Source organism: Fringilla coelebs (genome assembly GCF_963513975.1).
Source record: "Fringilla coelebs genome assembly, chromosome: 4".
NCBI classification, from domain to species: Eukaryota; Metazoa; Chordata; class Aves; order Passeriformes; family Fringillidae; genus Fringilla; species Fringilla coelebs.
In genome coordinates, this window is record NC_140032.1 from 72,009,223 (window position 1) to 72,286,682 (window position 277,460).

General features: G+C 49.3%; 9 protein-coding genes across 9 annotated transcripts; 7 read left to right on the forward strand and 2 right to left on the reverse strand.

The window, feature by feature from the left end:
• Positions 1-780: 780 nt before the first annotated feature.
• On the forward strand, positions 781-7,253 carry CCNG2 (cyclin G2). The gene is made up of 7 exons (XM_084204710.1): positions 781-1,155; positions 2,098-2,235; positions 3,046-3,296; positions 3,442-3,520; positions 3,602-3,700; positions 4,729-4,934; positions 5,436-7,253. The coding sequence occupies exons 1-7, from the start codon at positions 1,045-1,047 to the stop codon at positions 5,566-5,568; spliced, it is 1,017 nt and encodes a 338-aa protein (XP_084060836.1). The 5' UTR covers positions 781-1,044; the 3' UTR covers positions 5,569-7,253.
• Positions 7,254-21,599: 14,346 nt separating this feature from the next.
• Positions 21,600-22,699, forward strand: LOC311153019 (interleukin-8-like; the record flags this gene model as incomplete). The annotated part of the gene is made up of 3 exons (XM_084204540.1): positions 21,600-21,666; positions 21,960-22,089; positions 22,612-22,699. The coding sequence occupies 3 exons, from the start codon at positions 21,600-21,602 to the stop codon at positions 22,697-22,699; spliced, it is 285 nt and encodes a 94-aa protein (XP_084060666.1).
• A 1,729-nt stretch (positions 22,700-24,428) lies between these two features.
• LOC311152641 (alveolar macrophage chemotactic factor-like) lies at positions 24,429-25,178 on the forward strand (the record flags this gene model as incomplete). The annotated part of the gene is made up of 4 exons (XM_084203899.1): positions 24,429-24,492; positions 24,652-24,781; positions 24,926-25,009; positions 25,097-25,178. 4 exons carry the CDS (start codon positions 24,429-24,431, stop codon positions 25,119-25,121), a joined length of 303 nt encoding a protein of 100 aa, XP_084060025.1. The 3' UTR covers positions 25,122-25,178.
• A 501-nt stretch (positions 25,179-25,679) lies between these two features.
• On the forward strand, positions 25,680-26,971 carry LOC311152727 (C-X-C motif chemokine 2-like; the record flags this gene model as incomplete). The annotated part of the gene is made up of 4 exons (XM_084204033.1): positions 25,680-25,746; positions 26,225-26,360; positions 26,621-26,704; positions 26,812-26,971. 4 exons carry the CDS (start codon positions 25,680-25,682, stop codon positions 26,969-26,971), a joined length of 447 nt encoding a protein of 148 aa, XP_084060159.1.
• Positions 26,972-28,592: 1,621 nt separating this feature from the next.
• CNOT6L (CCR4-NOT transcription complex subunit 6 like) lies at positions 28,593-48,957 on the reverse strand. The gene is made up of 12 exons (XM_084204041.1): positions 48,848-48,957; positions 36,290-36,411; positions 35,995-36,181; positions 35,518-35,603; positions 35,086-35,175; positions 34,285-34,353; positions 33,865-34,022; positions 33,358-33,512; positions 32,923-33,074; positions 31,993-32,217; positions 31,340-31,542; positions 28,593-31,217 (listed from the first exon to the last, which is right to left on the reverse strand). Exons 2-12 carry the CDS (start codon positions 36,399-36,401, stop codon positions 31,005-31,007), a joined length of 1,650 nt encoding a protein of 549 aa, XP_084060167.1. The 5' UTR covers positions 36,402-36,411; positions 48,848-48,957; the 3' UTR covers positions 28,593-31,004.
• On the forward strand, positions 48,816-50,161 carry LOC311152728 (uncharacterized protein; the record flags this gene model as incomplete). The annotated part of the gene is made up of 5 exons (XM_084204034.1): positions 48,816-48,861; positions 49,066-49,201; positions 49,290-49,363; positions 49,495-49,573; positions 49,682-50,161. 5 exons carry the CDS (start codon positions 48,816-48,818, stop codon positions 49,863-49,865), a joined length of 519 nt encoding a protein of 172 aa, XP_084060160.1. The 3' UTR covers positions 49,866-50,161.
• Positions 50,162-50,683: 522 nt separating this feature from the next.
• MRPL1 (mitochondrial ribosomal protein L1) lies at positions 50,684-55,901 on the forward strand. Its single transcript, XM_084203976.1, has 9 exons — positions 50,684-50,787; positions 50,944-51,052; positions 51,615-51,867; positions 52,061-52,144; positions 52,642-52,713; positions 52,911-53,022; positions 53,455-53,555; positions 54,862-54,943; positions 55,640-55,901. The coding sequence occupies exons 1-9, from the start codon at positions 50,754-50,756 to the stop codon at positions 55,801-55,803; spliced, it is 1,011 nt and encodes a 336-aa protein (XP_084060102.1). The 5' UTR covers positions 50,684-50,753; the 3' UTR covers positions 55,804-55,901.
• A 5,342-nt stretch (positions 55,902-61,243) lies between these two features.
• On the forward strand, positions 61,244-164,144 carry FRAS1 (Fraser extracellular matrix complex subunit 1; the record flags this gene model as incomplete). Its single annotated transcript, XM_084204035.1, is given in 75 exon segments — positions 61,244-61,271; positions 61,615-61,661; positions 61,665-61,713; positions 62,818-62,849; positions 91,206-91,313; positions 92,622-92,714; positions 93,862-94,021; positions 94,528-94,661; positions 97,121-97,204; positions 97,799-97,900; positions 97,997-98,188; positions 101,419-101,508; positions 102,213-102,360; positions 104,143-104,286; positions 104,551-104,685; positions 109,388-109,531; positions 110,827-110,967; positions 111,362-111,502; positions 112,279-112,452; positions 113,838-113,978; positions 115,503-115,646; positions 120,923-121,075; positions 122,588-122,734; positions 125,495-125,641; positions 126,279-126,419; positions 126,507-126,647; positions 126,880-127,027; positions 127,370-127,624; positions 128,859-128,943; positions 130,601-130,915; positions 133,208-133,361; positions 135,071-135,249; positions 136,180-136,296; positions 138,098-138,212; positions 138,635-138,772; positions 138,958-138,990; positions 139,604-139,735; positions 140,002-140,127; positions 140,500-140,747; positions 141,931-142,079; positions 142,313-142,466; positions 143,219-143,354; positions 143,664-143,863; positions 144,197-144,350; positions 144,656-144,919; positions 145,027-145,215; positions 145,630-145,749; positions 146,170-146,349; positions 148,011-148,135; positions 148,575-148,715; positions 149,223-149,453; positions 149,636-149,749; positions 150,737-150,887; positions 151,346-151,505; positions 151,730-151,892; positions 152,119-152,365; positions 152,888-153,232; positions 153,461-153,621; positions 153,999-154,146; positions 154,244-154,449; positions 154,913-155,069; positions 155,601-155,801; positions 156,386-156,573; positions 156,708-156,983; positions 157,118-157,350; positions 157,623-157,783; positions 158,464-158,678; positions 159,654-159,804; positions 160,085-160,192; positions 160,358-160,517; positions 160,864-160,980; positions 161,074-161,240; positions 161,541-161,746; positions 162,040-162,186; positions 162,583-164,144. Coding segments are annotated over 75 exon segments (12,000 nt in total). The 3' UTR covers positions 163,153-164,144.
• Positions 164,145-168,362: 4,218 nt separating this feature from the next.
• Positions 168,363-225,861, reverse strand: LOC311152828 (A disintegrin and metalloproteinase with thrombospondin motifs 3-like). Its single transcript, XM_084204233.1, has 22 exons — positions 225,743-225,861; positions 224,924-224,951; positions 218,752-219,140; positions 205,221-205,377; positions 183,670-183,869; positions 181,511-181,594; positions 181,231-181,387; positions 180,584-180,689; positions 180,128-180,271; positions 179,593-179,725; positions 178,985-179,098; positions 178,222-178,367; positions 177,695-177,870; positions 176,717-176,850; positions 176,153-176,276; positions 174,955-175,035; positions 174,086-174,249; positions 173,809-173,974; positions 173,254-173,386; positions 172,684-172,891; positions 172,459-172,576; positions 168,363-171,081 (listed from the first exon to the last, which is right to left on the reverse strand). The coding sequence occupies exons 1-22, from the start codon at positions 225,809-225,811 to the stop codon at positions 170,513-170,515; spliced, it is 3,600 nt and encodes a 1,199-aa protein (XP_084060359.1). The 5' UTR covers positions 225,812-225,861; the 3' UTR covers positions 168,363-170,512.
• Between the last annotated feature and the right edge of the window lie 51,599 nt (positions 225,862-277,460).

Genomic DNA, 277,460 nt, shown 5'->3' on the forward strand with positions numbered 1-277,460 from the left:
TAGGACACGGAGGGGTTTTAAATCCAGAAGGGTATTTGGAACCCTCAAGGAACAACATTAGTAGAGTCCCGCAGAGTTACACGGAGAGTTTTACCCGCGGGGACTGAGCATCCTCAAGGCTGCTGCAGTCAGGTCAGCGTTCACCTTCATCCTGTATCGGGATACGGGAAGGCTGTGGGACGAGGGTTGTGGGGACACGGGAGCGCTGACCGTCTGAGGGCCGCCACCCCCCCACCATCGCCTCAGGGCGCGCGCGCGCGGGCTCGTCGCGGTTGCCAGGGCTCGGAGCACTGGGCGGGGCGGAGGCAGAACCCGGCTGGCCAATCAGGACACAGCCGGCCTCGGTCGGTGGCCAATCGCCGCCGGTAAACAACACTCCCCTGCGCGAGGCGGGGAAGGGGCGGGGTGAGCGGTGCCACCGGCCAATCAGCGGCTGCGAAGCGCGGGCCAATCCGAGCGCGGGAGGGTTTGGGCGGTCTTTTCAAAACGGATGAGGCGCCGCTAGCGTCCCTTTAAAGGCGTGATGCGGAGCCCGCTGTGTCCCTCCGCGCTGCCTCCTTGCCCCGCCGCAGCAGTGCGGTGCCGCTCCGATCTCCGCTTTGCTGGAGCTCCGCGGGTCGGCCGCACCCTCTCCGGACCTCGGGAACCAGTCGGGACAGCGTCGGGTCGCGTGATTGGGGGTGGACTATTTGACTTCCGTGCGCCGCCTCACCGGCGGGGATCGCTCCGCGAGGGACAACAGAAGCCGTGGGCGGGGACGCGGCGCAGCCATCTTGGAGCCGGGCCGGGGCCGGGGCGGAGGGGAGCGGCTGGGGATGGTGCCGTGACAGAGCCGTGACTCCCCGCGGGGGTCCAGGCCGCCCTGCCTGGATGCGGGGTCAGCGGCCGAGCCCACCCCCGTCCGCGCGGTGACGGGAGCCGGGCTCGCCTCCCCCTCCCCGAGCGGTGAGGGCTGCGGGGGGGGCCCGGTGTCCCCTCGCCCCTGGCCGGAGGGGCCCCTTTGTTTCCCTGCTGCGGAGGGGAAGGAGGCGAAGGGAAGGGAAGATGAGCAGCGAGGCGCTGTGGCTTTTCAAGCAGCTGAACCTCCATCTGGAGCTGGAGGGGCGGTTCCAGCCCCGCGAGAAGGGACTCAGCCTCATCGAGGGCGCCGCCGAGGTGGGTGAGGGCGTCGGGGGCTCCTCAGGGCAGAAAGGAGATTTCACAGAAAATTCTGACTAATGGAATTCAAAGCACGTTAACTGCGGAAAGTTAATTATTTTCTCTGTATGCGCCGCTTGCCTTTTGTTTTAATTCTGTATTCGTCTGTAGGTATTAACGTTACCTTATCCTAGCGCTGCGACCCGCAGGGCAAGGCGTTTAGTAGTTTAGGTGTTTAGTATTTATTGTTTAAACTTGGAGTGAGCACAGGAGGGAGAGGTTGTGTATTGTTTCCGTCAGGGGAGCTTCCTGCCGCTGCAGAGGAGGTGGGATGTAACACACAGGGGAACCACCGACTTTTCATTGGCGCTGTCTGGGGAAATGAACCCAGAACCGTTCGATGCTGAGCAGCAAAATGTAAATAGACCATAAACATCTCCACGTTAACGACCAAAGTTCCTGACTGGGTTCGGGGGAGGCTTATTATGTGCCTTCGGGTGCTTGTGAGTTCGTTGGGAAGAGCCTTAATGTTTAACAAGAAAAAAAAAACCCTGAGATAAGTCTGCTTGTTTGTTGTGGAAGCAGAGCTGTTGCTTAAATATTGACATGCAAGGCAGAGAGCTGAGTGGTCATTTCTAAGGGCAGGAGTCACTGTGTATGCCTGCAGTTGGTGATTTAAATAAATCTTAAATGGGTCTTAAAAGAAGCAAGTAGAGAGTAGGAGGTGTGGTTGTGCTGGCTGTTGCACCAGTGAGACTCAAGACCTGGCTGTAATCTCTGAACCGTGGGTGTGATTTGAGTCCTAAGTGTCTAAATTTATTTTCTTTTCAATTCAAGTGAAATAAAGTATTTACGGAAAAAATTGCCTCTGTTTGTGCTAAATAAAAGGCGATTTAGGGAGTGAGGCACGGCAATTGCTGCTGCCACAGAATAATTCTGACTTTGCCTCTCTTGCCATAGAATGAGAACACTCTGTGTCCAAGACAAAGGAATGCCAAGGTGGAAGATCTTTGGAGTCTGACCAACTTCTTTGGATTTGCAACTGAAACGTTTGTTTTGGCTGTCAACATTCTGGACAGATTCTTGGCTCTTATGAAGGTATAAGTGTGGCTGTTGATTCAGCAGCAGCTCCGAGGTCTCCTTGGTGAACCTGGAGTTGAGTGCAGTTCCTTTCACCCCTAAAGACAAGTAGCAGCTTGATTTACTTCCTCGAATAAATCTGTACCCATCACCATGTAGATGTCTGAGGAGGGAGGAATTAAGGGAAACAAACCAGTAAGTGTTAGAGGCTGTCTCTCGGTGCTTGCTAAGGCTTTGCTTAAGCTTGGGACTGACACCGAGTGATCGTTTCCTGGTTGTTTTTATCGTGTTTGTGCTGCTTTAAGGCAGGAAGCTTGGACCAAAACCAGTTCCTCATTATTAGATCAGCAGAAAAAACGAAGTTGCGTCAGTTCTCTGGTCGGACTGGCCTTGAAGTGGCACAAAATGTTCAACGGTAGAGGGGAGAGAAGAGCAGGGGCAGGAACAAGCTGTGCGGGGATGGGGCTGCCCAGAACAGGCTCAGACTGGATTTGTGTGAGCTGGGCGAGCGCTGCCGCTCGGAGGAACAGGGAATTGCAGTTCCCACCGCGATTTATTTGTGTCCCGGTGGGGAACAAGCTGAGGAGAGGCTGCTCAGCTGTGGAGCTTCCCTTCCTCAGCCCCAGCGGCCCGGTGCTGCCTCGTGGGGTTTGCTCCAGCTGAAGTGATGGGACTGCTTGTGGCTGGGGAGGGAGGAATAGGAGCTGGCCAGCACCAAGTTTGGTGGGGATTACCAAGTTATAACTGTGGGAATTCCAAACACATTTGGTGTTGAGGCCCAGCAGTGCTGAGGGGCGCTGCATTCATGGCACTTATTCTGGCTTTTAGGTGAAACCCAAGCATTTGTCTTGCATTGGAGTTTGCTGCATGCAGCTGGCCGCCCGTGTGGTGGAGGAGGAATGCAATATCCCATCTGCTCACGAGATCATCCGGATCAGCCAATGTAAATGCACTGTGTCCGACCTGAAACGGATGGAAAAGATAATTTCAGAAAAGTTGCACTTTGAATTTAAAGCTACTACTGCCTTAACCTTCTTGCACTTGTACCATGCTATTGTACTCTGTCATACCTCAGAAAGGTGAGCTGGGTGTGTGCTGAGCCCCTGTTCATCCCTTCTGAGATGATTGCAGCCTTGGCTGTAGAGGAGGCAGCTCCTCAGTTCTTGCTTCTTGGCGAGGGAATGCTTGTTCATGCAGACCCTTCTTCTCTTGGATGTCTCACAGGAAAGAAGTGTTGAATCTGGACAAGTTGGAAGCACAGCTAAAAGCTTGCAACTGCCGTCTAGTGTTCTCTAAAGCAAAAGTGAGTAGAAGCAGTTGTTTGTAGGTGCTGAGTGGGTTTGTGGTGGCTGTGGTGCTGACTGCTGTTTTCTGGTTCTTTCAGCCATCTCTCCTGGCCTTGTGCCTTCTCACTCTGGAAGTTCAGACTCTGAAATCTGTTGAGCTCTTGGAGATCCTTCTACGTGTTCAAAAGCATTCAAAGGTGAGGGTTTTCAGTGGGTTGTTTGGACTGACACTGTTAATGATGGGTGGTGGCACATATGGGGGTCCCTTGAATGGGTCTCTAGATCTGTCCTTACAGGTTCTGTTTGGCCAAAAGAAGCAGTTAAAAATAAGCTTAAATGTATAAAATCAGAGGAACTGCTGACCCAGGGTGTGTACAATGCACGCTTTAACGGGCAGCTGATGGAACTTGTACAGCTCCGGCTGTGTGGTCTGGAGAAACTTCCAGTCTGTTCTGGGACTGCTGGGCTGCTTATTCCTTTCGCCTGAATAGTTAAACCTGAGGGAATGGCTGGAGCCGTGTCAGGGGAGGCTGGATGTCAGGAAAAGGTTCTTCCCCTGGATGGAGGTCAGGCGCTGAGCAGGCTCCCCAGGGAATGGGCACAGCACGAGCCTGGCACAGCTCAAGGAACATTTGGACAATGCCTTCGGGTACGGGGTGGAATTGGTGGCTTTGTCCTGTGCAGGGCCAGGAGCTGAACTCCATGATGCTTGGATGCTTGTGGATCCCTTCCAGCTCAGGATAGCCTATGGACTAAAATAGGATTCATGGCCTCTAGCTGCGTGCTGCCTCCTTTGATGGACTAGAGGCAGCTTTTCGCTCTAACAGTCAGATGGGACAGCCCCAGTTTCTTCTATTTTAAAGCAGTTTAAAAAACTTCACTTCCATTTGAAAATGGATTTTAAAAAAAGTTTTATTCCATTTTGAAGTAGAATAACCTTTGTTTCATTTCTCCTTTGGAAGTGATAAAGAAAATGGTAACAGGGACTGACAGGCAAACTGTCAACCTAACTCCACCTTGAGCAGGGACTTGTCTGGAAGCTATGTAGGAGTTGGTAGATCACCTTCAAAAGCAACTTTGACAAAGGTATCAGTCATGACTCACTTCTGTCTTGACTGGTGTTTTTTCCAGGTCTTTCCTAAGCAGGTGAAATGGAGGGAGGAGTTATCCTTAGAGCCTGTGTTATGAACTAACTAACTTCTGGGGTTTTGGGGTTTTTTTTCAGATAAGTGATAGTGACCTACTTTACTGGAGGGAGCTGGTCTCTAAATGCCTGGCGGATTATTCTTCTCCTGAATGCTGCAAGCCTGATCACAAAAAACTGGTTTGGATTGTTTCGAGGCGTACAGCCCAAAACCTACAAAACAGTTACTACAGTGTTCCCGAGTTGCCAACGATCCCGGAGGGTGGATGTTTCAATGGAAGTGAGAGGTGGGTGACACTTGGCTGCTTCATTTGTTGGGAATTCTCCTTTTCCTCTGTATGACTATGGCTTAATTGCTGCTGCTTGGGGGGGAAAAAAAAATAAGTGCTAGCTCTGAGACTATTGCTGGGCTTGGAATATGCCTTCAGCACATGGAAAGGAGGGGGAACTGTCATTGTGCTGTTGAGAGGTACTTGGCTGGGTGGGGGGAGGCATTGTTGGTTTTAAGGAAGGCTTGCAAAGTTTTCAGTCTCATGAAGGAATTGATGCTTGCTGTCTGGAAAACTGGCTTCTCGATCGCTAGGATGTTGTTGGCATCAGGAGGATTGTGCCTCGTTAGGATTTCAGCTTTAGGAGCCCTAAGGAGCTTTAGGTTGAGCAGCATTTAGATGCGGGATGTTGCTACTAGCAACAGAAAAGCGTGCAAGAAACGCCAGGATTGAGGAGTACTTTGCCACTTTGAAAGGGTTGTGCTTTGTTAAAATTACCTTTCCCACTGTTCCTTCTAGTGAAGACTCCTGTGAAGACATGAGCAGCGGGGAAGAAAGCCTTAGCAGTTCTCCTCCGAGTGATCTGGAAGGCACCTTCTTCTTTGAACTCAAACCTAAACCCAAGTGGCAAACTCTCAGCTGTCGCTCTTAGCACTGAGTCTGGATTGTATTAGGCTGAAGTGTTGAATGCACCATAGAGTCTTTTGGCAATAATAAATGAGGTGGTGATCTGTAAACTGTATTAAGGCTAAACTTGCTGTGGTATATCAATGCTTTGAATGCCTGCCTTGGTTTTTTTGTTGTTGTAATCGTAACGAATTAAAAATTTTCAGGTCCCCAGATCAGAAAAAAAAAAAAAAAAAAAAAGTTGTACAGTTCTGTTGTCAACAGCCATGAATGTAGTTCTGTACCTGGTGGTCCAAAATCCTCAGCAGCTCAACACCTACGCTGATTTCAGGGTCTTGCCTGAGAAGCATGGAGCAAGAGTGCAAGCTTTCCTGAGGTTTAAATGGGGAGCACTTGGTTAATGGATGAAACTTGCTCCATGGGTTCAGTCAAGCAAGGGAGAGGCCCAAGAGGAGCTGTACAGTTGTTGTCCTGAGATGTTCTCAGGATTCCACATGACAGAATCCCAAGCTTGGCTGGATTTCAGTGTTGACCCTGCTTGGAGCAGGAGATTGGACTGCAGTCCCTCTCGAGGGCACCTCCGCTCCGCTGGGAGTGGTGTTCTGGGATTAGATTCAAGTGGCTGGGTGGGTTACGTGGAGCATGTGTATAGTGCCAGGCTGGCATGATTGACTCTCCAATGGGCCCGACACTGAAACTGCTTTTCCTTTTCAGCAGGGTCTTGAGTTGTGTACTCCAAGTAGCAATTTTTGAAGCTTGGCTTTTATAAACTTCAGGGATCCCTATTTCACACCAGGAGTGTGTGGTAAGCAGGAGGTTTCTAGTCAATCTAGTTTTCACTTTGAGATAGTATGAATTGTGTGGCCAGGAGTAATTCCATGTTTTCTTTAGTACAGATGTTTTTACACCGAAATTCACATGTATAACTTCAGTGTGTTTCAAATCCTAACATGTCAATCCACGCTATTAGCTTAGACTTCTTAACTTGGTAAGCCTTGCTAAGTCTACATTCCTTTGAATATTTAACCCTTGTAGTTGTTTTTCAGTATATTCATGTTATTGATTGAGTCATAATCAGACTTGTTTGCATGCTGATGTAAAGCAGTTAGTGCAGGAGAAGTTGAAATTACGCAGTAAAGTACCAGGTAAATGTGATGGTGAAGTAGTTAATGTAATGGTTTTTCTTCTGAACTTTGTTATCAAAGCACAAATTCCAGTCTAATTGTGTGTCTCCCCGGTGAGGACATGGCTAAAGGAGACTAAAGTAGCTCAGAGTAACGGTGTGAGGTGTGGTGGTGCCAAAGTAGAAATGAAGGAGCAAACAAGCTAAAAGCTGTTTCCTAGGTGCTGGCGTTGCTTTAGAAAGGTAAGAGTGATGCTGTAAGTCCATAACTGTTATGTGGTTTCAGTTTTCTAAAAACACACAAAAGTTTACAAAAAGTGTATATGAAAATGTAAATTAAAAAAAAAATGTACAGAAAAAAAATTTAAAACGAAAAAATGAGCAGAAAATACTGTATTTTTTTACACTGTATGTAACTTTTTGTAGGTCTGTGGCATGTAGATAGTAATTTATTGTGTACTCTGTATGATACAAATACTGTACCTCTGAAGACTTCTTGCTGCAAGTCTCTGCTCCCTTCAGGAGTGCTTGGGTAAGGAACCTACTGAGTCTTGTTTCAGTTGAGAACAAAAATAAACCAAGTGCTGTATTTGTTATCTGCTGTGAGTGGCAGTCGGTTCCTTGAAGCTTTTGTGAGCCCACAGCTGGGTTCCAGCTTTCCCAGGAGTTGTGGCAAGAACAAAGGGAGACTGCACAGCGCTGGATGGAAATCTCACCTCAGTGTGAGAAGCTGGGCTGAGGTATCCCGTGCTCATTGTGAGCCTCGTGCTTGGCACGGTGGCACATCCAGGGCTCCTGCCAAGGGTTTAAGGGTCATTCCAGCTGGATTCCTCTGGGTTCTGCAGGAATTGTCCTTGCTGCTGTTTTTTGTGGTGCAGCCTGGTCACCACACCTTGGGTCCCCTCAGAGCAGCCACCTCCTGGCTCGGGAGTCGGCTGGAGCGCGTGCGCTGCGTGGGTGAGCTCGGGGTAAGGTGGGAAGCCATGGGCTGTGTCCTGGGCTTGCACTGCTTGGGAGCCTTAATGAAGCTTGAGGTGTGCCATCCAGCCCCTTTCAAGTCTGTTCCATGGGAAGAAATGGGCTTGGGAGAAGGTTGTGGGGTTCGCTGCTGCGGTTGGAATGATGTAGGCTCAACTTTGATTCTGCCAGGTCTGGTGGCTGCGGATCCCCCCGAGGAGGTTTGCCTGGCTTCCCGCAAAGAAGGGGGATTTTGGTGGTTGGCTTGTTTGTAATAGCAGAGGTGTGCGTGGCTTTCAGGTGCTGTTTGGGGCTTGCCTGCACCACGTGGTGAGACTTGGAAGGCTTGTGGTCGTGGGGGTTTAAATGTGTGCTCATTTTCATAACTGCTCTGTCAGCAGGACTGGTTTGGGTGGGGGCTGAGGGGGCTCAAAGGCAGTGGTTTTGTGGGGAAGCCATCCCCTGAAGCAACTCCTGGCTGTGTCCACTTTCTGGGATGTTGCTTCCTGTACTGCTGAAACTCTTGGGAGCATAATGCTAAAAGTTCACACAGGTTTCTGAGAGCATCTTGAAATGTCATCCTCTGGCTGGACTGGGCCACAAGGGATCTGTAGTGGAAGCACTTCTGTTCCTGATGAGTTGTCATTCCATAATTAAATAATTATGACAATGGCCTTTTAAACAGGGAACTTCCCCAGCACTCAATGACATGTGACAAGTGACACGCAGCAATAAAGCGTTCAGAATAAATCAGTGTGTTCAGACCCTGGTCCTTAACAGCTCCCCTTTTTTTCCTGATGGAATAAGAAGGATATTCCTGTCAGAGCTTAGAGCTCTCTGTGAATTTAGAGCTGCATACACTAAGGGAAAGTAGAACTGAATGGTCTCAGGCCATCTCTTTGCTTGGACTAACAGGTGAGTGAGTTATTCTTGTGGTTCCACTTGGCTGTCAGGGCTTTGGAGCTCAGCAAACGGGGAATCAGTAAGTACTTGGCACATATATGGTATTATTTATCTTAAAATACACGTTGCAGCTGTGGGGTGTCACATGGCTATGCTTTATGGTGTAAGCCTGTGGCTGGTGTAGTGCATCTCCTGAAAGCAGAAAGTTGCCATAACAACAGAATGAAATCAATTAGAGTAATAAGCAATTAAAATCTCATCCGTAGTGTTGCATAAACATAGCGTTTTGCTCATGAATTATTAGCGCTCTTGCCTCTAGACCTGTACGTTCTGGTTCTGATTTGCAATCTCAACCATTTTTGAATTAATGAAGCATTTGATTTCTCCTTCAAAGAGTGCTGGTGGGGTTTTTTTTGGCCATGGCAAGTAGGTTCTTCATCAGAGACGTGAACACTGTTAAACCCCTAAATGGAGGAAACCTTTGTGATGGGATTTCCAGAGCACTCAGCAATGGCTTTGTTTCCACCCAGTGAAGTCAAGAAGGAGAAGAGTAGCCTGTGGTCTAGGGAAATTTTGTCCTGGGCCTAGGAAGGCAAAGGCAGATCCTTCCTCTGTTCCCCACATCCTCCTTGACCTTCTGTGTATTCCTGAGTCTCTCTCTTCCTTTGCTCCCCTTGTAGAACAAAGCCAGGAATAGCTCCTTGCTGTAGTGCTCAGTTGTCAAGGATAAATCAGCTCAAACCAGGGAATGGCAGAGCTGTTGTGGAAAAGTGGGATGTGTGAGGGCCTGTGGGGAAGCAGGGTTTGCAGACTGTTGGCTTTGCAAGGGCCCGTAGGCTTGTTCTGCAAGGATTTTGTGTGGCTGGGGGTCCAATGTTTCAAAGGTCAGAGTGGAGTTTATAATCCAGAGTCTCCAAGGAACTTTGGAAAACATGTCTGTGGTCTAAATAGCGGTCCTGTCATGCACAGTGGCCGAGTCAGGAATTTGGGAAGCCTTTGGCATCCAGAGCTCAATGATTAACTCTGGTAGGGAGCAAAAGGCCTGGAGGCGATCCCTGGCTTTGTCCTGGCAGGTTGACAGAAGCCAAGGCCAGTGGTCTGAGGGTTTGTGCCACAGGTGATCTGCAGGTGGGTGTGGTGTCTGTGCCAGCTCTTTGCTCAAGGTACTGGCACAGTGCATCCACATGTTATCTGTGCGGTGCCTCGTGCTTTCCTCAGCTTTTATTGTTCCATTAAATGTAATCCTGCCACCTTTATCCTGCCTGGGCAATCAGGAAAGGGCCCACACTCAGTGCTGTAAATGCAGCGGGAGCTGAGAAATAAAACAAGGCCTCCTTGAAGGAATTTGGGTTTATTCTGGTCCCAGGATGTGCACTTGGATTGGTGACCTCCACAGCCTCCAGCTGCCACGGGAATAGCTGTTGGAGTGTTCTTACAAGCCCAGGCTGGGACTCACTCTTGCACTGTCTGATTCCCTGTTAGCTTTCAGCGTGTTTTCTTTAACCCCAAGCAGGTGATGTGTTCTCCTCTGATCCATGGGCAGGGACTCTGTGGCTCCTAGTGCCTGTGAAAACACGGATTTCTGCTCCAGTGGGAAAAACCTGTGCACTTTTTTGTGCCAGGCAGTGAGGAAGGCGCAGTCATACAACGTGTCCAGTGCCTTTTCCATAGTTAGCTGAGTGCTGGACAGCTGTTGCAGCTGTAGCAAGTGTGTAATTCTCAATATAAAAGATTGGGATGCTTTGGATTTCTGGAAGGCAGCTGAAGGCTTGCTTGACTCTTAAATGAAGTCCTATTTAGGCTGTAAATAGGACTTTATTTGCACACCGTTTTAATGGTGTTCATCTGGAAATCTGCAGTACTACCACAGTTGGGGAGAGACTTTGTGGAGAATTCACTGACTCTCTTACTCTGTTTAACAGCCTTTGCCCACAGTTGCCATGGAAGCCTTGCCTTCAGCGTGCCCTTGGGATTCATCCCTGAACAGAAGGTCCACCTGGAGTCACAGGGCTGCACTCTTCCTATAAAGCCTTGCCTCCTCAGAGACTGAAAGCCCTGCTGGCTCTGGTCATCAATCATTTTCTGCTTCGCTGAGGTCAAAGCTTTCATGTTACTCTTCTTTCAGATCCTTCCAGGCCCGTCTTTCAGATGCTGCAGCATGTGAGGCTTTTCAGTCTGCACTGGTCATGGCTCAATATTGCTGCTCTGGGATCAGTTTATATCTTTTGGCAGCATTCCTCGAGCTGGCAGCAGGGAATAACTTATTTTAATAAGCAATAGTAGGTGACAGTGCTCTGTCATCCCTCAACTGATGCCCTGTGTGCCTTGTTACATAAAAGGCAGATAAAGTGCTTTGTGAAATGTCTTGCTCCTCAGAGGTGCTGGGTCCTCAGTCCTGAGGATCAAAGTCCTTTTTTAAGTGGCTGACATCAGCATGCACTTTTGTGTCCTTCCTCTTGTCCCTGCCTCAAACCCAACCTCAAGAGGCTGTGTTTGGAAAACTGTGTGTGTGTGTGCCATGGAAATTCACCCAGCTCAGTCAAGCTGCTTTCCCACCAGCTTGGAAAACCCCTCCCACCTGCGTGCCAAGTTGGGCCTGGTCATTTGCCAGGCTCAGTCTTGTGCTGTCCCCTTGGCTACGGAACAGGCAAAGGGCTGGATTAGTCCTTCTGTTGTTGTGTCGCTCAGGGATAGCAGGATTCTCTTTTTTCTGGAAAAGCTGAGGTAGGGAGCTACACAGGCAGGCTTTTGCCACAGGTCTTTCAACACATTCACACTAAATCTTTAGTGTGGACCACATGCATTCTGTGCTCCAGCTGCCAGTCCACCTCCTGGGATCCTGGAAACATGTCATCCCGGCTGGCAGGTTGCCTGTCACCTCCACCGGTCACCGGACTGGGGTCCCGTTAACGGTTTGCTGTTGGAGGGATGCTCCTTCAACAAGATGCATACAGGTATGGAATTCCTTGAGAAATACTGCTCAAGTAGGACTGATGAAGTTCCCAGCAGAGGGGATTTAGGGAGGCTGTTTGGATGGCCAGACAGGAGCACCATTTTCCTCCTATGTGCAGAGGGGGTGATGTTTCCTGTCACTGCACACCTCCATCTAGCTCTACTTTGTGAAGAGATACATGAGCTCCAAAATTCATGTCTTGTACATCTTAGGGTTATCCCAAAGGGAAGACTTTGGATATAAAATACCTCATCAACACCTGGTTTTGCAAATGTTAGCTTGAGCGAGTTCTCTGCAGTAACAGGTTTTTGGAAACAAGCAAGCAAAGCTGTCCTGCCTTCCTGGGAAATGAAAACCAAGTCAGAATGCTCCTGAACTTGAGGAAGTCTGAAATTCAAATCTGCACTTGGAGCCTGGGCCTGTGTCTTGAGTTCCATTTCAGAAGTGGAAATAGCCTGCTGTAGATTGAGCCAGGAGTAATTGGCCAGACCTTGTGTTTTAACAGAAAGTTTTGAGCAGACAGATGGAAGGAAAGATCACAAAGTGTGAGATGGGGGATCTGTGTTTGACCATTTTATCTCTAGTCACAAGCCTTTTTAGAGCTGAGTGGCAGTGCTGGTTGTACGTGCAGGGAGGAGATCGAGGCTGGAGCATGATTTCCAGGGAATGGGTGTTTAGGATATGCCATCTCCTGTGCCTTACCAAAGCCAGAGAAAGATAGATTCTCCAAGATTTTATCATTAAAGGCCTGAAAATAAACTATTCCAAACACATTTGGAGAGGTACCTGAGCGTGATGGCTTATTTGAACCTCATGAGAGCATTTCCATGCCCTCCTGGGGAAAAGGAACCTCCCTGCCAGATAAATCATCTGGGACAGAGGTTTTCAAGTGCAGCCTGCAGGGCGCTGGAGGCTTGACAAGCCTCTACGTGCAGCCTGTCAGGGGGCTTGTTTTAAACCACGGCGTTGTGTTTATCTGGGGTATTTATGGCACTGTGGGTGAAGGAGACGTGGCCCAGGCCTGGCAGCCCCCTAATGCAGAAGGGGGACTGGGAATGGGGCTAATCCTGTGGAAAGGCTTTTCCTAGCAAGAACCTGCTACATACAGCTTTCTTCAGGTGTGAATAAGGGCAGTTTGGATATTTCTCAGTGCCTGCTGAGGGTTGTAATAGCATTTCTGACCTCTGCTTCTGGCTGCATCTGTCCCAGGTAACCTGCCCCAAAGTGGCTGGAATAGTGAGGAACCACCTCTTTTGCAGTGTGCATCCTGTTTATCATGGTTAGAGAAAAACAAGCTCGGAGCTGCATCTGTGTGGAAATATGAACAACTCGAAGAAGTCTGGCTGCAGAGCCCCTTCAGCCCTCACGGCTGTGTAAAATGGGTCACTGGAAGTGTGGAAGCAGAATGAAAGGAAAGGAAAGCCTGTTAATCCTGGAGGTTTTGGCTCCTTGGGCACAAATTTAATGTTAAACTACTTTCTGACTTCAGGGATTGGCACGTGCTGAAAAGCTTTGCTACAAAGAGGGGAGAGAGCAGCAAGGCAAAAATGAAAGGGTACTCCTGTGCCTCTGAAAGCAGCAGTGATTTAGTGATTTTACTAAAACATTTGAGAAAGCATGGCAGAAGCCTCTAGGAAAGGACTCTGAGGGTAAAATGTCAGTAAGTTGTCTTCTTCTCATTAGCTCTAATAATTTCCACCTGCCTCCTATCACCAGGTAGCTGAGGAAGGCAGGGAAAGGGGATTGTTCTCAGGTGAGAATGCTTTGCAACTAATTGGGCAGCATGGTCGTTCCCAGCTGAGCCCAGGTGCAGAGGCTGCCCTTGCAATGAGCTTCCTGCTGCTTGTGGGTGCCCCAGGGAGCACCACTTTTGTCAGCAGAGAGGCCTGGGGGGCACAGTCTGGCTCCAGAGGTGACAGGGCTCCTCCTGCACCGCTCCTCTCGCAGCTCCTCACGTGGCCACACTTCCCTCTGTAAGTGCACACAGCTTTTCTACTTGTTTTGCTGTAGTTATCAGGTGGCTCCTGTTGAATTGCAACAGGAACTTGTCTGTTCACAGAAATACCTGCCTTGGGCTCACCTTGTTTCAGGGCAGGGAGCAGTCTCTGTCTGCACAGTGTTTCTCCTGGCCAGGTGTTGTCAGGCAGTGCTTTGAAGAACACAAGCTGTTGGTGTCAGTGCCACTTGTCACGGAAGCGACTGAGTTGAAATTCACTCTTTGATAGAGTTCTGTGCCAAGCAGCGTTCTAAATGGTTGGAAAGGGGGTCTTAAGGGAAGGGTTTGTTTCCTCGAATGGAGCTGGAATGCAGAGAGCAGTTGGTAGCCTGTTGTGAAATTGTAACTACAGCCTTTTGGGTTTCTTGTGTCTTGTTTTTTCTGGTTTGTTCTTTCTGGGGAGAGGTGTAAGATTTTGTGTGCCTGACCAGTCTTGACATGCTGGAAGTAGCAGGATAATGAGAGAATGAGTGGAGGAAGGAGCAGAGCCAGGATTCTGCTTTTTCCATGCAAACTTTGCCTTTGTGTTTTTGAACCAGCCTGCCTTTCTCAGTGAAACACTATCTGCAGAACAGAGGTTTAGGGTTAGGACAACGTTTTTGCTTCCATTTTAAATACTTGTAACTTCCTGTGGCTACCTCATCCCTGGAAGCGTCCAAAGCCAGGTTGGATGGGGCCTGGAGCAACCCAGGATAGTGGAAGGTGTCCCTGCCCATGGCAGGGGGTGGAACTGGATGGTGTTTAAGTCCCTTCCCCCACAAACCAGTCTGGGATTCTATGTGCAAGTGGCTGCAGTGGGCCTCTGGTGTGACCCTGAAATGCAAGAATTTACTCTGGTTACGTGTGCCTCAAAAGAAGGGGTTTTTCTCTAGGTGTGGCAGAAACGTGGACTTGGGGCTGGGCTGGAAGGTGACTAACCTTAGGAGAGGCTGGGGAGGGAAGGGGTGAGTGTGCTGCCGTTTATGCAAACAGCCTGATAGCTGAGCGCTTGAGACAAGAGTGTAGAAACGGAGGAAATAGCACCAGGGAATATCAGCCGGGCAGGGCAAATAGCTGCGGCCTTACCAGCCAGGAGGCGGGGCTGGCTGCTCGGAGCTGACCCAGAGGGTGGTGACACGGGTGACTGGATGTGCACCCTCACCTGGATTGCCCCGCTCTGAGGGAGGGCCGGTGGGCAGGGCTGGGAGGACGTGTCCGGAGGAGGCGGCACGGAAGTGGTGGGGGCCAGGGATGGGCAGGTGATCTGCGGGGACTGTCACTTCTGCGCGTCTTCATGTGTCTGATGGCATCAAGGCAGGACGCGGCAGCCTTCCTCTCCTTGCCTGGGGCTGATACAGCTGGAATAGCAAAAATATCTCGGTGGCATTTAGCACCGTGACCTTTGAACACTTCCACGGGTTGACCCAAGAGCAGAGACGACGCTTTGGGTGAGGCAGGGCTCGATGGAAATGTGCTGTGAATCACCCTCTTGTGTTGCTGTTGGTCTCTCACTCCCAGGCATGTGAATTTGGGACAGATAAACATCATTTCCTTTAGCATGACGAATTCAGATGGGGAGAGCCCATTGCTGCTGCCTCCAAAGGCTGGGATGAGTGTTGAAGCAGTGCTGTAGATTTAAAGCATTGGTTTACATTGGCTGTAGTATCCCAAATATTAAAATTCCCAGCTTTTGAAGATGTTTGGTTGGAAATGCATTTATCCACTCTCCCTGCGCAGCTCTGTGCTCCCTGGAGAGCAGCTGAATGCCCTCCAGTCCCATGGGGTGGCTTTCCCAGTATCACTCCCCTCCAGCTGGAATGATAACCAGTCATACCAGGCAGGAAAAACCAGGCTGGGACATAACTGTCGGACAGGCTGGTTCTATCTGCCACTCTCCAGGGCTGCATGCTTCCTGGGAGGCAGCTTGCATGAACCCTGGGGCAAATGCTCCCCCTTTGCACAGGTTCTCCCTCCTTCATCTTTCCTCTCTGGAGCTCTGACACTGCAGGCTGGCACCCGTGTTCCCTCTTGGTGTGCTGGGCCGAGCGTGTCTGTGGGATACAAAACCCCGGGAGGAATAGCCAAGATGTTTGCCCTGTACTCCCCTAAGCTTGGCTCCCACTGTTGCTCCTCTTTGGGATTCAGGGGAGAGATCCCAACTGTGTGCTCTGCCAGGATTTAACCATGAGCAGGGTGAGATCACACCCTCAAGAGACAGAAGCAGTCCAGCTTCTGCTTGTCCAGCAGCTCCCAGTGGGAAGCCCCAGCCGTTGTTTTTCTGGATTTGTGTGGCACTTAGCAGCTTCCAGCTGTTCCCAGGTGTGCAGCTGGACAGTGTCAGGCTCCTGTCTCAGCTTAGCATCGCCTAACCTCCAGCTTTCCAGCTGGGAATAGGGCCAGGGCACACAGGCTGGAAAGATACAGCACATCAGCCTGCATCCTCACACCTCTGGCAGAACTCTAGGTATGCTAACAACTGTCTCTGGCCTTGGGAAAGCGGGAGTGATGTGGATTTCATGCAGTCCCCAGCCATGCAGGAGGAAGCAGGCAGCCCTCTGTGCTCCTCAGCTCTGAGGGTGATCCGTGCAAAAATCTTCCTCAAGGTCCCTCTACGTTGCTTCAGGGTCTGTGGGGTCTAACCTGCATTTCTGGATTTCCAGCGTGCCTCCATGCCGCTCCCCACCCAAAAACCTCCCCTAAACTCTGCTTTGCTGCAGAACATCAAGACAAGCCAGTTCTGCTACCGCTCTTGCCTGGGAACTGAGCAAAGAGCACCAACCTGTGTGTTTTGGGAGAGGAGGAAGCCCTTTTTTGACTTCAGCTCTTGCCTCGTCTGTCCTTCCCCTTGTCTGAGTTCTGGTGAAATGCATCTGAAAGCTGCCTTTCAGGAAGAAGAAAAAGCCCTCTGAGATGAGAGCAGGCAGGTGTAGCACCTACAAAGATGTTGGTTCCTTTTTTCTGTACAGTCAATTACCTTGGACTGTGATCCTCTGCCGGGATCTGGCTGCTTGGGCAGATCCAGTTTTTCCTTGCTGGGCTGTTCTCTGTGACAGCGGTGTCTGCTGCTCCCTAGTGGTCCCAGCTCTGAGCCTGCATGCGCTGCAAAATGAGAACATTGGTGGTGCTTTTTTTTATATATATATATATATATATATATATATATATGTATGTTTTAGATTTGTTTTTATACAGCATCCTCCTGCCACAACAAGTCTAAACCTTGTACTTTCTCAATGCCGGCATTTAAGCTGCCCACGTTCCCCCAGCCCTAACCTGCAGGCAAGAGGAAAGTCCCTCATTTTGTTGTGCTTGGGTTACGTGGGGAAACATCTTCCCAAGTGCCTTCCTTGTACTCCACACGGCCAGAACTGGGTGGGTGAAATGCTGACTCCTGGCTGCCCCAAAGACCACGGGAACGTGGGGTATGGAAGGGAGGGGGAATACCCAAGGAACTTCAGCAATGTCCTGTATCTAACCCAAGGCTGTGCCCTCCTGGGACAGATCTGAGTCTTGAGGCCTTGCTGGTTTTCAGGGTGTGTGTGGTGACAGGCGAGATAAAAGCTGAGCAAAGATCAAAGCAGGTTTCATGGGTTTTATGGCTTTGTGCTTCTTGGTTTCACTTTCATGTGTCTCCCGGAGCCTTTCTTCTCTCCCTTTCATCTCCCTCCTCGTTTCCACCTGGCAGGGCGGAGCTTGGTGACCGCCCAGCCTGGGACACGACTTGTGTGCCCGAGCCGCCTTTCTTGCAGCCCCAAATCTGGGCAATGGTGGATGATTTTAGCCCAAGACAACTCCTTTCAGTATCGATTCTTCCAGCTGCTGAGATTTACGTCCTTTGCAGAAGTTGGGCTGGGGTTTCTCTGTCTCTTCTGGCAGCATCTCCGGCTGTGAGTGCTGATTCAGGGGTGCTGGTTCCAAGAGAAAAGTTGGCAAGGGGCTTTCCGAAGGGTGGCCTGCTCATTTCATTGGTATTGCAGCTTCCTTCTCAGTGAAGACCTGGATTTCCCCTCCTTGCTGTGTGCACTTCTACTTGCTGCTGGAGAACAGTAGCTCTTGGCTTGTTTGGGTTTTTTCCTAATAGAAAAATCTATGGTGGCTTGTGGGTGAAATGTGGGGGAAAGCATCTTGCCCAAGGGAAAAACGTGGGGAGGCACTTGCAAGAAGAGGAGGGGCCTCAAAACATTAAGTGGACATTAATGAAAATAACAACCCTGGGTGTAAGCCCAGGATGCATGGTCGAGTTTGGCTCCATTCCTAATGTGTTTTTACCCTTGTGTGTGGTTGAGGGGAAGCACTGTTTTCCGTGGATGGCCTTCTGTCTTCTGACTTAACCCGTAGAAGATGGGTCAAGGCCATGTTAAGCTCTACCAGAAATAATAGTTATTATAGGTTATACTGCAAGTAATGTGGAGAAAACTAAATTATGGGCTCAACTAAAATGGAAACCACAAACAATTGGAAAAATATAAAATGCTGAACTGGACTCTAACCAAACTTGTAGCTGCATTTATCAAGATGTCAAGCTTCAAGGGGAAGGGGAGGAGACTTTGCCATAACACTCCTGGAGAGCTTGGAGATGCAGAGCTGTTGCCAAGGTCTGTTTGCCTGAATGTGCTGCCCAATAGGAATAACTCAGCTCCGTCAATGGCAGTCTTTGGGTTCTGCAGAAGCTTCCCAGCTCCTGAAGCATGGGCTGGATGTAGCTGTAGTTTTGGTTTTGTGACTAGAGCCTGGAGTGCTTCTTCACTAGCCCCAGAGGGAAGTGCCTTCCCCCAGCTGATGGGCTTGTGTAGAACACCAGGCTGACACCAGGGCAGCGGGGCCGAGTCGCCAGGCACAGCTCACTTAGAAGGCCCCCAGCTGCTGTTCCTTGGCTCCCTCCTGGCACAGGATGAAGGTTTCCCTCCTCATCCCCTTGCTCCATGGCCAGGCTTGAGCCCCGATGCAAATGGCCAACGGCGCCCGCGGGCTCGGCGGCACCTGCGGCGTCTAGACCGGTTCCTGTGCCCACATGCAAATGTGTGGGGAGCCAGCCGGGCCACACGGCCCCGGTGGCACTTTCTGGGAAAGTCCTCGGCTGCCATTCCTGCCTGATGGCCTCTGTGCCAGGCAGAAGTGGCACTGAGGAGTCACGGCGCTGCTGTGCTCGCTGGCGGGTTTGTCTCAGAGTGACTCGGCCAGGAAGCCGGTGGAGAGCTCTGGAGCAGCGCGGGGCTGCCGGGGTGTTCCCCACGGGGCTTTTCTAGCAGCAGGGACGGGCTGGCACACAGCTCTGGGGGTTTTCTCCTGCCCTTGCTCGGTGCCATTTGCATCTCTGGGGTGGCCAGGACTTCCCAGAAACTGTCCCCACGGTAGGGCTGTGCATCTCTATTTTTGTGTTGCTGTCCCTTCAGCAGAAAGCTGCTCCCCAGAGGACCCCAAGATGCACTGGTGAGGCAGGAATGTTGGGTTTAGGTTTCTTACAAGTCTTCTGTAATTTCTCTTGTTCTTGCTCCCAGCCTTGCTCCATCTTCCTTATCCAATCCTTTTCGAAGCTCCCTCTTACCATATTCCCTTCTTTAGTCCTCAGCAACCAAATACTTTTAAAGATGCCTGAGCAGATTTCTCACCTACTTGCAGAGATGTCATGACACCACTCTGCTGCTTCCAAAAACACCATTTTGTCCCCTTGCATCAGCAGCAAGTTGTGCATCTTCACTTGAAGACAGCAAGTAAGAGTGAGCTCGACGTGTTGTTCACCCCACCTAATTTTGGACTGATTTCGTTAGGTTTTGGCTAATTCTGGTGCTCTCACGTTGACACTGAAATATGTGTGGGTTTCAGGTTTCTCAGGTTTTGGCAGGAAGCATCTTTATCTTTGAAGCAGGTGATGGACCACAAACCACAGTGGTGAAGATTCACTGAGTTGGGGTTTTTGGGGGATGATTTAAAAAAAAGCCCACAGGTTGTGTGTTTTTTTTTTTGCTCTCCTGCCAGGAGCCATGAGTGAGTTGTGGGCAAAGGAGGGGTAAGCTGGAAAATCACTTTCTCTCAAGTAATTCTCTTTGAGAGGTTTGTTTGCTGCAGATGTTTGTGATGCAGCCTCTTGTGAATTCTCCCTGAAGGGCTGGAGAGCTGCATCTCCTTGGCAGTGACGTGAGGGTTGGGTTTCTGCCCATCCTGGTAAACGTGGAAAAGGTTTTCTATGTGGCCTTTAGGTGCTGCTTGCACCACTGTTTTTTGGAGCTCTCTGATTTAGGTAGCACAGGAAGGATTAAAAAGTATTACGGGTGTAAAAATTTTACAAAAATTCAATAAGAATTAGATCAAAAATGACTAAAATCCAAGTCTTGCCTGCACAGGGGCAGCTGCTGCAGAAAACAGGGAAGCTGTGAGGGTGCTTTGGATGTGTTTCAATTAATGCTGGCCTGGATGACGCCACACATCCCTGCTTGAGGGCCGCTCTTCTGAATTCCTGGCATCCAGGAAGCAGTCAGCTTAAATGCAGACATGGCTCACATGCTCACCCTGCTTCTCCCTTTGCAGAATTACCACTTGTTGTGCAGAAATATCTGCCACCACCCACGGCTGCAGCATTTGCTTCTGAGAAACCAGCCGGGTGCTCATCAGTTACACCTTTCTCATCCAGCACAGCACCGTGCCTGCTGCCCAGCCCATTCACACACCCTCTCCAAATCCATCCAGCTGATGCTTCTGGAGCTCCTGCTTCTTTCCAGGGCAGGGAGCAGGTGGACATCTACCCTGTGGCCACAAATCAGGGGCGTGATCTGGCTCATCCTGCTCTGTCTGTTGCATGTGTTCAGGGATCGTTTTCTTTTTGTACCAATTTCATTAAGCACTGCCATGAATGCTGTTGGATTCCTCCAGTCCTGGAGGAGCAGCAGCTGAATGCTCCAGCTCCATCTTTTCTGGGGAAAGTTGCTCTCACTGCTCTTGTTTTTTCCCCAGTTGTAAAAAGCAGGATCATTTTGTAGTCAGGGACTTGAGAAAGATTTTCAGATGTCTTTTATGCCTCCATAGCAGTTTGCACAGGTGACCAGTCATTTCTTGGCAAAGTTGCTGCCTTTCCCACCATTTTTTTCCCAAGAGACTGCCACAAGCCAGCAAAACCAGTCCTTGGTTGTGTTCCTTCTGAATAAGTGAGAACTCTGAAAGGGTTAAACAAAACCCACTTTTAAGGCCATCTCCTCTTCCACTGCCGTGACAGCAAGGCACCCATTCTCTCTGTAGGATTTTGGGAATAGCTTGTGGAAATGGTCCCTGGTGCTTCTGTGACCCTGGTGTACAGGGAATTAAACTGCCCAATCATCTCTTGGACAAGCACTTCACAAGACTTTTGGACCTATCTCAAAGGAAAACACCAAGATTTTTAAAAAGAAATGTGTGGCTTGAGTGGAAGATTTTTTTTTTAAATATTTACTATTTTGGTGACAGCTATATAAAATGCTGATGTGATTTGAAAGCTCCAAATTACAACATTATCACACAACCACATCTCTTTTCTTCTGCCCTCTTCCTTCCTCCTTGCCTCACCACATATCCCCTTCCCCTTTTTCTTCCCGACTGGTGACTTCACTGGATTTATTTAGGGCAAAGCCCACCAACACCTGGGGGCACAGGGTGCTCCTGTGGCCATCCTGGGCCAGTTACCCATCCAAGTGTGAAATTTGAAAGATTTGAGTGCAAGCACAAAGCAGGGAGATCATGATTTTTTTTCCTTGACACTTGCTGATGAGGGAGGCAGCAAAAATAGCGTGGGGAAAATATAGCCCCAAGAAAGAAATATGTAAATGTCTGAGTATGCTAAAATCCCCCCTGCTTAGTCAGGGGCTTGGGCTCTGCTTTCATTCTGGGCTTTTTTTTGTGGCTGAGGGGCAAATGCTCAAGGGAATGAAGGGTTATGTGGGGAATCCAAACGTTGCACTGCGTCCCATTGGCTGGTTTTAGTTTAAAATATTGATCACTGAGCTTCTGGGCTGTCTGTGGGGAGCATCTGAGAAATGACATCACCTCTGTGTGTCTCTGCTGGCCGGCTGTGACTGCTGAGGTGTGAACTCTGTGCCTGTGTTGGAGCGTGACCCGCCCTGATAAATAGGGCTGTTTGTGCTCCTGCCCGGCGTCTGCGGGGCTGAGCCTTCCCCGAGGATGGGAGCCCCCCTGCTCCCCGGGCTGCTCCTGCTCCTGCTGCTGATGTCCCACTCTGCCCACGCAGGTGAGCTCCGGGTGCCTTTGCTGGCATCATCCTGCGCCCAGAGCCGCTGGGGAGCTTGGTGTCCTCCTGCCTGTTTGGTGGTGTTGTTTGCCGGGGAAAAGCACAGCCATCCTTTGCGGGGCTCTGGTTCAGCTTTTGGGGGCAGGAAACTGAGTTAGAGGCGCAGGTGGCAGCCTCTCGCCGTGGTCCCTGCAGTGAAAAGATGGGAAGGGGAACTTCCTTTGGCTCCTGGGGGTGCTGCATCCCTGTCAGCCTGTCTGTGCCTGTAAGCTGCCGCCTTCTCTCTCTCTCAGCCATTCTGGAGGTGAACGGGAACCTGAGCTGTAGGTGTGCCAAGACCACCTCGGACTACATCAGTCCCAAGAAATACGAGAGCATTGAGATAAGGCCCGTGGGCAGCAGCTGCAGGCGCACGGAGATCATGTAAGTGCCGTGGGCTCTGCCGCCGCCACCATCCCGCTTCCCCGGCGCCTCGCTGGAAACGAAACCTTTCCAAAAGCGCCACCTGCTTCCTGGCTGAAAAACATCAGGAGCAGAAATGCTGGTCCCCAGGGCCTAAAGGAATCTCTCCAGCCGGGGAAAGTGGTTTCCTCGAGCTGGAGCAGGGGTGTTTGCAGCCTGGAGGAAGCACTTCCTCAGACCCTGAGGCAGCATGAGCCATAACAAATTTTCCCTGATTGTTCTAGCTGCTTGGTGTTGATACATTTGTAAATCTCCAGACAAAAATTGTCTTTGAACAGTGTTCTGGGCTTCAAGTCTCCTCCACCTAGGAATGTGTTGCGTCTTGCTTGTTCCCAGCCATGCTGTGGCTTTCTCTGTCTCTGGCAGTTTTCTACAATTGTTGGTTCTGTGAGCAAAATCTGACTCTTCCCCATCAGCTCTGGCTGCTTGAATCCCTGCCTTTGGAGGGGACAGGAATGCTCAGGAGCTCTCCTTGCATTTCAGCATTAAATTAAGAACCTCAGGGAAGGTGTGTGTGAATCCCGAAGCCCCCTGGGTGAAGAAGCTGCTGAAGCGCATTGCCAGCACGTAAGTTGTTGGATGGAAACTCCTTTGGCTCAGGTGTCCCTGGACAGCATCCCAGCACATCCATGGTTCTGGGAAGCTCTCATGGGCCCAGGAGCTCTCAGGGAGCTGCTGCTGTCCAAAGGACCCGCTTCCAAAGCAATGAGGGGCAACGCTTTGCTGTGCAAAGCAGTGTTCAGCCCAGCACCACCCATCTGTGGGTTATGCTCCCCCTGGCTTGCACACTCTAAGTGCTGCATTTGGAGTTTGGGGAAAAAAACACAGGGAAGCAGTGGCAGGAGCAGAGTTTGCTCGTGGTAGGTGCAGTAGTGTGTTGAGGCTGGGAAAGCTGCCCTTCTTGGTCATGCCTGTGCTGGGTTTGTGGCCATCCCATCGAGCAATGCCTGCCCCGGGGAAACAGCAGCGACTTCCCTCGGCTGGGGCAGGAGCTTCCTCTCCCAGACCTCATTTTCTCTGTGTTCACACGTTTCTCCTCCTTCTGCTTTTCACAGGAAGAAAAAATAGGTTTCCTGCTAAGGAAGTCGGTGCCCAGAGCCCCGAGGCAGGTTGGCAGATGATGCCCAGGTGTGCAGACCTGGCCGCTCCTCACTTTGCCCTGTCTTCCTCCCCTTCTCCAAAGCCCCACGTCTGGCTCCGGTGGCAGTGGCTGTGGGGAGGGTGCCTCACTGCTGGCCCCAGCCCCATGGCAGGTTTGTGGGGGGGCTCTCCCCTGCTCTTGGTCCCTGGGTCAGCGTGAATATGAATCCTTCATTTATTTAGTTGCCTGTGGACTGCGAAAATGTTCCCTGTCAGAGGCTGCTCCTGCTTCTTTAGGAATGACTTTGTGACTTTTTCCATGTGAAGTGCTCGGCAACAGAGTGTGTGTCCGAGGGTTGTGTGGCACAGCCTGGCATGTCCTGTTCCGGAAGCTCAAGTCCAATAAAATTCGGGATTTTTCTTTCTGTTGTATTTTCCCTGGATCTCCTAGCTTTGAAGCCATGTATGACAGAATCACAGGACTGCTTGGGTTAGAAGTCACCTCAAAGCCCATCCAGTCCCGCCTCCTGCCATGGACAGGGACATCTTCCACTATTACAGTTTGTTTCAGGAAGAATTTTTCCCCCGCTATCCCATCTAACCCTGCCCTCTGGCATTATGAAGCCATTGCCTCTTGTCAGGGGTCCTTCCCATCATAACCTGTTATCTCCCCTAGTGCTGATTTGAGGGCACCATTTTGGTGGCAGGGTGGTGGGATCATCCAGCCAAAGTGCTCCGCATCCAAGCGATGGAGCTGGGATTTACGGGTGCCTGTGAGCCTTTAAAAACCAGTCCAGGCCAATAAGGAAATATGTCAGGAATGGGAGTGAGGTGACTCGGCAGAGTTTTGGGCCAAAAAACTCAAAAGCGAATGTCACCAGAGCGCTGCAGGGGGACAAGGTGGCTGTAGGAGAAATGAGTAATACCTGATCATGCGGGACAGAAAAGCACGCCAGAAAACCTCCAGGCTCCTGGGGCTGTGTGTGCTAAGAACAAAGTTGGAGGAAACAACCAAGAAAGGAAGGGGAAAGCAGAGCCGGTTTCGGGAAGCCGGCCCCTTGCCAAGCTTTATCGGCAGCGTTGCAAATTCAGCGAGCGCCGTCAGCAGCGACAGGGGTCGGGCCAAACCACGGCGACCCCGGGGCCTCCCGTGCCGCCTCACTTCTCCTATTTCCCAGCTCAAATAGAGGGATGCTGCGGGGCCCGGGGCTGGGGCCGGCATGGCTGTGCGGGCAGCCCTGCTGGTGGCCGTGCTGCTGCTGTCCCACTGCCCTGGGGACACAGGTGAGCCTTCCCTGCCCCCGCGGGTGGCCCTGGGGGTTGTGGGGGCTCTGAGGCTTTCCGGGTTTGGGCTGGGTGATGCTGGTGGCACGTGGCAGGAGATGCATTGCTCGGGGAGGGTTTTGGGGTGACACGTGAGCCGTGGCCGTGTGCCCCCCCCAGCAATCCTGGAAGCCAACGGCAACCTGAGCTGCCGCTGCCTCAAGAGCACGCGAGCCTTCATCCCGCCCGAGAGGTACAGCAGCATCGAGGTGTGGCCCGTGGGGAGCAGCTGCCGGCGCCCCGAGGTGGTGTAAGTGCTGCCAGCCCTCTGCCCTGCCCGTGCTCCCTGACCTGCCGCGGCTTCCTGGTGCTCGTTGTCCTTGTGACAAGGGTGGGAGGCTCGGCTGCCTGCAGGAGGGGAAGTGTCCTGTCTGAAGGGCCGTGTGTTTTCTAGGATTAAGCTCAAGAGCCTGAAGAGGGTCTGCGTGGATCCTGACACCCCGTGGATGAAGAAACTCTTGCAGGACCTCCCTCACCTGTAAGCTCCCCTTTCCCCTGAGCACCAGGGGCGGGCATACCGTGGGAACCTGTCTTCACACATTGCTCCCCCTTCTGCTTTTGGCAGGAGGAAGAAAAAGGCTCCCCGCTGAGGAAGCTGCCACGAGAGGGACGGCCAGATGTGCTGGGCCCAAAACTGCCTCCCTTCCCCATCCTGCTGTTGCCTTACCCCAGTCCAGAGGGGAGCATGCTGCTGCCTGAGCCCCTTTTAATGCCTATAAACCCTCAAAAATGCCCATCCCTGCTTCCAGCCTCTCCCATCCCGTAGCCATGTGCTGGGTGCCCCTTTTGGGCGCGACCCAGCAGGCCCAATAAAGGTGGCAGCCCTCTGTCACTGTCCCTTGCCTCCCTTCGCACGGCATGCCGAGGGCTTGGGGTGCTCGGGCGGGAGGCATGGCGGGCAGCAGCCTTTGGCCGAAAGCACGGCGGGTTTGAGGAGGCGGCCGCCGCGTTTTCCGCTTTTCGTGGCGGGGAGGCAGCACGGGCCACGTGCAGGGGGGGAAGCGACGGCAGGGAAGTTGAGGCGTGGTGGAGCTGCCCCTTTGTCCTCGTCCTGCGCTTCCCAGCCCCAGAGGGCGTTGTGAAATCCCCCCTGGGGCCAGGGGCTGGCTATAAAGCAGCCCTGGCGAAGCTCGGCCTGGGCAGTGAGGATGCGGCTGCTGCCGGCCCTGCCGCTGGCCCTGCTCCTGCTCCTGAGCAGCTCGGTGCCGGCGGGCGGTGAGTCCCTTCGGTGTCTGTCCATCCATGGCCCCTCCAAACGCCTGGACAGGGGCGCTGGGTGTCCCAGATGGGGCTGAGCGTGGGTTTTATCTACTAAGCTTTCAGTTTTGGTTCTTGCCTATCTTTGAGCTTGTCTTTTAAACCTTGTGGCTAAGCTGGAGGGGGCTGCTGGTGGTGGAAAAGGGGGGGTTTTGCCTCGTGGGTTTAAACTGCTTCGCTTTCAGATCCCCACAAAATTCGAGTGCTTGGTGGGTGGGCGGTGGGTTTTTCATAAAATGCTGGCTAAGTTTTCCAAACCTGCAGCTAAACCCTTTCCATATTCAGGAAAAGAAGCTTTAAGGCTGTGCTGGGAGGGATTAGCCCTGCTGCAAGCCCCATGAACAGCAGCTTGTGGGTGTCAGGGATGGGGTAGTGGGGAGGGGGATAGTGTCCCCACGGGGGGCCGAGACCTGGTGTGGGCTGCCCTGGGGCACAGGTCTGTCGCTGGAGAGCCTGCTGACCAACATGAGGTGCAAGTGCATCAAATCCACCGCCCACGTCATCAACCTGGGGCTGATCCTCACCATCCACGTTACCCCGCCGGGCATTCACTGCAGGAGGAAGGAGGTCATGTAAGTGCAAAGCCTGGGAACCAATCCTTGCAAATTGCTCCTTTGTGTGCTGGTGCAGAAGTACGTGGAGGGGGAAGTCCATAAATGTTGGGGTCACTCTTGGTCCCAATTTCAAGGGGGTCCCTCCCTGCGTGGCTCAGGGTCATCAGGTCAAGTCCCCAAAATATTCATGCTGAGGAAGCACGGGGGTTTTCTCTGTGGGTTAGAAAAGCTTTGGGGAAAGGACATGCGTGGGGCTGAGGGGCCTCATGGCCTTGCAGCCTCACCCTGAAGAGAAACAGGCAGGTGTGTGTCACCCCCGAGGCGCCCTGGATCCAGCTGCTCATCCACAAGCTGACGCAGAGGTACGTGATGCCCAGGGCCTGGAGAACACATCCCCAATGCCTTGGCAGCACCATCCCTTCCCCCTGACCCACCTGGTTTCCTTTCTTTCCCTCCACAAAATCTGCAGGAACGGCACCAAAAAAGCGCTGCTGCGGCCGCGGCGGGAAGCACCGTGCTGCCGGACCCCTCGGAGACCCCCCACCCCGTCCCTCCGGCCGGCCGCATCCCAGGAACCCACGGTTCTGAATCCCTCGGGGGACAGGAATGGCACAGCCCCCCTGCCCTGAGGCACGCTGGGTTGAGTGGCACAACGCTGGCCCTTCCTCTGCTCCCGGGATTTGGCGGGGCAGGAGCCTTTCCCTGCTTTCCCCTCAGGCACCCGCTGCTTCCTTCCCTTTCGGGAGCCTGCGCTGTTCCCGCGCACAACCACAGCCCATCCCGGTGACACCAATAAAAGGATAATGTGCTCCCCCTCCCCCAGCTGTGGCAGCTCTTTCTGCCTGGATTTGTGTAAAAATGGGGATTTTTGGGGTGGGGAGTTAGGTTGGACTGGGGCACCTTTGTGAAGCCTTTGGCTGCTTTGCCGAGGACGCTTCCTCTGCTTTAGGATTTGGTGCCTTTTCCTGACAGCTCCTGGCAGGAGCAGGTAAGTGCAGGAGGTGGATAGGGTTTGCTGATGGCTCTTGGCTGTGGGAACACAGAAGTGGGAAATTTCCCAGTGACTGACTGAGGCTTTCTGTGGAGTCCCATTTCCCAGCCTGGCACAGCAATCAGGGTGCCTTGGCCACACGGACTGAGGTGACACAGGTGTGACTTGTGACCTGTGCAGGATTATCCCTGTTTACAATCTGGCTTGGCCATTCTGGGAGGAGGTGTTTAAGGTCTGCAGAAATCAAATTTGTACTGCCCACCCACCCCCACTGGATGCCAATAATGCGTCCCTGGGCAGTGGCAAGCTGGGAAACACCCACCCAGGCTCTCTATCCCCCTCCTTTCTGCACTGTGCTCCTCAGGAAGCACAGGAAAGGTAAGAGTGGTTGCAAAAGGGCTGTTTGTTGACTCCAGAAGGATGTGGAAGTACAAAGGTGGGGAGAAACTGGTGGATGTTTAGCCCTATCCAATATGGTTGAGCAATATCCCATCTCCACAGTGAGCAAATTAAAAAAAAAAAAGTAATTTTTAAAGGGAAGAAAAATGTAGCAGTTCAGGGGTTTGATGATCTTCCTTCCCCCAGCTGCCTGAAGGTGCAGGGCAAGCCGTGTTTCCTCCTGCCAGAGCCCCCCACGCTCCCAAACGTGCAGCCAAGCTGCTGTTGCCACGAAGCAGGGCGTAAATCCCCCCAGAAGTGTGGTGTAAGCATGGCCGGGAGTGACACTGCAGCTGCCCCTGCTCCACGTGCACTTCCACCTTTTCAGGGACGGGACCTCCTGCCGGCAAAGGCAGCACACAAGAACAAAATTTGGCCTGAAAAATCCCTGAGCTCTCCAAGGAACCACTGCGAGGTGGTGTGGGAGGCTCCAAAGAGCATGGATGAACCCCAGGCACTGGGATCACTCTCACCTTCACCATTCCCACAGGGAGAGGTTGTGCCATACCTGGATATAGAGGTTTACAATCTCCACCTAAAATTATTTCTAATTCAAGTGAGTTCTTGCCTGATGCTTGGCAGAGAGGATGAAGATGTGAGTGGTTCCCACCAGGTTCTCTCAGGATCTGTGTCACCTTGGAACACTAAAGGATCAGGGGGGAGGGAGTGTGTGTGACCAAACTTTTCTGTAAGTTTCGGTCTCCATGCAGTGAAAGAAGGAAGCAGAAATATTCAGCTAGATTGTACAAAATTCTCTTTTTTTTTATATATATATGTATATATATACACACACACAAAACCCCGTAATCGGACAGATTCACCAGATGGAGTTGTTTTAAAAAGTTGCTTGTAGAAGGGTGTTGGATTTTGTTTTCTCTGCTGGCTTTAGGCAGTGCTGTTGCTGGGGAGTGAACACCAGGCACCGTGTTTTGGGAAGCAAAAGGAGGCAGTGAGCAGCAGGGAAGGGCCTGGGGCCTTTCTTCCAGGTATTGCCTGCAACATGCTGGGAACTGAGGCTGGGAAAAAAAGCACCATCCCCTCACTGCTCCTGCTGGGAAGGGAAAACCAGGAGGGAAACAGGAGGGAGCCGCACAGGAGAGGCAGGTCAACATATGCATTGACTGAAACATAAACAGAACTGGCATTTTTTGTGCAATGTCTGTTAAAAAACCATTTTTGTGTTAAAAACCGCACGGCGTAATGAGCGCTGGGAAGTGCAGCAGAGAAAGTCCAGTGGAAAACCTTGGTGCAACGGAACACTTCCATGTCTGGAAACCCGAGGAAAATCCAGCTGGAGCGGCTTACAAGGTTTGCCAAGGTTTGGGTTTTCCCATCCCCGTCCTCTCCCACCCCCACATTACAAAACATTGGTGCTGGGTTTGGATTTTTATTACTAAATGGGCTCCTCTGCAGTTCATAGACAGTCACGGGTGAATCGGAAATTCCATTTTATACAAACAGCTCCAAAAATATTGGGAGTGAAGTATGGTTAGGAAACACTGCTCACGCTAGGACCACCGTGCCTGGAGGAACAGGGGGAGCAGAGCATCCCCCCCTCCCCAAAAACATACAGCAGCTGCATACAGAAAGGTAATGTCCACAAAATTAAGTTTTTCATGCTATTCTACTTTCCAGTGCTCTCCAATCCACGTGCCATGGCCAGGTAGGGAATGCTGAGGTATATTTCAACAGAGATACCTGCACCCAGAGGAAAATCCATCTCTGGAAAGGACTTTCTTTTTTTTTTTTCCCCTTTTTGTTTGTTTGGTTTTTTTTAGTTTTGTTTTCGCACAAAGCAAGCGCTGTGCAGGGCTTTCCCCCAGCTCCCATTGCTTCCAATTGATCCCAGACCATAGGTGACAGCCCCATTTTTTAGGCACTTTTCCAAGGGAGTTGTCACTTTGCTGAACCCATTTTTGCCTTCTGGCCCACTCCACCCCCTCCCTGGCCCCTAGTCAAGAGTCAGGGAATAGTCTCTCCTCTAAGTCCAATTTATTTTTTTTTCCCCCCCTATGGAAAATTTCCTGTGTATAAAATGACAAAGGAAATGTTTAATTAAAGAGGAACAGCCTGACTTGGCAGTTTTTCAAGACAGAAGATGGTTATTTTGTATTTAAAACTAATTTCACAATTCAAATTGGACTTTTTTTGAAGTGTACGAATGAGACATAAATATAGGCTTATCAATCTGCTTAAAAATTTCATTCACATCATGGAAAATGTTTTTCATTTATTAAAAATATCACATTTGGAGACTAGAAACAGTAAAGTGCATGAAAAGTTTCAAATAGAAATTCAAGAAAATCTTATAGCAGCAAAAAAGCAGAATAAAGAAAAACTTAAAAACACAGACACGACCTTTTCCTATCACTGTGCCTTTTTTTTTAAACATTAAGCAGCCAAACAACTTGGTTTTTTTTTTGTTTGTTTTTTTTTTTCCCCAGAAAATTGCATCATGTTTAATGCCTCTTGAGGCACAAGGTTTTGAACTGGCCACCCAGAGCATTAAAAGGAAAGAAAACAAGGATTTCCAACACATCCAAAGAGCATTAACATTTGGGAAGGAACCAGCAGCTTTTTACTTCAGCCCTGACTGACAACAGCTCCCAAACAAATTGGAACCAGGAGGATTTAGAGCTCGAATTTGATCACAGGTACTTGGCTATCTTTGGTTTTCTGATAGTACTGAGATGAGGGGCAGGGCCATGCTGCCAATCGTTTATAGTCAGGTATTAAGTGCTTTGCTAATGTGCAAAATTTATGTCGGATGCAGAGTTGGGTCTCCATTTTGGATTCAAACAAACAGTATTTCTAACATTCTTCCTACAAAACAAGCACCTCTACTTTTGTTTTTCTTTCTCCTAAAGGGTTGGCTCAATTTGCCACGTTCTGGAAAAAAGCATTACCTTGAAAGATGTTAAATGCAAGTTTTTAAAATCTCTTTTGTCCGTTTAGAAGTACAGCTTCCTACTGAAAAGAAAAAGCCAGTTTAAAGTAAAATAAAAAAAACCCCAAAACACAAACAAAAATTAAATTAAAAACCTGGGAAGGGGAATAATACTTTGGTTCCAGCCCTAGTGCCAAATGATACCGATATGCACCAAAATGTGCAAAATCTCTTATCAAACACATAAGGAAAGGAGCTCGAAGAAGCAGCTGAAGGTTGGCCATACTTCACTCCTATCTAGAGGGATTTACAAGTGTACAGGTCCGTGGGGCAGGCAGGGGCTGCACTACCTGCGGGAGGGCAGGTGTACGCCGTTCACCAGCGGCGGCAGCGGCGGCTGCAGCTCCAGCTGCGTCAGCAGCGAGAAGTGGTCCGAGGGGATGTGCGGGTGCGGGCACCCCGTGATGTTGTTGTCCACCAGCCACTGAGGGTCCAAAGGGCCCAGCACTCCCAGCACGTTCATGTGAGTGTTGGAGTAGAAAATGTAGTCAATCACACCCTGCGGAGAGAGGGAGAGAGCGCGGTGAGGGCAGGGCCCGCCCCGCGGCCGTCCTCGCTAACCCCGGGGCAGCCGGGGGCAGGGACGGGCAGGCAGAGCCCGCGGTGGAGACGGGGGCTTACTTTGAAGTCAAAAGTGTAATTGGTGTAAGGCATCAGGTTGTTCTCGTAGGCGCTCTTGAGCTGGAAGCCGTGCGTGATCCTGCCCTCCGAGGCTCCGTTCTTGCCGTTGCCGCTGAAGTTCATCAGACACTCGTTGTAGCGCAGCTCCTTGAAGTCCTTGTGGTTGTCAGCTACGATGCCATTGCTCAGGTATTCCACTACACCTGCGGGCAAGGGGAAGGGCTTAGGGAGTTGCTTTCAAAGATGGCTTTGGGATATTAAGAACTAGAAGGCCACCAAGGCACCATGAGATTACAGTTAGCAAAGCAAAGCCTTCTCCTTAGGAAGTCTTCATCAGGAACTCACTTCTTTGCTACTTCTTATTGCTGCTTTCAGGCATGAGTGTTTATTTAATGATTTATTTAAGATCTAACTGTGCCTTTCTACACTTTTGTAGCTGCAGCCAGCTCTCCTGAGTGTCCAGCTGAGCACAAACGCACAGCCAGAGGACTCGCCATCTCTTCAGCCACATTTCCAAAGGCAGCAGTTCCTAGGAAAGCTTTCATCCATACCTTCCCTGGGAGTGCAAACAACCCCCTCACCTTCAGAAAAGAAAGTGGACCTGAATGTTCTAAGAAGGCAAGTTAAAAGTCAGGCCCAAAAGCCAGCCTTACCCGAGTCAGGCAGTGAGTTGAGATCCGCACACAGCACCAGAGGGATAGAGTTGGGATCTGCTGTCGGGCTATTGGGCCTGCTCGAGGCTTTCTCCAGGATGTTTTTCAGCTCTGAGACGAACATCATGGTCTGGATGAGTTTCACATCTGAGTATTCGGGGTCCCAGTGCATGTGGGCATTGGCCACGATGAGCAGCTGCTTGTCCACGTGAAGCGATTTCATACCTGGACAAACAATGAAAGGTTCTGTGAAAGGTTCTGTGTTCCTGCTTGTTCTTACTCAGGGTGTAGCTCCTCAGGGCTCAGGGTCAGACACAGCAGCAGATGGGTGTGTTTTCATTGCTTAAACCTGCTGAAATGCCTCTAAACAGCCCAGGGAGCTTCTTCCAGCCTCCTCTGAAGCCATGAAAACCGCAGCCATGGAGACAGAGCAGGATGGCAGTTTTACCTGCGTTGGAATTGTCTGCTGCATCTGATCAAACTTAATGAAACCGTGACAGTCAGTCAATCAAGAGGCAGGAAAAGATACCTGATAATCTCCTCCTTCCACATCAGTACATGAGCACTGACATCTAATCACTGGGGGAGGGTGGAAGGAGTCAATCCAGGGGAGGAAAAGAGAGTTGAAAATAGAAGTTGAACATTGTTGCCAACTACTGGTAAGAGCAAATGTGTGTAAACACAGTGACCTTGGGAAAGCTGAGCTGCTCAAGCAGAGTGTAACAGAGTAAGTAGGCAGGGATAAAGCCTGAAAGGAGAAGAGCAAATGCTGGGCATCTTACTGTGAGCATAACCAGACTGTCTGTGCCTGTCTGAGCCATCCATGGGCTGCGTTTGGCAGCCACCAAGGGGAACAGCGTGGATTACCTAGGAAGAACTCTGCCTGTCTGTGGAGCTGATTAGCAGTGAGGACACCACAGCTGTACTCACTTGCTCCAAATAATTCCTTGTGCACCTCCAGCACCACGGCGACCCCGATGTTGTCCTTGGTCATCACTCTGTTCAACATGGCTTCCGAGCCCTCCGAGTTGGCCATGGCCACCTGGTTGAACTCCACCGTGTGCTTCTGCACCAGAGTGAACCTGGCCATCAGGGAGAGAAGCACAGTCAGCAGCTGTCACACAGCCCCCGTGGCAGTGAAATGTGTGATGGGAGATGTGAAACCATCCCTGTCTGCTCCCACAGGCTCCCTCTCTTCCAAACCACTCCAGCTGGTTCTGGACCCGACCCCAGAGCTGCCTTTTTCTTTCTGGAAGCAGTGAAAACTCTGAGAGGCAGCTCAGGCTTTGGGGAGCTTCCATTCTAATTACAGGGAGCTGTTTTGAGGTTGAAGTGTAGATTTTGGAAGCTGCTGCTGCCCCTTACTTTTCTGTTTTGAAGAATATGGCGCAGCCATCCACATGCTTTTTCTCCTGCTCCGACATGATTTTGGCACGTGACTTTGGAGAAAAGAATCCGTCGTATCCCCGTTCTTTCAGGGCTGGCAGGAAAAGGGTGAAGTATTGCTCCGTTTCCACTTCCTGCAATTGTACACAAACACCTCAGGCTGAAGAAGTGAAGGAAACCCTTCCTCGTGCCTGCCCAGGCTTGCAGGCAGAAAAGCTGCACGATCCATGTCCCTTCCTAGACCAGTGGCCTGCTGGGAATGGATGTGCATTCCTGCATTTCCTGGAATCCCTCCCACAGGCAAACTGACAGGAGCATTTTGGCTGGCAGCAGACCACACCTGGTGTGTTTGACACTGGAATATGGATACACAGCTGGCCTTGGGAAGACCTGGAATTTGCTATTGAGCAGGTGACTATGGTGCTCCCTAAAGGTGGAGGTTCGCGTTTGCTGTTTCTGATGGAAAATGCAGTTATGCTTTATTACCTGAAGACTGATGATGTCTGCATCACAGTTGACGATTTCTTCCATGATTCCCTTTTTCCTGTACTCCCAATTGAGTGCCCAGGACGGGCAATAGCCATAGAGCTGCCGGGTGGCGTATTTATCACACAGCACATTGTAACACATGACTGTAAATGAAGCTGCAAGGAGAGAGAGAAAGGGAAAGGTTGTCAGCCTCTGGAGATTGGCTCTTTGCCTTGGGCAAGATGGCTGAAAGTGACAAAGCCCAAGGTGGAAAAGAAATTCCCAGCATCCCGTTCAAATGACAAAAATGGTATTTCCAGCACAGCCGTATGGTAATTTTTCTAGTACAAATGAACAAATTGCTGTTTTCACTCTGATCCAGGAAAATGAAGCCCAAGGTAAGTTTCCCAGTGTGTCACCTTGTGAACCCAGATTTACCTGAGGGCAGAATTTGGTCTCGTTCTTTTAAAGTAATCCATGGCCTTGGAGGCAGCTGCTCTGGATGAACTGCAAAAAAAATTAAACCAGTGATTAATTCAGAGTTTCTATTTGTAAGTTCCTAAGTCCAAGTGATGACTGAACAATACCATGTTTTGCATCCCAAACTCCCCGAGTCTTCAGGGGAGGCAAAAATCATTTAAATGTGTAGCTCTAGTAAGGGAAAAAACTGTCATTTGTAAGATTCGTGACTATTTTTGTCTCTTCAGATTTAGAAGCACCACTGAAATACTCCTGCACGTTGAATAATCTGCTGAAGAAGGAGGGGTAAATCCTGGCATGGTTCAGCCATCCCTTCCCCAAGAACCTTGCCCTGCATCCATCATTCCTGCAGAGCAGAGGGCTCAGTTACAGAGATACAAAGCAGGACTGAGGTCAGGTACTGGATGTTCTTAATGGCTTCGGTGTTTCTCGAGCTACATTTGACATTCTGCTTGCATTCAAATGATTATTTCTGGTGGGGAGAACAAAAATGCCTTCAGCAAGGCAGACTTTGCCCTTGGCTGCTAACTGAAGGGTTTCAAACAGAACGGACAGAACATTTGGCTGTAACACAGGAGACCCTTAGTACACATCTGCCTCTTCCACTGGGGGTGAGGCTGTGTTCTGGGATATGACTGGAGCCACCTGACAAAAACACTAAGGCAGGGAAGCAATACTCTCCCTGCAGTGGTTCAGAGCCTTGTTTGAACAGCAAATGCTACTTTTAAAGCCTTTTTGCACCAATGCCTAGGGCAGTACCTGCTAGATTGTCAAGCATGTAGTTCAGTAGCTTTCGGGTTCCGTCTGGATCCTGGTAGAGGCTGAGAATATCTTGGGATAAAGGATTGCCTGTCAACAGCACAAAACAACAGCAGGGGGATCAGCTGCCTGCCTTTCTTGAGGCTTTCCACCCAAAGAAAATCTCCCAGAATGAGAACGGACAAATTAACTCAGCAGGTTAAAGGGTTTATTTCCCTGACTGCAGATTTGAAAGGAGCTCCTAAGGAAGTTTAGCAGCATTAAGAAAGAGAAGCGTTGTGTTCTCCCAACTGCCTGGTCATTTTTGCTACCAACTTAATGCTTAAAATAACCTGTAAGAAAATAACCTGAGGTAATACAGGAAGGTTTTGAGGCCAGCCCCCCTCAGGATTCCCGAGAACTCGCAGGAATATGGAACTGGGAAGTGCTCACCTTTCAAACCCAGGGTTTGCAGCTGGAAGAGCCGTCCAAGTTCATAAGGCAAAACCCGTAACAGATTGTTATTTAAAAGCAATTCCCTGCAGCAAATGCAAAAACACTCTGGGTGAGGATTACTGCCGAAGAAACTCCCAAGGTGCTGTACACTGCTCATCCTGAAAGAGAACACTTTTCACCCTGGATTTTATTATGGAAAGATATGCCAGTCTTCCCGTGTGAAAGCAAAACTGAAATACGTTCATTAGGGGGAAAAAGCCACAAAGCCCAAGATGAAACCAGGGAGGGCAACAGTGATACATCAACAATCAGAAACAAAGGCCAGTGAACCCAAAAGTAATTATTAGAACCGAAGCTCTGCACCATCCTGGCGTTTTTCAGGATTATGTGAAATACAGGCACGGGAAACAAACTGAAACTCTCAGTCCCACACCAGAGATTTTTTGTGAAATTAACCAGAATAATTCCCCTCACCTGAGAGACACCATGTTTCCTAGTTCTGCTGGTAAACTTCTGAGTTTGTTGGATGACAGATCCAGGTAAACCAGATTGTGAAGCTTGGCAATATCAGGTGGAATGCGAGTAAGGTTGTTGTCATTGAGGTGCAGAGCAGTCAGGTGTGTCAGCGACCACAGCGACGTGCTTAGGCTCCGCACTCTCCCTGGAAGAGGAAAGCAAGGAGCTTAAACACCTCTTGGGTCTGGACCCCCTCTGGATCTGGAGAGGTCTGGGGCACCAGCTGTGGGAATTTCAACCCCAGCCTACTCACCCGAGATCTCTAGTTCAGCCCAGTGCGACTTCTTCCCGTTGGCCACCTCTTCCGCCGACATGATGGTGTAAATTCTGCGAGGATCTGGAGGATCATATTTTTCCTTTGGCATCCCTGTTAGTCTGAAACACCATCACAACTAACTGTTACTGCACAGCACTCCTTCCTTTCTGTCCTGCCACGAGCTGACCTTTCCCAGGGACAGCCTGCAACACCCCGTGCCGGGGTTTACACACAGTAACTATGGGGCTGCCAGGCAGCGCTCACACCTGGGGAGGACTCGGGGATGGAGAAGAGCATTTCTTCCTAAGAAGTTGGGCCTTCTGCAGTCACCTGCTGGGTTTCCCAGTTTATCCCCCATAACCCAAAGAGCATTGTGCTGTGTGCAGAGCCTGCAGACAAGATCAGGAGCGTTCTGCTGTTCCTGGATTGCTCCCTCCTGTAGCTTGCACAGGGAACCAAGGATTGAAGGGAAGGCTCTTAACTTCAGGTTACAATGTCCCACTTCTCCACTGCACTGCACTTCACTCCACTGCTCAAAATTGCAGTCTGAGGGGGAATTAGCTCCATTTTCCCATTAACTATCCAGCTTTTGTGTTCTCTGCTTTTTCATGCTCGGGATCAGTGAAGATGTTTGTATTCCTAATGGCCCAGGAGCCATAAAAAGAGCTCAGGTAAAGCTCCCATTTAGCAGTTCTGGGACACAAAAGGCTCCAGCCCAGTGCAAAACGTGAATATCAGAAGCCTAAGGATGAGCCTGTGCATGCCAAGTTCATCCACTTGTCCTGACTGTCAGACAGGAGCTCTGATGTCCCATTCAAGAACCATCCACTTGCCAGGGGACACAGGGAGAGGTTTTATTCCATGCCTCCCTAGGCTGTTGTGCTGAGCAGGACTCTGTGTGTGATTGAAAAACAAAAGGTTAGCCCCGTTTGCTGTTGGCTGGTCTTTTCCTCCCCAGACACACAATATCCATGAGCCTTGAATTCATACAAATCCAAAGCGGTCCCTTCCCTCACAGACACTCTCCTCCAGCCAGCTGCAGTAGGTGTGAAGCTCTTCAAACAGCTCCAACTTCCATCTGAGGTAACAAGCTGAGGGTTCTGTTCAGCAAGTCCAGCTCACCCAAGATGCCACTTTCCCTCTCCGAGGGTCAAGTCCTGCAGTGTTTTCCAGCTGATGCTGACAGCCAGAGCAGCGCCCTGGCACGGAGCAGGAGCTGCCAAGGGTCTCACTTACAGGGCTGCTGCTTCCTTCCCTGAGGAGGGCCCGAGCAAAGAGCAGGGGCAAGTGCGAGCCCCACATCTAATTATAGCCCCTGTCACGTCCAGGTGAGGTCACAGGGCCAGCAGAGCTACGGGATAAGAGGATTCTGTGCTCACACCGCCTGGCACGGGGCCACGAAGGGAACCAGTTACTTAAGGACAAGGGATTACACCTGAAATCCTTCCATCTTTGCTCCAGAACCCCAAAGTCACAACAGCCTTTCCTCCCCACACCAGCAGGCTGCGCTTTGGGAGTGCCAAATCTCTGGTGCTTGCGTTTTGCTGGATTTATCTTTGCTCTTCAAGTGCTGGTGTGGAAGTGGGGAGCACTTGAACAGACTCCTCACAGCCCCTGCCAGCCACGAGAGCCCTGCTGCACCTGCCCCTGCTGCTTCATCTGTCAGATCTCAAACTGATCTGTCCCTCTACGGCACCTGGACCAAGACACAGAAAACTTTGCTGTCCAAACCAGGATTTGGGGGAGTGCTCTGTGATGAAACCTTAAAACCACGGTGCTGAGACCACCGGAGCCACCCCCTGCCCATCCACAGCAGCCCAGAGATGCCCACTGAGCCCCTGACACCATCTGAAAGGCCCAGGACTGCTCCTTGGCAGGGCACCCAAAGAAATGATGTTGAAATACAGAAGTGCTCTGCCAATGCAGAGCGATGTGTGGCCATCAGGGGCCTTGCAGAGGAGTGAGCCCTGAGCTGGGAGGCAAAGGACACGCACATTTTTCAGCTGTTAGTCACTTGAATATTGCTTTGAAATCGTGGTGAGTCAAACAGGCAGCAGTGTCATTGCCACAGTTACAGACAGGGGAAAACAAACCTAAATCAAATGCACTTTTTTCACCTCCTTCTGCATCACAGCAACATTGAGCAAGACTCGAAAGTCACCGTGTGTAATTTTGTTCTTAGGCAAAAAAATGGATTCTGCCTGGGTTCCCAACTCCTGCCATTCCTATCTCCCACTCTGCTTGCCCTGGAACTAAAACAATATCCAGAAATCCCAACCAGGTTTTGCTCAGTCTTCAGGGAGGTGCACTGAGTTCCCTGGATCTGTTAACTCCAAAATCTAATTTGCACCAGTGCAAATTTTGGCAGGCTTTTCTCCTAAAGGCTGCCCCTGGAAAACTTCTGAAGCTCTCTGCTACAGATCCAGCCCTGATTTTAAATTAAACACAGAATCTCTTCCTCACTTTGTGTAAATTACAGCAAACCTAGAGATGAGGACAGCAGTGCATTATTAAGAACAATATTTAAACTCTGGGGGTTCAAAATGGAACTCTCTGGGTCCACAAAAGCCAGAAGGGACTGGCAGAGCAGGATTGCTCAGGTGGAACCCTAAGTGTGGTCCTGAGTGAGCTTAGCAGCTCTCTGAGGTGGATATAAAAAGGGCCAGGGGCAGGTACTGTGTTTCCACCAGAAGGTCTGTGCCTGCCTTTTCCTTGGACTTTTGGGGTTTTATGGTATTTTATTGGCTGGGCTGTTTTTCTGTATGAGGCATTCAAATGACTATCATTTAAAGCCTGGAGAAAAGAAATGAGTACTGCAACACTACTGAAGGTGTGAGGAGTGTCAGAGAGCAAAGGTTGAGCTCTCCTGGGTTGCAGCAGAGGCTTTTAATAGGAAGAAATGTTTTTTGGGCAGCAAACAGCAGGAACTTCTGGGTTTCAAACACACAGTCCCTTCCCCAAAGAGTGTAGAAGATGCATTTCTTCAATTACAGTGCCCATGAGATGTTTTGTTCGAGTTGTTTGGTGCCTCAGTGCCTAAAAGAGGAGGCCAATGGAGAAGAGCTGTGCCTGCCTCCTGCTGCAGCCCTGTGCTCATGGATGTTTGGCACGGCTCTATGCCCTCGCCTTCAGCCCGGTGACATCCTTTGTGATTCCTTCCTTCTTCCCCAGCCTCTGTACACGGGTGAGTCCAGCTGCCAAAGCCTGTTGGAAGCAGTCCAGCAGGCAGGCCCGAGTGGCTCTTCCTTCCTGTGAGCACAGCAGCGCGTGCATGCCCTCCCATCTGCCGATCCCTGCCGGCAATGAGCGCGCCGCCGGGCGCGCGCGTGTGTGCGCACACGTTGTCCGGCGCGGGGCTGGAAGCTGGGAACGGCACCCGTGGAATCTCCTCATCCCCAGGGCCTTGCTGTGCTTGGCAATCAGGCCTGAGTGGCTGCTAAGGCTGCTTGTCTGCACTGCTCTGCCTTGAGGAGTGTGACAGAAGTCTCCCCATTTCGGCCTCCCCAGGAGAGGAGAGGCACAGCCAATAGCCACCAACACAGAAACTGGATTTCCTCCTCTGCGGGGCAGGAAAACCAGGTGATTGTTCAAGGGAATGGGAAGGGGATTCAAAGAAACCTGCCAATACTGGGTAGGTGCAGATGTGTTAGCTTAAGGTAAACTATTTGCTATATCCCTATATACAGCATCTAGTGTTTGTAAATCAGCAAGAAAATATTGGAGAATGCGGAATTCTGATGGTCTTTGGCATGGATCTGAGCTTTTCTCATGGTGCTTTGCTGCAGGACTATGTCCAGCCGCCTCTGTGTACACTGCCTCTCCCAAGAATTCATGGAGCACCCTGAGTCTGCCCTCCCAGGTACTGTGTCCTTCCAGCTTCTTACTCCAAATACCCTGACTGGGGATAGAGATTAGCAGGGAATCAAATACAAATGCCTCATCATGTTTTTCTTTATTAAAAAAACCCCAAACAATTAAAAAACCATGTTTGAGGAGATTTGAGAGAATCCCTGAGGAAGTCTGACACAGAACAAGGAATTTCAAGCTGGGACTAGGGAAAGGTAAGAGGTAAGCAGGAACCTGCAGCTGGCAGTAAATTCAGTGGTGCTGGGGTCCCAGGGGGCTCCACGTTATCTCTTTGAGCCAGAGAAGCACAGACAAGTCATAGAAGCAAACAGCAAAAGCCAAGGGGAGGAGTGGGAAGGGAGGGAACAGGCTGTATTTGATTAACTCCAGAGCCAACTGGCACTCACTCGATGGAAATGCTAATTGTCCCACTGACATACACCCACTAGTTATTCCCCTCATTCCCTCAGCTCCTCTAAATGAGGCAGTCTTTTTTAAATCACAGGTAACACAAGCATCTCCAGGTTTCCACCCTTCCTCTTCCTCCATGTCACACCCCCACTTACAGGACCAGCTGAACTATTTACTGCATGGAAATCCTACACAGCATTACACAGCTGCTTTTTATTGCTGTGCTTGGTTAGGAGTCAGTCCTCCCTCCATAGGAACAGTTCCTCCCTGTAGGAAGCAGCCTGCTACCTCTCAGAGTGTGCATGACAACTCCTGCAACCCACAGCAGGTCACTGAGTGGTACCTGCCTGTGTCTGCAGGTGCCTTTTACACTCTGTGCTTCCAGAGCAGCTCCTGGGGCTGCTTCACATGGAAGCACAGGGCAGGCTGCTGCCCAAAATAAGGCTCTGCTTACCAGAGATGCATGCGAGGGGCTGCTGTAGGGCAAGAAGCGTTCCCAGCAGCCAGCCTGTACATAAATGTCATCAGAAGCCCCCAAAGGGCTGGTTTAAACACTGTGCTTATTTATTTACACAACTATCTTGCACTGTTTCAGAGAAATGACCCATTTGCAATGCTGCTCCATCCCCTGGGGAGTGCTGGGCTTCTAATGAGATCCAGGACAGAGTGGCTTAAAGGATTAGGAGCTGAAGTCACCACGAGTCTGGGGTAGGAAGAAGCCAGCGCTGGATCAAGACAAAACGCCATCCTGGGTTGTGGGCATGGCCGAGAAGCAGCCAAGGTTTGCTGCAGCTCAAAGCAGGAGCTTTTCCTGGGACTGGGGAGACAGAGAACTCCCAACAGCACGAGCAGAGTGAGCTGGCAGGGCTGTGGTGTCCCTCTGAGGCAGGAGGGGAAGGGCTGCTCTACTGACAAGGCTGATCTGTCACCCATGCCGTCACCCAGAAATGATGCAGACCCTGCTCAGGCTGTGCTGAGAGCCAGCACTGTGCCTCACCCAACTCCTCAGGATCAATACCTGGAGAGGAGTCAGCTATTGACCAGGGCTTTGAGCAAAACTACACAGGAATTATGAATCCATGCACACTGAGGTCTTCTCAATGAACCAAGCTTAAGATACAGCTGGAATCATCAATACCCTTTCATCCTTCAAAGCAAAGCTTGTGCTAGGAGAAAAGAAATGAGATTATTTCCACGGCCACGGTGTCATCTTCCCTTTCCAGTGGGAGACTGCCAGCACTTCCACAAATTAAGCACAGCCCAGCAACACTTCAGTTACTCTCCCTCAACAATCCAAAGAAAATCTGCCACTGTAAAAACTTAATTCAAACAGCTTTAGGGTTACAAGGCTTGCCTTGTTCAACCACAGGTAAGTTTGGATGAGTCAAAGCTCAAGATTTTAAAAGGAAGGAGGGGAAAAAGAAAAAAAAAGCCAAAGGAAAAAGCACACACTGATAGTGGAAACTGTTTTGCAATCACTGGCACAATAAACGAGCCTTTTCAGTCTGAGCAGGCCACAGGACGCCGCACTAGTGCTCAGAGTAGCTGGGCTTGTGTGCTCAGAGAAGAGAGAAGGGATCTGTTAAACCCCCCCAGTTTACAGGAATAAACCCTCTTCTCCAGAGGGTGTGTCTAAATGTACTTTGCATATTAAAAATTTTGCTTGCCTAATAGCCTGAGCAAAGCATACTATTTGAATATTGAAAGATAGTTCAGCTATCTTTCTACGGGCAGGACACCTCCCACTGTCCCAGGCTGCTCCCAGCCTGTCCCGCCTGGCCTTGGGCACTGCCAGGGATCCAGGGGCAGCCACAGCTGCTCTGGGCACCCTGTGCCAGAAGAGAGGCTCAGCTTGTGTGGGCTCCTCTGCTCAGCCACATGATGGGATTTCACCTAAGGCCAGGGAATACCTTTGCTGTAGTTTTTCAAACAGGTTGGTTTTCTGCTGTTTCTTAACATACTGGCAGCTGAGAGGTTAATTCCAGAGCTCTCTGAAAGGAAGCTGAAGAAGACAAATGCAGTCCAAAGGCCTGGTGCTACCTCCCCTGCTGTACAGAAATGGCGAGTAAAGGAAGAGCACAGACACAGTGGGTAGGTCAGGAGGCAGGTAAGGATTCAGGAATGCTGGAGCCTTGTTGACAGCCTGAGGTTTTCAAGCAGGTAATTTTCCAAACAGAAAATACTTGCGAGTTATACTCATCTCCCCACGTCCAGGGTTGTTTTGTTCAGACCTGCAGCTGCCATGAAATAAATGGCCAATGACTTAAAACTGAATTATTCCCCATTTACCTGCACAGGAAGCACCTGGGGGTTCCTAGAGCAGGCAGAAAAACACCCAGTCTCAAACCTCCACCACAGGTCTCAAAATACTCAATAGGTGCGCTTCTCTTATGCACTCCAAGCATTCCTAGTTCCTCTGGAGCACTCCACTGTCTTTGCTCCAGACTAAGGAGGAGGAGGAAGAGGCTCCTTGCACAGGTACAAACATGTCCCTGGAGACTGACCTGCTCCCAGTGGCGAGATGTGACTTGGAAGGAGGGGGGAAAAAAGGTAAGCCCAGCTCTTCCTGGCACCTGGGAATGTTCTGGTATGTGAGAAGTCATCTGGCACTGCTTTCCTTTTGCTTTTTTAACCTTTCAGAACAAAAAGGGGCTCAAGGAAAGGCGTTCACAAGTGGGAATTTTGCCTGGGCAGCCGTTCATCCTGTGGTAGCTCCTTCCCACTGCCAGGGCCAGTTGTAAATTAATGTAACACAAGAAGCAGAAATTGAATTTTGAGCTATAGGGGAAACAGGAAGAGCAAAGGATATTTTCTGCACATGTCGAGGCTGACTCAGGATAAAGGACTTTTTTCTGGTGTCATACCCCCCACCTTGTGATCTCACACAGGATGGTGATATCCAGCAAAGCTTACAAAGTATGTTTTCTGCTTTCCCCCTCTCTCAGTTTTCCCGGGAGTAGCCTATGGAAAAAAAAGAGCTACAAATCTGCAGAAGGAGGGCTTCAGCACTCTCTTCAGATAGTCCTTAAATCCAGAGCCTTTTGAAAGGGCCTTTAGATTGATTTCTTAGGAAGAAAGAAAAAAAAAAAAAAAAGCAAAACTAATTTGTGATTAGAAGGCACAAAGATGTTCACTCAGATGGAAGCATTCCTGAAAAGCGAGGGGAAAACTACCCGAGCAATTCATTCAGCTGCCCTAAAGGGTAAACAGCAAACTTGAACACCAGCCACAAATCCTGATTATTATTAACAGCTTGACCAAAAGCTTATGGGTTTTGTACTTTCCTTTGTACTCCTGGAATCTGATGAACTTAAAAAAAATGTGTTTGACACCAAAGCAAGGAGGAGGCTGCCTCTGCAGCAAGACAAGGCTAAACATTCCTCTCTCTCCTGCAGCCTGCCGAGCTGCCTCAGCCTAGGAACTTCTTCTGCCTTTAAAAAATCATGTAAAATGTTTAACTGTTGGAAGCAGGAGTCTGGGGAGCTGTTGACCTGGAGAGCTAATTGTGGAAGGGCCAGGACCAAGGAGCTTTGCTTTGCATTCCTGTTCCCAACACGGCCTCTGGAGAGTACAGGTGGGTGCAGAACTTGGGAAGGGGAAAGGCCCACGGGACAGGAGCTGCCTCCATAAAAATTCCTGCTGCTCCTGGCTGAGGGCACAAGAGGTTTCCCTTTATGCTTTGTTTAAGGTAAGGAATAATCCAGATTCAAAACAGTGGCTGGGTGTTCTGAAGGATTTGTCTCTTCATGTCTGAAATTTCCCAACCCTCCAGCTGCAAGCGGGGGGAACCCAAAACTAAACTCATGCTGGAGGGAAAATTTTAATTTTGAACATGCACTTACACCCCAGCCTTCATATCCTGAAAATCTGCCTTTGGAGCCCCTTTTATTCACATTTTTTCTGCCTTTCTCAGAAAAACCACCGAGCTCCACCCCACCCAGGCAAGCAGAATGGGGAAGACAGTACACCTGACCTGGGTGAATGCTGAGCATAAATGGTGCTGTGCAGTCCTACACATCACTAATGACTGCCCTCAGGAAATGCCAGAGTAGGGGTGAGCACACACGACCTACAAACTGTAGGTAAATTACTCCCCACAGCTCACCCGGCTTCTCTTCTCTTCTCTGCCCTGCTCTGGGTGCAGCTCCCAAAACCCCTGTGCTGGCTGACTGCACCTGACTTGGAGCTACAATTGCTTGGAGCTGCTTTTTGTTCCTCCTGGAGCATTCTTCTAAGTGCTGGGTGAACACTTTCCCCACCAAGGGATAAAATGTGTTCCTTGTAGGACAGAGCATTTCTGCCTGTCTCTAATTCTGTTGGCCATGACCACCTGCCCAGTCGCTTCTGGTGGTGGCTGAACACTCCTAGAGATGCATCTCTGTAGGGAGGTGCCCAAGAGACTGAAAAAGCTGTTCTTCCAACCAGGATTCCGGGAAGATTTTCTTCCAGTGCTCCCTTTTACTTAGAGTAACTTCAGTTTGGTGCTTGGTTTTGTTTTGGGGGGTGAGTGGGCTTTTTTTTTCTCCTTTACACCTCCGAGAGAGGAACTTTCTCCCACACAGCAGCCCCCAAGTCAGGCTCAGCACCTTGCCATTGGAGGTGGGTGTCACGTAGCCCTTTTGTGAATTTACTAAGCTGCCAGCAGAGCCAGTCAGCAAGGTCAGCTTAAGGCCTTCCACCGTGCTCTCTGCATCCAGCCCCGAGATCTGAAGGCACAAATGGGCCCAGAAAATCCTGTGCATGTCAAGTTCGTTTTGCCACTTCCTGCCAGACACTTCAGTTTCCTTTGATTTGAACTTTTTGGGGTGCTCTTGTGGTGGGAAGTTCGATGACAGCCCCGAGGTGCACAAAAGACAGAGAAGGAGAGAAGAGAAGCAGAATTCCAGAAATATTGTCACCTCCTAAGGATCTTGACAGAGAAACCTCCTTTTTTTTTTAAATCATTACAGGTGAGATGGAGAAGCTGCACAGACAAATCACTGGAAACCCCAAGAATTAATCAGAAGGTGAAGTTACACCACACTGTCACTGTAACAAGCACCCAAGCCTTGATTACAGACTGCCATCAAGAGAACCACAGAATCTGGACCAAAAAAAAATAAAAATTACAAGAGGCTTAGCATTTAATGCTCTAAAGCGCTAAATCCACAGCAAATCCTCCTGAATCTAAATATGCCTTAGACATATTTTATTTTTTTAAAGTTTTTACAAATGCCATCTTATGCTCCCAAAAAACTAAGCTCCACTGTTACTTTTCCTTTCTCAGTAGTCTGCAAATCAGGTTACAATCCTGTGCCTCGAGTGCCCTTTTGGCACTCCCCAAACCTATTTCCACTAAACAGAGTAAGGAAGTAAAAAGTAAGCACTTATTTGGATTTATCTCCCCTTTTAAACCCAAGTAACCCAAAAGTGTCCAGCAGATTACAGCTGACAGAAGCAGAATTTTTAGGGATGATTCAAGAAAGTTTGCCTGGAAATTATGGAAGTTACTGATGGGTAATTTTATCACCTAAAACCCTGGGGAAGGTTTTAATAAGAAAAAATAAACACATCCCCCCCATTTGTGCACATTGGCTCAAACAAAAAAGCCAGTGGCTGCTGTGATCTACCTAACTCTAAGTTTTAATTCTTGGTGCTTTAGATTTAAATTAAGCAGAGGCTTAGTCAGTGTGGAAATTAATTAATTTTTCTCCACTGGTGCTTTTTCATTCTCCTAACAGAGTCCACACACATACCCTGGAATCTCTTTCTGGCTTTTTTTTCTCCCAGGACTGGTGTGAAAGCTAGACTTGGTCAAAAGCCTGCCTGGCTTTTTGCAGAACCACATCTGTTACAGGGAAACAACAAAATGCTCCCAGTTTCTCCCACCAAATGCAAGTTTTATCCCATGGAAAGAGAATAGCCATAACAAGCCTATTCCCACTGCAAATGTGACGGGGCTCCTACAGATTCTGGATGGGAAGAGGAGAGCCACCCATGGCGAGTACACCTGGAGCAGCCTTCCCTTTCCCTTTTCTCCCCTTCCCAGGCAGGCAGATGAACACCTGAGCAGGTCCGTCCCTGGAAGCAGCGCTGCTCCCAGGGCCAGGGAGAAGCAGCCTGGAGGCAAGGCAAACAAGCTCTATCAGTAAGAGTGCACTTGTGCAGATAACTGTGCTCCTGCAGCCAGCACTGGCGCTGGCACAGCTCTGGCAGTCACGGGCCACGCTCCGGCACGGCACACACGGAGCTGTGAGAAGCTCGCCCTGCTGGGGGGGAAACTCCACAGCCACTGCAAAGTTCTGCCTTTTCCGTGCTGCAGCTGGGGTGAGTCTGTCCAGCAGGCTGCTGGTGGGGAGTCTCAGCCCTGACACGTCAGGGTCTGGCCCTCCAAGGGTGCCACAAAACTAAACTTTGCACAGGAACACCTATGGGCTGTGTACACTGAGTTTTGTCCTTCAGTTAAATGCACAAACGAAATGAGAAAGAGCCCCTGTAGGAAGAGGTAACAGGGAATAAATTCAATTGTGCTGTAATTCAGCACTCAGAGCAGCCCCTGCTTTTAAATAAGAAGGGAACAAAACTGAAAGTGTTTAACAGGGTTTGTTTAGCAGGCAGCAGAGCACTGCAGAATTTGCACTGCTCTCTGAAACCCAACAGGCACACAGCAACGGGGATTTTGGAGTCACTGCCAGCCACCTTGGGAGGGGACTCAGTGTCCGGGCTGTAGCTCAAACACAGGCTGTGTTTGGGTGAACCGACACCATCCTGCAGGTTGGATCGCTGCTCCAGAGCACGGAGCAGTGAGGGGTCAGCAGTGCACGCTGTCCACCTGCTCCAGAGCCACATTCTGAACTCAGGCTGGAAACACCTCCCTCGGCGGGCAGGGAGCAGGGTTCCAACCAGGACACCAGGTCAGGCTGCGGCACAAAGCAAAACTCAGCGTCCCGCCCGCCTGGACCTGCTGGGAGGCACCGGGGCCGTGCCCATGGATGCTGCCCTGCAGGACAGGGATGTGTGGCAGGAACATTTCCCTGTTTTTCACAGAAATGAAATCCCTGGCAGGCCATGCTCCACCTTCACCGGAGCTCTCTGGCCTGCAAATCGGGATACAGGATGATACAATGATTCTAGGAATTCCCTGGGTTGTGAGGAATAATGTGCTATTTTTTTTTCTTTTGAAAAATAAGCACGTTGCCATCACTTTGTTTATCAGCCATGTCTACGCACCATGAACAACTCCTGGTTGGGTGTTTGCCCCTCTAGGTTAGCTCTGAGTTGTAAAAGATTCCCTGCTTAACCAAGGCCGTGTAAAATCTTTATCAGCACGGCAACTCAGGAGAAGTTGTACCTCCCCAAAACAAATACTCAGCCTATTCAAAGTTTCCAAAAGGGCCCGATAAAAGCCACTGGTCTAACGATTTCCAGAAGGTCAGATAAAACGTGGTGTGGCTCGGAGAGCCCTCCACCACCCCGTTTAGCAGGAGCACTGCAGTTTAACAAGCGAGCCCCAGACTGTAACCCAACTCAGCGTTCAAGCGCGTGCTTTCATTTGCGAGCACCACGCCTGGGCTGGCAGCCCAGGTTTTATTGCAGGTGACACTCCTGTCATCCTCCTCCTCCTACGGAACTGCTGCGGACCGCTGAGAGACCGCGGGGAAAAGGAGGCGAGCCCAGCGTCTCCCCAGACCACCCCGAGCCCTAAAGCGCCCGAGCCCCGAAGGCGCTGGGGTTCCCCACGGTGCCGGCCCGATGCCATCGCGGTGCGCGGAGGGGACTGGGGCCAAGCGCTGGCCCCGCGGCCGGGATTCGCCCCACGGCCACGCACAGCCCTGCAGCCCGGGCTCCCCTCACGGCTGGGATCAGTCCCGGGGCTGAGGTTCTCCTCCAGGCTGCGATTCACCCCGCGGCTGGGGCTCAGCCCACGGCCGGGGTTTACCCCACGACAGGGATCTGCCCCTCGGCTGGGGCCGGTCCCACGGCGGAGGCTCACCTCACGGCCAGGGTTCACGCCGGGGCCCGGCTTCACCCCACGGCCGGGATTCGCCCCAGGGCCACGGCTCGCCCCACGGCCGGGATCCGTCCCCCCGCGCCGGGAATCGGCCCCACGAGCACGGCTCTCCCCACGGCCGCCCCCCGCGGCTCCGAGGCGAGCGCGGCATCCCCTCGGGCGGCCGCGGCCTCCGGGGCTGCCCCGCGGCGCCGATCGCCATCTCCCCGCGGCGGGGACTGTGCCCGCACCCCCCGCGCCCGCGGCCCGGCCGCACGGCTGCCGGCGGGGCCCGACATGGCGGCGGGGCCGCTCCCGCCCGCTCTCACCTGCATGCGGCGCGGCGGGGCGGCGGGGCCGGCGGCGGCGCGGCGGGGCGGGCGCACACGACATGCGGGCGGCGGCCCGCGGGCAGCGGGGACGGAGCCGCGGGGCCCGGGCGGCGGCGGCGGCGGCGGCGGCGGCGAGGAGGAGGAGGAGGAAGGAGAGGAGGAGGAGCGGCGGCCGGGGCGCGCAGGGCGGAGGAGACGGGGGCGGGCACGGGGAGGCGGCGGCGGGCGGTGCCGGGGCCGCGGCGGGGGGAGCGCGGGGCCGTGCCGGCGATCACGGACCGGCTCCGGCTCCTTTTTCCCCCTCGCTTTCACGGCCCCGGCTGTCACCGCGGTGCGGCGGGAGAAGGAAGGGTCCGCCTGGGAATGCGGGGCGAACGGCGGGGATTTGAGCGTGCGGGCGTCTGCTCGGTGTCTGACACCTTTGTTTGTCCTCCTCCAGGCACCGGGGCTTTATTGGGCGCCCGGGTGTCGGTGGCACGGATCCTCGTGGGCAGCCGGAGCAGGGAAGTGCAGGTAAAAATAAAAATAATTTAAAAAAGAGCACCAGGGGGTGTGTGATGAAGCAACAGGCGGTCGGAGGAGCGCAGGGAGGGACACGACGTCAGGCTCTGGGGCTTTTAATTGGAATTTGCTTTCTGCCGCAGCTGCCCGTGCTGATGCTGGACCCAAGGAGTTCATGGATGGCCGGAGGGCGGGAAGGGCCTCGGCGATGGAGCAGGGGCTGTGGGTAGGAAACTGGCTTCGGGGAGAGTGAGGTGTTGGGGATGGCCGAGCATGGATTATCTGCGAGCCCGTCTTTCTCCCGAAATCCCTGCTCCATCTCTGCTCCAGGGCAGAGACCTGCTGGGTAAAAAGCCAGAGGGACTGCGGGAGGATGGCGAAGGATGCGGGTTACCTGTCCCCATTGAACAGTCTCCTCTCGCACCTCTACGGTGCCAAGAGCCCGTCCAAAATCATTGCATCTCCCCCCGGAGCCTTGAACAAATGGCTGTCCCTCCTCAGCTCAGGCACCTGAACCGAGGAGGGTTCCTGTTCCTCCCGTCGCCCTCACGCCTCCACAGGTCCGTCCTTTCCCAGGACACCGAGCCGAGTGTTGGGTTGGATGAGCACGGTTTTGTCACAGCTTGTTTTACACAGCCTCCCGTGCCTGGTTTAAAAATCCTCCCTCACGGATCCATTGGGGAACTTCAGGCGGCCACATATCCCCGATTTAAACACCCTGGCACAAACACTGATTGGGGAGACTACGGGTTTGGAATGTTTTTAATCAAAAGCACATCAGTGTGGAATAAAAAGCCCCTTTAAGCATTACAGTTCGTGGTGTCAATCTGAACAGCTCAGGAGATGTTTAAACAAAGTCTTTGTAAGTGGCTGCTGTTCCAGGCCAGTAAATTAGGATCTCTTCTCCCACCCAGTCCGCAAGGGAATAGGGGTGCGATGGCAGCCACAAAATCTCTTTTTGGAATTACACGTGGCTTGCAGCAGGCGATGTTCTCTCACAGGGACGTGGCCGAACAGGTGTCAACGCCCCCATGGCTGAGGGCCGCGGCTCTGACCGCCCTCAGGGGCCGCCGCCATGTTGCTTCGCGGAAGGGGGACCAGCTCGACCCGCAGCGCTACGAGACAGCCCCGGCTTCGCCCTGAGGCCCCTCTCCGGCCGCTGAAGAAGCGAGCTGGAGGCTTTTGACCAGCCCCGGGCAATGGGTCACCTCTCCCGGGGCAGCGGCAGGCGCCGGAACCCGCGCACCGGCGGAACGGCAGGCCCGGGCGCGGCGGGTTGGGGGGACGGCACTAGGTGGCACACCGCTAAAGAGCCCGGGCCTGCCGGAACGCTTCTTCTCGGTCTGGGGGAGCGAGTTCCGCGGGGAACGGTTCCGGCGGCGCACCAGGGCGGCTCGACAAAATGGCGGCGCCCAGCGCCCGCTGCCTGTGGCGAGGTGAGGCGGCCGCGCTGAGGGAGCCCCGGGCGCTGCCCCCGCCGCTCTGCCGCGGCCCTGAGGGGCGGCAGGGGACGAGAGGGGCCTGTCCGGGCGGGTCGGGGGTGCGGGGCGCCGTGACGCCTGCCTGAGGCCGTGTTTGCTCTCGCCCCGCAGCGCTGGCTCCGCGGTGCGGCTGGGTCCTCCCCGGGCTGGAGCAGCGCCTCGCCGTCCCCGCCGTGCTGAGCCCCGCCACCGCCCGGCCCTACGCGGCCGCAGCAGCCAAGTGAGTGCGGGTCCGGCGTCCCGGGAGGTGTTGGGAAGTGTTTGGGAGAGGTTGGTGTCTGCAGGGCTCGTCCGACAGTCGCTGACCCTCAGAGGCTCCCGGAGAACAACCTGCACTCGCAGGGAGTGTTTTGTGTGCTGGTGGCACAGGGGAAGCGTGAGGCTGCGGTTTTGGGCCGTGCTTTTGCGGGGTGTAGCAGGGTTCCATGTCACCGTGAAAGCTGGTGAGCTCCTGGAGTCGGTTTCAAACCCTTCTCGTCCTTTAATTGGCGTTTCATTGTTTAATTTGCCATCTCTGTAATAACACAGCATGGCTGGGAGAAGCAAGAGTAGGCAGGAGAATGAAGCGTTCTCAAGTGCTGCAGACTCTTTACAGAGGGATGGAGTGTCCAGTTACTATTTTAATATTCTTCTCCTCACTTGGAGACCCTCTGAAAATAGGGAGTGAAATGAGAATTAGATGTTCAACTGAATGCAAAATGCCACGGGAGAGTGTTGTGAAAATAAAAACGAGAGTGCTGTAAAAATAAGACACAACGTGCCTGGGTTTTTTTTGGTCTTAGAGCTGCCAAAAAAGATGCCAAGAGGAGCAGGCAGGAGAAGGTGAAGGAGCCCAAGGAGAAGCCCCTCCCCCGGAGGCGGCTGCTGATGAGCAAGCCAGTGGACGATGTGTACCTGACCTGGCTCTACAGGAGACCCTCCTACGGGCTGGAGCAGGCTGTGGGCATGCTCAAGAGGTTCCAGGAACTGGACTTCACCCACCCCAAGCAGTTCGTGTACATCAACGTCTTCCTGGACATGGCACTGCACAAGAAGGTGGGGTGGCACTTCTGGCACTCCTGAAGGCTTTGGGGCTGTTCAGACTGAGGGCAGTCCCTCACCTTGTTTGCATTTTTTTTTTTTTTTTGTTCATTTTTATGGGACCAGCTCCCTGTGATGGTGTAATTTACCCTCAAGTCTTAATTTCATTTTGTTTGCTTTAATTTTTTTTTTTTTTAATATTTGCTAGAAAAAAGTGGATCCATTTTCCAGCGGTGTCGCTCTTCCCCATCGCTTTACGGATGAGGTGAACAAGGTGCTGGTGTTCACAGAGGTGGGTGAACCACAATTCCTAGACTTTCATAGGTTTTTGGTGTTCACAGAGGTGGGTAAACCACCACTCCCTTGTTTTTGTGGGGTTTTTATGCTCAAAGAGGTGGGTGAGCCACAATTCCCCCATTTTCGTGGGGTTTTTGTGCCCACAGAGGTGGGTGAGCCACAAGTCCTTCATTTTCCTGTGGTTTTGGTGTTCACAGTGGTGGGTGAGCCACAATTCCTGAGTTTCCTTGGGGTTTTGGTGCTCCCAGAGGTGGGTGAGGCAGGGTTCCTTTGTGTTCCTGGGGTTTTGGTGTCCAGCTCACTCCTGCAGCTGTGCTTTGCCAATTGATCACTTTATCTGTGTGAGAGGATCCCAGAGGGCTGCCATGGGTTTATTTGATGGCTCTTTGGACAGAATCTTTTTGAGTTCTCTCTCTGAGCTCAGCTGGCAGCAGAGCAGCAGCAGCCTGAGTGGTGGTCCAGCTGTTTTTACTGACTTTTTTCTCTCCCCAGAATGAGCAGGAAGCCGAGGCAGCTCGAGAGCACGGGGCTGCCATCGTGGGAGGAGTTGAATTAATCAAATGGGTATGTATTTTTCTTGAAGAATCAGATAAATATCCTAACTGAAACTGGGGCCTGGAGGGAGGGGAGGAAGCCTGGTGTGCAGTGAGCTGTGGCTGGGAGGCAGCAGGCAGTGTGAGGAGTGAGAGATGTGTTTTTCTGTGCTTGGGCCCTTTGACAAACTGGCTGCAGTGCAATCAGCGGAACTGTGCTTGTTGCAGATCCTGGAGGATGAAATCCAGGCTGATTTCTACGTGGCTGTCCCTGCCATAATCCCCAAGTTAATCCCCCTGAGGAACAAGCTGAGAAAGAAGTACCCCAGCACCAGGAGAAGTAAGGAGCAGATCTGGGTTACGACTGTTACCAGTTGCTGAGGGAGCTGGAGCCCAGGGGGTGCCCCTGGAATGGTTTTTGTCAGGGTGTGGAGTTATTTGGGGTGCCAGGCTGTGACTGCAGCACTCGTCTTAGCTCAAGGGAACTTGAGGGATCTGTTTTTTCCTGCAACAGGCACATCTGGGATAAGAACCCAGATAAATTTGCCTGCTAGGTGCCATTATGCTTATTAATCCTGCTGGGTGGGGATGGAGGGAGCATGGAGGCTGTTTTTATGACCTCAGTGAGGACACCATTGTGCTGTCTGTGAAACTGCATTTTGGAGTGGTGTTTGCCTTAATGAAGAGATGGATTGATCTCTTTCCTGGTGCCACACCCATCTGTGCCAATAAGCATTGCTCAGACAACTTCTTTACTTCTGTTTTTTAACAGATTCCCTGGGCAGCGACATTCCCAGCATGGTGCAGTTCTTCCGAGAGTGTCACGAGTACTCGGTGGAGGACGAGAGTGTCATCAAGACAAGGATAGCCAGAGTAAGTTGCGTGCAGAGCGCCCACGTTTTCTCTCCTGGGCACAACTGTAGTATTCAAAGAGGGGAAAAAACATCTTTTCAGTCTGTTTCTCAAAGTTTTTGACCATTTTCTTTCAGCTAACCTGTGAAGAAAATAGAGCTCTTTGTTACGTGGCATCTTCAGCTGGTTTTAAACTTTTTGGGTTGTTCTTGGTTTTTTTGTTGTTTTTTTTTTTTTTTTGTAGGTGAATCAACTATGGGTTTGTAAGTCCATGGTCAATATGCACAGGAAAGTCAACAAGTCTTTGCTTTAGCCAAGTAATTAAAGACTTCTAATTTTGATAACTGTAGTCTTGACTGGAGTAGGAAGCAAGAATTGTTTGTGTTACCTGGAATACGACATGAATTTTCTCTGCCCTCAGCTCTGTTTTATTTTGTTTTCCTGCCAGTTTGTGTCTTTGTAATCCTGCCTGATGTTCAGTGTTCCTCCAGCTGAGGGTGGCACAGGCAGCAAGGGTAGGAAATGCCTGAAGCTGTGCCTGGAAGTGTGGGGGACAAATGAGTTTATTAATTCTCAGGAGCTGCTCTGAGCTGTGCATGGGCATTCCAAGGGCTTCCCTGACTGTATTGTTTGTGTGGAGCTGGAATTCTGAATCTTGCTGTTGGAGGAGTCGGACTTAGTTGAGAAATAAGAAGGGAACAAATCACTTAGCTGACCCTTTTTACAGCACCTTGTGCTGCTCTGGAGAGAAGTGTTCAGAACTTGAAGCAGCAAGATAGGTGTGCATCCACAAGGATTTACTGTGGGAAGGTGGCATGGAAGCTGGCATCTTCATTTGGATGTGGGAGCTGTTTTGGAGTGCTTGGAACCCTCTGAGCAGTACCTGTCCTCATCATGGAGCTGATGAGTTGGTTCTCTTGATGCATTTCATTCTGTTCAAGCTCCTCATGCCTTCAGTTCTAGGTGTGGATGCATTTTGTGGCCTTTGACAGCTGCCTCCTGAAGCTTCCTTGCCCAGCTCCTTCATTTTAATGAGGTTTTTGCAAAAGCATTTGTGTACATGTTGGTCTTTTAGGAGATTTCAGCCCTTAAGGCTACATGTTGTTGCAGAGCCCTGGGAATTTCATGTCCTGAGTGGAAATAGGGAGATGAGTGAGCAAATCAGCATGTGGATAAGGCTGTTAATGGGGTTTGTCACTCCTCCTCAGGGAGCACAGACAAAGGAAACCTATCCAAATGTAGAATAAACACAAACACCAGTGCTTTCAGATCTATTCCCCTGGGCTCCAGGCATCACCATGACTAACCTGGCACTGTCCTTTTGCAGCTGGATATGCCCACTGAGCACATCATTGCCAACCTCAAAACAATTATCCGGGATATCTGCACCTTCAAGCCGTCCAATTTTGGTAAGCTTTGTTCAGGCTGCAGCAAGCCAAAGTGGGAGATGGGTGTTCTTTACTGGGTTGTCATGGAGCTACCTTGCTGCTCTCCAAGTATCTCTAAAATTCCTGCTCCTCCAAGGGAACAGTTGATTCTTTCTTTCCTTTGTTTTTTAAAATCTAATTCCTTAGCAAAAGGAGTCATAAAGTCAACTTTAATCAGAGGGCATCTGCTTAGCTGGAGAGGAAATGGTGATTGATTAAATAATTTTAGGGAAGGAGCTAAAAATCCATTCTTTTTGTGTTGATACTTGCTTCATGTCTGCCAGAAGAATGATCTTGCCCCTCTCCCAGTGATGCTGCTCATAGTAGCTGCAGAGAGCACACCATAAAAAGCCAAGTACACATGCCTTGAGCAGCCCAAATAAAAACAATAAGGGGTTGCCTGACTTGAACTATCAAGTAGATGCAGAAAGGGGTGCTTTGGTTTTTTTTTGTTTTTTTTTTTTTTTTATGAATTTAAATTATGTACATCAGCCCAGTTGAGTGAGGATTAGCTTTTCTGCTCTGAGCAGCTTTTCTACTGATTTGGGAGTGTCAAGCCTGATTCTGGTGGTGTCATTTTACTGCCTTGGTGGTAAACATTTTCTGGGAGCAGTCAGCCTGGAGACCTGGCCAGGGCTGGAGTGACCAGTTGGGTGGTGGTGTCCTTTGTGTTCCTAGATCCCATTGTGCAGAGGCTGGTGATCAGATCCTCCACCAGTGAAGGCTTGCTGCTGAACCTCGATGGAATCCTACCTCAGGTGGAGAAGGCAGAAGAGAAGGAGGAAGAAGATGCAGCTGATGAGGATCAGCAAAAACCTGCCCAAGAATCAGTCAGTACTTGATGTCTTTGCCTTGTGGGCCTGGTGCTGGAGCTGGGGAAGCAAATGTCAAGTGTCACTCAAATCATGCTCTGTGAGAACCAAAAATAAATGCAACTTGTGGATTTCATGTCTGAATTGGGTGTATCGTTGTCATGAGCAGGAGCCTGTTGTCAGAACCGAGCAAATGCTTTTTCCTAAGGAAGAGTGGGACGTGCTTTGTCGGGGGGGAGCGAGCACGCAGCTTGCTCCCATGTGATTTCCTCACCTGCTTTTCTGGAATACCAGCTGGAACCCGGCTCTTTCCCGGTGTTTTCTGCTTTCCTTCCAGGAGGTGGCGCTCCCGCCCTTCCCGCCTGTGTAGGCGTTGGAATTTCCTGGAATTTCTCCCGGGCTGTTTTTTTGGGGGGGGGGATCTGTTGCTGAACATGTGTTCATAAAGCTGCACCCCAAAATATAAGATCGTCCCAGAAACGTTTGGCTGTTTGCCACAGGGATGAGCTGGTCCAAATCTGGAAAAGTTTAAATCATTCCTATTACTGGAGGCAGGCCTCCTTTTTCCAAGAGGTTGCTGGGATCTGGCTGCATGGGAATTCTTTTAGCTCCCATCAGAAGCATTTGGCTGCTGTCAGTCAGGGTGACCAATTCCTGCCAGGCCACGCTGATTATTTATGCTTTTGTGGGATGCTTTGCTCAGAGTTTGATCCAAAAATTCCCTTTGAGGTGTGCATAGGAAGGTTTCACCCTGACTTAATAGTCTTGGCATGTTGTAAGTGGGAAAAATCGTGCCAGTGCACTGGAATATCTTTATTTCCAAGGCATTACATATGCAAGGGTTATTATGAGGCATTGCAATGGTTGTGTGTTGTTTGTGGCCCAAAAGGAGCAATTTCCATGTGAGTGACCTGTTGGTGGAGAAAAGCAAAGCCTGTGGTATTATCTGCATAGATTTCTTTGTCTTTTCCCTGTTCTCTTGGCTTGTTTCCAAAACTTCACTGTCCGTTTTGGGAAAAGATAGGCCTGCCCTCTTTGATGGGTGGATTTAAAAAAAAAAAAAAAAAGTGATGCTTAAGCATAAATTCTCAGGTGAGCTTAAATCAGAAGCTCTGAGACTGCTGAGTGTGCTCTCAGAGAATGAAAGCATAGAATAACAAACGTTCCTGCAGGGATCTGCACTTGGAACATCCCAGAGCTGTGGGGACACAGGAAATCCGGGCCTCTGGAGGTCGGGTGGGCAAGAGGAGCAGCTGATGGGCTCAGCAAGTTTTCAGGTGTAGCTCTGAGCTTGTGCTACTGATTGCTGGAGGAGCAATGCCCCTGGCCTGTGCCATGCTGAAACAGTGCTGTACAAGCTGTTGAGTGCCTTGGGACTTCTTTTTCTCCTGGAATGCTGGATTGGCAAGGGGAGGGGAGAGATGGTTCCTTTTTCATAAGCTCAGCCCCCAGACATGCAGTGTGGGACTTGGCCTGTGGTTCCTGGGCCAACATGCCTCAGAAATGCCTTGAATTGTCACACTGAGCAGGACTGCAGTGGCACTGCTGGTTTCTGGAGGTCCCTGTGGGATGGGGAGAGGCAGTGCTGCAGCACCTTGAGCCCTGCAGGTGACGTAGGATGGCTTTGAGGTTGGTTTTATCTGGACCTGCTGTCAGTTTAGCTGAGGAGAAGAGCTGGGGCTCACGCATAGTGAAACACACAGGAGCATTTGCCCAAAGAAGGAAGAAGTTGTCCTGGGAGCCTGTGTGCAGCTGTGGGGAGTGCAGGGTTGAGGCTGGCACTCAGCCTCAGCCTGGACTTGTAGGGGAATTTGTGGCACTCCAGAAAACCTGGAATCCCGGTGGGTCAGGCTGAGTTCACGGGGCCTGTGCTGGGAGTTGTGCCGCGGCTGGAGGAGCAGGGCAGGGATGTTGCAGCTGCCACCAGGGGTGACAGGTTTTTAGTGCTGTGATGGGGGTTCTGAGAGATTAAATATGATTTTATTATCCATGCTCTGCAATACCACTGGTTTTGCCAGACTCTGGGAGAGAGGCTAATGCTGTAGCCAAAAATCTGTCCATGTGGGAATACTTGGATTGACTGAAATAGGGCAGAGGGGGGGGAAAAAGCTTTTGAGGCTGACTAAAAACACTGTTAGGGATAAACATCATTCTTCTCCAAGCAGTTATTTCTGTCAGTACCTCAGCTTGCAGGTATCTAGGGGCTTCATCCCACCAGGACACGAAGGGAGACTTGTCAGTGTGGCACCTGCTTGGAAAACGAGGAAAATGCAATCTTCCCAAATTGCCAGGTACTGGGAGATGCTGGGTGAAGGTCACACGTGGTGACACTGCCATGCCATGCTGTTTTTGTGGGCTAATCTCATGGATTTTAAAAAGGCTTATTAATAAAATTGTAAAAAAGCCAGTTAAAAGCTGGAAAAATATTTTACTGTCGGGGTTCTGGTAGTGGGGAGTGCACATGAAAAGTCCTTCGCTTGCCAGAGATGGATCCTTCTCAGAGCCATGTTTGTCCAGCTGCTCTGTGATAGTCTGAGCCAGCACATGCCCAGCTCTCCAGGAACACAAGGGATGCCTGGCTCTAATCTCTTCAGCCAGGGATTTGCCAGGTGGAGGAATGGCTCTTTCACACCACCTTGCAGAAAACTGACTTCTCCCTAGAGGTTTGATAAAAGCGAGGCTAAAAGTGGTTTGTTTCTACAACCCCAGTGACTTTTTGTGCCATTATTTCAAAGATCTGTGGCAGCAGCTGACAGCTGCATCGGTGCTTTGCAAGTTGCACCCTTCAAGCTTTCAGCCTTTGAGCTATCTCATATTTCTCCTGAGAGAGTCTGAAGCTTATTTTATAATTTTATTTGCTGCTAATCTGTAAGTAGACTCAAAACAGAGTTGCTGCTTTTGTGTTAAATAGGATGTGAAGGTCAAAACTTTACCAAAGTTTAAATTTCAGAAAATTTCAAGTATTTTGCAGCGAGTGCAAAACTTGAGAAGTGCTCGAAATGAGTGTTTGCTAGAGGGAAAATCTGAAAAATTATCCAAGTTATGGGTCTGGGGTTCTCCTGACTTTTAAAGGGGTCTTTGGAGCAGTGTTCTGGGAACAGCAGGAAGGAAGGTAGGAGAAGGCTGTAGCTGGAGTAGGGAAATAAGTTGTCAAAGCCTAAAGAACAGCAGTAGGAAGATGAACCACACAAATGGTTAAAAGATGGACTGGGCACATTTATATCAAGTTATTGACCCCTCAGTGTGCTTGGATTTAATTATTTTCACCTGTTCTATATGAAATTATTGAACCCTCTGTGTGCTTGGTTTTTATTATTGGCACTTGTTCTTTTGTGCTGGTGTTTCTTTGAGTTTGGTCAAGATGTCCAGAGTTTCCCCTGAGCAATTAAAAGGGAAAAAGGGACTTGAGGCTTGCCTGGTTTTTTTTTTGTTTGTTTGTTTGTTTGGTTGGTTTTTTTTTGCTGTGGGAATTCCAGCACACTGATTAAAGGCATACAGTCCTGAGGAGGAAAAAAAAAAACCCCAAAAAATCATTAGGAAGTGAATCAAAACTGAGCAGATGGAGTTAGCACGGGGAATTGTTATCAAATTGAGCTGCCATCGTTGCATTTAATCAGGCAAGCAGGAGATGAAGGCGGCAGCAGCAGCCCAGCCCTGTGCAGCCAAATGCTGTGTGGGAACTGGGGTACTGCTATGAAGCAGGAACGCTGAAATTGGCAGGGAAAAAACAACCCATTTCATTCACAGACTAGTAAAAATAAACTCACTTTCCGAGTTCATTTTAATTTGGGGCTTGGAATGGCTGTAACTTCAAATTGGGGCTGTTTTTCTTGATCCTGTGACTTGTAGGAGCCAAACTTTCATTTGGAAACGTTGGCTCCGAGATGTGTTGAGTGTGCAGTGCTGGAGGGGTGACACGAGAAGCTTTTCTTGAGTTGATTTTTTGTTTTTTGGTTTTTTTTTTTAGTTTGAATGCTTGATTTGTGGCTGCTATAGTTCTAGTCTTTAATTCTTACTTGGATTTGCTCTAGGAAAAAAGAGCAAAGCAGCGGCCGTGCCAAGAAGAAATAGACATGGAAATAGACCAGGTTTTGATATTGTTAGAATCCTACAACCCAAACTGACACCCAAAACACAACAAATTAGAAGCTCCCACCCCCGGCCAGAGGGTGACCTCTCCCTCCCAGCCACCGGGATGGATCAAGTCACTGGGGTCAGGTCCAACACAAACACGTTTGCTCTGCCTGATCCCGGCACTGCTGCGGGATTACCGCCGGCTGCTCCATCCCCAGGTAACCGGCGGGGACAGGGGGAAGGAGAAGCCGGAATCCTCTGGTCCCGCGGAGCGAAGTGCCGGGGAGTAGGAGGGGGAGAAGGAGGAGGAGGAGAGGCTCGGGTGCCGGGAGGAAGGAGGGCGCAGCGCTGCCCGGGGCGGGGCGGGGGGCGGGCGGGCTGCGGCGCGGAGCTGCCCCTTTGTCTGCGGGCGAAGTTTGGCGGCGGGGCGGGGGCCGAGGCGCTGCCCCGGCACCTGCCGCGGGCCCGGCGGGCACTCCCCGCTCGCTGCTCGCCGCCAGGGGCCATGGGCGCCCCGAGCGCCGCCGGGGCCACCCTGCTGCTGCTGCCGCTGCTGCTGCCGCTGCTCCGCGCCGCGCCGGCCGATGCCGCCTCAGGTGAGTCCCGCGCCGGGCGCGTCCCCGTCCCGCGGCGGGGGATCGCTGAGGGGAAAGCCGGCTCCGGGGCGCCTTTCCCCTTGGCATACGGGACGGCTCTGCCTGCCTGCCGCCCTCGTCGCGCTCCCGGCCCGGGCGGGGGTCCGCCTCCGCCCCCCGCCATTTTGGCGGCTTCTCCACAGGCGAGGTGAGGGGCAGTGGGGCGAAGCCGTGCCCGGCTGGCGGGCGCCCAGGAACGCCGGTCCCGCTGCGGGCATCGCCGGGCCGCCCCTCACGGCCGGCGGGCGGGGAGGCGGCGGCGCTCGGCCGCGGCCAGGTGAGGGGAGCTGCCCCGGCACGGCGTGCGGGGCTGGAGCGGGGCGAGCCCGCAGCGCTGAGGGGCCGGGCGGGCAGCGGCAGCCGCAGCCCTCAGGCAGCCCGCGGGCGGCGGCGGCCGTGGGGAGCGCTCGGGAATGCGGCGCTGGGAGCCGGGCAGGGCCGGGGAAGCGTGAGGGGAGCCGGCAGCAGCCCTGCTCCGCTCCTGGCGATAGCAGGAGGCGGCTGGAGCCAACTTGGGAGCGCTCGGAGAGGCACTCCGGGCTGCTGTCGGGGCGCTGGACGGACTCGTGGGCAGCGCAGGGTTGTGGCGTGGTGATGTTGGGAGTTTGGACGCGTTCGTGCTCCCGGGTGGTTCTCCAGCCTGCCCTTCGGCTGTAGGTTGTTGGTTTGTGCAGTGGCAGGCTACCCGAGCCCTGCTGCCGCCGTGATTCCCGAGTTCAAGTGATGCTATTCCTAGTGAATAGCAGCGGTTCAGATCAGCCATGTGCGTGCGAGCTGAGGCGCTGCTGGGTGTGGGGTAGGAAATTCGCACTCCGACAGACTTGACTTTTACCAAAAATAAAAGCTCTCAAACCGCAATATTACGCTACCAACAACCCGCATTCAACATGTTCCCCACAAAAATACCACAGCAATAAGTCTGGGGGTTTCTTCTTTGGGTGCTTCGGTATGTGCAAGTCATAATGTGCAGAATGTTTTTCAGATGTGCTTTGCAACAGGTGGTGATCACACCTGGGGCTTCGAGTTTGATGGAAAATCTGGGCATCGTGTCCTAGCAACCTTAATTAATTACCGTCTGTGTATTTGGTTGGGCTCACCCGTAATTGCGGACAAAAGTGAAATTTACTTGTAGCTAAGGATTGTTCAAGTCCTGCGGACTTAGTCTCCCTTGGTAACTTGTAAAGGAGGGAGCTGTGTCTTTGCCCTCGGCGGGCAAGAAGGATCAGACTTTGTGAGTTTGCTTTCTGGTCCTACCTGGTCCCTGTTCCCTGCTCTGGCCCCGGAGGGGATGAGCACACTGGTATTTTAAGGAACCGTATCTGTCAGTGAGCTAAAACTGAAAGGCAGCCAGCCCTGGAGGGGTAAAACAGATGGGTTGTGCTGGTCTTAACTAGCTGATGTTATATTAAATTTTTGGGGTTTCCCCCCATGCCTTCCAATAAGGTGTGACCTTGCGTTTTGCACTGAATTTTGAGGTGGAGCTCGATGATGAACCTTGAAATTTTATTCTTTTGCCAAAAGGACAGCTATTTACTGAATTTGAGAGAAGTGTGGCTGGGCTCCTGTGGCTCATCTTTTTGGCAAGGGAAAATAATTCCCAGTGGTGCCTCCACAGCCACTTGCAGCCAAGCTGAAGACGAGCTTAAAGGAGGAGCTTTTGGTTCCAAGAAGTGTAGCTCTCAGGTTTTCTGTACAGATTGGTCTAATCTGCGTTTCTCGGGAAACTCCACTCTTTGACAGGGAAATTCTGACTTTTCTGGGTGGTCCCTCGAGGCAGCCGCTCTCTGGTCTCTTTCCCTTTCATCCTGGAGCTCCTTGGGTTGTTTTGGCATGTGCGTTCTCCTCATGCTTTTGGGAGACAGATCATGTGCAGTTGCTCCGGGGTGACCGTTTCCCAGAAAATCGATGCAAGAGCTGTCATTCAGCTTATTCCTGGTTTTACTTCCTCGCCTTTTATTTGATTATTGGGGTGGAATATGTGAATATATTGCGTGTGCTGCTGCCCCTGTCCCTGGCTGGGAGAAGCTTTCTCTCAGCCAGCAGGGCCAGGACAGCTGAAGCAGGAGGAGCCCTGTGAGCCTGTCCTGCTGTCCATGCAGGAGTGATTTAGGAGTAGGGATTCACACTGGCTCTTTTCACTGTTATTTTGGCAGGTCCCCTTTTTTCTCCCTGCCTTTTTGAGCCTGCCAGAGGTCCTGTCCCTTACCCAGAGGTTGCCCAGCTGCCCCAAAACTGCAATTTTTGGGGCTGCCCGGTTTGGAGCAGGCTCACTGGAGGATGTGCTGCTGCTGTTGCTCACTTCTAACCTGGTTTCTTTTTGTTCTGGTTCCTTTAGGTGCCTGTGTCTACCACGGCTTCTCATTTGAGGTAGGTGAGCTCGAACGTGTTGTACTGGGGAAGGGTTGGAGAGGGTGCTGTTGAACTTGACTCCAGTTCCTGCTTTTTGTCCCCCCTGTGGCTGGGGTGCAGGTCTGGCGGCTTCCAGTCTGCTGGAGAGCACGCACCCCTCTCCTTGGAGAGGCTGGGAGCTCTCCCTGGGCCTTTGGGTGAGGGATTCCCAGGGTGCTGGGAGCTGCAGGTGTGCAGTCCCAGCAGGATGGAGGTGGTGCTTTGGAAAACATGGGTGCAGTGTGTTTCTTGCCCTGATTTAATGAGCAGTTCATGACAGCAGCTTAACACTTTTCCCCCTGAGCTGGTCACGGTGGGTCTGGCGTACCCTGAGTGATCCTTACAAACCCGACGCATTTTCTTTTCTGCTGCCTCTAGAAATGTAATCCGTGAGTGGCTCGGTACAAGAGTCAGAGTTTTTAAGTATTCATGAGCAGTGTTTTGCTCGGTAACACTTGTCTGCCTTGCTGTGGTGCTCTGGGCTAAAAGGAGGTGCCTAAGCTACTCTGTGTCTCTGGAATGCTTCTAAATGTGGTTGCCTCTCTTCGTGATGCACTGTGGAGGGTCCTGGCAGCCCACGGCAGCAACCTGTAGCGACTTTTTGTTGTGTTTTAAACGATGGTTGGAAACACTGTTTCCTTTTTTCAGTGTCCTGTTGGGATTTTTGTCCCTGTCTGGTGCAGAGGAGGGAGGCCAGGATGATGTCAGGGATGGAGCACCTCTCCCATGGGGAAAGGCTGAGAGAATTGGGATGGTCCAGCCTGGAGAGAAGCCTTGGGGTGATTCTTACCTGAAGGGAGCATAAAGGAGAGACAGAGGCCATTTCAAAGGGATGGGTGACAGCACCAGGGGGAAGGAATGAATTCAAACCAACAGAGAGGGTAGGTTCAGAGTGGATATTAGGAAGAAATTCTCGGCTGTGAGGGGGTGAGGCCATGGCACAGGCTGCCCAGAGAGGCTGTGGTTTCCCCTGGATGCCTGCAAGTGTCCAGGGCCAGGAGCTTGGAGCACCCTGGGATGGGGGGAGGTGTCCCTGCCCACGGCAGGTGTGGCACTGGATGGGCTTTAGGTGCCTGCCAAGCCATTGTGTGATTGCATGTGGAAGTGGCTGTAGGTGAGCTGCTCCTGGGTGGTTGTGGGAATGCTGTTTGCTGCAGAAGTCTCTGAAGTCACCTGGAAAACCCTTGGTGCATAAATGAAACCTTCAAGTGCAGCGATGCAGGCACTGCAGGGTTGCTGGAGCTGTTAAGGCTGCACAAGTCCTGCCTCTTGCTTCGCTGACTTAGCTCCCTGTACACCCAGGGTCAGCTGGTGTTTGTGGCTTTGCTCTGAGGGAAAGCACCTCCCTGAGTGTAATTCCCAGCAGAGGTGCTTGGTGTTGCTCCCTCTGGCTTCTCCTGTCAGCGAGTTTTCAGCTCCCTTTACTTAGAAAGAGGAAAATCCACTTTATTTTTTCTTAGCTGCAGGCCACGGGGAGACACACTGATGTCTCTTTGGAAGTCAGGGTGTGTGGGAGGTGTGGAGCAAATCCAAAAAGCTGGAGTCTTTCTGCCAGCTGGTTTGTGCCAAGGGGAGGGGAAGAACAGGGCTGTGCCTTGAGGTGCTTTGAATGGTGAGTGTGACTTGAAAAATGAGTTTGTGTCTGGGGGAGGTTGCAGCACAGAAGGACAAGTCCAGCTGAGCATCATCCATTTATTTCCATTTTGTCCTCTTTAAAACACAGACCTTGTCTGTAGCACCAGCTGCTGGTAGTGCACCTAGGGATGGGTTTCTGGGCTGGATTGTTTGGGAAGTTTCCTGAGACACCAATGGGCTGCTTGCTTTTAACGCCAGAAAGCACTGAAGAAACTTTTTTTGAAAGGAAGTGTTTTTAGTCTTTGTGTCGAAAATTGTGAAGAGAATAAAAGGCCCTAGCTTAATTGTACTTGTGCTTCTACCAAAAATTTTCCCTCCTTTTGCAACATCTGTGTGCATTTTGTTGTCAGGAGTTTAAAGGAATCTTGACTTTATGCTTTCTAAGTCAGATTTCTGTTTCTATCAGTTGTTTGTGCTGGACAGAAATGAGAGTGGAAAGGTAATAAATAACAAATGCTGGCGGTCTTTTCCCCCTCCAAATTTCAAATCTCCCATTCCAGAGAGCTTCTACTCTGAATTAATTCAGTGACTTTTAAAATAAATGTTAGCAAGTGCAAAGCACTTCTGGTTAGGGAATATGTCCAATTAGCAGTGGAAAATGGGCTTCATTTTACTTTCATTAGAAAGGTAAGAAGTTAGTACTGAAAAATGAGATCAGAACTGAATATTTCAGCTGAAAGGTTTGCTTGTTAACTCTGACAAAGGTGAACATATTTTTTGTTTTTAAATGGTGTGATTTAAATGCCACTACTTAGCCTGGGGCTGCATCCTCTGGATGTGCATGAATGTTTTGCAGTTAAGATTTGTTAATGCAGACATGCAATGCCTCTCGTGGAGCAAATCTCATCTGCTTGTGGGTTTCAGAAAGCTGGGATCAACTGAGGATCAAAAATAAAAGTGATTTTTGAATCAAGCGTGTGCTGCATGTGTGTTCCTTCTTTGTATTCCTTGAAAACAGCAGTGAAATACAGAGGGATGGGGACAGGTAAAAGAGGTACCAGGTAAAAGAACCTTAGATGTAAGATTTTTCTCCTGAGGATCAAGTGAGTTCTTGTCCCTTCATCAGCAAATGAAGGGGACAGAGGAAGATGTTTTAATACAAAATAATTTTTCTCTTTTATCGTAGTGGTTCTAAATGTCACCTCCTTGCCCAAGCAAATGCACCCCCATGCAGCAGCAGCATCATCTCTCCATTCCCCCGAGGCTGGAGCTGGGCAGGGGTTCAGATGCACGGCCCCGGTGTCTGGGAGCAGCAGTGGCACCTGGAGGGACACATCCCCTTCCCTGAGGTGTGCAGGCAGGCTGAGGCCCTTCCCTGCCCCAGGCACGCTTGCCCTGCTGCCAGAGGAGCGCCAGCCGCTGTCTCTGCTCACCCTGAGGTGGTTTATCTCCCCAGGTATTCCCCAGTGGGCTGCAGGTGCCTGGGATTCGTCATCCCCTTCCCTCCCCTCTGTGCAGATGGACGTGCCCGTGCTTTTTCACGGTGCCCTCGCTGCACCAACCCTCACAAGCTGTTCTTTCTCCTTCTTGGTGTTCTTTTTGGGTCTCGTGTTCCAGCAGGCCAGAGCCCAGCAGTGAGGCTGTGCCCCTCTGCAGATGTCTGTGCACTTTTCAGAGCAGCCTTTGGCCCCCTGTTGGAATCCATGGGGGGGCTCTTCTGCACAGGCACGTACATGCAGGGGTTTTTTGGCAAGAAGGGACTTTAAAACGGCTCCTCTTTGCTTTGGATAGGAGGAGTTCATAAATCTGGAGAAATTCATAGACTACAGAAGATTTCTGGGAGTTGTGGGGCTTTTTGAGCTTTAATCTGACACTCTGGGCTGTTCTCCTTGGAGCTGTGAGTGTCTGCTGGCTGTGATGTTCTTCTCCAGAGGCCGTTCTTCTCCATCCTGCTAGGCAAAGACTCATGCCTTCATCTTCCCTGTGTTGTGGGAGGTCATCTGGCATCAGCTTTATTTGGAGTTCAGGATCTTTATGAGAGCTGCCCTGTTCCACATTTTCCATCCCAGTGAGCTTCCCAGATGGGAGCTGTTGGTGCACGAGTGCTGACTGGAGGAGATGATGAAGATTTAATAGCACAGTGCTGGGAGCTGTGTGCCAGAGCCTTGGCAGGAGATAGCAGCTTTCCCATGGATTCATTCACCAGGACAGGAATTCAGCAATTACCCAGCATTTACACATTTTCCAAGTCGTTGTGCCTTCCATCTTTCAGGATGCATTTGAGGAGCTCCATTTATCACAAACCTTATAATTCATCATTTACTACTTCTTCTTAAATCCCCACCATGCAAAATGCCTTTTTCTTTTGCTGGGTCTCCTCCTCCACATTCCTTCCCTCTCCTCAACCATTTCAAAACCTTGGTCAGGATTCCCATTTGCATTTTCTCTTTAGAAGAGGTCTTGCAATGTCTAATTAATTGGTAAGAGAAATTTTAGAACTTTGCTGTACATTTTCAGTGACCTCCAAGGAGCTTAGGGACTTTGCAAGATGGCTGAGGAAAGTGGATCCCCACTTTGTTGGCAAATTCAACATCTGGGGTGAAGAAGGTAAAAGGACCTGGATGTCCTCTCAGGCTTTTGAAATGGTTGTGTTGGTGTTTTAATCCACTATAAACCTTAGGCAAAATTGGCCTGCTGTGTCTGGACAGTGGTCCCATGTGGAATTTCTCATCTCTAGGGTGGTTTCATTGTGTTCCTTTTTCCCTTTGAATGATCGAAAATGCCATGACAGTTAAATCAGTTTCTTCAGTGCTGTCCAGGATAAATCATTCCCTGTGCCTCTTCAGCAGACATGACTCTCCAGTTGTTGCTGTTCTAACCTCTGAGTTCACCCATGGTACGCCTTGGCCCTTTCAGGAAGACCAAAACTCCCGGATCCGAAGCCCTTCCCAGCTGGGTGCGTTGACTTCGCATCAGCCTGGGCAGGGGCAGCCAGGAGCCCGCGGTGCTCGGGGGTTGGTGGTGCCAGGATGCCAATATTCCTGCCAGGCACCTTGAATAGCTTCCAGTGGGGATGCGGGCGGCAGGCTCCCCTGGGAAGGCTGCTGTCGTGCTGCTGGTGCTGTGGTTTGTTGCTGAGCCGCAGATTAAGGAGGCCCGTTAGGATAAACCACTAGATTTTGTAATCATTGTATCTACTCCAGAGTCGCTCTGTAATGAATCCTCTCGCTAACCCCAGGAGCTCAGCTGCCCAAGGATCTTTACATTACCAGCTGCTGTGCTGCAGCTAAGGGAGAGTCCCAGGATCTGTGTTTCTGAGGATCAGCCAGGGGAAAAACAAAAATCCTCTCCCTCCTCCCCCAAAAGATAAATCCTGAACCTGACTTCTTCCCAGATTAATTTGAATAATTTACAGCCAGATGTTTCGTTACTCAAAAAAAAAAAATTAGTTTTCTAACCTGCTTTGAGTGTGTTTTATGGAGATCAAAATGAAACTTCTTGCGGGCTGAAAGCTGGGAAATTTTATCTTAAGTATAATAAATTTCTGGGGACATCCACAGGAGCTGAAAGATTGCAAAGATAAGGAACTTTGAACCCTTTGCTTATCAAACTAGAAATCTTGTTTCTAACAGAATGGCTCCTTGAAAATCCGAATCTTTTCCTTTCCTGGGAATTCACCTGTTGTCCTGCCTGGATAGATTTGGTCATGGTCGTGTGGGATTAATTCCTTTTGGGTGCTCAGCCAGCTCGAGACTGACATGCCATACATCAGGTGTTGTGGCTCATGGCTATTTATGTTTTCAGAGGAAACACAGGGTTGGTTGTTTAATTATGAAAAGCTTCTGCTGCTGGAGACACGGTTGTCATTACTGACATGCCAGGAGCCAGCTCTGAGTTAGTGGATGCTGTAAATCCTTTTATGCATCGAGCCTGGAAAAGTGGTTCCAGGGGAAAACATGAGCAAACTTGTTAGCAATTTCTTTCCCACATTTTTTTGCAGTTTTATAGATTCTTCTATGTATGTAAAAAGCCTGATTTTCTAGAGTGCCCTAGGAATTCTCAGTAACTTGCTATGCTTTTATTCAAGTGGGTTAATTTTTTGTTATTTTAAAAAAAAACAGATTTCTAAAAGTGTTCTGTTTTGAAAATCTGGGTTTGGTTTTAAATTGGAAGCACTTAAAAATTGCTTCTATTCCTTTCTGTCTTGATTTCTCGGTGAAACCGTGAGACCATCGTGGTTATGGAAAGGGAGCCCTAAAAGTGCCTCAGTCTGCTGTTAAATAGAAATATTCCAAACCAAAAACTAATTATGTGCTTCCACTGAGTGACATAAAGGGTAATTCTTAGACCTCTTTTCCATGTTTTATTTAAAACAAAATTTCCCTCCATGAAACAATAAATATCATGTTTAAATTTTAATGAAATCCTTAGGACAAAGCAAAGTCGAATATGTTACTTCCAAGGACTTTGGGAGACTTCATATTAGATGAAATGGAACCAATTGTGATACAGTTGATGAAAACCTGAGGAGAATTTGTCCCAGAATTTGGGCTTTAAGCCTCGTTACCTAAGAGCAGTCTGGCCATGACTGCAGGGCAGTTTTTTGCAGTGTTTTTTTTTTCCCCATGTTGTGATTTTACATCCTGAGAGGGTTTTTGGAGCCTTGAATGCAATCCAGGGACGGATCCAACGGATGCATGGTGTGTGATTAACAGGTGTATCCGTGATGGCACAGGATAGCTGAGACCCATCAGCCTGGGAAAAGGAGAATGGATTTTAAAGCCATTTACCTCTGTACTATTGGGGGTTCCTTTTCTGTCTGGTCCATTAATACTTTGATTTTTCTGAGCAGACTTAATTAATTCTACAGTGGTCCTGCTGTTTCTTTTGGAAGGTGATGTGGCTTCAGCCACCCTGTGTACATCCTGCTGTGCACCTCAGAGTTTCTCTAGTCACAGGATCCTTTGCAGGGGGTTTCAGAAGGATTTGCTGGCTTTAGGAGAGCGGTAAGGCTTCACTCTTTGGAGAGGAGTGTGCTGGAGTTACCACAGATCCTTCCCTCTCCTCTGACCTCATTTTGTGGGGGAAGATCTAAGCTCACAAGATGTAAGACTGTCAGTTCTTCTTCTTCTTGCTTCGGGCAGAGAAATATCTGTGAGATCAGAGGCAAGCCTCTTGAAATCCCTAGGAAAAGGCATCATCCATGATACTTTGCAGCCTAGGAGGGAGCTGGGCCGTTCAGCTGCTTTTCCTGCTGGGATCAGCAGCCTGTGTTGCCCAGTTATCCCCTTGGATGGCATTTCTGTCTGGCCAGAGCTGGCTGTGGGTGCCTGGTGTGTCCGGGCTGCCGGGAGTGCTGATTTGTGACATGAAGCCCTCTCGTCACCTGTTTGTCAATGACTATGGTGATGCTGATTTCCCTCATTAAAATAGGAAGTATTAGTAGCAAGAATAAACTGGGAATGATGCTCTCTAAGCAAAACATTTTTGCTGGGCTTTCACTGCTTATCAGCAAGCAGTGCTCGGTGCTGCTGAGCCTGTGGCTTTGTGAAGAAAATGCAGGATTGGAATCTAGCACGGGGAACCTGCGGTTTGTTCACATGTGATCGTTTCTCTCCTTTTAGTCTAGTATGGGAACGGGCATTTTGTTCTGCAGGTCTACCTGATCTGATCTTCAAGGTCAAATCTTCTCCTCAGCGTCCTGTTTATACAGATGCCTTCATTAGCCTCTGCAAATAGCTGCTAAATCCACATGTTCAGGCCGAGGAGATGATAATTCCTCATCTGGCAGCCTCAGTAAGTAACCTCCTTGTTAAAATCAGCTGTAGGGCTACGTAAAAGGTGCTGTGAGGTCTCTACACTCAATATTTGTAGTGCATTCTGCCTGGTGCCAGCGTGTTTGTAACCTTACTGAAGTCATTTCATGCTTCTGTAATTCACTGGGTTTTTAGTGTATTTATAGATGCTATTTTATCAAGCACTGCAGTAGAAGTGATGAGAGCATCTGGTGAAATCCATCACACCTCATGCAACAACCTCTGAAAAAATAACCTTGGTAATCGAGCCTTTCCCCCTTTGGATGGTTCCACTTCTGTTTTAAAGGCTTTAGATCTTTAATGTCACAGGGGTGCCCGAAGTGTCACTTGCTGTGGTGGAAGCCACTTCAGCCAGCAGTGACACCTGAAACAGCAGAGCCACCTCTCAGCTGGCACCCAGACCCTCGGCTGTGACCATGTGGAAGCACCAAAGCTGTGATTTGATGGGATTTCTCTTGGGAAACCAGCCTGAGGTGGTGTTGGCAGCAGCATCTGTGTGGGGTGACAGAGCAGGGCTGTGTCAGCAGTGTTGGGCAGGCCAGAGAAATGAGAAATATTCTCCTGTGCTGCCAGGGAGAGCTGTTCCCCTGCTGCATCTTCCAGTCTCTGGGAAGTGGTGCCTGAGTGATTTAGGCAGGAATTGCAGCCCTGCCAGCTTGCAGCCTCGCAGAGAAGCTGGAGGGGAGGCTCATGGAAACGTGATGAGCACGTTTCTATTTGGGGAGCCCGCATTCCTGGGCTCCTCTGAGTGCTGCAGCTGCTTTGATGTCAGTGGAGCATTTTCCCAGCTGAGCACTTGACCCTGGCACTGGCAGGCAGCCTTCCAGGCTTTTCATGAAGCAGGGCTGCAGGCTGGCCACTGCCTTGCCAGTTGGTGTTTTCCAGAGAGAGCATGGATTTGCCTTCTCACTTCCCTTCAAGGGATTTGCAGCAGCTCAGCTGCCGCTGCTCTCTTTTTCATACATTCTCTTGGCCCTGCATGTGAGGTTTTGGCTCTTGTGAGCCAAGCTCCCACCTACACGTGTAAAGAAACGACTTGGCTTTGGATCTGGAAGTTTAGAGAAAGCTGGCTTTGGGGAATGAGTTAAAGGTGGGGTGGAGATTCCCTTCACGTGGCTGCCTTTAGGCACCCTAATGCCCAGCTGCCCCGCTTGGGAATGTGGTTCCCTGTGTGATTCCTGTGCTTCTGAACCTCTGCTGTGAGGGGCAGTGTCCAGGTGTCCAGGTGCTCGTGACTGAGCCGGGCAGCAGGGGCTGTGTTTGTGCTCTGTGCGTGTTCCTGCAGTAGTTCCAGCAGGGTTACTCTTGCTCCAGTCCAACAGGATTATCCTTGCCTTCCCAGGCACTTGGAGTGCTGGAAATCCATCCCTGCCTTGCCTCTGGCTTCCCTGGCTGGGAGCAGCTCCCGGCTGTGCTTTGTGTTCGTGTCTCTGCCTCCTGGCAAGGCGCTTGCTGTGGCTGCTGAGAAGTCAAATGAGGTCCTTGACTGGGGTTTACTTTCCTCTTTGCACAGTCAGTTTGGTCGCTGGGAAGGTGATGATCCCTAAGTGTCTGAAGGAGTTGGAAAATGGTATTTTAGGATTCCAGACAAAACTGCATTGCTCTCTCGCCTCCCCTCACTTCCCCTTTCTCCTAATCACCACTTTCCACAGACTTCCAGAGGATTTTCTGATGAGCTTTTGGCCTCCTTGTGTTCCAAATGCTGCTTTATTGACCGTGTTGTCCACGTGGGGACCTCGAAATGAGAGCAGTGCAGTGGGACTAGTGTGCAGGGATCTCTTGGTATCCTTTACACAGAGAGCCAATTTTCAATTTTATCAGTGACAAGGGTTCTTTCTAGAGGCAAGTTCCTTCTCCTACTGTATTCCCTGGCATTTTAATGTGAGCATGTATATGAATGATTAAAAGCTCCTGCAGGCATCTTATTTTTTTTTTTTCCTTCATTGTACTTTTAAATAGCTGTGCTTACAGTAGCCTGTTTCCAATTTCATCTGATTTTTTACAGACCTAGGGAAAGAAAAAGCCTTTTCTGTGGACTTGACACATTCAAGTCTAAGTCCTGTAGGAGAAGATCAGCAAGGGCCACCCACCCTGACCCTTTGAAGTGGTAAAAGCAGGTGTGCACCTCCTGTATCCAACTTTGGGCAAGGTGTGTGCACCCTTAAAAAAAAAAAAAAGGCAACCTGGAAGCTGAACTAAGCAGTGGTTGGTTGTATTTCTGTGCCCTCGGGTTTACTGGAGGTTTGTTTTCTGCCAAGGGCTTTGCTGTTTATTTTGTGCACACCACATCTGAAGAGTGGCTAATGGCACTCATTCTTCAGTAGATAATGGCAGTATTTTGGGTAATTCCTTGGAATAGTATTTAAAAAAAAGAAAGCTGCAGAAAAGTCCTGCAGAATTTATCAAGCAGAAGAGGGTGTGCATCAAGGGGTTTGTTTGTTTTCAAAATAGGTTTTTTTGAAAGTTTTTGATTCAGGATTTAGGCTGGCTGTGATAAACCTGTCACCTTTGCTGGGGTTGTAGATGAAGGTATTTGTGAGAGAGAAAAAACCCTTCTGGTGTGTCTTGGATCTTAATTTCCCATCTTAATTTCCTCAGAGCAGGACATGTCCCAGCCCCAAGGAGAGGAAGCTCGGGGCTTGCTCCTCGTTGTCTGTCTGAACGAGATTTGTGCACAAAACAAACACAAGGCTGGATTTGCTTTGGGGAGCTGTGATTTATGGTGTGGAGTCACTAAACATGTTTGCACATGAGTCCTTTGGGCATGCATAACAGCTTAGCTGGGGAACCCACCACAAAAGCATTCATTCCTTCTTATCTTGCCCCAGAGGCCAGGGCCAGAGCTGTTTGTGTTTCTGGCACCAAAGAACTGGCTGCAGGCAGGGGTGAACTGGAGGGGGTCTCCAGGCTTTCTGAAAGGGGGAAAAAGAGCTACATTTCAGTGTTATTTACAAAAAACCCCACGTTATGATATATTACATCTGAGTACAGGATACAAACATCCTGGCTTTTCCTGGAAATAGTGTGGCCATCAGGACGAGGGCAGGGACTGACCCTGTGTGCTGGCCACTGGTGAGGCCCCACCTTGCACCCCTGGGGACAATTTTGGGCTCCTGGCTCCAAGGAAGACCCAGCAGGGCTGGGACATGTCCAGGGAAGTGAATGGATCTGTAGCACAGGTCTGGTGAGGAGCAGCTCATGGGGAAAAAAAGGAGGCTTGGGGGGACAGGAGTAAATGGCCTCAAGTTGTACCAGGGGGTGTTTCCATTGAATTTTAGGGGAGATTTCTCCAGTGAAGCAGTGGCCAGCCATGGAAACAAGCTGTCCAGTGCAGTGGTGGAGTCCCCATCCTGGAGGGGTTGAAAAGCCATGTGGATGTGGCACCTGGAGACACGGGTTGGTGGTGGCCTTGGCAGGGCTGGGCTGGTGGTTGGACTCCATGGTCCTGAAGGCCTTTTCCACCCTAAGGGATTCCATGGTTCTGTGATTCTGTGAAACCTTTGGGGGGCTCCTGGTGGGTTAAAACTCAAGTGTTCAGGCATGGTAAAGTTCTTCTGTCACTATTAGGGCCTTACAATTCAGGGGGAACAGTGTTACATGAGCTGGGTGTGTGGCACTGCTGTCACAGCTGGAGGAACAGTAGTCTGATTTTTCACTGCTCATTTGTGCTGAGATGTGGGGGGGTGCACAAGGATGGAGGGGATCCAGCAGAGGGTCATGATTCCTCATTACAAAGGACTTGAGCTCTGTCTGCACCAGTTCTCAAAGGGAATGTTAAGGGGTAATTTGTAGAATGCTACAGAGGGAACAGAAATTATTATAAATAAACCTCTTCTGCCCGTAAGAGAATGGAGAAGCCAGAAAATGAAAGCTAGATAAATTCAGCTTAGGAACTAGGTAGACTTTTACTGTGGAGATTGGAAATCATTGGAACTGTTTCCTGACGTGTGCTATGAATTATTCTGTATCACTAGAAATCTTTAAATCATGGCTGGCTTTTTTTTCCCCCTGGAAGTTAGTCTCTCGTTAAACTGCAGCTTTTGGCCCAGAGTCCAGAATTCATTTATTTACCAGCAGAGTCAAGCAGCTCACCCCCCCCTGCATTGCAAACCAGGCAGTTTTGGGGTGGGATCTGTGCAAGTGCAGTGGCACGGGGACAGCCCTGTGGGGAAGGTGCAGTGTTCATCTCTCCTGCCCTTTCACATCACAGCAAAGGGAAGCTGAGGGAATTCTGTCTTGCTCCACTGATACCCCTTGTGGGTGAGTGGAAGGCAAAGCCCACTCCTGTCCCAGGATTAAAAGCTGTGTCTTGTTGCACGTAACTCTTGCTGAATAAGAGCAACATTCACAGAATTGGCCAGATCGTTGTGTGCTGCTTGATTGCTTGCTCTGGGAAAAGGGAAAGGAAGGAGGCAAAGGCGTCCTTCCCACCTGCTGCTAACATCCAGCTGATTTACACCCTCTCCCCGTGGCTCTTGTTCTCCACCAGCTGGGGTGGGTGGCCAAATGAATGCCTGGGAGTTATGATGGCATAAAGCTGATGGGAGAGCAGAATTATGGAGGGCATAAGCTTGTTCCACATTAGAAACCCAGCCTGCAGGAACAAGCTGTGCAGCGCCCTGGCTCCGGGGAGGATTAATTACAGATGGTGGCTGTGGCAGCTAAATCAAGTGCCTCTAATGTTGTGTAAACTTCATTAAACAAATGCTGAAGCAGGGCTGTGTGAATCTGTGTGAAATGCGAGAGGATGGCGAGGGTAGAAAAGGAAAATACTCTGTGGGAAGTTAAAAAAAAAAGAATCCTCAGTGTCTAAATCTACTGAAGCAATTTCTTCTACCTCTTGTGCTTTAATGGCAAAATTTTAAACCACAAGCTTTTAAACTTATTATCTGGTAAAGCCTCGGTAGCTTGAATTAATAGCAACTTTCTGCTAATGCCTTGCTGAATTCCTCTTAGTCAGCAAATCCTGGTTTATCTGATATGCTGAATCCTTCCTGATATTCTGCCACCACGTGCTTTTGGCCATTTCTTTTCCACTCGTGGAAATGGCAGAGGAGGAAGCGCCAACCATCAGCTTGGTTGTGGCCGCTGTGGTTGCTGGGCTGGTGTGGTGCAGGGTTTATAGGAGCCCTGGGTTCTAACTCTGGCTGCAGGTTTGTGTTTTAATCCAAAAGTTAAGAGCTTCTGCATGTTGGTATAATATCCTAAGCAAAGTTATCTGATTTAAAGTCCAAGAAATGCACGTTCATCCAGCAGGAAAACTGAATAACTCTCTGCTGACCTAGCAAGTGAAAATCTGCTCAGCAGAGAGCCCCACGGATGGCAGCGCTGGGGCTGGGAATCAGGGCATGGAGGAGGGCTGCTCTGGGGGAAGAGTTCATGGCATAATCCCACAGTGGGATTAATTCATCTGCAATTTGTGATTTCACCCCTGGTAACTCGGCTATTGACGTGGTGGGGCACTGAAAGGCCACTTAAATGAACTGAGCCTTTGCAGACAGGGAGAATCAGCTGGGGAGGAAAAGCCAAGTGTCTTCTTTAAAGTGCTTTTGGTGGCCGGTGACAGAGTTTTTGTGCTTGTTTAGTTCAGCTGTTTGTTTGAAGTTGGACAGTTGGGGTTGTGGTAAACATTTGTCACTACAGACACTCTCAGTGTGACCCTGTGCCTGGCTGAACAATACAGTGGATAGTAGCTTGTCCTTAAAGGAACTACAGGAGATGTAAAACCCAAGGGAGTGCTTTTTTTAACTAACATTTTTTCTCGAAATAATAATTTCTAAATGATTTCCTGTGCTGTCTCTCCATCCTCTCCCAAATCCCTATCTATGGACAGGTGCTCTAAGGTGACTTGTGTAGCTCTTTCAAGATCAGGAGCCTAAAGTTAGGCTGTGGGTTTAGGGGTCCTGCCTGTGGTTTGATTCTTTCCTCTGCTGTTTTATCTGTGTGGTGGCTCCACAGGACTTGTGAATGGTCAGCTGAATACAGGATTTTTGGAGAGGAGCACTGAACACTTTGATGCATTAATTTAGGCTCAGGAGCTTGACTTAGCTCAGCTGGTTTGGAAAATGCTGACTTGTGAAAATGTCATCTTTCTCTTGCAGTTTAGGAGGGCTTGAAAAGAAACCAGTCTTGCCCAGTGTCTCTTTTTGAGGTAGGAAGCAAGTGAAAAAGTTGTACCGTTTAAATAAAGGTAAATTTCAAGCAGCAGACATATTTCAGCTTTTATGTTGGCATTAAGTCAGTTTTGGTTTTGAAATGCATTTTGAAGGTTTTTTTAAGGGATCCAGGACTAGAAGCCTGGCCCTGCACTGCCTTGCAGGTAAGTGCTCAGAGGAATTGCTTTTGGTTTAGATGCAGCTGAAGAGAAATATTTTGGCCTTTGGGCTTCATCAGATAACACGGCCCAGGCTCTGTGATCAGTGGGAACAGCACGTGTTCTTAGGGGAAGCGCTGGGATTTTTATATTCATCACAAAACCCTGCAAAATGTCTTTTTCTTTTCCTTTCCAAGCTGTTCTGCTGAAGGGAATCCTCATTCCCTCTCTGAAGCTGCTCCTTGCAGCAGGGCGAGGGGCACAGGAACCAAATGCAGCCTGTCCTTCCCTGCCTTGTCCTCAGGAGCAGCTCAGGAGTGCACGGTGATTAATGCTGAGGAGTTTTACAGAGCTGATGAGTGCACTGTCAGTGGGATGCATCTCTGTTAGCTGGCTTTTCAGGAAGGAGGGATGTGGCTTTCCTCAAACTGGGAGTTGGGCAAGCAGCCAGTGGGGTACCAAAAATAATCAAATCGTGCAAGTCCAGACACAGCGGAATTGCAAACGACTTTGCATGGGCCTGCCTAGAAAATCCTGGAGCCACAATGATGGAAAGGTCTTAATTGCCTTTTTTTTTTTAAAGAACCATGTCCGATTCTGGTAGTTCAGAAATCCACATGGGCAAGGGGGAGCAAAGACTGATGGATCCGTATGTGCAAACATTTAGTCATGGCATTTCTTTTTTGGATGCTTTTTACCTTAAATGAGGGGAAATTGGAATTAAAAAGTAGTTTACAGCTAGGTAACACCTGTGCATTTCTATTTACCAAGGCATTTATTTTGTGTGTGAGGTGTGTGTCAAGCCTAGGAAATACTTTTCTGTAGATGCCTTGAAAAGGAACATTCCTGAAGCAATCTTGGGTTTATACTCATCTATTTAACCCCATTTCCTTCCTGTTTGGATTTATCTGCATCACTGTGAGTTGGGCTTGCTCAGGAAAGGTATTTTCCAAGAAGAGCATTTTCATGTATTGAGGATAATTAGTTTATTTGTTTCTCCTTGAGGCATCTGTTAAATATATTTTCTTTTTTAAAAAAAATAATTGGTTTTGAGTCTTCTTAGCCCTGTTGTGGTGCACTGATAGGAAGTGTTAAAAAAAAAAACCAACAAAAACCTATAAATCATGGATCCTTTGGGAGGATTTCCAAAAAATCTCATGTCAGGACAGTTGGGTGCTTTGGAGCTGGCTCTTTTTTCTCCTCCCTTTAAAAAGACTAAAGTAGGTTTTCCGGCCTTCTGGGTAAACCTCGTCCTAATTTGCATCCCTCTTACCTGCCTCAGTCTAGGTGAAGCTCCAAAATGGCTCTAATTAGGGAAAACATGGAAATGAAAAGCAATTAAAAAAAGAGTTGCTTCTAATGAGGTTTTGACACCGGTGCTGGTGCTGAGGGCGAGTTTCCAGGAAGGGGGAATTGCAATGCAGGGTTTGATGGACCTGGTTAGCCACTGGAACACATTTTGCTGCTTTGGGCAACACTGAAATTACCGTCGGCTCTGCCTCATTTTTCCCCGGCTCTGCCTGGAGGGAGCAGCAATCCATAGCTGCTGCAGGAGCAAGCAGCCGGGGAGCGCCAGGAATTGCTGCGGGCTGGCGAGGAAGGGCTCGCTGCAGAGCCGGGCTGGCCTGCGGCAGTGTGAGCAGCCTCCTTCCAGCGGGGTTTGGTGCGGAGATGTTCCCGCAGCTGCTCCTTTCGGTCCCTAGCCGGGGCCCAGCGCTCTGGGATGGAGCTCCAGGTGCCCGTGTGGCGCTGAGAGGGCTGGGATGGAGCGCGGCTCACGCAGCTGTGCCTGGCTCTTCCATTGCGGGCTCCTACAGGTGAGTGGCTGTTGGATACGGTGTAAAGGAATTAAATCCTAATGGCCCCAGTTTCCCTGCTTTAACTCTGCTCCTAACAGAGGGATTGGCTGCCTTGAAGTTAAGCAGGTATGAAGTGGCCAGGAGAGAAAGAGGGGAGAGGAAGCCTGCGCTTGCTCATGTGTCTGTAAAATGCTGAACACACAAAGATGGAGTAATCGAGACCAGCCAAATGTTTATACAAGGGCATTTCTAGCGCGCCCATCCTTAGCAGGGCCGGAGTTCAACTCGCCTGGGGGAGAGGATGAAATGAGACCAGAGACTCGTTTTATTTTGTTTATCTGCGGGAGAATCAAAGCAGGGCAAGGGACAGCTTTGATGCGGGGTCAGACGTGGGTTGTGTTAAGTGCAGGGTTTGCTTTGGATTCATTAGCCGGATGCGGAGGGAGGAGACCTCGCCCGGACTAACACCAGCAGGAATAATTGCTTTGCTGGGAGAAGGAGAAAATCTAACAGTGGAGCCAGGGTGGGTTTCTGCTGACTTGGTTGCGCCGCAGTGTTTGGGCAGTGAGGAGCCACGGCTTTATTTCTGGATTGCCCAGCGGCAGGCACTGGGACAGCCTTCAGAAGGGCACCTGTGTGCCTTTAGCTGGTGCCTTTTAAAGAAGGCATTGTGGGGCACCTCCTCGTACTCCCTTTTGCAGTCTAGCTCTCAGGTTTTCTCCTGAAGGGACATACTTCTCCTGATGAGGATGGTGGTTTTGCTCACTGCCATAAATTCCCTCCGAGCTAACAGCTCTTGGATGAGTTTCAGCGTGGCACCCTGCTTGTGCCCAGAGCAGCCAGGGCTCTCAGGTTGGCAGCAAATGTTCCTGGCTCCTACAGAGAGATTTTGGAGAGATCAAGCAGGTTGTGTTATACTACACTAGCAAATCACTGGTGCTGAACACTTCACTTAAAAAAATTGCTAACAAAGGGCAAATCACAGCCAAAACTTCCACAGGTTTTGGCTGCTCCTGGCTGTCTGATCAAAGTGCTTTGGGGGAGATCAAAGATCACTCCACCCTCTTAAGATTTCGTGGGGGTTTGGCTCTTTGGGCTGGAATTGCCATTCAAGGGGACATGTGGGATTGGACCTGTGACCGTGCAGGGGTAGAGCTGACACTGCCAGCTGGTTTTGTGAAGGTCACCAAGCAGGAGGGGCCATCATCCATTAACAGCTCTCTGAAACAGAAAGCTCTGCTTTCCTGCCACTTGGCTGAGAGGGTTCCCTGCTCCCTCCTTCCTTGGAATTTGTGCAGTTTGCTGTTACACTGGAGCAGTGGACAGAGTATGAGTACTGTGTGTGACAGGCTGCTCCTCCTAGGACTTCCATCTTGCATAAATCACTTCTCTTATGCCTCTCTATAAAATTTAAATGACATCTGGAAGGAAGGGACTTGGCAGCCCCGTCCAGCTGAAATATTCAGGTTGTTTTACATTACATTGGCATTGCTCAAATCAAAATCTCAGCCTTTGGGATGGGACTTGTGACCACCTAAAAATTAGGGCACAGCATCCACAGGAGACATTTTGGAGAGAAAATGTGATATTATTTCTTACCCTAAAGGTGTGTGAGCTTTTGATTTTGTTCTGGTGTGGCACTGGCTGCTGTGTCTTTTCATTGAAAGCAGTAATTGCTTGCGGTCCTTGGGTTTTGGGTCAGCAAAAAGGGCAGGCTTGGGTCTGCTTTACATTCTGGTCCATGAAGAAATTGTCCCTTGTCTAAAGCGATTTTCCCTCAAACTGTTAGGTCTTGGAAGCAAATGTTTTCATGAGACAAGGTGGTTCACTGGAATACTTCACCCTGTTTTTCCTCAGAGGTATTTCAAAGCAGCAGTGAAATGTCATCTCCTCTCAGAGTCTCTTTACGTTCTGGAAGGTTTAAAAACTTAAATATTGAAAGATAAGCAGGCTTTGCAATCTGAACATTGTAAAGAGATCTGAATCATGAGATAGTAACATGACGGCACAATTTGGTGAATGCCACAATGGCACGGTGGTGACGCTGGTGAAGTTTTGGGAAGTTAGAGCAATTAACAGAGCCAGCCCCCAAAACAAGCAGGGCAAGGTAAATGATGTGAAATGGGCTGAATATTAAGAATGTAATGAATGATGTCTGTAAGAAATAGGAAAAAAACAGGGAAAAGAAAGGAGAAATGACAGAAAAGGAGGACATTGTAGGAAGATGTGGAGAATGCCTCCCTGCCCTGTAGTGAAAGCATTTTGAAATACTTCCTGCCATTATGGATTTTCTGAAGGTGCTTGGTGCTTTCCCAAACCAGCCGCTTGCCAGGCGTGAGGATTTCAGTTCTCTGCCCTGAGTGCACTAGCAGGGCTGCTGGGGGTCATGGCAGGAGCTGGATTAACATTCCCAGCAGGCTCTGGGGTTTGGATAGTCTCTGTGATCTTTCCTTATCCCCTGCCATGTGGTGGGAGCCATGTGCTGATGATTCCGAGCAGGTGATGTGGCTGGAGGGGATTATTGGAAATACAACTCCCTCTTGGTTCCCATGGCCGTGGTTGGAGGTCCAGCAAGGAGCCTGGGGGCCTGTCTGCTGTCTTCCTGCCCCAGGTTTTCCTCCTTTTTGCTCTTGGAGCCAGAGATGCTCACTGTAGCATGGCAGCACGAGGAAAACCCCATCCTTTCCCTGCCATCCTGGATGCCGTTTTCCTTACACTTGCAGACCCAAGGTGGAAATGCAGCTGTGATCATATCTGGATAAGCTTGCTCCAAAAGCTCCAGTGGGGTAGCTACTCCTTGTCCCTGAGAGCAGAGCCCTCTTTAGGTACAAACCTCTCTTTTTCCAGTACAAGTGCTGGGGTGGGGAGGGTGGGGTGGACACGACAGGACTTGTGCACGTAGCTCATGGGCACTTGAGTCTCAGTGTGCTCTGTCTGCAGACGTGGGAGTGGTGCCCAGGTTAATCATCCAGGGAAGGGGAGGGAAGCACATCCATGTGTTGGCTTCTTTTCAAGTCAAGTGTGCTCCGAGCTAGGCTCCGAGATTCTGCCTCTCTCTGTTCCCCATCGTGGGGAGGGAAAGTTCTGCAGATGAATAGGGGGTTAAGCAATTATTTTCTGCCTTTGTACATCCTCATTTCCAAGAACAGAGTGTCTTGGCTGTCTCACCTGCTGGGAGCTGGTGTGGGCTGAGGGATTTGGGATTTCCCTGGGGCAATCTGCTTTTGCAGGGAGAGCCCTGGCTGTCTCGAGGCTTTCATCAAGCATCTGCCATTGGCCTCTGGAAGGTGAAGGGAAACTAGAGTCTTTTTAGTGTGTTAAGAGGAGTTGCAGGCTTGCTTTCCTCTTTGTTTTTAGGAGCCTCCCCTCAGTGTGAAGCTCTCTGGTGTGTGTTTGGAGGAGAGGATGCTGGATGGCTGCAATTCCCACTGGGTTTGGCTGCTGTTTTAGCAGGTTTGTCCTGGAAGGTGATAATGCAGCCACTTCCCACTCGTCTGTCGCTGCACGTCCTCTGTTCAACATCCCCTTGTGCAAGGACTTCTGTGTATTCCTAGAAAGAGGAGACAGTCAGAAATGACATCCATGACCTAAAGCTCAGCCATTCCAGCCCCCTGCCATGGGCAGGGACACCTTCCACTAGACCAGGTTGCTCCAAGCCTCATCCAGGCTGGCTTTGAGCACTTGCAGGGCTGGGGCAGGCACAGCTGTAGTTCAGGTCCCAAAACCCGAAGGTTGGATTCCCAGCAGGACTAGAGCAGCTGTCGGATGGATTTCAAGTGCAACATTTACTGCACTGTAGAGAAGAGCACTGGAATACTTCGTGTTCCCAAGCTCCAGTCTCACCAGGGCTGCACATGAGGGCAGTTTCTTTCCAGAGCCTGAAACAGCATTCCTCATGGCCCTGAGAGGGGAACATCAGGCCGAGGTGAAGGCTGTGGTTTGGGGCAGGCTCTCCTCTGGGTTGGTGCTGTGCAGGAGCTGTGGCTGACCCAGGGAGCCAGGGTTGTTTCCCTGCAGGCAGGAAGGGAGGGAGCCTGGCTGCCAGCTTCACTCTGGTGACCCACACTGCTTTCCTTTTTTCTTTTTAAGATAAAAGTAACTAAAGATGCAGGGAAGAATGTGGCCTCTGGAGGTCAAATGAAATGATGGATGCAGGTGTTTGGAAAAGCCATCCATCCACACTGGTGTGCGCAGACCTCTGGGAAGGGTGCCAGCGCAGAGGAGTGGAAGAGCTGTGCAGGAAAGAAAGTTCATTCAGTAGTTTCCAATCTCCCAGCTTGTTTTCTTATTTTTGAAGGGGAAGGGGAGGAAGGAAAAAGACAACAGAGTATTTTCCTAAATCCTCATCTCTTTTTTGGTATCAGGTTGTGCTTTATTTACATGCTGCTGGTTTTGAAAGCATAGGGAGTAACAGGTAGGGAAACACCTGAAAGTGTTGGAAGCAGCAGGGCATTGCTGCTGGGAATTCCCATCACCAAGATCTTCAGGAGTGATGGGTGTACTAAAACCAGGATCATGACTGGAGCTGTTCTTAAGTGCTTCTACTCCTGGGAATGTTCCTTTGTGCTTTGCTGCAACGTTCTTAGAAGTAAGTCTTGTGCAACGAGGGACATGACCCAGCTTTTGCTTTGGAGGGCTTCTTCCTTGGAGCTGAGTTGATCCCTGCAATCAGATGGATCCCATTCATCCCTGGTGTGGGATTTCTGTAGCTCTAGGAAGGTGCTGGGCTGGTGGTGGCATCAGCTGCGTTCGTGGCACAGAGGGAGGGAAGGTGGGGAAAGGAGAGTGTGGAATCATCTCAAGTGTTACAGCTGTGTTATAGGGGAACCTCTCCCTCTCCGTTCTGGGCTCTTCCTTCCTAACCCATTCCCTAGAGAGGACACTTCCCTCAGGAGTGCTTCCTGTGCCACTTTTCCTAAATCTCTGCGTTCTTCGGGGAAACTGTGAATTGCTCAGGGTACAGGCAAGCCCTCAAGTGTGGGACTCTTCTGCTTGGAGACCTGCTCAAAGTAGGTGCAGATTAATAAAAACTAAAAACCCAAGGATCCTGCAGGAAACTGGAGTTAAAAGCATTGAGAGATGTTTCTAAAGCCATGTGGAAACTACATGAACAAAATGTTGGAAAATGGGATTTCCTCCTTTGAGGAGAAAAAAAAAATTAAAAATACATAAGCTGCATAGTGGTCAATCTGTTTCACATCTTCTTCAAGAAGGAAGAGATTTCAAGGAAGAGTTCTGCCATATCACAGTGTCATGATTAAATTTGTAATGAGGCAGCAATTATTTCTAACCAAGCGTGAAGCAGCCTGACAGGAATTGGCTCGCACCATGTCAGCGAGCAGTCTTCAGCCTGGCAAATATCCATGGCGTGGAGAGGGATGTGAGCAGAGCCCCGTGCTCCTCCTCTCACTGCCTCTGTGTGGACAGAGATCCCTGTGCCAGGGATGTGCTCTCAAAAACGCATTGCCAAGCACTGCTGCAAGCTTATTAAAGAGGGAGAATTAGAATGGTTAACAAAAGCACGTTCTCAGGTGTTATCTGGTGTGATAGCCAGCCCATTCTTGCTGCCTGAGGATGGAGGGAAGATGCACTTTCTTCCTCAGCCTGAACTTAAGGGATGCATATTCTTTGCCTCTGCTAAATATTTCATGGAGCAGCTTCTGTAGATTAAGACATCACTACAGTGAAGGAGCCAAGTGCTTTGATATAAAACTGTCCCTGTTTTAAATGATGAGCCCTGAAGAGATTTAGGAACCCCCCATTCTGCTTTCAAGAGTCTAAATAAGTGTTTCTGCATGTGCTCCCTCTTAGCCTTGCTGCTGCAGCCTCCACGACGGCCTTGCCGTGTAAATGGTTCCAAGATTTATCTGAGAGAGATGTTAAATACTGAGAAGGGGGAGAGAGACAAAAATTCATGTGCAGGAGCTCTAGAGGTTATGGTAATCTTTGTCCCTGAGCCTGCTTCTCCTGTGGACAGTCAAATTCTGCAAAATTGGTTTTTCCATAGGAGAGGAACTGTGGTAAAGGGAACGACTTGGAGAGATGCTCCAGGTATGGATCGTGGTTATTTCCAGAGCAGCTCCTGACATCTCCCTGGCACTGTATTGCAAATCAAGTCACAGAGTCATGGTGGTGTGCATCAAAAAAATAAATATGCTTTAGATAGGATTACAGGGCTTTAATTTTAAATAAATATTTTCTTTGCCATGACCTTTCACGAAATGCTTGTGAATAATGAAAGCAAAAGGAACTGTCCCAGCATGAGCTCAGACACGTGTGCAATTTGTTTCCTGTCAAATGGTGCCACTTAGCAATGGATAGTATGATTTGTTTCTGACTGATGGCCAATCATGCTAATTAATAGACGGGTACTTCTCCTGCTGAGGCCAAGCCATGCCCTGTTTCTCTGTCCATCTTTTATCTGCCTCACGGGAGGGAGTTTAAATGCCTCACAGAGCTGCTTTTTATGCCTTCTTCTCTGAAAAGCCGTGGTTTGTGATTCATCTGACCAGCTTTTCCAGCCCTGGAGTTACCTTTTCCTCCCCTGCACCTTCTGGCTATGGCTGCTACCCTGTTGCTGTTATTGCACAGGTTTTGCCTCTTCTCCCTCAGTCTGCTCACCGCTCCTGGACAGGATAAGCTTTTGTCCCCCTGGCATTCCTTCTTTCATAGAGAGAGGGGCAATTAGCTGTAGTTCTCCTCAGTTGATTGGTGTGTTTTTTTGTCACTGCAAAAAAAAAAATCTTGGTACTTTTTAGAGCGTGTGTGACCCAGTGAATGCCAAGGACTGCTTAACTTCTTCCCTCCTTCCCCCCATGCTGTCCCTCTTGATCCCAGTGAACTTGATCCCACCTCACAGCACCAAAGCACACAAACACATCTCTCATCTCTGCCCTCTTCAGGATATTTTAAGGCTGATTTTGGTTTTGGGCCTGTAGTTTCTGTGTGCCAGAGTCAATTAATTGACTCATTTGTAATGGAAGGCAGCAAGGAGCCTGTGTTTGAGTCAAGCACTGAGGTGTCACCTCCTTTCTGCTGCCATTATTTCCATTTGGTTTTGGACATGAGGCTGTCACCTTGTTGGATCTCAGCGGCTCCCAGTGAACCAGACCAATGCTGGAAACAGTTCTGGAGGACCTGAGGACAGTCTGCACATTTCCTTATTCTACAGGCTTTTCTTCATCGTTTTTGTTCTTTAATGAAGCCTTTGCTCTCCAGGATTGCTGACTGTGCAGGGGTCCTCTTTCCCTTTGGAAGGGAAGGGAGCACCAGTTTATTCATCTGCTGCCCAGGGAGCTGAGGTGGAGGATAAGGACATAAAGGGCTGTATTTTCTGGGAGCTGGAAGGGACATTACTGTGCCTGGACCCACACTGACAACAGTGGGATCCGAGGTGTGTAATTCCTTGCTTGGAAAGGGCACTTCCTAAATTTCCAGCCTGGAGTTGGAGATAGCTCTGTATTTGCTGACATGGCTTGCAAAATCATTCTAGAGTGGATTGTTGCCTTCAGGAAGTAGAATTAGAGTTACCTTTCATCTGGTGCAGAGCTTCTGAGGGCCATGACTGCTACTGAAGGAAATGTCCTTTCTCTGCTGAATCAGCTGCAAGGATTTTCATGGCCTGATGGGATTTTTTTTTGTGACCGTTGTTAGAAAAGGGATAAAAGGCTTAGTCTGTCTTGTCCACTCTGCCCTTGCTGAGATGCAGTTTCCGTGGCAGCATTTGGCCCACCATAACCTGCATTCCTAATTGAAATCCCACCTCCCTCTGGCAGTCTCGCTTCACCATTTGGCACATCTGTCACTGGCTGTTGACACTGCTGGTGTCCTGGTGTCTCTCCCAGGTTCAAGTTTGGGCCAAGCAGCATCACTTGAAGGGGACAGAACATGACCTGCATCCAGAGCATCACACGGCAGAGATGGGCACCCCTGCTGCTCCAGAAGTAGCCATTATGCTGTAATAAGTGCTGTCATTAAAGTTGTGATCTAGTTTAGATTAAGTTAATCCTTTGCCTCCCTTCTTTTCCACAGCTGTTCAGTCAAGCACTCCAGATCTGACATCCATTTGCAGTTTGATATTCCCTCAGCAGTCATTTTGGGGGCAGGATGTTTGCAATTTGCCAGTTGGCAGGTTAGAAACTACTTGGGCAAAGGGGAGAAAAGCCAGCAGGAGGACCCCAGATGTTATTCCTGCATGCTGAGGAGAATTTCTGGTGTGTGCTGTTCATTAGACACACAACTGGGCATGGAAAAAATCTGCATCACGAGAAGATGGGAGAAAACAGTAATTGTTCTTGCTGTCAGTCATTCACATGCTCATTTATAGGTGGATGTGAGAAGAAAGTTTACAAAGAGGCTGCAGGTAGTTTTGGGTGAATCTGATAGTGACAAACCCAAAAGCATTCTCCTTTCTAAAGGAACACTGCTGCTCCCCAGATATTGAGCAAAGACCTCTGTGTGCTGATTTAAATCCTGGGTAGAACCAATGAGTTGAAACCCTAGTTTTACATAGTGCATTTGGTTCCTTTAGAGCCCTTTCCTGGTGACTGCTTCTGTGTCTGTGTGAAAGATAGGATGAAGATTACAACAGCGTCTAAGTATTTGAAGAATATTTTGGAATATCATATCCCTGAAATATCTCAGGACTGCTGGGAAATGTTATTTCTAGGCTCTTGGTTTTTACGAGGCTGGTACAACTGGTGAAAGACTTTCACAGCTGGAAAATGTGGCAGGCTGTTGAACTGTGAAAACAGTACCTCATTTTACTTTATGTAACTTCTTAATTCCCTGACTGGAAGAAGGGGAGAGCTAGTTCCCATTGCTGGAACAGTGTGTTCGTGTCGCTGCGTTGTTAATCAAGCCCTGTGCTTTGCCTTAGCTGCTCTGTGCTCTCCTAGGACATGGGGCTGAAGCTGTTTCCAGTGAGAGGAGCTGAATTTCCGTGTGATTCCCGAGCCCAGCCGTTCCCGTGTTGCTCCCTGGCTGTGGGCATGCTGGAACGAGCCCATTAAAACCCCCCTGTCAAGGAGTTTCTGTTCTCTGCCAGCAAGTACCAGGTCTAAAAAACACGCTCAGCAGCGCAAGGGCTCCCCATTGCCGGAGATAAAACATCAAATCCAAACCCGGCAGACACCGGGAATCCTTTTTGTGTCTCTGAATTGCTTTCATCTCCTCATGGCTCCACTCATGGGTATCCCCGCACACCGTGCAGTGCTCTCTGTGCTTCCCCCTCCTTGGGGCTTCTCCTGCCAATTTTCTGGCATCGTCAGGTAATTGGAGTGGAAATGACAAATGAAGGCGGCGCTGCCAAGGCTCCTCGCCTGGCAGCCGGTGGGTGATGCTGGTAATTGTTACCAGAAGTGTAATTGCTCCGGGCTCTGCCTGCCGGTTTAACAAAGCAGCCTGGAATTCCTCCTCTGAGACACCCGATCCCTGCCTGTTCTCAGTTGTCTCTGGCACAGGAACGACTTGGGAGGTAAATCCCACCTGGCGCTGGGGCTCGGAGCTCCCTCGGGGTTTCCTCCCGTGCTTTCTCTCCCAGGGGTTTCTCTCCTCCCTGCTCCCCAGAGCAGAGTCTGGGGGCAGAGCAGGCTCTTGGAGAGTTATCTGTATGGATTGATGAGATTGCCTCTCAGTCTTCTGCAGGTGATTCGTGGGGTACAGGACAAGCAGCACCCCCTTGTTTTTGGTGAGACACCACCAATCTGCAGCTCGACCCTGGCTGACACGAAGGCTGCAGCTGTGCTCTGCTGCCTCCACCCTGCTCAGCAATTACAGCCATGCCATCACCCCAGTGAGCGGCTTTAGGGGACACCCCAGCATCCAGGGACATTTTAGGGAGGGACTGGATATTTCCAGGGAGCCACAAGAGCTGGAAAGGGGATGCAAACCAGCTGTTGTGTGCTTCTAATTTCCCCAGCCGCTGCACCAGAATAGCTCACACACTTTTATCTGGTGTGATGATATCCCATGCTAAGTGGCACCTGATTAAATTACTGAGGCTTTTCACATATTAATAGCAGACTGGTTATTTTTGATTTGTTGGGTGGGGTGGGTTTTTTTCTTGGTTGAGGTCGAGGAGGGACAGGTGCAGCTGTCTGAAGTTACGATAGCCAGTTGAAAAAGCAGCGGTCCGAGAGATTTAGATCTTTCTGTGCTCTGGTTTATGTGACAGGGTGACAGCAGCAAACCAGGAGCACTCACAGCTGCTCTGGGCTCCCTTTGCTCCATGTCTGCTCTTTGTAGCTTTTTTTTTTGCTTTTACTGCTTGTTGTGTTCTTGCCTCCTTCTTTTATCTTTTTCTCCCCTGCCTTTTTCTAAATCCTCATCAGTATTCTCCAAACCCATCACATGCTCACGCTGTGCTCCTCTGTCTCCAGTTTTATCTCATTTTGTCTTGGTCTGATTATTTGCAGGCTCACAAGGTTTGGGAGCATTTCTTGGTTTTTCGGCCCCTGTTCTGGAGACTGGCCCAAGTAATGTAGATGTATCTCTTCTTGCAGCATGGTGTTTAAAAATTCAGTTGAATTAGGTATCATTTCTTCTTTTGATTTGGGGAAATCCAGGGAATTAATAAATTATAATGGCACTGCTTGGTGTTTAGGGAATGCTTTCTTAAGGAATGGAGAGCGTCTTCAAAGCGCTCTCCACATGGTATTTCATTATTGATACTGTTAATTATATTAGTACTGGTAAGGAAAAGGCCCCTTGAATTGTCATTGATAAAAATATACTCTCAACAGGACTGGAATCCAGCACTTAGATTGCAGCAGATAATTTGTCCACTGAGGTGCAGAGCCTTGGAGATGACGCCAGGCGGGTTTCCAGCACTTCTCTGGGTGTCTGCTGAGAAGTCTTGCTTTATGTTTGGAGCTGTATTGCCTGGGAGCTTTGAAGTGTCCTTGTGCCTGCTGGGTGAGCACCAGCAAAGCCTCACAGCAGGACAGATAGGTGGGATCCAGACCTTCCAAACTGGATGCTTGAGGTCTGTTGCCAGGAATCCTAAGCTAAATGTTGAATTGTCCAAAGACTGGACACTGAGACCCGTGAAGTGCCTGGAAGACTCTCCTATTCCAATGGATCAGGTGGTAGTTTCCTGACTATTAACTAGATAATGAATTTTTTACAGCTCTGCAGGGAAGTGCTGGTTTTGATCCTGTACCTGGCAAAAGGAATTTAGAAGCAGCTGACAGACAGGAGCCAACCTGCTTGGGCTATGATAGAAACCAGGGAAGGAGGAAGAGCAAAGAGGGGTTTTCTTACCTCAAACCTGAGCATTTAAATGTGATAAGGGGGGGCTCTGTGCTGACCTTGTGTCGTGAGATTCCTTTGGTTATTATTCCGTGGTGAAAATGATTTTCCTTTTTTTTAAATCTGAATAAGCGTGAGAGATCAGAGGTGAATCTTTGGAGAACCAAGGGATGGGGCACAGAGTTTCCCCCCACCCTTCTCATTGCTGGTTACCCCGTGGCTGCCTTCCCTGCCGGATTTCCAGCACAGAGCGCGGCTGAAGCCAGCAGGATGAGTTAACTCCAGCGTGGGTGTTAGCTACAGCTTGGCACACACATCACTTAACCTTCATTTCTTCCCTAACTGCACCATCAATCTGCTGGCAGAGGTGCTGTCAGGGTCTCTGTTCTGCAGCCCTGTGTGAGCCAGGGAGAGCCAGCTGTGTTCCTGAGCAGGAATTGCCATCCCTCTTTGCCTTGCCCAGGGGCTGTGCACCTTGTAAAGGCAGCACTGCCACTGATGTGGGAGAAATGCTTTTGGAAAACAGGGCAGAGACCCAACGTTTTTTTTTTTTTTGCAATATTTTTGGCCATCCCACTATTTGCAGATTGATGCTCTTGAAGTGCCTGAGCAAGTGATCTGGGTTTTCAGGATATTTTTTCTCTCATTAGGCGGCCTAATGGGCCTTTAAGGCACATTTCAGTCTTTTATCATTATGCTTAACAGTTTTAGTAGTTAGCTGTAAATGTGCTCGTGGCAGTCAGCTGTTAATCATCCTTCCTAAGTCGAACTTAGCACTGTGAGTAAATTGAGGTGAATCACTACATGGTGTAAATGAGCAGCAACGTCTGGTCTCCTAGGAAATCCCTTAAAAAACAGGCTGGATGACTGGGACAGGGGCTGTCCATCCTCCCCAGGAGAACATCCTGTGTGGTGCCAGTTTAGCCCAGTGTTTGTCCGTACAACAGGGACAGGGATTGTCTAGCCGCGAACAGTGTTGCAGCTGAGAAACTGATCCTCCTCTCCCCTTTTCCTTGTGGAGGCAGCGTGGGATCGTGACCTCAGCGGGGAGGGAATGGACAATGGACGGGGGTCGAGCGCGGGTGGTGAATCCCTTGTGAATCAGCTGCGGGTGTTCCAGCTGGGTGCACTGATGGAGTGGTGCTGACAGCTGTTTCCAGATGTGTCAGGCTCTCTGCTTGGCCGGAGTCTCCCCCGTGTGTTTGGGAATACACGTGCCCAGGGAGAGCCAGCCCCAGGAGCTGGTTTGCCTCAAAGCCACCTCTGCTGCCTCGGCACCGCCTGGCATCACCCTGCAGTGTAAGCCTGATCGCAGGGAAGTGTTCCAGAGATGTTCCACTCACCTGGAGCTCTTGGAGGCTGGGTTGTGTTGCCCTTGGAGCTGACTATTGGCCCTGCACGGCCTTGTCTTTCAGCTGTGCTCTGGAAGCTGTTGAGTGAGAAGTGCCAGCACGGGGCCGAGAAGCGCGTGGGAGGGAGGGGGGCTCTGTTGCAGCCCGTCTCTGCGGGGCTGTTTGAGATGTGTTGTCAGGACAGGACGTGCCTCGTGCTGCACGGGCCTGGTTTCCAACTTCCTTTGCAGAATAACACCTCCTGGAAGCCGCATTCCTGCCAAGACTGCCGCTGCCGGAGCGGCGTCGTCACCTGCCAGCCTACAGCCTGCAGAGCCCCTCGGTGTGACTTCCAGAAGGTAAGGGCCGAGTGCCTGGGGCTGCCCCGAGCCAGGCTCAGGCTCTGTGTCCCTGCACTCCTCCTTGGAGCGGAAACACCTGGTGCGGGAAGCCTTTGTCCCCTCGGCTGCAGCCAGAGTCCGGGTGTTGGAGCAGTTTGATCCCAAAGGAAGCCCCTGAACTGGGCTCCAACCTCCCAGCATGAGCCCCTCTTCCTTTGGAGGTGGGGCTGGGGCTCCCTGGAAGGTGCAGATGGGCACTTTCCACTCTGCTGAGCAACAACAGAGCTGAGATTGTCTGTCCTCCAGTTTCTTCTTCCTCGTGATGGTTGCGGAGCTTTCCTTGTCTCCTGCTTGTCTTTGTCTGGGTCTTCATTAATTGGCCATGGGATTGGTCTTGCATTAACATCTGGATTGTTGGGGTAGAGTGCACAAATAGCAGTGAAAAAGAGTGTTTTAAAGAGGCTGTCAGGATAATTATATGGCTTTGTGGAGCAGGTTAAAATGTTTCCCAATATGACAGCACTAATGAGGAAATAATTTTGATTCTTACTGGTCTTCCCCATTATTATTGCTGTGTATTGATTAAAGCTAGACTGAACTAGTAGGAATTTTTGTGCTAAAGAGGAGGGAGATCAAGTGCTGTCATGGCACACTGTAATAATGAGTGCACTGGATAAAATGATAAAATCAGATAAATGAAAAGGTGGCTACTTTAAAGCTCATCAGGGAAATGGGTTTATAATGTCAAACTAATCTTGACATGGGCACTTTTCAAGACAAAATGTTTAAGTGCTCCAAAAACATCTGGTCATTTAAACATTGAAAGGGATCACCAAGGATCTCAGAAGGAAAAAAAACCTTTCATACTTCGAGGCTAAACCACCAACAGAAAAGCAAGATCAGAAATCACCGTCCTTCTCCATGGTTTATTTCTTATCTACTTCTTATGAGATTTATGCAGATGTGGCTGATCTTGTTTCAGCAACATCTGTCCCATGTTTCTCAGTGGCCTTTCAGTTGAAGAACCTTGAGTTTTCTCTTGAACAATAGTTTTCTATTCTTTGAAAGCTGCTTCAGCTGAAGAATTCCCAACTGTACTCACGGGGGTGTAAATTCTGCTGTTATTTTGAGGGCAAAATGTCAAACACACAAAGTGCTGTGCCACCTCTCAGCAAGGCAGGGTGGCGTAGCAGCATTCTGTATTTCACCTGAAACCTTGCCTTTCTGAGCTGAGAGCACCAGGGCCCGCCAGGCCTCGTGGCTTCACTTGGATTTTAGAGCCCCTGTTTGATGCCAGGTGTTTATTGGAATCCTGTCTCTTTTCAGGGAGAAGTGCTCCAAATAGCCCCCAACAAGTGCTGCCCCCAGTGTGCCTCCCGAGGCGAAGGCTTCTGCCAGCACGAGGGACAGATCCACGGCGTGAGTGCCCTGTCCACTTCCCCAGCAGGGACCATCCCTACCTGGTTCTAGCTCCCTGTTTGTTGGTGTGCACGGGAAGGATGGGTCACTGCATTTATATTCTGTCACTGCCAGATAGTGGAATTCAGCAGGAGTTTGGTCAGCAGGGTTTGCAGCTGCAGAGCAGTCGTGTGTCCTGCGTGGCTTGATGGGAGAAATTTCCCCGCTTTTTCCTTCCCTTTGCTGTTTCTGTGCTTGGCTGAGACAGTGCAGTAGCATCAGAATGGGGGGGGGGGGGGGCAAAGCACAGTGGGTTTGACATATTAGCTGTGCTCAGAGAAGCTTTCCTCTCAGCAGCCACCTATGCTGCCAGAGATTGATTGCTGCTCTGCGACCTGGGTTCCGTGTTCTGTAATACTGAATTATTCAAGGAGCTGGTTCTGGGATGTGGTTTCACCCAGGGGGGCTGAAAGGCCAAAACAATCAGAATAAGTGTCTGGAGATGAGGAAAAAAAATCAACAATCATGGGTAGTAGTTAATGAATCATGTCAAACAACTGGCAAATGTAGAAAAATGGCTTAACAGCAAACTCAAGTCCTCTGTGTGGTCTCTTACAGACTTTTCTGCTTGACAAGAGGCAAGGCAAGTCAGGTCCAAGTCTCAAGAAATGTACTAAAATGCTCAGACATATTTGCAGGGCTGTGCATATTGGAGGGCTGTGCTCTCCACACCTGAGAAAGATGTTGTAACCCTGTGCTCCAGCATGAGGCATGGCCAGCTTGAGGCTGGTACCAGCTAAACAAAAACTGGACAGGAGGGGTAGCTCGCCCATCCTCTTCTCAAGTTTCTTTGTGCCTGTCATTTGGTGGCACTATGTTTTATCATAATACATTACATTTCTTCTTGTGCTATTTCTGCACTTTCTTGTGCTGTTCTCCTTCTGCAGCTTTTGTCCTTTGGCTCCTTTTGAGCCTGTTCCTTGGGCAGGCATCCCCACAAGATGTATTTGTACCTCAGTCACATTTCACATCCCAATCCTGCTGCCACGTGGTCAGAAAACCACTTTTTATCAGTGGTTCATCCTGGAGAGAGGAGGAACTTGCAGAGGGACAAGCCCTGTTTGCAGCTCTCATGTGCTCTCTGTGCCCTTGCTTGTGTTGTGTGCAGCACGGCACGCAGTGGGCCAGCTCGGGATGCGTGCGGTGCTCCTGTGCCCACGGGAAGGTGAGCTGCAGCCCCAGGACCTGCCCAGCCCTCACCTGTGCACAAGGGGAGCTGCAGGACACTGCCCAGGGCTCCTGCTGTCCCAGATGTGTGGGCCGTGGTGGTGAGTACTGCCTGAGCTCAGAACCTCCTTGTAGCCCCAAATCTGGAGGGCTTTCCTGTTCTTCTTCGGTTTTGCTGGGGAGACGCTGGATGCAAGCATGTCTCATCATTCCCTTTCTGGCCTGCTGCCATATTTACATTTTAATGGCTTCACCCAAGGCCCAAGAGGTGGGGGCAAGCTTTAAGCAGGGAGCAGATGTGCCTAGTATGTCCTCATTTTGGAAATTAAAATTGGGAGAGAAACCTCAGGTATTTCCTGTGCACTTGGACTGCTTCTTCAGCTATTGGGTGCCTTTTCTTGTAGAGTCCCAGTGGGAGAAGTGCAGCCAGAGCTCTTAACTCACAAGTCCCTTGGGAACTTGGGGAATTGTTACCCTCTTAACCTGCTTTGGCAAACTGCAGTTTGGAATTCTGAGATGCACAAGAGCTGTGTTTTAAGTGTGGGGGACAGAAAGGGGTGAAAGAGCGTGGGGAAATAAACCTCCCCCTTGTTTTCCTGTCCCTCAGAGCCTTGCTCCTTTGATGGCCACGTGTTCCAGGATGGAGAGGGCTGGAGCCTGGGTCGGTGCTCCAGGTGTGTCTGCAGGGATGGTGCAACTCAGTGCTTCACAGCTTCCTGCCAGCCTCTGCTCTGCAGCCAGGTCAGGACCCTCCAGCCTTCGAAGAATGTTCCCCAGCACCTCCTTTTCCATGGGCAGTGTGCATTTCTCCTGCTGGGGACCAAATCAGCTAGCAAAGCTTCTGGGTGACAAGTGGGTGATTTGGAAAAGAGATATTTGACCTGCAGAAATGCTGTGGAGTGATGGTGAAGCCTGTGTGTCTCTTCCCTGACACCTTCTTTCCCCATCATTTCATTTTTATCATCCCTTTGCTGGTTAATTAGGCAAAAATTCCGTCTAAAGAAACTGCTTCTTGTTTTCCACTCAAAAAAAAAAAAAAAAGGATTTGGAGTTGGTAAGGAAATGTTTTTATTTCTGTTGAGTGAAAGAAGGGAAATGCAAGATTTTTAATGGGTTTTATCTTCACAAATTTCAGTGTTTGGTTTGCAGCTGGAAAGTTTGATCTGCAGGTCTTGTCACCTCTTTTTTTTTTTTTTTTTTTTTTTTGTACAAGAACTCTAGAAATGCATTTGAGAGTAGTCAGCTGTGGATGAAATTCCCCTTTTGCCTTCAGAAATACAAGGCGACTTGAGCTGAAAGAAAAGTCTCGGAGCAGTGTTCATTCTGTTTGTGTTTCAAAAAGAGCAAAACTGGGAAGAGGAGTTAGGCAAGCTCATGGTTTTAGTCCAGTTAGGAGAACAGGGACACTGCTGTCTCCAAGGTCTTTCCTGTGGACAAGTCATGAGTTTTTAGCACTTAGGCAGGGATCAACACAGCCAAAACCCTACAAGACTCTACAGAGAGTTAGGAAAGGCAGCAAACTCTGCACAGTACTCCAGACTCTGGACAAATCACTCAGTTTTTGTAATTCTTCTTACTGTATTGAAAGTGCTGATGGGTGTGACTGTGCTCTTTGAATCTTTTTCATGGGGCTTTTGCAGCAGCACGCCTGGAAATGGCTCCCTGGAAATCCTTGTCTCTGACCTTGACTTTATGTTTTAGGGACTGCCATTTTCCAAGTATTTTTGACATATCCAATGATGAATCCAGGAGCTCCCTGACTGAGAACTCTTCACTGACAAAATCAAAAGCAGTACTCACAAACCTTTTTCTCTGTTGATGCTTTCCCAGCTCTCTGTTACTGGACCAGATGTTTGGACAATTAACACTTTTTTTTTTTTGATAGATGAAACCCTACCTGTTAATGTGTGTGTGTGTTGATTGTGTTTTGCTTTGTCCTGAGATATTCTATTAGTATTAATTTACTAAGTACTCTGCATTAAAAGGAATTTCTGCCTGCTTTAGACCCCTCTTTTCCACTCCAAGTGGACTCTGGCATTACCTGCTGAGCCATTGCACTAATGTTTAATCAGCTAATCATTAGGATCTAATTTATGGAATCAGGAGTGACTGTGCTGTTGCTGGGATGTATTTGAGGGTAATTGGCTGGCAGCATCCAAGTTAATGCAGCAGAAAGCCAGTTCTGATGGTGTTCCAGGCATTTCCTACCAAGGACATTTCCCAGTGGAAGGGACGTTAGCAGGATGTGCAGGGAACCTGTTCTGATCTCAGTCAAACCTAACATTTTCCTGCATGGGCCTTTATCTCTGTCCCTTCCTTTGCTCTCTGCTCCATTAAAAGCCAAGACAAAAATTCTCCCAGGATTAAACTCTCATCTTCCATCTTTCTGATAATTTTGCTCTTCCCTATGAGCTGAGGGAGAAGAATGCCAAAAATTCCTGTTGCATGCCACGGAAGTACACAAAAAAGGTCTTTTAACTCTGCTGGGAAATTTTGCTTGGTAACTTTTGTGCAAAGTCTCCCACTCTTTCTTTGGAAGCTCAGGGTTTGATTGATGAACAGTGCTATTCCCAGCTGTTGGATGTACCTGGACTGGGAGCAGTGGGATTAGCCAGGTTTTGGGTGGTTGGAGTTGAGGGATGCAGGCAAGGTGATATTGGTGTGAAGTGTCAGCCTTTTCCAACATGATTTAAATCCATCGTAAAAAAAATTGAAATTGGAAAAATCCAGTTTTAAGCATAATTTAGCATCTGCTCAGACAGTATGGATGGATTTAACTCCAACAGTGCAAATGCCTCAGAGGTGGTGAGTGTAAATCACACCTTCAAAACCTCAAAATGAGGCAATTCCAGAAAAAAACTTCTCTCATCCATCTCCTGCATTATTGTGCTTCCTTGCACAGCTGTATAATTATTTCTTCCTCTGTACACCTGAATGTAAGCACTTTATGTCATGTGTATGAATTTATCTGCATCTCTCCATGTATTCACACCTCAGTTGCCATCTGAATAAAGCCCAGAAAATGAAGTGGAGGAAACATCTTTGAAGCCTTTTACTCTGCTCCTGTGTTGCCTTTTGGGCCAACACGAAGCCCTGAGTGGCAGTGGGTCGGTTATCCCAAGGTTGCTAAATGCCTGAAATTCCAAGCTCTGATGTTAACTGTTCATGCCTCCTTTTCCTTGTCTCTGCCTTCTGTTTAGGAGGAAGTCATGGTTCTGCCTCCTGGAAAATGCTGCCCAGAATGTGTCCCCAAGCCCTGCTCGGTGTCGGGAAGAACGTTCCAGGTGACTTGTGACCAACCACACCAAAACCACTCCCAGTTTTTGGCACACCTCTCCTTCCCTTCTCCCCAAGCTCTGACTCTCTGCCAGCACTGATAGCTAACTACAAACACTGCTTTTTTCCCTCCTGGCAAGGCAGGGGAGCTGAAAGGAATCAGGGCCTGATAAGAATTTGCTGGCCAAAGCAGATGAGGCACTTTCTTCCCACACTGGTTTTGAAGGAGGAAAGCAGAAAGCACTGGTGGTCAAAGTATTTATAGCTTTCATTGTGTCCCCTGGAATTAATTGAGTGCATTATTTAATGAATGTGGGATTTTCTGTCAATGACTTCTTTTGGCTAATAATAGCAGTTCAGGCCTCCCCAGTGCCACTAGCTTGCACTTATTGAGAAATACACACCACAGTGTCATCTAGACCTCAGCCCCTCTTCCTGTTTGCTGAGCCTGTAGAGATCAGCATTTTTTTAAGGCAGGTTTATTATCTGATACAGACATGCAGAAGGAGCCATCATATTCCATAAGCAGCTCAGGTTTCTGGAAGGAATTTGGTTGTTTTCCAAGAGTGTCTAACAGCTCTGTCCATGTTCTTTTTCAACAGCACGGGGAGCAATGGCAAAAAAATGCCTGCACGACGTGTGTGTGTCAGAGGGGGGAAGTCAGGTGTCTGAGGGAGACCTGTGGCCCTGTCACCTGTGAGGAGGTACTGACAAATCACCCACCTCTGACAGCCCAGCTGTGCCTTCTGCTGTGCCAGGGGCCTCAGGGAGCCCTGCTCACTGCTGGGCGCTGTTTTCAGGGGCAGAGCAAGGTGCGGCGCCCCGGGAAGTGCTGTGAGGAGTGCGTGTCTTCCAGAGGGAGCTGCCTGGAAGGGGGCACCGTCAGGTACCACGGGGAGATGTGGAACAGCACCCTCTGTGACTTCTGCATGTGCCAGGAGGGGCAAGTCACCTGCCAGGGAGCCGAGTGTGCCAAAGTGGAGTGTGCCAAGGTGAGAAAGGCTTTCTTCTCGAGGCTTTCTTCTCAAGGCTTGGGATTTTCTTTTTCTCCCTCCCTTTTTCTTTTTTCTCGACTTGAGGCGCTCGAAGAACCCGCCCTTGTTTTGTGCAATTCCTTCAAAAACCTTTCACGGGGAAGGAGAGCAAACCTGGAGCTTCCCATGCAGGTTTGCACAGTGGGCTTCCGTTCTGAAGCAAACCAGTGTGAATCAGGGACTAATTTAACTTGGATTCTCTCCCATGCTGTGTCTGCCTGCTGTAGTGGAGGGTCAGACACGCAGAGGATTCAGTGGTGTTCACTGGATTTACCAGGAGCTAAACATGGGGAAAATGTGCAGGTCAGAGATGGTTAAAAACCTATTAAAATGTTCCTTTTATCCTCATTCTGCGTGCTGCAGTGGCCTTCAGGAAGGTAGCTGGATATGGAAGCCAGTGTTCTACTTCTCTTCATTTTTTCCGTGTCACTCTCAGCATGGAAGTGAGGCTGTCAAGGTGTTTTATTCCCAGTGCTGTTTACTCCAAACTAATACCCTCCCTGCCAGGTTATGTTATATTTGCTCTGCAGTGGATGTGCAAAATGCATTAGATAGGGTTGAATGCTTCCCCCACATGCTTTGAATTGGCTTTTTTTGCAGTGGGATAAGACTTGTGTGTTGTCTGTCACTGCACAGGCTGAGAGGATTGGGATTGGTCATCCTGGAGAAGAGAAGGCTTTGGGGCGACATCATTGTAGTTTCTAGTACCTGAGGGGCTCCGAGAAACAGGGAGAGACTTTTTGCAAGGGTCTGGAGTGGCACGATAAGAGGCATGGCTTCATCCTGACAGAAAGTAGGTTTAAATTGGATATTGGGAACAAATCTTTCCCTGGGAGGGTGCTGAGGCCCTGGCACAGGTTGCCCACAGAACCTGTGCCCGCCCCATTCCTGGAAGTGTCCAAGGCCATTTGTCCCTTCCAACCCAGACCTTTCTGTTTCTGTGATCTCTTTCCATTAGGGGGCTCTTACCTATTTTATGCCTACTGCTCCATGGTGTCAGTGAGGAAAAGGGAAAGAACTGTGGCCTCCTGGGTTCTCTGCCTCAGTGGGGATGCTTTTCTGGCGACCCTGCCTGCGTGTGCTCAATCTTGAGCCCCAGCAGCAGCACCCTTGTGGTGTGTCTGAGGTCCGGCCAAAACCCAGCGTAATGGTTCCACTGGATTAGCTTGTTGTAATGAGTGTTCAAAGGAGTGGAGACCCACAGGTGGGCTCCCAAATGGGACACAAAAGGGTGCATCAAGGCATAAAAGGGGATGTTCACCTGTGGCTGTACTCTGAAAGAGCCCAAACGCCCTGAGCGTGGCACACAAAGTCACCCCTGGCGTGGTGCTGCTGCTGATCGCGGCACCTGAAACTGCTCAGAGAGATTTTGCTGGATGAAAAGTCGAGGTTGCCATAAAATCTCGTGCACTTGCAGCTGTCTGAGCGAGCTGCCTGCGTGCTCCTGGCTGTAAATTGGATCATTTACACTAATGATGATGGCCTGCTGTCATGGCTCAGTGGGGAGGATTAGTTAATATTCATGCTCACATCTTGGGCACTGACAAAAAAATTCCACTGTTCAGAAAAGCCAGGGGTGTCTTCCAGAACAACAGCTGGAGGTGTTAACGTGTAGGGTTCAACACTCCTCAAGTCATGTTCAGTCCTGGTTAGCCTCAGTAGCGCAAGGTGTGCATTAATTAATTACAAGGAAACATTTGCTCAGAAAGCAAATGCCATGTTTTCTTTTTCCTTTGTATTTTCCTTCTGAAGTTGCAGTCTGTTTACTCAGGCACCTGCCTCAATAAATCAGAGCCAGTGTGAAGCCAGGAGCTCTTGGATTTCTCTCTTCACAAGGCACTATTAATTTCCTGGTCACATCCCCCTACTGGAAGTGTGATGAGGCCACAGATAGGAGCTGCAAGAGGTTCAGCTCCAAACCCTTCCAAACAGACTCGCCCAGCAAAGTGTCCGTGGTGATTCTGACCTAATCCTCAAAAAGCCGTTTTCAGCAGGCTGTAAGCATGTTCTCCACCTGGAATATGATCAATCACTCTGCAGCAAAGCCGCAAGTTATCTCCCACAGCCTCTCCCTTTTCTGAGCCTTGGCAGAGCCGCGTAGCTGCATTTTTCTGGGGCTAGGCAAGCCGTGTTCCATGGATAGCTGCTCCCAGTTTTCCTATAGCCTCTGTTTATGGATGTGGGTGGGGATGGCAGAGTTTACAGTACACAGCAGTGACATGAGATCCAAAGGCAGCCAAAGGCATTTTGGAGTAATTGAAGAGCAGAGATGTATGGAAGCATCAAGGAGAGATTTGGGCTGTGTGTGGTCCTCGGTGACTAGGAACTAGGTGGTTCCTCCTCTGTTCCCCTGCTCAGGAATGCACCAGGGATGCCAGAGTGTGGCCTGGCTTAGGTGTTCTCCCTTGGTGAACCTAGCAATGACCAGTGCTGCTTCTGCCCTGTCTGTGTCTTTAATAATTCCCACACAAAAATGGAGTGTGCCAGTGGGGCACGGGGAAAATGATCCTGGAATAAACACCCGATTGGGATAGATCAGAAAAACTTACTGGTAATCTTGGAAACCAAAGCTGTTTCTTGTGAGCTGTGTCCTGCTTCCCTAGGAAAATTAAACCTCTCTCTTTTCTAAATATTCAGCTTACACTTGGGCACAAAGAGCCATGGCGAATTGGGGCACTTTATTCCTTTTTCCTGCTGCTAAATTCTTATCTTCAAGCTGAAGTTATTTAAGTGGAATCTGCAGAGCTATACAATTGTGACAAAGAACAGGCTTTTCCCATCTGGGATAAATAGAGCATGTGCTTTGACATTCCCTTGGGGAAGTAAAAGTAGAACATTGGAAAGGAAGGTGAGCCTCTGTGCATTTGAGTCCTGAGGCTGACCTGGTGAAATCCCAGTGATGCACGGTAGAAAGTGGGAGTGTGTCTCTGTGGGATGTGGGGATGAGGTAATGGCCTCAGCGCTGAATTCCGAGGCCTTTCCTCAGGTTTGTTCTGCAGCTGCAGTGTTGGCCAAGCACGTTTTCCAACCTCTGCCTGCAGAGATGAAGTGGGATAGGGAGAAGATAAGGTGAAATTAGATATTGGAGATTGCATTCCAGGGCAAGAGCTGCTCTGCCTCGGCATTCCACAGTGGTTTTGGCGATGTTGATTCCGTTGGAATTGCTGCAACCTCTCTCTTCTTCACAGGGTGAAGAATTAATTCACTTAGAGGGGAAGTGCTGTCCTGAATGTATCTCCAGCCATAGTGACTGTGTTTACAAAGAGCATACCAAAGCTGTGAGTATCCTTGTACTTTGCAGCAGGGAATAGTGAGTTCTGCTCACAAAGGTTTGGAGGGGCTGGCTCTCCCCCTCCAGTTCTGAGAAGGATATTGTTTGCAAGTGTGGTGGCAAAATAATCCATTAATAGAGTCTGCAGATTGCTTTTGCAGTTTGCAGAAACACTTGTGTGCATCTGCTGCAGAATTTCAGTTTTCCTTGGTCTCCTTTGTGCAGCTCAATCAATCATTTTCCTTTAATATTTAATATCTCTACTCAGAGGTTTACTGCACATTTCATAATGATAGTTGATTTTAATCCTATCAAGCAGAAGCTACAGAGCTGGGGCAGTGTGTAGCTTTCTGCCAGTGTATCCCACTGATTATAATCCTTACTGCAGCAAGAGCCCATCATTAATATTTTCAAGGAACTTCCCTCTGAAGTTAAAGAGGAAGGGAACATTGATTATCTTGGATTTTTCATTGCTCTCACAGATGAGTGCTGGAGCTGATAGCTGGTCTTTGCCAACACACGTGGGAAATGGGAAATTTAATATCCTTTGGGGCTATTTTTTTAGATGCTGACCCTTTCTCTGCCCAAGTGAGGTAAAACACCGAGGTGTGAGTTTATTTCCAGCTGGTGCTTTCTGAGAGAGGAGCTGGCAGGAAAGCTTTGTGAGCATTGGAAATGCCTGCTGTCTCTCTGCTGTGCCTTCTCCCGCAGGACGGGCAGAGCTGGGCAGAAGGGCCGTGCCGGGAGTGCCAGTGCCGGGACGCGGCGGTGACCTGCTTCCAGCGCTCCTGCCCGCCCTGCCCGCCGGGCAGCCGGCCCCAGGAGGCCAAGGGAGACTGCTGCCCCCGCTGCCAGCCAGGTACAGAGCCAGGGCAGCCCCTGCCTGCTCCTGGAGCCCCTGCAGCCCTCCTCCCCCTGCACCAGGCTCAGCTTGTCCCCACTTTGCAGTGCCTGATTAACTCGCTGGTAACGTGCAATTTAGGTCTCAGATAAGTCCGAGGCTCCCAGTGGCTTCTCCTGGAGTGTTTTGTCCTTTTTCCTCCGCTGCGCCTTTCTTGAATCCTAGCGCCAGTTTTGGAGTTTATGGGCTCCTGATTATTTCTTGGGAGTGGGAAGAAGAAAGAATGTGCAGACACTGTTAATGCCACAAGCTCACCTGAATGGCTGCCAGTTAATAATTGTTTGGAAAGACTAGCATAGCCTTGGCTTATATGGTAATTTTGCCTGTAAATTCCTTTTTCTCCAGGATATTGTCATTCCCCTGGATTTACATTTCATGGTTGGGAGGCTTTAGCTGTGGGTTGCTCGTTCTTTTTGGTAGCTCTTCTTGTTGCAGCCACATAACTTTGGTTTTATCAGGGTGCTCCAGTTAATGCTTTATCTCAGTAAAAAAAGAAAATAGCTTCACAGTTTAATTGTGCTGGAGTGCCTGGGCACATTTGCCATCTTCTTGTTTTAAAGCTTGTTATTTGCTGCATGCTAATGGAAATGCAAAGCACTAGAGATAGAAAAGTGAAGGAAACAGGCTTTAGAAAGTTCTGCTGGAATTGTCCTGGATTTTTGAGAGGGAACAGCATCTGCACAGGCTGCTGAGGAAGGGATACATGGTACAGTATTTTCAGCACCTCTCCCTTCTCCTTATCAAGAATTGCCTCTGTCTGCTGGTTATCCCTGAAAAAGTGGTCATTTAGCTTCCATCATGGTAGCATTTTGGAAAATCCAGGCTTTGCAGTCGTGGTATTGGACATCCAGAGCCAAGCCTGCATTTTTGGTGTCCTGAAAGGTAACTGGCAGTTGCCCTTACCCCAACCTGCTCTTTTCCCTCTGGGTTTTTTCTGTCTTGCAGTGGTGGGGGGTGAGAAACAAATGCAAAGTGCAGCCTGCAGCGGTTCGATCTGTGAGCCCAGAACACCAGCCCCTGCTGCATCTGCTTCCATAAAGCCAGCAGAAATTGATTGCTGCTTCTCAGAGATGTGCTGGGGGGGGAAGCTGGCAGAGAGAACCCACTCCTTTTCAGCCAGGGGAGAGCAAAAAGCCCTGGGCAGTGCTGTATTTATGTTAAAACCAGCAAATATTCCCTCTCACTGAGAACCTTTGGCTTGGGCCCTCGCTGAGAACACTTGGCTGGGAGCAGAGGAGGTTTTTCTGCAGCTAGAGAAAAACTGTTCTGTTCTGAATCTCCCCACGTACCTGTGGCCAGGAGGTCCTTCTGTGCTGCTGTGGCATCAAGGTTTTTATGGAGGGGGAGCAGTCTGCCAGCTGTGCTCTGACCTGGCACGGACACAGGGTCGTGACTTACTGCAGGGTTTGGCTTTAGGAATCTCAAATTGAGGTTACTTCGGGCCATCGGTTCCTGGTGACTTCAAATTTTCACTGCTGAGAAACCATGTGGACAGTGAATACCCCTTTTGATCAATTGCCTAGAAAATCCGAGTCTATATGATGGCTTCTCACATACTGAATAGGACTATAAAACATTTATCCCCCTTGATATAATCTAGTGTATAAAAACCCACTCCAAAGCTAACACACCTTGCACCACCCAGGGAAACAAGCCGTGAATTTCACTTTGGTTTCAGAGTTGCTTTGTTTTGCTCCTTCCTGGCTGCCAACGCTGCTCTGTGTGTTGCCCCTGTGCCAGGTGAGTGCCACCCAGACTGTGTGAGCTGCTCCCAGGCCTCTGATCACTGTGACTCCTGCCGGGACCCCAGGAAGCGGCTGCAGGACGGGCGCTGCGTGGAGAGCTGTGACCGGGGCTTCTACCAGCACGGGGGGGCCTGCTTGGGTGAGTCCTGACCCCCTCCTCTGCTGCATGCTCTGCTTCTGGCTGTGGGATCCCAGGGGGTCATCCTGAGAGACTGGAAAAGCATCCAGGCACGTGCTGTGCCATAACCATGAGACTTTGTGAGGTTTCAGATGGAAGCAGAAGCAAATTCTTGAAACTCTGAGCTACAATCAGGCAAAATCATTCATTTTGTCAGAGCGGGGGGGGTCCTTCTGCATCAGGGATTTGGGATTGATTTTTCTTCTCCCTTCTTTCTCCTGGCAGCCTGCAATGAAACCTGCTCAGCCTGCAGCAATGGATTTGAGTGCTCCTCCTGCCAGGCACCCCTGCTGCTGAAGGACGGGCAGTGTGTGCTTTCCTGTGGGGAGGGCTACGTGCAGGATCAGCTCCTCTGCACAGGTACCTCCAAGCAAAAGGGGCTGCAGTCCTCTGGGACAGCAAAGCAGCGGGCAAAACTTTGCCTGGGCTATGAGAACCTTCTCTCTTGAGGCTTCTGCTGTTGACATAGGTGTTAATGTTCACCCCAGAGTGAGGGAAGGTGTGAGGGTACAGAGGAACCAAGTCCTACAGGGTAACACTGCTCACTGCCTGGGGAAATATTCGTGACAGTTCCTCAGTGGATCAGTTCTGTTGTGTCATTCTTTGACTTCAGTGCAGGCTGCCTGTCCCTGCTCAGGAGATGGATAGAAAATTGCCTGGAGGGGTGAGGGATTGATAGGACTCAGGAAAGAGTTTCTGGGGAAGTTTCCTGCTCGGTTTTGCCGTTCATTCCATCCATACCATGCGCTCTTCCTGGAAGTGCACTGAGCTCGCTGCTCTCAGGAAGCATTTTTACAAAGTAAATTGGTAATTCCATAAAACACTGAGCTGTGTCTAAGTCCTTTATCTTAGCAGTTGGAAAGACTGAGAGTAAGATTGGAAAGTTAGCTTTCTCTTTGATGGAACTATGACAGTGCTTTTATGAACTTACCATGCTCCTTTGAAATTCTTTAAACTCTTCCCAAACTGCAAAGCAGCTGCTTTTTCATCATGGCAGTTTAATTGTTTTCTCTAAAATTAACACTTTTCTCATCTTGATGTTGGCCTTTTTAGAAGGCTTCTAATTATTTCTGCAGCTCTGATTCAGCAGAGGGGTGGAGCAAATGCTTAACTTCTGAGCCATCGCTTTAATTCTTTGCAGCTAACCCTCCTGCTCAGAATTAAATACAGGCTGAGGGCTTTTGGCACATTTCAGGGTGAAGCACTTTACATGGGAAGTCCAGCTTCCTTTTCTGAAGTGGCTTCTCTTGAAGAGCTGGCCGCTTTTTTCAGCTTTTGAAAGTGTGAAAAACCTCTGTCCTCCAGCAACCACTACAGCCCAGGGCACCACTGTGGATGCATAAACAGACAAGAGAGACCCAGTCCAAAAGAATTTGTAGGCTTAAGTATCAAATAATCTTCCACTTCATTTGGTTTTATTTTATCATTTCCTTTCCACCTGCTCGTGGTGGTTTAATTGGCAGCGCCCATGCACTGCTGAAGGGGTAGGGAAAGGCTAATGTTTCATTTTATTGCTGGTTTGTAGATTACTGATTGTACGCTCCATCCAAATTTGCAGTCACGCATGCTTGTGGCTGAATGTTGCTGGGAAAATTTGTTCTCTTTCCTCAAGGGAATTGAAGCAATTTGCTTTAGTTCTGCCTGGCTGCATTTTCTGCATAAAGTCAAACCAGTGGAGAAAGTCTGAAGTTTCAGATGCTGTCCGTAATTCATGGCCATTCACTCTTTTCCTTGTATCCTCTTTATTGCTGCAAATCTCTAATCAGATTGTTGAGACGGGCCCCAGACTGCTCCAAAAGATTTTCCTCATAATGGTTTTTTAAAGTCTACAATAAGCATGTTCCAAAATCACAGAAAGGATGAACTAGACTGTGTTAATTGCTGTAGCTCCAGTAAACTCCCTCTTGAGGAATTCGCTCTGGACTTGAAAGAGGCTTAACACCAGGTTTCTTGCTCTATCCTCTTGTTGGAACACTGTTGGCTGCATTGTAGAAAAACACAGTGAATTAGCCTTTCCTTTTGTTCCTGTTTTATAACAGCTGGTTTAATTGAGTCTCTTTTGAATTTTTGATTACAGTTGTTTGATCTCTGCCCTATTTGAATCCTGCACAGGGGTTGTTTCCTGCCCCCTTCCCTCCACTTGCTTTTGTGAAGAATTAAAACCATTAAGAGAAAGTAAAATTGAGAATAAGAGGTAATAAGTTCAGTTACGTAGCAGTGGATTTCAAGTTCATGGTTGAATTAGTGTCAGGCAGAGCGGTGGGTTCTCCCTTGGCAGAAACAGAACTCCCCCACCAAAGGCAAAGCAAAGGGAAGCAAAAATAAACTGTGTCAGCGTGGTAGAATGGAAGGGCTCAAAGGACTCACAGTGTTCAATGCTCTCACTGCATTTTTCTACCTTAATTATTTATGTTTTCAGGATTATTCAAAAGGCCGGGCAGAACCGGAGTGTTCCTGCTTTCATCTCCCAAAATGCCAATGTTGAAGTGTGTAACTTGACACTAACAGACCCCGCTTGCTCCGGAGCAAAGCACTTGGGCTCCTGCTTCTTTGCTGTTGCTTTTCCCTGCTGTCCCTGGGCTGGGGAGGATCCTCCAGGACCCAGCGCAGCTGAGCTGAGCTTGCCCAGCTCCCAGGGAGGAGTGCAGGGCAGAGGGGGCACAGATCCATGGGACCCCAAAGCCCAGCAGTGCCTTCTGTGTTCGTACTGGGATATCACTGGCATTCCCCTCCTGCTGTGGTCAGACCTGGGAGGGTTTCAGGCGTTTGCAGAAGTTTGGTGAGCTGCAAAAGAGCCCCTGCAAATCCCAACTGGAAATAGCCAGGGGGGTGGAACCAGCTTCCTGGCTGTGGAGTCACTTCTGTTGATTTATTTTCACACAGCCACTTGGTTGCTGCAGGCAAAGATGTTTGAGCTGACAGTGGCTCATGGAATGCTTCCATTTCCCCCCTGTTCTTTCTGCGGAGCTGGTGCCTGGCTGTTTGGGTGAGGAGCAGCTGCTGAGCCTGGCAGTGATCCAGTGTTGTAGGAGCCAGGGATTCTGGAGTCAGGGTGTGTAATCGCAGAATCAGGGAATCAGAACGGTTTGGGTTGGAGGAGACTGTAAAGATTATCGTGTTCCAACCCCTCTGCTGTGGACACTTTCCTCTATCCCAGGTTGTTCAGAGCTCCGTCCAATCTGGCCTTAAACACTTCCAGGGACGGTGCAGCCACAGCTTCTCTGGGCAACCTGTGCCAGGGCCTCACCCCCTCACAGGGCTTTGCCAAGGGCCAGCAAGAGCCAGCTGGTAACTGTTTAAAAACACAGCCAGGTTGCCAGCAGGGAAAAGTGTCTCTTGGAAAGGAGCAGCACCTCTAGGGAGGAATTGAGAACTTGGCAAATGACTGGGAATGTTCAGATGTGCTGATGTACTGAGGCAGGTTAACAGGCAGGGGTCCCAGCTGTGCAGTGGGAAGTCTGCAATTAAAGGATCCAAGTCCTGGCACCCACTCTTTCAAAACCATGTTTCAAGTTAGAGTGAGCTCAGAGAGGAGCAACACAGTCAGGTCTGGAAGGTAAAGTGAGGACATTTCCCTGCTTAGAAATTTACAGCATGAACTCATACTCTGCAGTCAACTTTCGAGTGTAGACGTGCCCTGAGAATTCATCCAAGCTGGAATGAGATGCAGGGTTTTTATCAGCAAGGGAAATTATTGACTGGAGCAGGAAACTGTGCTCAGGCTCTGCCTTGGGCTGGGATGGTTGGTGTTTGTTGTGTTGGGAAGATCCTCTCCAGTACAGGATGCCCAGGGTCCTTTTGAGACACCCCTCACATTGAGGTGTTCAGGAACCAGAGGAGCCACAGCATTCTGGAAAGGTCAGGAAGGAGGTGGAGGGAAAGAGGCTGCAGGAGGGTGAGAAGGGGGAGAGCAAGCAGCTAATCAGGACATGGAGAGGGAGAATGAACCAGGCTGGAAGTGTGGAGAAGGAGCATCTAGGGTGCCCAAGGACCATGTACTGGGCATGAGCTCAAATGTCCAGTGTCTTGCCCCCTGAGCACTCCCTGTTCTAACCGGGGCGTTCAGTTCCCTCCTGTGAGATGGAGCTGACAGCTCTCCCCTGCCTTGGGCAGCAGGGCAATCCCCTGGGATGGGTGCTGTGCCCCTCTGTGCCATGTGACTCGTGTGTGATGTGCTCTCAGTGCCGGGGGTGAGCTGCTGCTGTGCCTGCAGGTCCCTGCATTGCACTGAGGCTGCTCACAGGTGAGTTTTTCTTTGGGTGCTGCAGCTTCAGGGCAGTGTTTGCAGGGCAAACATCAAGCAGTTCCCTTTTCTCCCACCTGCCACAGACTGGGAGCACAAGCATGTACCTGCCTTATTGTGAAATAACGAATTGAAGAACATCTTTGGAACATATTTGGGTGTAATTGAGAAGAAAAAAAACACCAACAGCTACAAGACCTGTAATTTGCACCGTTCCTGCAACACTGGTGGCACAGGATTGGATAGGAGTTTGTGTCCCATATCTTTTTCCCCAGGAATTACTCAGGCTGAGCACGTGAGGATTCCTGATTGGTCAGTTCCTTCTGCACCTGGAGGGACAGGAGGAGTTGTTTCTAGAAGCAGCCTGGCTTGTTCTCCTTTCTGCCAGACCTTGACTGCAGCCCTGCAGCACAGTTCTGTGTTTGTGCCTGGAGCTGGGTCACTGTCAGCAGCCACCCCCAGGATCTGAGGTTGAAGTAGCCTGTGATGGGATCTCTTCCTATTTCCCTTTGTGCTCCAGGGACGTTACAGTGCTCCCAACACTCCTCCTGGGCTGGGAACAGCTGCACCAACTGCTCTGGTCTGTGCTGCTGCCACATTCCACGTGCAGTGCGCAGCTGGGAGTTGTCCTGCTGGGACGGCTTGGATGAAAGATTCCAACCCTTGGGCAGCAGTGGGTTGTGTTTGGTTTTTTTTCATCTTCTGTAGCCATGGAAGTCTGAGCCCACGTGAGAAGAAGTGCAGTGGTGCAGGCTCTGGACTGTAAGGAGCTGGTTGGAAGGGGGTTCCTGGCTAATCCTGCACCTTTCTCCCCTGCAGCCTGTCACGAGTCCTGCTCCTCCTGCTGGGGAGCTGCTGAGAGCCACTGCCTGTCCTGCAAGGACCCTTCACACGTGCTCCAAGCTGGGCTCTGCCTGGCCAGCTGTGCCCAGGGCTTCTTCCCAAAGGATGGTGTCTGCACTGGTAAATACCTGGGAGAGGAACGCTCTGCACAAGCAGCAATCAATATTTCATTTAGCTGTGCAGCAGCTGGAGCTTTATTCATGTCTGACAAGCCAGCTGCACCCTGAGCATTCATAGGGGATGAGGGAAGCTGCTGTTTGTTTGTGAGATTATTAATTCATTTACACTAATCAGATGCTGAAAGGTTTGAGGGGTTTTTCCTGGCTGAGCAGCTTGAAAAGCTGGGCTGTTTCTGAGGGCTTGACAAATCCATTTGTCTGCAGAAAGAAAAATGGCCTTTGCCAGCAGCTTTCTGTAAATTTAATTATAATTCAGCATCACAGTAACTAATACCTGCACAGCAGATGTGCCTTGGGAGCTGGGAAGGTTTGCTGGGAAAAAAAGAAAAGAGGTGGCTAGAGGGGATTAAAAAAAAAAAGTCAAACAGATCCTGAAGGGAGAAAAAATATCTCAAATAAGGAACCTGTCATTTGCCACACGCATTCCAGTCTAACCTGGATTGCTGTTGGCAGCCACCTCCAGCTGCTTGGGAGGACTATCCATGGTCAGTCAGGGCTCGGTGGGCTTCAGGTGTGTGGCTCACACAGGTGTGTCTGGGCCACAGCTCGATAGAGAGAGCTTAAAAGCTGGAACGTGGTGGCAAAATTGTTGCTATTGGTGCTTATTCTGAACGGCCAGGCTCCCCTTCCTGTTGGTCAGTGTCTGTACCAGGCAGCTTTATTCACTTATGTTTAAGTGTGCAGGCTTGAAATCTTACAGCTGAGAATAATTTAAGCTGAAAAGGAAATTTAACTTAGGTTTGGTTCTTATTGCCAGTGGTTTCTCGAAACCCCATAGCTGTTCCTTGGAGCCTCTGAGTGTCAGACCTTTCACCTTCTACCAAAAACCATGCATTTTGATACCCAGCTGGAGAGCTGCTTTGTCTAGAGAAAAGAAACAGAAATTGGTTAAGTAAAATGCTTGACTCTTCTAAATATCCAGCAGCATATTGCCTTAGGGAAGCCAGAGTTCCATGGACATCCGGTCAGTTGGCTTCAGAGCTGATTGCCTGGGATAATATGGACCACAGGAATTGCTAAGAAAAATTATCATGCTTGATTTCAGCTGCATTTTCCCACTTAGAAGAAAAGGGGGAGGGGGGAAATTACCATTTTTTGAAATCTCCTTTGCCCCTCCTTCCTTCCTGAGCAGTCTGGCGACTGCTGCTTGCTGTACGCTGCCGGGTAAAAATTTATGGGGTGCTGTCCATCCGTGGGGAGGGGCTGATGGCTCTGCTGTTGTTTATCCCGTGGCAGCTTGTGGCCAGTTCTGCCAGAGGTGCTCTCCAGAGGCTGGCAGGTGTGTGAGCTGTGCTGCAGGGACGCTGCTGCACCAGGGGACGTGCCTCCCTCAGTGCCCACGTGGATATTTCCCGAGCAGCCGTGGAAGGTGCATAGGTAAGAGGGGTATTGTTGCCCTTTCCTGAGCTCTCAGGGCACCCCCCTTGTGTTGTCTGCTCTTCCCCAGACTTGTGGAGGGAGTTTTGAGAGCACAGAAATGGGAGTGATTAGCCTTTGTTGTTTTCTTTGGTTCACTTGTGATGGATTGTCTCACCTAACCTCTTTTCCTTGCCAAACATGCTGAGACACACACTCAAAACATGGTGTGAGCGAGAGTTATTACTGGTAGTACTTATTAATACATGGGCACTTCTGCTCTCATTAGTTCACCTAGCTGAGTCTCATTCCAGCTGGGAGTTTTCTGCAGCTGGAGAAGGCTGTAGTCAGCAGCACCACTCTGAAGGAGTAGAAATGGGATGTTTCAGCTCTGTGTGCTCTGTTTCTCCACCAGCTTGTCACGCTTCATGCTCCACGTGCCAGGGACCTCTGGCCACTCACTGCACCTCCTGTTCCTTCCCTCTGGCACTGCGCCAGGGCCAGTGCCTGGAGAGCTGTGGAGAGGGCTTCTACCAGGATCACAACATCTGCAAGGGTAAGCTCTGCACTTGGGATAAGTTCCCCAGCTGCTGTAAACCAGGTTTTGTTTTCCCTTTATCCTGTGCTGAACCAGTCCATGCCTAACTCCTGCCTTTCCTGCTCATTGTTTTCTGCTTTGAGAAAAAGTGAATTTTCCCACATACTTTCTGCTTTCACACCTCCAGGATTTAGTGATTTCTGGGACCTTTTTTCCCCCTTCTCTGTGTACATTGCTGAAATAAATGGACATTGCTCCCAGGTTTTCCTCAACATGGGTTAAGAGGTGGGCGAAATTCCACATAGACTTGGTGTGAAGTTCCACATATACCTAGTATGAAATTCCACATGTTTGTGGCATGGAATTCCACACACATCTGGCAGATTGGCAAAGACTGAGGTCATCTTTGCGGTAGTGGGAAAAGCGAAAATTGGAAAGGTGAATTTCTGTTTTACGTGAGCCCTTCACACGAAGGGCTTTTCTCCTGTCATTTCTTGCTGTTCCTCCTGATGAGATTGAGCTCACTGTTGCAGTTCCAGAAATTAAAGGAGAATTGGCTGCCTGTGGCACAGGGCTGCAGTTTTTTATTTGTTCACCAGCTTTACTCAGGAGAAGAGCTGCTCCTTGGGGGCGGGGGGGAATGATGCTAAAGTATTTTTCTCAAATCCCTGTTCTGTTGTAGAGAACAGGACCAGCTGCTGCTGGGCCTTGTCTGTTGGGTCTCTGGGAAGCTGTCCCTTATCCTTCTCCCTGGGAAAGCTGTGGCTCTGAGGGCTGTCTCCCTCCGTGCCCAGGTTGCCACCCGTCCTGCCGCTCCTGCACCGGCCCGGGGGCCGCGCAGTGCCTGCAGTGCCGGGCACCCGAGGATGTCCTGCAGCCTCACCTGCCTGGGGAAGGAGCTCTCCATGGCCGCTGCCTCCCCCTCTGCCCACCCCATTTCCACGTGGACAGCACAGGAGTCTGCAGAGGTGAGAAGAGCTGTTCAGAGCCCCGGGGTTTGGGTGTTTGGGGGAGCTTGTGCCACGTTTGATTTGTACAGCCCTGTGCTTGTCCGGTGGCTGCCAGGAGTGTTTAAACTCTGGAACTTTCAAAATGGCACATCCTAGTGCTTTTGAGGGAAAATGTAATCTACATGAGACTCCTGACTTACAGACTCAGGCGCTTTCTTTTTGAATGCCTGTGTTCAAGCCTGCACAGCTCAGCTCCTTTCCATTGAAGCTGAGTACGTGGTTTTTAGCACTGGCTTACTTTGAAGCAGGATCAACCCTTGAATCCTTTTCAAAAAAGACTGAGCTTTCTCCTTCTTAGCCCTTGGAGCAGGTCAAGACATCCCACAGCACTCTTTCCTTTTGAGGAAGCTCTTCTGCTACATGCCCTGCAGCACAGCTGCCATCCCTGCTCCTGAAATAGCAACTAGGAAGCTTTTCCATGAAGGCTGGAGTTTGGAAAAGGGGGTAATGGGATGTACATTGGGGATAAGTGTGGTTCCCCACCACTCAGAGAGATAGTGACTGAAGTAAAGTAATAGTAATAACAATAGTAACCACACTACAGATGGCTCTTTCTTCCTGTTGGGAAAAAAACATCTTTTAAAAATGGACGTAATTTAAAATCCAGTTATTTTTATTTTATAGCCAGTGCTTTGAAAAGCAAACCCACAGCATTGTGCAGAACAGAAGCACGTTTATCTGTCAGGCAAAATGCTGTTTTGTGGAGTCATAGAATGGCCTGGGTTGGAAGGGACTTTAAAGATCTCCCTGGCTGCCAGCTAAGTGTAGTTGTGTAAATTACTTTATTTCTTTTCATTTCCTATGTCCAGCCCTGTGTCTTATCTCCCCAGAGTCCTGAGGTCTGTGGCTAGTGAGTTGCTGTATTTATTTAATCAGAGGGCTTAGCTGAAGATGGTTTGGTTTAGGGCCAGTTCCAGGAAAGAAGAGCAGTTTTTAACTGCACTCCTCCTTCCTGCTGAGCCATCCTTGTGATGAGCATTCATTTCAGGTGGCCAGTCCACCTCTGTGAGCGTTTGCTCCAGAATGGATGATAACTCTGCAGGGATAGGAAGCCCTGCCTGGAGTGACTGCAGGGTGATAACACAAGGTGACTTCAGCAGCTGGTAAGTTTGTAGAGCTCTTCCAGGGAGGACAGCAGCAGCACATGGTGTTGGGCAGCTCAGCTTTGCATTTCAGTACTGAGCTGCGTGGGCGCAAAGAGATACTAAATATGCAGCTGGCTCTGCCTGCTCCTCATCTTCTCTCCGCTTTGTACTCCTTCCTACCTCTCACAAGCGTATTTTGGAGTGAAACAAGGCAGCATTAACATGGCTCTCTGTGTGTTGTTGTTTCTCCCTGTGCAGAGTGCCACTCCTCCTGTGCAGGCTGCGTGGGGAGCTCTTCCCAGGACTGCACGGCGTGCCCGGCTCCCGGCGTGCTGCTGCAGGGCAGGTGCCTCCCCTCGTGCCCCGAGGGGCTCTTCAGCCACGGGGACCGCTGCTCCCGTGAGTGCACCCACAGTTAGAGAGGCTGGCTCATTTCTCTGAAGGTGTTTGGGTGTTTTCAGGGGGGAACAGGATAGTCCAGTGGCAGGGAATGCAGTCTCCTCCTAATGGGAGAGAGGCGTGTGTCGCTACAGGACATGAAATGAAACGACGCGGGCACGCAGCTCTCCAAGGTAACAGAGAGGGCAGCTTAATTTCTGACTCCAACTTTTATAGATTTCCAAAAGTGCCAGTGGACTGGAGGATGACAGTGCCACCTCTCCAATGACACTGGGCAAACCAACAGTCCATCACATTTCTCCTCCTCCGTAAAAGAATGCAAAACAATGAGTTATTTACATAAAGTGCATGAGAAGGTTCCTTACATGAATGTAAACATCAGAAGGCTTAGAAAAACCTAAAGAACAGGGTGACAGGTGTGCACTTGGAATCAGAAATTGCACTTAGTTTTGCTCCTCAGGACAGTTTCCCTGAAGATATTTTGTGCTTGATTTCAGGGTGGTGTTCCTAGCTTGTGTGCTGGGGAAAAAACTCTTGAATGGACAACGCTGAAAAAATAAAATGCTTTTATTTGGCAAAGCATCAGATTTAGAGAGAAAAACCTTTTCTAAAGTCCGTTGCTCTATTTATTCAATTTATTCAGCCAAGGAACAACTCTATAAATAGATTTATTTGGCAGGCCACTGTAAAGCTTCATCAGTTCTGAGGTGTGCACTGCCACCTTGTAGCTGAGGTAACTGCTGAGTGCTGCTGTACGCCGTTTCAGGCTTATAAAAATGTCTTAGGAACAAAATTTCAGTGTCAGGAAAGTGGCATCTTGCAAGCTGTGTCCTTTTATTCCTAAAGAGCTTTGAAAGTAGTTTTAAAGAATTTTACACTGACTGGTAGCCATAGTATTTATATCTCACTCAGATCTGTAGCATGGAAATCTGACATCTGTCATGAAAGCTGGGAGGATACAAAAGCAGCCCATGAAATATTTTGGAGCGCTCTTAAGCCACTTTCTCTGCCATGTCTTTGTTGAGCTTTTAGCAGACAGAAGTTGCCTAATGAGCTGGCAGGGCATTCCTGTCTCAGAGTTTTCAGTTTGGGAGGGTTTGGTGGAAAACCCATTCCCCAGTTTTCCTCTCATGCATATCAAGCTCCACAATGACGTTGATACAGTCCCAAGAGGAGTTTAATTTATCTCCCCTGTGCATCCCACTCTGGGTTTTTATATGCACAAGCATATGCTGGAGGGAGGAATAACAGGGCCAACCTCTCTCTCCCTCTTTTTTATTGTGTCTAGATCTATACCTTGATTAATGCAGGGAGAAAATCACATTTCTTAAACTGACAACCCATTCCTCATCTTGTTTCTTCAAAATGAGAGTGTAAGAGCTGTCCAAGCCACAACCCTGGTGCCATGAGACCACTTTCTGCCCCTGTTTTGTCGGAGTCAATGGTGGTGGGAGCTGGTTTTTGGGAAGGGAGGGCAGAGGGTGCGCCGGGAGCATAACCAGGAGTGTTGACTCTCTCCCTCAGCCTGTCATCCATCCTGCAAGACATGCCATGGCCCCTCTGCCTGGGAGTGCTCAACCTGCCACCCCCATGCCACTCTGGATGGTGGCAAGTGCAGGACAGGCTGCGAGGAGGAGCAATACCTCAGCCTGGTGGGCCACTGTGAGGGTGAGTCAGGGGAGCTGCTGGGGCGTGAGCTGTCTGTGCCGTTCAGCTGCTGCTTCCCACTGCCAGCAAAGTTGCTTGGGTCCTGCTCAGAGCTTCAGGAAAAGGAGCCCAGCTGGAATTTGTGATCCAGAGAAGCAGTTTCTGGGGCCCTAAAGAAAGGCTGGTGCAGCAGGCGTTGCCGTGGGCATTTTTGGGAGGGAGTAGGATTTCTGGGCGGGGGTTGTGCTGTGTGGGTGCTCGGTGCCTGCACTTCAGCCCATCATCTGGAACCACTGATTGCATTTATCTGTTTAAAAAGAAAAATCGCTTTTAATCCGTCCCACAGACACGTATAAACATATCCTGGGAACTGCTCCAACCATTTCTGAGCTTTATCAAGCCTTTTTTTTCCTCTTTATCAGAAAAAGCTGCGCTGTGTGAGGCTTAATCCAGGCTGAACAGTTCCAAATGAGATAAGGAATCCTAAGAAAAGGGAAAAATGCATTAGGAGTAATAAATATATCCATTGAGAGGCTATTGTTCTCAGTTTAATATGATTTCCCTTCACAGAGCCTTCCCTTTGCTGAACATCTATGTCCTGGATGTTTTTAATGAAAGGCTTGTTTCTTTGCCCTCCACAGCTTAATTCTATGAACCATTTCTTCATCTCCCTTTTAAACAACAGTGACTGTTTTGTCTGCAGAGACAAAAAGAGCAGGCAAAGAAAGTGTGTGAGGAGTAGGAAGATATCCTAAAAGTACTGCACTGCTCCTTAGGAATTCAGGTTGGGGAATCAAGACAGAGCAGATAACTGCAGACTGGAAATAATTCAGCATTTCAGAGTGAAGAGGTGTCTCTGTCCTGTGCAGTTTCAGGGGGTACAGTGGTGCTCACTCATGTCCTGGCACGTGAGAGCTCTGTGCACTTTATTTCTTCCACCTTATTTCCCCATTAATTTGCATTATGCTTCCTATGAAGGAAGTCCTGTGGAAAAGTGGCCTTGCCCTGTGAACTGTGTTGGGAAAACCCTAGTACCACTTATCCTCAGTCAGCACTCTTTCTGAGGAGGGTTTATTCTTTAATTAACCCTTTGTTTGGTATCATGGACCAGTTCTCCTGCTCCCAAATCCCAGTGATCATCAGGGAGATGTCCCAGGAAGTGGAAGCAGTGTGGAGGGCATTCCCTGTGGCATGGGAACCCTCAGTGTCCCGGTGTTTCTTTGTCCCACTGAGGCTGTGAGAACCCTTGCAGAGGAACATAACTGAGGTTTTTCACCCTGACCAAAAAGCTGTGCTTTGGCCCCAGATCTGCAGTCTGAGGTGTGTTGCTCTTTGTGCTAAATTTATATCTGGTGTTAAGCAAAGGATGTTTGTGGGCAGTTCTCCTGGAGGTAAAGAGCTCCACGTCCGGGTTGTTAAGTTTCACTCATTCTTCTCGTTCAGCTCTGATTGAAATGCTGAATTTGCCCTTGCACGTTATTAATTGCCAGTTAAAGAGCAGCTGTCCCATAAAAGAGCACGTTAAAACTCCTGACACTCTCGTAAGATATGATTTGCATCAGAATCTAGCAAAGCTTTTTCCTTCACCTCCCAAAGCAATATATTTTTACAATTATCTTCCCATTTCTCTTTAATTCCCGGCCCTGCAGGCAGCATTGTGTTATGGCTTATAGGGCCTGCTGTGCATCTCAGTTACCTGCCATACTTATGGACCTGGAGGGGGAAATCTTTCACAGAGGCTGGAGAAAAGCAACTGTGGCTCCAAACCATTGCCTGGGAATTGATGGCGTTGTTGTGCATGTTACCTGAATGAGGATTGGAACATTTGCCTTGTTAATAGGAAAAAAAAAAAAAGGTCTTGTTTTCAGCAGTTAATCAAATAAGCATTTCACATTTAAGCAGAAGAAAGATAAAATGTCCTCAGCTTCCAGAAAATCAATGAGTCCCTGAGCTCTGTTTTGGGCACGCAGAATTTGTGCCGATTCTCCCCTGAGAGTGCTCAATTGATTGATTTCCCTTTACAGCCCAAATGTACAGGAATGTGCCCCGTGGGATCTCACACCTTCTGTGGGGATTGTTTTCACAGTTCTGGTGTCCCTCTCCCTCTTGACCAGCTAGACTTGAGCTTCAGGAAGCTTTGCCATCAGCCCTGTAAAAATCCCAAGCACTGCTGAAAGCCTTGTCCTGCTCGTAAACCCCTGCCCTCACTTTGCCGGTTTGAGGTTTCCCTGCTGATCTGGAAGCTTCCCTGTCCATCCTTTCCTGGCTGCAGGGAAGGGCAGTTAGACAAATGCAGAGGGACTGGTGTGGAAGAAAACTGTGAACCCCAGCTGATAGAGAATCCCTCTTAGTCTGGTTTTAGCTGCTGCTGCAGGGGAGCTCCCTCTGCCCGTGTTCCTCAGGCCCTGTGCGCGGTTGGGAAAATGTTCAAAGCTAAACCAGAAGAACTCGCTCAGGAGGGGGCCTGTAACAAGCTTTGCTGCCTTGCTCTTAAAATTCCAGAAGGGAGTCTCTGACAACAAGAAATATCCTCAGCTCCTTGTAAAATTAATGAGCTGTTGCTCTTCGTTTAGAGAGACACCGATACCGTCACAGAGAGCTGGAGCAAGAGGGGCTTAGCTCCACTCACTCACTGCTCTGCAGCCTCCTACAGAGCCAGCAGCTGAGCTGCCAGAGCAGGGAAAGCCCCTTCCCTGCTTTGGTTGGGCTCCTTTGTGCCAGGGACCTTCCAGCTGGATCTCCCACCCCACACTGCCTGGGGAAGCTCTCACAGAGCAGGTGGATCCCTGCAAACGTGGTTGTACTTCACCAGGATTCACTTAGCTTGTTTCAGTGACAGATTCCCTCTCAGGTCTTGGAAAAGAGAGACACAAAAAACATTCCAACAACCAAAGCAAGCCAAAAATCCTGGTCAGTGCTGCATATCCTTTTAGACCAACCCTACTGACTTGCTTTCTGGAATTGCTGTTGAGACCAGAGACTTCTTGCCCATTGAGGTGACTATAAAGTGTGTGGTGTTTTCAGTGCTGATTTTAAGTCATGCTCTGTTGCAAACCTCAGGTCTCACCTTAGAGCACAGCACAAAAGTTGAGTCAGGAAATACTTTCCTGGAGAGCCCCTAAGAGAGGTGATGTGTTTAAACAATGTATGCTTAGCAAGCGGTGGAGCTGAGAGGCAGAAATGGCACTGGTTTCCTTTGTGAGCATTCACAAACACTTCAGAGATGGTTTTTTCTCCCCAACAGCCTCTTTTGTCTTAGAACAAGCAGTAACAGATAATTTCCATATAGAAGGGGCGCTGTTTTCTTGCTTTATTTGCTAAGGGAAAGCTAAAGAGGGTGTGGAAGTCAAGTAACTCTGGAAATCCAAGTATTTCCATTCTGATTTGCAGTGGAAGTGGCTTTATAGGAAGATCAGTGATAGGGAATGTGATGGGGGTTATTTTTGCCTAGAGGTGAGGAAGGAGGAAATCAGAGCCAGCTGGAAGGGGAGCAGGAAAACATTTTGCTTGGGGAGTGGGAGCAAAGTCAGCAGTCTCAGAAAGATGAGGAGAGAGGCATTGGGACTGCCAGCAAAGGGGTGACAGAATTCCTAAGAATCCAGTTCGCATACTGGAAGGGGTCTAAGGGAATTAGCTAACTTGTGTGGCACTGACCTGCAGCCAGCTGGGGATGTGAAGGTTCCAGAAAACCCAAATCCCACAGGCTGTGCCTGCTGGCTGAGCTGGAAGGAGGATGGACAGGGAGAAGGCAGAAGCAGGAAACAAGTAGGGCTGGGGGATGTGAGTGAGAAGCACAAGGAAAACATCCCCCTTCTGTTAGTCCCAGCTTCAAAGGGAGCCTGATGTGAAAAAGTGAAATCATCTCTCCCTAAACAAAGCCCTTCAGTTCTTCCCTCGCTCTCTCACTCGCTCCCCAATGTCCCTGAAATTCACCATGAGCAGCAGCCCTGGGTTTTTTCTTGGTGCTGTGTGCGCTTTGATCTCCAGGCTTGCAAAGGAACAAGAGAGCGATGGGGCTGATTCATCCTAAAACAGTAACTGAGAAAACTCTTGCCACTCACAGGAGTGAAAATAGAGGCTTGTGAAGGGAGAACTCTTCTGCAGCAGCGCTGAGTTTTGTAGATACTTGGATTTTTAAATATTAGTTTGGGAGAATCCAGGTTTTTTGCTGGAGATAATGACTGTGTGGATACCCTGCATTTTCTCAGCCTCATTTTTATGCTCTGTGTATGAAACCTCTTGAGCAGATTTGTTACTCCTTGTACCCTGCCAAAGCTCTTTATTAGAGACCAGTGACTCCAGCAAGAGATTCAACTGCAGGAGTATTATTTTTGCAGCAGTGTGGGGTGAGAATCACCTGCATGTGACATGCAGGAGATGTCACTGTGGCCAGGCTCCTGCAGCTATGGGTGCAGGATTCCTCCAGGCTCCCATGTGAGCCCGTGCTCAGCTTGTAAATCTAGTTTGCCTGACAACCTGTAGCAGTGCTGTGACAGGAGACAAAAGACAGAAAGGTGAACCTGCAGCAGAAATCTGACAAGAGGCCAGGCCCTCCAGTCGAGCCTCATTGTTACATATCTTTCAAGACAGTCGTCATTTCCTTTATCATTTTCTCGATTACCATAATGAGGATTAATTTGGCTTCCAGGTTGCCTTACACTGCACCTTTGTGCACACAAAAGCCTTGTTGTCAAACCTTGTGAAGCACCTAAGTTCAGGCAGAGGTCAGGAGACGCAGGCTTGCGTCCTGCTGGGGAAAAGGGAAAAGGGAAAAGGCTTGAGGTGCTCTGCTGCCGCTCTTGGCCTGGCTTGGAGGGCTGCTGGGGCTGTTTCAGGGTATGGATGTCTCGTTTGTGTGGGAAATGGGAGCAGCAGGAACTACAGGAGAAGGTCGTGCAGCTGTACAGGTCCTGCTCCTCGTGATGCCACGGTGGGAGCAGAGGGAGGTGAGTGCCTGAGGCCTCAGTGGGGCTAAAGAGGAGCCTGTAGGCAGAGGCACTCAGGATCAGAGAAAGGTCTTGGGAAGCAAAGGGCTTTGAGCTGCCTTTGTGCAAAGCTTTCCCAGCTCACTTAGGGATGAAAAGAGGAAGCTTGAATGGGGCAGGAGGGATGCAAGGACGAGTGAAAATGTTGTGGTGCTCAGGAAGAGCACAAGGGGAGGAGGAGGCAAGAGGAAAGGATGCGGGACTTTCGGCTAGGGGGATTTGCTCTCCAAGTTCCATCCCTGCTGCCCTCCTGCAGTTCTCAGCTAGGCTCTGTGCTGTCCCTCTGCGCTCAGTGTCCCTTGTTCCCTCCAGACTGCCACCCCCTGTGCCAGCAGTGCGTGGCCGACCTGCGGGACAGCGGCAGCGTGTGCCTCGAGTGCCGGCAGCGGCGGCACCTGCTGCTGGGGGATCGCTGCCTGCCCGACTGCCCCCCGGGACACTACGCCGAGCACGGAGCCTGCAAACGTGAGTGCCTCCTGCAGACACCTCGGGGAGCTGCAGGGAGCTGCCTGCACCCCTGGGAGCTTCCACCAAGTGCTTCCTGCCCGGTGGAGAAGCTTTGTCCAGCTGGCAGGACACTGCGCTGGAACACGTTTTTCCATGCTGGTAGGAGTTTCTCAGATGTTTTGCAGCCTGAGGTCTGTTGCTAAGTCTTGTCTTGCTGCAGTAATGGCCCAGAAGGTGATGGTTTGTAGCAGCTCCCAAAAGAGAAAGCCAATTCCATTCAGCTTTTTAGGCTGGCACAATGGATGCAGCACCCGGGACACATCTCATTTTCCAACGTGTCCCTGCATCTCCTCCACTTGTTGATGTGGTTTCATATTCCAGTCATTGCCTGAGCTGCTTTCTACTCCCTGGGCTCTTAGAAGGAAGCAGGGTCATTTTCTTGTTCTGAGCCTGACAGAGAAGTAGTTAAGCTCAAAGCTGAGCAGAGGGTATTGCACTTCAGTTGGAGAGAAAAGAACCAAGACCAGAAATTCAGCACAATGGAGATGCTCCTTTTGCAGGAAGTAGCATTTCCTAATCTAATTGAGGGTGGGTAGTATTTCAAAGCTTCTCTCCGGCATTCTGGGAGCTGTGTGTTTATTTACCTGTTTTTGACAAATGAGATCTCAGAGCTATGAAACATACTCTGTGTCACTTGATTGGAAAGGCCCCTGAGAGAGAGAGAGGTTTTGCCTTCCTGGCAGTGTAAGCCAGGGATAACATTTCTTCCCTTTGGTTTGGAGGTTTGATTTAAAAGGAGTTGTGCATTTTTCAGACTGTGTCAAAGCCTGTAGGACATTTTGTTCTGCCTTTCAAGATCCCCAGCACAGCTTCTGATCCCTTTGCCCACTCTTGCTCGTGATTAATTTTACACCTATCCTGATAGGTGCAATGATGGCATCAATCTTTAAATAAAGGCCTGTCAAGAAGTGAAACAGACTAATGATTTTGTATGTAACCTCTCTGGAGAAAGTAATAGGGTACATTGGCCTCAGCCACTGTGATATTTTAAATCCCTTTGGTCAGAGTAAGAAATGAGCCCGAAAAGTCAGGGGGAAATGTGGAGAGGGTGCATGGAGATAGCCTGCTCTCCATCAGTGCAATTCCTGCTGAGAGAATGGATGTGAATCTTCAGGGAAGTGTGGAGCTGTCAGAAAAGCACTAGATGGGTACTGCACAGACAAGGAGGATCTAACCTGAAGCTAGCTGGGAGAAAGCATGAGAGGGAGGGATGTGCTGGCCCTTTTTCACTCTTCTCTGTTAGACAGGTCTGGCCACATCCTGCAAGGGTTTTCCTTGAGAAGGGGAGGCTGAAGAGAAGAGGGTAAAGGGAAAGAAAGGAGAGGATCCTTTCTCGGGTGGGGGGCAGGAAATTCCGGTGCTCGCCATCCCTGCTCCCAGTCTCTGAGAGCGTTTCTGCTGCAGCCTGTGGCACTTGCCCTGAGACCTGTTTGGCCTTGAACAGAAGCCTTGTTTCTGCTGTCCCTGCAGGGTGCCACCCTTCCTGTGAGAGCTGCACTGGCGAGGGTCCCTTGTCCTGCTCGTCCTGCGGCGCCAGCCTGGTGCTGTCCCACACGGGCGCCTGCGCTCCGCTCTGCTCCCTGGGCTACTACAGGGACCACAGCAACACCTGCAGACGTGAGTGCCTCTCCCCCAGCCCTCTCTCCTTGCCACAGGGCATTTCCCAACCTGGCTTTTCCTGCTCCTCTGCTCACTGTGGCTCTTGCCTGGAAAAGAAGGGTTTCGGGTGCCTAAAAACGTGATGTGAGTTGACAGAGGTGATGGGCTGCCTCAGGAGCAGAGCCTACAGCAGGGCTGAAACTTCAAAACAGTTGCAGTTTTGTTATTGAGCTCAAAAGAGGCTTTGTGTCCTGCTGTAAAAAGCTGCAGGAGCATTTGTGTAGGTTTCCCTGTGATGGATTCTGGACTTGATGAAGACTTGGCAAGTTGAGACCAGTTTTAGTCAGTCCTGACTGAGGCAAACCCCCTCCCCGCTGCACTGCCTGCCAGTACATGCCATGGAAGCTGCACTGTAGCATTTGTGTCCATTTCTCCTCATGTGAAACCCCAGGAGAAACGAGGTGCAGCTTGGTAGACACAGACCTGAGCTGATCCTAGTGGTCTGGTGAAATTGATCTGGTATTAGGTTATGTTTTATCCTGCTCTTGCTGTCCTTTGTGCATCTCTCAGGGCCTCCCTTTTCCTTTATTATTTTGCGTTCACTCTGACCCTGGGTCATTCCTCTCAAAAATTATTTGGCTTGATGTTCTAAAATTCAAAATGTTATGACCAAAAGATACAAAAAACTGGAAGAAGCCCTGCTTGAATTTTCCCACTATAATGCACACCCTAAAAATGAGTGAATGCTGAAGTGCTTTGGTCACTGTGAGCCTGAACACTGAGATCAGTGAAGGTCTGTGTTAGCCTGATTTAAGTTCTCCCAATTTATGACAAAATAACTCTGTTGCACCAAGTCCAGGTATCAGTGTCATCCTACCTAGACCCAATTTTGTCAGTGATGAGGCCCTGTAGGAGGAAACCGAAGTGGTTGTCAGCTTTACCTGCCTTTTGTTGAAATGGATGGTTGTCTTGGAACTATTATTTCCATCTGATCAGCAGAAATGGAGACACCTTCCATAAGTTCAAGGAAATAGCTGGAAGGACTTGTACCATTCTTCTATTGAGAAAAAAAAAGGGCATTCAATAATAATAATAAAAAAGAAAGTAATAAAAAATAGGAATTAAAAAAAATGTCCTGCCTGGTTTCCTACATGCTCAACAAAATCCTCAGTTTTCTCCTGCAGTAGGGATTCTCTTCTTGCTTGCTGCACCAGAATACCTCCTTTCCTAATTAACATGCCCCTTTCCTGTTGATAGCTCCTGCCTCAGGATATCAAGCTAGACTGGGAATGTTCATGAGGCCTGCACCCTTCCTGAATTTGGTTCAGGGGCTCAACTGCAAATAGATTTTTATTTTTTTTGCAAGCCAATTCAGCTACTCTAATCTCCTTATTGCAAATGGCTTTTTAAGAAGTGTTTGTAATCCTTGGAGCAGGGGGCTCAAGGCCAAGTGTGTTGGATTTTTGTCATTCCAGGTGTCACTTGTGCCTTTTCAAGTGCTGCTGATAAGCCAGGGAGATACAAATTGTCCCAGGCTGCTGGGAAACTGCCACTTGGAGGGAATGAAGATTGTTTAATGGGAGGTTGGCTGCTAGGCTGAGAAAATCTGCTCCCTCTTCAACATTTATTTTAGTCTCTTTGCACTTTTGAGGAACTCAGGGTTGGAATGAGGTTCAGAGAGATGCTGAGTGCACGTATGGGCCCTGGGAGATATTTTTAAACTCAATGACATCCTGGCCCAGGAACAGTGAGAAGCTTAACGAGTCCTTCACGGGCTTAAAAATGCAGATAGGGAGTCGTGCTGATAAAACAAGCAGACAGGTTTGCTTCCAGATACAGTTTTTGCTTACTCCTCTGGCATGCCTCCACGGGTAGCCAGATTTCTGTGGATTTAGACCTCATGTAGAATGTTTTACTGTATTTTTAATAGCTGGATCTTTGGAGCCCTTGAAAAAAGTAATTTTTTCATGTAGTGTTTCTTAAGTGAGGAAAAATCGGAGTGGCACCAGAGCACCTAAAAGCAGCTGCTTGATTCTTGAGGTGAACATTTTGCTAGAAATCGTTTGTGAACAATAAAATGCAGAGCTTCTGTTACATTCTTTAGAGAACTGTTTTGAAAAACCCTGTGTTCTTCCTTCAGGGAGAGCAAAGTGGGTATTTTCACATTTACTTTGGAGGTTTCTTGGTTATAAAACTGTGTTTTGAATGAACATGTCAGTATTTATCTCCCAAACTGTTAGCACAGCCTCCTGCAAAGTTTGGTTCCTGGACATCAAAGAGGTGAGTTGAAATATTCTGAACCTCTGGACTTTGATCCTAGATTCAGTAAATCCCTGAATTATTTTTTTCCTGGCATCTTTATAGCTCCCTGCAGCTCCAGAATTTCACACTGTGCGCAGATAAAAAGGTGCAAACGTTAAGTGAAATTAAATGGGCCTTTGGTCCCACCAAGGATTGCAGCAGTCTACTCTGCTCTCCAAATTTGTGTGTTTCAGTTGTACGAAAAAGGAAATTTTAAAAAAACAGAGGCAGGGAAAGTTCTTATTTAGGGATTTGGATTCAGGGTCAGTGTTTTACCCTGACCTGTCCAGAGGGAAGTAAGAAGCAGCGTGGGGGGACATTCCAGCCTATTCCAAATGGAGCGAGGCTCTTGACGGAGAATGTGAAAAGGAACAAACCAAGCAAGCGCCCTGGCGTCTCCACAGAGGACAAGAGGAGTGGCAAGGCTGCAGGGTGACAGCACCAGGAGTGAGCCTGTTTTTCCTTGTGTTCCCGCAGCGTGCAGCAGCCAGTGCCGGAGCTGCGACTCGGCCGCCGGCTGCACGGCGTGCAGGGATGCAGCCAAGGTCCTGCTCTTTGGGGAGTGCCGCTACGAGAGCTGTGCTCAGCAGTACTACCTGGATTTTTCCACCAACACTTGCAGAGGTGAAAAATGCCTTGCTGGTTTCAGAGGGGAAAAAAAAAAAGGAAAGAGAAAAAGGAATAAATGCAAGTGCCTTGGCTAAGAACCCGTTAGATGGCAGCGGGAGCCGTGCAGGTGGCCTGCTTTAAAAAGGGTGTGGGAAGGGGAGAATTGTTCAGTGACAGGTTGCTTGCAAGGTTTCTGCAGGTTTTTTTTGCTTTTTGGGCAGCCTGCTGTCACATACTTGAGCCTTTCAGTGGAACAAGATGATTGCAAATCGCTCTCTTGTAAATGATTTTGTAACTGAGCCAGGAAAGTTTTCAGGGGTCAGGTCCAGCAATTCATTTAGTCACGGGTCAGCTGATAACGAGTGAGCTTGCCAGGCTGAGTCTCTTTTCGGGGGCTTATCTGGCCTCCTGTGCTTACCTGTCTCTCTCTGTGTCTTGCTAAATCCTGCATCGGGGATGGCTGCAGAAACAGCAGTTTGGAGTGATTTAAAAGACACGTGACTTGAAAGATTTCCAGAGCTCCCCAGCAGAGTGTTCCATGATGGGAATAAGGGGTGCTTTCCCACTGCTTGTAGACCCCAAGATCTAGGCCCTTGTGCAGGGTGAGCACCCCAGGAAGGGCTGCCCTGAACTCATTTCTGCTTTCCTCCAGAGTGTGACTGGAGCTGTAACGCCTGCAAAGGTCCCCTGAGGACCGACTGCCTGCAGTGCATGGAAGGCCACGTTCTCCACGAAGGAGCTTGTGTGGAAGAGTGCCCTCCAGCTTTCTACCAGGAATCAGACACGTGCCAGAGTGAGTTGTCAGGGAGCATTCCCTCCTTGTCTCCCTGCTTGTCTCCCAGGAGCTGCCGTGCTGAGCTCTTTGCCTGTGTCTCTCCAGAGTGTGACCAGCCCTGCCTTCGGTGCCACCAAGCAGACAAGTGCAGCCTCTGCCCAGCCCCGTTCTTCCTCCTGGGCAGTGCCTGCGTTCCCAAATGTGGGCAGGGATATCATGCAGACGAGGCGCAGCGCCAGTGCACAGGTGAGCTTGGTGCAGGCACGGTGGGCAAATGAGGAAGGAACTGCTTGCCACCTTTCATCATGGCTCTTTGCCCACTGTCCTGACTCTTTTGTCAGGTGGGTAAGACACTCGTGGTGGTGTGCCTGCTCTGAGCCTGCTCTGAGCTCTGCGTGCCAGTGGCTGCGCTGCTTTTGCGGTTTTGAGACTGAGGCTGGTTTTGTCTCAGTGGGATTGTGCTTTCCATCCCATGCAGCTTGTCCTCCTGGGTGCCTGGAGTGTGACAGTGGCAGCCTGTGCCACCTCTGTGACAGCAGCACGTTTCTGAAGAATCAGATCTGTGTTTCTGCCTGTGGCCAGGGTTTCCATGGCAATCCACGGACCAGAGAGTGTGAGGAAGGTGAGTGTCTCTCAAGAGGCAGCGCCATTCATCATCAGTGTAAAGCCAGTGACAAAATGTCTTGGGGGAAATCCCTTCCTGAATCAAGCTGACTGGTTACTTATCCATTCTTAATTCTAAATGAAGACTTCTGGTCTGTCTGTCTGCAGCTGGCTTTCAGTTCTGTGATGGGGAAATCAAGGTGGGAAGTGATTTGCCCAAGTCCTGGTGGGGATTGGGATGGATTGCAGTTCACCTGGGTCAGGAATGAACAGGCCACCCAAAAAATAGTGCTGACAGGCATGATGCCAGCACAGCCCGTGGTGATTCCTGCACTAACACTTGTCCCTCCTCTCCCTTCAGGCAGCAGGCATCCCCGTGTGAGCAGCACCCTGAGGGTGGCCATTGGCAGCGTGCAGCCCCTGGAGCCGGCCCTGCTGGGCTGCGATCCGGCCGCTGCCCGGGGCCAGCCGCAGTTCCAGGTGGACAGCATTCCCTCCACCGGCCGGCTGGTGATGCTGCAGGCCGGCCGGGAGGTGCCGCTGAGCCCCGGCCAGCGCTTCAGCTGCGCCGACCTGCGGGACAGGAGGGTTCGCTTCGTGCACGGCGCAGAGGAGCCCAGGTGACTCGGGGGAAGCTTCTTGCCTCGCAAAAAAATTGTTGTATCTTGAGAACGGGTATTTCCTTCTTCCTTGGGAACATTCCTACAGGGAGACACACTTCCCACTGCTGCTAGATTGACTTGCAGCATACTTACACTGTACCGTAGTGTAACTGGTGCCGTAAAACTTCTCAGTTCGTGGTAGAAGAGGTGACCCAGCTCCCAAACCTGCAGTGCTTTTGGGGTGCAGCAATCTGTCCCATCCTCAGGACACTCAGCTGAGAGTTAAAACTGCCATATTAGTCTGATGGTTACCACAGTTTCTTGACATTGTGAGGAAGATGCTCAAGTGATGTCACTGCTGTGCTCTCTGGCATAGTTTGCCTTCAGCCATTCCTGGTTTGCCTCCAGTGTGAGCTCTGTTAGTTGCATGGAATAATTAGTGCTGATTAGTAGCTGGCAAAGCTCACACAGCAAGGGTGTTGCAGGGAAGCAGATTTTTCCTGCAGCCAGGCAATAAGCCAGCCATCCTGCCAAATTTCACGCTTGATTTGCATCACCATAAAGCCTTGGCACCAGAGTGACGTGGGTGGAACTGCTCTAAATTTCTGGCTGTATGAATCAGGGAGGTTTTCCATCAGAATCAGATCTGAAGAAGACTTTCAGTGTGTCCTGTTGCCAAGGGTTAGCTGGTGTTCACCAGACTTCAGGCATATGTTCCTGCTTTTTTTTTTTTTTTTTTTTAAGTCTACCTGGTAGTCACCACAAAATGTGAGCATCTTGTCTTTGCTACTTTATTGCTAAATATGACTCTATTTATTATTTATACTGTTACTTTAAACTTCAAGGTGTTTGGGTGGCATCGCTGAAAAGTAAATGGGAAGGAAAATTCCTGGCAAGTCCTAAAGTCCTCACTTATCTGGATAAGCGAGGTTTTTCTTTAGCAGCGAGCGGCTGGCATTTAGAATTGGCACTTTATCTTGGGAATGCCATCCAGGGTGGATAACGTTACTCAAAGGGAGATGAGGGTATATTATCACACAGCTAAAGGTGCTTTATTGCCTGTTGTGACTGTTGTGAATCTTCAGGAAAAAATACTATAAAAATGTAATTGAAGAAAACTTGAGCTAAAGCTTCTGTCACTGAGCCAGTCATTTTTGCTGAATATATAATGTGCTTATCATTACTGAGTCCTGGAAGAGTACTTCATTAATTTATATTATCCTCTGTTTTGGCTTGCTGGGGACCTGTTTAGGAAAGGACAGTTTTCCTTGAAGGTCAGTGACCAGCAGTCATTCTCCCACCTTGAGGTGATCAACATTCAAGCCTTCTCCACACAGGTAACAAAGCCTGGAAACAACCCCAAATTTGGTACCATTTGAGGTTTCTTGCAGGGGTAACAAAGGAGCTGGGCAGAACTTGAGCAGGGGCTCAGATCAGGCAGATTTGGCTCAGCTCTTCCTTAGGGGTGGTGGCCAAGAGTCACCTGGAGGAAAGGGACTTGGGGAATTGACTGGAGAGGTTGGCCTGTGTCATTTTGCTTGTGCAGGGAGTTGCAGCTGTGCAATCACAGAGCAATTATCAGCGAGGGCTGAGGAATCCCTACTGCTCCAATTGTCCTTTGGATCTGGTGATGCTCCAGTTCAGCCTCTTGCTGCAGGCCAATTGGGCCAGGATTGATCCTGATGGCAGGAGAGCTTTGACACTCAGGTTCAGTGCTCTGTTCTGGGACAGCTGGGAATTAAATCAGCACGAGCTAGCTAAAGTGTGCCTCTTAAACTTCTCACCACTTCTGGGCAGGGGGATGGTACTGCCAAGTGTCTCCTGAATTATTGTTATTTAAAGTCTATGGCACAATCTGTTGGTCTCACCCCAGGGAGGGTACAGGCACCTGAATGGGTTCCAGGTTTCCAGGGAGGCTTTGCACCTTGCACTGAGCTTGTTCCAGTGTGGAAAGCTCAATCAGGAGTTGTGACTACTTGGCATATCCTTGCAAATAGAGACCCCTGAAGTGCAAAAGAGCATCTGCTACTCTTAAGGCCATTTACATCCTCAGAGGGGCACCAGATGACTTGACAGAACTCTTGAAATGCTGTCTCCTTCCTGCCTACAAGCCTGGCTCAGCATCCACCCTCCCCATGAGTAATTCATATTCCATAGTAGTCATTCCCCTAACTTCTGGAAATTAGAAGTGCTCTGGTTTGTCCTTTAGAACAAGACAAACTGTGGGTTTTGATCCTGCAGTGTTTATATTGATTCTGGCTGGTGCTGAGATCTTGGCTCAGCCTAATCTCTTGTCTGCCTCAGTAGGACGTTCACCTAAGTAAGAGCTGCAGTCACTGCCCCAGAATACATAAGTGAAATGTAATGATAGGAATTCTGGCTGTTGATCCCTAAGAACCCTGGGAAGCTGTGCACAGGTGAGGTGGCCCCTGATGGATGTTCCCAGGGCTTTGACTTTGTCTCTGTGGGAACGCCTCCCTCCCGAGGCACTGCATTACCCATGGCAGATGATGTTTATTGGGATCAATAGACACTGCAGATTAAAACTTTTCTTGATGACAAAGAACTGGAGAACTAATTTAAACCAGCAGACTGGTAGAAGGTCTTTGGTAGAAGTTGAGTAAGGCTGTGGGGAGTGTTGGAAATGAAATAAATACTGAGGATGAAGACACCCGGTTTTGCTGTCATCTCAAAAGGCTCATGAAGATCAGCTAGAGTCAGGTGCTTGCTATATAAATGCCCCAAGTTTTTGCATTTCTTAAGTCTAATGTGGCATGAGAATCTTCTTTTAAAGATTCAGGGACTAATTCAGTTTAAATGCTAAATATTATTAGACCTGCCCACTGGGGGAAAGGGTGTGGAGAGTGATTCTCTGGACATTTCTAGGGATGAAGTGAGCTGATGGCCTTATCCCCAAACCTTTAATTCCAGCCTTTGATCATGATCCAGTCTCCCAGGCTCAGCAGACACCTCAGAGCTGCTTCTGTGTTGCAGGCACCGTACGTGTTCAGGAACGAGCCCCTCCTCGTCGGCAGGGGCCAAACCGGCACCGTGTCGCCGCTGGTGCTGGGCGTGGGGGACAGTGACAACCCTCAGGACGTGGTGCTGGCGGTCCTGGAGCCCCCCCGGCACGGCAGGCTGCTCGGGGCCCCCGGGGACCCTGCCGCCTTGCGCCTGGCCGAGCTGGCGGGCGGGCGGCTGCGCTACGCCCACGACGGCTCCGACAGCCGGCAGGACGCGGCTCTGCTGCAAGTGAGCGACGGGTACCACTTCCAGAACGTCCTGCTCCACTTCAGGATTGCTCCCGAGGTACGTGCTGGCACCTGAACCCCGGCAGGCTGGAGGAGCGCCGCTCTGTGCCTGGGGTGTCGCTAAGCCCGAGTAAGCGGCCGGAGGAAGTAGTGCATTGATTGGGTTTTGGGGGTCGCCCGATTTTTGGTCTCTGATGGCTCCAGTAGTTCAGCTTTGCTGATTCCAAGTCCGTAGTTGCTTGATAAAAGGTAATAAACTGTAATAAAGCAGAAGGAGAAAAGCTGAAGATACCTTCATTCCTTACTAATGTGAAAGAGTAGCACAAAGTAGAGCTGTCATTAGAGCTGTCATTAGAGAAGGTCACGGTCTGCAGCCTTTTATGCCGAGATCTGACCCAGTGCCTTGGAGTCCCACCCCTTGGGAAGGAGCTAGGAGGAGATGGCATTGCCCCTCTTTGGCCCTCTCTGCTGTTGGGAGGTGTCTTTCAGGGCAGCTTGGCAGGACAGTGTGAAGGGAGCTTGGCGAGCATTCCGTATGGCTGTGGAGCTCTGCACAAGGAGGCACTGATCCCATCTGGACCCTGCAGGTTCCCCTAAAGCCATGGTGGTAATTAATGTTAATTAGTGCTGTGACTCACACAGCAGCCTGGGGATGAAAAAGGAATTGCTTTCAAGGCTGGTGCTGGTATTAGACTGCTGGAATAAGAGGAGCCCTGCCTGTGGTTTTCACCCAGAGCGTTTCCATGGCCCTAAGGAGCCTGAACAGGATCACAGGGACTGTGAAAATGCTTGGACACCACTCTGTGGTCTTGGTAACACCTTTTTTTCCCCCACGGCTGATTAAGCAGGTTCTTGTAAATGCCAGTGAGGGTGAATTGCTGAGAGTGGTTTCTTTCATTATCCTGTTTTGTGCTCCCTTGTCTCTCCTTATCGTTCCACATTTCTCTGTGCAGCACTTGGCTGCAGAGGAGAATGAAGGTGGTCACAGAGGTGACAGCAGGGCAGCTTTTAGGGCTTTTTCCAGTCCCTTTGGTTGCTAATGGCTGCTTTTCCCATACAGACCCTTTGCTGTTGCAGTCTGAACAGGGAGATAGAAGCCTTTCTTTTCTGAGAGGCCAAGGGGAACACAGAAAAAAAGGCAAAAGATGTTTATTTTAAGGGTATCCCTCACCTCTAGAGATCCAGCTAAGGGAGGCCTCCAAGGTATTTGCAAGGCAGCTGACCTTGCCCTGCCTGGGAGCAGGTAGATGAAAACACTTTTACACGTTAAAAATATTTTTTAAATAGATTACCAAGCAAAAAGAGCTGTCTCAGGAGTCTGTTCTTATTAACAAGCAGCATGAAAGCCATGTGGGAATGATACCACAACGTGCTGGATGGGTTTGATGTGGCCAGTGAAGGAACACAGAGTCATTTAGTGACCTAAGAGCTGGAGGTTTCCATGTTTCTAACAAACCCCCAGCGTAATCAGAGTACCAAATAGGTGGGTGCACAGCAGACATGCCAAAAAGGAGCTCAGAAATCATCCTGTAATGTGGTTCCTTTTCACAAACATCTTTTTAGCTCTCTCTCCTGCCTCTGTGGCAGATGCAGAAGAACAGAGCAGTGAGTCATGTATCAGTTTGGGGGCTGATTCTGTGGAGTAGCAAGTGAGGAGGGAGGTGATCCCTTAGATGGAGCAGTCGGGATTTTGACTGATCACACGGTTCAAGGAGAGCTGCAGCCAGAGCCAGTTTCAAGGTGAACGTGCAGAAATCCACCAGAGAAGTCACATTACATCAGCTGGCTTATAAGAAGGGACTGTGGCATGGAAGAGGTCACAGGGATTTCGGTGACCTGTCCCAACAAAGCAAATTAGAGCCAAAAAGAGCTGATGTAATCCTTGAATGCCAGAGTAGTGTTACTGAAATAAAAGGGAACTGTAGTGAAACTATTACTGGAATCCAGTGCTGACATCTACATTTCAGGAAGCTTAAATTAATACTGGACAAAAAAAAAAAAAAAATTAAAAAATGCCACAGGAATAGTTTGAAGGTTAGGAAACCCACCAAGTAACTGAAGACTTGGGTGGATGCTCAGAGAGAATGAGAATGGTGGTAAAAGAAAAAATTATGGAGGGAGACTTGAGTTGAGGGTCAGCAGCAGGAAATTAGGAATTAGAGGATGAGGTCAGTTCTCCAGGCTGGGAATGGGGTCTGAGGGATACAGCAGGAGATTTCTTCAGCCAGACAACCAGGGTGGAATGCCTAGGAATTGCAGAATACTCTCCTTGCCCCTCTCTTTTCCCTCGGAAGCGCCGTTGCCGTTGCTCGCGTGTCAGTCAGCCTTTCCCTGCTGTCCCCGCCTGCAGGGTGCCAGGAGCCCCCGGCTGGTGACCAATTCCCTGGTGTGGGTGCCCCAGGGAGGCATGCTGCAGATCTCCAGCACCATCCTGCACGCCGAGCTGCCCGGGGCCCGCGACTCTGACATCACCTACACCATCACCGAGGAGCAGCCCCGACACGGTAAATGCCCTGCAGTGCTGTGTGCACGGCTGGGGGAATAGCTCCTGGGAACGGTGGGCTGGCTGTGTGTGCTCACCTCATCTTTTCCCACCTCTCACGGCTGTGCAGAGTAACAAAGCACTTTTGCCCTTCCTGATGGTCTGTGTTCCTCCAGTGGTGGTGGAATCCTGGCGCGCTCACCGCCCTGAGAGAGCAGAGTGTTAGTGCCCAAAGATAATCCTGCACGGTGAATGCCTGCCTTGAGGAGCACAGAGCAGTACCTCCCTCCAGAAACTGCTGAGCAGAAGCTCAGTTTGAAGAATTCCCTAGATTCTGTGACTTTTGACTGAATTTGTCCCGGAGGAAGGGGTTGCAGACCAAAACAGGATTTGGTGATGTGGTTTGGATCTGTAGATAATTCTTGTCCCCAGATTCCTTCTGAGAGGCTCTGAGCTCAGCTCTCAGAGCAGTGGCTTTCACCAGCAGCCCCATGCTTAGGATGGATCTTCCGGGCACAGGGAAGGGGGAGCGTGGAAGGTTCTGGGATTTGTGACCAAGCTATAAATGGAGAAACACAGGATGAAAAAGAGTTGTCATGTGGAGGGAAACGAAATATGGAAAGAAAAGAAAAATGCTCTTTTCTTACTCAGCATCACAGTTTTCTTCACAAAATCCCTGTCTTCGAATAACATGTTGTGCACTTCTAAGAAATGATAGCACATTTAATTTGCTGACCCAAGAAAATGAGAGCATCCCTCTAGCAACATCTATGTGCTTTTTGATTTCCTTTTGCTGGGAGGACAGGCTGGTTTCCATCAGCTGCCAGCACCTGATGGAAGCAGAGATAATGAGAGTTTTGCAGTTTAGGAGAGAAGTAATTAATTTGTATTCCCCCTTTAGTTTTCTGCAGATGAACGTCTGTCTTCCCATTTTTAATAAGCATTTACATGAAAACAGGAATTTTTCCCCGAGGAGCTTGTCTCCTGCTGCCTAACCCTAACTAAAATTTATAATCCTGTATTTGTAGCACCATAATTATTGCTGCTGTGATTAATTGCAGTGATATAAACAGGTTCGTAGCTGCAGGAAGAAGCAGCAGAAATCAATGATCTCCAAAATTTTATCTGAAATACTGTTTTGCCGAAAGGGAGGGAAAAAGTTAGAGACAGAAATGTGGAAAATTGGTCCTGAATCCAGGAAGCTTATCTCCCTAACTTAGTCTGTGGCTAATGGGAGAGATAGTCATACCTATAGAAAGTATAGAATTTGATTTTTAGGTTTTTGGGGGAACTCCCATGAGCAAAACCATAAGATCTGGAATGTAATTAGGGTACTGACAAAGGAATTTTCGCCCAGAGTTGGAGGATCGAATGGAAGTGTGATATTGCATCTTGCTGAATTACTTTTTTTTTGTTGCTCCAGCTTTTCAAGGGTGGTCTGGGGAAATGAAATGGGAGAGCTTGGGATGGGTGATTCACATACCAGAGTGATTAATTATCAATCAGCAGGATTATCAGCCCGTTTAATGGCATTAATTAGCAAGATATCCCAATGTCACCGGGATGTCTCAATGTCTGCCGATGGCTTTTGCGAGCTCTGCTGCGGTATTTCTGTCGCTTGATGCTGGACACGTGGAAACAAGCTCGGAGTGGCTGGGCATTTGCCTTGGCCGCTCCTTGGCTCGCTGCCTGTGCTGTCCCAAGCCCTGTGCTGTCCCTTGCCTTTCCCAGGGGAAGTGGTGCTGCTGGTGCCCATGGCGGCGGATGGCCCGGCGGGCTCCTGGCAGCTCTTGCCCGACGGACGAGCGGCCTCCCCCACCACCTCCTTCACCCAGCAGGACATCAGCGACGGCATCGTGTGGTACAGGCACTCTGGAGCCGAAGTGGAGAGTGACTCCTTCCAGTTCCAGGTATTCCTTGTCAGGACATGGCCCTTCCCTGGAAATACCAGCTGGCAGCTCTCTGGGTGGGGGACTCCGCTCGTGTCCTGCGAGGCTGAGTTTCAACAGTGACACAGCTGTGTGTGTGTGAATACATTCTGGCAAACACACCACCCTCTCATAAAACCCAGAATATTTACACCCAGTGAAAAACGTTCCGAGCGCCTTTTTAAAAATTGGTGAGCCCCAGAGCCACACAGCCCTTGGTTTCTAAGGTAGTAATTTCATTTTGGCTTCAGAGCCCTCCGTCTTGCAAACGGGCCAAAAGGTAGAAATACTCCCCAGCAGCTGGGAGACTGAAATAAATCCCCACTCCCCACAGGTTTAAGAGCCATCAAATTGCTCAGACAGGCCCTGGCTGTTTGCTGGGAGGGTTTCAGAGCCTGCCCTCAGTAAGCCTACGTGAACACTGGCACGCAGTGTTTGTTACATCTGGTTTACAAGGCAGAAGCAATTACTGTAGCACAGCAGAGGCAATTAAGGTAATTTCTAAAGTAATTAACATAAGTGATAACGAGGAATTTGTGAGCGTCAGTGTTGAACAAGCTAATCTTTGGCTTAATTGCTGCATTCCTCTCATGGACTATGCATTTTGCATGAGTTGAGTGTTTGGGTTTAGTATCTCAGAGCAGCAGCAATGACTGTACAGAGAGCTCAGAAAGTGGGCTGGGAATACCTGGTCGCATCAGGAGACCATGGCACCCCTGTCCAAGTCCAAGCCTTAACTTTGGTTTGGGACATTTCAGGGCCAACACGTTGTTTTCATTGGTTTTAGGACAGAGCAGGTACAGCAAATGGCTAAAATGACATTGTTCCTTTCATCAGAGCTTACATTTTTATTTTCTAAAGATGAAGCTTCAGGATGTTCACTTATCCATTCCTGTGACCTTTCCTTCCCAGGTGTCCAGCTCTGCCAGTCCACAGACCAGCCTGGAAAGCCACGTGTTCAACGTTGCTGTTCTGCCTCAGACTCCCAAGGCCCCTCAGCTTTCCCTCGGCTCCTCTCTGCACATGGCTGTAAGTGACACCACCACACACAAGGCTGGAGTAGGAATGGGAAAAAAACAGATGAGAAGAGTAACTGGGCTGGGGGGTGCAGAGTATACCCATGAAAAGCTGAAAAACTCAGTAGTAGAAGTGATGAATGTCCAGACTGGAAAGGAGAGGGGGAAAGAGAAGCAACATTAATGTTTTATGGAATTCTTACCCTTTCCTGAGAAGCCAGGAGGAATGGCAAGAGAGGAAAAACTGTGGCTTAGACCATAATGAATGGGGGTTGCTAGTAGTTCCACCTGATCCAACCTGCAGCTCTGGGAATGGCAGTTTGCAGGAGAGGGGTCTCTCCAAGGTGGTTCCTTCCCTGGCTGTCTGGATTGGAAAGAGGACATGGAGTGTCACGTCGGTTTGGTGGGTGCTCAGGATGTGGTGCAAGCCTTCCCTCTGTGTTCCCATCACCTGTGATGGGTGAAGTCCAGCTGTCCCCTCTGCTTCTCCCGTTCTGCCTGCCAGCCATGGGGCCAGGAAGGGCACAGGAAGCAGTGGAGAGGGATTAGTGGGAAGCCCGTGGCACAACAGCCTTGTCAAGGTTTGAAATAGTGGTGAACTTTCCTGGGTGATAATGAAACATGGTCAGACTGCTACTTGGAGCCATTCATCTTCCCGCTCCTGACTTTTTGTTGTTGTCATTATTGACAAAATGGATGGGAGAGATGTCTGGCAGAGCCACACAGCACTGGGCTTTATAGCTAATTACTCCCCACAAAATTCAATAGGGCCATAAAACACCTTTTACCTCACCACCTGCGAGTCCCACCTTTGGGAGAGACAAATAGGCCTTGGAGGCAGCGAGGAAGAAACATAACCTTCAATCTTTCTGTCAGAAAATCCCACTTCCCTACCCCAGTGTGATGGAGCTCTGTTCATTCATCTTCAGACTCCTTCAGAGTGAGTCTTCTAAAGCTGAGAGGAAAGCACAGTACTTTGAGTCCTCCCATCCCTCTTGTCTTGACTTGGACTTGTGCTGCTGGGAAAGGCCAAGGGAAGTTTGATGACTCTTTTGTTAAACTGGATACAACGCCTATATTGGTTTTTCTTCCATCAAGTTAACCTGCTTCCCCCATATTGGTAACCTTCCATGTTCCAAAGCAGGCTATTTAAGTGCTCAAATCCTTAATTTAGCTTGTTCTCTCCCTGTTTTGCTCAAGATTATGAAATGAGCTGGATGCTTTTCATACCCAGCTGAGCACTTTAATTTGTTAATTCTGCAGGATTAAGGTTCATGAACACGTGGAAATTAACTGGTTTTGGGCACTTAAGTCTCTTCAAGCAGCACTGTAATTCCTTTAAGGCCCTGCCTGCCTTTGGTTCATGATAATCTTGTTATGGAAGGATCAGAGCAATTTTAGTCAGGTTTAAAACAAAAGGGAAAGCTTTGGTTCCTCTGTATTGCAACTGAAGGGGCTGAGTCATTTTCAGTCATTTTCTTTTAAAAGAGAATGCAGTCCAGCCACATCAGACTATAGGAGAAAACTCCACAGACAATAAACGTGTTCATTGAGGGAGTTCTTGATCAAACTGGGTTGTCCTTTGTCTCTTTTTAATTGCTGTAGGCCAAAAGAGAAACGTGACCACCTGTGAGCGTGGAGGTTGTGCATCTGCAGGGGACAGGGGGTCAGGTTCAGGTTTCACAACTGGGCCTTCACATCTCAGGACTGTCCTGTATTTAACTAGAGCAAAGCAAATTCTCTTTCAATGCATTTTTGGGTGAATCTTCCCATGTCTCTGGCCTTGGTGCTCATGGTCTGATGTGTTTATTGAGGTGCTGGAGGACCGTGTGACAGTGATTGAGCCCCATCACCTCTCCTTTGTAGACCCGGAGGTTCCCAGTGAGAAAATCCTGTACAACGTGACTGTGCCTCTCCTTCCTGGGCAAGGCAAGTGACCCTGCTGCTGCTGCTGCGTTCATTGCCACGTTTCTGAGCACATCTCCTTCTTCCCTCGGAGTAGCCTCTTTCCTTAGCTTTTAAACACCTTGTTCCTTAACCCCGTTTCTTTGGCTTCTTTAGGAACGTGCTGCAGGGCTCAGACACTTTTTGCTGCTGTCTGAATAATACTGAATGTTGTGTCCCCTGGCTCTCTGTTTCCCACCCTCAAGTGAGAGGTTCTGTGAAGAAATGCCCAAGTGAGGAATCTCTGTTTCATTTCTCCCGTCCTCCATGCAGTTGCATCCGTGTGACTTGTTCTTGAAGTGGTCCAAAGAAGTACCCGAAGGGGAAAGCAAAGGAAGCTGTGGAATCAGGTGGAGCGATGGAGTAATGAAGCCCTCCTGGTAATGCTGGTGTCTCTGCATCCACAGGTCTGGTGGAGCACAGGGACAGGCCTCTGTCCCCAGCCAGGTACTTCAGCCAGGCCGACATCAACCACGGCAGGATCGCTTATCGTCCGCCGGCCGCCGCTCCTCACCTCCGGGAGATGACGGCCTTCTCCTTCGCAGGTGAGATCGCAGTGCTCCTGCAGGGCTGGGACACCAGCTGCACTGCTGCTGCTCCTCCTTGCTGGGCAAAGGCTCTGCCCAGTTCAACGTCAGCACTTGCTGTCCCCCAAATCCTCTGAGTCCACGTCCAGGCGTGCTTTCCTGTCCTGACCACAGCCGCTCTGTGCTTGTGTTTGTCCCGCCAGGTCTCCCGGAGTCCGTGAGCTTCCGATTCACAGGTATGTCAGCCACTTTTTCTTTCCTGGCCAGAGCAGGTTTCTTCCTTCTTTTGCCCTTCCCATTGCCTGTTGCCCCTTGGCCTTTGTTCTGCTGCAGGCACACCTGTGGGCGCTCAGTAGGAATTTCTGGAAATGCATGTGCCTGGGGAATATTGATTTGTCTGGTTCTCAGCAGTGTTTTACAGAAGCTGAGCTGCAGCTTGCTAGAGACTTCTTTTTCCAGTGGCTGCCTGGAATCAGTCCTAAAAGCCTGATTTATCCCTGTTGTCCCCCCAGTGTTAACAAGGAGTTTTACGCTCTCATTTTTTTAAATACAGCATGGAGACATTTCTGCAATTTAATTGCCACAGATAAGCTGCTTGCTTGTTTAACACATCCTTCTTGTTTCCATGTGCTTTCTGGCTTCTCCCAGCAAGGAGAAGTCCATGTTCTGAGTCAGGAGCAGAGAGAAATGCTCCTGGCAGAGATGAAGTGTGTGTGTGCCCACAGACAAAGGTGGGAGATGAGCCAGCGATGTGGGATGGTGGTTTTTGTACAGACAAGTGAATTTCCCAGGTGAAGGGCCCCTGCAAACCCAACCCTGCACTCAGGCATGGTTTCTGTCTGTGCCTAGTGTCTGGTGGGGAGCACACGAGCCCGGAGATGGTGTTTGTCATCCACCTGCTCTCTGCTGAGCAGCAGCCTCCGGTCTTCCAGATCGCAGCTCCCTTCCTGGAGGTCAGCCAGGGGGGCAGAGCCACCATCGGTGAGTGGGGTGCATGGGGCACGGTCTGGGGCTCAGCTCACTGCCAGGAGACCTAGCTTCACTTGCCCAGGGGTCACTTCAGAGCCACTCTAGGAGAGAATTCCCTGACACAGCCTGAGCGTCATCAGGGCACAAACTATTTCCATGGAGCTCGCAGCTCTTGGGCTAGGGCAGCTCCAGAATTACTTACCTTTCTTGTCCTGACTGAATTACAGGGGCTTTTTTGGCTCCATTCACACCAGCTGTGCTCTCTTTCCCTGGCACAGGGATCCAGTTGGCTGTAAGTGACACGGATACAGCTCCTGAGGGTCTTTTCTTTGAGCTGGTGAAACCTCCCCATCACGGCATTGTGCTCAAGTACAGCGCAGATGTGCAGGAGCTCATGAGAGCAGGTGAGTGGAGCAAAGAGTTTTCCTCAGTGCAGGAGAGGGGTCAGCCTGGCTGGTTTAGGTGAGCAGGAGGAGACAGATGCCCCTGGCAGACCAGGATGCATCCATAGGGAAGCCTTATCTAGCTGTGAGCTCAGGAAGCAGCTGGGAAGAAAAGGAGGGTTGGTGCCTTCCTTGAGAATCGCAAGGAGTCGCTGGAACTGGGAAGGTCACAGCTTTTCCCCTGTCTTGCCAGCTGATTAATAAACTTCCTCATAACTCACAGCCCTGGCAGGATGGCATTAAATGCCAGTTTAGTTCCTGACTGAGGTAGTTTGAGTTGGATTCCTGCTCTGAGCAGAGCCTTTCTGACTCTGGTGTCTCCTCCCTGGGCAGGCGACACCTTCACCTACGAGGACGTCACCCGGAACGCTCTGCAGTACGTGCACGATGGCTCAGCAGCGGCAGAGGACAGCATGGAAATCTCTGTCACCGACGGTGTCACCACGGTCACCACGGTGCTGCGGGTGGACGTGTCCCAGCTGGACACCCACGGCCCGCAGCTGGCCCCGGGCTGCCTCCTGGCTGTCACTGTGGCCAGCAAAAGCTCTGTCACCCTGTCCCGGCAGCACCTGGCTTACACGGTGGGTTTTCATCTGGTCCTAAGCCCGGAGAATGCTGCCAGGCCCCCTTTCCTTATCCCCCACACACCTCTCTGCTGTCAGTGGGGATTCTGGCTAGAGAGCTCAAGTTTTGGCTGCTGCCAAGAAGGGGATAACAGGCTCTTTCATCCCACAGGGATTTAAGGTTATCCCCATTTGACTGTAACAGAGGTGAACTGCCATGCTAAACATGAGAACCTAGTTAATCCCAGATTTTTCTGCCAAACAGACTTGCTAATAGAGCACGTGGATTTGCCAAGTGTTAATCCCTTGAAGACTTCGGCCCCCTCACCCACCTTTTTCTGGGCAGATCGGAAGGGGGAGGGAATAAACAACCCCAGGATGCTGCAGAGCTTGGTGGATTGAGGTGGTCCCAGGGCTTGTGTGCTGTGCAAGAGTTATCCTGCTGGTGACATTCCCAGGAAAGCTCTGTACTCCTTGCAGATGATGTAGCACCCTCGTGAGGGAGGAGAGATGGCAGTACAGCTGTGATGCTGGAGAGACCTGAGCTGAGAGAGGCTGACTGTCAGAGAGATGACTGGGAATTTTTCTTTCTTTTTTTTTTTTTCCAAGGGATCAGTCTAGATACAAGTCTGAAATCTGTCCTGTCCTCCTCTTAAGGAGGAAGGCTGACAAGGGAGATGCTGATGTTTAATCTGAATAAGAGCACAGATAGGGAAAAGAAGATTTCACTCCTGACCCATATGCTCAGGATGTGTTGATTTCTGCTCTGGGTCTTATTTTTCAACCACCTAACAAAATTCTTCTAAGAAAGATGACGTCTGAGTTGTGATATCACCGTGTGGGTGTACTTAATGTGGTTGAAAAGAGGCAAAATCAGCTTTTAGTTCACTGTGAAATACTTTGAGAATGTAAATACCAGGTTTGTATCTGGGAGACTGTGTCAACGTGATTCAAGGACACAGAGAAAGCCTTGCTGAGCTAAGAGGAAATGAAAATACATTTTGTGGTATGCTTTGAAAATGCCAACCCTCCTGACTCTCTTCTCATGAGCAGAGCTTCATTTAACATTCATCTGTGGGTCTGACCCAGCTGGGCAGGTGTATAAAACACTGCTTCTTCTTATTCTTCCTGCCATTTTTAGTGGAACAAAGCAATGGCTAATTCTGCCCCCTTTTGATTTGGTTTGTTTCTTCATGCTTAGGACAACAACTCTCCTGACTCAGAGATCAGGATCCAGCTGATATCTCTGCCAGCCTATGGAACTCTCCTCAGGATGTCAGGCTCCCACAACGAAGACCTTTCCAAGGTTTACAATTTCACCATGGAAGACATCAACAGCCAGAGGATCAGGTAGCAAAGAGCACTGTTCTCCCTCAAGCCATACCAGTTAAAAGCTCACTGCGCTTTTCCCTAGGGATCTCTGGGCTACTTAAAAGAATTCAGGGAATGAAAGTGAAGGAGGGTTGGGCATTGAGACACCACCTCTCTTCCAAGAGGATTGCCTCACCTCTCACTGCAGGGGTGGCCTGGATGTGCCTGGGGGTCAGTGAGGCTCCCTGACTCCCCGTGTCCTGATCCCACAGCTACTCCACCACGTTTGAGACCAGCAATCAGCCCGTGACCGACATCTTCCACTTCTCTGTGCTGGATGCTGACAACAACCGGCTGGACAGGCAGATGTTCACCGTCACCATCGCCTCCGCCCCGGCGCTCCTCGCCTTCGCTGACCACGTCACTGTGAGTGCCTGGGCACGGGGACATGGCTGGCACTGTCTGGGCACGGGGACATGGCTGGCACTGCCTGGGCACAGGGACAGCCATGGCTCAGATGGGAGCAGCTGAGCAGTTCTCCTGCACTGGGGGAAGTCACTGAATCAAACGTAGTGTTACTTGTGCCACGGGAAGGGTGAACAAAGCACTTGGAGGCCAGAGGAGGCTGACAGCCCATCTGCATCCCCGAACCTCATCTGTTTATATCTGTTCCAGTCAGGAGCTGCTTGTTCCTAGGGTGTCTTCTTGATATCAGTGGAGCAAGTCACATTTAGCCCTACTCAGTATTTCACCCCTTATTTCACCAGCATGTGTGTAAGAGACTCTTTGAGTCTGATGACACCTGCTGCTTTGGGCTGACACAGAGCATTTCACACTCCTTATCAAGGCCTTTGGAAGTCATCTCCTTCCCTTCCAGCGGTGCATTCCCTCTCCCTTGCCTTCAAAAGGGTCTCCACTACAAGAAATGCGGGTCTTGCCTTCCCAGAGGTCACCATGACTCTGCTAGTTCCATTCCTGCCCTGATAAAGAACTCACAGGCTCCTCTTGGAGGCAGGCAGGCTTTTTTCTTTCCATCCCACCTTACCTCACCTCCCTGCTGAATTCCTGATTAACAGACCTAGGGGAGGGTGGGACAGCGCTCCAGAGCCCCGGCAACCCTCTCCCATGGAGGCAGCCTCATTCAGTAAGGATTTGTGTTGCCTGCTGTTGCTTCCCAGGTGGATGAGGGGGGCAGGGTCCCACTGCTGGCCCATCACCACTTCAGTGCTGACTATGACACTGCTGCCAAGGAGGACCTGAGGGTCACCGTGGTCACTCTGCCTGTGTATGGCTACATTGAGAACACCAGGACAGGTAAACTGCTGGTAAACTCCCTTCTTCATTCTGGCTGGTTTGGGCCCCTAACAGGATCACATCTGTCATATCCCATGGAGGGGAGGACTTGTGCTGCATCTAAAACTGCAGCTTCCCCAGTGCCCACTCTAGCACAGCAGATGTTGCCTACTTCCAAGGCCACAAGGTGTGACAAGCTAAGCTATAGAAAAGAGCATTCCTCCTTCTGCAGCCTTCACAATGTTCCTTTCTTCCCCTCATCCTGCTGGGTTTCTGTTGAGTTTATTGGCTGCTTGAGCATCCTTTCCCCAGTGATATTCTGCTTTGCAGGCGAGAGCTTTGGCCCGCAGAGTGAGTCTGTGGGGACCACCACAGATGCATCCTTTTCCCTTCATGATGTCCTGGAGAAGAGCATTTACTACTTCCAGAGCGTCCATGAGAGCATTGAGCCCACAAGTGACACTTTCAGCTTCTATGTGAGTGACGGCTTCAGCCAGTCAGAGGTGCAGAGCATCAACATCACAATCCAGGTATGCCGGCTGCCAGAGCCCTCTCCTTTCACACAAACTCTTTTCAAGCCTTTACTCCTTCCTTTTTAGTAGGTGGGAAGGGGGATTAAAGGGAGATTCCTTCCCCTAGCACAGGCACATAACTTAGCTGTGATGTCCAGGGACAGTTGTGCATTGTAGCCTCTTCTCCAGGGCTTACAGCTCTGGTGTGTCCTCCCTCTTGGAAGCAGCCATGGTGCTGGATAGATGTGGAGGGACTGGTGATGCCAGCACCAGTACTGTCATTTGGGAGCTTGTGTTTCATTCAGGTGGCTCTATCCCTGCCCTCATGTTCCTTTTCCTGGCTCTGTGCAGCGGCAGAACGACGAGCCCCCCAGGATGGTGCTGGAGCCTGTCCAGGTGCAGGAGGGCTCAGCCGTGGTGGTGACCAACGCCTCCCTCAGCCTGCAGGACTTGGACACCCAGAGCAGCGAGCTGGTCATCGTGGTCAGCCAAAGCCCTGAGCATGGTACATCTGACAGGGAGTCTGTCTGTCTGTGTGTGTGTGTGTCTGGAAGAGCCCCTGCTGTGGGAGGGGAGCCTGGCATGTGGGATGAAGCACAATCTGGACCAGGACTGTGCTTGAGGACAGCCCTGTTCTCGGTGAGCTGTCCCCTGCTCTTTGCTGGAGGGCAGCAGGGGCGGTGCAGGTGTTTCCCTGGGGATCCCCTGCTGGCAGGTGCCTATCCCTGCAGTGCCCAGGGCCGGCAGGGTGCCAGGTGGAGCAAGGCTCTGTCCCCAGCAGGCCGTACTGAGCCCCGTGTGGTTCGGCAGGCCAGCTGCGCAGAAGGCAGAGCGCGGCGGAGGCGCCGGAGCAGGGCCGGCTGCTGTCCCGGGGCTCCTCCTTCACCTACCAGGACGTCCTGGAGCAGCTGATCGTTTACACCCGGAGCGGGACCGCGGCACAGACCGACGGCTTCGGCTTCTCCCTCTCCGACGGGCTCCACACGCAGGCAGGGAGGCTGGAATTCTCCATGGAGCCACCCAGGAAGCGGCCACCCACGGTGGCTGTCAGCAGGGACCTGCAGCTGCCGGCTGGTACGGGCACAGACATGAGGGTGGCACTGCTGGGTGCTGCTGTCGCTCGGCCGGGCTGCCTGAAGCCGGCCCTGAAGCTGATGGTGGGTTTGCTTTCTCTGGTGCAGGCTCTGCAGCTCGGCTCACAGCTCAGCACCTGAAAGCAGCAGCTGGACGCTCGGGGGACACGGCCATCCGATTTGTCCTGAAGAGGGACCCCAGCAGGGGCCAGCTGCAGCTGACCACTGCTGATAACCCAGTCCAGATCTCTGCCAAAGGATCCCTCCGAAGTTTCACTCAGGCTGATATAAACAAAGGTGAGAGTGCTGGGTTTTAGGTAGCCACAGCAAGTATATAAACCAAGGCTGGGTTAAGGTCGTCCTGTGAGGAGCAGGGAGTTGGACCTGGTGATCTTTATGGGTCCCTTCCAGTTTGAGATATTCCATGACTCTGTGATCTTTATGAAAGGGGGATGATGAACTGAAGTAGGGAAGGGAGAGGGAAAGAAGTAAGCGCAGGTTTTTAAGTTAGAGCAGAACCATGTATCTTTAAATATACCTTAAACAGTTTCTCTCAGCAGAAGAAAGAGAATAAAAAGTAATGAAACCCAAATCCAGGAGCCCTGTCAAGCCCCAAGTGCCTCAGCTGATGGTGCCAGCCTGCTTCCAAACTAAGGATGAAAAGCTGCAGCCTGTACTAAAGCATCTCTTTTCTGCTCTCCCTCTCCCCAGGGCACGTGCTGTACAGCCACGGGAAAGGGGATCCCGGCGGAAACTTCCCCTTCACCTTTGATGTGATGGATGCAGATGGCAACAAACTGATGGACCAGGTTTTCCACATCCATGTAATAGGTAAAAAGTAGTGCTGAAGTTGTGTTTTCTTTGCTGCAGAGCTCGGGCCTGCCCACAGGTTCCCATCCCACTTGTACTGCAAGGCAAAATGTAATTCTTGAGCTGCGGTTTTGATGTGCTGTCAATTCAAAGGGCTTTGAAGTGAGGGGCACGGGGAGATTTTGCAGATGCCAGGGTTCATTCTTTGGCTTCTGATAAACTCAGTGAAAAGGTGGAAAAATTCCCCTTAATGCCTTCATGCTGTTTGGATTATCTTCAGGACATTATAATGTTACCATCCCTGATTACTGCCAAGGCCCAAAGTCCCTGTTTTGGAATTATCCACATGTTTGTGCGTGTGTTGTCTTTTGCTTGAGCACAAGCACCTGAGGGAAGGAGTGTGACTGTCTCCTAACTCAGCTTTGTGTTTAACCCTTCCAGAGGACAGATTTCCCCCGTCCATCCTCACCAACAAGGGGCTGGTGTTGGATGAGAACTCGGCCAAGGCCATCACAACCCTCCAGCTCTCGGCCACTGACCAGGACAGCGAGGCCTCCCAGCTGCAGTACAAGGTCACCCGGCAGCCACAGCTGGGCCATCTGGAGCACGTGGCCTCCCCAGGTGAGCAGGGACGTGTTGGGCCCTTGGAGCAAAACACTGGAGCCTCTTGAGCCCTGAACATTCACTGCAGGAAAAATGTTCCCAGAGACAGCAGTACGGAATTCCTGGAAATTGTTAGAAATCAATTCACAGAACAATTCACAGAACTGTTAGAAATCAAAGGGCCATTAGCCCAGAGGGTTGGGGAATAGGGTGAGGGGAGGCAGGGCAGCCCAATAATCCCAGCTGAGGATTTATGTGAGTTTATGGCCCTACTGCTGCTTCTGCATGGTGGGAAAACCTTTGGCCTTTGCTGTGAACAGCAGAGTACCCCAAAGAATCCATCCCTAATGTCCTTGGAAACAGCCCATCCTGGTGAACAGATGACTTGTCCTGCACATGTGATCTGAATTTCAGAGCTGCCTTTCATGCCTGCTGACAGTCTGAGTGTGCTGCCCCTCTGATGAATTAATCTAAATCTGTGGTGTCACATTATACGCTCTTCTGATTTTATTATGCTCATCTAAGATTATATTTCTTCTTAGCTTTGGATTTCTCATTAGCATGAGATTAAAGTGGAAATATCTGCTGTGTGTTTTGAAGATGCAGACAGTCCCTGTACAGCTCAGTTTGAGTGTGTGGTTTGCCTCATCTTCTCACCAAAAAAGTGTTGAAAGGGCAGGAATAATGAATGAGTTATAATAACTCACTGCTGAGAGTAAATTAAAAACATGCACTGGTTTTGTCTAAATTTCAAACTACCCAGTCAATCTTGTATTTTGGAGACTTGAATTAAGGACCTGTTATTTAAAATCTGATGATGATTCTGATTTCTGTGCTTTTCCGTCTCTGTGAGGGACTAGCGAGGATACAGAGTCACAAACAGAGAAGTTGTAATCATGATTTGAATGACCTAAACCTAAGAAGAGAATAGTGAAGTGTTCAAAAGAGAACCCAAACCTTTACAGCTGATGAGCTCTGAAGAAACATTAGCTGAACATTCCATTTTGGCTCATTTATTTAAATCAGATCCTGGTGTCTTTTCTAGTGTGGCCAGCACTTGTCAGCAGCCATTTAGTGTGATATATTGGTGGCAGACTTCTTTGTCAGGGTGTTTGTTGACAACAGCAGTAAAACTGTTGAACACAGCAACGAGATTTAAAAAGCTCAAGTGCTTTTTAAAATGCTTGTCAGCTACCTTTCTGTGGCTGTGTCACACCTAATGGCCTGTAAAGATGTCACTATAAATCAATGCTGAAAAAGGGACTTTGTAGGACTGCAGGGGTACAAGGAGGGGCAGAGAGAGCAGACACTTGGAAGGCGTTTTGGAAAACTGCTGCGAGGCCAGGAGGTCATCCTCAGTGATGCCATGGTTGGGTTAGTCCTGCCCAGCAGTGACAATCCAGCTGTTACATGGACCATTTTTCTCCCAGCTTCTCTCCCTCTCTGCCCCAGGAGGCCCACTCCCAACAGGGTGAGGCCAAAAGAAGCCTGGAGACGGGGGTTTTAGGAGGCTCTGTGCCAGCTAAATCCCTGGCTCCACTGAGGTTCACGGGGCAGCCTGACTTGGATCACAACCAGCCCAAACTCAGTCCTAATGGTTAAATATGCCCTGCTTCCTGTAGTTTTTCCCTGCCTTGCTCTTTGTGTTGCACATTCCCCCCGTGTTGTTCATTTCCCAGGGACAAGAATTAGTTCCTTCAGCCAGGCAGACTTGGCCTCTGGCAGCATCCAGTACATCCACACCAGTGACACGGAAAAGCACAGGGACACCTTCACCTTCTCTGTGTCTGATGGCACAAACGAGGTCAGTCCCAGCCTGACCTCTGCCTGAGCAGGAGCCTGGGCAGAGGTGGCTCTTCCTCCTCCTCCTGCTGGGAGATTCCCCACACCCCGCAGGGCAGGGAGGAAGTCCTGTGCAGGGAACAGGGAGCCACCTGATGGCAGACCCTGGAGAAATGCCTTTTTGCTGCTTTCTGAAAGAGCTCCCATAGAGGGAGAGGGGCAACACAGACTGAGAGGGAGGGAGAGTGCATGTCCATGAATATCACAGAAGGAGGGAGAGTTAATTAGTGGGGAGGGATAAAGAAGGTCATGTTCATGTGATCTGGGCTTAGCAGCTCAGATTTACTCTCCAGACAAGGCAGAAATGAAGTGACCCAACCCGGGGATCGCTGTGCTCTTGCCATAAAGTCTCACCCTTGGAAGGCTGAATCCATCAAGAGAGGCTTTTCCTCCTGTCCCAGGTGAGCCAGACCTTTGACATCACCATAAACCCTGTGGATGACTCCTTACCCGTGGTGCAAATCTTTGGGATGACGGTTCAGGAAGGGGTGAGAAAAACCATCACCGAGTTTGAGCTCAAAGCAACAGATGCTGACACAGAGGTAAGGCAGGACCCCCCAGCCTCCTCCCTCCCCTTTTCTGCTGCACATCTGGGCTGTTGGGAAAATGGGCTTGTGTTTAAAGCCTTAGGGCATTGACACTGAGTTTATGCTTAGCATGGATGAAAATGGCACTTCCTCTTCTTGCTGGGTCTGGCCAGAGGCTGAGCTGTCTGACGCTGGCTCTACCTCACTGCTTCTTCCCCTGCAGCAAGAGATCTGGCTGCCCCAGCCAAAATCCTGCCCCAGAGGGTTTTGCTGCTTCTGCCCTTGCAGAAGTGGCGTTGCCCAGAACGGCTGCAGGGCTGGGAGCTGCTTTGTGTTCCTGGAGGTGTCGCAGGGGTGGGAGCCGTCTCTGACCAGCTGAACCGGGAGTTCAGTGGGATGTGCCTTGCTTTGTAGGGAGCCACCTTGGCAGAGGGATAAGGGCCGGGCAGGGCTCAGGGGGAAGCAGGCATGTGCCGGCCCTGAGGTGATGTGCCAGCTTTGCCCCTCCCTGTCCGGGCACAGGTGGAGTCCATCACGTTCAGGGTGGTGCAGCCGCCCCGGCACGGGCTGCTGGAGCGCGGCGGCCACGGGCAGCGTCCCCTCCAGGCCAGCACCTTCACCATGGCCGACATCCTCCAGAACCTCGTCAGCTACAGCCACCACGGCGGCGCCAGCGCGCTCAGGGACCGCTTCACCTTCACCGTGTCCGACGGCACCAACGCCCTCTTCGTGGTGCAGGAGGGACAGAGGAAGGTCAGGGGCCACAGGGCATGGGAAGGGGGCCTTGAGAGCCCGGAGGGAGCTGCCTCTCTCAGGGCAGGGGGGCTGAGCTGCTGTGGCTGTGCTGCAGGCAAGGGCTGAGTGCTCTCCTGGTAACGTGGTGGGTGAGGCTCTGCCTCCCAGAGTCACCCCCTTCCATCTTGAACTGTTGTCAGGTGGTGACCACAGCACCGCAGCGCTTCCAGGTGGACATCCTCCCCGTGGATGATGGGACACCCAGGGTTGTCACCAACCTGGGCCTGCAGTGGCTGGAGTACACGGATGGCAAGGTAACACCTGCCTGGCCTCAGCCTGGGCTGCTTCTCAGGCTGCTCCAGGAGAAGGGGCTTCACAGGAAAACATCCTCCTCCTTCAGCTCTCCTGTTTTTGTGATGGAGAATGCCCACCCCAGGGTACCTTTTTAGCTTTGCTGATGCTGGAGATGGCTTGATGATGTGCTGCAGCAGCCATGGCAGATATGGCTTTCCAAGGATATGGTGCGGGAATTTCTTGCTGTAACATGCCTTTGTTGTGCTGAAGTACAAACAGAACCCCAGGGAACTCTTGGCTTGTTTTTGAGGAGCCAGCATTAACTGTAAGGAAACACTTTGGTTCCTCACAGAAAAAAAATGGGTGGAAGATGCTGTAATAAGAAATTGTATTAAGAAATGGCCATCTCAGCTCAAACTCCTCACTTCAGGAAAAGCACTCCTGCAGCCTCGAGCAGCTCAATTTTCTCTTTTTCTCCTGCTGTTAAAAACATTTTGTTTGTGAAGAGAAAGCAAAATGTGGTGGAAATGAATCAGATCCCTGTGAGGGCATTTGAAAGAGGCTCTCATGGAAACTCAGCAGAGCAGTGTGAACAGTCTTGAGTGATTCCTTCAATCTGAGGCTGTTTGCAGATGTTTTTTTGCCAAGCAGGGCATCAGCACAGCTCATGGAATAGAGGTGTCTAAGTGAAACCCAAAGATTTGTCCTAGCTTTTAGCCCCAGCTAAATAAGGCTGGGCAGCTGCTTTTGAATTTGCTTTTCTTTGAGCCACATTTGTCTTGCTAATTCAGCTAAGCAGATGTGAGGCAAAATTTGAATCCTTCTTGCGTTGTCTAACACGTTTTGGGATATCTCTGTTCAAGGCTGCTCTGTACTTCACATCCCTAGATCTTCCCTCATGGAGAGCTGTTTTGACAGAGGGGTGGTTGGGCTCTCTGTGTGAACAGTCAATCAGACTTGCACTGCTGGAGCTTCAATTTTGTTCCCTTGTTCTGGCTTTAATCCAGGCCACCAATCTCATCACTAAGAAGGAATTACTGACGACAGATCCTGACACAGATGACAAACAGCTGATCTATGAGATAACCGCCGGTCCCAGAAATGGTCACGTGGAGAACAAGCTGAAGCCAGGGACAGCTGTGACCACCTTTACACAGGGTATGGAGCTGGGCTGTGCCCTGCTGCTTTTTCCATCAGTTGATTAAGTTTGTTAAAATAAGGAAAAAGTAGGTGGGAGGGGAGAAAGCCAAGGGGCAGATCTCCAAAGGGTGTTGAAAATAAGCAATGAACTTTGCTGTCAGTTGCAGAAATCCTACAATTTCTTAGAGACACCAACCTGTGTCCTGTAGGATGTCCCAGGTTCTCCAGCCTTGTTAGAGCTGGATCTTGCAAGTGCATCTGCCCATCACAGTGGGGCAGAGGTGTAGCCAGCTGTGCAGAGGCAGCAGTGTGAGGGAAGCTCACTCTTGCAGGGCTGAGGGAAGGGTGATGAGGGGGTAACTGCTTCCTGTGCCACTGGGATTGCTGATCCCTGTGGCCATGCAGATCCCCACGGCTCACCCACAGAGGTGCCTTTGGATTCCTGTGTTGACTCACTGGCTGTTCCCTCCTGGCAGAGGATGTGAACCAGGGCCTCATTCGGTATGTGATGCACGAGGAGAGGCTTCAGGAGACCATGGACAGCTTCCAGTTCCTGGTCAAGGACGGCAAACCCAACGTGGTCAGCGGCAACGTCTTCCACGTCCAGTGGTCCCTCCTCAGCTTTACTCACTCCAGGTAAGTGCACGAGGGTCACAGCACTTGGCTGGCAGCTGGGCTCTTACCCGAGCTCCCTGCAGGGTGGGAAGGAAATTCTGCCAGTGAGGAGAGGGGCCTGCCAGGCTGAACCACGGATCATTGCTGCACCTCGGGTTTTCCACGGAGGCTCACCCTCAGAGTCACACAAACTCGCGGGGTGTGCTCCCCAGCCTGTTCCTTGTGTGTGCTCGATCCCTTTCCAGCTACCAGGTCAGGGAGAGCGCTGGCTCCGTCAGCGTCACCGTGAGGCGGCTGGGGAACCTCAACCAGTACAGCATCGTCCTGTGCCGCACCGAGCAGGGGACGGCCGCCGCCCGAGCGGGGTCGCGGCCCGGAGAGCAGGACTACGTGGAGTACACGGGGCAGGTGGGTGGCGCACCGCAAAGGGGTGGCCTCGCCGTGCCTGCCACTGAGCCTGGAGCACAGAATGGATGGGGAGTGACAAAAACACCCAGGAGGGTGTATTCTGTTAGTAAAGTCAGGCGGGTTATTTGCTGTTGGAAGAGGGAGCACCTCAGAGCAGGGTGAGACAGGAAGGATGGGTAGCTCCAGGTGGCACTCCAAGGACAGCAGCCATCCTGCTGCCCTGCAGGTGCAGTTTGAGGAGCGGGAGGACACCAAGGCCTGCACCATCGTCATCAACGACGACGACGTGTTCGAGGGCACGGAGAGCTTTTCCGTGGAGCTCAGCATGCCGGCCTACGCCCTGCTGGGCAATGTCACCCGGGCCACCGTCACCATCGCCGACCCCGAGGACGAGCCCACGCTGCAGTTCGACAGGAGCACCTTCCACGTCAGCGAGAGCGCCGGATTCCTCTCGGCTCCCGTGCAAAGGAAAGGTGGGTCGGGCCGTGCTGCGCCCCATGGGAGGGACATGGGCAGAGAGGAAGGAAGCCCTTGTGCTTTGCCTGCCTACGGTTTTGGGGTCTTCTCCAATGTTTTGGAAGAGGTTCTGTGGCACAATGCAGTGGCAAGCAACGCATGGGGTAGCGTTGTTTGTTTTTTTAACCTTTCCTGTCTCTGCTGTTAAAGCCTCTTGGGTTTGGATTTGTTTCAGCTCCCAGCACAAGCAGGAGCCAACCTTTGTATTTGCTCACCTCTTCTATGTGATCTAGACAGTGCTTTATGTGGAGCCTGTCAGTGGGCTGTGTGTTCTTTAATGGGCAAGTGCCACTGGGTTCCTGAGTGTGGGTTAGGAGCTTGCCTGCAAGGCACGTCTAAGCCAGCTGCTATCCAAGATCAGCATTTCGTTCTTCATCCTCTTTTCCAAATGCTGCTTTATTATTTCAGTGAACGGTGTTTCCACCAAGCAGATGAAAAGTATTTCCCCAGAACTACGGAGTTTTCCTGTTGCTTCCTAGGGGATGCCAGCAGCACTGTGTCTGCCATCTGCTACACCGTCCCCAAATCAGCCAGGGGCAGCAGCCTTTACATGCTGGAATCGGGCTCTGACTTCAAGTCCCGGGGGCTGTCGGATGAGAACCGCCTCGTGTTGGGGCCGGGTGTCACCGTGGTGACCTGTGATGTCACTCTGATCGATGACAGCGAGTATGAAGAGGAAGAGGAGTTTGAGGTGGTGCTGGCCGACGCCTCGGACAACGCCCGCCTTGGCAGCCGGGCTTCGGCCAGCGTGGTCATCGCCGGTCCCAACGACGCCTCCACGGTGTCCCTGGGGAATGCCACCTTCACTGTCAGCGAGGCTGCAGGTGAGGAGCAGGAGGCTGTGTTGGGATGCTCCCTGTAGGAGCTTTCGCCACGAAGAGGTGTCAGAAGGAGCGATTCAGGGCACGGCAGAACTTCAAAGACGTGCTGCAGAGGGGCTCTGTGCTTCCCTCTGTGCCGAGGGGGAGGCTGGGGGCAGGAGCAGTGCTGACGGGGAAGGGGTGGGCTTGTGGAACGTGGCTGCTCTCAGTTGGTTCTCTCTGGTGCTGCAGGACACATTGAGATCCCCGTGCTGCGGCAGGGACCTGACCTCTCCACGCCCACGTCGGTGTGGTGTGCCACTCGGACATCAGACCCGCCCTCGGCCAGCCCGGGAGTCGATTATGTGCCCAGCTCCAGGAAAATAGAGTTCAGGCCAGGCAAGACAGAAGAGGTGAGGAGCCACTTGGACTCCTGCTGAGTCTGCTTTGCCTGGCTACACTTGTCTTGTGTTTCTGTGCCTATCTGCCATCTGTTTTGAAAATCGTCTCAGGGCCACTTGAGAACTATTAATGATTCTGCTAGGCACAGACTCCCGTCCTGTCAGCTCTCCTGCCTGGAGAGGTTTGGTTATGCCATCTCTTCCAGGGCGAGGATGGCTGCCTGTTCTCTGAAATGATAGGCTGGGTTTATGTAGAACATTCTCTACATTGATTAATGGACTCAGAAAACATAATGGCATAATGGGTTTACACTAGACTCCCAAATGTGACTGCTGGAAAGGATGAAAGCTTTGTACATCTAACAGCAGGAATTCCACTTTCCTCTCAGTTCTGCCCCCTGACAATCCTGGATGATGCCCAGTACCCAGTGATAGAAGGGCTGGAGACATTTGTTGTTTACCTCAGCTCCCCCCATGGAGCCGAGCTGGCAAAGCCCTTCCAAGCCATCGTGGCCATCAATGACATCTTCCAGGACGGTAAGTGTCTGGCAGCTGTGTCTGCTCTCTTCCCCCGTGCCCCTTGGCTCCCTGTGCGTCCCCAGCACTGCTGGGCTCCGTTCCTGGCCCCTTGCAGTGCCCAGCATGCAGTTCACCAAGGACACCTACACGGCCAAGGAGAAGGAGGGGACCCTGCACATCCCCATCTTCCGCACGGGGGACCTGAGCTACGAGTCCTCCGTCAGGTGCTACACCCGGGGCCTGACAGCGCAGGTCATGGAGGACTTCGCCGAGAGGAGGGATGCAGAAGAGTCTCGCATCACCTTCCTCAAAGGGGAGAAGGTGAGCTGCACCTGCCTCGTGGGGGAGCAAAGAGCCAGTGCTGGGAGAGGGTCACATCTCCTCCTCGGCCCTCTGTCACCAGAGGGAGCTGGCAGAGCTGTCTGGGCTGGTTTTAGATGATACCAATTCTTGTCCTGGCACTGTGACCCACTCTGAAGGGGTTGGGTGTTTCAGAATGGAACTGGTTAAATTGTGAAAGGCAAATCTGATGCGTCAGGAGAACTCAGGATTGCTGTACACAGAGCTGTGGGTTTGTGGAAGGAGATGCTTTTGCTTCTCTGTCTCATAATGTGACAACGTGGTTTGTCCACACTGAATGAACTACCCCTAAAAAGAGAAGGGTTTCTTCCAGGATGGACAGCACTCCAATGTGCAGCCCTGGATAGGGAAGTAGAGCCTGGCCTTTATGTGGCTTTATCAGATTTATCAGAGTTTGCTCTTTCTCCTCTTCACTTGGCTGTAGGTGAAGAACTGCAGTGTTCACATCAGTGACGACTCTGCCTTCGAACCAGAAGAGCAGTTCCAGGTCTATCTGGGGAGCCCCCTTGGAAACCACTGGAGCGGAGCTAGGATTGGGAAGATGGACATGGCAACCATAACTGTCACCAACGATGAAGATGGTGAGTGAGGCTGCTCAGCAAGGCTGCCTGGGGGTTCCCAGGGAGTCAGCACAGCCCCATCACTGTGGATGCCCTTGGTGCCATGGTCACTGCCCTGTGTGCAGGTCACTGCTGTGCACTGGGCTGGGCTGAAGGGAGAGGCTGGATCAGAGTGCTTGGACTCACCACCTCTCCTATTTCCCAATTCTCCTGCAGCTGGAGTTGCTGTGCTTCCCCTGGGAGATGTTCCTCTCCCTCCACAGCAGCACAGCCTGGAGAGATCTGTGGGGGAGAAGAGGGTGGCGTGACAGCCAGCCAGGGGCTGGGTCACCAGCATGTGGCAGGGATTTGGGGACGTGTGGGAGGCAGGGATGGGAGAATCATTTGCCATCCTCTGTAGCCCAGCCCCCTCCTTAGGTTTTACCCTAAGTCACACCCAAGCCTTTTTGGTCCCTGCTTTGAGGAGCCTCCTGCCCTGAAGGTGTGTGGATGAATCTGAAAAGGAGCCAGGGGTGTAGATCCAAGGCTCTTCCCTCCCTGCTGTCCCCGCAGCCCCCACCATCGAGTTCGAGGAGGCAGCGTACCAGGTGCGGGAGCCGGCGGGCCCCGAGGGCGTGGCGGTGCTGAGCATCCCGGTGGTGCGCAGGGGCGACCACAACCGCACCTCCCGGGTGCGCTGCAGCACCCGCGACGGCTCGGCGCAGGCCGGCGTGGATTACTACCCCAAGAGCCGCATGCTCAAGTTCAGCCCAGGTAAAGGGGAGGGTTAGGGGTGGGGGCGTGGCCAGAACGCCCAGGGGATTGGGGAAAAGCCACTTGCGGCAGGAAGTTGGCTGTAATTGTAGCTGACATGTTACAGAAAGGGTGATCGGAGCAGAGGAAGGAGCACTGGCACCTGGCAGAGTCAGGTCCTTCTCAGGGAGTGTAGGGCTGTGAGCACCTCAGACCATGTTGCTGGACCGAGAAGCTCTCACCAAACAGCTCTGCACACCGGTCTGAGGGAGAGGAGGGATGGGAATGTGCTCTGCATCCCAGGTTTTTCCTGCAGACAGCCAATACAAGGCAGTCATTATTAATCATCAGTTGGCATTTGCTGGTAAATCCATCACCAGATCGATTGGATCAGTTGTCATAGCTGGAGTTTTATGCTTATAGTAGACTCTTTTGGGTAAATTATTAGCAGCAATGAGTGGAAATAAAATTTATAATGTGTATTTTATCATAATGTCTCCGTGGTCACGGCCTAGAGCAGCTGTGCAGGGCTTGGACGAGAGCTTCAGAGCAGTCTCTGGTGATGAATCAACTTCCCTCTGTTTCTCTTGCCCTCGCTGGCCCAGGTGTGGCCCACATCATGTTCAAGGTGGAGATCATGTCCAACGAGGACCGGGAATGGCACGAGTCCTTTTCTCTGGTGCTGGGCCCAGATGATCCGGTGGAAGCAGTCCTGGGAGACATCAGCACTGCCACAGTGACTATTTTGGATCAGGAGGCAGCGGGGAGCCTGATTCTCCCAGCACCTCCCGTGGTGAGTGGACGTGATTCAGTGCCCTTCAAGTGCACTGGAAACCACAGTGGGATTTTGGAAATAAAATGTGACAACGTGGGAGGGAAGGATGGCATTTTCCACCCTCTGCCTCAGCCCCACTTGCCTCCACGTAGGTCGTCACCCTGGCCGACTACGACCGCGTGGAAGAAGTGACCAAGGAGGGCGCTAGGAAATCCCCCTCGCCAGGCTACCCCCTGGTCTGTGTGACGCCCTGTGACCCTCACTTCCCCAAGTACGCCCTGATGAGGGAGCGCTGCGGCGAGGCCGGCATCAACCAGTCCTCCATCCAGTTCAGCTGGGAAGTGGCCGCCCCCACGGACGGCAACGGAGCCCGCTCGCCTTTCGAGACCATCACGGACAACACCCCCTTCACCAGCGTCAACCACAGGGTACGCAGGCACTGCAGCCTGACACCTCCTCGGATTGGGACCTGCTGGGGGGTGCTTGGCTTTAGAAAACCGAGCCCTGTTTTCCCTTGAGCCTGCTGGAAGCACCAGCGGTTTCCCCCTGCTCGCTCCCTCAGGTGCTGGACAGCATCTACTTCAGCCGGCGGTTCCACGTGCGCTGCGTGGCCAAGGCTGTGGACAGGGCGGGCCACGTGGGCACCCCCCTGAGGAGCAGCGCGGTGACCATCGGCACGGACAGTGCCATCTGCCACACGCCCGTGGTGGCGGGGACGGCCCGCGGCTTCCAGGCGCAGTCCTTCGTTGCCACGCTCAAGTACCTGGACGTGAAGCACAAGGAGCATCCCAACAGGTATGAGGCTGGAGAAGGGGGAGTGCAGCCCTTCCCCAGCCCCCCTGGGCTGACAGAGGTGCCCGGGCTCACAAGCACCACGTGTGTGTGAAACCACATCCCTCCTGCAGCGTGGGCTGCTCGGGTTCCTGCTCACACTCTCTTCTCACAGCCTGCCCAGCTGAGGGGGTGCCCTTCCCCACAGCAACTGGGAGCTTAAGGCTGTGCTGCTGTGGGGATCCTGTGCCTGCCAGGCTGCTCTGTTCTGCTGTTTCACGTGCTGCTTGTTCCAGGATCCACATCTCGGTGCAGATCCCCCACCAGGACGGGATGCTGCCCCTCATCTCCACGCTGCCGCTGCACAACCTGCATTTCCTGCTCTCCGAGTCCATCTACAGGCACCAGCACGTCTGCTCCAACCTGGTCACTGCCAGGGACCTCAGAGGCATCTCAGGTAATCTTCAAGGCCAGCCTTTGCTTCCTGGAGGTGGAAGCCTGGAAAGAAATGCAGAGGAGAGGTCTTTTTCTTCTCTGGGCTCTCTTGACACGATGTAAATAGCAGTGAATCTTCCTGGCCTCACAGCAGTGACCAGAGTTGCCCCATTGGAGATGGGATTCCAGGCATGGGAACATTTGAGGTTGTAGGTTCACATTGTGCTGGTGATTTTCTGCTTTTCAAATCATTCTTGTGATATCCTCCTGGGTAGAGAGGGATGTGCAGGGCTGGATCGCTGTGTCTGGATCCCTGAGGTCTCCCATGAGGCAGCAAAATCAATTCACTGCTGAAGCAAATGTCAGAGCTGGAAACAACAGGCAGATTGTGTCTCTGACACTCCAGGGAATGAAGTCCATGCTGGATCCAGTCAGGATCTTGCACTTTATTCTGATAATTCCATACTTGACCCATTCCTCATTTCTTTAAGGTTAACCTGAGCCTTAAATCAGTAGGTCCCTAAGTTTGATGCTTTAGGATGCTCACCCCATTCCTGTAACAGTTTCCCCTGTGGAGACCTGGGTGTGTCCTCCAGGATAAGGAAGGGAGAGGAGCTCTGGTGGTTCAAGAGTGAAACAAGCACTTTGTCCTGGGGCTGTTCCAAGTCGGGAGGGGTCAGTGTCCTGCTCTGTGTCCCTCAGAGGCAGGCTTCCTGGCCGAGGTGGCCCAGGAGAGCTCGGTGCTGGGCCCGGGCTACGACCGGCCCTACCAGCTGGACGCTGCGGTGAGGGAGCCCAGGAGCATCCAGCTGTACCAGCACCTCAACCTCAAGAGCTGCATCTGGACCTTCGACGCCTATTACGACATGACCGAGCTCATCGACGTCTGTGGAGGCTCTGTCACTGCCGACTTCCAGGTGAGAGCCCCATCCCAGCTCTCCCACCTAGCCCAGGTCTCTGAGGTCTCAGGCACAGCTCTGCCTTGCACTTGTGTGTAGTTGCTGCTCTGCTCTGCACAGGTGTAGTGTGGCTTTTCTCCCCTGTCACCCGGGAGAGAAGTGTGCATTTATTTTGTTTATTTTCCTGGGGGTATCGCAGGTTTTATGCTCTTCATCCTCAGAGCAGCAGGAAAATACTTGGTTTTTTAATGCATGGCCATACTGGAAATACAAAACGTTCTCAGCTGGCCTCTCTTTTATAATTTTGGCCGTGTTCTCAGCCAATAGAAATGAGCCATGGACGGAGCAGAGGCAGCTCAGCCCATGCTCCACAGCAGAGTGAGGCTGTGAGATGTGTTAACTCATTTCCTAATTACCAGGCTGGCAGACCAAAGGAGTGCCTTTCGCTGTTTGAGGTCTCTCACCGCCCTCTCGTGGCTGCATTATCCGTGTGCAGCCCACTCCATCTCCCCTAAGCTCAGGCATTCAATTCCCAGGCACATTGCTAGCACCAGCATCATCTCTTTTAATTCCTGCCGGCCTGGACTACTTCATTAAGTTTCCTTTTATAGCTCCAGTTGTTTGCACAAGCCCAGAGAAGCTACTTGGCCTGAACAGCTGCCCAGTGGAGCATGTGGAGCCTGGCACCAGCCAGGCTGGAACATCTCCCTGAATTCTCCGGGGCCTGCAAAGTGCAGCTGCACTCTGCAGATAATAAATGGAGAGCTCTGGGAGGTCTGAGCAGGCAGAATTGATGTTTTTTAATGCACAGCTTTGGAAACTGGGGGGTTTTGAGCTGAAATTGCACCCGGAACTCCTCTGTCCCATGGTCCCGCCGAGCCTTAGCACAGCCCCTGAATTAAAACCTAGGTTTGTCTGAGGTAAACAATACCCAGAGTCACCTCTGACCTCACCTGAAGGTGTGTAACCCCCTTTTTGGGATTGTATTGCCAGGTGAGGGACTCTGCCCAGTCCTTCCTGACAGTCCACGTGCCCCTCTACGTGTCCTACATCTACGTGACGGCGCCGAGGGGCTGGGCTTCCCTGGAGCACCACACGGAGATGGAGTTCTCCTTCTTCTACGACACCGTTCTCTGGAGGACAGGTGAGCCTGGGGCACTCCAAGGGCTATGGGACAAGTGGCTCCTTCCTGTTTTCCCCTTCGCTCCTGCACTGCCACCAGAGTCCTGAGGGAGCGGGTGCAGGGAATATTCCTTCCTTTGTGGCTGCGGGGGGCTCAGGCAGCCAGTGGGTGAGGGAGGAAGCGTGCAGCTGGCTCACTGGAGAGTGATGCCAAGGAAACCTTGCCTTTGAGAGGCCTCCCAAAGCTCCTGGGGCTGGCAGAGCCCGGCTGAGCAGCGGGCGTGCCCCCGCTGTGCTCACAGGGATCCAGACGGACAGCGTGCTCTCGGCCCGGCTGCAGATCATCCGCATCTACATCCGCGACGACGGCCGCCTGGTCATCGAGTTCAGGACGCAGGCCAAGTTCCGAGGTGAGGGCAGCCACCCCGGCAGGGACACCAGGCAGGGGCTCACACAGCTCTGCTCCGGCAGCACGGGCAGCTGAACGAGTCCCCGTCCCCGCCAGGAGCCCCTCTGTGCTGGGGTGCCCCGTGACGGGGGGTCCCTGTCCCCGTCACCTCCTTGTCCTCCCCCAGGGCTGTTTGTCATGGAGCACCACAGCCTGCCAGATGTCAGGTCCTCCTTGATGACTCCAGAGCACCTGGGAGGCATTGAATTTGACCTGCAGCTGCTGTGGAGTGCTCAGACTTTTGACTCTCCCTACCAGCTCTGGAGGGCAACCAGCTCCTACAACAGGTGAGCCCTTGGGGTCCAGTCCCTTCCGCAGCTTCCCACAGCACCGCGCTCTCCCTGGCACCCCTCCAGCAGCCTAGTGTGGAATGCTCAGGAGCTTGGCCGGAGCAGTCAGGGCTGGAACACTGTTTTACTGAGAGGAAAACCAGCTCAGGCTCTTGCCAAGGCATCTTCCCAGCAATGAAGCCTGTGGGTAGGCTGATCCCAGAGGTGACAGTGCATCTCAGAAGGTCACGTTTGTCCCTCAGGGACTGCTGGATGACATTGCTGGGGCAAGGGAGAGGTGCTGCCCTGGCTGAAGAGCTCAGAGCTCTGCTTGGTGGCTACAGGGTCTCCTGTCTGTTCCCAGGAAGGATTACTCTGGAGAATACACCATCCTCCTGATCCCCTGCACGGTGCAGCCCACGCAGCCGTGGGCAGAGCCTGGAGACAAGCCCCTGCCCTGCACGGCTCACGCTCCTGAGCGGTAAGGAGGCCCCAGGGCAGTGGGGCAGGGCCAGCCCCGTTGGGGTGCACAAACCTCATCTCTCCTCTCTTTCCTTCCTTGTCCCAATTCCAGGTTTTTGATCCCGATTGCCTTCCAGCAGACACACCGCCCGGTTCCAGTTGTTTACTCCCTGAACACAGAGTTTCAGCTCTGCAACAACGAGAAGGTTTTTCTCATGGACCCCACCAATTCTGAAATGTCTCTGGCAGAAATGGATTACAAAGGGGCTTTTTCCAAGGGTAGGATTTACCTCTCCTCTTCTGCTTGTTCCCAGTGTTCTTCCCTTCACAGCTTCCATTTCCTGGAGAGGAAAAGGCTAAACCCAGATGTGGCTTTGCCCCTTCCACAGCAACAAATGACATTTTGAGCATCTTACAGCCCTGTAAAACAACAGCGTGCTCCGGCACCCTGTTTTGTCACTCCCACCCCCCAAGCCCTTCCCAAACAACCCAAACCCTTCTCAGCACCTGGCCTGGCACCTTTAGCTCTGCCAGTGTTCCCCTGCTTGGGAGATTCCACCTGCCCCTCTCTGTTCCCAGGGCAAATTCTGTACGGGCGCGTGCTCTGGCACCCGGAGCAGAACCTCAACGCGGCGTACAGGCTGCAGCTGGAGAAGGTGTACCTGTGCACGGGCAGGGACGGCTACGTGCCCTTCTTCGACCCCACGGGCACTGTCTACAACGAGGGGCCCCAGTACGGCTGCATCCAGCCCAACAAGTACCTGAAGCACAGATTCCTCCTGCTGGTGAGTGCTCTGCTCCTGCCCCCCCTCTGGGATTTCCCCTGGCAGGGAGCAGATCCTGACTGCAGAAGGATGAGGAGAGGAGTGCGCTGGATGTTTTGTACTGCTGGTGCCAAGTGTGAACACAGGATCGGTTTTTCCCCACCCTTTATCCACGAGTGTCCCTTAATCCGTGCCTGCGTGCAGGTGTGGAGATGGGGCATTCACATGAGAGCCCTGACCCAGCTAGTGCCCTGGCTTCCAGCCTCTCCTGGGAAAGCAGACAGCATCCCTTGGGACACTTCTCTGCCTTCCAGGACCGAAACCAGCCGGAAGTGACGGATAAGTACTTCCACGATGTGCCTTTCGATGCCCACTTTGCTTCCGAGCTGTCCGAGTTCCACTCGGTGAGCAGCATGCCCGGAGTTGATGGATTTACTCTCAAGGTGGATGCTCTCTACAAGGTATGTACCCAGTGCTTTTGGTAGCCCAGCACGGACTTGTCAGTCCAGGACCTCCCAAACACTTGGTCAATTGTAGGCTCTGGGCCCCCAGAATTCAGCTCTGACACAGGAAATGGAGATTAGGACATTATTCTGGTGTTTTTTATTTTTTTTCCCCCTGAAGCACTCATGAAAAAGCTCTTTAATAGCATATTATTAATGTTCTGAATAAATTACTGCCTCTGACAAAGGCTGGAACACCTCACTGGGTGTTCAGTGTTACTGCAGGTGCTTAGAAAAACTTCCTGAGACAACTCTGTGGGACACAGAACACAAAACACCAGCTCTTAAACAGAATCACTTGGTGTAAAAGCCGAGGTTAACGGCAGGTGTCCGTGCCTTTTCTCTTTGGGAAAGGTGGAAGCTGGACACCAGTGGTACCTCCAGGTGATCTACGTGATCGGCCCGGAGGGCACGGCCGGGCCCCGTGTGCAGCGCTCCCTGGCTCGCCGCTGGCAGCGCGGCCGCCGGGACCTGCCCGAGGCGCTGGACGACTCCCTCATCTACGACAACGAGGGCGACCAGCTGAAGAACGGCACCAACATGAAGTCGCTGCTCTTGGAGAGGGAGGAAGCCGCCGCCGCCGCCTCCTTGTCCCAAGCGGGCGCTTCCCTGGGCAGCGCCTTCGCCGCCCTCACCCTGCTGCTGCTGGTGCTGTGCGGAGTTTGCCTCCTGGCCAGGCAGTGCCGCAAGCTGCGGCGGAAGCGGGAGGCTGCCAGGAGCGCTCCCGAGGAGCACCCTTTGAACACCAAGGTGGAGCTGCCCCGGGGCGGCCCGCAGGCGGCGGGCAGCCGGTGTTGCACCGTCAGGAACGTCCATCCCCCGCGGCACTACGGCGGCGGCTGCCGGGGGCACGGCGGGAAGGTGAAGCAGGTGAACCTGGAAGTCAAAGTCCACAGCAATTTGCACGATGGCACGGAAGTTTAAGGGAGCAGACGCGTTGGGAAAAGCTTTTTATAAACTGTAAAATAAAGATAATCCCAAACTGAAAAGCCAGGCGGGTGTTTTTTAGTCTGGTGAGGCGGGGCAGCTGTCGATTCCCGCTGCTCTTGTCCTAGCGGCTTCACCGCTTGGCATGGCTATCCCATCTTGGTGCTGCTCCGGCTCGGCGGGCTCCAGCTGTCCCCGGGGCTGGGTAGTGTGGGGAAACAATCCCTCGCCCCTGGCATGTGGGAGCTCTGAGCCAGCCTCTGCGTGCTCTGGAAGGGAGAAAAGCCGAAATAAAAGCCGAAATAAAAACTTCACCAGGGGTGCCCGGGCTGTCCCTTCATATGCCGCCCCAACCGTCCCGCTCATTGCCCTGGGGCGCGGCGACCGGGAGTTCTACGGAGTTGCGGCGCCGAGGAAGGGAAGGAGGGAGTCACGGGTTGCTCCGGCCCGGGGCGCCGGATGAGAGGGGGCGGAGGAGAGGGGTCGCGGGCCGGGAGTGCTCCGTGTCCGCCAGAGCGCGCCCGGCGGGCTCCCGGCCCCACGCGGCCGCGATCCCGCAGGCGGCAGCGCCCTCCCGCGGGGGTGCCGGGCCCGATACCGATCCCGGGCCCGGTGCCGCTGCCTCGATCCTCCCGACGGGGGAGAGGCGACACAGCCCGGGAAGCCCCCGGCAGGCCCCGGCCGGACTCGAACGCCCCATCCCGGCTCCGGCTGTGGGCTCCATCGCCCGCTTTCGGTTAACCTCGTCCCGGCATCGTAGCAGGAGGGGGCATCGAGTCCATGCTGGGGTCTGGCCAGTCCTCACCCCTGTCTCAACCCCAATCCGGCCGAGACCCGCAGCAGTGCCGTCGGGACAGAGGCAGCACGGCCCCGCGAGCGGGCACCGGCAAGACTCGGTCTCACAGCCCCGTCCCCAGTCGCGGCCCCGCCGCACGGGGCCGGGGTTCACACAGCGCCGAGCGAGGGTCCCGGGACAGCGGGACGGGGCCCGCGGTGGCACGGAGGGGCGGGGCCACGGAGCGGCGGAAGGGGCGCTGCGGCGGGGCCGCGACGGCGGCCGGGGAGGGGAGCAGAGCGCCGTAGGGACGTGCCGGGAGGTCCCGGGCGGTGCCGCCTCTCCCTCGTCGGGAGGATCGAAGCGGCACCGGGATCGGGCCCGGCACCGGGATAGGGCCCGGGATGGCCGCGGGCGGGCGCTGCCGGGTGCGGGCGCGGAGCCGCCGCGTGGGGCCGGGACCCCGCAGGGCGCCCTCTGGCGGACACGGAGCGCGGTGCGAGCGCGGCGCCCCCGCGTGGCCGCGAGGAAGCGCTGCGGGGGGCGGGGCCAGCACAGGTGTGAGTGCCGGTGCCACAGAGCGCGTGCGCAGCTCGGGACTGCAGAGCGCGTGCGCTGTTAGCGAGGACAGAGCGCGTGCGCAGCTCGCCACAACAAAGCGCGTGCGCAGCTCCCAACGGCAGAGCGCGTGCGCAGCTCCCAACGGCAGAGCGCGTGCGCAGCTCGAGATGACACAGCGCGTGCGCAGCTCCCAACGGCAGAGCGCGTGCGCAGCTCGAGATGACACAGCGCGTGCGCAGCTCCCAACGGCAGAGCGCGTGCGCAGCTCGAGATGACACAGCGCGTGCGCAGCACGCGGCCGCCACAGGTGTGAGCGGGGCGAGGCCACGGCGCGCGGGGCGGGGCCGAGGTTATTTAAGCTCCGGAAAGCGCCTCAGGCGCCATTTTCTCCCCAGCGTCTGGAGGGGTTGGATGTGTCCGGTGCGGGCTCCCCAGGAGGGGCCCAGGTGAGGTTCTCTCTGTCCCTCTTTTCTTTTCTCCCACCCCTTATCGTTCTCCTCCTCTCCCTGCCCCTCTATTCCCCTCCACCCTCCACCTCTCCTTTCTATTCTCCTCTCTCCTGTCCTTTCTCCTCTCTGTTTTCCTTCCTCCTTTCCTTTTCTCTTTCCTCCTTCTTCTTCTGTCTTCTCCTCTCTGCTATCCTCTTTTCCTTTCCGCTCCACTCTGCTTTCCTTTCTCCTTTCCTTTCCTTTCCTTTTCCGTCTCCTCTCCTCTCGTCTCCTTTCCTTTTCCGTCTCGTCTCCTCTCCTCTCGTCTCCTCTCCTCTCGTCTCCTCTCCTCTCGTCTCGTCTCGTCTCGTCTCCTCTCCTCTCCTCTCCTCTCCTCTCCTCTCCTCTCCTCTCCTCTCCTCTCGTCTCCTCTCCCCTCCTCTCCTCTCCTCTCTCCTCTCTCCTCTCTCCTCTCTCCTCTCTCCTCTCCTTTCATTTTCTTTACACTTTCCTTTCCCTTCTCTTTTCTCATTTCCCTTTCCGTTCCCCTTTCCTTTCCCCTTTCCTTTCCTGTTTCCTTTCATTCCTTCTCCTTTTCCCTGTCCTGTCCAGTCCCCTTTCCTTATCCGCCTCTCTCTCTCTCCATAATTCCCCTATCTCTCTCTCCCTTATCCCCCTGTCTCTCTCTCTCCTGTCTCTCTGTCTGTCCCCGCAGCCGCGGGGTTGGGGGTGCCGGATAATAAAGCCCCGAGGGCCGGAGCCGGCACCCCCGTCTCGGTTGAAAAGGGTCGGGGCCCGCAGTGCGGGTCCCCCCTTGCAGATGCCAACACCGCCCCACACCGCCCGCCTTGGGCCGTCCCTGCATCACACCGGGGTCAGGGCGGGCCCTCCTCGGGAGGGGTCCCGGGCCGGGGGGGTCAGCGAGGGCGGGGGGTCCCGCAGGGGCCCCCTCGTTAGGAGGGGGTCCGGGGGCAGGGGGGTCAGGAAGGGAGGGCCCCCTCGATAGGAGGGGGCCCGGGGGGGTGGGGGGGGGGTGGGTAGGGCCCCCTCCGGAGGAGGGGGTCCCGGGGAGGGGCGGGGGGCGGGCCCCCTCCGGAGGAGGGGGTCCGGGGTGGGAGGGGTTGGGGGGGTTCTCCCCCCTTAGCCCCTCCCACCTCGGGCCCTCTCCTCCGGTGGGGACCCGCCCCGGGCCCCTCCCCAGGACCCCCTCCTCCGGACAGGGGCCCGGGGGGGGGGGGGGGTGTGGGGTGGGTGGGAGGGGAAGCAGAGGGGGGCACGTCACTCTGGATCACAATTTTTTGTCTGTTATTTACGGCACAGAGTGACGTGCCCCCCTCTGCTTCCCCCCCCACCCACCCCACCCTCCCCCCTCCCCCCCGGGCCCCTGTCCGGAGGAGGGGGTCCTGGGGAGGGGCCCGGGGCGGGTCCCCACCGGAGGAGAGGGCCCGAGGTGGGAGGGGCTAAGGGGGGAGAACCCCCCCCAACCCCTCCCACCCCGGACCCCCTCCTCCGGAGGGGGCCCGCCCCCCGCCCCTCCCCGGGACCCCCTCCTCCGGAGGGGGCCCTACCCACCCCCCACCCCACCCACCCACCCCCCACCCTACCCACCCCCCACCCCCCCGGGCCCCCTCCTATCGAGGGGGCCCTCCCTTCCTGACCCCCCTGCCCCCGGACCCCCTCCTAACGAGGGGGCCCCTGCGGGACCCCCCGCCCTCGCTGCCCCCCCGGCCCGGGACCCCTCCCGAGGAGGGCCCGCCCTGACCCCGGTGTGATGCAGGGACGGCCCAAGGCGGGCGGTGTGGGGCGGTGTTGGCATCTGCAAGGGGGGACCCGCACTGCGGGCCCCGACCCTTTTCAACAGAGACGGGGGTGCCGGCTCCGGCCCTCGGGGCTTTATTATCCGGCACCCCCAACCCCGCGGCTGCGGGGACAGACAGAGACAGACAGGGAGAAAGAGAGAGAGATAGGGGAATAATGGGGAGAGAGAGGGGGATAAGGGAGAGAGATGGGGGAATAAGGAAAAGGAGACAGGGCAGGACAGGGAAAAGGAGAAGGAATGAAAGGAAACAGGAAAGGAAAGGGGAACGGAAAGGGAAACGAGAAGGGAAAGGAAAGTGTAAAGGAAATGAAAGGAGAGGAGAGAGGAGAGAGGAGAGAGGAGAGAGGAGAGAGGAGAGGAGAGGAGAGGAGAGGAGAGGAGAGGAGAGGAGAGGAGAGGAGACGAGAGGAGAGGAGACGAGAGGAGAGGAGACGAGAGGAGAGGAGACGAGAGGAGAGGAGACGAGAGGAGAGGAGACGAGAGGAGACGAGACGGAAAAGGAAAGGAGACGAGAGGAGAGGAGACGAGAGGAGAGGAGACGAGACGGAAAAGGAAAGGAGACGAGAGGAGAGGAGACGGAAAAGGAAAGGAAAGGAAAGGAGAAAGGAAAGCAGAGTGGAGCGGAAAGGAAAAGAGGATAGCAGAGAGGAGAAGACAGAAGAAGAAGGAGGAAAGAGAAAAGGAAAGGAGGAAGGAAAACAGAGAGGAGAAAGGACAGGAGAGAGGAGAATAGAAAGGAGAGGTGGAGGGTGGAGGGGAATAGAGGGGCAGGGAGAGGAGGAGAACGATAAGGGGTGGGAGAAAAGAAAAGAGGGACAGAGAGAACCTCACCTGGGCCCCTCCTGGGGAGCCCGCACCGGACACATCCAACCCCTCCAGACGCTGGGGAGAAAATGGCGCCTGAGGCGCTTTCCGGAGCTTAAATAACCTCGGCCCCGCCCCGCGCGCCGTGGCCTCGCCCCGCTCACACCTGTGGCGGCCGCGTGCTGCGCACGCGCTGTGTCATCTCGAGCTGCGCACGCGCTCTGCCGTTGGGAGCTGCGCACGCGCTGTGTCATCTCGAGCTGCGCACGCGCTCTGCCGTTGGGAGCTGCGCACGCGCTGTGTCATCTCGAGCTGCGCACGCGCTCTGCCGTTGGGAGCTGCGCACGCGCTCTGCCGTTGGGAGCTGCGCACGCGCTTTGTTGTGGCGAGCTGCGCACGCGCTCTGTCCTCGCTAACAGCGCACGCGCTCTGCAGTCCCGAGCTGCGCACGCGCTCTGTGGCACCGGCACTCACACCTGTGCTGGCCCCGCCCCCCGCAGCGCTTCCTCGCGGCCACGCGGGGGCGCCGCGCTCGCACCGCGCTCCGTGTCCGCCAGAGGGCGCCCTGCGGGGTCCCGGCCCCACGCGGCGGCTCCGCGCCCGCACCCGGCAGCGCCCGCCCGCGGCCATCCCGGGCCCTATCCCGGTGCCGGGCCCGATCCCGGTGCCGCTTCGATCCTCCCGACGAGGGAGAGGCGGCACCGCCCGGGACCTCCCGGCACGTCCCTACGGCGCTCTGCTCCCCTCCCCGGCCGCCGTCGCGGCCCCGCCGCAGCGCCCCTTCCGCCGCTCCGTGGCCCCGCCCCTCCGTGCCACCGCGGGCCCCGTCCCGCTGTCCCGGGACCCTCGCTCGGCGCTGTGTGAACCCCGGCCCCGTGCGGCGGGGCCGCGACTGGGGACGGGGCTGTGAGACCGAGTCTTGCCGGTGCCCGCTCGCGGGGCCGTGCTGCCTCTGTCCCGACGGCACTGCTGCGGGTCTCGGCCGGATTGGGGTTGAGACAGGGGTGAGGACTGGCCAGACCCCAGCATGGACTCGATGCCCCCTCCTGCTACGATGCCGGGACGAGGTTAACCGAAAGCGGGCGATGGAGCCCACAGCCGGAGCCGGGATGGGGCGTTCGAGTCCGGCCGGGGCCTGCCGGGGGCTTCCCGGGCTGTGTCGCCTCTCCCCCGTCGGGAGGATCGAGGCAGCGGCACCGGGCTCGGTATCGGGCCCGGCACCCCCGCGGGAGGGCGCTGCCGCCTGCGGGATCGCGGCCTCTCCCCGGTGCGGGCGCGGAGCCGCCGGTGGGGCCGGGAGCCCGCCGGGCGCGCTCCGGCGGACACGGAGCGCGGTGCGGGAGCGGGGCCGCCCCGCAGGCGGGGAGCCGGGGCTCGGGCCGGGAGAACGGCGGCCTAGGAGGCGGCACTGACCGTGCCGTGGGTCCAGGCACGGGCCGGTGCCAGCTGTGCCTTCAGCATTTCCTGCCCTTGGCGCCTTTGGAACTTAGCGAGTTTCAAACAGCGGCTTTTTCCCTGCCACCAATGAGGCGCAGCTCATCTGACAGCTGCCAAGCGAGATCTGATCCTCTCCCCCCTCTCCCTGAACTTCCCCACGTATCACACTCTCCAGTGGCACAAATGCTGTTTTTCAAAATCCCGTTAAAATATTTCATCTTTATTTCCAGTCGGGGAACATCCTGCCTGGGATGGAAAGGGCTAAAAAAGTGAGGGAACAAAAATGCCAAAACTAGATGCTGCCACTGAGTGAAAGCAGGGAAAGCCTCGGGATGCCCAAGGTTTGTTTTATTGTCACGCCTGAAGCCTCAGCTGGTGGCCAGTGCCACCCTTATTTCCCCCGAGGGACCCCACAGGGCCGCCAGGATGTTGCCAGAGTTGTATCTTGGGGGCCCGATCCCCTCACAGCGTTAAATGCCTCCATCCTGGGCACTGCTTACAGGGGAGCAGCAATTCCACATGAAACTGCGATGGCCACTGAGAGACGAGAGAGGCCTGTGATAAAAAACCTTTTTTTAAAGAGTTAGATCAACAATTTCTCCCCAGCAGTTGAGCAGCTTCAATATCCATATGACAGCATCTCCTGATTTGATCTTGGCAAAAGGAAGAGTCACCTGCCCTCAGTGTAAATATTTAGTACACAAAATACTGTCAAGAAACCCACTTTTAATAAATATCTGCAGTTCTCACTCCTATACACAAGTACTGTACAGCGCCGTGCCGGGGAGAGCGTGGCCAGCTGGGCTGGGACAAGGTGGGGGTGGACATAAATTATTTATTGCAGTCGGATGCGTCGTGGGCAGGGAGGTCTGGAGCTGATCCATGCTGGAAATAGAAATATCTCTCACACCTTGAAATCCACCTTGACACTGCTTTAAACACCAGCCCTTGGAATGCTCATGGGGCAGAACTTGATGGCCGGCACCTGGCACTGCAGCAACACAGGAACACAGGTGTGGGACAGCACAGAACTCTTACAATGATGCTGCTTTCCTGCATTTAGCCAACAGCTGCAGCGGTGCTGGTGCAATGACGTCTGTTTCCAGGGAGTCCTGCGGGTTCATTGGGTCTGTGGCAAGTGTTTCACTGAGTGTCCGTGCCTGGTCCTGCCTGCAGCGGGGCATTTCCTACCATGGGGGCGTTCAGAGCCCAGACCCACAGGGCTGCTGAGGTTAGGGCCAGCTTTTGGGCCCAGAGCCGGATGGAGCCGTCAGCGACTCCCACTCACTGTCAGGAAGGTTCCTTTACAGTTTCCTCTGCATGTCCCAGCCGGCCGGCGAAGGAGGGGTGGGAGGAGGCCGGGAGCACCAGAAAGTGAACCAGCACTTCTTGTCCTTGGTATTTACAGGGGACCCGTGCCCTGCAGTGCCCTGCCCGGGGCACGCAGCGCGCTCCGCAGCGTCCAGAGGTCAGGGAGTCACACAGAGTGCCAAACAGCCGCTTTCCACGGCCGTCCTGCACGGGCCTTCCCGCTCATCGTTCCACAGGGGCGGCCCTCGGAGGCCATCGCTTCCCTGCGCGCCCCTCGCCCTTCCCGGAGGTCCTGGCTGGCGCAGGGGCCCCCGCTGCCACGCTCTCCGCTGGCACCGGAGGCGGGGCCGCGCCCGGCGCCGGGGCACTAGCCGCGCTGGGGCTGCTGCTGTTGGCGGGGGACTGGTGCAGCAAAGCCAGCAGCCGCGAAGTCTTGCCGGCCGCGGGAGCTCTCCAGTGCGGAACGCCGGCGCCGCGGGGCTCGGGGCCGGACGGCGGGCCGCGCCGCTCAGCCTGCTGCGCTTCCGAGGGCAGCCGGCTCGGAGAGCTGCTCCCGGGCAGCAGCTGCGCCCGGGCGGGCACCGCAGGCGCGGGCACCGTCGGAGCCCCGGGCAGGCCGCCCGCATCCAGCGCTGCGTCCCCCTCGGCGCCTGCCCCGCCGGGCGCTGGGAAGCCGCCGCTTCGCCGGCTGCACGACTCGCAGCACAGCTTGTGGTAGCCAGGGATGGAGCAGTATCGGGCCAGCACTTCCATCTGGCAGAAGATGGACTTGTCTCCCAGGCAGGGCTCATCTGTAAAACACATGTCCCGGGGTTGGGAACCCCACTGATGGGCACTTGGGAAACGTTGGCACGTGGCTTTTTTACAGAAGCACAGACAGCAATTCCCAGTGCCAACCTCCCAGAGCTCCCCTGCACACTGGCTGTGTCCTACCCACCCCAAATGCCTGCCCTTCCAGCCTGAGAGGACATCATCCAGCAGCATTAAAGCCCAGGCAATCTTCCCTCCCAGAAATTAAATCCCAAGCAATAGCCCTCGGAGATGCCTTAAAATAAAAAGCTAGAGTAAGATGAAGTTTTGTTCAGATTAAGTTCGTCGCTTTTCAGGAACCAAATGGAACTGTAGAACTGACGAAAGCTGTAACAGTGGGTCACACCTGAGGTGCCCTGAATGTAGGGATTGCATCCCTTTCCGCAGGAAAAAGAACTTCCAGAGGCTCTTCTGGAAGCTTTGAACCAAAATCAGCTTTCTGCAGGGAAAGATGTCCTCATCTGGGCACAAAGGCTGCTTTACCATGGGCTGGAAGCACATCCAGCCCCTGCCTTCTCCTGCTTTAGAACATCAACTGGAGCCTGAGCTCAGAGTGGGTGAGAATCAGCTCAGTTCCAAGGACCTCAGGACCTTTGCTGGCTCCTGACACAGCTGGTGTAAGAGCAGCAGCTCTGCAGGGCAATACCCTGAGGCCCTGTGAGGCTATCCCAGCCTCAGTGTGCAATTCTGGGCTGCAGGTACAGTTCCTTTTGCCTTACCAAGGTCACAGTGACCTCATTTGGTCCTGTCCTCTCACGGTTCGTTTTGGAGCATCCATTTGTGCTGGTTTAGATTCCATGACTCCACCCACAGTGTGGAGATTTGGGGTTATCCTGATCTGCTTCCAGCAGGGTGACTGCTTTTCCTACCAGCTCCTGAGCAGTGTCAGGGCCACCACGAGGGAGTTAAAACCCCAATAAACCCCAAATCCTACACAGAGAATAACCCAAAGGAAGAAATGCACTGTTGCCATAAAAAGCTTCAAAACCTGTGAAGAAAATCTGTGAAAACAATGTAACGGATTCCCAGGAACCTCATTAATGCTCTTGGTCGCATATTTATGTATTTTTATTCCCTCACTTGGCAGCTCACAGAACTTACCTGGCATTTAGAGGGTTTGTTTTGAATTTACCTTCACCTCTGGCCCCAGTCTGTGCCAACACGACTTGGGCCAACGTAGTAAAACCCTGTGTGAGCACATGTACAGGACAGACCCCGGTGTGGGGAGCTGTGACATCCTGAGGCTGCTGAACTGAACACGGGGAAAAGCTGCACTCTGTGTGCGACCCCTCTGCCAGCAAGGTGCTCCCCAGGGAGGAATCGTGCCCCCTGCTGCAGCCACTGCAGCGTTCTCTTACCATCACAGGCAGCGAGTTTGCAAGCCCTCACAGATTCCGGCCGTTCCCCGTCGCAGCGGTCCCCGGCGCGGCACAGCACCTGCCGGCTCTCCGTCCCCTCCCCGCACGTCACCGAGCACTGTGGGACACAGAGGGCACAGCTCAGGGCATCCTGAGCCCCGATCCAAGCCCGTGCCAGCCACGGCTTCTGGGACAGGCTGGTGCGGCCCCCCGCCCCCTGCCCACCTGGGACCAGGGCCCGGCTTTCCAGGGCGCGGGGCAGGGCACCCGGTTGCAGGAGCGCCGGCTCTCGGGGCGATCCCCGCTGCAGAACTTGGCCTGGACCGAGCGGTTGGTGCCGTCGGCGAGAGGCTGGATGCAGCGCACCGTGCGGAGCTGGTAGCCAGAATTCCCACACGTCTTGGTGCAGTGCTCCCACTCATCTGCTGCCCAGCTGGGAAGGGAAACGGAGTCAGATACTGTCAACTGTTAACCTTTTCGTCCTGTGGCTGCCTCATCCCTGGAGCCAGCTCATCTAGTGGAAAAACTCCCTTCCCATGGCAGAGGGCTGGAAAGAGAAGAGTTTTAAGGCGCCTCCCAACCCAATCTATTCCATGATTTTATATATATATACACACATTACAACCACCCAATCAGATTAGTATCCATGCTTACACAGGCAGAAACTCCCCTCCACGTTCAGGAACTGCAGCCTGGCAAGCTGTCAGCATGCCCTCAAATTCATCCCACCCAATCTGGCTGGGGCTAGCCTGTCCGGAGGAGCAATGCCTGCTCTCCGTGCCCAGGCGCACTCACAGGGGCTCTGTGCACTCCTGCAGGTTGCACATCCTGCGGATGGGCTTTGGCTTCTTGCTGCCTTCGCAGAAGCTGCGATGAACCATCTTGTTGTCGCTCTTCCTGCGGCACCCGTACTTGGTGTACTGGAACCCTGGGAAACACGGCAGAGGAATCAGAAGAATCAGGTCCTTGTTGGAATGTTTGGCTTAAACAGGGTTTTCTGGCCTAGCAAATGGGTTTACAGGACAGGTATTTTGGAATTTGCATTCCCCATTATTTGCTTAAGAGCCATGGACAGCCCATGAGTACAGGGAATGCTCAGGAGCATCAATGCCTGAGTCTGGGCATCCAAAGTAGCTTTGGGGTCTGAATTTAAACACCAAAAGAAGCCTTTTTTTTCCTAGGCTGCAAGTGTGACACCTGAGAGCAATCATGCACTTCAGGTATTTTAAGCCTGAGACCTAAAGTAACAAACCACTGTTGAAAAAGAGAAGCTGAGAATCCAAGTCATTCCCTTCCCCTTGCCTTTTTTGGCAATTGGTCCCCTGTTACAGGTGCTCATGCCCAGCTCACCTCCCCCGCAGGGTTTGGAGCACTGGGACCAGCTCTTCAAGGCCCACTCGAAGGTGTCTGTGTCCTCCCGCAGCACGTTGTTGCTGTGGATGGTCGGCACCGAATCCTCATGGATGATGTATCTGTAGGTCAGGCTGGATCTGGTGTCGTTCTCCCGAGGAATGATCTGTGGATAAGCAAACATAAACCCAGCACTGGCACTGATTCCTCTGCTAAGTACAGACACCGAGGCCTGGCTCTGGGAGGGTCCCTAAGGCTGAGCTCAGCGGTCACCCACCAGCACCACCACGGCGTCGTGCAGGGGCCCGTCCGTGTGCAGCGTTTCCGTGTTGTCCTCGATGCTGTACTCCCACTGCACGCCCAGGTCGATGAAGGACCGGGACCTGGCCTCCTCCCCTTTGCCATTCAGGATGTAGTGTCCTGTAGCCTGGTTCTTGATTGCTGGGAGGAGGGAGAGCAGAGCCTGTCGTGCCTCCCCCGCACTGGCAACAATCGGGGTGGCACGGGGAGGGGTATTTCCATCAGATTATGAAAACAACAGATTTTCATCACATTTTACTTTGCCCACAGGTTAGGGTGTCCCAGATGCTAAAATCTCTAAGTGGTGCTAAAATCTGTAAGTGAAGAGCTGAGGAATAGGAGCCCTGTGGAACTGCCTGGGTTTGGGCTTCCACAGCACACCTCAACACCTAGGTACAGCGAGGGATATGATGAAGATGATGATGGTGGTGCTTCAATTAGAAGCCAATTCATTAAGAGCTGGAATCACAGAATGGTTTGGATTAGAAGGGAACTTAATAATTTTTAAGTTTCAAGACCCATTGTTCTTCTGTACAGCTTTTTGCAATGCCCAATAGGAATAATTAAAACACACTGAATTAGATTCACCCTGGCAGTTCCCACTTGGATGTGAGTCATCACAATCCTTGGCCAGTACACATGCAAATTTGGGTCAGTTTAACATTTTGGAGAATTCAAATGAACACATGTTTGTTTGCTGAGCTGTAGGAATGCAGGACAAAGCCCTGATCAGGCAATTTGGAAAGCCCACATTTACCCAACCCCTCCACGGGATTTTCTCATCCCTCAGGTTCTCTGGCATGAGTCCCTGTGCTTCTTCCCAAACTTGAGCAGAAAAACACTTACCAAGAAAGTGAGGAGAGGCCTCGTCTTCTTGGATAAACACATGTCGAGCCCCGGGAGGGATATCAAACATCTTAAGGTACCCTTTGGCAGGTGCAGGGTCAGAGGAGGCAGCAGGGAGGGAAAGAGAAAGGAACAGCCATGGTCAGGGGCGCAGGGCACGCCCTGCTCGCAGGAGAGGGCATCTGGCAGCCACGGATGGGCAGGGCCGGGAGACACGGAGCCAACTGCCTTGTAAGGGGTGGGACAGGCCCTCCCTGGGCTCTTCGCTTCCAGGAGAGAAGGGACACCAGTTCAGATGATGTGCCACTTCCCACCTGGGATCAGTGTAATATTTAAGGCCATGCTGCTCCAAGCAGGATCTGTCAACAGTTCAGGCACAGAGATGTTTCCTGTGTTCCTCAGCACAAGCACAACTCTTTCTCACTCATTTCCCAAATCAGTCCTCAGCCAGGTTGTTGGACTGGAACCTACTGACTGCCCTTTCAGATGGACATGTCTGCAGTGAAAGTAAAAAGCTGTTCCCAAATAAAAATGTTCTTAGTTTCAATTTCAATTATTTAGCAGTGCAAATCACAGGTAATTAGTGTAAAATTAAGGAAGCAGTGCAATTAGGAAGACCAGAATCCCTCCCAGGGATGGGTCACAAATCAAGATTTAATCAAGAGCCCCCTAAGTTCTCTGAGTGCGTGGCATTTTCATATTCCTGTTATTTTCTTTTCAATAACTGCAGATTTAATTAAGCAAAATCACTGGATTCTGGGATTACTGTATTTACAGCAGATTTGGACATGTCTGGGCAAGATGACCAGTCCATGGAAGTCAGGACAATCCGGGCAGGATTTTAATTTGGGTACTTGCAGAAACTGTTTTCTAGAACCTCAAATTCTTTTTGAGCACCTCTTGCTCACATGTTTCCCTGTAGAAAGAGGTCTATTAGCCTTCTTAATAACCAGGTTACCCAGGCTAGGGAAAATCCACCAGCATTCCCTGAACACCTCCATCACTTCCATATCCATCCACAAACAGGCGTTGACGGACAGCAGCTTATCCTGAACAGGGCTCATAGCTGGGCCTCGTGGGATGGTGTTACACCCATTATTCCCAAGGTTTGAATGATTATGTCTTGTGTGTGTGAGTGCTACACAAAGCCCAGAGGCAGCAGGAGTCCCAGCCAGCTGCAGGCAGCTGTTATTCCTACCGAGCTTTTTGGGAGTGCGGGTGTAGGTCCCCTTCACGGTCCGGCAGTGGGAGTCGTCCCCGCCGCAGACCCCGCACTGGTCCTCAGCCTTGCTGGAGCCTATTTCCTTGTCACAGCCCACTTTCTGCAGAAACAAGGGAAAAAAGGGCAAGACTGGGTATTAGGAGGGAATTCTTTCCTATAACAGTGCTGAGGCCCCAGCACAGGTCGCTCAGGGAAGCTGTGGCTGCCCCGTCCCTGGCAGTGTTCAAGGCCAGGTTGGATGGGGCTTGGAGCAAACTGGGCTAGTGGAAGGAAATCCATCAGTGGGGTGGAACTGATGGTCTTTAAGGTGCCTCTCAGCCCAAGCCAGTCTGGGATTCTATGATAAGAAACAATGAGTGGAAGACAAGAGGAGCACTTGCCTGGAACAGGTCTGTGCTCTAATTGAATTTACATTTCAAGGAATCAGAGGAACACAAAGCTGCAAATACGGAATTCAGAGACATCTGCCAAGTCTCTCTCTGCCCGTGAGCTGTTCCCATGAGCTGTCCCCAGAGGGTCCCCGGAGCAGGTGCCACTCACCACGCATTCCCCACGGACACAGATGCTGTAGGGATCCCTGTAGGAGCAGCGAGTCCCGTCGTGCACCGGCTGCTTCATGTGAGCCACATCCCCCGTTTCTCGGGACTGGCAGTACAGGTGACATCTCCTGGGAGCTGTGGAGCCAGGAAAAACAAAGGGCTGCAGGGAGGACAGTGGTCCAGGTGTGTTCCCAATAGCTATCCCACCAATGGAGCAAGGAGTGGGAAGGGACAGGCAGGTTTGGGGGGGAGCATGGAGCTAGAGCAGGGCAACGGGGTGGTTTGGGAAGGAACGCGTGCGTTGCAGGAATTTTTTTGGGGAAAATGGGCATTTTGGGGGAAAATGGAGATGCTCGGGCAGAAACCTGGGGATTTAGGGCAAAACTGGTGGTTTTGAGACACAATGTGGCCATTTGGGGTAAAAAGTATCCATGTTAGGGATAAACAAGTAGTTTGAAGTAATAAAGGCGAATTTTAGGGCTAAACTGGGGGCCTGGGGGAAAACGGGGGATTTCAGGGCAAGGTTGTGATTTTGAGACATAATTCTGCAGCTTTGGAGCAAAAAAGTCAACTTTAGGGATAAAAGGGCATATCTGGGGAAAAACTGGGGCTTTGGCAGTAAAAAGGGCAAATTTTCCCAGAGTAGGGAAAATGCAGGTTAAAATAATGGATTTAGGGCAAGTCTGCTATTTTTTACATATAATGTGTTAATTTAGGGTCGAAGCTGTGAATTTCAGGGATAAATAAGAGAGAAATTGACTGTTTGGGGCTAAAATGGAAAAACTTGAGTCAGAGCAGGGAATTTGGGTAATAAAGTCCGGATTTAAGGCAAAACTACTGATTTTCAGACAAAACAGACAGATGGATGGGGAGGGAACCAACTTATTGGGATTTCTGGGCCTGCTCCTGAGATATCCAGGCCAAGGGGAATGGCTTCAAACCCTTTCAAGAGTCACTAAAGGCCCAGAGCAGGACGCACGGTCGGGGTGCTCGTAGGGCAGCCAGTGGTGTCGGCTGCCCTGGAACTCGAAGTGGGAATTGCGCTGCTGGCACTGCTGTGCCCTGAAGTCCTCAAAGTGCTTCGGACACTCCTCGGTGCTGCACAGCTGGAACTCAAAATTCACCCCGGCACAATCGTCACCTCCATTGATGGGCCTGGGAGAAGAAAACATTCCAGAGATTTTCATCAGGGAGAAATAGAAATTGTTCCCTCTGAGGGTGCTGAGGCCCTGGCACAGGCTGCCCCATCCCTGGAAGTGTCCAAGGCCAGCCTGGACAGGGCTTGGAGCAACCTGGGATACCACAGGGTGTCCCTGCCCATAGCAGGAGGTGGAACGGGCTTTAAGGTCCCTGCCAACCCAGACCAGTCTGGGATTCTGTAATTCTATGGAATTCCTGGATTCTCCAAAACTGATCCCATTTCGAGGGGCTTGAACAGAATGCCCACCCAAAACCCCCATGCCATTTCAAGTGAGCCCTGTGAGGACGCCCAGCTCCCACACCTACATCGGGTTGTTGCACTGGCGCGTGCGGAAGCGAACCCCAGTCCCGCAGGTCCTTGAGCAGGAGCCAAACTTGGTCCAGGCTCCCCAGTGTCCATCCTGCTTCAGCTGGTTGGTGTTCTTCCACATGCAGTGACCCTTGTAGCACCACTGAGGAAATGGGGCAGGAAACAGGTGAGAACAGACACAATCCCCAAATCAAATGTATAAGCACTGGACAGCAATATTTCGCTGCTGCCTGGGGCACATTCAGATTGTACAAGTGGCTCTCCTGCATTTCAAAATAAAGGAGATTTACTAAAAACAACCCCCAGGTATCCGAGTGTAATTTTATAACTGAAAATGGATTGGCAGCAGGACATGCACTAATGGGGATATTAAAGGGAAAAATCAGGTGCTAATCCTCAGCCTACACAAACATTTGCCACAGGGTGTCTGGATGGTGAGTTCTGAGCAGCCATCCCACAGTAAAAGCATCAGCTGCTTCCCTGGATTCCCAACGGCACTGACATCAGATGAGATGAGACACAACCCAGAAAACCTAACAAAGAGGCCACAGAACACCTCAGCTGCAATCTCTATGCCCAAAATGTGCTAGGGCAAACCCTGTACAGCTCCCAGAATACCCAGTGGGAAAGCACAGCTTTCCCCATGGCCTCGCTTCACCCCAGGAACGCCAGGCAATTCCCCGCTCCCCGCTGTGCCCTTCAGCACAAATGGAGGTAACTGTTGGTTTTTTCCCATGACAAACAGAGTGCCAGACTCACCTTTCCTGGGGCACACTCCGTGCCGTCGAGGGGAGGTCCCTTCTTAGTCTTGCAGAAGTAGGGGTTATCGGGATGGCTGCACCACAGCTGCTTGCACGGATCGAAGGTTCGGAACTGAAAAACACAAAGAGACCAAGTGCAGAACATGAGATGGCTTATACCTTTTAGATAAGCAAATGCTTTTGTATTTTGTTTATAATTTATTTGTATCTGTTATTTTATTTATACTTTTTGGAGAAGGATCCAACCTACTCCGCAGATTCCATCTCACACACCCCAACCAGCCAGGCATTTTCAGGGCAGTGCTTATTCCCTGCATCCCCCAGCCCTGGGCTAGTGAAAAGAGGAAAGAAGACACCCAGAAGTGGGACAAAAAGGAGATATTTTTCCCCCTTTTCTTTCTTGGGATTGCTCTCACCTATCTGTGCCATGTGGACCATGCTGCCACTCATTTTCCCACTATTTCACAGGACCCAGAGGACTGAGTCTCCCCCATAAATATCCCTCTGCTCTTTACAGATCTCTAAATACTGCATTAACTTCTCTCCAGTGACTCTGGCCCTGCAGCTCTCCCCTCAGGCCACACCCCTTGCCGTGTCTGGACGTACAGCTGTGCACATCCTGTAGCCCACGCCAAAGTCAAAACGGCACTGCTCATCCATGGAGTAGTTGATGCCTGGCAGCTCAGGAAGCTTGGGCCAGTCATGCTCAAAGGGGTCGTCGAGAAGACAGTCATAAGAGCTATGGAAAGAGACACAGAAAAAAATACTGTGACAAGATGTATACTCCTAATTCCCGCCCCATCCCTGGAACTGTCCAAGGCCAGCTTGGGTGGCGCTTGCTTGGAGCAACGTGGGCTAGTGGAAGGTATCCCTGTTCATGGCAGGGGCTTTGGAATGAGATGAGCTTTAAGGTCCCTTCCAACCCAAACCAGTCTGGGATTCTGTGGAAATCTGAGGCCTATTCCAAACCCCGCTGGAGTTGGAAGGGTCTTTCCACAGACTTTTCATCCCAAGCAGACAGGCTATGGAACAGCCCCGAGTGAAGACACAGCCTTCATGGGTCAGAGCTTTTCTAACAAAGAAGGGAAAGAGGGTCTGAAGAAAGAGGGATCAGAGCCTGGCTGCACCGGGGAGGCCTTACTGGATGTATCTCCTGAGCTCCTGGCCGCTGCAGCGGGACCAGTGGTAGCGGTGGAAGGCGGCCTGCACCAAGGGGGCCATGACACTGCCCATCGCCGTCTCGTCCCCGCATCTGTTTCCTTGCCCATCGTGCTCCATGCCCAGCCTGGAACAAAGAACTCCCCTCAGAGCTACTGCAAAAACAACTGTGAGGAAACCAGCTCCCTTCTCCACTGCCTGGACCTCCCAGGTCCCTTCCTGACCTTTCTCTCACCCCAGAGAAAACAAGTTCACCCTGCCTCCCCTTCCTTTCTTCCCCCACTTGTCTCTCCATTGCTTCAACCACTACTGCATTCCCAGGGGGCTGGAAATAAAACCAGGACAGCTTCCACAGAGCCATTAAATCCAACACCCTTGGAGCAAGCAGGAGGTGCAGCACAGCATTGTGGTGTGATCTGATGGTACAAGTGGTACTTACACGTGCCCAGTCTCGTGAGCAACAACAAAGGCTGATGAAAACCCGTCCTCATGGTTGAGGGTGCAGCTCCGGACCGGGTGGCACATGCCCGTCACAGGAGCATAGCCTACAGAGAGACATCAGGGCTGAGTCTTGTGCTCAGCACATGGATTTTAAATGAGAACCCCCAGAAAACTTCCTCAGGAAAAGCTAACATTGCTCTAAGGCCAGGGCAGCCTGGCTGGCTCCCCATCCTGACTGGTGCCTGCTCTGACACATCCTGAACTTTGGGAGATCTTGCCCACTATCATTAGTTAGGATGGAAGCAGGTGTCAGAGTGGCTGGGATGACAATAAATGGAAATCTGTGGTCAAAGATGCAATAAAATAAAGGAAGTGGAATGCCACATGCACTGAGGTTCCCAGTGATCCCTGCACACACAGGAATTTGAAGAGAGCTAAGAAGTATTTATCTACAACTCTCAAAAAAGAAAATCAATCTGTGGTTGGATATAAATGGCAAGGACGCATGGCAAGGCCTCCTTGCTTTTGAAACAGCTTGTGGAATGAACAAAGCAGGGAGCTCACAATGCAATTCCCAATTTTTCCTCTTTTCTGGCAGATGCCAGCCAAGAAACACCGAGCTCTGCTCCGGGTCAGCTGCATTACCTTGCATACCAGCGGGCCCAAAATCTTGCCTGGTTAAGAAGATGGCATGGTCGTGGTGCTCGGCGTGGCCGGGGTCCGGCTTCTGCTGCTGATAGGCCCAGCGGCACACGTTCTCCAGGCTGCGCGAGGGGTTCCCCCTTTCGATCAGGCTGATGGACTGAGAGAGCCACGCGTCACACCCGGCTGCTCCCAGAGGCGCGACCCTCTGGGAAAATCCACACCCCTGCCGCAGGATGTGGATTTTCTGCCCGGGCAGGAGGGGGAGAAGCGGCTCGCTCACCTTGGCGTACCCCAACATGATCATTCGCACCAGCACGACGTTGATGTGAACGCCCAGCGACTCGTCGTGGTAAATTTCATTCACCTGAGGCAAAAAAGAGGAAAAATTAAAAAGGAAATAAAACCACTGATGATACCAAGGGAACCTCCAAGGCCACGGAGATGTTTTTTCAAGGGCCTGTATCACTACGGTCCTCAGAAAAGGATGCAAGTCTCAGACCATTTCTGCTCAGTAGAAAGCGCAGATTCACTTCCTGTCATCACATTCCCCCTTCACACGGAACTTTGGGAAGCACATGTCCAGCCTCCTCTCACGTTTCATGGATCAGAGCTCAAAGAAAAGGGGACTGGAGAAAAGACTTCAAGTACAGACCCTGCAAATCACAGAATCCCAGACTGGTTTGGGCTGGGAGGCACCTTAAACCTCATCTTATTCCCCCCTCTGCCATGGCCAGGAACCCCTTCCACTAGACCAGGTTGCTCCAAGCCTTGTCCAACCTGGCCTGGAGCACTTCCACTGCTTCTTGTTTTGAAGAGTATTTTTTTAGGAGCAACTTATACTGCTGCCCTACTTTTTCAAGATCAGTTAGAATTCTGTGGTCACTTCTGTACTAAAAAGAGGCTTTGTTGGAAGGGAAGTTAGAAAAACAGAATTATGCAGATGGGCCAAAAGTTGTCCTTCTTGAGGCCCTTCCCTGTGTCTGGGAAGGTGAGAAATGTCCTGGCACCAGAGTGTGAAACATCTGCAGGTCCTCAATGAAGCTCCTCATTCCCCTAAAAACAAAATAAATATTATATTATGGGCAACTGGTGAGAAATAAACACCCCTGTTCAGAGGTTGGTGGGTTTGAGCAGGAGTTAGAGGGTTGTTTTATTTTTCAGTCAGGCTAAACAGAACTTCCCCTCAGGGAAAAAGGTCACTGGGAGCTGTCCAGACTGTGGGCCCTGGCACGAGGATTGCAGCTCATGGTTTAAACCTGAAATCCCTGAGGCTGAGAGCAGTGTCAGCAGGGCAGTGGGACAGAGAACGAGCACAGAGCTCAGGCTGCCTGTCCTGGGAAGCAATCATCCCAAAGGTCAGGTACTCCTCTCTTATTTTCTCCCCATCAAAAAACAGCATTGCTCCCACGAAGAGCTGGGCCAGGATAAGCGCTCAGAAATTCCCTTGTGCCAAGAGACAACAGAGGAATTTTCTACAGACAGGAATGACTTCCCTGGAGATGACCTTAACCTTCAAGTCTTCAAGATTTCCCATGGCCCCCATTTTATCCCATTCTCTGGATGGCTCTGGGCAGCAGGGTGTCAGCTCGCTCCGCCTTTGGCCCCAGCAGATGGAGCTGCAGGCATGTGCAAAACATGGAAGTGGTCTGGGCCATGGACCAGCCCTGCTGCTCACTGAAAAGGTTTCAAAACCAAAAGGACAATATTCTGCAATAATGTGCAATGGAGATTTAATGTTGATGTTTCACAGCATATTTGGGAAAAAGGAGATGATTCTGTGAGTGATGTGCTAGAAAACATCACATTGGTTGGGTTAAATTTCACACAGGAATCATTTTTTTCCTCTCAGATTCTAAGTTCTCAAATTTAGAGGCTCTGTAAACCCAAGGAATAATTTAAAAATAAGTCCAGGAATAAAAGAGTGTAAAACATACACGAATCATTCCTACACCCATAAAATCATCATTAACGGGAATCATTATGGGAATAATTAGTCCCTCATCTTCATCCTTAAGAGACTGCTTTTATTTCCTGGAAAACCTTATGATCCCACAGTTTCTAAGACCGATCTACTGGTATTACCAAAAGGTCTGCCCTGTCAAAGAGCCATTGAGAGTTTAGAACTCCTTTTCCTCTACATATTTATGCCTTAATCAGTTTTTCTCCAGAACTGTGTTGTGGGAGAAGCTCAGAATTACTAGAAATGGATCAAGTACACTTTTTCCCCTTACTGTTTTTCAACTATTTCCTCATTATTGTAAATACCCTCAAATGTGCCCTAGGAAGGAAACTACTGCGAAAAAGATGAATTAAAGGAACATCTCAAAACCAGAAAACCTTCTCCAGCAGCAGTGAGAACGATCCCATTGCTGTTTTCCCCAGCCCCGGTGCTCCTAGAGGAGCTCCCAGCAGCCACTGCAGCTCCCCAGGGATACTCACGATGTTCATGAGGGTGAGGAGGTAGTTTTGGACGTGCTCCTTGCCGTGGAATCGCACCACAGAGTCGTCCACCCCCAGCAGCACCTCGATGTTGTGGTCGTCGTCTCCGGCGTGGCGGCGGCGCCGCAGGCTCTCGTTCAGCTGCCGCTCAATGCGGCCGTGCAGGGAACTCAGCGCTCCCAGGCCAGCCAGGAGGGACTCTGCAAGGACAGCCTGCCATCAGTGGAGACAGAACTCCTGCCCCATCCCTGGAAGTGCTCCAGGATGGGCTGCACGGGGCTTGGAGGAAGCTGCTCTAGTGGAAGGTGTCCCTGCCCCTGGCAGGGGGTTGGAAATGGGTGGTCTTTAAGGTCTCTTCCAAGCCAACCCGTTCTGTGATTCCATTATATGACCCATGGAATTCCAGTTCCATTTCAGAAACGTCCTCCCACAAAGCATCCTCAACTCCAGAGTCATCACTTCTCTGGATAAGATACATCAGGAACCCCAAAGAAATTAGTCCTGTGGCGTAGGGCTGGGAGAAATCACCAGAAAACCAATAAAAAAATTCATTCAACCACAAGGGTCTGTTATTGCCCACGGTTCTTATTCCACACAGAAAACCCAGTGCTGTCACTTCCACTTAGGGCAGTAAAACAAAACTCGGCCAGGGATTGACAGGTAAAGCCTCACAGCTGCAGGACACTTGGCTCCTCCCAAATCCACCCCAGTACTCCAGCAATCTCTGAGCAATGACCACCAGTGAGGAACATCTCCTGGCGCACACAGTCAGCTGCATGCTATGGTTCCTGTGTCCCTGGGACAGTCAGGAGCACCCCTGTTCCCTCCCCTTCCCAAAAACATACAGAGAGCTCCCTGCTCCACAAAGCCAGCTAGAGCAAGCAGCATGCAGCGGCTGGAGAGAAAACTCCTGCTTTGCACTTATGCTCTATCAGGGCACTTTCCCCTACAACAGCAAACTTCCAGCCCTTCTCCATTGGGCTGGAATTCATGAATGCCAAGGCTGCAAGTCCACAAACCAGCCTTTCCTGTGTCTTCAGGCACTCTCAAGCATGCCAAGGCCAGGGCAGCACAACAGTGGGAAAATCATACACCCACTCCAATTCCAAACACCGCTCCAGCTGGCACAGCTGCCAAGCACAGCATCCAAGGGAAACCCAGCTGGAACACTGTCACTTTGTGGTGCCCACGGTGCCAACTTCCCATAGCTTGCAGTGCCCAGCCCAAAAACCACCGTGTCACATGAGGGGTTTATCTGTTCTCGGGTCTGTTTTCCATAATGCAGCACTTCAGAGCAAGCAGCCAGGCTCAATGCCAGCCTGCAGGTACTGCCCACTGCTGTTTCAGAGGATGCAGTCTGCACCCGTGGCCAAGCACTTAACAGAACATATGGGATCTAAGTCCACTGGGCCCAACTGCTCCCCCAGCACTGCCAAGGCCGCTGCTAAACCATGTCCCCAAGTGCCACATCCACACAGCTTTTAAATCCCTCTAGGGATGCGAAATCCATCGCTGCCCTGGGCAGCCTGTGTCAGGGCCAAACAACCCTTTCTGCAAGAAATTTTCCCTGATGTCCAAGCTAAACTTTTCCTGGCACATCCTCAGGCCATTTCCTCTTGTCTGATCACTTGTTATTGCTTGGGAGAAAGATAACACATGGGCCAACAGTGAAGAAACACACAGAACCAGTCTGGCTGTTTGGGGATTTGAGCTAGACAGACTAATCCATCCTAATCTCATTCTGGAATTAGCTGGTTTGTTACCTCTTCCTTTTTTAATTTGCTAGTCACCTGCAGCACTTACATCCCAACCTTACCTGTAGGAGCAGAGCAGCCCATGCCCTTGTGCCAAGAGAAATGGCTGTTCTGGGTTAGAGCAGGTGTTTGTCCTAGAGTGTCACTGTAAAATAATGGAACTACAGCTCTTTCCCTGCTATTGAACAAAGCTGTGATCTGCCCAAATCTAATTTCATCAATGCTGTTATCAATTAACCTCCTAAACCAACCCTCCTGTGTACCTAAAAAGAACCTCAGCATCACTCACATGGGAGATTCTTACCATCTTATTTTATATTGTAAAATACATGGGCTCAATTCTGTGCTAGTGATAGAAGCATTCCTTAAATATGTATGCATGTACACCTTACATCCATCCATCCATCCATCCATCTATCTATCTATCTATCTATCTATCTATCTATCTATCTATCTATCTATCTATCTATCTATCATGTTTCTCCCATATCTTCACTAGCTCCATTGCCTAATTTAGCCTTTGTCTGAATATACAGCAAGGAAAAGTATCTAGGGAAGATCCACACCTTCACTAATTCTAAATGAAACTAATGAGAAACCAGTGTGGAACCTACTGAGACCAATCTAAGTCCCTTTCCAAAGAGTGTGTTAATGTACAAAATGTCCCCAGGGACAGATGTGTTCTGCAGCTACTAAAAAATTCTGTTCTGCTATTCCCAAAGTAAGGAAAGTAGGCCAGTCCATCCCGTCACCACCTCCTGAGCCTTATTTTGAAGTGTGCCTTTAGAAAAAGCAGCGAGGAGAAAAAGAATCATTTTGTTCAAACACGCATTCCAGACAGTTGCAGCGTAATTCCCAGTGATTTCCACACAAATTGTGCACATGCAACATTTCTGTGGTGCTGCTGGTACTGCCTGACTGGGAGGGGTCAGCAGGAGAAACCACCCGGGTCGGCAGGGCGAAGACACGATGACAGGATGTTCTCATTAGGTTCTGGGATGTGCTGCAACTCGTGTGCTCTGATTTATTAGGTCCTTAAAAAACAAAACCCTGGCAAGTTACACATTCCCCCTTATCTTTTCTTGAAGAATTGCCTGAAATTGCCTTTTCCTCCAGAAGCGCCAAATGACTTTCTACCACTACCACAACAATTCTGTGGCATGAAAAGCGTGTGTCCTCTCCTAAGGCCCTGTCCCAAACCCCCTTCCCATGTGGAGCACTGACACTGGGACCTGCAGTCTTGACTCCACCATTTGGATCCTTAATGGTGTCACTGTCTCTGTAGGAAAGTTTGTTGTTTGCTCAACTGCTGCCAAAACTTCTGCTTGTTTGTTTTTGGGGGCTGAGGGAAGAGTTTGTCTCTGCTGCAACCCCAACTGAGCCAGCTGGCCATAAAAATACACAGCTTTACTTGATGTTTCCCTGTATGTTCAAGGCTATATCCATGAAGTGCTTCCAGAAGCCCCTGCAGAGTGTCTCTCTGGGATATTTCACAATAAATAAATATTATCTATGAACTTTTGATAACACAAAGCCAGCCAGCTCTGCTGCTGCAGAAACACAGTGCAGTTACACAAAAGAGAACATTGGATTTAACATTTCCCCCGGGGCAGGTGGAAGAAATCACTTGAGCATTTACAAAAACCAAACCAGAAAAGCTCAGAACAGCCTAAAAGTCAGTCAGGTTACAAAAAACCCTTCTGACCATCAAGTACGACTGTTCACCCATCATCCTGATGTGGCCCACCACTTGGGGATGGAAGTACTGCTGCACCTGTGAGCCTTGGGATGTGGCAGAGAAGGTTTGGTGGTAATGTCACCTCTCATAAAGGCGTCTTAGTGTCAGAGGTGTTAGCAGAAGACAAAGGCACAAAAGAATTTACTAATGGAAACAAAAATGCCAGCAACCAGGTTCAGACACAGCTCCACTTTCACAACAGTTTCACCAGACTGAGGAATGAAGGAAAGGGAGAGAGGAACTTCTTGTGACTTCACACGCAGACCTCCTGAGACAACTAAGCTTGGAGAATTACCTCTGTTTATGTTCTCTTCCAGTGGGACCTTTGGAGTGACAGTGACTGGCAGAATGACAAACAAACAGGGATTAAAGCAAGGTCTGAATCCCCAGGCTGCAGGATTAGTCACGAAATGCATGAGCTCCATGGGCCACAAACACAGACCCCACCTCACTTTGTTCTGACACTTAAAAGAGCAGAGGAAACATCCCAGAGTGCCGACTGCCTCCATGAAATATGTGCTTCTCTGGTACCTGAGCAGTTCCAGCTGCAGGGTGATTCTGGGAAGGATGGAAGATTTCCTGCACTCTATTCCTTGTGCTGACATCACAGGAAGGCTCTTCCTTTCCACGCACCATCAGCAAAAACAGCTCCTAGCCCTCATTTGCACCAGGGCTCGATGCCAGCCCCACACTCAGGGAGCCACGTAGAAATGTATAATCCTCTGTGTATTTGAATTATGTTTAGAGCCAACTCAGGATAAACTTTTCCAACAGAAAAGGCTGGAATTTTACCCTGTAATTTTCTTGTCATCACTTCCCTCCCTGGCATGAAGCTTTCTAGGACTGCAGGTTTTCCCTACCTGGCAGCAAACACACAGAGAACAAAGCCAGAACTGAAGGAAACTATAATTAACCAGGCCTGAATTTAGGTCAACTATTAACTGTGCTTTTTCCATCCCATGACCAGAAACAAACAGCAAAGAGGAATGCCAGCCTGTTCCAGAGCTCTCAGTGCTGGAGGACACGCTGACACACTCCCTGCAGAGCCTGCAACAGCTCTGCACTCACCTGATTCGTGGTGAAAGGGCTTTTGGATCTGTGGAAATTTAGTAGGGATGCTGCTGGTGGAACTGTGGCTGTGAGGCTCTAACATAGAACCAAGAGAAGAGGAGTAAAGCTCAGGATCAGAGCAAGCTTGTTTGGAATTAGAGATATTACCCTCTAATAATCAAAAGCTGAGGGAGGGCACAGGACAAGCAGAGGAGAAGCCACAGAGGCTGCTCCCTGCACAGCCCCTTGCCTGGCCACCCCTAATAGCAGATCACAGCTCCAGGCTGGCTTAGCACGGCCCCGGGACTTGCCCGGCCTTGCCCTGGCTCATCTGCTCTGCGCCTTATTTTTAGCTGGGCTTTAGCCCTAACAGCCAACTTAGCCAATAGGTAGTTATCCTGGAGCTACCAACCATGGCTCCTGGAATTCCTGCTTCCCTCGGCGCAAGACATGCCCCCATTCCTCATTTCTTTCATTATTTGGCTCTCTCTATATATAGCAAGAATCCCATCATAGTTTTATTTTGGAGGTACAGGTGATTTGGTGGTTAGTTTTGTTTGTGGAATTTTTTTTAGAACAGGTTAAAAATATATATTTACTACATGTCATTATTCAAAAAACTTAATTACAGGTAGAGCTGGAGTCTGGCTTTGACCCTGAATTTTGAAGTATGAAAATGTATTAAAAACAGTCACTTGACAATTCCAGGTCTTTTACCAAGACATTATTACAAGGTGTCACTCTTCCTTCAGCTTAGCAACTTTCACATGTAGTTCAGAGACTTAAATAGCAATAAACTGAATTTTTCTACTTTAATCCCAGGAGAACAGTCTGTTGGGTAAAGGCCAGGATTTTTTTGGACATGTGAGGAAGAACTGAGCATTTGGGTCTGGCATTTTAGGAGACCTGAGTGACATCATCTGCTGGTACTTACATAGAAAGAAAGGACATGGAGAGGCCTGTGGGTCACATATGGGACACAATAAACCAAGCAAAGCTTTTCCATTTTACACCACACCAAGTTCTTTGATTCAATATCAATGGTGCCCTTCAAACACAGATGCAATAAAACGTGAGAAATAAAAAGGAAAAGAAGTCTCAGTTTGCAAAATCATCACCTGTATCAATGTCCAAAAGTATGGAAAAAGCATCTATAGAGGCTCTGAAATTTGGTTTGCAGATGAGAAAAACTAAGTCAGCAAAAATGAGCAGCATGGCCCACTGCAGAGGTGCACACCTGGGGTACCTGGGGTACCTGGGGTGCTGCAACCAAAGCCAGTTCAGGTATGGGAGGACTTCATTTTACAGCTCAGAGTGGCCAGGCTATAGCCCCAAAGCTTCCAGCTCTTAAGAGCATTGAATCCATGACTTTCCAGTCAGACTCTCACCCAGGAACATGAGAGAGCTCTGCATTAACAACCTTAAAAGCACTCATGCCTTTAAGTACCATTACGTCAACACAAAATTAATTTTTACTCCACAAAGGAATACTCTTAAAGCATCCTTGGTTCCTAACTGGAATAATGCACAGTAAAAGGACAGAGCAATCTAGAAAGGGGGGTACCCACTACGTTCTGAAAGCACAGGTTGCATTCATAATTTATCTGCTAATTCAGAACTTACTGGAAGAACAAATGCTGCATGGCCTGAGCTGTCTGCATTTTTGGGCAGCTTCCCTGAGATCCCAACAGGCTCCACAGGAATTCCAGGGTCTAAACTCGTTAAGCAGGTATTTTCAGCACCAGAACGCTACTGTGAGCTTCCAGCGTGGAGGAAGTTGCTTTGGCAGAGATGCAGTCCCCCCAGTGCTCATGAACGAAGTCATTATAGCAAGGCCTTAAAATTCTCTCACTCCTCACTCCTTGGCATCTGACCCAGCTTCTGCCAGCTGGCTGAAAGCACAGCAGGAGCCAAGCTTCCTATTTCACAGACCCATGGTTTGGGTTGGAAGGGAGCTTGAAGCCTATCTCCTTCTGCCTCCCGGCCACAGGAACATCATCTACTAGACCAGGCTGCTCCAAGCCCCATCCAGCCTGGCTTGGACACTTCCAGGGATGGGGCAGCCACAACTTCCAGGGAAAAGAGACAGTAAGTGAATATTCAGTGGCAAAGACTGGGGCAAATGGGAGCAGTTTCCACAATGAGGGCACTAACTACTCCTTGGGTTGCTCATTTCTTTGGGATAAAGGCAGAGCTGTGTTTACATGCAGCTGCTTGTTTTTAAAAGCTGTGTAAGGAATGTGTTCCTAAACATGTGGGACCTTTTGCTGCCACAGGAAGCACGCAAGAGGACACAGCCGGGCTGGTGATCCTCTGCAGGCCCAGCCACAGCCCTTTGCAAGGGCTCAGCAAGCAGCCCACTGCCCACTGTCAACATCAATTACCCTCTGATCACCACTTGATCTGCCCTAAGCCTCTGGAAGTCAGCAAAGCCTGAACACTGTCCAGACACAACAGCGGGACACCGGGACAGAGCCCGGCTCCCTTAGCAGGGGATTATTCCGAGCAGGGAGCTCACACAGCACCCACACACACACACATACCATCCTCCCCAGCCCGTGGAAGGAGGGATGGAGCTGCTGAGGAAGGGCTTGCACAAGCCCCAAGGCACAGTTTGATACCTCACCTAAATGCCCTGACCGTGGCACTGCTGCAGCCCCACAAAGGATGGAAAGCCCCCGTGTCGGAGCCTGCCGCTCTGATCCACGCCGAGGGGAAGGCTCTCCCACCATGACCCGTGCAAGGGCAAATCTCAGCAAACAATCTCTGCCCTTTTCCAGGACAGATGTGCTTTCTCCTGCCTGTGGAGAAGCCAAAGAGCTTGCCCGAAGGGCACAACTGCTGTCCAGCTGGAGAGCAGAGCCAGGAGCAGCTGAGGCAGCTAAGCTTTTCCATTGCAGTGATGACCAGCAGAGAAAACACATTGTAAAAATCCAAGGGGAGAACGCCAGTGGGGACAAGGTGGGGCACAGCAACACCATTTCTGCTACTACAAGAATGCTGAAGGACACTGTGGTGGCAGCAGTGGAAAAAGCAAAGAGGTACTCTAAATGTTTCTTCCTGCAAACAAAAGAGATGCAAACACGCTTCTCGCTGACTTGCTCCAAGTTCTCCTGAACCTCGGAGAGACAGAGAAGACCACTACCACAACAAATTGGGGACCAGTTAACACTGGGATCTGGGTCCTGCCTCCTGCCTTGGCAGCTCTCCCCTGGCCTGTGTGTGTGATGGAGCTTCAGAATCTGGATAATCCATCTAGAGGTCACAGGCTGGAGTGAACATGTGACCTGTTACAATAAAACAGCATCATAGAATTGTAAAGGTTGGAAAGGACCTTTAAGAGTCTCAAGTCCAACCACCTGACACCTGAAGTCTAAAAGGCCAAATGAGAAATGGAGGAGGGAAGAGATGAAGCTCTGTCCAAGTGCCAAAGCCGGAAGTTTTGCACATGAAGAAATCAAAGGAGATTTCTGAATTTATTTGGCCTTAAGCCACTTCTTTCCCCCTCTCCCAGAAGGTTCACAGAAGACAGAGAACAGAAGAACAGCTGGGCCTGGTTCCATTCTAAATGGAATAAACAGGTATAGAAGGCAGAATGATTGTCCAGCACCTTCAGGGTGATTCCCTGGCACGGCCACCGGCGCAGGAGGGAACCAAGGACGTGAGCACCACGGGCAAGGCTCAGCTATCCCATGGCTTCTGCTGAGACCAGCGTTTAAAGGAGACAGGAGAATGGAATTCACGGCAATCACTCACACAAAAGGAATAACTGAGTGTGTAAAACTGGAAAAAAACGTGGGGAAATATTTATGCAGCCCATATTAGGGAGACAAAGAGCACTTCTAACGCCCTGGCAGTGATAGTGGGTCACAAAGCGTGCGGGCGTGTGACAAGGGGTCACTTCCTGCCGCTGCCTTCCTGCCCCTTCCTTGTTCATGCAGCTGAAAGCGTAATTGTCCTTAACTGCTCAGTTGGCACCGAGTGGATTCTGACCTTCTGAGAGGACCAAGTCCTGCAGCTGGGCTTGGAAGCCCAGTGCACCTGCAGTGACACTGGCCATGTCCAAGGCAGGGCTCCTCCACCGCTGGAGCTGACTGCCAGGCAGCAGTAGAGCCATGTCTGCACACACGAGGGGTCCCTTCCCACCCAAAACACCCCAGGATTCCACAATCCCATCATACATATACACTGCATTTGGATACATTCACTGCATTACAATATTTGCCCGTCAACCCTATCCCCAGCTGAAATCCCTGATTTTTTAATTAACTTGCACACAAGGACTGACTGAATTAATGATTATGAAATAATTTTTTTAGGAGGAATAAAAAAATACATGAAGTGAGCGATCATAAACATATTCCAGCTAGCTGTGCTGGGTCAACAAATACTGATTCTTTGTTGAAAAATAATATTCAGTGACACACAGGCAGATTATGTGCAATCACAGAAAGTCAGTCAAAGCCTCTGCTGTCTCCCAGGCAAGCATTTTCTGGAAGGGAGGATTTTAAAACTGGAAGGGCTGACAGGGAGAGAGTAGTCCTGAAGTAAAAGCCAGCTCTCAATTCTCACAATTCCTTACGGAGCAGAACCTCATCTACCCACAGCTCTGTCTATAATTACACGGAGTTAAGTGTGATACACTTACAAAAACCACACAGCCTGACATTAGACATACTGACATCACACTATTTGTAGGGAAAAAACCCAGCAAAGACGCAGCTTAGGAGGATTGATTTTCACTGCCACACCACAGACCTGGTTTGCAAACAAGAGGGTCCCAGCTCCGCTTTCCTGTGGCCATTGTCTGGGGGTAAGAGTTTTCTGCAAGGCCCAAATGCCGGCCCTCAGAAACCAACACACATTTTTTTCATTATGGATCCACCCCCCTTTATACTTTCCTTTTTTCATATAGACTCTTACAAAACGAAGCCCTTTTTTTTTCCTTTCCACCTCCCCACATTCCTCTGAGCGTGCCAGCCTCGCCTGCACCTCGCACAGATGTGTTATGAATCTAACTCGCACTGTTTCCACACAGGATATTTTGATCATTCCCCTCTCCTTTTCCCCATCCCCATCCCATCCAAAATAGCACAGACTCATAATCATAAATTCTCCTGTTCTGACCTGAAAGACCATTCTTTCAAGGACTACTTCTCTTGGAAAAGCTGTGACTAAGGAGAAGGAGTTTTTCTGCAAGGTTCGTCCCTGCAGTCTGCCCTGAGAGGTGAGGTCTGCTGGAAGCATCTTCCATAGGGAATTAGTACTTCTTTCTATCCAGAGCCCCCCTTCTGCCTCCTGACACTCAAACACACTCAGACAAAGCATAAATTTCCAACTCCCACATACAAGGTAACTAGAGTAAATTGAAAGGCTATTGCTGGAACCTCATCACAATGTGTGAGAATCCAAAATGCCATTTATTTGTGGAATGACACTGGACCAAGGGTTTCATGCCTCTTCAGTAGCACTCTCTCAATGAAGCTGCTCCTGAAACCCAAGGAATTTTCCTGTCAGAGGAGAGCTGCCAACTTTCCCTCTTTGGCGAGCAGGGTTCCATTCTTGCACCTCTCCCCATTTCCTGCACAGTGTTGCTTTAATGAGCCCTCCAGTCTGGTGGAAAGCTAACAGAGACAGCGAGAAAAAGCCTAATAATAAAAAGGAGGAGAACCTGAGAGGGGAGAAGATTTAGGAAGAATTTTCCATTGAATACACAGTGGGTCTGACTAGAAATACGACAAAAAGGAGACAGTTCTCCTCTGCAAAAGGAGGGAAACCAGCCCAAGTGTTCAGTTTAGACACATAAAAGGACCTCTTAAGCTAAGTAATAAATTTAATGACTTAGAACTACAAAGAAGAAATGCTTAGTCAAATATTGTGTTGCTGAAAATGCAGCAAGAAAGAGTCCTATTTCAATCCTGTCATGCAAAAATGCAGAGCCCTCATCTTGGATTCAACCCCTAACTAACACAAAGGCAAGCTTAGCCCGGCTCTGGATCCCAGGCTGACAGTGTGGCTGCAGGGGCTGAACTCCCAAAGGAGGAAGGCAGTGGGAATGATGTGAGATGGGCAGTCCAAGGTGAGAGAAAGGCTGTTCAAAACTGGGAGACAACAGAATGAACCAATGCAGCAGAAGAGTAGAAGGGGCACAACAGCAAATAATACCAATTTTACAAAGTGTATCCAAGCGTTAGTCATGGATAATAAGCCTCTCTCTCTCGCCTCATGGAATTTCAGCCATTTCTCAAAATTCCACTGGCATAAATATAAAGGAAAAGCTCCAACTATGAACTGTCACTGAATGCTGTTGAACTCGGGCTCCTGCTTTTTTTTCCGTGAATGCACTGTAAGTCAGCATTCCAAGAGCAACAAATGTCTCCAAGCCCAAGCTATTTCCCAACAGTCCATGGACCACGAGAGTGTCCAAGATAACAGCGAAAATATGCACAAGGCCATTCTACCCAGATATCACATCCACAGAGGAAGGGGGTGTCCCAAAAGCCCAGGCTGACCTGCACAAAGGGGGTCTTGGGTCGGGAGAACAAGCAGCTTTAAAAGCCCAAAGATCACCACACCGCTGACCTGAAAATCCTGAAAAAACAAACAACATCCGAGCCATTAGTGAGACAGAGTATCTGCTTGGGACTTGGGAAGTTTGATTTGGATAGAAGCTCTGCCACTGTGGAACAGCCACTTCCAAACTGTGGGCATCAACTTACCCACTTCTAGTTGGGGTAATAGCCTGCAGTGTCTTTGAATATCCCACTCCAGCTGTAAATATCATTGCCAACCCAAATAAGCCTTCACAGAAGATGCTGAAAGCAGCTTACTATGTCCCAAGTACCTAAAAGGTTTCCCAGATGCTCTTGGTTGTCCAGGTCTGCTCTTCCACAGAAAAGCACCTGAGGGAACTCACTGTGCAGCAGCGCAGTTTCTCCCTGGCTTTCCAGCTTCTGCCTCAGCTTCCCTGGCATGGCAGACACAATCCTATCTTTTACCTGTGCCAGTGCCTCACCACTCTCATTGGACACCTGCACAGGGACTGCAAAGTACGGAGCTATGTGGAGATCCTGGCAGCTGGAACACCTGCACACTGTGCCATCACCCCTGAGGTTCAGAAAAGGGATGGTGAATTCCATGCAGGGAATTCTCTCTCTAGAAAGAAATTTAAACTCTAATTTCTTAAGGCTAAAAGAAGGGAGACAGGACAGCTGGAGGCAGAGGACTCTGGATTTCCACAGTGCCTTACATCTGATGAACAGCTGTGAGTCAACCTGCGTGGCAAAGGCTCAAGAATACAAGCGCTCAGCTCTAAATCCTACAGAGACAGGGAATGACCTGCAGGAGACATTGCTGCCTTTTCCCCATTGCCCCCCCATCAAGTGCCACAGGGCTCTCCTTTCCATGGGAACAAACATCCCAAATAAGGGATGTTAGAGGGCCTGACCAAGAAACAGGCATTTGGGTTTAGTGCCTGTCGAATTCCTCTCACTATCACAAACTCTAAGTGAGCCTGGAGATGGAAAGGGAGCACATCTGTTCACTGCAGGGCTGGTGAGACGTTCCCAGTAACGAGGCAGATGCTTCCAAATGCAAGTGGATGGGATGCCCAGATGGCTTTCATTGTCCCATTTTTCCAAGCAGCCTGACAAACTTCAGATATAAAAAAATAAATATGATAGATGATTCTGTCTCGCCAGCAAAAAAAAAAAAAAAAAAAAAAAAAAAAAAGAAAAGAAAAGAGCATGTTTGACAAAGAGCAAAGGAAGCAGATCTGAAGAGGTCGAACTTCATCAGCCTTCCTCCAATTAAACCGAGTGTCTAATCAACCCCCACAACATGGCACAGTGCTGCCTGAGCCCTCAAAGAACAGACACTTAATTGATTTATCTCCCCTTGTGTTCCCTACTAAAGAGCACTGTTAACTAAAGGAAGACTGATTTTTACTTCTAGTAGTAAATGTTCTCAGCATCTGAAACTTGGAAGCTTTTTAGTGCTGAAAGTAATGAAACTATATTGTTACTTTTTCTTGGCAGGGAAAACTCTGATTAAGAAAAGGTGCTTGAAATAAATCAAGAATCAACGCTGTAAAAGCAAATTGAAAAACACCATTAAACTACCAAAGCAGAGGGCTCAAATGCATCTGTTTGCAAATTCACTTGTGATCAGGAATACAAAGAACATGGAGTTGGCTATGGAGGAACCTGAGCAGAACCCAGGGATAAAGGTAGTGCCTTTTCAAGGACTGTTTAGGACAAACTACTTAAAACAGATGAAAAAATTAATTACATGGTTTCTGGATACTCACTGCCTGTTGCTTAGAACTGAGCATTCCAAAAGTAAATAAATAAGGTAGTAAATTATTTTATGAAGTGGACTTTTACTGCTATCATAGATCTATGGAATACAAGGCTTTTGCTGAAAATCAACCACATCTATGATGCTACTAATGACATCATCTGTGATGATAGCCATTAGAGTTTCTCCATAAGCCACAGAGTACAATGAGTTACCCTTTCACTCTGAGGTACTTCTAGGGAGTTTTCAAAAGAGGTTGCCACAGATGAAATGAAAGCAAGGGATACACTTGGAATTGCTCTCAGTCTAGAAGCATCAGCTGAATTTTTCCCATTCAACAACATGATTTTTAAGTAGAGTTTGAGATACTTGCTCCATGTCATGAGGAAACATGGAAGATCAGAACTCAGTTTCACCATGGGTTGGCCCTGAGCTTCCTTTCTGCCCTAAGCAAGGGGACAAAAAAGCCCCCAAACAATCTTCATCATCAAATCACAGATAACCAAAGACAAATGAAAATCTACATCCAGAAACAAAAGACACTAATTTGTAGCTGGCTCCTAATTAGCTCCCTCACTTGGTTAGCAAGTCCAAGACCTAAGTGAAAAGTACATCACTGTTTGGCAGAGCAGCCTGCACCCATCCCCAGTGATTCTGCTCAAGCTACATTCAGAGCTCCTAAGGAACATCCTCAGCAGCTTCTTCTCTTGCCCCAGGGTCCTCTTCTCCTGGCTTACAGGGACCTCCCACTAGCCCAGGTTGCTCCAAGCCCCATGCAGCCCGGCTTTGAACACCTCCAGGGATGGGGCAGCCTCAGCCTCCCTGGACAATGTGTGCCAGGGCCTCCCCAGCCCCAAGGGGAGAATTTCTCCCAGTGTCCCATCTCACCCTGCCCTCTGGCAGTGGGAAGCTGGCCCATGCTGCACACTGCAGAAATCCCCAGGCCCACAAACTTGCACTCTCTGCTTGCATGGACCTTCTCAAGGCTCAGGATACCACTGCACAGCACTTGGACACACAGTGCAGGAGAGCCTGGACAGGAGGGAACTGGCATACACTAAGCTGGTAAATGATTACAGCAGCAACTCTGCTGGAATAAATGATGGACAAGGAGGAAACACATCCAAACCCTTCAGGCCCAGAGCTTATTTTGTTGCTCAAGGGCAACCCCAGACCCATCACATACTCTCCCATTGATCTGACTTCTGTAAATAATTAACACAGTTACTACTACCTCTTACTTTAATACCTCTGACAGATTTATTGTCAAGGAGAGAAAAGCACAACTACTATTCCTCCTGGAAATGGTGACTTTATGTTCTCTGGAGCTATTAGTGAAGAGAAGTGGAAAGGCAGAGCAGAGCTCTCCATTAAGAAAGCACAAGGCTCCTTGCATCACTTGTTACTGTTTCCAGCAGAGACTAAAAAAGCTCAGTTTACAGTGTGTTTAACCCTGTTGCAGTTGAAAATTTATTTTAGGTATTATTAGGATTTTGCACAAGAGGATCTGTGCATTTGGGAGTTTTTATTCTAATTTGCACTAACCAGGTGGTGTGGATTTATAATTTGATGTCTCTAGGACTACAGAACAGAGTTATTTGGCAAATGGCAACAGGATAGTCATTTCACACAAAAAGAGAGCACCTGCTAATCAAGTGTGCACTTCCACACACACTCACAGCCCACACTCCCTATCCTCCCTGGAGGATGCCAGTGTCTGAACCCAGGCTTCTCCAGATATCTAGGTCCACTGCTGGGCATCCTGTGCAGAGCTATGGGAGAGGGAGGAAGATCCCACCCTTTCTAGCCACCTGACAGAGCCAGCCTGTTGCCAGGATCAAGGGGAAGGACAAACCTCTTCCCTGCAGGCGTGTCACTGGCTGCTGGGAGGCAGCAGCCTGCTTGTTACCTGTGTGGAGAGGCAAAATGCCAGAGGAGACACAAGGGCATGCCTCCTGGGGCTAGGTCCTCAACCCTTTCCAGGGAATGCTTAGAAATAAGCCCTGCCAATAATGCTGCAAAGGAAGACACAGCAAAGAAACGCTTCCCTTGGCTACTCCTGGAGTACAAGCCAGCTAAGCTCTTCATCCCTGCCTGGGTTCTCCTCCCAAACCACATGGTATTTGGTGGAATCCAACACAGAGTTCCACAGGTCAGCCTCTCCCCGTCACCATGCACGAGAAGTCAGCTTCGCTGAGACATCAGCTCCCTCCTTCCCAACTCTAACTGCAGACTCGTGTGACTTTTAATAACCTCCAGAACCCTAATTATCTGGCTGATCCTGACCCATGTTATTAGAATACTCCAAAGAATGATTAGGCAAGGTATTCTGGAAAAAAAAAACAAACAACAACCCTGTTTTCTTACCAAACAACAGCTGGGTCATGCTGTTACTCTGAAGTGTTTTACTATTGCATTTTGGAAAGATTTCTGCACTTGTGTAACCCAGAAACGGATCTGAAGAAACTCAGTCCACTGGGAGCAGCGCGAAGTCCGAGGCTGCTGTTCTCACGTTCGTCATTCCACGTTCCTGTCAGCTCCAGCTGCCCAGCTCTGTGTCATCCCACACACCACAAACCAGATCAGCTCCTTTAGCATCTGCACCGTGCTTGGAAGGGACAAAGGGAAGGGTGACAGCGAGCTCTGGGACACCTTGGTGTAATACATGGGGCGCAGCAAGAGTTAGTCCAGGGTAACCCCACCCAAAGCAGGAGCATGGCATCCAAACTGCTCCTTCAAAACACACCAGGCGCGTTTTCCCTCTGCCATAAACCACAGATGCCAACATCTCATCCAGGTATTTTCAAAGATAGAAATGAATTAAACTGCCCTCGGCTTGCATTCTTAAGCTGTTTCTAGGATCTTCCTATAAATTTACTGAGCATCAGACCCATTAAAAACCAGGTGTCTCACAGTGGGGCAAAATGCTAAAACTGCAGAAAATTCAGGAGGAGAAAGTCCAAGAAGAGTCCTACAGCATGGAAATTACCCTTTTATGTTATGACACTAACTGGTATGTTTTACTTCATTTTCCCATCAAAAGCCTGCTGTAGAACACAGACTGATCAAGCAAAGCTCTCTGCTCCCAGTGACAGTGTCTCTTGGTGCTCTCATTTTGATCCTAAATTGGTAGGATGCTCATGTGAAACACATGAACAAGCCTCAGCCCCCACAAGCCGTGGGAGAATTCATTTCCTCTGGTTCCTGACCTCTGATTCCCATAAACTCCCCCTGATAAGGCAGCTCCTCTGACTCTCATTCCCATATTCTCAGAGAGTGGCATCCTGGTACTTACATCCTGCTCCATAAAAAGCACTTGGAACCATCTCATGTGCACCTTTCTGATCAAACCCAGGGGTGGAGAGGAGCCACTTCACACCCAAGCCAGGAACCTCAGTCCTACGAGGGCCACCCAAGGGCGATCCTCGCCTTGGCACGTCTCTCCCAGGTTACTCTGAGAATGTCATCTGTAAACCAAACAGGCTCCTTCACACAGGACCAGCTGCTTACACAATATTGAAACCCTCTCCTCTCTGTCAGCACCACTGTTTATTGAAAGTCTTCTTCTTCCTATGCAATTTGGGGGCACAGGGAGTTTTTGTTGGAAAATGCTATGAGCCTTGGAATGGCTGCAAGTTGAGTGTACTGACCTGTCTCTATTTTTTCAATTTTCCCTTCATACAGATTTTTCTGTGTGTTTTACTGCTCTGGCGCTGGGTGCCTGCAGTTGGAATGAAGCCTTTATTCTTGGTTTTATTTAAAAATCATTTTCCTTTGTTATTGCCAAGAACAGGAGACGACTTAAGCAGATGGATGTTCCTGCTCTCATCAGGCACAACCTCCCCGACACAGACAGAGCACATCAGTCACTTCACAGCACCTCCTGATCCACTCCTGCTCAAGCCTTTCTTTCTTAAAAAAAAAAAATGGAAGCTTTTCCTCACTATAAAGTCCGTATTTCCCTTTGCTTCCTATACAACCATCATTCCTATACAACCTACATTCCTTTTCTTTTATACCATACTGTGCTCTTCCTGTTCTATTTGACTGCCTTTTCCTTAAGCAAACTGTTACCTGAAAAAAAAAACCAAAAAAAAAAAAACCAAAAAAAAAAGAAAAAACCCAACCCCACAAACTATATTCAGTGAAGAACTTCAGAGAATCCACTTCAGTTTCAATGTGAGAGAAGAAGGCTAAATTAAAAGCAAAAGCTCCAGAAGTGCTGGACAAAGAACGGGATGTCCTTAGACAATGCAGGTTATTGCCATCAACACAAGTTATTGGTGGCCCTTTCTTGGGGGACTACCAGAGAGCAGGAGAGAGACCTTTGACCTGATATTAGGGGAGAAATAGTTCCCTCTGAGCGTTGTGAGGCCCTGGCAGAGGCTGCCCAAAGAAGCTGCCCCACCTCTGGAAGCGTCCAAGGCCAGGCTGGATGGGCCTTGAAGCTGGCTGGGACAGTGGAAGGTGTCCCTGCCCATGGCAGGGGGTGGAGCAAGATGACCCTTAAGGTCCCTTCCAACCAGGCCACACTGGGATCCTGTGTTGATACAAGAATGTCCATATTGAACAGAGGATGTTACACAACATGCTGTAATGAGTCTGCACAGAAATAATTTCCATCTTCCCCATTGTTCTGATGCACAAACTTGTGTGGTGGGCTGTGCAGCATCAAAAATATCCTCTACCAGAACACAGGTCATGAGAAATTCTGCTGAGAAAGAGCTCAGACACCCTCCAGCACGACAGCGTCCCTGAGAACCACTAATGTGCCTGGGGAAGTGCGCAGGGAGCTCTCCCAAGCAGGCAAGAGTCTTCCCACCCTTCTACCTTCTATTCCAGGGTTTCATTCCCAGGCAACCAGGAGCAATTCCCAAATCATTTCTTCCTCCTACATGTTTCCCACCTGGGACAAAGACACTCGACGCCAGCGCCATGGCAACCCCATCAGGCACACAGGCACTTTGGTTCTTTGGGGAAAATGAAAATTCTGAAAGGAAGCTGGGAGATAAAGGCTCCTACTCCTTGTTTCCCACTGTTAGGAAGTAATTACTAAAATACTTTCATCTCAAGTGCTTGCTGGGTGAATAGGTTGTCATTTAAGAAATACTGTGGTGTGAAGAAGAGGATGAAAGAGGAAAGCTCCAAGTACGTTACCACGCTGTGTAACCACTCAGCTCGGGGCTGGGTGTGATCATTCTACCACACAGAAGTGCACAGAAAAAATGATAAATGAACAAACAGGAGCAAAGACGAAATGAATACTCAGTTATCAGCTCGAGCAGCCTCTGATCCAAACCCTGCCTCATCATCCCACTGCTGTCAGTCTGAGTGTTCCCACTGACTCCACTGGACTTGGATCAGGCTTTTATGTTTCTGAAACATAGCTTGGGTTTTGTTTTACCACACTCTTGAGCCAAATTCAGTAGAACTCGTTGGTGCAAATTTGATTGTAAATGCTACAAGTTCTTTGCCTGTTTCTGCTGCATCTTGAGCGCTTTCAAGGGATAAGGTTAATAATGATCCCACTTTTCAGTGATGTTTCCCAGCTTATTGACAAGGAGCAGCTTCTTTTCAAGCCACCCAGAGTAATATCATTGTTACACTTCCAAAACCTCCCCAACTCAGGCTTGTCCTGAGAGCATTTCCTTCCATTCCTGAGTAAAAAGCTGTTTTGCTGAGAAAATGGTAAGGATTTATTTAAGTCATGTTTTAACATGCCAGCCTCATACACTGCTCTGTTTCTTTCAGTTCTGCTTGTACAGCTCATTCGCTCTCTGTCCCTCAGATCCTTCACCCCCATCATGGAGACTTGGCCTTTGTTTCCTTTTGCCCTTAAGGACAAACATTTTTTGATGTAAGAGACATTACTTGGGAGTAACACAACGTGAACACTGACTACCTGCAGTACTCAACCCAAACCAGAAGCGCAGATGTTCAGTGTCTTTAGGATCAAGACTTAAATGACTGGGGAAGTGGAGCTTACAAATGTCATCCCAGGACAACCTGACATGGAAAAGCTGGCAGGAGACTGTCATGTGTATTTACACCCATGCAGACCTCTAGACACCGTCCTGCTCTGTGATATGCTTCCCAGAGCAGGCCTAACCAGGAGCTCATCCCAGATGCTTCAAAACAAAGGGCCAGTGTCACATTCCACTGCATTTAAGTGTTTTTTTAATAGCTGGGATTTCCCATGGGAGGCCTTGCCTTCTACCCCACAGAGGAGGAAGAGCTTCCTTTGGCCAGGGGAACTAACCTGAGCCCAGCACTTCAAACCGGCAAACACCCTGCACTATGGACACCACAAGGACCAGGTAGGAGCTTGGGTTAATGCAATTATTTTAACACTCGGTGGTCCAGACCTACTGCTTTCCTGCACTGCCTTACCTAGCAGAAGGAAGATCAGATTCCAAGGAATACAGTCAGAAAAGATCCTTTGAATCAGCAGACAGATTACCCATGACATACAAATAGTCAATCCTGCCTACAGCCTGGCAAAATATGGAAAATGATCCACATTTCCCTGATGCCACTGAGTGAGAGCAGAGGCATTTTCTAAGCACAGAAGATAGAAAACTAGCTACAATGCCCTGGTATCAAAACAAACCCCAAATATTCAGGTCCATTTATATGCAAGAGATCCTACTCACACCAAAATGACTGAAAAGACAGAGGTATAAAAAGGCAATAACTAATGAAGGAATCCTTCAAGGAGTCTAAACTGGTTGTGCACACACACAAAGAAAAATTCCCCATAGGAATGGGGCAGGATTTCCAATTACATTTCTTGAGCATATCATGTAAGGCTTCTAAAGAAATCAGTCTCCACACACAGCAAACTAGGAGAACAATCCATGCAAATTGCCACTGTCATTCCCTCAAGAGGCTGTCCAGAGCCATGGATACCATCAATAGAAATCAGCACAGGGTGCTCCTCCAGGCTGGGAAGCCTGAACCCACACCATCCAGCATGGATGCCTGAGGCATCCCAACACCTTCCCCAGAACCCCACACATTTCTGGGTCCCACTTAAGACAGCTCAGGAAAGCTTCATCAAAGGGAGAGCCCTAAAGGAAGCAGGGAAAGAGAAGTGGGTAGGTGTGCTGGCTTCCTTGAGAGCCCCAGATAGGAACCCATCCATGCTCCTCAGCCCTGTGATCACCGCTCAAGCCTTGCCCTCAGGATGGCAGCTTTTCGACTCCCAACTCCTACACCCATTCTGTCCAACTATTTGAGCAATGTCCAACCAACCCCCAGACGCTGTAAATCCTGCAGCAACACCAGATGGCCTGTCAGACTGCGAGCTCCTGCCACACAGCTAGAGCTGGAAGCCTCCCTCTCAGAAAAGTGACTTGCAGGGATAACATGACACAGCGTGTCCCGTGTCACTGCCGAGAAAGGCTGTCACGCTGCTTCCAGTTCTGTGATGGCTTCATTGACAGCAACAACTTGAAGTACTTTTGCATCCTAATGGCTGTTTTGTTGAGTCATCTGTCATGTGCCACTGAAAATGTGGATTTGTGTGTGTGCTGGCTGAGCTCCCAAAGCGTGAGCAGGCCGTACTCTGCATGGCTGCCTCGAGCCCCAGCACGGTGGTGGGGAGCGAGGACAGAGAAGAGAGAGGAACATTTTCATGTGCAGCTCAGACCAACCACACAACTCAACCACTGCAAACATTTCCCCAGGCTCCACAGGCTTGGGCACCCTGCTTTAACCTTCAGCAATCTTCAGGTTGGAAAAGCCCTCCAAGACCAAGTTCAGCAATTCCCCCAGCACTGCCAAGGCTACCACTAACCCATGTCCCCAAGTGCCACACCTACATGACTTCTCAATCCCTCCAGGGATGGTGACTCCTCCACAGCCCTGAGCAGCCTGTGTCAGGGCTGGACAAGCCTTTCCATGAAGAAATCTTTCCTAATATCCAATCTAAATCTGTCCTGGTGCAATGTGAGGTCACGGCCTCTTGACCTGTCACTTTTTACCTGGGAGAAGAGACTGAATCCCACCTGGCTACAGCCTCCATTCAGGGAGCTGTGACCTCCTTTCAGAGAAGGTCTCCCTGAACCTCCTCTTCTCCAGGCTAACCCCTCCCCCCAGATGCACGAGCTAGACTGGAATGGCCTTGCTGGGGTACCAAAAGCCAAGCACCTCTCGTTCAGTGCACTGTAAATACTTCTTCTCTTACTTCCCAAACCCTTTCCAGTTTCAACAATATGTGAACACAATGTAAACACAGGAATGTGAGAGGCTGAATGAGACTGGAATAAAGGCCGAGCACTGACGGGTGCAGAGCTGCTCTTTCATCCCAAGCCCAGAGCCTCACAACCCTCAACCTTCAATATGCAATGCCTTGGCTTAGGAGGATTTGTGTAATATTAAAAAGATTCACAAGCAAATGGATTAAATTACACAATGATAATTATTCTCAGACATGGTAATTATTCTCAGATGGACCAACCACATCATCTTCAAGGCAGAGGGGAATTCTTGAATGTGACAAAATATATCTGATCAACACAACTGCCTTTAGACCTCTTTCACAGCAACCAGCAGGAGGAGGAAAACAATGCAATTGGCACAATTTCGCTGTTACTCAAAAAGAAACAGGACCCAAACTTTAAACAGGAGTTGTACAGGCTCCTTCAAAAGCTTCCATAGGCTGGAGTCACCTGGAATAGACCTGCAAGCAGCCCCATGGGGTACTGTACCTCCTGTGTGCACATCGGGGAGCATGTCGGGGGGATGCTGTGCCACCGCCGAGCGCCTGTACACCATGTGGATTCTTCCCTTCTCCTCCTCCATCTGCTTTCCTCTCTCCAAAGGCTCAATGAAGTACTCGTCCTCATCAGTCCTGATCATTCCAGCCTGGTAAGGAAGAGAGAGAACACGTCCATATGCCATTTTAGAACCTAAAGACCCAGCTTGAGGCTCTAAAAACAAACACCAAGAGGGACAAAGCTTAATATGCTTGCAATACGACTGTAACCCATACATTAATTAACACCCCCCCAACACAAAAATAAATTTCACTAACAAAAAGAGCTTGAAGTTTTCCAAAGGGGCAGAAGCAGGCTGTGCATTTCCATGTGAATCCTCCCTGTAAACTGTAGTGCCAACCCAGTGCTTCCTTCCCCCCAGGCAGAGAGATGTCCAGGGAGGTGCTCGGAGCACGTATTTTTCAAGGCTCCCTTGCAGAAAAGGCTGTGGTGTATTTTCAAGAAAAAAGTATGTAGTGGAAATTATTTTTTTTTTCCCACAAAAGCACATTGATGGAGCAATCCAGGAAAGCAGTCTCCAATCTTGGAATGCTATTAATTTTACTACTTTTTTCTTCTAAATTAATGACATTCAAAATTTCCATCCACTGAAGGAGGCAGGTTGGAATCTGCGCTACTGTGGAGTTCTCCAGAGCTGTCCTCAGCATACTGTGAAAGAGGGAAGACAACAGGACCACCAAAATCCACAAGCAGCCTTTGGGGCATAGTGGCTGGAATAAACCCTCCTGTTCCCAGCACCACCTCAGCCCTGAGGCTCAGGGAAGTGGATTAACCCCTTGGCTCTCCTACAGACTCGCTTCTCCCAGGGGAGAATCCAGAAGAAACCTGCCCTAGGTCCCATCAGCACCCCATCTGCATCTACCTGACTCCCCAGTATCTGTAGCTGTCTAAATGACTTCTGAGCATTCATTCCTGTCATCCCTGCAGTTCTTCCTGTCCTCCTCGATCCAGAACAAATGGTGCAGAGTGAACACAGGGAATTTAGTGGAGTTAGAGAGATGTAAGAGCAAGTGCTTCCAGAGCTCATAACAGAAGGTACGTGGCAGTAAGGCCAAAACCAGTCTGGCTCAGGCAGCCCACCTAGGAGGGATTCCCAGGGGACACCAAACCTTATATCCTTTGCTGGACAGTCCATGGAAGCAGCAAAATCTGGAAAAGACTTTTTTTTTTCTTCCAAAATGTAAAAGATGCAGACAAGCATAAGGGAATAAGAAACAATATAAAGCCTTGAGAAAACAGCCTACAAGGGCAGGTTAAACTAAGTAATCACTCCCTGAGCCAAAATCAACAGTATTAAAAGGGGAACACGATTCCCTATAAATATGCATGGGGTGTTTGTAGGGAAAGAGGAAAGAGCCTTTCATTCAGAGAGCACAAGGGAGAGCTGTGAAGTGTCCATTAATGGCCACATTTACCCTCAGTATTAAACATTATGGGTGGGATTTCCAGAAGTATTTTAGGAAGTCAAATGCCCCCTTTTCTAGCGGTTTGCAGTATGGGTGAGGCAGTTAATTCCCAGGGACCTTTGGAAAGGCCACCCTCAAAATGTCAGGAAGTTTGCTCAGCAGTCACACTGATGGCCATTATCAAGTGCTTCTAAAACTGATCACCAGAGAGTAGGAAAGGCTTTGGGTGGTTAGACCCATCCTACCATCCCAGAGCCAACACCACGAGGCCAGAAGATGCTCTCACCTTCTGCGCCCAGTCTCCATGCCAAACTCTGCTGGTATCTGTATTGGGAACACTTTGCAAGACACAGAATCTCTCAGAAAGAAGAAAATGTTATAAGTTGCGTTGTCAAACTGTCCTTAATCCCTTTGTACCACAAAGAAAGAGTTTTTCAAACGCTGATGTGACACCCTGGGGAGCCGAGGCGTTAATTAGCAGCTATTTCTCTAAACCAGCTCTGAACAGTGGGAGAACAGATCTGTAAAGCTGCTTTAAGCAAATCAGCAACACAATACGGGAATTCAAGATGCACAGAGCTTCCCTGCATCTCTCCACATGAGAACCTTCATTTGCATTACCAGACATCCTCTCTCTGTCTCCCGATCTGCACATCCCTCTGTCGTACACAGTAACCTGGAAACACCACGTGCTGGGTCTTCACTGGGAAGAGCTGAAATGAAGCTTAATGTGATGTTAAGTTTCAAGTTTTTAAGCTTCTATCTCCCCTTGGAGATAGAAGCTTAAAAAATTGAAACTTAACATCACGTTCAAGGCTTTACATTCATCTCCAAACACAGCAGGCTGTCAATAAGTGGAAGCAGATTAATAAGCAGGTTGGAGCTTGTTCAGCAGCAGGAGGCTACATGACACGGTTATCCTTAGTAAAAAACAAGCAAGAAAAATATCAGGAATGAACACAGGGATCTAAGGACGCCAAAATCCCCTTCCCCTCCAGAAGGTGGTTCCCACTTGTGACCCCTTCAGTCACACACAGGTGCAAATATGGACTGTGCTGTTGGACCCTAGAAGGGAAGCACGAGAAGATCACAGCTCTCAGCAGAGTGAAGCAGGCTGGTGGGAAAGAGCCAGGCAGTTAGTTTCCAACCCAAGGACACTGAAGGATTCAGTGGGAAAAGGGAGAACTACCTGTGTCCTCTTTTATGGGAGAGACTATGTTCAGGAGGATGAACCTGCTTGCCTTAAAGAACAAGATCAAGGCCAACACCTGCACCAACACAAGCAAACAGACAGGATCTGTACATCAAGAATTCCAAAGCCTGGAGAAATCTCCCAATGTTTTCTCTTCCCCCTTCCATTCTTCAAAACAAGGGCAGAAGAAGCTTTTATTTGACCAAGACAGGCTGAGCATCCCTCACTCTCATGAAAACCAACAGAGGTTTGGTTTATCCAATAAAGAGGGAGTCTGCCATGGTCTGGTTTCGGCTTCCACCTGCATTTCCTACAAGGATCCAAAATGGACTCCCCCCCGTTTCCCACAGAGAATCATGGAATCAGGGACTGGTTTGGGTTAGCAGGGACCTTAATGACCAACGTGTTCTACCCCCTGCCTTGGGCAGGGACACCTTCCACTAGAGCAGGTGGCTCCAAGCCCCATCCAACCTGACCTCAAACACTTCCAGGGATCCAGGGGCAGCCACAGCTTCTGTGGGCAGCCTGTGCCAGGGCCCCACCACCCTCACAGGGAAAATTTTCTTCCTAATACCCAATCCAAACCTTTTGTCCTTCAGCTTAAGGCCACTGAAATTCAATTTCCATTCTATGGAAACTAAATGAATCAACCATTCCATATACCTTAAAAATTAAGTGCAGAAATACCTATCTGGGATATATATGGAAAGCGAGAATTATCACAAGTATCAGAATCAGGATACCTGGATCAATTCTCACTCTGGGCCACACATGGATCAATCAGCTTGCAGCAAAATCTCTTACAAGGCTCTCCACGTGCGGGAAGTTCGGTTCAGGAGGTTCCTTGTGGCATCCCACAGTTTCAGCCAGTCTCATCCTTGATTTCTCCATCCACCCATGCTTGGACTGCAGCAAAGGGCTCGGCAGTCAAACCAACCGAGACAACACCTTCTCCTCACCATTCTATTGATGGAACTGGAAAACATTGCCAGGGCTCTCCCCCCACTCCTCATCCCTCCTTTTTCCCTGTTGGACAATCACAGGTGCCTGACAGCTCTATCCTGCCCCTACCTGAATAGAAGGCCTATTGAAAAGCATCAAGAGCTCTGTGTTCCCTCAGTTTAATATCCCAGCCCCGGCCCAGCAGACACTGCCTCCTGCCAAGACAAACACCTGGGACCTGCAGCGGGGAGGGGGCAGCTTCAGGAGACAGCCCTGCAGTCTCGCTTCTTAAGGAGTCGATAGAGCCCTGCTTTATAAAAGAGGCGCTGCCTGCTCTGAAAACGGCGATTCAGCCCCAAACACTGCTACCTTTCACCCTCTCTGTTGGCTCAGGGTGGGTTCAGTTCGGTGACTGTGCAAAACCTGCGTCACACCTACCTGCTGCTCCGCTTTGCGATGCAAAGGCAAAAAGCTTCTGGAGTTGCACCCAACACTGCTTGATTTATTGGAAGAAAAAGAAAAGCAAAGAAGTATGCTTTGCCTGCAGCACATTTCCCCCTGCCAGCCTCCCCCAAAACGGAGCCACAGTGGGTGGACACTGATTCTCAGTTTGTGTAGCTCCAGGGTTACACCTTCAGTTCCTTGGGTGGATATTATTTCCCATGCTGCATGGGTTCCACATTTTGGCAAGAATCGACTGATTCTTTCCAAAGGTTTCTTTCCAAAAATCCTCTAGAAGCTTCTCAACTTGTTGAGTTTGCCTGTGATGCCACTCTTCAGTTTCTGCCAGTGCCTCACCCTCCTCACATGGAAGGATTCCTTCCAATATCCCATTTAAGCTGCCTTCTGCACGCTGAAGGCCATGCCCCTTGTGCTGTCACTCCAGGCCCTCGTCCCAGGACCCACCGTGCTCACCCACTCCGACAGGTCCCTCTGGCAGGGAAGGGAAAAAGCATCCAAATGGACACAACTTCCCTCCTTCCACATCTCCTGCATGCTAAAGTATTTATGGCCTCGACATACTTGGCATATGAAAAAACACTACACATTGGAGGAATGCTGGAAAAAAGTAATACTCCAGCACTGTGCACATTTTGGAGACACAGATGTTGCTGATCCGGCTGCCGGGTGCCTACGGAGGAGGTTTGCAGATGGAATTCCTCCTCCTCCATGGATGGGCCTCCAGTCTCCATGGAGGTGTCTGGCTTTGGGAAAACACCACAGTTTTGGGGTAAAACATCCCCATTTACTAACCCTCCAGCTCCAGCACCCTTGGAGTGCTTCCCAGAGGAGCAGGCAGAAATTCCACAGCTCATTTTCCATCTCTGGAAGACCGGTGTGATATAAAATCCGTGTTCTAGGCCATGTTTTATCCTGGCCACGCATCTCAGAATTAAAGCAAGAGCTCCTGTATCATTTTAGGCTCCATCCTTGAAGGGCGTTGAACACAGGCAGCACAGAGGCTTGACAACTGAATTATTAACCCAGCACCAGTTTGTGACCAATCATCAATACCAGATTTTAAAAGCAAAACAAAAATCTTCTGCCAAGTTCAGTTTTATTCCAGAAGATTCAGAAACAGGATGAAAAGGTAAGAATGTTTACTACCCTCATCCAAACCATGGGCAATACTTAGAAGGCTTTAGACAAGCTCCTACGAAAATACTGGAAATCATCTGCCCAGAGGAATTGAAGTCTCTCAACATACTAATTAATACCACTTTAAGGAGCAAAAGGCATTTGGAAGAGCCCTCAAATTAACCAAGTTCCTGTTGAATTTGCACAGAAGAAAAGAAAATGTCAGCGTTTACTGGGTCACTGCACTGGACTGGAATTAAGTTTTTTAGTCTCCTCTATAAACATCCATAAGAAAATTCCTTTATGCTGAAATTTCTCATGCTTGGTTTTGATCCAAATGCTGGGTTTTCTTTTTCCCCCTTTCAGAAAATCTAAGAAAACTCAATGGAAACCCTTAAGAGTTATACGAAAGCACAGAGAAAAAAACAAACTTTGATTTTATGTGGAAAGATACGTCTCTATTTTTTCTTCTTGGAAAACCTAGTGGGATTCATTTTAACAGCAAACTGCCGCATAGAGCTGGCAGGCCAAAGGCTTTGTCCTTAAAGAAGGAACTGGGGGTTTAAAATATCAGCTATTCAAGAGGAAAAAGTATGCATGGAACATGCTCAGAGCAGTCAGGCACATCCCCAGTCCCAGCAAATCTCTGCAGAAATATTTACTGAGCACAAGTTGTGTCTTTGTGTCAGCTACAGCAGGTCTTTGCTGGGAGCTATTTCACGGAGAAATGATACAGGAGACAGCAGCGTTGCCAGTTCTGCAGTAAACGTGGTGCTTTCCCAGATCCAGAAGTCATGGGATGCCACCAGTCAGAGATTCCTCTAAAATGTGGAAAGGAAAACAAAAAGTGAGGACATCTGATAGCCTTCAGAGAAGGGGAAAGGAGACCTTCAAGTGCTGACTACTCCACAAGTATCAAGTGAACAAATAATGCCCACATGTGAATGTCTCATGATCTGGATGCCAGCAGCAGCATCTCTACAGCGGCACACAAAAGAAATACTGATTTATCTGCTGCCTGTACACAACAGACAAGAATGATGCTGCAGCATCATCACCCTTCCAAGGCAACAGAAAACTCAGCCCAAACTATGCATGAGAGGAGTCATCTCCTCTGAGAGAAGTCAGAGGAGCACAGAAAACTGATGCAGCTTCCTCTGAACGGAAATACTCTGGAGATTGAAAGCTAGGAAGCACCAAAGCTAGTAATACTCACATCAAACTCAGTTTTAAATTGGTTCTGCATCCTTGCACAAAGGAAAAAAAAACAAACTATGGTAAAATCTCTCAAAGGAAATGGAGAAATAGTTTTACACCTCTGGTCACGTATAAACCAAGAAAGTCAAATGACAAAGGGATTTTTATGAGGCAGGGAAAGTGATTTAGTGTAGCATGGTTGTCATTTACTGAAGTTCTCAGCCAAGTAGCAGAAGCACTCAATGAAAACTAAGTATCTATTAAAACAGAAGTGAAAGCAAAGATTGTTTTAATGGGAACAATAGTGCTGCACTTTATCCATCATTTCAAGAAGCTCCTGCTGAAACAGAGGGGCCAGAGATGGAACCAACTGAGTTTTCCTTCCATGACTCTTTCAAAGCCTGGATGGGAGCAAAATGTTCAGAGTTGCAGCATGACCCTGAGAGAAAACTAAGAACAGCAAAGAGCGGACCAAGTAATTTTCCTCACTGACCTGGCACAGTGCTTGCTCTCCAGTCCTGCTTACTGCCCCTGTCCCTGTACTGATGTGTAACAGCACTTTCAGCCCCTAAATATATTGCTGAGAACATCAGACACCACGTACTTTGCAGGCTGAATTGCAGATCCAAGTACGTACCACACTGGATAAACATGGAACATCAAAAAGCCATTGCTGAATATGGCTCCCATACCTCCACCCTACCAAATGCAGTCCCAAATTCAGCACCACCATCACATCACCAAATTCACTCCACCATCAGTGAGAACTTGGAGAGAGGCTACAAGGATTGCAGGCTGGCAACCCTGGCTATTTCAGGATCTGTTTCTTTCTTTTCCTGGGACACACCCTTTCCCACAGGTGACATGTGGAGGTGGGACATGAACGAGAGGCCAAGTCATGCACTCTGTGTGTGTTGAGGGTCCACACAGGTTATACAATCTGGGATTTACTACTGAAACATAAAAAAGGGCTGTACCTAGGCATTTTAATAAGCTTAGCTATTTTATAAACTGTCAGCTGTGAGCCTCCAGGAATGAAAACATTTAAGAAGCATCTGCTGGTTTGGAAACAAAGAGGGAAAAATCCAGAAAGGAAATTCTTTGCCTGAGTGCCCTAAAAGCAGTGTTTTGTGAAAATGCATCACCAGGACTACAAGGTGTGATAAAATAACAGCTACAAAAGACATATCCAGAGCAGCACCAACCAGCAGCCCTTTGTTCCAGACCATTTTTAACCACACACTGATCTGTGACAGCAGTTTCAGCCCCTAAATGCATTGCTTAAAAGCAAGGGATTACAAGTAAACCTGTGCTTTGCTGTACATAACAATTTTTCAACATCAGAAATAAACTATAAATAAAAGTCTGAGGCTGTGGCAAGCAAAGTGGAGATTTTTATGGAAAGTCTCCAGGCAGACTCCCTCCAGCTGCCTGTTCCTAAACCCCTTCCTAGAGGATGCTCTCCTCACCTGGCCTCACCCACACTAGACTGTCAAGTGTTTTAATTTACCTTCAAATATTGGCTCCAATCTAAAGACAGGAAAAAAAGAGACAATAACAACCCTGATCTCCTGAGCACCATGTTTTCCACTCATGGCTAAGTACCACGTGCACATTTTGCCCAGCCTGGGGTGGTTGTTAAATTCACAGCTCAGGTGCTCTGGGCTATTCCTGCTGGTTGTTCCAGAGAGGCCCCACAGGGAGGTCCTTGTTTTCTAGAAGGCACCTTAGGTGACACCACAGGTCACTCAGATGCCAGCCTGAACTCACTGCATCTCTCCTCAGCTTGGAGGGTGAGGAATTCTGCAGAATGGTCAGAACACATTGATTTTCCTCTCATCTTTGTTTTCAATTACCTGATAACCTGCTGCCACCTGCTCCTCAACAGAGGATAGAGACAAACAGCACAAGTTTCATTTCAGTTACCAAAAAGCGCCTACAAACACTTCCTTTGAGCCATAAAGAGCTAAACTACCTCCACCTTTTGGACCAGATATAGCTCAAAGTTCCATTTATAGTGCCCAAAGCCTCATTTTCCATGTCCAGAGCTCCATTTTTTATCATCCAATCAATCCTTAGGGTCCAAAACACATCTTGAGTGTTCAATCCCTCATACACAGAGTCTAAATCACACTTTTAGACCTAAGAAACTCATCTTTGGCTCATGAAGCCTCACTTCTGGGGTTCAAAACTTTGTCTCTAGGATTAAAAACTTCATTTTTAGGGTACAAACCCTCACAAGTTCCAAACATCCCTTCTGAGGTATAAAGGCTCATCTTAAGGGGCCAAAGCATATTTTTTAAGGCCCAAAGTCTGTCTCTGAAGGTAGGCAGGAGAGAGAGGAGGAGACACAAGGGCTTGGAAATGAGGCAAACCTGTCATTAGACCAAATCTGGCCCTGTTAGGAGGATTTATAAAAAGAAGAACAAATAAATGGAGCCTGAGCAACCATCTGCATAACCTTTGACTGAAGTAAGGGTGAAGTACTCACATTTGCTTTGAGTGATGAATTTCAGGGAGAAGCAAACCAGACCTATAAAAGAATTTCTAGAGTTTATCATCTTCCACCATACTGACACCTGACTGCCCTGCCCATCGCCTCTCTTCTCAATCCATGCTCCCCCCCTCTGGGTCTTACTCCAGCAGCCCCAAGTCCCAAATGAGGGAATGCCTTTTCCCAAGCTTCTGCAGTTCCTGAGCTTTGAGAAATCCTCTTTCCTATGGATTCCTAGGGCTGTGGGAAGTGCTGCACAGCAGAGAGATGATGGGGACGGAGTCCAGCTGCAACCCATCAGGCCCAGCTCACCATGCTGCCAAGCACAGTCAAACACCAGTGCTGAGAGCAGGCACAGCAGGTCACAGGAGTTCATGGCAAGGAGGGAATTACTGTGGGAAGAGCACAGTAGGGCAGGGGAGCAGGAATATCGACGTTAAATCAGCCTAAGGCCCCGCTGCCATCTGCCAGAGCGGCACGCGGCCAGCGCCACTTCCTTCTCCCCGGCTCTGTCCTGCCTTCCTTCTCCTTGGGTCTGTCCTGCCTTCCTTCCCCCTGGCTCTGTCCTGCCTTCCTTCTCCTTGGGTCTGTCCTGCCTTCCTTCTCCTTGGGTCTGTCCTGCCTTCCTTCTCCCTGGCTCTGTCCTGCCTTCCTTCCCCCTGGCTCTGTCCTGCCCTCCTTCTCCCTGACTCTGTCCTGCCTTCCTTCTCCCCGGGTCTGTCCTGCCCTCCATCTCCCCGGGTCTGTCCTGCCTTCCTTCTCCCTGGCTCTGTCCTGCCCTCCATCTCCCTGGCTCTGTCCTGCCCTCCTTCTCCCTGGCTCTGTCCTGCCCTCCTTCTCCCTGGCTCTGTCCTGCCTTCCATCTCCCTGGGTTTGTTTTGCTGGCCTTGTGCTTTGTCCTCCCACAAAGTCCTGGATGACCAGATCTCCCCTTGACCACAGCTCTCAGCTTGGACTGGAAGAAACCTCCAGGCCTGAGGGGACAGTCCCAGTCCCAATCCCAAACTCAGTAGGAGTTTTTGATGTTTCTGAGTTTCTACAACCAGATGCTCTGCAGCAATTCAAGTGTCTGTCCCCAAAATGCTATTCCAATACACTGGGATCAAACACCATCGCCTCCTAGAAAGATGCTTCTCCATTTGGGAGCTCTGTCTTGCCAGCCTGGGGGAAATCATGCTGAAATAGTACCTTAGAACCAACACAGGAACAAGAAATAAGCTTTAATAGCTCAGTCCTGATGAAACAATGGTAATAAAAAAGGATTTGAAAGAACTCAAAATGCCCTGAAACTCCTTGGATCTCATACGCCCCAACTCCTACAGACTTTTAAAGCTTTTCCTGAACCAAGTTTAAAGGCTGTGCAATTATCTCTAGTCTGAGATACTCCAGCCTGTATTTCCAAAAGATTTACCAAAAGAAAGTAGCTGTGAACATGCACAGACGTGCTTCTTCACGTCTCCATATCCTTGGAAAAAGGCATGGCAATAAGCAAGTGAGGAATAATCCGTCACAAATGACAGATCTAAGCGCGTTTGGGTATTTTTTAAATTCTTGATGGTTGGTGTGTCTTCCAGGATTTCCCTGGTTTGGCAGCTCAACACTGCAAGGCAGGCAGATTGCTGAGCATCTTCCACTTGCAAACAGCTGTACTTCCAACAACCACATGCTGCCCTGGGCTTGACGGCCATGGAATTTCAACAAAGAAAAATACTCCAGATCCCTTCCAACAAACAAAAAAGAAGACACATTTTGCTTGGAATCTGAAGTCAAAGATTAAAGGCTCATTGTCCTGGGCCGGGCCCTTTCATTTGAAACAAGCAAGGTTTCTGGGAGAAACAGAAACCAGCCCTGCCTGCTCCTTGGGGTGGCACAGATGTGAGCACAAACCAGATCCCAGCCCCAACACAGAGGCACACACCTACAGGAACACAGCCCAGAGTGGCAGCACGAGCTAAAGGCATCACACACCAGCACCTGCTCAGAGTTTGTTACAAAGGCAGGAAGCTGAGAAACTGAGGTGATTTTCTATACATTGACAGGTAGCAAGTGTTTTAAGCCACTATTTCTCAGTGTTAGGCTTGCTGCCTTCTCTCTGTTTACAACCTAAACCATTTGTAGTGTTTTCTTGAGGCTGGCACCTTCCACTCCTGAAGGATTCTGACAATAAATACTGCTATTTTGACCAAACAGCAACAGAAATACACAGCAGAAAGCTGGGGAAGCACCAGCATTCTGACACACAGTGAAGGAGACAAGAGGCATCTCCTCCGTGACTAATGAAGGGTTCTTCTGCCATGACAAGTGCAGGCACATGCATGTGGGATTTTTAAATAAACAGGGTCATTTCCAAGGGAGATTAAGCAGATGTGAAAATAGGAATTTGCAGAACTGATGGCAGACAGACAACTTCCATTGCAAAAGTAGATATGCAAACTATTTCAAAACAAAAGAGTTCAAGTATTTGGGGGTTTAAATGTAAGTTTAGATTCAGGAAGAGACTGCTGGCAAAATCTTACTTTGCTAGTGCAAATGCTGATTATTCCATGTATTTACTATCAAACAATCAAAATTTAGCACCAAATGCTCTTTTTCTCTTACTTACGATATCCAAACTCTTCTACAAGTTATACACTGTACAAACTGCTACCCTGGTGGTTCCCTCCACTTTCTCTCCACAATTTCAGAACCTAGCTGGCTGCTCTGGAGAGTGTCTAAATTCCTTTGAAGTCAAAAATAAATCCCTCCAGCACACACATGCCCCTAGAATTTCTCACTCTTGTTCCAGTTTCTGTTAAGCCATATTATCTCACTCCTCACGTCTTTAGGATATGCTGAGGATCAAATATTCTAGCTGGGTTGACAGACACATAGTACAGCAACAGAGAGGGTGGAGACAGCAATTGTAAGTTCCTTTTGCTACCCTGGGAGATGCTGGAAGGTAAAAAGCATAAAATAAACCTTCAGGATTATTTATGTCTTTCACACTCACATGATTAGAGCTCCAAGAGATGTTAAAACAGCAAAGGTCGAAATGAACAGAGAGACAAGAGTGACCCAGGAACATTTACCCACCACTCCTCAAAGAAAAAGCCCATGTTCTCCCACTCTAGTCACCAAAACCATGGGAAGCACATGGCTTGGTACAGGAAAACAGGGACACATACCAGTAGATCAGGTTGCTCCAGGCCCCATCTAAGCTGGCCTTGAACATTTCCAGAGATGGGGCAGGCACAGCTTCTCTGGGCAACCTGTGCCAGAACCTCACCTTCTTCAGCAAAGAATTTCTTCCCAATATCCCATCCAACCCTGTCCTCTGTCTCTATGAAGCCACTCCCCCTCCAGGAGTCCCCCTCTGGCTTCATTTACCTGAAAACACACCACAAGCAGCTTGCCAGCCCCACGGCAATCTGTGCCAGCGCTACACTCCTTAATCTCATTCCATTTAATCCAATTGCTCGTCTTCACGTGCTGTCCCAACACAACAGCTTCGCTCAGGCTTACTGCCAAAACCCAGCTGCCAGGGCCTCATTCATCAGAGCCATTCCACTGGAAGCTCCAACTAGCCAGCCAGGGGTCTGCCTGACCTTTGTGAACACAGTGCACTGGCAATAGATCCTCCTCAAAAGCCACCAAAAACCCCCAAACACACCAAACCGACATTAGTTATCACCTCTGATGCAAGCACTACCAGTACTTCCTTTCCCTAGGCAAGGGAATTCCAGGGCTTTTGGTCTGAATGGGGGTTCTGAGCCATCTCTGCAGTCACTCCCACAGTGACCGCTGCCACTGCTGGGCTGGGAGCTCTCCTAGCCAGAGCTTATCTCCAAACGGAATCAAATCGTGACCACGTAGCACCTATGGGAAGTGGGAAACCCACTTCCAAGAAAGGATGCTTGTTGCAGACTTCTTCCCATGGTTCCTGTCCCAAACAGCCGGAGGGTAACCAGGACATCCATCTCCCTGGGTGTGGCAGGCGTGTTCCACCAGTGAGGGAGCACAAGGTGGGTACTGCAGGCTTTCTCTGCCGCCTGAGCAAACCAAGGAACGGTCTGTGGACTCCAAACACGCCCAGCCTTTCATTCTGGGATCTGGGCATCTGCTCAGCCACAGGGAAACCCGTGTGTTCGCAGACAGATTGGAAACAAACCTGTTACCCCTTACGCAACTCTTATACGACACCTCCTGATGAAACAGAACTGCAGCTAAGAGAACAAAAAGCATGCTCACTTTATAAAATGGAACCCTTTAAAACTTAATGCTGCTATTCTTGGCTAACAGGGCAGCCCATCATTTTGGTACCTGAGAAGCAAAGAGGGATGCTTTGGACACCAAATTCTCAATTCAGTTAACAAAAGGTCACCTTTTAAGTCCGAAAACACCTTCATTTCTCCTTTTCCTGTTTGTAACACCTCATGCAAACAAAAAAGGAAACCAAACAACACGTAGGTTTGAGTTCTCTCTCACATACCTGAGACACCAAGAACTTTGCTTATCAACCTCAGAGAAATTATCCCAAAGCAAAGCAGTAGGGCATGAATATTTTCTAAGAAATAAAGTTCCATAAACGACATCATTAGGAAGGTACGGTTACAAGCAGCAAAAGCTGTGCCCAGAGCGTGACAGGAGACACAAACGCCAGGCAACCGGCCTTACCAGCCCATCGCAGTTGCTGATGGCCACGGCAGCCCCGGGGATGTCCGTGATGTCCCCCACGTAGGCACAGTCGGTCCACAGGGGCTCTCTCTTCCACGGGCGCTCCGCAGCGCTCCCGTTCCCAGCATGGCCGCCGGCCCGCGGAGAGTCCTCGTACCACTCCACCACGGCGCGGGGAGCCAGCAGGCGGGCATTGGGCCGCAGGCGCAGGTGGAAGTCCCTGCCGAAGGCGCTGACGTTGAAGTACAGCTGGCGGGGGCCGCGCGGCGCCTCGCGCGCCCAGCGCCGCTGGCGGCTGGCCGACAGCACGTTGGACACGTAGCTGCCATCCGCCGCCGTGCTGATGGGAATCACCAACCCGTAGGGCCTGGCTCTGCTCCGCCGCACCTCTGCCAAGAAACACACCGGACACCGCACCGAAATAAGAGCAGGAGCGTGGAATGAGCCCAAGGACTGAGGGACCCCTCTGCCTCACACCTCCCCCTCCAAAAGCCCCAGTTTCGGATTCCTGCTTCAGCTACTAACGTGGGGAAATGTAAGGCACGTGTCACTGCTCCTTTTTTATCATGGAATCCCAAAATGGTCAGGCTGGAAGGGACCTTCCAGACCATCCCATTCCAAACCCCCTGCCATGCGGAGAGTCACCACCTTCCACTATCCCAAGTTGCTCCGGGCCCCATTCAACCTGGCCTTGGACGCTTCCAGGGATGGGGAAGCTGCAGCTTCTCTGGACAACCTATGCCAGGGCCTCACCACCATCACAGGCAATAATTTCTTCCTATCAATTGCTATTATTTTCCTAAAACTTACAGAGAAAAGCCTGAAATATTCACTGACATTTATCTGGGGAGTTTTCTGTTTCAGGCTTGCTCAAGAGCCCCAGGAGAGACACAGACCCTTCTGAATTCTCCTATAAGGAATGCCACACAGCTCTGTTGTACACCTGACACAGAGCTTGCTTCTGTGACAGGACTTCCATCAAGCTTTTGAAAATGAAGTGCCAAGCTTGGTTATAAGCACAATTTGCATACTGATTTCTCAGGAAATAGAAATAGGGAAAAAATCCACCGGATCACATGCTGCTGATAAATTAATCCATGTCAGCACAGGTAAAGGCAATAACTTTTCCCTCTACAAATCCCCCTACCTAGCAACTTGCTGTTGCCTTTCCTCTGAGTAACAGAGATCAAAACCAATGAGAAAATCTGATTTTTAAAAAACCCAACACAGATCTGCACAAATTTGGCCCTATATCTTGCACTTTAGAGCATGTAAAGAGAAGCCATAAACCCAGCAAAGCCACATTGTTTGTAATCCTGGAGAAACTCAATGGCACAACCCCCAACCAAGGCAACAAGTTTTCAAGTCATCTCACACCACTGGAAAACAAATCCATTCAAATGAGTTGATCTTTTCAGTGAGACCTCTGTAATCTGGCAGCAATTGGGATATTTGGTGTCTGGTTTTCAGGCTGTAAGGAAAGGGCCAGGTCAAGCTGTGAGCCACACCGCTGCTCTGAATGGGTCCAAGGGCCAAGCCTAAGCCTGTCTACTTGACTAGGTGAGAACTAAAAAGACATCTTCCACAAAAACACTTATTCCCACTCCCGTCTTCCTGGAAGAGCTGGTGAAAGCAGCATCAGGGTAATATTACTGACAATGTCATTCGAAAAGCTTCGAGATCTGATAGCTCTGATGTCAGCGCCAAGTGCCACTGAGAATTCCTCAAATAAATATACTTCATTTAGTGAGCTAAATTTCACCTGCTCCCAGTGTGCATCACACTTGATATGAGAATCAAACAGAGGTAAATCTCAGTAGCTAGTTCCTCTCTCCTGGTAGCGAGGGCCGCTGGCTTTAAGAGACTCACGAATTCAGCAAGTACCTCCAGTAGGAAAATGTTCCTAATGGCTTCAGGGAACTGTTTTTAATAATCTTCCAGCCAGTTACTGAGGAATCTGACAGAAACACAATGTATGGGACTAGTAGGATGCACACATGTAAATTCTTGCACTATAGATGTCTTACTATACAAATACTATATGCTAGGAATGTGAAAAGTCATTTCCAAGTCCATTGGTACCCCACATCCTACAGCCAGCAGCCACAGGGTGAGTTTCAGCAGCAGCCAACTCTACCTATTTTGCTGTACACCCACAAGATCAGGTTCTAAAACTGGCATCCTAATTAGGTCACTATCCTTAGGATAATTCCCATTTTAAACACTGGGAATTCTGAGCAGGACTGTTAATCTGTCTCCTTAGAGAAGGGACTAAATTAAAACTCTAAAGTCATTTTTATTAATTAGACACCAGGCCATGCCCAGGAGACAGAGCTGCTGGGTTGTACATCCTAACTGGGTCAAAGTAAAAACACAGATCCTCACATTGCCGGTACTTCAACACTGCGATTTCATTCCCAGGCTGGCATTCCACCTTCCACCTCGCTGAGATTCCTTGTGGCTTGTTTTCCTTTTTCTTTAAGCAGGACTTTCATTGCCAGAGACCACAGTCTGGTGATGGAGTTCTGTGCTCACCGCAAGGCTGAGAAACTGCTCTGCACATCCTGCAGTAGAATTCCCACATTTCTACAGGCTGGGGGGAAAAACCCGGCTATTTGGCGAATAAGAGCAGCCAGCTAGCCCCAAGAAGGCAGGAACAAAGGGTGGAAAATAACAACTGTCAAGGTTTTGAGTCAGCAAAAGCCTTTTCCAGAGTCTGTAAATGCTGAGCTGGAAGAGGAAATGCCTTTTGTTCAAAGGCAATTAAAATTAAATGGGACATGACTGAATCCCAGCGACATCTGAACTCCTCTGCTGACTTACATTACCCTTTTTCCACAAACTGCACGCTCTGAGGAAATGCTATCCCAGCTGTAGGTGTTCCCTTTCCTAAGCTAAAATTTCAGAGTCAATCTGCTCTGCTAATTCAAAGCTGACAGTGCTGATCAGAGCAAGAGGAAAAGCACTTAACTGTAAATTTTCTTCATCCTTTTTTTTAATCTGGCCTTAAAATGCCGCTCCAGTTGCACAATGTTTAGGTTGAAAGGAAGCACTTAAGAAGGAAGATCGCATTCTTTCATTTTGTGCCAAAACATAATTAGCTAGAGAATGCCTCTGAAGAGAGCTGTCCAGGCTTTCCTTACCCTCCAAACCTGGTCAAACTGCAGAATTAACACCACTGCCTCACAAGAGCTGTCTCTGCACTGTACAACGGCTGTGCTCAAGGGAGGCCTGAAAATCCTCGACTTTTTTTATCACCTACATTTGGAAAAAGTGGGGGTTTTGCATGAGATTGTCTGAAATACAGAGATCCAAAATCATTCAGGTGGCTGTCCACAACAAATGCCTAAATGCCAAATACCTAAACATCCACTTAAGAAGATTTCAAAGGCAGAGTCTATGTGGAAATTAGTGGCATCAGTGGAAAAGGAAGAATTTCTCAAAGTTCAAATTATTTTTCTATGTCTAGACCAAAGTACCCAAGAAAAGAAATGAGGGGACTCCTGGTAACATCCCAGCCACAGGGCCCCTGCACAGGGTCCCATTGCTGAGTCCCAGGCCATTCCATAAGGACACGATGGGATGACCAGCAGTCTTCCAGAGCCTCCCCACTGGAAGATGCATTTGGATGCGAGGGTCAGGAAGCTCAGGGACCTCAGCAAAAGGACTGGACCTAAGGTGACATCTCCAGAGCGTCACCATGGAATTTTCTGCCTGGAACTCACAAGCTGTGACACAAGCAAACTGCTGGAAGGCAGACATCCAGCTCTGCAATGGAAGCACTGGAGTTACCTGCTGCTATAGGGGTGAAGAGGACAGAGCTTCCATAGAGACTGGGCAATGTTCTGGGACATCAGGCTTCTGTCCTGCAGATAAGCACATTGGCATGAGCACAGAGCTGCTCTGCTCACTTAGCAAGGTGATGCTCAAGAAAGAGAGGATGGTGTGGAGACAAATGGAAAAGCCCAACAGGGCTTTTGTCACCACCCTTTTATGCTTCATTGTTGGCTGATGGCTTCCAGAACCAACAGAGCAGTTTTGGTCCCTCTCAACAACCTGGGTCACTCCAGAACTACCATTTGCTCTCTGTTTGGCTGTCTTTAGGTGGCAGGAATGCCCAGAAAGAGAGAGAAGACAAGAAAGGGGGACAGATTCCTTGAGAATTCCCACTCAGCTTTGCACCTAAAAGGGATGAGGCTGTGTGGGATCCGGACATTGTGAGCTGGATAAATGAAAGCAAGGAGAGAGGCTGATGTGGGACACCTCTCAAGCATCCTCATTCCTCTGCTTCACTGTCACCTGTCCCAGGGACGCAGACAGCTCAAGGGATGGTTGGTGTGGTGTTTTTTGCAGCCTCTGCAGAGCTCCAGGTGTTTTGCAGGTGCTTCCTGCAGGCGGTTGGGGCACAGCACAGCTGGGCCACAGGTGTCTTCCAGAAGTGGCACTGAGCAGGGACAGAGCTCTGCTGCGTGGGAGGCCAAGGTGCAGCACAGCACCAGCACCTTCAGGCTGAGTGAGACACAGGGACTCCCTCCTGACAGCTCCCAGGCACTGCAGCACTCTGTGCATGAATGCAGGCAATTAGGCATGCTAACTTGCTACCCCTGTACTGCTGCCTGTGATGATGTCTAACAAAAACAAACCCCTAGGTGCCTTCATCTCCCTAGGTGACAGCTCAGGCTACAAGAAAAGATCAGCTGCTGCCAGAAGCACCCTGGGCCAACTCAAAATACACACCACCAATGCTAAGTGATACTTGGTGGGGACTCAGAAGTAGGACAGTGCATTTTCAGGTTTTACCTCCAAGTCATTACAGCTCTCAAATGGGTAAGCCATGGTTTGAAGTTGTGGCTACCCCATCCCGGGAATGGGGCCGGGTTGGAAGGGGCTTGGAGCAAAATGGGATAGTGAAAGGTGTCACTGCCCACGGCCAAGGGTTTGGAAAGAGATGATCGTACAAGTCCCTCCCAACCCAAACCATTTTAGGATTCTATGGTTCTGTACTTTTTGAATCAGAATTTAGAGGATCAAATTCAGCCCCAAATGTTCCTGACTAACAGCAGTGCCAGGGCTGTGGAAGAAAGGAAGACGTTAAAGGACAAAAAGTTATTTTCCAGATTTAGGAATTTTGCCTGATGTACTGTGTAATTTAAAAGACACATTCCTATATAGCTTATGGTTTCTGAAATTCAAATACAATCCATTTCTCATGGAAAGGACTAGAAATAAAAGACAGGAACAGCATACCACTGGAAAAACCCTCTGTTTGCCAATTAGCTTTAAATGTACCCTACTGTCTCTGTTGCCATTATTCACTGATCAGGGCAGAAACCAACCTAAGCCCAGAAGCTCCCAGTGCCAGAACTGAAGCTGAGACAAGACCTCCAAAATTCACAGAAATGCCTGAAATTCTTTTCTGAACAAAAGCTGCACCAAAACCTCAGGGCTGGAGGTCCAACAGCAGCTGGAAGCAGAAGTGCCTGGGGTCCATTCCCATTGCAGAAGAGCTCCAGAGAGCACTCGTGTGCAGGGACACACACTCAGTACCGGGATGGTCGGAGACTCATTGCACGCTGGCTACGGGAAGGAGCACACAGAATGGCATTCCCTGCACCAACACCCTGGGAATGCCAGCTTCCACATCCTTCCACTACCTCTGCCATCCTGCCGAGCACCCAACTGCCAGTTACTCTACACGAACACAGATCTCCTGAAATGTAAACTGTAGGTGTATCCTCCCAATTAAAGCTTCCTGTCATTGGGAAAAGTCCTAGAGGCTGAAGTAAGAAGCACCCTGTGGGCACACAGAGGCACATTTCCCTTCAGCTCCCTCATGTGCCACTGACCCTAAACTCACTGTACCGCACCTTCTCACCCAGCTCTATCAGTTTACAAGGCAACAGTGAGCAGCCACAGATTTTATAACATCGACTGCTTTGTATTTCAGCTGGGAAGCACAGACACAAAAAGATGAAAACCGCAGCACGAGAGGGCATGCAAATTCAAGCCGTGCCACGTCACTGCAGCTACAAACCCTTCTGGGTGGCAGTGGTGGGGGGTGCACAGGGAGTGCTTGCCTGCATACAGATCATTTCTCCAGAAATAACTAGTCTTGGAGCTAACTTCTTTTCTTTCTGGTTTGGTAGCAGGAATAATAGCTAAAAAGACTTACCTCTTTGGATCTGCTGTTCTTTATCAGCCTGCAGAAGAGAAAAGAAACACATGCACAAAGTTGTTAGTGTAATTACTATGCAATGGGGAATGGCAGAAGGCTGAAAAATCACTTGGTCTGTTCTGCACTATTTTATACATTTCTTCATTTGGTTTCCAGGATGGCAGGTCTTCCCTAACTGAATAAACAGCTGTTCCCCCCAATATACTAACAGAGACCATAGCAAGTTTAACAGAAATAGAGCTGCTAAGCAATCCTGATTCTGACTGACCCGTTCTATACGTTGTGACACTGTGCCAAAAAGTAAGTTTGGTGGCCAAAGAGGGGATTTAACAGCAGGAAAGCCATGAGCTCCAAGAAGCACGGGTGCTGGGGCACGGAGGAAGCAGTGAGCCGACAGCTCTTTGTATCTCGGCTAGAGAATGGGAAAGCCAACTGGACCACAGAGACCGCAGAGACGATGGCAGCGATCCGATGCCATGGTCAGCTCACTGCCGGCTTGGTACTTGCTCTTGCCAGGGAGAGGGGACCTAGGGGCATAGGATCCAGAGGGAAGGGACCCAGGGGCTGCCGCTGCGGGATTCAGCCCGGGCCGGGGATGCCGTGTCCGGTTCCAGGCTGCTTGGATGCAGCGGTCCGCAGCACAGGAGAGAGCGGAGAGCCGCCCGTCCATCTCCGTCTCTCCTCGCCCCGGGCCGGTACCGCCCGCAGACCCCGGGACAGCGGGGGGACGAGGGACGACCCCGTGGGACAGCGCGGAGGGCAGGGGCGGGCAGGGGTCCCCCGCTCCCTCTCTCCATCCCTCCCTCCCTCACTCACCTGCCGGCCGGGCGCAGCGCGGGCCCCCAGGAGCGCGGCTGCCACTAGCCACAGGGGCAGGAGCACCATCCCGAGGCGGCCGCCCGCGCCCCGGCCCCGGCCGCGCTCCGCCCGCTCCCTCCTCCTGCCGCTGCCTTCCCTGCCTCCGGCGGCGGCTCCCGGGGCCGGGGCCGGCTGGGCGGGCGGAGAGGCGGCGGGTCCCCCGCGCCGCCTGTTGCTGCGCGCCCGCCGCGACCCGCGGCGCTGATAAACCCGCGGCGGCTCCGCCTCCGGCCGGCTCCACGTCAGGCACGGCCCGGCCCGCCGGGGAACCGCCGGGGAACCCGCCCGGCTCTACAAATCCTATCGCTGCGCTCCCGCTGCATCCTCGGCGCTCCCCGCCCTCGCTCCATGCGCCTAAAATCCACCGAGAAACAACTTTCCTGTCCGGCCGGCCGTCTATCCATTCATCCCACCATCACTGCCTGCATCACACCCTGGCAGGGACCCCCAGAACAGCTCCCCAGCCCGGGACCGCATCCTCAAGCTCCCATATTTCCCATCAACCCAAGGGAGACTGCAACAGCTGCAGTCTTAAAATCCCAGAATGGTTTAGGTTGGAAGGGACCTTAAAGCTCATCTCATTCCAACCCCCTGCCATGGGGGCGACTGGACTGGGGTGCTTCAAGCCCCATCCAATCTGGCCTTGAACACTTCCAGGGATGGGGCAGGCACAGCTTCCCTGGGCAGCCTGTGCCAGGGCCCCAGCATTCTCATGGTAAAAAAGCTTCTTCCCTATATCTAACCTAAACTGATGCTCATTCAGTTTACAACCATCACACCATGCCCCATCTCAACAGTTCCCAAGGCTCCCACTAGACTGGAGTCTGACCACAAAGCCATTTCTCTCCCCACCAGCTGGGAGCTCGGCACACAACACAAAAGGAAATGGTGCCTGGCCTGGGCAGAACCCAAAACCCACTTCCACAGAGAGAAATCTGCACGACTGCACACCTTCATTTCCCCAGAGGATGCTACGCAGTTGAAGCTGTGCATAAGCAGTTGGTAACAGACCCCAAGGGGGAAGAAACTTTCCAGGAGGCAGAGATCAACCACTCTGATATCCTTGAACACCAGCAGTGTTCAACTGAGCCTGAATTTTTTCAGGGTCAGAATTAGCCAGCGTTGCAAACATCTGGATCCTAAAATCCAATTAAAAACCATTGTGTTGTACCTCGGGCATTACCACTCCTGTGAAACATCACAAGCCACCACTATCAGTTTCTGCTGGCCTCACATAGCACAAACATACGATCTGCTGCTGCTAAATGTTCTCAGAATACACGTGACAGCTTAACTAGAATTTTTAAGTTGACCTCTCTGCCAGAAATCATTGTATCAACATGAAAAAGAAAATACTGGTTCTACTAAATCCAAATTGCATCACAGCAACATTAAAGAGGAGCAGAGCTTCGGCCTTGATTTTCAGGAGATACCTTGAATACTCCAACCACAGCAGCCCTGCTGTTTCAGAGGACACAGGTCTTGAACTGCACGATATCCCCCCACAAAGCAAAAAACTTAAAGCAATTTTCCTGAGAGGGTGGGAATGCATCTGTTATTACAGGGGTACAGTTATTTCTTCACTTAAGACATGAAGCAGCCTGTCACATTCAGCACCAGTAGCTGCACAGAGCCACTTCTGGGAAAGCCCAGAACCAGAAAGACTCAGGTACTGTCAAGTGCCAGCTCCATAATTCTAAATAAAAAATATTTCACTTACCATGCAGCTATTCCCCATTTTACTTCCCTTGTGGACGTTCACTAGGTGACCTCCAACCTTACTTACTGCACATTGTTCAGACCCTGAACAGGCTCGTTGTCCTGGTGCGCTGTCTGTACTGAGACACACCTGTGTGCTGCAAACCACCTGTTTTCTGTGTGCTGAACCGATGAACGTGCACAGTCCCAGGTGTTTTGTTCAGGCTAATTACAGGGGCACTTTAGGGAGTCACAGAATCACAGACTGGTTTGGGTTGGAACACACCTTAAACCTCATCTAGTTCCAACCCGCTGTCATAGACATGGACGCCTTTCACAGGCACAGGGATACAACATCCTGGCCTCTAGTAAAGCTGTTTCTATGCTCTTAAAAACATTATTGCAAGTGTTAACCTGTGATCTCCTAAATTATTAAACTGTGCCAAACTGTCTTCCAAAGTTTCTAAATGTCAGGGAAACCAAGATATACAACAGACAGAGCTGGGGGTCACGGCAGATATTCTATTTTGTCATCTACCAAAGGCTTGAAAGACTTGTAAGAAAGAGAAAATAAGGTGTTAAAATTCGATGCCCCATTATTTCCAATAAGAAACCACAGCAAGTGCCGCTCATGTAACACACGTAAATCAAGGCAGGACTTGAAAGTTCAATTAAAGACATTTCTCATCTCCAGCAGCCCAGTTTGGCACACTATTACCAGAGAAATCATAGATTTCTTGTGTGTATTTCTAGTGTGTTACACATACATATGCATGTATGTATTTACATATGTGTATACATATATAGAGCTGTTAAAAATCTGTTAGGCATTTGCAATTCTAAAAGCCCTCAGACGGGCTTGCTGCATCTGTGCAACTTTGGCTGATGCACGAGACTGACAGCCACAAGTATTTCATGAACCCAGACTGGGGCCTGAAGCAAAGAGGCACTGAACTCTGTCTGGAAGGCTTTGCACAGGGCCAGGGGGAAGGATTTGGCAGGGATAATACTGAGGGGAGTAAAACATGGCGTTACCTGATCTGGAACATAGTCTCCAGGAGGTCCCACATCCTCTCAGAGCAGAGGTGTCTGCAACAAAACAGTTTCAAAGTCAGGCTTAATTGGAGCAAGAATTCAGACTGAGAAAATGTAAAGGATATGGCCTCTGTGGAACCACGAGAAGTCACTGATCAGGAGTTCTTGTTATGCTATTTAATCCAAGCCTCACATATTCAGTTTTTGAGACAAGCCCCTCGTAAACTCAACTAAAACATCTAGCAGGAATATTTATAGTGTAACTTAACCACAACACCTAGGAATAATAGCTGTCATCCAGACCAATCCCAGTCTGCATTGGTTCTGTCCACACACATGTTTTAATGCCCACTTTTGCAATCATTACACTTTATTGAGTTTCTGATCTACATTTGATGACCTTTCTTAATAGGAGCCAGTTTGGAAGGCACCAGCTCTGCTCTTTCTGCTGAAATATGGCAGATCCGAGTCCCTTGAATGACTGAGATCTCGTGCCTCAGGCTCTCCTTCTCCATGGAGCCTGCCTGGATGGAAATAGAACACAAGGATGGAATCCCCTTGGAGGGAGGTGACTGGGGACCCTGCTCTGTGACACACCAGAACAAGTGACCGTGACCTTCTCAGGTTTCCAGCCTTACTGACAGGGAGAATTTACAAGATCCAAACTTGATGTTCTGAGGCATTGTGCCTGCAATGCAGAAACCCACCTCCTCCAGCTGCCACAGCTCCAGCCATGCATCCCAAAGGTCCCAAAGCCTTTCTGGCTGCCATATCACCGCTCAGATTTGAGCCTTGTTTGCCACCCAGTGACTTGCCATTTGATTTCCAAAGCTGCACTGAAAGCTTTTCTTGGCATGACCTGTGTAAGGAGAAGATCCCAGTACCAAGGTGTCAAAGATTGCCAGACTGTGAGTGAAACCCAAGCACTCCATAAAAGACAATGCCTCTCGTTTCTCCTTCATGGTGCATTAAAACTGGGAATATTAAACTGCACAACCATATTTAATTGTTTTAAAGCCACTATTAATCTAGCAGGTAGTTAAATGAAGAAATATAGCACACCTATTATTTTTAACAAAGCAGAGCAAGATTTATGGCCAAGATTTAACCACAAGACACAGGAAACTGGAGAGAAAAATGTGAGATGTGAAAATTACAGTTGAAAAACACATTGTGAAAAATCAAAATTAAAAGAAGCAGTGTTTGTGAATTTTGTATAATTAGCACATGCCATAAAATTGTTCCTGCTCTGAGGTGATGAGCTTTAAAACAATGTGTGCCAAATAAAATGCAATTAAACCCATTCTGAATGTTCAATAAAATGATAACCCTGGTCCATGTCTAGGTTAACGGTTGGATCAAAGGTCTTTTTCAACCCAAACAATTCTGGGATTCTATGTTAATTTCCAGCTGGCTTCACCAGCTCAACACTATTCCTTTGTAACTTAAAAAGTGCTTTGGTTTTATTCACATTCTTAGAGAAGTTTTTGGGGAGGGGGATGACTGCAGAGAAAGAAAGGGAATATATTTTCAGTGGTTGCTTTTCTGTCATTGATTCACACAAAACACATTTCCATACGGAGGGAGGGAAGGAGGTTGCACACTTCAGCACTCCCTTACCTCTCAAATGCAATGAAAATCAACTTGCTTGGCATGATTCCCTAAACCCAGAAAAGGCAAGAGCTGCACCACAGAAATGAAAAATGAAAAGTAAAAATCAGTAATATCCTGTTGAAAATCAGTTCCCTAAGCAAGTCAACGGGAATGGCTGATTCAGCTCCAGCTCACAGCACCTTACTCCAAGGAGCTCCGACGTTACCTGATTACCCCACAAAACACTCCAAATCCATCCTGGCAGTAGCTTTTGTCACTTGCATTTCCTTGAATTTCTTCCAGCAGGTCATTCCACAGCACAGGAACGAGCACAGCGGTGGACGGCTGCCAGCAGCACCCTCGGCCAGCATTTGAATAAGCACTGCAGCTGCCTCCCAAGGGATAACGCTGCTCCTGGACGCTGCCAGCTGCTCCCAGGGCACGCTGAGGAGCACCAGGGGAGGGTGCAGGCTGCACCCAACCTAACCATACCCTACACATCAGCTTGGCCTTTTCTTGTCTCAGTGTCTACGCAGAGAAGAGATGAACGGTTGATGCCACTGTCTTTCCACTAAATGCTTCTTGGCATTATAGCTGCACCCCTGCAAAGGGTGCCAGGACAGAGACCCCTGGCTCTCTCAGCCCTCCTGAAAATCCCGGCCAGGAGCTGTGTACACACATCCTTCCAATTCACACGCTTGCTGAGAAAGTGCACACGCAGTCGAGAATTACACTTTGCCTTCAATTTGCTGGGACACTTCCAAATCACTTCCATTTCCAGAAGGAATTAAAACAGGTGCTTTGTCTTCGCAAAGCAGCTTAAGCTGAAGTCCTGATACCACTTGCTGCTCTCATGTGGGGTCATGGTCATGAAATATTTAAGCCAAAACAACAGTAAGTTGAGAGGAGAGAGTGGAAAGTTCAGCAGACAAACCCCTGCCTCCCCTGAGTCCCCTTCTCAGCCCCCTCCCGAGGGGGCTCCAGCTGCTTTAAGGGCTCAGCAGAACCACGAGGCACAATCCCAAACACTGTTTAAAAACCAGGAGCTTAAATGAAAATGAGAACTGAGCTTCTGACCTTACCTAGGGTCATCTCACCACGTCACGGCCGGGGTTATTTCCAGGGCAGCATGTGAGAGCTTTCACTGCAGCAGCTTCAATAGGACTTTGCCTGGGGATTAATGGATGACTTTGGCTTCTCTTTCTTACCAGCCTTTACAATTCAGGAGAACACACAGAGCATTTCTTCTGCAGCAGCTGAGTAAAAAGACAAAAGTGAGCTAACCTCCTGACCTGCAAAATAACCTCATGGAGGAATCCATTCAACAGAGCAGCTCGCTGTTCCTGGGAAAAGGAAAAGCAGAGGAAACAATACCTTGGATGCTGCTTAAGAGGGGAAACGACCACAGCAATATTTTTGCTCAACTTCCAGGCAACTTTTAAGAAAAGTAGAAGCAGCAAGGACTTCCAAGTCCCATGCACCAAAGAAGGAGGAAAAGGGAGACCTTGTGCAGACAGAACACGCACACGTTTGAGTGTACAAATATACATGGAAATCCCAGGGGAGTTAAAGGAGGCTGCTCTGAGAGCTCCAGTTCCAGGGGGTGACAGCGCCTTGGCATTCTCCAGGGCTCTGCTATGGCACAGGGGCTGCAGCTCCAGAAACCCCTGGGACAGCACAGGATGGCCAAACCTCCTGATCTGCATTTAACAAAGGACTACAACACTACATATGGTATTGTTTTAGGATTTCATTTACACGCCAGCCTGACTGCACCAAATTGCAGGATAATACCTGAAATTCACCTCAAGTTTGTGGTGTACTTACACATAGGTAAGCATGCACATGAAACCATGTGGGGAAATATGTATAAAGATACTTTTCTTTGTTGTTTCCTGCTTCTTTTCTGCTGGTTAGTCAAGGTCATAAGTGATTATGACCTCAAACACAAGAGACAAGCATACATACATACCATGTTGTTATAAAGAGGCATGATTAAATCCATTCCAAAAGCTAAGCACTGAATTTCAAAGCTGAAGACAGCTTCTATTGAAAATCCTCACTTTAATGGGGGTGATCTGTGTCCTAGCTCCCCCCTCTTTTGGGGGTTTTACACTGCACTTTCGCTTTTGTATGATAACTATATGGAGAAATATTTCAAAAATACAGTTATTTATCAGTTTATGTGGTTTGCATACCTTTATCCAGACTGGAATATTCAGTATTAATGACCCCTGGCTCCAGGAGGTCCCAGCAACACAACATTTCACTTTGGAAACAATTAAAAACCGCAAAGCATCTGATGACTAAGAAACACTCAGGTTTCCTTCTGTCCAATATAGTTTCTGACAGGACACACACTGTCAAGATCAGCATAATTAAGGCATTTCAATCTCTCCTCTTTCCATTGTATTTCCCAAATGAAATCATGGCACATTTTGGAAAGTCTAACCAGTAATACCATTTTTCCCTTGATGCCAAAGCTTTGTACCTCAGGGTTATGACTTCCTAGGCTCGAGCTGCATTTCTTCCCAGCAGCTTCATTTAAGCTCAGTTTTAATTCAGAGAGCTGCCACAACAGCTAGAAGCAAGAGCCTGCAGTTTTAAATTGTCTGGTCCCAGCATCCCTTCTCTTCTCACATTCTTATTTCTCTACCCTGCAGGGAAAAGCAGGAGAGAAGAATGGGAAGGAAGGCAAGTGCCCAAGCAGTAATGGAGCCTGATCCTCACAGGTTCCTATCACATGCTTGTGAGCCCTCACTGGGACTTCTCCTTGTGCCTCAACTTGTGTGCAAAGTTACACACTGGTAGGGGCTCTGACTCCTGTGTGAATTTAATGATTGGGCAGAGTTCAGCCGATGAACCCAGCAGTTATGGAGGAACAGCAGTGAGCCACGGGGCCCAGGCATTCTGCTGCTTTCACTGACTTGAAGTAATCATCACCCAAGCATAATTAAAGCATAGTCCTTACCTGCATTTTTAACTGTTCCAGCTTTATTTTGGAATCCTTGCTCTCCCAGGGTGTTTCTGCACCTTCCCCTCAGCCTCCCGCTCTGTGCAGCTGGTTTTGACTTCAGGACAATGTACAGGACAAGGTACAAAACGCAAGTGTAGCATTCAGCCTCAAATGGCAAGCTCACAATCTGAGGCAATTCAAGCCAAATTTAAAATATCAGTAACTGCTATCACCTGTTTGCTTCACTCCCTGCCAGCATCCTTCACCTGATTATCCCATGTCAGAGCCTGAGGAAGAGTCCCATGTCCTTCAGTGAAAAATCCAAATAACTAGAATTTGAAACCTTGGATTCTTATTAGCAAAGAACTGCATTTTAGAGAAAAAAAAAATCTATTTCAAATGAAGAAAGAACTTGGCCTACCACTATTCAGTGTAAAGTAAAATAGCTCTCATTTAATGATTCTCCTAGAGTGTCGGGTAGCATAGAACTTTTTCTAGTCTCTTAATTGACTACTTGCTGCCTTGCTGCTTTGTGGAAGAGGCACTTGATACCAGAGTCTTCTCACAGCCTTCATTCTACACACAACTGAAACTTGAATTCAGCACTGGAGAAAGAGGGAATTCAAACCCTGGGCAAAGTGAGTGGCAGCTTACAGCTTGTGGGTTCCACATTCAAACCAGAAACACCCCGTAATTCAGCTCTGGGACATGGGCTGATCCCTCTCCTGCTTACACTTGGGTCTTGTTTCTCCAGTGTAACAGTGGCAGAGTGGACTTTGCTGAAGGGAATTGTCCAACCTCAGCTGCTGGAGCAGGTGCAGGTCAGCCAACCAGGGCAGTGCAAAAAAGCCCAGAGGTGATGGAGAAAAGGAGCAAGAAGATAAGCAGTACCAGCCAGCCAGGTAAGGGGAGCAGAGAGCAGAACCCAGGTAAGTGTGTCACTTCACCTGGCAGGAGGTGAGGCTAGGTGCTCACTCAGCCAGGAAAAGGAACAAAAGTTGCCGCTTCTGAGCCCTAGGCACTGCTTCCTGGCATGTCCTTTCATTCCACAGCAGAGCACAGATCTTACCTGGAAACACCACAGGAGCAGGGGATGTAAAACTCCCTTGTGGGTACCAAATAGCAAATCAAGTGCCTTTCAGTCATCCTCAGACCCAGAGCAAACTAGGCAGTTCCCCGTGAAGGATGAAGCCATCCTTCAGTCCCATAGGACATGGTGTTTGTAACTGCCCTACAAGAAATACACCAGCAGACTTTTCCTTAATAAAAACAAACTACTTCCCAAACTTTCATTTGGGAATTAAAATTCCTCACAATTGCTCACACATTACAACTTGATTATTTAAATCTTCTTCTTCAAACCTTCTAGGGAAAGCTGAAAAAACAACCACATGGAATACTAAAACCTGACTGAAATCTCAGCACCTTTTGGTCATTCTCAGGAATTTTTAGCTTGCTTTGGGCTGGCAACAGGTAAATGTTCTGGTAACACCACTTTTATCTTCTGCAGTAGATGAACTCCTTGTCCTTTGCAGGTTTTACCGAATCTAACACCTTACAGACAAACACAATAAAAAGTGCAGAATTGTATCTATTTTTCTTTACAGCTCCTAAAGGTCTGTATTACACGTGATTTAAGCAGCAAAACCACCCATCAGCTCAGGTCATTTAAAAGGTTTTTAAGTGCTAGACCAAGTTTATAGGAAAGCTTTCCCAAGCTGCAATCTGGCTGTAACTCCTGAGTTCAGGAATGGCGTGTGGGGATGATTTCAAGTTACCTTTCTCCATTGCCTGTGCCGGCAGTGAGCCGTCCCCTCTGATAAGGGGCAGAGTGGAAAGAAATCAGCAACTCCTTAAAATCACCCCAGTGGGAGCTGCCAGAGGTCAGGAATCCCAGCCCTGCTGCTACTGAAGCCCTTCATTTACTGTCCAGTGTTCTATGTGTGAAGTGATTGAGTGGTTGCTCTGTTCTGCCTGCTGGGTCACCTTTCTATATTTATCACATCACCGTATAAAACACCACAGTGTACCTCAAGGATGGGAGGCTCCACATAAAATTAAACCCTACCTTAAATCTTCCTGAAAAAGCAGCCCACTCCCCAGTTCTGAAAAGAGAACTGCTTTTCCTCTCTCTGCTCAAAAATTCCAGTAGGAAAAGACATCTCAAAGGCTCAAAGAGAGCTCTGAGGACACGAAAGAAAGGGAAAGCAGCATTGAAAATATCCTCAAACATTCTGGGCTGACAATCACATCTGTACAATAAAATATTTGTCCTTTTTTTGCCCAAAATATCCTCTAAAATAGCTGGAGGATAAGAGGTGCCTTTATACTGAGACACTGGAAGGAAAAGTGAGTGCCCTTGGTGGGTCCAGCCCAAGCACCATTGCAGGCAACAGAGGCTGTGAACTGCCTGGGCTTTGACTTGCTCCTCTGATGGTCCTAAGTGCTGACAGCACAGGATGCTTTATTCCCGTTTTTATTTATGCTATAATATCACTCCCAGCCTTTCTTCTTTGCATTTCTTTCATCCCAGCTTCCACTGATGTGCCCCATCTGTGCTGGGCCTGCCCATCCTGCCTGAGTCAACAGCACAGCACTGCTCTTCTCCAGGCTCCTTTTCCAAAGAGAAACATGTTTAGATTCATCCCCCTCTCTCTATTCCAAAGCACTCACATTTATACAGTAATATAGGAAAAAGGAGAGATCCTTAGTAGAAGCTGGTGTAGGCCCTTAGAAGCCAGGGGGTCACTACCAGGCACCAAGGGGTCAGTACATGCAAGAGAGAAGAGATTTTTAGCCTAAAATACAGACTAGAATAAAGGCTATTGCTGCAGCAAGAAGAAGCAGAAGGAAGAGGCACTGAGTGAAAAGTAGGAAAGAAGAGTCTTCAGACAGTTAAAAAACACAGAGCCCAAGCTACTGCCTCTGGAAAATGTTCTACTGCTCCGTGAAAATCCTTATCAAAGGACCCTCGGTCTTCTTGGTCTGACTGATAAGCTGAGCAACCTTTCACTCCTTGTTTAAAAGAATCTCAATTTAAAGTAAGCCCCTTTCCTGCCAAGGAACCTACTTTTAGGTTCCTTGCCAGGAAAGGCTGCCCACTTTTACACAACACCACTGAAATTTTGTTACTTTGCACGGGGGAAGCCTTTTTTCCCTTTAAGACATTGCAATTAACCTCTTTCCATACTGCTGCCAACATTAAACCTGAAGTTAGGGGGGAAAGGTCACTCTCTCACTTCCCAGATTTATCTAAGAATCAAGGGAGCGAAGATCTGTCACTACAGGCTGTATCCTGAGGCTCTTCCTCTTTACAACTGCAACCATTTATTGGAAAACCATGTACAGGCTACTAAGATCTCCTGAAAATGGATTAAGTTGACAGTAAATGATGGAAAATTGCAAATAATTGTTTTGGTTTTTGGGGTTTTTTTGCTCATTTACTATGGAGGGAAGACTTTTCAAATTACTTTTTTGTGGGTGCTTCCTTAATGTGTTTTTGCTGTCCAATTCTAATAAAATTTGGGAAATAGGTAGAGATGCAGTTCTTGATGCAGTTTCAAGATGCAGTTTCCTTGTTAAGAAGACTTTGTTCCTGCAAATTCTGCTGTCTAAGCAATAGGTTAAAGAGAAGACTATCCAAGTGGCCTAAAAGAAAAGTTGCAACATCAGCCTCAGAGGGAAAAAAAAATCCTTCAAAATACATCAAGGAAATACCCATATTACTTCTTCCATTCTATAATTTAGGTCTTTACATTCTATTGAAGCAATGTCATCAGATGTACAGGAATGGTTGCTAAGTGAAAAATACAGAGATTTGGTTTTGACTGCACAGGTACATGTTGAATAATGATTCTGAATTAAATGCCAGAAGTGCTCAGGGTGATGTAGCTAGACCAGATTGTCCCTGAAATACTTGTCAGAACATTTCCTTAAGTCCTGTGCTACAGTACAACACTTAAGCACATGAAGAACCTGAAATATCTATAATCCCATAACAGTTCTCAGATTTTTTTGGCTTCTCAGGCGCTTCACAGGGAGATTTGTGTGCAAATCATTTGAATTCAAAGTGTAAACAAGCAGAAAATAGGCAAAAATAATGATTTAACTGTTCACCATTTTTAAAGACATTGCCTTAAAGATACAAAGGGTTTGAGATCAAACAAAACAAAGACAATTCAAGGTTTGTGCCCAGCATCTGACACCTGCCAGATCTGAAAGCAGAGAGCTAGACCTGCAAACAACACTGATAAACCCAGGACCCACGGGGTTGTACAGGTGCGTCCGGACAGAACTACCAGCACTGAAAAGACAAATGCCCATCAAAGTCTTACTGATTTTATACCCTGTCCTAGGGATTTCCTAACAAGTTTAGGGTTACAATTAAGCAAGAAGGAGCAGAAAGAAAAATCAAATCTAAGCCTGCGTGTCCAGAAGTGGCACATTTTAATATTCTACTGCCTAAAGTTCTGAGAAAATGTACAGCTACCTTCCCAGAAAATTAGTTTTCAACATGTAAGAGGAAAGCTGGCCTGCTCTTTCTGCACCAGTACAATATGCTCTGCCCTTTCAAACAGGATACTCAGGGTATAATCCCAGTGCTGGATGAAGTCCGAGCCTTGAAAAAGGTTTTACCACAAGAAATTTGGTGCCAAGACTGTGACTTGAAAGTCCTGAGTTGAAAACACTGGTTTTTGTGCAGTGGCTAATGGCTGTGACTGAAGGAGTCTTGGTAGGAAGATTTTGGAAGATGAAACTTTACAGTTTCCCATTTAAATGGACACGGAAAGATACTGGGCTGGTACTGTCTTTAAAATAAATACACAGAAAACAGAATCTGACTTTATTATCCAATAGTCTCCACTTCTCACCAAACGAAAGATTATTTGAAGTACATGATTTCAGGTTTCTGCCCTCTGGAGCCATACAGGCACTCAATTGTCAGGGCACATAGAGCCATAGACAGGCTGCAACAGTGCCAATATAGCAGCAGCGGTGGCTGGAATTAGTTCGGAACCAGACAGGGATAGTTGTCTAAAGCTGGAAGAAGCAAACAGAAGAAAAAGCCCTATCTTGTCAAAGTGTTAAGAGTCCTGTAGCTCAGGTTACTTATTTCAGTGAAGCAGGCAAGAACCTCGCAGTCAGAGGCCTGGCTCCCTCCTCAGCGCTGCAGTCCCAAATCAGTAACTCCCTCTCTCCCTGCCCCTCCCTCACCTTCTTCCTCCTTGGCTCAGCAGCCCCAGGGCTCCAAGGATGACCTGCTGGCATGCTTCCCACACCACAGACTGGGAAACCACAAAGTGTCTGGATGCATGAGTGAGACACCGAGATTCTTACCTGCTGCCTGGTTCCTGTCTCTGCCAGCCACCACAGAGCCATTCCTTTGGAATTCCCCAGCCCAGGAGTTGTTCCTGCCGTGGTGGGAACCGATGCTTGGCAGCACTTCTGTACCTCTTGACTCACACGATGCTTTTGGCTCATTTTCCATCTTTTCCTTCAGCTACAGAGGAAATAAGCAAACTGTTAAAGACCAAAAACAGCTGTAAAAAATGCCACTCAATGATCTAAGCCGTGAAATCTGTGTTCTAGGAAGAGGAAACATGCATGTTTCCAGACATGTAAGAGCTCCTGAACATGCACCACGAGAGAGGAAACTAACTCATGTTCATCACAAATCTACTTTGACAGCTCAAAGGTACTTGGACTGACATTTAACCATATGTGAAGAAGGTGATAGGTGATTCTTCATCCTGCAAGCCCAGCTGATGACTCTGTGCAAGGTTCTGTGTGAAAAGACAAGAGTCAACCCTGCAAAATTTACAGGGAAAAGACTCAAAAATAAAGGGACTGTAATTGGAAGTGCACAGAATTTAAGTTTCATCCAATGCTGAGCCATTTGCATAACAGCCCAAATCTCACTCCACATCTGTTTGGTTTTCCAGTTCCTGTTCTTTTTTTTTTTTTTTTTTTTTTCTTAAGAGAACAGTCATTGGAAGTTTAATAAAAGCAAATGACATCCAGGTCAAGTTACACTTCCAGAAACACACAGGCAGCTCATTGCTCTGCAGCTACTTCCAGTGGCTTGGCAGAGTGGTTCTGGGAAGAACAGAGCTGTCACCAGCACAAGCAGCACTGGGTGACAGCTCACATTTATGTAGCACCACACCTTCCAAGGGTAAGTGACTCCCAAAGTGATCTAATAAACTCCAGAGTGAGGGGACTTCTGATGCATCCTGTTCTTTCTGACATCAGAGCTCTCACTGTCATCCCCTCCCAGGATGATGGGAACAATGACATAGGGGACATCACTGCTCAGCTCTGCAGAGGAAAACAGCTTCTTCCCAACTGAAAGGACTGGTGGTAAATCTTTTAAATCTTGCACATGCTCCAGAAGAATAATTTGTTTGAGGAAGTGGCCTTCAAATAACACACGGATTTACACCAACTGAAATAAATCATCCAGCATTCCAGGCAGCTGCCTCGGGGCATCTTCGAGGTGCTGGGAATGGCCCGGACTTTTGCATTTGCAAAGGCCCTTTGTAATCCCTTGCCAGGTTTCATCTGTTATCCTGTTGTCACCTGGCCATATGTTTTCACAGTCACTAGGATGAAGCCCCTCTGCAGGGTGACCAAAGAGCTCCACACACAGAAAACTGCTCCTAAGCCCTCCCGAGCGCTCTGCCTGCTCAGCCTAACAAATCCAGATGTGGTTCTCTGAGTTGAGCCTCGCTGTGCACAGCAGCTCTCTGTTACTGTTTTAGCTGTGGTTTACTGTGGAACTGGGAAGAGATCACTCTGAGGAATGCAGTTTAAACGAAGCCCCTGCATTTTAAGTGGATGTTTCTGTTTGGAAAGCAAAGCTTCAGGAAACAAGGCAAGGCAGAGAATGGAGAAGAACGTCTCAGAGAGCTGCATCGATTAGACTGCAGGAAGGAGCAGCACATCTGAGAATAGCCAAAACAGAGTCAATAGGAAACCTCTTTGAGCTGACCAGACGTTGTGGTCTGGTCCTGGAGCCAGGGGATAACCCCGAGGGCTGGGAATGCATCATCCAAACTCTGAGCCCGGCTAGATATAATGACCTGAACAATGCAAATTGGAAGATTTAATCTTCCAATTAGATAGTTTTGCGTAGAAGGGGATTCATAGTTCATTACATATTCATAATGAGAGGGCTTTGCCTTCTCAAAGGCACAACAATTATCAGCTTCAGGCAGCTTTTGCATTGAGAAATGCTATTTAACTCACTACACAGCTGCTGCAGTCATTCACAAATAGACATTATTACATTTATCTGCACCTCTGCTCTTCCCTGTACATCACTTCATTCAATCCCTTCCAGAGACACCCATTTTTAGGACAGCATTTCCAGCATGACACAGAATTGAAGAAATTTCTCCATTAACTCCTTATGGTTTAATAAACAAATAACTTCTGTATAAAACAGCCTTGACAGAAAACCCAACGAACTTTTTTATCTAGAAATGTCAGACCCAGAGGAAAAAAAAAAAAATTACCGTCATTGTTATAGCTACTGGGCATGAACAATATTGTTTATCAGTAAAAACTGCACAGCAAAAGGAATTTAACTGCAAAAAAGGTCTTCTACCTGATCCCAGAGTCAGACACAACATCTGGCTAATACACAGAAAGCTTTATGTAGCTACCAGTGTTGTTTTCTTCAGGAAGGACTGAGTACCCAGATACCCTAAGCTGGCATGGGTGGAATTCAAGGGAAAACCTGGATTCACTTATGCCTTAGGAAGAGCTGGACATTCCCTGAAGACTCCAGCAACTAAGAGGTGAAAATGCCTTCTGAGATGAGTGCTTTGCAGGTGGCCACCCAGGAGAAAAAACAATGCAGCTGTAAGACAGAATGTTATTCTGCAGAGAATGAGCAAATCAAGAAGTAAAACACACCTTCCTCCTAATTTAGAAAATAAGAAATGAGGTCCCCATGTTTAATCCAGAATTGAAAAATTGCTCTATCCAGCAATCCTACATGGAAAGTCATTTGAACTTGCAAGTGGGTGCCTGGCTTCAAAAGCATTAATTACCTTTGCAGCTTTATATGCAGCTCTTTCTGGGTCTCAGGATCACAGTAACTCACCAGCTGGATGCCATCAGCACGTGCAGTATGTAAAGCAGCAAAACCCACTTCATTTTGTAAGGAAGGAGGGGCCAGGACACTTACACATACAGCCAGGATTCAGGTGCATGGGCACTCAGCTCCAGGGCACCACTCCAGCCCCAGACAAGCCCTGCCAGTGACACATCACCATTCCCAACTGTTCATCAGTGTCAGGAACATGGAAAAGAACTGGAGACAAAGCTCACGAACCACACGGTAACAATACCTTCTCATTTGGAGGGGAAGCAACAGCAAGGAGCACCTGAGAAGAGCGGCTTTCAGCAAGATGAAGAAAGGGACTGGTTTGATTTACAGCTGTCTAACTTATGGCCACATCTGGTAACACAAGGCCAGGCCATTTCATGGGGAAGGAAACGCCACTTGATGCTTTTACAATTAAAGCAGACAATGCAGAGATGCTTTACACCAAGTGACTATTTTTTTTTTGGGAACATTCACCTAAAACCTTGGGCCAGGAGCAGCGGGGAGAACATGTTCAAAATGACAGTTATGATTGCTTTGGACCTTCATTTCCTTGCTCCCCATCCTCATGAATGGCTCACAACAGAGACTAAGGTATGAACTTTAATTCCCATTGCTCACCTGTAGGAAATTATTACAGGAAGAAAAGCAAGTCTTTTCTGTCAGAAATGATAATGAGAATTTTTATCTATCTAAAAATATCTTACACATGCTAAGCAAAGCCAAAACAGTTTCTGCTGTTAGTTAAGCATTTTGTTTAAATCATATTCTGAATACACAGCTGGCAGAGACAGCACTTGGCTGCTCTCTGTCTTGGTTACAAGGCAAGGGAAGCCAGACAGACACGGGTCCTTAAATTCTGGCAGGTTCTGGGAGAATTCCAGATCCACTGAAGCAGTCTGAGCTGCTAGGACACAATTCATGGTTCTCATTAGGATAAATCACTCTAATAGGCCTCCAAAGGCTTTCCATTTCTGGCAACGTTCTTTTAATGAGGCTCAAGCTCGATCTGTATATCTTACATTGTAAAACATGTTAAATAAACACCCCATACAGAAATCGTGGTGATCTTTAGAAAAAACCAGCTAAAACAACCAGCTGAAAAAGCTGAACTAATACAATTAAAAAAGGGAACAACTTCAGATGAAGGAGAAATGTTGTCCTAAGGAAGGTTCCTTTTGCATCCTGGCAAAGTATCATCTATTTCAGCTGGATATTCCTCCTGAGATGACACAGAGCTGTGCTGAAATGATGTAACTGCGGATTTCACTCTGGATGTAGCAAGGATAATTGCTCACTCTGAGATATACACAGACAATCCGTGCCACTGCTCTCACACAGACGATGTCACCAGCTTGAGGAAAGCAAAGGAAAGCTGCAAGTTTCAAAGGTGAAACTACAGCACTAAAAATCATTCCAGTATTAACACCTGAATTTTCCTACTTCCCAGGAAGGGAGTGTAAAAGCAAAAAATGGCAAGGGAAACAGAAATAGCAAAGCAGAGACTGACATATGAAAAAGGCCGAGATACTGACTTAGAAGTAAAGAGCCTGAATACAAAATGGGAAAAAAAAGTCCACAGAAAAATAAAATAAGGAGAGGCAGCTGGTATTTCCCAAAGTTCTCCCACTGAAATTACATAAAAGGGAATATATTCACATGTCTGAACAGCCTCTAGAGCTGGGATTTCCTTAGCTCTGACTTCATTTCCCTTAAGCAAAGGTATTATCTCAGCAACTCCACACCAAAATAAAACAGAGATGGCAGAAACAATTTAGTGTTCCTGTACCATGATGAAGACTCTGAAATATGAGATACTTCTCTCAGAGTCTACTTGGGACTATATCAGACTACTGGAAGGTAGGACTGTAAATGGCCATAGTGGACTTTCCTCACTCTCATTAAATTGGAAAAGGCCTGCTTGCTCTTAGAGATACACCAAGTTGTGTTTAGCTGCTAGTACCCAGTGTAAATGGACTACTTCATGCAAAATTCATACCTCACACGGACACACAGATAGATCAACCTGATGGTTTCAGTGCAGCAAACCCCAGTAAGTTCTGGATACTTCTGGATGTTTTTCAAACCCCCTGACCTTCTCCACATGCACTGAGCTCGGTTCTACCACAGCTGCATTGGCAAATGAGTGCTCCAAAGGCAGAGAGCAGCATCAACACAAGCCTCACTAGAGACTGAGGTGGGGCAGGGCTGCTGAGGCAGCTTCTCTGCTCCTGCCTCTTCCCTGACACCACACACAGCCACTGATTTGCTCTCCTCTCTGGTGCCAGCTGTGACTTTTTCTCTTAACTTAAAAGAGAAATTGTCCTTCCCCATCCTAGTCCTGTCCCCCCAGCATCAGGTCAGAACAAAGGGAAGAAGCAGTGACAGTCCCCAAAATGTGTTCTCCTCCCAAAGAAGGCACAAACAGAAAATGGATGTTTTCTGATGGGGAAGGACACAAGACAGCCCAGAGTGGACTGTCTTTGGAAGGACTGAGGATGGAAAAGGATGAAGACTGAAGTGCCCTTACAGTCCCACATGACAGAAACACTCTGCAATGTAACATGGAAAGGGGTTTCTGCCCCAAGGTAACTCATCTCTGTGCCTCCCCCACAAACATCACATGTCCCACCCTAACTCCCATCTCACTAATAATACAAAGTCACTTGTGTTCTGAACTTTGCAGCCTTGATGAACACAGACTGGCTCCCAGAACTGATCTTCCCAGTCCTCTGCTCCTGTTGGCCGCCAGGGAAATGGAGCAGTGTATACTCCAGCCAAGGAATGCACCCACCCTTCCTCCACACACCGCACAAGTAACCGAGGCATTCCCTACAGAGCAGTCTGAGCTGACCCCCACAGCACAGTGGTACAGACATGGGCAGGAACCACCCAAAAATCCCAGGAGAAACCCTAACCTCAGCATTTCCTTTCATTACACCATGCTGAAGTCAGCTCCTCAACAGCCCACAGATGTTGAGTCAGCATCTGTTCAAAGCCCCTTGTAGGTTTCTCAGGTATGTCTTTATTCTCATCACCTGTGAAAGGGTGAAAGAACAGAAAGGAAGCATTTGATCACTTTATACCTTATCACCTGCAGGCCATTTCTTTATCCTTCCCAGACTAGGCAGGTAAACTCAAGGTAATCCTTTCCTTCACTCCTCTCCCTTGGTGTTTGAATCCTGCAGCCCAGGAACACAGAACAGCAGTAGCCTCTTCAGGTCTCACTAGTTTTGTTTGATTTTCTAACTCATTTTGTCACTCTTGGGCCCCTTGGGGATGCCCTAGGGCTGAATTTGGACTTCAGCTGCAGCAATTACCAGAGCCTGCATAGGCTGGGCACCAAAACTCAGCCAGGGACAGAGACAGGGAATTACTATTTCTCTATTAATATGTTAATGACTCTGTCCCGATTGCTGTGAGCACCAAATGATTTCCCTCCCAGTCTGAGAGATGGAAGAGAACTGACACATTATTTTTCTGCACAATAATGCTGTCATCAGCCTTAAATTTGGGCTGCTTCTGAAAGGAGTTATTACTCTTCAAAAATGAAGCCCAGTGCTGCTGCTGCTTCTCTCTGTTAATTAGCATCAACTGGTTTCTGAAAAAATACCATGGCACAAATATTGCTAAAATGGTGGTTTGCTGAGGCTTCCCTTCAGAATCCATCAGTTTCATCAAGGCACAGGCAGGAAGGCTGAAGAAGAGCCTGTGGAGAGTTGATCACCTGAGACAGTGCCAAAATCTCCATCAGTTGCAGCAGGCTTTATGATACTCTGAGATGTAGTGCTCCTTACTGGAATTCCTTTTCCCAAGAGGCTCAAGGCTGCCCGGTACTCTTTTTTCATACCACTGCTGGCTTTTAGCAGGTTTAATCCTGCTTCTGTGAAGGACAAGACTCTGAAGGATTTCTAACACTAAAGACAGAGATAAATTGAGATATTACAATAAACAAATACTGTCCTGAGCATTTTAAGAAAAACCCAGAGATTACTCACTCTGGCTTATTCTGAGGTAAGAGATGAAACTTGTTATAGCTTTGTAAGGATGCTCACCACCAGCATCGCCTGAACCAAGAAATACCCTTTAACCTTTAGGGTCTTAGTTAAAGTAATTATACACTGATTGATTTTTAAACCATTTTTCTCATCAGTGCATTAATTCTGCTAGAATGTATTTCAGCTTTTATTATGATGCTGCAAAATGCTTTCATTTGCGATTTGGGAAGAATTTAGAATAGGTAATGAGTTTAAGTACAGTAAAAAGAAAAACAAATATTATAAGAAAGAGCAAAGCAGGCTACAGGGACACATAGAGCAGTTTTCCTGCTGACTTTTGTAGGGAAATACTATTAAAATTGATAAGTGATCACACACTGTGTGTGCACGCTGCCTTTTAACAAATTTGAGCACATTTTAACAGAAACGCTATGATCTGCAGTGACCTGCTGGGATACAAATCAAACCTATGGCTGCTGGCTGTGGGCCAAGTAAATTCAAACCGTGTGACAAGGCCTCTTCTATATTTTATTACTTCTTTTTTTTTAAATCCCAGGTTTCTTTAAGAGAAAAATCCTTTGCACATCTCCCAGGTACAGCTTGCCTTAGGGTAAGAAATGTGCTGTGACACTAAGCTGGTGTAAATCAAGGAAAATTCATTGATTAATGTAGTGATGCTGTTTAATATTTACCTTTTTGCTTCTATGATTTGAGAAGAAATTATTTGGGTTCTTGCTTTAGGTCTGTTACAGCCTCATTTTTAGGATAAGAAGCCAGTATTTCCAGTTCTGGCATTCTGTGTTTTAACATGGCGTTTCTCCAGCATTTTCCACTTCGCCTGTTACAAGGCCATGACTGAACTAACACTGCAGCAGAGAGCCCAAGAATTACTGCTGAAATACACTGTGACTTCAACACAGGCTCGGATTCTGCATGGGTGCTTGGAGCAAATCCCTCTTGGCAGCTCCTGCAGTACTTGGTGCTGCTCCCAACAGCTCCATTCCTGAGCTGATGTAATTAGAGGGCACACAGCTGGCTTAAGCTCCTACCAGTGAGTGCAAATGCTTTATTTAAAGATCAGCCTTGGACTCTTAAAAAAAAAAAAAGCAATTACCAAAACCTTTTACCTTGACTTTGACCTAGACTCTCAGGTGACAGTCTCACACTGGAATTACCATTCCTAGTTGGATCTCACTTCTTCTTGGTGTACTTACATCCAACAGTTTCCCTCAGCTATAGGAGGAACATCAAGGAGTCCAATCCCTGTGATCCTGTTAGGGTCAGTCGGCTGTCGCTTCCTCAGAAGCCTTTCCAAGGAATGAGGCACAGAAAGCTGGCCCTCCAGGAGAATTCTCTGCAAAGAGAAATCTGCTTCAGCTGCTCCCAAGAGCCCGCAGGAATCTCAGGAGAGCTGGAGTAATCTTGGAGGTTCCCAAGATTTCTAGGGGCTGCTACTGCGACCGGAGGAACACAGTATGTCGGGAGTTTTATCCCACAAAATGGGAGCCAGAACTGCCTGACTCATCACAAAACAGGCTTTACCAGTGAAAAACCATGAGTAAGTGGGGAGAGTTTTTCTGGAAGTCTGCATTTCTTCCCATCCAGCCAGACAGCTGAGCTAGGACTTTCAGAATAATACTGAAGTTAACTTCACCACACAAAGAGACGATAATAATTATCTGATTATTACAGTAATGCATGCAAGGGTGATTATTAGATCTTTCAAATCCAAGTCCTCAAACTTTGACTAGCTTCAGGTGGAAATTTGAGAAGCAGCAACTTTTCATCTCATCCCAGTCAGACCCTTATTCTGATCCCAATTCCAGTCTCTACCTTATGCCTATAAACACTGTTTCTTAAGGCAGCAGATAAGTCATCTTCCTCTGCAAAGTTTGTGGTTTTCACCTTCTCACCAATTCTACAGCTTTCTTGCAGCTACTTCTGCATCTGGCTTTGATTTTAAATGCATTTGAAAATGTACATTAATTAAATTGCATTGTTCAAAAATGCTGCTTCACAGCTTGTACGAGATCTCCTTGTGTCTGAATTAGCATTAGGAGAACACAAAAAAAAACACATAAGAAAACCCCAAACCTTAATTTTAACAGCAACTGGCTTTTGATAGCGCTTCTCAAAAAAGCCTTGGATTGACTGGCCACCATTAAAATATCTGCCCGTAAGGTTTCTTCCTGTAACTGACAAAGCTGAAGATGGGGTGAGAAGATGCTTTAAAAGTCCTTTTGAAAATTAAAGAAAATCTTCAACAATTCCTAACATCCATCTTAGCACACTACATATCATCTTCCTCTTGTACTGACAAGTAATATATGTTGAAAACTCAGAATGAAGTAAAGGTATTCAAGGTCTATCCAGGTAAAATGTGTTTTAAGAAATGAACAAAAACTAAAGTTTTTTAAGAAAAGAACACAAAACAAAGTGTCTGAGCAAGAAGCAGATTTCCAGGGTGTCCAGAGTCAGTCTAACACTGATCCTGCTGACTCCAAGCACAGAAATATGAGGCTGAGGGGGAATGCTCTGGAAATCCCACCACAGCATGCAAATTTTGTGGGAGAAACATATAACGGATGTCTGTCAAAAGCAGAATGAAGGAATGCATTCTGCATTTCAAGGCTTGAAGGAAAGAGCTTTTATGGGCTGAAAATAAAAGAACAGAAAGTAAATTTGGCTAACCAAATTAGAGAGAGGAGTGGATTTTTGTTTGTTTGTAACTGGCATGGTTTTTCAAGGAAGGAATCTGGAGAATATTAACAGTTATGCCTAAATCTATTCTGGAAGCATTTTTGTCATTTTAGAGCCAAAACCAGCCTTTTGCCAAAACCTGTAAACTGCTTTTTAAAAAAAGTAAAAGAACAAAAAAAAAAAAAAAAGGCACCTTTGAAAAGGAATTTGCAATTCTCATGGCAGGCAATCATCAGCTCCAATTAGTCCCTGGCAGGGGAATGTGAGCGAGAGCGATAGACTCGGTGCATCCAAAAATGTTTAGTCTAGACTAAACCTCGCTGGAATTCTCTGCAGAGCAGACCTCAGCCCCCTGGATCCCTGACAGCCATCTCCACTGGCCACAAACAACAACACAGCGTGGATCCTGTTCCAGGCTTCCCTCCCAGCACTCCTTATCTACTCTCAGAGCTATTCCCCTCCCAGATCCACGGGCACTCAGGTAAAAAGCTGTTGATGGCTGCAAGCATCTGAAGCCTGGTTAATGAACATAGGTAATGCTCCCCCCATACCCCTAATCATCAGTACAGTGAGCATGTGAGCCAAACCCAAAATAATAAACCCAGAAAAACATGTTCATCTGCCTGACAGCAGCCACAAGCCACTTTGCCAAAGAGAAAAGAGTCTGGAGCTGCTCTTTCTAAAATGTTGTCAGCACAATTAATTCTGAAATATGGTCTGAAAACGTGGAACGTGGCCCATCTGCCACGGCTCCTCGTGTGTATTTAATGATTAGTGAGAGGCAGGAGTACAAACTCAGTGTTTCATCTCCAAATCCAGACTCTCTGTGCAGAGGATTCAGCCTGGAGTTCTGAATTTCATCCTTCCCCAAACTCAATCCTAAGTGGCATCTCAGCAGAAAAAGAGTCACCAACTCACTCCTCTGTTACCAGCCCCACCACAACCACCATCACAATGAAGTAAGGCTGGAGTATTATTTGTCTTTCTTTGCACTGGAAGTTGGTCACTGGCATCAGCAGAGATAATCTGGCACTTCCATTCCTTCAGCAAAGCAAAAAAAGTGATGCCATGTCAAGTGTGAACGCCTGGCAGCCTTTTTTTACATGTGTTGCTTGAATGGCAATTGGAGCCACCTCCAAGTTTTCCACCACTTCTTCTCATGACCCCAAGTCCAATTTAATGATCACCAAACACTGGAGAAGTTCAGTTGACTCAGGTCCAGACTTGAAATCCAAGAATGCACATTCAGATCAATCTCTAGATTGAGCCACAGGAACTGAGGGGTCAGAGACTCTGCCTGTCCATCCAGAGACAAGCTGTTACGTGCAGCTCTCATTTATAACTGTCCAGGATTTAAAACATTATTTTTCCTTTCACTTCCAATTGCAGCTTGGTCTGCTAAATGAAGCCAGGCTGCTGGTTTACACAGCAGCAGGCCCGTGCACTTAACCAAGTGGCCAAAACCTTTTTGCAAAAGGAATAAGGAAGAAATAATACACAATGACACACAGGTTTACAAGAACTGCCTCTCAAACCTGCAGTAACTCTGGTAAGAGCAGTATTAGATCAGTATGGAATTTTGGGGATTTTATCCTTCATGAGGTAAATAATTATCACTGGATAATCATGGCACATAAATCATTGTGCTGTTACTCACACCAAACCATGACCTTAACCTGTGGTAGCTTCCCAAGATTATACACTAAAGAGCTTAGATAATTACATGTATAAAATGTAAGTAATATATAAATAAAACAAGCCCTGAATTCCATTTCAGCATTTTGACAGATGCAGTTCTTTCACTTATGGGATGCACTTCTCTGCTCCCATTCCAAGGTGTCACCAGGTGGACACCAGAATCCCAGTTAATCAAGGAGCCACATCTAATTACAGTATCACAGCAGCCACCCATCACCATCTCTAGAGAAGCCAGAACAGATGGAGTCTCCTGGGATTTAAGAGTCCGAGAAGGGGAAAAAAAAAAAGTACATCTTGAAGCAATCAGGAAAGGGATTGTAAATTCTGATCTCAAGATAACCATTGGCAAATGAAGTCTATTAGTTAAACAAACCTTCCTGAGGAAACAATACCTCATTTTCTTAGGCTTTCCACGCTTGTCCACTTGTCCTGGGCCAGGACAGCTTCCACAGGCAGCTGCTCTCATGTTTTTGGGAAAGACTCTGCCTTCTTTTTTGTTCAGGTGCTGTGCCCCAGGCTCTGCTCACATCTCCCCTCAGACATGTGACCCTCAGAGAAATCTTGTTCTAGAAATAATGCAGGTTCAGAGAGACCTTTGGAGCCTGCCACATAAACACTGAATTTAGCATTATTCAGCATTGTTCCTATAGCAGCTTAAAAGGAGGGATAAAAGAGATGTCATCTCAGTCAAAGTCCTCCAAGCTTTTTCCAGCAGAACAGACTCTGAGGATGTACACAAAGTTCACATGAATTAAGAACTGGAGTTCGTATTCTCCTGAAAAGGCAAACCAAAATGACAAAAAGCCCCTTTGAAGACTGAAGGAATGCAGAAAACCAGGAAGCCTACTCCTCTTATGTTTCCAAGGTTGTCAAAACCAAGAGTTGTTAGAAATTTTGCTCACCAGCAATTTCCAGCACGATTGCTCACTGAATAAATTTAATTCAGAGTCAATTCCTAAATTATGGCTTGATAAAATATCTGCAACAAATATAAAGTAGCTTAAAATCTGCTATAAACCTTAGAATTACCTTTTTCATGGAGCAGGTAGAATATCCAGCTCAACATGAATATACATTCCTGGGGAGTGTCTGTAAATTGGACTGAAGATAAGCTAAACCTGGCCACACATCATGCAAACAGGTTCTGGGATTTGCTGTACCTCTGCAGCACAATCCAGAGCACTGCAGAGGGGATGGGCCTTGGCGGTTTCTCTTTGAATCCCTGTAGAGAACAGTTATCTTTCCACGTGGAAAACGGTGCTTTAAAAATGGAAGAGGAGAAAACAGGTTATTCCTACAGTCCTGGCACAGGTGGGGTCCTGCTCAACATCAGACCTCCCACATTCCCATCTTATCTATATTCAGATGTCAACAGGAAAAACTTACTGTCATAGTCTAGTAATACTTCCAAAGGCAGACAGAGAGTCTGACTCACTCCCCTCTTCACCCAGCACAGAAACATTCTTGCTCTGAGGTTTGGTTAAAGGCCAGTGTTTACAGACTTTATAACAATGACAAAGCCATTACCTGAATCCAGCCATGGGAACATCCTGAATGCTAAACACGGTGAAAAGGGCCATCCTGTATGAATTTATTAATGGCAATAACATCTGCTCATTATGAAGTGACATTTTGGTGCCAGCAGCGCAGAACATGAGTGAAATGCAATGGCAACGCCACAAGTTTCATGTTGATCATGGAGAAGCTCCCCAAGTCCCAAAATCCCAGCAAACCCATGCTTTAAGCTCTTCATTTCTGATTTGGAGCATCGTGGTCTAGTGGAAGAAACAGAGCATTGCAAGCTGTATGGAGCAATGACTGCTCCTGACCGCGCCCCATTTCCTTTCAACAGGCTCGGATAGATTTTCCTGCCAAAATGAAGATTCCGGCCAACAGGGATAATCACACATATGCCACACCTACGGAAACCAGGGACCTGGTTCGTCCAAAAACCAGCACCACTCTCCAGACTGGGAATAAACATCCCCACATGCAGAGGCCTTAATAATATTTTAAATATAAAAGTATATCTTTGTTTCCTCTGTGCTACTTAATTCTGTTCTGTGTTTACAGGGTTCCTCAGCAGGGCAGAGGTCAAAAAAAAATGAGAATTCATTCAGGGAATCATTTCATTCTCACAGAGTGTTTTACTGAATGGGATGGAAAAAGATGGAAATGGATAATCCCAGAGGACAGCCATGTAATATTCTTGCATGCACTGATGAGTATCTCAAGAATAAAATCCTTAGCAGGAAATATTAATTTTTCTCTGGCTAAACTCAAGTGGTTACTCTTTTGAGGACTATGAGATGAATAATTCAGATAGAGATTTCTTTCATGCTCATATTTTTCTTCTTTTAAAGTAGAAATGCAAAATAAACACTTCCTATCTGTTGGATGCAATAACCTCAGTATTAACAGGATTCCCCATGTTCAGCAGCACATTTCTCAATCTATCACTTCTTCAATTGCCATGCCCCGCCTTTGAGGTAGCCCAGGCTGCTCACATACCTTCAGTGCAGCTTTGAAGACTGTCTGGCCCCTCACTGAAGAGGACAAGAATTTAAAAAACATGCTTTATTTCCTAAGAAAAGTGTTTTCCACACAGGGGAAATTTAGAGTGTGGACTCCCTATAGAAAGCAGACTTCATTTACAACACACCAGCTCAGATGAAATAATCAGGGTTCTCTATATTACTTTGTGGCAAAGAGTGAGAAAAATGGTTAACCAAATTTAGAGTCAAGAACTGAACTAGCAAAGTTCTGATATATTTTTCCAAAACTTAACATAAAAATTAGACACTACTAAATCAGTAATTTCTTAGATTTACGTGGGCATAATAAACTGCAATTTCTCCTTGTTCCTGTGACTATGAACTTCAGAAACAATCAAGCAAGCAAGGTGCTCAGAGCAGGACCGGCTGAGGTCTTGCAGGGATTCCCCAAGCAGCAGCACTACCCAAACCCTTAGTGCCAAAGCTCCTTGGTTTGTCTGGATGCAGCCCTTCAAGGGAAATCTCAGGGAATGTCTTCTGATCTCAAAGCAAGAGAAGAGTCAGATATAAACTGCTTTGATTTGCTACCATGGCTGCTGGCATACAAAAACACCTGCTAACACACCTGCAGAACCACTCACCTCCCTAAAACTGGGACATTCCCAGTGACAGTGTTCATTCAGAGGATATTCTGATTGCTCCCTTCAAAACCCAAAAGACTGGTAAATGTAATCATAACATGCTTCACTGTACAGTTGGACTAAGGGAGATGGGAGAAGTTCACAAATTCTACCAATTTCTCTCAGGTTTGCTAGCCACGCCTCCACCATGCACCCCCCTTCCCAGAAACTCCAGCTTTTGTCATGGAAGGAGAGGAAGGAGAAACCTGGATGAATCAAACCTCCAACCAACCAAACGAAAACACCCCACCCAACACACCAGAAGAAGAGCCCTCCTTCTGCTTCTCCTGATAATTCCATAAGGGAGCAGCCAACACACCCTATTCCTGGAGGACTTTGCTCTCTCCAACTGTGAGATCCATGATCACTCTTACCTCTATCAATGAAACAGCAGATCAAAAAGGATTATCACAATGTTGCCTTCCAAAATCTTCTCCTAAAAATGGGGGGGGAAATGGACACTTTTTGGGAATGTTAGTCCCTTCAGAGAAAAGGAATTCCTCCCTGATAATGTGCACTCGGACCCTGATGCAGCTGAAGTGATTCCACGTCCACAGCTCCTCAGAGCCCCTGGAAAATGGACAGGTCTATACTTTCTGTGAGAATTCTTTCCCTTATAGTTTGGTAGGAGGAGACTCAAATCCAGGAAAAATGGACCAGTTTTATATTTCTGAATATAGTTCCAGAAATTCTAAAATCTCTAAAATTAATACATTTTTTGTGGCTCCTACAAAAAAAAAATCTTAATTTATAATAGTAAAATTAATGTACAGATACTACTAAAAACAACAAAACTCCTCCACCCAAAAAATAGGGAAAAAAATAGATGTTCCTAACTGAAAAAACCGAAATATTTAAAACCAGATGAAATGCTTTTAAACAACTTTGAGAACCGTGTTTTTTGGTCTCTACAAGCCTCTAACATGGGAGGTTTGCCTGTGGTGTGAGTCCCTGCAAGTCAGATTTAGCTGCAAGAAATCCGTGGAGTTTAGCTGCCCATCTTAGACTGTCCAGACTCTAATGGCCTGGAAACACACAGAGCAGTTTTGCAAGATCAGATTTTTCAAAGGAAAATTCCAGTACTGATTGTGTTTCAAGCTGGCTGGAAATCTCTCCAGCACAGATTCTTTCACACTGGTTTAATAGTTTGAGTTTCAGCTGAAATCTGGAATTTCAAAAGGGTATTGCAGAACTGAAAATTCTGCTTGAAAATCAGAAAGCCCTCAGATTTGGGTGTGATCTGAGCGGTGACAACAAACATACAAAACTCATCTACTTCCCAGTATTTTTTCCTGTCATTTCGCTTCCAAGCTCTGCTTCAGGATGGACGAATTTATCTTAACGCTGTGATGCCATTTTGCACCATAAGTATTGAAAATACTTATGACCTTGACCCCAAGAGCTGTCAGCAGAGTGACAATCTTCTAAAGGCAAGTCTGAGAAAAACTGGCAGTCCCCGATGAAAAACCTCCGTAAGTATCCTTAACTGTACTTTTTCCCCATATAACAGGATTCTACCGGAGTGGAAGAAATTCTTTGGAAATTATACACTTATCCACAAACAAAATCCCAGATCATGGGGGTTTTTCCATCATTCATGAAAAAGAGGTCAAAATGAAAAGAAAGCATTTTTGACTTAGACGTCTCAAAAATCCAGCAGCAACCAAAGGTGTCCAGGAACAAAGAATCCAAGCATTCTCTTCGCTACAAAAATATGAATTCATGGGCTTTACTGAGCAGGCAAAGCTGCATTTCAACAGCTACAATTTTACTGTACCTTCGGAAAAAGGGTTTCAGTTGCACAGGGTTACAGCCAGCTCCTTTCATCTCTGACCCAGAAGGCACAACTCCATAATGGGGCAGCTGCCAGAAAAAAACTGCAGAGGCAAGAAATCAATCCACTGGGATTCCAGGAAAACACATTTTATTCAGTAAACAGTGCCATTTGCAAACCTCCTTTCAAATTATGAAGCTCTGCTCTGAGGATATGTACAAGTCACATGTGCACCTATACCATAACTGTTGTAGGAATTTGCCAAGCTGTGTCAGAAAATTTGGCTGAGATAATGAGTGAGCAAACCCACCTTTATACCACCTCTGCAGCACAGAACACATCCAGGGTCTTTCCCATGCGTAATCCCCCCACCTGCTTCTCATCTCTCAGGGACTCTGGAGGGTGGGACAGCATAGGGAGCGAGTAGGAGGGAAGGCAGGGCTTGTGCTCAGGCATCCTGCAATGCCAGTAAAACCCAAGCCCTGGAGACATGTTCCCTGTGACAATTTCAGGACCACTACTGATCTGTAGAGCACGAGAAGACAGGCTGTGCAACAATCACAGAAGCCATTTGAAAATTCCTTTCCTGCATGCATGAACACCCAAGCGGCAAAAAAGAAAAAATAAAATGCTACTTACAGTTAATAGTTTAGAATATCTAAAGTCAGTAATTTAGAATATCAAACAATTTTTCCACTTTTTTCTACTGACATTTACAATTTTGATATGTTTTGCTGGAGACAGAAGTTCAGGCTGCTTGGGAATAAAGGGGAAGAAGAAGAACAAGGCTTGTGCTCTTAGAAAGGAAGGGTTAGTGAGATTTTAAGTCTTCCCTAAGTATTCCATGAGGCTGGATTTTATTGTGTTTGAAACAATACTACCCCATTAGCATCTCTGGTTAGGCAATACAGACTGGAGCTGGGCATCAGACAAAGGGCTAAGGACCGAAAGGGCACAGTTTTCCACAGGAAATTAGGTACTGCTGCTCAGGCAGTGAAAGGAGCCTGGCCCACACCTTCGTGGTGCCTGGCAGCTGCTGGAAAGCACCCAAATATCACTTCTCACTGATGCAAATGGACAGACAACACAGCAGCAACAGAAACAAACCATCCTTGAAAAGCTGCCCAATAGGCAGCAAAAAAATTCTATTTTTTTAATGCACAAGCCGATACCAATCCACAAGAGTTTCCCTTTTAGCAGCTGCCAGGATAAATTTCCCCTTTAGGCAGACGGTCCAATACCTGAGCCCATTGTCCATGAGAAATTGCAGCTTGACTTGAGCGCACAGCAAGAAAAAAACCTGGAGAATTCTGCCCAGGGAAATTAATCATCCTCAGCACCTCTGCAGAGGCAGCCTGTCCCTCCAGCCCTGACCTACATAGCGCACACACAGCGCTTCAAAACAACCTGACATTTCAACCAAAACTCCTCAGCTTCCCGCTCCCTGCCCGCACTCCCGGAGGATGAACAGCCCACTGACCAGCTCCCTTCAGATAAGGATATTTAATGGTGCTCCAGCACACTTGCTGGCTCCTCTGGATTTTTTTGCAACCTGGAGCTGTCCTGAAGACTGGAGATGTCGCTCAGTGGGGAGTTTGTTACACACCAATGGTGTTTCAAAGCATGTAAGAAAGGTGGTGGGCAATGGACAGGGAATGTTTAAAAATAATCACAGAGTCCTGGAATGGTTTGGGTTGGAAGGGACCTAAAAGCTCATCCATGCCATGGGCAGGGACACCTTCCACCACACTAGGTTGTTCCAAGGCCATCCAAAACAACAGTGCCACACCCACCTGTTTTTCTGGAGTTTCCCTCAGAAGAGGGGTTGTCCAGACAAGAACTTCACCAGAGAGCACAGAACCCCTGTAAATTGAAACAAATTTTCCAAACAAATTTTAAGGTAAAGCAAAGCTGATGAGAGAGACCTTTCCTGATGAGTAAGTCAAAGATATTGGGCACAGGGCAAGGGGAATTAAGTTAAAGAAACAAGTTTCTTTACTTCAAATAATGGCAAGTGTCAGAATGCTGAGACTTAAATTTGGTTTTTAGTTTTGCACACTAACACAGAAAAGTTACTCACTGAAAACCCATGCCTTGAGCACTTCTGAGCAGTAACAGGAAGACACATCTCCCTGAGCAACTGGTCTTCCAAACTACCAAGTAACAGCACTTCCATGCCTGGTTCTGCCCACAGAGGGACACCTGCACAGGCTGCTTTTGGGAAGGGAGGAGGACTGGGGCGTGTCTCTTATGAATGAAGAGACAGTAAAACTTCACACATTTACATTTCACACAGTGCCCACTGCAATATGAAACAAATACCGTCCCAGTGTTAGTGGGGAGAAAGGTCCACTCCTGGGAAATCACTTCTGCCTCCCTTCAAACACTTCACTGCAAAACCCTGATGCACCAGGAGAGAGAAGAGAATCCACTATGGAGTGTCTGTCCAATGCTCTGTTCACTCACCATCTCCCTCTTGGTTATCATTTCATCCTTCCACTGCTGGTTTGGGATTTATTACAGAATGATTCCTACTGCTTTACCTTTAACTTGCAGAGAGGACTGCTAAGGGGCAAGGCTTACTGTACCTACAGAGGTACAGGGTCTCCTCTCGTGTCCCACACCCCTCTCCCACAAAAGGAAGGTGTTACTTGAAGCACCAGCAGTCAGAGTAAGAGCAATGTTTTCCAGAACTGCTTCGTTCCCTTTGGTTCACCACTATTAAAAAATGTGTGGCATGCTCCACCTGCAGCCCTTGTGTTTATCACCTTCCCCCAGATCCTGTGCTGTGAGGAACCTCAGTGTGAGAGCCCAGTTTTCCTGATGTGGGGAGGGGAGAACACACAATCACCCAGCCCTGCTGCCTACCCCTTCCTGAGAGCCCAGGGAATGTTCCAGTGGGAAGCACTGCTGCTCCATGGCAGCGGGACCTGCTGTCAAATTGCTGCACTCACACCAACGGTGACCTTGCAGATAAAGCCTGGGAAGTGCACAACATCCTGTGTGCAACACTTCTATTAAATACCTTAGGATGCAATAAAATGAAAGCTCTATAAAGAGTTTGGATTTTAATAGCTTCAGTTACTAAGGTCGGTTTTCTGGGGATTTGGCAGGCTTTCCTGGAGTGTACTGGGATATCTGAAACCTCTTTTGTTCTCTTTTTCTATTTTTTTCAACTTAGCTATTTGCAACCATCAATGAATAGTGGCAAAACATGACATTTAGAATTAACCCTGAAATCTTGGAACTATCTGTTGCCTGAAAAAAACAATGCAGAATGTTTCAGTCTTCAAGCAGAGAATCTTTAATCCTCTTTTAATAACTAGGTTTCACTCTGTCAACATATTATATTGTATCATATCAATCCCTTGATGGCTGACACGCTCCAAGAGCACAAGGGAAAGAGTTTTTACTGCAGTGTTTCCCAAGAATTTAATATGCCTTCATTGTACTGGAATTTGCATTAATATCTTTCATTAATTACAAGTTATCTGCTCATTGCAGGGTGTACAACTGGTTTGGAGGCCACAGACCCAGAGCACTGTGATTCAAGTAAATATTGCACAGTGCCCCTACTTTTTTTCCAGCCATCAGATGTCTGGATCAACTGCACATTCCAACACTTTGGAAAGGAGATCCTGCCTCATGTAATAGCTAAAGGAATGTTCCAGTGTCATTGCTGGGGAGGGTGCAGAGGGACGAATGCATTTAGAAAACAACCTGAAGACCTAATCTGTCTGTGTTTTCATAAAGCCACCTAAAACCTTGTGTCTCCTGGGCGTGTTTTCATGTCCAGGCAGCACAGCTCTGCTCTGCCTAAGGTGGAACCCCAAGTATTTCTACCCATACCATGCTGCCCAGGCAGGCAAATAGCAGGGAACAGGTCCAAAGCCAGTTTCAATCCACATGATTGTAAGTGTGCCCATCACCAAAACATGTAAATAAAATGGGATACAAACTCTGTCCTCACTCCCCTGACATTAGATATTCCTTCTTTATCTAGTAGAGTTTTTAAATGGGTTTTATTGAAACAGGCTTCTCATCAATAGCAAGATGCAGCCATAGTGCTAAAAATCTGAAAATGCGTTCCTTAAACTGACAAATATCAATATCTTTGTCAAATTCTGGTCTAATTTGTCTGTCACTGTCTGCTGCCTTGAAATCTTGAAGGTCTATTCCAACCTAGTGATTCTGTGACTTTGTCCTTATGCACAATAGGACCTTTTCAACAGACCTATCTAGTCTAGGAGGAATGAAAGCAAGAAGTTGCTCATGGGATTTAAAAGGGGTCTGTAGAAATTATAAAACCTTAACAAATCATACAATTAACTTGTGCAGACTGTGCAAGTTTGAACACCATGCCACAAAACCTTTTCTAGTTTCCTACTAGATTTGCTCCAGCAATGACACAGAAAAGATTATCCATTTCTCTTTGAGCTAAAAGCCTTCTCAAACAAGAATCCATGAGGAAATGTTATCTAAACTGAGGGAAAACCATTTTTAGGGAGGATGAGGCTATAAACTTCACCAAGGTCGCCATACAGGACGTGTGACAGCGGTGTTTCACCTTTGCAAATATCCAACAGCCATGAGGAGGTGTTGTGTCTAGGAACACACTCCTGAGGGGTAGGCAAAGCTTCGTCCGTACCTGATCTGCCATCCCAGCTCCGGCTTCTCCAGGACCAAGAGGAAGACTGCCTGAGAAAAGCAGGACTGCAGACAGCTTGCATGTTTGCATAATCTTGTTAACAAACCTGCAGTCTAAATAAAGTCTCTCTCAAGCGCACGAAAAACCCCAAAGGCTTGGGCTATCAGGAGAAGAGATGCTGGTCCCCCCTCTGCTGGGACCTTTTCCTGTGCAAAGAACACGAACAATCTCCAAATGTCGCTCCATGAGGCTTCATGGCAAATTATGAATTGGTTTGGTGTTCAATTTCTAAGGCAGCAGAGAAACAAGGTATTTGTATTAACTTACACCTGAACTCCATTTCCCTCCTGTAACGTGTGACCGACTGTTAGGCATTGTTAAAGGTGCTCACCAGCTCTCGGCTCTGTGCCAGCTCCATCAGCGATCCCTACAGCAGGCACTGGTGTGTTTGGACAGACCAGGGGCACGGCAGTGGAGCAGGAATTCGCTCTGCCCCCCGTCTCCTCGCACTCCCAGCAGCCAGATGCAGCCCCACACAACCCGGCACCGCGTGCACTGGGCACTGTGCACGGCTCGTGGTGCCACCTGGCCTGGCCTAGTTTGCACTGGGCTAGGAAAATATAATGATCACATTTTCCAGCTTTACTCCAGCTGATCCCCAGAGCAGCAAAGTTTCCACATAAAGCAAGCAGTACTTTTTCTTTTCTTTGTATCCTTCCAGTCCTTGCCAACGGTACAGCTGAGAGCAGCAGTGTTTAAGTGATGAGCGTCATTCTGAGAAAAAAAGGAATTATTTGCTACAAACCTTTTCATGTTTTACCTCAGGCTGGTGTCAGTCTCAGGATAAACAGATGCATCAATCACTCTAAATATAAAAATAATTTGCATGAAAGAAGTGTATTTCTGATAGTGGAAAGCTGACAAAGAATTTAATATTTATAAAATTTAAAAAAAATTTTCTTGTATACCCAAGAGAAATGAATAGGAAGAAATAAAGACCAGCCTAGTAGTACCTACTATTAACAGGATGTTTTGTGTCTTTACTCTCTAAAGGTCACACTCCCAACAAACCTTGAACTTCCAGTTGACTGGACTTTGTGGAGGCTCATGAAACTCAAGGACTTTGATTTTAAGCAGTGCTTAAACCAGCTGTACACCCTATGGAAGAGTGGGGGAGATGGCTGAGCTGGGGTGAGATAACACTGGTTCTCATCACATTTAATTGCTAAAAACCATCTTGCGCTTATCATACAGAGAGGGGAAGGAGAGGTCACCCCTGGCCTCTCCACTCTGCTTTTCCATAAGATTCCTACTTCCTCTTCCAAAGCACTGCACTGTCTCGCTTTCCTGCTGGGTTCCATCATCCCATGAGGCCTCCATGCTGCACATCCAGTCAGGAACACACCCACTGGGAGATTTTGGGGTGACCCCTGCTACACAAATGCACACTACTACGGCCAGTGTTTAACTTCAAATGGAACATGTTTTTCTAAGAAATAACTGAGGCGCTGGGGAATGCTGGAATTAAGTCAGAACATGAGATTCATGCAAAGTTTGCCAACCCTAGTAGCAAGCCGAGAGAGGGCCAGGTTTGGCATCTGAAAGGATTGTTTTTCACTCTGATAATAGCAGTGAAAAAGAGAATTGGTCCATCAAGTCCAAACCTGGCAAAGGTTCTCATGGCCCTGGTGGAACACAGACTTCTCATGGTCTATGAATGCAATACATGCTGAAAAAGGCAAACAACTGACATTTGATCCCATCTCCGGGTCTGACACGGAAAATTAAAAGCCTCCCACGTGGGTCTTGTTTGAAAAGATAGTCAGGAAGGCAGGGAAGAACTATGTACAAACAGTGGTGGGCCCCATTTTGAGTTAGAGACATCTCCATATAGCTGTGGTACAAATTCCCATTGGATTTCCAGTTCCTGTTGAACACTGGCTGCACCAGTAGAGAAGAGCACAGTATGGGCCTGGGCCCTGCTGGAATCCTGCTGTGGGTTGGATCCCGCTCCCTGGGATTGAGTTTGCAATATAGGACAACAAAGCATAAAAATAAAAAAAACAGGTGTAAGAAATGGTACCTCTTTTCTGTCAGAAAGCCAACCAATGCCTGTCACCAGAGCCTGTCAACATTCCCAGGAATTAAAATCAGGCCCGTTTGCAACTATTTACAAGCAAGAAACAAACACCCAACTCAGAATCAGATATATAAGGTTCTTAGACACAGGTACAGTGGGATTACTGCACAGTTACAGGGGATTTCATGAGGACACCCCAAGAAGCTCTTATCCACAGGAGAGACATGGTAACTGTCAATATGGACATTCCCATTTTATTCCACCAATTAAAAACCCCTGAATACTTACCCCAAAGGACATGTGGCTGGGTCACGGACACCACAGCCACATCAGCTCAGCTGCAGTGACTTTCCAGGATGGAGGCAGCCAGATTTCTCCCTTCCAACTCTGATCCCCTTCGGGCAGCTGGAAGCTGCCTGTGCAGAGCCATGACGTGAGCGATACAGTTGTCACCGACAGATCTCTCTTTTGATCTTGGTGAGGTAAGGCACGATTGAAGTGGGTGCTGCCAATGCTACAAAGTCACATTTCAAACCTGCTTTTCTCTTACAAAGTCAAGGCACTGCTAGATTCCAGTGGCACTGCTAGATTCCAGTGGCACGGGGCCTTGTCTAACGCTACATTCCCTGGGAGATAAGGAAGGCATCGACTGGGCTTTCAAAACACACACATGGAACTGCCCAGATGCTTCAGCCAAGAGCAAAAATGAGACAGAATCAAGGTCTGTTTGTCCATTTACACGCCATCACAGCAAAACTCCCCATATGGACACACTGCCTATTAATCTAGAACAGACAACTGTGATCCAAATGTCATTTCAGCAGTCAAACAGGGATACAGCACAATTGATTTACAAAATGAGCTTAATGAAGAAACACATTTGGTCACAGCTGCTGTTCAGACTGGACTGGAAGCAATCCAAAAACCAGAAGGAAGTGAGAGCATTAGTAAATTAGAAGGAGAGGATCAAGAGCTTGCTCCTGTAAAGAAATCCCAGCTTTGAAATCCTAAATATTTAATCCCAACCACCAATATTTCTTCCAGACCAATGGGAGGCATCTACAAAGAAGACCTGGAGTCTTTGTAGACCAGCAAAAGCCCACCACAACTTTTGGGTGTCCTTGAAAAGGGCCAGCAAATAACAAAACCAGGACCTCGTGGCTGCTCAAACTATCCACCAAATCAGAGACTTTATAGAGTGAAGAGGAATATTAGTGCCTAAAATTCGTACAGATGGAGCGCTGCCTGTCCTATGAGGCAGGATTGGGGTCAATCTTGTTAGACATAATAGGACTTTATTCCTTATGGATGAAAAGATTCGGCTCCTACTGTTATGAGAGCGGGTGAGTGCAGCTGTGGTTTAACCAAATTCACAGGAGGTTGAATGAGGCTACTGAGACAAACTACGCAGCAAACTTCCAAAGGCTGCTGGAATATTTATGATTCCACCTCGCCCGGTGGATGCCTGCAAAACATAAATGCAATTTCCATTATGAAAAGGATTAAATTTGAAACTGCTGCTGGCTTGTATAAGAATTATTGGGGCTATCAGTCCATATCATCAAGGCATAAGCTGATCACCAGCTGGGATCAGGAAGAAATCCCCTCTGCTCCAAGCCCAACACAGCTATAGCGTTGGATAATTAACAGGATACTGGGGAGAGGCAGATTAACACCTTGCTTTAAAGTACCCAGAAGTGGGATATTAGGCCAGATGGACAGTTATCTGCTCAACTAACGCAACTTTTCTGCTCTTACAAAAACACACCATTGCTCAACAGAAATTCCCAATTATTCCTGGGTTTGGTGCCATATGAATCACTAACCACTTGAACCACTGACATTTCAGTGGTTTTTACTACAATCTGTGGCTCCTGGGATGTCCCAAAGTCAGGATCTCTCTTGCCACCCTCACTAATCAGGACTGCAAACCCGGGAATGACCGTCTCTGATTGCTATGGCAAAGCCATGAACAGATTCCTGAGTCCCAGGATGCAGAGCCTTGGCCTGAGGCATTCCAAAATCCATCTGCATTATCGCACATTACAGCTGCTGCTCCTCTGCTCCAAAGAGCCAGCCTGAGCTGTCTAACAGAGAAAAGTTGCCTTTTTTTGAGATGCTTGTGTCAAAGAACTTTGAGAGAATAAGACACAGCGAGTATTCAGCCCACATTAAATCTTTTTGGCAACAAAACTGATGAAGAAAAACACAATAAAAACGCTGCAAAGAACTTTTCCAAATGTTTCTTTGAAAGAATTCGCACACAGCCAAGAGCTGCTGGTTCCACACCAAACTCCTAGGCCAATCTGTTATTTCTTTCTCTTCATTTTCTAAAGATTTTATTGGTACCTCTAAATTTTCAAGCTCGGTATAAGGCAAAGAGCATGTCTCGCCAATGACTCTTCCTGTACAACTCTGCAAGTTTTGTTTCCAGTGGTTTACCATTATCTTGAAGCATTTAAGGCTGCAGCATCTTCAGATTTTGCACTGTTTAAGCGTGGCAAGTCTCTGTTAAATGCCTGATACGGCAGTGAAACAGTTACCAGCCTGATTATTTACACAAAGACTGTAAGGGAAGAGTCACCGAGTAGAAATGAAAACCACCTACCTCAGAGTAGAAATGAAAACCACCTACCCCAGAATGCCAGGGCTGCTCACCTGCACTCAATACCACGGAAAGCAACTGCAGTCCCTGTTTCCTAAAAGAGACATGTGCTAAAGATTTCAACTTCACCTTTTCAAGGTGGAAGAGGCTCCAGGAATGTTCATTCCTTCCAGAACCATCTCACTGATATTATTGCTAATTGTGACCTATATCCTTCATGCACACTTCAGGCAACTGAAAGAATAATTCTATGTTTTTAAAAGGACAAAACTGAAGCCAAACGCTAAAACTTTCAACTGCTTAAATCTTTCTTGGCTCTTCAGTTCCAATGAGAATTTCCTATACCTGGGTTTTGAGTGGTAAAAAAACCATCAAGAGCTCATCAGAAATCTGGTTCAAGTTTGTCCCAATTAGGTTTGCCTTTAAATCTGTATGAAACAGGACAGGGGTTTTCAAGCTACATTGCTTCTAGGAAAGCTATTTTCTTTTCCTTAGCACAAAATAAGTATCTGCTTACTGCTATTTTATCCGACCAAGATGTTTTCAGAAAAATGCTTGGGAAATATTCAAGTAATGTCATGTAACATACAACTTCTCCAGGGTATCCTGAAGTTTTAGAAAGCTCCAAGCTGCTCTGGGTCACCCAGCCTCCAGCAGGTGGTGAAATGTATACAGGGAAAAGCATTGTGCATGCAGTGCTGGGAAAGGTTAGCCTTAAACCACGGTGCCGGATGAGTACAGGACAAGCAAAATTCACTTCAGAAGCTGAAGAGATGAAGTCATGTCACACTTGAGCTGCCCTCAACTTCCTCAGCACTTCTGGGAGCTGTCCTGACCAGTCCCTGAGCTGTGTGTGCCTTCCCTGAAGCAGTTCAGAAGTTCTTCACAGGACCAAAGACATGCTCATACATTCCCTTGAGACCGGGCTCAAAGAAATGGAATTCTCCTCCCTCCCCATAAATCCCTGATGTACAACAAATGACATCTTGCAGGGTTGGGAAAAAATCTTTTTTTTACCAAACAAATCCTATTGTTTGTTTGATTCTTGTGGTTTCCTGGTGCTGGCTGGAGTTTGGGGACAGCAGTAATTCCACAGGCTCTAAATCAGCCAGTTGCCTGGCTTGGAGGCTGCTCTTGCAAGGGCACCAAGGAGCCTCTGACCACATTCTAAAGCAGAAACTTCTTTGCACAAAAAATACTTCAAACATCAAGAATGCTTTCATTAACACCCTGTGCGCTAGTCGGAATCCAGGCTCTCTCAAGGATTAGGAATGCCAGTACAGTTCCATAACAAATGCTGGAAACCAACCAAACTGTGTGCTGCAAGTTGATACAGTCAATCTGTAAACTCTACACATGTAAACACAAACTTTTAGTCACGCAACAACATAAGCTGCAGAAACACTTCTCCTGGAAGTGACCAAGGCCAGCTTGGACAGGGCTTGGAGCAACCTGGTCTAGTGGAAGGTGTCCCAGCCCATGGCAGGGGGGGGGATTGGGATGATCCTTCGAGGCCCCTTCCAACCCAAACTATTCTGTGATTCCATGACAGACCCTACTGCTTCCATTTCCTTAGAACTTGCTAAAAACCAGAAGAAGCTGGTGGACATTTATAATTGGGTCAGCACAATAAATACTAATTAAATTAATAATGGTCCTGTTAGGCAAACATGACACTAACAAAGAATTTGAGTCCGCTACTCCCCAGACCACGGTAATTTCCCTAAAGAATTGTTAGTTTTGGAAGCACTTACGATGCCGGTCGTATTTTTCAGAAACAGAACAACATTTCTTCCATCCTTTATTGGAGGAGACAAAAAAATAACAATCCTAAAGAGGTGTGGCCATTAAAAATCATCTGCTATCTTTGGCTAGAGCGTGAGGAGGCAGCTCCAGCAATCAAGCCAGGTCCCCAGAGTGGAAAGAAGAATTCTGTCTCTTATCCACTTTCCAGGTTATTCCAAATCCCGAGTTCTGGCAGATCTAGTAAAGAACTGCACTTGATGACACCTGTAGTTTTGAAGCCAAGTCTCCTCTCTCTGCTACATCATAACTCTCCATAGCAGTGAGAAATTCCTGACTCTTCACTGACACCTGCCAATTCCTTGTCACCCACGGGCACACACATTGGTTCTAAATCATCTGTAAGGTCCCTTCCAACATAAACCAGCCTATGGCCTTAAGAATGAGATAATTTTCTACACAAATTTACTGCTATTAAAATTTAAAAAAAAAAAAAAAAAAACGAAAAAAACCCAACAAAATCTCTCACTGAAATCCTCATTTGACTACGGGCTTACACCAGCTACTGGCCTACAAAACAAACATTGCTGAACTACTTCTTATTTTAGGTTTTAAACTGTATTCTGAACCATTTAAAAACATGCAAATGATTAAGCTTGACATCATAATGTATATAAAGAAATACAGAGCACCTTGTACCTGCTTTCTCCCCTTTCAATGTATATCAAACTGTTCTTCATTTCCAACTTTTACTATCCTCTCCTTTTCCTTAAAATCCGCAAATCTACCTCTCGGGCAGGTTCTTTGTCCTGAAGTCAGGAGAAATATACTGACTAGCAGGTCCTTTCCAAGTTCCTCATTCCCCATTAGCTGCCATAGCCTTCCCCCAAGATACTCATTTATTTACAGAGCCATGTGAATTACAGCACTTCACAGTGCTTTAAATAATTGTTACTGCAGAGACAGCAGCCAGACAAAGAGGCAGAACCTTGGCTGGGACAGTTCTGCCTCGTCAGGACAAGATTTAGTTGCTGTGTTCTTTCTGGACAGTGGTCAAAGCTCAGGGCTGGGGAAGGATGTAAATATCTTGTCTGGCTGGCCTAAGAACTGATGTAGAATACATTTGCTAAATGCTCTAGCAGTGCTTAGAAAATTGCTTGGAACGACTTAGAAACCGCTCTGAATTAGAGAAACAGCTTCATGATAATCAGGAAAGTGTTTACATCCTTAATACATGGAAATACACGGAGCATGACTTGTTGAGAAATAAAGCCTGCAATTTCACATTTATTTTTTGACCTGTCTTGTAGGAGACTGTTTTTTATTGCAGCATTCACAGCCAGGTGAGACATAAAACAAGAGCATGTGTCAGCACTTCCCCTCCAGATGTTTTCTGTCCCTGCTCACCTCTTGCCTGGCTCCCTGCCTATCTCCTCGCTCCCTCCCACCTCAGACAGACCCTCCATGGCTTTCTCCTCCTCCTGCTGCACCTACTAGCCCACCCCTTTGCCACCTGAACAAACACAGTTTATTTCCATGCTGAAAACTGTCAGAATATCTCCTGATTTCCCCACTGGTCTAGAGCAGCTCAGGCAGGGAGCTGATCTTGGATGCCCCAAATACATCCAAAGAAAGGCTAAATCATGGTGCTGCTTCCACAGATAGAGAGCAGCCAGCACCGAGGCCTCGTGGAGCGAGCCTCTTCTCACCTCAGCAGGAGGGCTTCAGCAACCTGGGTCAGAGCTGGGATAACTGGGGAGGGTCCTGAAAATCCCACTTGAAGCATCACGTGGAGTTTTCTGGTGGAGCTTTGGTTTCATAAATATTACACACACCTGCTCCTGCAGAGGAGACTCACGTAATCAAAAAGCTAGTACATGCCTAGCAATTGTCAAATTTCTGAGATTATCCAGGGACCTGCAGCAATTCAGCAGCTGGATTTTCTTCACAACGTGGCAGCACACACAGGCTACTCAAGGATTATGTTTCAGGGACTTCCCTGATGGATGCACAGCTGGGAGCAGCACTGTGACCAACCAACTCTTGAAACACAACAACCATGTGTCATTGCTGGATCCACTGTCATTGCTGGATCCACAGGTGGGGATATCCTTCTACTCTCATCCTTTCTTTCTCTTCATTGCACATTTCATTGGATGATATTCTTATACTTTATATTGCCACATTTCTACAGAAAATAACCCAAATGGCTATACACCTCCTTCCCACTGCAACCAGACTGTTCTAAAATAACCCCCATATATTTATATTTATATTTATATTTATATTTATATTTATATTTATATTTATATTTATATTTATATTTATATTTATATTTACCCTTAACACCAGTCATTTCATCCACCCCAAGGGATCTATGAACAACCTGAGTTACCCCCACCTTCAGGGGCAGGTCATAACATTAATATTGGCTTCACAGACAGGATTACTCCAAGAGGTGATGAGGAGGTTTTTTGGTGTGGATAACAGTGCTGGACAAAGAAGAACTGATTTATGGACAAAGCTGGAATCTGAGCAGAAGATGAGCAGAATATTTGTATTAACTGGACTTACATTTTGGATTACAGGAATAGTGCCTGTCCGCTGTAGGACGATCCTTTCCATTTTTTCCTCTTTCTCCTCTCTTTTTTCTCCGTCTCCTAGGTCAGGGCCAGCATCACAGACAAAAATGCCCCATCACTCAGGTCCTGGTCACTGCTGAGAGCCATGGGCAACCAGAGGAATGGCTGACTGGCTGCAAAAAGCCAGGTGGGAAGCGGGGCAGGAGGGCACAGGCCGAGCTCTCTGTATGTAAGGCAGGCCCAGCGCCACCCCGCACCCCTGAGCCCCTGTCAGCCTCTTGTCCCCACCAGAATGGCTGAGGCCGACTGCATGGCCTGCCCCAAAAAGGCAGATTCATTTGTGACCTGCCCTTAAATGGCGGCGACGCCCACAGCCCGCCGAGAGCCACAAAATGGCGGTGGCTGACCCACAGGCCACTGAAAGCCACAAAATGGCGGGAACCGACCCACAGAGACTGCTGAGAGCCACAAAATGATCGTGGCTGACACACAGCCTGCCCCCAGATGGCTGGAACTGACCCAAAAAGATTGCTGAGAGACCCCAAAATGGCAGGAACTTACCCGTGTCCTTGCACAAAATGGCCGCGACTGACCCACGGCCCGCTGAGGGCCACAAAATGGCGGTGGCTGACCCACAGACCCCTGAAAGCCACAAAATGGCGGGAACCGACCCACAGAGACTGTTGAGAGCCACAAAACTCTGGGAACCGACTCACAGACTGTTGAGGGCCCCTAAATGGCGGCAAATGACCCACAGAGGGCCACAAAATGGCGGTGACAGACCCACAGACTGCCGAGAGGCACAAAATGGCGGCGACTCACCCACAGCCTGCCACAAAATGGCGGAAACTGACCCACAGAGACTGCTGAGAGACCCCGAATGATGGGAAGTGAGCCACGGCCTGCTGAGAGACCCAAAATGGCCGTGGCTGAACCACAGCCTGTCCCCAGATGGCTGGAACTGACCCAAAAATGGGAGGAACTGAGAGACCGGAGAGACCCCAAAATGGCAGGAACTGACTCGTGTCCTTGCACAAAATGGCCACGACTGACCCACAGCCCGCTGAGGGCCACAAAATGGCGGCTGCTGCCCCACAGCCCCCTGAAAGCCACAAAATGGCGGGACCCGACCCACAAGGACTGCTGAGAGCCACAAAACTAAGGGAACCGACTCACAGACTGTTGAGGGCCCCTAAATGGCTGTAAATGACCCACAGAGGGCCACAAAATGGCAGTGAGGGACCCACGGGCTGCCGAGAGGCACAAAATGGCAGCAACTGACCCACAGAGACTGCTGAGGGCCCCAGGATGGTGGGAACTGACTCAGAGACTGCTGAGAGCCCCGAAATGGCTGTGAATGACCCAGAGAGTGCCCCAGGCAGCAATGACTCACCCACATCCTGCAGAGAGCCACAACATGGCTGTGACCCAGTCCCAGCTTGCTGAGTCGCCCAGAATTGCAGGAACTGAGCCACAGGCTGCCCCAAAATGGCGGCAGTGACTGACCCACAGAGACTGCTGAGGGCCACAAGGTGTTGGTGAGCGACATATATATTTGTTCTGTCTTTTCTCTTTTTATTTCTTTCCATCTTTCTTCTCAAAATATAATATGATAAAATATCACGCAAGCCGGACAAAAGAAATCCAGTCATTACCTTAGCAAGTGCCTTGTTGTGTCTGGATAAGTTAAAGTTGGCTGAGTTTAAGTTTGCTAAGTTAAAGCTTGTAAAGAATCTTACTTTGTCTGGATGTTGTTTTAAAATTTGCCTAGTACCTTCTTTTACCTTCGCAAGCTTGCAAATAAAAGTTGGTTACTGAACCTCTTGAGAAATCGCTTTTTTCTCTGCATACTGCCCAGGGTAAATCAAACTACTTTCCCCTGAACACACCGAGCAGGTTAGGGCATAATCATCTTAAATTCCAAATAAGCTCCTTAAAAAAACAACCAACCAAACCAAACTCGGATCCCACTGAAAGGAGATCTCACCTTTTAAATGCTCCTGATGAAGAGCTGCCTTCCATCCCACTCCAGAGCTACTTGTGGCACGAGGCACCTACGAGTTGGGTTATCATGGGCCCTGTCAGCAAAGAAGTGTCTGAAATTTGGAGGTCAAGCACACAGAAGTGTAAGCCAGAAATCAAGTTTTTTATTACAGCTTTATGTTAGGGCCTCAAGTCAAAAAGGACCACGAGAACTGCAGTTTTCCCAACACACTAGCAGTATGAGAAACTTTTTGAAAGTTCAGGAATGCTTGCTAAAAATCTGGATTTTTTTTTTCCTAGGCAGTAAAATACCTGGATCAAGTGTTGCTTACAAGACAAGCATATTGAAAACAAATCTGAGAAAGCACTTCATAGTCATTACGAAAAAGCACTTGGAAGAGGCTTGAGAGCAATTATCAGAATTATAAAAATTTTAGAATGAAAAAAGGATAAACGTATGAAGTATTTTGAAGCTGCAATTTACCTTTCTTTACAACAGTAATTTTCCCTCGCAGTTCTGGTTAGAGAGATGAGTTTCCATACCTATATAGTTAAAAATCACTTTTTTTTCCTGTTACAGACAGAAAATCACCTACCAGATCAGCAGCAAAATTGCAGATTTCCTTAAGGCTCACACATATAAAAGAAAGACAGAGACACAAGTGTGTGTGTACACACGTGTATGTGTTTAGGCACTACAATACACTTACCATGCCAGTCTTTCCAACCTGCATTTAAAGCCCAGCCGTGTCCCTCTCAGCAGTGAGAAGCTTTAGCCACCCTCCCAGGATGTGCTGTTAAAAATGGTGACATCTCTTTGCACAAAAACAATGCTGGGATGCTCACCCAGCTGAGGGATCCATTTTCCTGAGCACTCAGACGTGGCTAACAAAGAGATTAATGCACCACAGGTATGACTGCAGTACGACAAAAAAGGCTGAGCACGTTTCAAGGTCAAAAGAGTTTTTTTCAGGACTTTACAAAACAACTTTTTCTCATCACCTGGGGTTTCTCTCACATGGAATTATCACATCCACTTTTTTTTTTTTTCCCCAAAAAAACCTGCAAAAAAAATACAGCAGCTTCAGCAGGTAACTTTGCTGGGATAAGGGACAGACCTGGCTGTTTTCTGGCCATATCAAACCTGCATCACTGCTTCTCAGTGTGGAGCAGTGGCAATGTTCTGATGTCACTGAGGTACCCAACAAGTCGACCCGCATTTCTCTTAATCATAAAAACCTGTGTGAGTAAAAAGCACTAGTCCTGAGAAAGAGGCAGTGGAGTGACAGAGCTGCCACACAGTCATTTGGAATATTACTCCAGGTGCAGGCACCTCACCCATTAATTTTTTTTTTAATTTTCCACACTCAAATTCCTTTCTTTGTGTCGTTTGCCTCACTTGCCCAGGGGATGTCTCCAGGAGGAGAGCCCATGCACTGGCACACAATTGTTCACCCTGGTTCCTGCCATGTCAGCTGCCCCTCTACAGAATAATGTCCCAGCATCATCCAGGGAACCTCTCCCAACAAGACAGCTTTGACACAACTCCATGGTTCCACAAATTAAAACACACTTCTGTTGTTCAACCAGGGCTCCCATTTGCAGGGCACAGCGTCTGTCAATAAAACAGGGTGATAAAACCATCAGCATCATTCTGTCCCAAAGGAAATGGCAAGGAGGAGGCAAATAAAATTAAGGGCAGCTTTCCTTCAAGTCATACCTGAAATCACAGGAGTCAGCCAGGGATCTCCCCCTGTGTCTCAGCAGTGTCTCTGATTTTCCTCCTCCTTCAGCTTTACATAAATCCTAACACGAATTTCGTGCCCACACAATCAAATAATTGCATATGAAAGGGCAAGTAAGAGCATTTAATGCAAAAAAAAAAAAAAATCCAAACACCTCTCTGGAGAGACATTTCATTTTCCTAGTGCTTGAACTGACATGAGACAGCTCAGGAAAATCAGCCCCAACCTACCTTGCTGCATCTGGCAGGAGTCTGTCTGCCTTCTTAGAGAAAGAAATCAGTACAAATGTTTCTTACCTATTGCTTTTAAGGTGGAATTTACCAAAAAGTGAGGGGTTTTTTTAATGGACTTGAGAGAAAATAAATGCTTTTGAGAATTTGTTCACTTAGCAAATATGGGAGAGAAAACACCAAATTACTGTGCAATTTTCAGTGAAGAGAAGCAGCTACACACAGAGAACACAGAGCCTTCCCTCACACCTGCCATCTCCACCACGTTTGGATGCCTGAAAAATCTCAACAGCAGGAAGGTGGAGTATGGAAGCGCAGCCAAATCTTACCTCTGTCCACCTGAAAACCTAGTGTGCTGGGGTTTGGGATAACCCTCATTAAGAGAGAGACAGGGCCATCAATGGGAATTAATGAATACTGCCTGTCTCTACCTTTACATGATGCTGTATCCTGGCTTTTAAAGCAGTTTTACTCTCTGGAAATCGAGAGGATCCACGCAAAAAATTTAATACTCCAAAGAGGAGAAAAAATTGGTGCTGTGCTTTTTCAACTTGCCAAGTTAAAGGAATGTTATTGAGGACTCTCTTACATAAATGTTTCTCGACCTCTGAATGAACCAACAGGTCTTAAAAACTGCATTAGCCAAAGCAAATTCCCACAGCAAATGAAACATTCAGCCGAGAGTGCGCTGGACTTCTCTACAAGCAGCACAAAGCAAACTCCAAATGGCAAGTTAGTGTTTCCTGTTTGGGTCTAAATGAGCCCAACAAGCTCGTGAGGAGCAGCTGCCAGCATCCAGACACTACAACCACAGCCCACTGATTCCTCCTAGAAGATGAAGCTAAAGCTGATGGGAGCAGTTTAGGGCAAAGAATGTAATGCTGGAAGGCCAGATGGCTGCTCAACAACCTATGTCTCCTCCAGGAAGGCAGAGAGCATGAGGACAGCCATCCTAGGACCCCAACAGGGGGGTCTCATTCCCACTTCATCTCCCACAGCACACTCAAGAGCCTCCTGCAGTCCACAGCCCTCTGAACAGCCCTTAGCCCGTGCCCTGAGGCACAGCTGCCAGCACTGAAACTGTCCCTGGCCATTTCACGGCCCCAGGCGTGAGGAAATACACGGCAAACAAACGCACATCCTTAGGTCACACACCCTCTTTGTGTCTGCACACAGACACACATGCAGTCTTTAAATATAAAAAAAGTGCAAGGCTGTAGAAACCAAGCTGGAGCTGGTTATTAAAGAAGAACCATGCCACCATGCAGATGCACTGATCCAGGGTGATGGCTGCGTGTCTCTGGAGGTGAAGTCATGCCACATGGAACACCAATGAGGCTCCCTGAGTAAATCCCTTGGAGCAAAAATGTCTTCTGCACTCAAGAAAACAGCTCTTAGGAGTCAGGTCCTGTTCCTTGCAGGGCTCAGTGAACTCCTATGACATGCAACAGAAAAACCTGCCTTATGGCTGTCCCAAAACCCATACACAAAACGTGCATTTTGAAATTCCTTAAGCAGTTTAGTTTATACTTCCCTACACAAAGCCTTTATGGCTTGAGAATCAAGCCTTTGGGGTGGTATATCCTTGGATTTACAAAGATGTTCAGCATTCCAGCATCAAATTGTAGTAATAAAAGGCAACAGAGGCTGCAAGCTTGGAATAGCAATTAGGCTTGTTCCAAAAGAACCCCAAGTCTACATAAAATAAGCTGAGGGGGTTTAATCAGGGATACCTTCAGACAGAGCTCACACAGTTGACCCCTCTGTGCTTTTCTTTGCAATTTGAAGGATATTCTAAACTTGGAGAGACCTAGGACGAGGAGCAGTATATTTGCTCAGCTTCCTTCCATAAAGCAGCAATATTGAGATGGAACCAGTCAGAAAGGATCCTGCCACGCATGCTGGAATGCTCAGCCATAACCCATACACTGTGGAGAGAAACAAGTGTTGGTTGCTAAATCATTTCAGTATTTTTGGTAGTCATTTACAGATAAAGCAGGAGACATGCTCCTCGTCCGCTCATGTGTCCAAATCGTGGCACAAGCAAAGGGATAAAAAAGAAACAATCTTTGTATCATTCTACTCTCAGGAGGAAGGAAACTGAGAAAATAATGAAATCTTTATTTCACTGAAATCAGTCACAGAACTCCTCCTGGCAGCAGCAAGTTTGAGACTTCAGAGACTCTCTGAAAGGATGAACTTAGATGGATTCACTCAAATGAAGCATAAAAATAACACACTTGGCCAAAACTTGGAAAAATTCTGGCCCACAACAAGTCCCAGTGATGCTCATCCAAAGAGCAATGAGGAAAGACAGAAACCAACCCAAATCCACAGAGGCTGACAGCACAGGAACACGACAGCTCCTCAGCTCAGCCCTGAACCACAGATCTGTGTTCTGCATTATTTAACAGCCTTAGAACGTCCTCTCACCTCACAGAACCTGGGGGGAGAAATATTATGAAAGGCCAAAGCACCGGAGAGATTTCATTTGGCCAGAGGAAGGGAGTTACTTTCCCTATATTCAGTATTTCCTATCTTTAGGGTTTTGAGAACCTGCTGGGCAGTCGAGGCCTCCCTTCTGCAGTGCAGCACCTCCCAGACTTCAGTCCCATTTTCCGCCAGCGTCTTCAACCCAAATTCTGCATTGCCACAAGAGCAAACAGCTTGTGGCAGCAAGCACCACGATCTAGACCCAGAGCCGAGCCAGACTATTCTTATCTTGGAGGCAGTCCTGGGGGAGCTGGCAGCCCTGGAGAAGCACACAGCACAGCTCCAAGCCCTCATGGTCCGTCAGCTGCACTCTGCTCCACTCTGACATGCCCATGGCAACACTGCCACACTGCAGCAGCAAAGGGAAACGCTGGGAACAACCAAAGACAGCTTGGGGAGCTGCAGGTACCTGCAGGACCAGCTCTCAGGGCACAGCTGTGCTGCGTTAAAGCACTTCAAACCATCTCTGCTCCTCCTTCCTCTCAACTTCTACGATCACTTCACTCCAAACAGTCTGCATCTGAAGGGGAAAAGGTCACCATATATTTTTTTAAAGATTGCTGTCATGTACATAGTCAGTCTCTGGGGACTTATTGCTGAAACCCTGACTTTAAATATCTCCAAACAAAGCTTATCTCGCAGCCTTCCAGAGAGAGCATTTAAAGTGGAAAAATGCAAGACTAGCAAAGGTTTTATTAGCAAATTAATCTGAGCTTGTTTACTTGGTAAAATACAACAGAATTATTAGTTGCACTCTGGAGCAAGCACTTAGGCAGTAATGAAATAAAAACCATGAACTGCACAGCGATTACAGAGGAAAATCGGGGACTCCTGGCAAATGGCCCCACTTGGGAATCCACGGACCCACTTCCAGTCCCTCCCCATTTCCCTTCTGACAAAGCTGCACCTTCTCCACTTACAAAAATTAATAAGGATCTAGTGCTCAACTGTAACTCTGGCGATGCATTAGAGAAGTCCTAAAAGTAAGAAACAGAAATATTTCCAAACAGCTGAGTGAGTATCAAGTACCTCTTTACAGACACTTCAAAAAAAACCCCAAAAAACCTTTTTTCGTTATGTGGCCAGCTGGACTTTAACAAAATGCACAAAGAACTTGAGTTCGAAAGAAAATCTGCACTAAAATCCCTTTAGCTGTACCCACAAGGTTTAGGCTACATTGATATGAAACCTCCAAAAAGTTGCTGTCTGCCAACTTTCAATCTCCAGCTCTTCCTCAAAGCAGAAATAACGTGCCTAGAGAGTACTGCCACTATTTCTATTTTATTAGCTACATTTCTAAGCAACTGATTTCCCCCAGTAGAAGATTTTATCCTTCATTTTCTAGACAGAGAGGGCTCAAGGTCAGGAGTTTGTCCAGAAGAACGCACTCTCTGCCTGCAGCAGCTCCCACTGAGGCATGCCTGATTAACCTCTGTCAGCGGGACAGAGGTCGGTGTTCTGCTCAAACTCAGGTGCTGAAAGAAAATCACTGCACTTGAGTGTTCTGGTACCTCCACTAGACCTCTCAAATCAAATCCAGCCTTTCAAAACTTCCAGGAAATCCATATTTTAAATGCTATCCTGTCAGATAAGGTTCACAGTTCACCATTTTCCTACACACATTCCCAAAGTGAAAAACTCATACAAGGACAAATGGGAATCCATCACAGCCCTAAAGCCAAGCAGATGATCTCTCCCCTGCTCAAGTTTAAGCATTTCAAATCTTACCATGTCCCTGTCTGAAGATTCCTGGCCCACCTCAGGTGATCCTAAAACACCAGAGTGGAAAAGCACTTCCTGGCTTGCTTTACTTGCCTGCCAGGAGCACACTGTAACTGCAATCCACAGACCTTCTCGCCCTCTTGCACTTCCAAGGAACTCACCACAGGCAGGCATTCCACCCTCTCTGGAACAACTGCACACCACTGACCAACAGCTCCCCAGAAAACTCCTGAATCCACGGGGCCTTTTCCTCAGCAATGGAGGATGCTGAAGGCTGGCACCTGTTTCCAATTAACATTCTTCCCAGTTACAGCCTGTGTGGTAGCCACTGACATTCCAAGTGGCTTTTCAACCTCTCTGTCCCCTCCATTTCACACGTTTGAGCCTTGGACTCCTAGAGCCAAAGTCAGGCTTGTGACAGCATCCCAAATTCCCTGCTGCTCTCTGCAGCAGGTACCCAAACCACCTTTCTACTGCTCGAGTGTGAGCACAGGAGTGTGACCTCCCTGCAGGAAGGCAGGCAGGGTACTTGGCACAAGGAAAAGCTTTCCCTCCCTCTCTCCAGGCCTGCAAAGCCAGGTAATATTAAACCTCAGAGCACGCACCACCATACCCCTGATTTTCATTAGGGATTTGAGTACCAGGGAATCTGGGAGCTGGAGGATTTCCTCCAGAAGCCCAGTCCCTACAAATAAGGCAGTAGTGGTCTCCTCTGCTTTCAAACAAAAGTAGGGGATTATATTAAGTAAAATGCCCTAAAAAAAGTCACTTACTATTACTCCAACTGCAAAGTTAATTAAAGCAATCATATTATGAATAGGTACCTTGACAATGAATCCACAAAGCTCAACTCCTTAAATAAAGGAACTCACCTTAATGATGAACCTAATTTACACAGGCTTCTTCAAACACCCCTACCCAACCCAAAGCCCATAACACCACAGTTTGTGCAGCAGAAATGGATCAAAATCATCAAGGTGCCATTGATGTGAAGCACTAATCCTTCATTTGGAATTTCTCTGTGATCCCTGAAACTCAGAAAATAGAACAGAACACCCCACTCAGGAAAGCAGCGGCTGCTGTCGCTTTTAGCACTATGCTGAGC

Excerpts from the sequence above, each read along its gene's own strand:
- CCNG2 (XM_084204710.1), top strand. The coding sequence starts at position 1,045 with ATGAGCAGCGAGGCGCTGTGGCTTTTCAAGCAGCTGAACCTCCATCTG. Across the intron at positions 3,521-3,601 it reads TAGTGTTCTCTAAAGCAAAA|CCATCTCTCCTGGCCTTGTG; the intron begins GTGAGTAGAAGC and ends TGGTTCTTTCAG. Across the intron at positions 4,935-5,435 it reads TGTTTCAATGGAAGTGAGAG|TGAAGACTCCTGTGAAGACA; the intron begins GTGGGTGACACT and ends TGTTCCTTCTAG.
- CNOT6L (XM_084204041.1), bottom strand. The coding sequence starts at position 36,401 with ATGCCAAAGGAAAAATATGATCCTCCAGATCCTCGCAGAATTTACACC. Across the intron at positions 35,604-35,994 it reads GGAAACATGGTGTCTCTCAG|GGAATTGCTTTTAAATAACA; the intron begins GTGAGGGGAATT and ends CATTTGCTGCAG. Across the intron at positions 31,218-31,339 it reads ATTACACTTTTGACTTCAAA|GGTGTGATTGACTACATTTT; the intron begins GTAAGCCCCCGT and ends CTCTCTCCGCAG.
- MRPL1 (XM_084203976.1), top strand. The coding sequence starts at position 50,754 with ATGGCGGCGCCCAGCGCCCGCTGCCTGTGGCGAG. Across the intron at positions 51,868-52,060 it reads ACATGGCACTGCACAAGAAG|AAAAAAGTGGATCCATTTTC; the intron begins GTGGGGTGGCAC and ends AATATTTGCTAG. Across the intron at positions 53,023-53,454 it reads GTACCCCAGCACCAGGAGAA|ATTCCCTGGGCAGCGACATT; the intron begins GTAAGGAGCAGA and ends GTTTTTTAACAG.
- LOC311152828 (XM_084204233.1), bottom strand. The coding sequence starts at position 225,811 with ATGGTGCTCCTGCCCCTGTGGCTAGTGGCAGCCGCGCTCCTGGGGGCC. Across the intron at positions 219,141-224,923 it reads AGAACAGCAGATCCAAAGAG|AGGTGCGGCGGAGCAGAGCC; the intron begins GTAAGTCTTTTT and ends GTTTCTTGGCAG. Across the intron at positions 205,378-218,751 it reads TCAGCAACTGCGATGGGCTG|GCTGGAATGATCAGGACTGA; the intron begins GTAAGGCCGGTT and ends CTTCCTTACCAG.